The 240,401-nt window shown below is 34.8% G+C and overlaps 29 protein-coding genes, 4 long non-coding RNA genes and 5 pseudogenes across 50 annotated transcripts; 20 read left to right on the top strand and 18 right to left on the bottom strand.

Annotated features, from left to right (window-relative positions):
• Positions 1–2,746: 2,746 nt before the first annotated feature.
• LOC142523981 (uncharacterized) lies at positions 2,747–3,825 on the bottom strand (annotated as a pseudogene).
• A 14,527-nt stretch (positions 3,826–18,352) lies between these two features.
• On the bottom strand, positions 18,353–19,937 carry LOC142525480 (myb-related protein 330-like). The gene is made up of 3 exons (XM_075629791.1): positions 19,626–19,937; positions 19,391–19,520; positions 18,353–19,062 (listed from the first exon to the last, which is right to left on the bottom strand). Exons 1-3 carry the CDS (start codon positions 19,756–19,758, stop codon positions 18,489–18,491), a joined length of 837 nt encoding a protein of 278 aa, XP_075485906.1. The 5' UTR covers positions 19,759–19,937; the 3' UTR covers positions 18,353–18,488.
• A 4,936-nt stretch (positions 19,938–24,873) lies between these two features.
• LOC142525542 (uncharacterized) lies at positions 24,874–25,858 on the top strand. Its single transcript, XR_012815089.1, has 2 exons — positions 24,874–25,200; positions 25,668–25,858. It is a non-coding gene; the product is annotated as an uncharacterized LOC142525542 (long non-coding RNA).
• A 454-nt stretch (positions 25,859–26,312) lies between these two features.
• Positions 26,313–28,213, top strand: LOC142525541 (uncharacterized). Its single transcript, XR_012815088.1, has 2 exons — positions 26,313–27,495; positions 27,818–28,213. It is a non-coding gene; the product is annotated as an uncharacterized LOC142525541 (long non-coding RNA).
• A 2,789-nt stretch (positions 28,214–31,002) lies between these two features.
• On the bottom strand, positions 31,003–31,926 carry LOC142524656 (uncharacterized). The gene is made up of 4 exons (XM_075628704.1): positions 31,656–31,926; positions 31,428–31,487; positions 31,298–31,344; positions 31,003–31,195 (listed from the first exon to the last, which is right to left on the bottom strand). Exons 1-4 carry the CDS (start codon positions 31,827–31,829, stop codon positions 31,108–31,110), a joined length of 369 nt encoding a protein of 122 aa, XP_075484819.1. The 5' UTR covers positions 31,830–31,926; the 3' UTR covers positions 31,003–31,107.
• A 1,239-nt stretch (positions 31,927–33,165) lies between these two features.
• On the top strand, positions 33,166–48,639 carry LOC142524438 (phosphatidylinositol-3-phosphatase SAC1-like). The gene is given in 17 exon segments (XM_075628444.1): positions 33,166–33,467; positions 34,286–34,490; positions 34,617–34,782; positions 35,432–35,654; positions 36,390–36,466; positions 37,008–37,074; positions 37,076–37,196; positions 37,314–37,411; positions 37,996–38,129; positions 38,209–38,343; positions 45,245–45,629; positions 45,740–45,861; positions 46,071–46,178; positions 46,864–47,061; positions 47,443–47,631; positions 47,728–47,839; positions 48,054–48,639. Coding segments are annotated over 17 exon segments (2,745 nt in total). The 5' UTR covers positions 33,166–33,311; the 3' UTR covers positions 48,303–48,639.
• Positions 33,474–33,786, top strand: LOC142524439 (uncharacterized). The gene is made up of 2 exons (XR_012814891.1): positions 33,474–33,606; positions 33,662–33,786. It is a non-coding gene; the product is annotated as an uncharacterized LOC142524439 (long non-coding RNA).
• Positions 48,640–51,207: 2,568 nt separating the features above from the next.
• LOC142524752 (uncharacterized) lies at positions 51,208–57,122 on the top strand (annotated as a pseudogene).
• Positions 57,123–57,432: 310 nt separating this feature from the next.
• On the bottom strand, positions 57,433–60,085 carry LOC142525261 (uncharacterized). Of its 2 annotated transcripts, none has more exons than XM_075629492.1 (2): positions 59,788–60,085; positions 57,433–59,162 (listed from the first exon to the last, which is right to left on the bottom strand). In XM_075629492.1, exon 2 carries the CDS (start codon positions 58,833–58,835, stop codon positions 57,723–57,725), a length of 1,113 nt encoding a protein of 370 aa, XP_075485607.1. In that variant the 5' UTR covers positions 58,836–59,162; positions 59,788–60,085; the 3' UTR covers positions 57,433–57,722. The 2 variants fall into 2 exon arrangements, with proteins under 2 accessions (XP_075485607.1, XP_075485608.1); XM_075629493.1 differs by having other exon boundaries at positions 57,433–59,122.
• Positions 60,086–70,244: 10,159 nt separating this feature from the next.
• On the bottom strand, positions 70,245–73,349 carry LOC142525136 (transcription factor bHLH80-like). Of its 2 annotated transcripts, none has more exons than XM_075629308.1 (6): positions 72,725–73,349; positions 72,065–72,199; positions 71,853–71,918; positions 70,962–71,030; positions 70,509–70,584; positions 70,245–70,436 (listed from the first exon to the last, which is right to left on the bottom strand). In XM_075629308.1, exons 1-5 carry the CDS (start codon positions 73,121–73,123, stop codon positions 70,537–70,539), a joined length of 717 nt encoding a protein of 238 aa, XP_075485423.1. In that variant the 5' UTR covers positions 73,124–73,349; the 3' UTR covers positions 70,245–70,436; positions 70,509–70,536. The 2 variants fall into 2 exon arrangements, with proteins under 2 accessions (XP_075485423.1, XP_075485424.1); XM_075629309.1 differs by having other exon boundaries at positions 70,534–70,584.
• A 1,823-nt stretch (positions 73,350–75,172) lies between these two features.
• Positions 75,173–75,918, top strand: LOC142523980 (uncharacterized). Its single transcript, XM_075627708.1, has 2 exons — positions 75,173–75,318; positions 75,369–75,918. The coding sequence occupies exons 1-2, from the start codon at positions 75,173–75,175 to the stop codon at positions 75,916–75,918; spliced, it is 696 nt and encodes a 231-aa protein (XP_075483823.1).
• Positions 75,919–81,170: 5,252 nt separating this feature from the next.
• LOC142523979 (uncharacterized) lies at positions 81,171–82,298 on the top strand. Its single transcript, XM_075627707.1, has 2 exons — positions 81,171–81,461; positions 81,540–82,298. Exons 1-2 carry the CDS (start codon positions 81,171–81,173, stop codon positions 82,161–82,163), a joined length of 915 nt encoding a protein of 304 aa, XP_075483822.1. The 3' UTR covers positions 82,164–82,298.
• Positions 82,299–84,385: 2,087 nt separating this feature from the next.
• LOC142523978 (uncharacterized) lies at positions 84,386–90,067 on the top strand. The gene is made up of 8 exons (XM_075627706.1): positions 84,386–84,585; positions 84,677–84,894; positions 85,198–85,745; positions 85,893–86,703; positions 87,224–87,368; positions 87,463–87,680; positions 88,402–88,931; positions 89,069–90,067. The coding sequence occupies exons 1-8, from the start codon at positions 84,450–84,452 to the stop codon at positions 89,904–89,906; spliced, it is 3,444 nt and encodes a 1,147-aa protein (XP_075483821.1). The 5' UTR covers positions 84,386–84,449; the 3' UTR covers positions 89,907–90,067.
• A 4,737-nt stretch (positions 90,068–94,804) lies between these two features.
• On the top strand, positions 94,805–97,500 carry LOC142524174 (patellin-3). Its single transcript, XM_075627989.1, has 4 exons — positions 94,805–96,261; positions 96,465–96,589; positions 96,699–96,840; positions 96,933–97,500. Exons 1-4 carry the CDS (start codon positions 94,951–94,953, stop codon positions 97,182–97,184), a joined length of 1,830 nt encoding a protein of 609 aa, XP_075484104.1. The 5' UTR covers positions 94,805–94,950; the 3' UTR covers positions 97,185–97,500.
• A 3,957-nt stretch (positions 97,501–101,457) lies between these two features.
• Positions 101,458–104,355, bottom strand: LOC142525121 (patellin-3-like; annotated as a pseudogene).
• Positions 104,356–106,466: 2,111 nt separating this feature from the next.
• On the top strand, positions 106,467–108,014 carry LOC142525047 (large ribosomal subunit protein eL6-like). The gene is made up of 4 exons (XM_075629217.1): positions 106,467–106,789; positions 106,881–106,987; positions 107,405–107,586; positions 107,665–108,014. The coding sequence occupies exons 1-4, from the start codon at positions 106,536–106,538 to the stop codon at positions 107,818–107,820; spliced, it is 699 nt and encodes a 232-aa protein (XP_075485332.1). The 5' UTR covers positions 106,467–106,535; the 3' UTR covers positions 107,821–108,014.
• Positions 108,015–108,142: 128 nt separating this feature from the next.
• On the bottom strand, positions 108,143–109,896 carry LOC142525046 (uncharacterized; annotated as a pseudogene).
• Positions 109,897–110,150: 254 nt separating this feature from the next.
• LOC142524321 (nuclear cap-binding protein subunit 2-like) lies at positions 110,151–114,122 on the top strand. 4 transcript variants are annotated; one of them, XM_075628258.1, is made up of 9 exons: positions 110,151–110,309; positions 110,387–110,413; positions 110,910–111,133; positions 111,893–112,031; positions 112,118–112,151; positions 112,730–112,831; positions 113,245–113,298; positions 113,380–113,486; positions 113,815–114,122. In XM_075628258.1, exons 2-9 carry the CDS (start codon positions 110,393–110,395, stop codon positions 113,887–113,889), a joined length of 756 nt encoding a protein of 251 aa, XP_075484373.1. In that variant the 5' UTR covers positions 110,151–110,309; positions 110,387–110,392; the 3' UTR covers positions 113,890–114,122. The 4 variants fall into 4 exon arrangements, with proteins under 4 accessions (XP_075484373.1, XP_075484374.1, XP_075484372.1 ...); XM_075628259.1 differs by having other exon boundaries at positions 110,170–110,245; XM_075628257.1 differs by having other exon boundaries at positions 110,193–110,413; positions 113,815–113,913; positions 113,986–114,122.
• A 1,254-nt stretch (positions 114,123–115,376) lies between these two features.
• On the top strand, positions 115,377–118,718 carry LOC142524912 (putative methylesterase 12, chloroplastic). The gene is made up of 5 exons (XM_075629067.1): positions 115,377–115,970; positions 116,516–116,755; positions 116,859–117,002; positions 117,358–117,492; positions 118,286–118,718. The coding sequence occupies exons 1-5, from the start codon at positions 115,698–115,700 to the stop codon at positions 118,556–118,558; spliced, it is 1,065 nt and encodes a 354-aa protein (XP_075485182.1). The 5' UTR covers positions 115,377–115,697; the 3' UTR covers positions 118,559–118,718.
• A 909-nt stretch (positions 118,719–119,627) lies between these two features.
• LOC142524320 (agamous-like MADS-box protein AGL11) lies at positions 119,628–130,556 on the bottom strand. Of its 4 annotated transcripts, none has more exons than XM_075628254.1 (9): positions 130,409–130,543; positions 129,395–129,585; positions 121,537–121,618; positions 121,157–121,218; positions 120,750–120,849; positions 120,616–120,657; positions 120,203–120,244; positions 119,919–120,076; positions 119,628–119,839 (listed from the first exon to the last, which is right to left on the bottom strand). In XM_075628254.1, exons 2-9 carry the CDS (start codon positions 129,574–129,576, stop codon positions 119,806–119,808), a joined length of 702 nt encoding a protein of 233 aa, XP_075484369.1. In that variant the 5' UTR covers positions 129,577–129,585; positions 130,409–130,543; the 3' UTR covers positions 119,628–119,805. The 4 variants fall into 4 exon arrangements, with proteins under 4 accessions (XP_075484369.1, XP_075484366.1, XP_075484367.1 ...); XM_075628251.1 differs by lacking the exon at positions 130,409–130,543 and adding an exon at positions 130,120–130,356; XM_075628252.1 differs by lacking the exon at positions 130,409–130,543 and adding an exon at positions 130,120–130,350 and having other exon boundaries at positions 119,628–119,843; positions 119,922–120,076.
• Positions 130,557–133,315: 2,759 nt separating this feature from the next.
• LOC142525348 (uncharacterized) lies at positions 133,316–135,284 on the bottom strand. Its single transcript, XR_012815058.1, has 2 exons — positions 135,031–135,284; positions 133,316–133,807 (listed from the first exon to the last, which is right to left on the bottom strand). It is a non-coding gene; the product is annotated as an uncharacterized LOC142525348 (long non-coding RNA).
• Positions 135,285–136,680: 1,396 nt separating this feature from the next.
• On the top strand, positions 136,681–139,291 carry LOC142524146 (putative 12-oxophytodienoate reductase 11; annotated as a pseudogene).
• A 391-nt stretch (positions 139,292–139,682) lies between these two features.
• LOC142524147 (glucuronoxylan 4-O-methyltransferase 1-like) lies at positions 139,683–141,399 on the bottom strand. 2 transcript variants are annotated; one of them, XR_012814845.1, is made up of 2 exons: positions 140,031–141,399; positions 139,683–139,857 (listed from the first exon to the last, which is right to left on the bottom strand). XR_012814845.1 is itself a non-coding variant. In XM_075627937.1 (1 exon), exon 1 carries the CDS (start codon positions 140,991–140,993, stop codon positions 140,103–140,105), a length of 891 nt encoding a protein of 296 aa, XP_075484052.1. In that variant the 5' UTR covers positions 140,994–141,397; the 3' UTR covers positions 139,882–140,102. The 2 variants fall into 2 exon arrangements, 1 of the variants encoding a protein (XP_075484052.1); XM_075627937.1 differs by lacking the exon at positions 139,683–139,857 and having other exon boundaries at positions 139,882–141,397.
• Positions 141,400–142,953: 1,554 nt separating this feature from the next.
• LOC142524145 (dynamin-2A-like) lies at positions 142,954–154,969 on the bottom strand. Its single transcript, XM_075627935.1, has 22 exons — positions 154,518–154,969; positions 152,855–152,905; positions 152,642–152,762; positions 152,453–152,542; positions 151,960–152,021; positions 151,486–151,600; positions 151,023–151,365; positions 150,391–150,538; positions 149,359–149,460; positions 149,146–149,265; positions 148,711–148,794; positions 148,493–148,620; positions 148,190–148,274; positions 147,764–147,920; positions 146,972–147,048; positions 146,582–146,638; positions 145,256–145,403; positions 145,018–145,166; positions 144,389–144,502; positions 144,245–144,312; positions 143,827–143,999; positions 142,954–143,493 (listed from the first exon to the last, which is right to left on the bottom strand). Exons 1-22 carry the CDS (start codon positions 154,665–154,667, stop codon positions 143,255–143,257), a joined length of 2,781 nt encoding a protein of 926 aa, XP_075484050.1. The 5' UTR covers positions 154,668–154,969; the 3' UTR covers positions 142,954–143,254.
• Positions 154,970–157,731: 2,762 nt separating this feature from the next.
• LOC142525249 (uncharacterized) lies at positions 157,732–162,038 on the bottom strand. Of its 2 annotated transcripts, none has more exons than XM_075629479.1 (10): positions 161,654–162,038; positions 161,436–161,474; positions 160,755–160,875; positions 160,458–160,519; positions 160,239–160,306; positions 160,004–160,053; positions 159,540–159,609; positions 159,106–159,229; positions 158,714–158,830; positions 157,732–158,112 (listed from the first exon to the last, which is right to left on the bottom strand). In XM_075629479.1, the coding sequence occupies exons 1-10, from the start codon at positions 161,933–161,935 to the stop codon at positions 157,999–158,001; spliced, it is 1,047 nt and encodes a 348-aa protein (XP_075485594.1). In that variant the 5' UTR covers positions 161,936–162,038; the 3' UTR covers positions 157,732–157,998. The 2 variants fall into 2 exon arrangements, with proteins under 2 accessions (XP_075485594.1, XP_075485595.1); XM_075629480.1 differs by having other exon boundaries at positions 157,746–158,097; positions 161,654–162,036.
• A 1,949-nt stretch (positions 162,039–163,987) lies between these two features.
• On the top strand, positions 163,988–166,547 carry LOC142524047 (uncharacterized). Of its 2 annotated transcripts, none has more exons than XM_075627775.1 (3): positions 163,988–164,433; positions 165,426–165,580; positions 165,762–166,547. In XM_075627775.1, the coding sequence occupies exons 1-3, from the start codon at positions 164,211–164,213 to the stop codon at positions 166,434–166,436; spliced, it is 1,053 nt and encodes a 350-aa protein (XP_075483890.1). In that variant the 5' UTR covers positions 163,988–164,210; the 3' UTR covers positions 166,437–166,547. The 2 variants fall into 2 exon arrangements, with proteins under 2 accessions (XP_075483890.1, XP_075483889.1); XM_075627774.1 differs by having other exon boundaries at positions 163,989–164,433; positions 165,759–166,547.
• A 138-nt stretch (positions 166,548–166,685) lies between these two features.
• LOC142524046 (putative serine/threonine-protein kinase At1g09600) lies at positions 166,686–170,337 on the bottom strand. Its single transcript, XM_075627773.1, has 7 exons — positions 169,365–170,337; positions 168,374–168,976; positions 168,047–168,274; positions 167,791–167,891; positions 167,572–167,656; positions 167,162–167,491; positions 166,686–167,078 (listed from the first exon to the last, which is right to left on the bottom strand). Exons 1-7 carry the CDS (start codon positions 169,833–169,835, stop codon positions 166,926–166,928), a joined length of 1,971 nt encoding a protein of 656 aa, XP_075483888.1. The 5' UTR covers positions 169,836–170,337; the 3' UTR covers positions 166,686–166,925.
• A 954-nt stretch (positions 170,338–171,291) lies between these two features.
• LOC142525281 (11-beta-hydroxysteroid dehydrogenase B) lies at positions 171,292–236,752 on the top strand. 2 transcript variants are annotated; one of them, XR_012815049.1, is made up of 7 exons: positions 171,292–171,521; positions 171,822–172,014; positions 172,099–172,184; positions 172,271–172,402; positions 172,633–172,797; positions 172,892–173,329; positions 236,743–236,752. XR_012815049.1 is itself a non-coding variant. In XM_075629518.1 (6 exons), exons 1-6 carry the CDS (start codon positions 171,336–171,338, stop codon positions 173,168–173,170), a joined length of 1,041 nt encoding a protein of 346 aa, XP_075485633.1. In that variant the 5' UTR covers positions 171,292–171,335; the 3' UTR covers positions 173,171–173,478. The 2 variants fall into 2 exon arrangements, 1 of the variants encoding a protein (XP_075485633.1); XM_075629518.1 differs by lacking the exon at positions 236,743–236,752 and having other exon boundaries at positions 172,892–173,478.
• Positions 173,672–179,639, bottom strand: LOC142524500 (uncharacterized). 3 transcript variants are annotated; one of them, XR_012814908.1, is made up of 13 exons: positions 179,285–179,639; positions 178,501–178,617; positions 178,340–178,366; positions 177,846–177,936; positions 177,092–177,135; positions 176,767–176,865; positions 176,216–176,273; positions 176,026–176,078; positions 175,769–175,870; positions 174,790–174,855; positions 174,605–174,683; positions 174,262–174,433; positions 173,672–174,018 (listed from the first exon to the last, which is right to left on the bottom strand). XR_012814908.1 is itself a non-coding variant. In XM_075628518.1 (13 exons), the coding sequence occupies exons 1-13, from the start codon at positions 179,408–179,410 to the stop codon at positions 173,956–173,958; spliced, it is 1,140 nt and encodes a 379-aa protein (XP_075484633.1). In that variant the 5' UTR covers positions 179,411–179,639; the 3' UTR covers positions 173,672–173,955. The 3 variants fall into 3 exon arrangements, 2 of the variants coding, with proteins under 2 accessions (XP_075484633.1, XP_075484634.1); XM_075628518.1 differs by having other exon boundaries at positions 174,562–174,683; XM_075628519.1 differs by lacking the exon at positions 173,672–174,018 and adding an exon at positions 174,025–174,197 and having other exon boundaries at positions 174,562–174,683.
• On the bottom strand, positions 186,303–188,701 carry LOC142525032 (small ribosomal subunit protein uS7). Its single transcript, XM_075629201.1, has 4 exons — positions 188,466–188,701; positions 187,274–187,545; positions 186,734–186,937; positions 186,303–186,577 (listed from the first exon to the last, which is right to left on the bottom strand). The coding sequence occupies exons 1-4, from the start codon at positions 188,556–188,558 to the stop codon at positions 186,523–186,525; spliced, it is 624 nt and encodes a 207-aa protein (XP_075485316.1). The 5' UTR covers positions 188,559–188,701; the 3' UTR covers positions 186,303–186,522.
• LOC142524890 (uncharacterized) lies at positions 202,963–210,268 on the top strand. Of its 2 annotated transcripts, none has more exons than XM_075629043.1 (20): positions 202,963–203,116; positions 203,427–203,495; positions 205,377–205,475; positions 205,602–205,658; positions 205,747–205,817; positions 205,923–206,022; positions 206,230–206,300; positions 206,377–206,477; positions 206,572–206,675; positions 206,766–206,819; positions 206,981–207,036; positions 207,165–207,203; positions 207,300–207,444; positions 207,639–207,820; positions 207,910–207,977; positions 208,096–208,168; positions 208,250–208,311; positions 208,387–209,317; positions 209,400–209,690; positions 209,784–210,268. In XM_075629043.1, the coding sequence occupies exons 2-20, from the start codon at positions 203,439–203,441 to the stop codon at positions 210,049–210,051; spliced, it is 2,829 nt and encodes a 942-aa protein (XP_075485158.1). In that variant the 5' UTR covers positions 202,963–203,116; positions 203,427–203,438; the 3' UTR covers positions 210,052–210,268. The 2 variants fall into 2 exon arrangements, with proteins under 2 accessions (XP_075485158.1, XP_075485159.1); XM_075629044.1 differs by having other exon boundaries at positions 202,998–203,116; positions 203,228–203,495.
• On the top strand, positions 210,609–213,601 carry LOC142524981 (uncharacterized). 2 transcript variants are annotated; one of them, XM_075629146.1, is made up of 2 exons: positions 210,609–211,527; positions 213,246–213,601. In XM_075629146.1, the coding sequence occupies exons 1-2, from the start codon at positions 210,700–210,702 to the stop codon at positions 213,375–213,377; spliced, it is 960 nt and encodes a 319-aa protein (XP_075485261.1). In that variant the 5' UTR covers positions 210,609–210,699; the 3' UTR covers positions 213,378–213,601. The 2 variants fall into 2 exon arrangements, with proteins under 2 accessions (XP_075485261.1, XP_075485260.1); XM_075629145.1 differs by having other exon boundaries at positions 210,610–211,527; positions 213,243–213,601.
• On the bottom strand, positions 213,277–215,594 carry LOC142524979 (mannan endo-1,4-beta-mannosidase 5-like). The gene is made up of 5 exons (XM_075629144.1): positions 215,209–215,594; positions 214,923–215,126; positions 214,694–214,816; positions 214,410–214,612; positions 213,277–214,331 (listed from the first exon to the last, which is right to left on the bottom strand). The coding sequence occupies exons 1-5, from the start codon at positions 215,575–215,577 to the stop codon at positions 213,824–213,826; spliced, it is 1,407 nt and encodes a 468-aa protein (XP_075485259.1). The 5' UTR covers positions 215,578–215,594; the 3' UTR covers positions 213,277–213,823.
• Positions 218,486–224,159, top strand: LOC142524978 (uncharacterized). 2 transcript variants are annotated; one of them, XM_075629143.1, is made up of 8 exons: positions 218,486–218,778; positions 219,670–219,781; positions 220,937–221,127; positions 221,218–221,312; positions 221,407–221,826; positions 222,397–222,505; positions 222,920–223,565; positions 223,804–224,159. In XM_075629143.1, the coding sequence occupies exons 1-8, from the start codon at positions 218,644–218,646 to the stop codon at positions 223,923–223,925; spliced, it is 1,830 nt and encodes a 609-aa protein (XP_075485258.1). In that variant the 5' UTR covers positions 218,486–218,643; the 3' UTR covers positions 223,926–224,159. The 2 variants fall into 2 exon arrangements, with proteins under 2 accessions (XP_075485258.1, XP_075485257.1); XM_075629142.1 differs by having other exon boundaries at positions 218,488–218,778; positions 222,920–223,570; positions 223,809–224,159.
• LOC142525282 (phytolongin Phyl1.1-like) lies at positions 225,297–226,812 on the top strand. Its single transcript, XM_075629519.1, has one exon. It carries the CDS (start codon positions 225,825–225,827, stop codon positions 226,665–226,667), a length of 843 nt encoding a protein of 280 aa, XP_075485634.1. The 5' UTR covers positions 225,297–225,824; the 3' UTR covers positions 226,668–226,812.
• On the bottom strand, positions 227,272–230,634 carry LOC142525283 (single-stranded DNA-binding protein WHY2, mitochondrial). Its single transcript, XM_075629520.1, has 8 exons — positions 230,515–230,634; positions 229,532–229,647; positions 229,342–229,439; positions 229,154–229,246; positions 228,961–229,055; positions 228,775–228,848; positions 228,446–228,534; positions 227,272–227,662 (listed from the first exon to the last, which is right to left on the bottom strand). The coding sequence occupies exons 1-8, from the start codon at positions 230,550–230,552 to the stop codon at positions 227,546–227,548; spliced, it is 720 nt and encodes a 239-aa protein (XP_075485635.1). The 5' UTR covers positions 230,553–230,634; the 3' UTR covers positions 227,272–227,545.
• LOC142525280 (protein BEARSKIN2-like) lies at positions 232,858–234,258 on the top strand. The gene is made up of 3 exons (XM_075629516.1): positions 232,858–233,098; positions 233,181–233,476; positions 233,550–234,258. Exons 1-3 carry the CDS (start codon positions 232,858–232,860, stop codon positions 234,228–234,230), a joined length of 1,218 nt encoding a protein of 405 aa, XP_075485631.1. The 3' UTR covers positions 234,231–234,258.
• LOC142525279 (peptide chain release factor PrfB1, chloroplastic) lies at positions 234,397–238,439 on the bottom strand. The gene is made up of 6 exons (XM_075629515.1): positions 238,180–238,439; positions 237,576–237,644; positions 236,869–237,089; positions 236,530–236,733; positions 235,109–235,511; positions 234,397–234,822 (listed from the first exon to the last, which is right to left on the bottom strand). The coding sequence occupies exons 1-6, from the start codon at positions 238,382–238,384 to the stop codon at positions 234,524–234,526; spliced, it is 1,401 nt and encodes a 466-aa protein (XP_075485630.1). The 5' UTR covers positions 238,385–238,439; the 3' UTR covers positions 234,397–234,523.
• Positions 238,440–240,401: the final 1,962 nt, after the last annotated feature.

Raw genomic sequence — 240,401 nt, 5'->3', positions numbered from 1 at the left:
TTAATCAGTAAATAAAGGTTGTCTTTTCTTTCTGTTGAGCAAACCGCAGTGCTTTCCGTTTCCTTATAATTTTCTCATCATAAATCAAACCTGCTTTAACTAACCTCCAAATCTTATGAAATTTCAGAATAAAAATTTGAGGGGAATTAACAGTGTCGGTATATATAATATATATTTTATACGTTATTTTTAATGTATTTGATACTTCATGAGGAGTTGTTTTTCTGATGCCATATATGATATATACACTCTTGTGATCATACGGAGAGTGAGAGAGAGAGCTACTAGACTAATCGTTCTTTGGACGATGACATGAAAACAAAGAAACATTATGTTAAGATAATTGGAGAGAGAGAGAGAGCTATTAGACTAATCGGCCTTTGGACGATGACATGAAAACAAAAAAAAATTATGTTAAGATAATTGTAATACCTGACGATGAAGTATTCCAATAATAACTGGAATTGTGAGCTTGATTTCTTCGTTATTCATTTCATACCTAGACGGGTTTAGTACTGAAAAAAGCCACCATAACCCGACAGCTAACTCATGTAGGTGGGCTCGATCAATTTTCTTACATCATGTATCACATGCATTTTTCAGAATATATATATATATATATATATATATATATATATATAATGTTTGAGCAAAGTATTTATCTTTTTTGCTTGTGCTTTAGTTTTTCTTGCGCATGCTTTCGTTACAATTTTTTTTTTTTTTTGTTTTTGGGTACGATGAGGATGAGAAATTTATCTTAACATAATCTGACAAACTAAATGTCTCGGGCAGCTGGTGAGATTTGAACACAATTCGTGTCTCTTATTATCGTCAAAGTTCCCGTAACTTGGTTTCACACGAAGTTTGTGACAGTAAAATTCAATTCTAACACAGAAGGAAAAGCTAATATCGCTTCCTTAATTTTGGTGTTATAATTTGACTATTATATATAGTATGATTCAAGCTACAATTCTGCCTGAAAATCTGCAAACACAAAAGATTTTAGGCCAAATAATAATTTAAATTTACTCTGTAGTTCATATATATATATATATATATATATAAGATGAAGAAGCATTCCCCATGCATAACGACATTATAGTAGGTGAAACTCGTCTCATGTGCTAAAGCTAAATAATATACACAAGTATATATAATGAGTTTTATCGTTAATTATATAATAAATTGCATGCTTTTAAAGCGAAAAGAGGATTAGGGTAATTAAAGTGATAATGAAATATTAATTAATCACTTTATGTCTTTGTTTTTTTAATCTTGTCGCTATTTTGTAATCAATAATATAATCAATAATTTTTATTTTTATTTTTTGTGGATTTTCTACGTTTGGTAAAGCATGCTAGGTCTTTTTTCCCTTCACTTTGACTCTTTATGAGGGAAAAAAAGCCCTGAAATGTCCCTTCGCCAAGTCTTTGGATCCCATACTTTTTATTAGTGGCTAAGACTTTTACCCTCGGCATTACCGATCATTTTTAGACAAAGGAAATAATAGATACAAAATATAATTATTAAACGAGTAGGTCTCTTGTGAGACGGTCTCACGAATCTTTATCTGTGAGACGGGTCAACCCTACTAGGAATTTAGTATTTTTGAGATCTTATATACAATCATATATATGATTTATTTTAAATAAATCAACTGGAATGTTCAAGATTACACTTAAGATACATATTTATTCAATTGACTTTGAATGATACTAACACATTGATTTTTATTTGTAATCAAATATTTTATTCTTTCTTCAAATAATTGCCTTAACTTTGTCATATGATATTAATATATGAGTATGTCTCTTGTGAGAAGGTCTGACGAATCTTTATATGTGAGACAGGTCAACCATACCGATATTCACAATAAAAAGTAATACTCTTAGCATAAAAAGTAATATTTTTTCATAGATGACCAAATAAGAGATCTGCCTCACAAAATACGACCCGTGATACCGTTTCACACAAGTTTTTGTATATATATATATATACATATATCTTTTTTGTATTTGATTATATTGAATCAAATACAAAAAAGTGTACTTTCGTGATGTTGGATGTGACCACCCAAAGAATATCATCATGGCTCGAAGAATAACACATACGGGAGCATATTCTTTTTCCAGGAGGCGAAGAATATATTTCAACACTTATTTCTCCAAAATTAATGTCGTTTTCTTGATTGTACCAACTTGTAATTATGTAATTTATGTGAATAACATGACCACATTTCCATGAAATCAATGTATAATTGGTTGTCAATCTGATGATAAAGTTTGTTTTTTCAGTAAATAATAGAACAAAGGACCCCATCGATTTCGAGTTTAAATTTCAATCAGTTGAAATGATATGTGTTGCTTAGTTTTTGAATAATCATTACATATATAGCGAGTATTATAATTTGAGGCTTCGATCCATTTTGATAAGAAACCAATGAAATTGATTGAATCTTCCAGAAAAGGTGAACCGGCCTTTTGATTAAAAATTAAGTCCAATTATAACTTTGGACGATATGCAAATGTAATTGCACATTCGATCGCATTTCGTGTGGGAGAATGGGAATTTCGATTCATCTTGTAATGAATGATATCTTAGTTTTTCAATAAATTACAAGATTTGTCCGTAAAAAAAAACACGCACTTTTCAAAAACAAAAAAAAAAACCTCGAAAGACCTTTTTTTCCTTGCTCAAACTCGAGCTTGAGAATTACTTTTTTGTTGATTCAAACTTAACTAGGCTGCTAGTTGCTACGCCTCTGACTGCTGCTCCTCCTCTTGTAATTGTGGGTTTGCATTTGCAATACAATATCCATGATACATCCAGTCATTTTCATATATAACTGGAATGCAAAGAAAAGATCAACTACGAATACACCAAAGAGCGAATTCATATCCCAAAGTTACGATACTCTACAATTCTAAAAGCCGTGGTTCACGGGTAAACATCTTTTCATAGGAATCAAACCAAAACACGTACTTTGAACACGTGAACAAGGAGGAGTGACATTGAGCAACTGGGGCATACACGACATGGCGTGTCTAAATTGCAATGACTCGAGAGTCGAACACTGCTGTTTGGTAGCTTGCTGACGGACAGAACTCCATGATGCCCTCTTTGGAATGGGAAAAGCCAGCTTTCCTGTTTTTCATGCAAGCCACGCAGATAATCCAGAGAGACTCCACCTTCCTCTGCTCTCTTACGCAACATCATTAGTTTGTGGCAAGTATCCGGGCTTGCTCTCAAGTAGATAAAACCATCAGGAATAAGACTAGACAAACTTGAAACAACAGGATCAAACCATGAGTCATACATGCCAATCTACATTTGATTAATCCATGCACAGCTAGCTCTCACGAAGACCTATGTAAAAATAAAGACAGATATATAGCATGCATGTAATATTAATAAGAAATCATGTCATGAAGTACTGAATATGGTAAACAAGATAAAAAGTATTTACCATTCTATCGCTGAAAAGACTCCTTTCCATCAACCTGAGGGGCTTAATACCACCAGATGACTCTTTCTCCGGCTCAGCATAAAATGCATCTAAAATATTAAACTGATCTTGACCAATATTCTGCCACTTTTCAACTGGTTCAGGAACAATTTCCACAAGATCTCTAAGCTCGAGAGTTTCTTTAGCAAGAACGTGGTTTTTCAACACTGATATTTCTTTCAACACATAGAGTGATCTATATGCTTTTTCTGAGCAGGCTTCAATCGATCCTTGTTCTGCTCCGCATCCACACTCTCCTTGATGAAAGTGGTTATACCCTCGGCATGGTTCTTGTGTATAATCCCAACCAAACTTTGCATCAGTGAAACTCATCTTACAATATATAAATCTGTCAGACCGTCTTATTAAGAGATTACTCTTGATATTTTTAAGCTTGACCGATTAGAATGATTTGTATACGATGTCCAATCATTCTGCATTAACAAATTGAGTATTATTATGTTTGAAATACTATATGTTTTGCTCATATTACCATTGGATTCAACATTTTTCCTAACAACTATAAGATGGTAGATCTACTTCATCAAAAAGTCTCGGCTCCTCACATTTATAATAAATAGAATGATAATCTATCATTAAATTGCTCGTAGTAAACCTGATCAGCGTCAAATCTTGTTTACGGTTGGTTGGGTTGTTATTGGAATTGGGCTAGAGAAAATGCAGGCTGTGGCCTAATGGTCTGCCGAAGTGGGCCAATAGAAGCCCTTTGGTATTGGGATTCTAAGGTGGACGAGAGCTTAAAAATTAATCTTCAAAATGGGCCAGAGGATACATCTTAAGGCCCAACTATTTGACTCGGACAAGACGGCGCAATTTTTCAAACCCAAGCCAAGGATGCTTGACGTACAGGGTGGTTCGTATCCGAACCTCTTTTTAACCCTAGATCGAATTTACACCACCCTCATTTTTTGTATCATCGGCATCTTCTACGTACACTATGCTTTATTGATGATACACAATAGGCACTCTTTAAGATAACTGACTGGATTTTAACAAAAGAAGCATCCAATTTTGCAATTTGATGGAGTAGGGTATCAAAAAGTTTATATCTCTAATAAAAATATATAATCTATGCTTTTTCTTCCTATCTTTGGCTATTTTATCATTCACGGATGTAACGATATATCAAACAACACGTAACAAATTGACGTTAGAGAAAATTATCGACGAAAAGAGATATTTTCAAGGGAAAATTAGGTGGAACTCTGGTGACATTGCTATTATTGATATTTGTATGACATACTCGTGAAAGAAAGTCTTGGTAGAGAATTGAATCTATGACCAATCCGATCACGAATATACACACTCCATCAAATTAGATGATAGGTTAGTTTAATTATTGACATAAGCTTGTCTGGCACTGTTAACCATAACCTAGATATACATGATTCTCTGGCTAGTATATTTGATTTTAAGTATACGAATATAACTGTTTAAAATTTAATTCCTTTTTCAACCAACTAATTTCCACTTTTCTAGGAGTACTTCCCTTTGGGTCGTTGTCTACAAATTTTACCAACTTATTTATATATTGTGTTTTATGTCCAAAATTGTCGACAATAGACTTAATATTATTTTACCGACCTAAGCATCTTAGCAAGAATTCACGCCCGTCATTTGTGTTCATACTAACCTACGTATATATAATATAATAATACAATCAAATATCGAATCAGGACTTATTTTAAATATTTTTATTTTATAAAGTGACGTGTAAATTTCGATTTACGATATAATAATAAAATCAAAGATCTAATCAGGACTTATTTTAATTTTTTAATTTTTATAAAGTGACGTGTAAATTTCGATATAAATCAAGGCAACTTGGATGTGTGTGTGTATATATGATTATCATTAAAATTTAAAAATATTTATCTCAAAAAAATTAAAAATACAATTTTATTAAAAAAATTTAAAATAAAATTATATTACAACGGACAACAACGCTCGACCTGTATGATCGCTTTCAAATGAGTTGAGATTTTTCCGACCTAGCCCGTCCCATTTTTATGGCAGGACTGGCCGACTGACACAGCTCAACTTGACAACTTTAGCGACAATATAGAAATTTTCCCCTAATTTTCAACGCCATCACGTATCGGATTGTAAAGAGAGAAATTATTGGATCAGCGACATACTTGTGTAGTGCAGTTGGATTATGGTTGAAGTTTAGCTTGGCTGGCCTAAAATTCATGCATTAGTGTTGAATAAGTCCACCGGGAACATGACTCATCCCCGACCATCCCCCACCCACTTTTTAACTACCCAACTGTATCATTTCCCCTGCCCTTTTTGTTTTATTGCTAAAATATTACTAAAAACATGCAATATAAGGTTTGGTTACCTACCAGCCTAACATGCTCTCGTGTTCTTCGTACACCCCTTTCTCTTTTCATTTTTCATTAAAAACCCCGAATGTGCAAGTGGTCCTGAAAAATTGACTATTCTCGATTATTTTTGAGAAATGTATATTAGCCTACAGCAATTGCCCGATTCCGATGCAGGCAGGGACACGTGACGTATGTGTAAAAAATAAAAATAATACGTAAATATCCGCACAATTATTGAATATAATTATAGTTAATACAAAATATATATTTCAAATACTTGAATTAATGGAATCTTTGGAATGCATAATCCAATACAATATATATATATAGTGATATAGACATATTAAGCAAGTATATATTTTCTATTGTTGAGTGCGTATATGGGTGTATAATAGGCAGAGGAATATGCGCCATTTTTTGTGGAGCACGAGCACAAGAACTTAATTCCATATTCAAATATTTTATATATATATATATATATTCTCTTTGCCAATCAATTGATACTTTTTCTTTTGCATGTATGATCAAAATCTTTATAACTATGTATCTTGTGTGACAATCTCACGTATTTTTTTACGCGAGATAAGTCAACTCGATTCATAATTAAAGTGAAAAGTAATAATTTCATCATAAAAATTATTATTTTCATAATTGAATCGGGTTGAAGATGATCATAAAATCAATATGTAAAACCGTCTCACAAGAGTTTGTGAATATTTTTTTAAATTATGATTTGTCTTAGAGTTCACGTACCAAAAATCTTTCTAAACGAAATAAGAATTTACTCGTCCATGCAATATATAGTTTACTTAATTTTTTTCATGACCCAAACCCTCAAACGTAACCGCATAATAAACTCCCATAGGAGTTATTTTTTATCCGTTCTCATTCTATGAAAATGATTAAGCTAAATTTGTAAGGCTCGAGATTTATTAGTCTTCGTTGATGTGATATTCGGAAGATATGAGTATGCATGACATGTAATGAGAGGCACTAAATGAGATTATGAAGTGTTGCATGAGATATAGACCGCACCCGCGCCTAAAGAAGGACAGCACCCGCGGTGCATGGGCAGAAAGTTGGATAGAATTACAGTAGCAACACCGCACCCGCGGTTCCAGAGCCAGCGCACTCGCGGTGCAGCTACAGTAGGGTCACCGCACCCGCGGTGCAGAACTGACCGCACTTGCGGTCGACGTTTATGCAAATTGGGATGGACTGCCGAAGCTTGAGCGCAGCCGCGGTTCATGAACTACCGCACCCGCGGTCATACGTGTTACTTGAAAAATATGACACTTGTCCCTCAACATGCATGATATATATATGAGGTGTTAGCATTCTTTCCTTCCCATTTCAGCAACCAGAGGACCGAGACCATTAGCAGGAAAGCTTCAAAGTTTCTTCCATTCTATAATTGGGTTTGTGCAAGATTTAGCCATCCAAACTTAAATCCAATTTCGGTTTTGAGCTCCTCTCTTCAAGGGCTAGCTAAGGATGTAAGTTTCATTCATTTCCTGTATGATTTGAGATATTGTGATTGGGGAAATTGTGAATTTCACTAGATTATGTGTGATTGTGAAGTTGGTGATCGTATATTCGTAGTCGGATCGAAGAAATATTATCGTATGCAATTGTTATGAAATTCCAGCGTAGTTATGATTGAACATGTTCAGATTTCAGAGTTTAGAGTGTGTTATGAAGAGAATGGTGAATTGTTGATAATGATTATATTGTGTTGATTTGATCGGTATCGAGAAACTACGCTGTTATGCCGTTGAAATGTACCGAGATTGAATATTGATGTGTACATGTATTGAATTGAGTTGTGTATTGATACATATACTCCTCGATATTGTCATTTCAGATTGATTGATATTGACAGATTCAGATTCCAGACTTTGACTTCGACAGATCGACGGAAAAAAAGGTATAAATCGATGTGAATTGGGAGATCGACTGGAGTTAGATTTAACTCGAGTTTCCCTAAACCACATAGTTGTATGTTATTGTTTTCATACCTTTGTATGCTTTGTTTGAGTATGCTGATTTTATTGATGTGTGTAAAAGCAGTGGATAGCAGATAGCTATTGAGGGAGAGTCACTGACAGAGGGGCTAGGTTTTGACAGAGCGATCACTGGCCCATTGCACATTGTCAGAATAGGATTGGCAGACATGCCAAGTCTTTGGCAGATCTGCCAAGACATTGGACGTTTGGTGTATTGATGTGCTTAAGAGACAGAGCAGCTTTTATTGCAGACTATTCGATACAGATCAGACCAAAGTCCAGGAATAGGGACGTATCAATTACAACCACCGCGAATGTAAGAGATAGGTGGGAGACTTGTTACGTTCTTATTCAGACCGGGATCCCTAGATGAGATATGAGTCGAGTCTGAGCGATTGAGTCAGAGTCTTAGAATCACAGAGTGTGATTCAGAGTCTATATTGATTCATATTTCTTATGTGATACATGTTCAGAGTATGAATTACTGTTTGATATCAATTTATGATTTCAGATTATGATTTATGTCTTGATATCTATTTCATGCTTTTATATATGCTGTTATATGAAATGCATATATACATGATTTATACTGGGATTTATTCTCACCGGAGTATTCGGCTGTTGTCTTGTTTGTATGTGTGCATGACAACAGGTGAGACAGGATCGGGGTCAAGAAGATGATGAGAGAAGATGAGTTAGAGTGGTGATTCCGGACTTATTGTAGACTTGGTTTAATACTTGAAATTTAGTAGTTGAACCTTAGACTAAGTTTGAATAATTGTTGTACATGATTGTACTTTTATACTGAGATGTATATTAGTTAAATTCCATTACGTTCTGCACTTACATTTTTTTAAAAAAGAAAAATTTTAGACCCTGTTTTATCTTAATTGATAATTAAATCTCAAAAATGATTAAGAAGATGATTAGCGTCCGGGTCCCCACAACATGTGGTATCAGAGCGATAGATCCTTTAGATTGAGATAGAAGATAGAATGAGCGGGGTAGATTGAGTTTTCTTTCCTTGCTCGTGATTGCTAGCATGATTTATTGCTTTAATACTTGATTTCCTGAATATCTGAATTGATTTGATAATATATATGATTGAGAATGAATCAGACCCGATTTTTGATCAGCTGTAAGATGATCGGAGGAGGATTGAAACAGAACTGTTATATCTGGTTACTGATGATCTTGATAATCAGATCTATCTCCTCGAGGAATCACAGAACAAAGAAGTATATTGATTGATCAGATGGATGTGTCAGAAACTCTGATGGAAACGCAGTTACAGAGGTTCCAGTCATTTCAACCGTCGATTTTAAGGGGTACTGAGACGTTTATTGATTGCGAAAGTTGGCTAGATGATATAGAGATACTGTTTGATTCACTTGAGTATCCAGAGGAACGAAGAGTTAAACTGATTGGACATCAGTTACGGGAAGTCGCAAAGAGCTGGTGGATTGCAACCAAGGAAGTCTTAGAACAACATGGTACAGTGATTTCTTGGAAGATCTTCAAAGCTGAATTCTATCGAAGGTTTTTCCCAACTTCGTACCGAGAGGACAAGAAGGCAGAATTTGAAAATTTGAAACAGGGTCAACTAAACATTGCAGAATATGTTGCCCACTTTTCTACTTTGCTACGTTTTGCTCCTCACGTTGCTGAGAATGATGAAGCTGTGATTGATCGTTTCATCAGGGGATTGAATCCTGAGATATTGACATTGATAAGTGTGAGCCGACCCTATACTTTTATTGATATTTTGAGTAAAGCTAAGAGAGCCGAAGCTAGTCTAATGAGACGGAAAGGAGTTTCGTTTGTACTTCCAACATTGAGACCACATCAACCACCTCTCAGACTTGAGATTGGTGGCAGCAGTGGTGGAAAGAAAGATTATTTGGAAGTCAGAGGAAGACAGTTCAAGAGGTCTGGCAGCAGTTTGTCTGATTCCAGTGGTTCTAGCCAGAGTTATACTGGAGTTTATTGCAGCGCTTGAGGAGGGAGACATCCCACAGAGCAATGCCAAGGAGTACTTGGTAGTTGCAACATTTGCAAACAACAAGGACACTTTGCTAGAGTATGTTCACAAAGAGATTCCCGAAGAATCCAGGGAACAGAAGCAGCTGGTGACAGTGATCGAGGAACAGACACAGGATACACCTGATGATAGAGTGGCAGGTACTGTTCTTTTATGATTATACTGCATAGGTATTGATATATACTAATGCATTCCCTACGATTATCTTTGACTAAGTTGCATTGAGATATGCTGAACAAGTACAGAACTATTGTAGATTCCTTCCAGAAAAATATAAGACTCAGACCAGATAGGGCTGATGAGTAGGAATTCCACGGTAAGGATTCTAGATCTAGAATTCCTTTGATATCTGTATTGTTTATGACTCGATTGATACAGAAAGGAGCAGATGATATCCTTATGTATTCAGTAGACATGCTGAAATCGAGCCTAGTATTGGCAGATTTGCCAAGTGATGTACGAGTTGGTTGACGTCTTCCTAGATAAGATTTTGGATTTGATTTATATCAAGAAGATAAATTTCAGAATTGAATTGATACTAGGTACTGTTTGTATTTTAGAATTCAGTACAGAATGATATTGAATGTACAGCATGTCACTGAATGAATTGAAAGAATTGGAAGATCAGTGGAAGAGTACCGGCCATGAGTTACATGTGATTTAGTGTTTCTTTGTGGCATGTTTCAGTATGTTCAGAGATATTTTGATGATTTCATGCTCGTTGTATCTATGATATTTTAATATATTTGCAGCATCTGATTGATTGAATCGAATATCTGAAGATTGTATTGAATACTCTGAGAATTGTGATTATTGTATACAGAAATTATTCAGATAAGAATCTTGCTCGAAACAGATTGTATTCAGAATAAGCGATATCTGAAGTTAATATATCGATTGAATGTGACACAGTTGAGATTGTGATCAGTGACTGAGAACGATACCAGTATCAGAAAGATCAGAAATTTCAGAAATGTCAGAAATTTATTTTGTCTGAGTTGGCAGATTATCTTATACGATTGTTGTTTTGTATCCGCTTGAGCATTATTATTGTTCTAAAACAATATTTGAGACATCTTATATTGTTTCAGGGCATATTATATTTGCAGATGATATATAGCAGTTGATCAGAACGACATGAAGACGTGATTGATTAGTCAGAATTGACAATATTGCCAGAAATTGCCGTTTTATGAATTTATTGAACTCACTAGATCAGTATAGATTAGTGATATTGTGAATCTGATTTGATAGTACTGTTATTCTGAGTCAGTATTGGATACAGATTATTCAACCCGAATCAGAGCTGAATTTGAGAATTTCGGCAGTTCAGAGATTTAACCAGAATGTTCAGAACTTAAATTCGATAATCAGAGCAGAACATCGATCAGAGTGGCAGATATGTGATTTCTACTGTATGAGAATGATTATCGTATGATGTCAAATGTGTCAGATTTGCACGACAGAATTTGATATCGATAGTCAGAACCGAATACCAGATATGTATTTTTTCTTTTAATTTATATTATTAAATGATTTGTTTGTACCAAATAGCTCGAAACGGAAATGACAGGTAGTGTCCGAAACGCACCGTAGTAGATTCGGTTTCATTTTGGTGAATGAGAATGTATAATATTCGAACAGATAGTTTTTGACATAGACAGATTAAATCAGTTGTGACAGAATTTGTACTGAAATGTTGGCAGAATTTGTACTGAAATGTCTGAATCACCAATAAATGAAGATAGAAAGATAGAAATCAGAAGAGTTATTACAGAATTTGTATAATTCTGACTAGACATGGGGAGTATACTTCGATGAATTTCGTAATGAGACCACTACCATACTTTCCAGATTGTCATATAATATGATGGTGATTGACATATTGTTCAATCTATATCGAGTAGTGGTACAAGATGACGTACACACATGACCAGATGACAAAGATCGATGTCAAAGAAATAGTTAGATTGACCCGAATGTGAAATAGATTATATCAGATTGTGAATTATTGTACGATAATAGTTATCAGATAACCAGATGGATAATGAAATAGTTACAGACGACCTATTGTACAGTAAGTACTGCAGATTTCTTTGATATAAGAATAATATCTCGGAGATACCTGAGATAGGAGCTGATACGGTCAGAGATATGACAAAGAAAATGTAGCTAATTCAGAAGAGAATGAAGATAGCTCAGACCAGACAGACTTAATATGCCGACGTCGAATGGTGACGATTGGTAAATTGAAGCCGAAGATTGAGTAAATCCTTGACTGGGATAAACAGATTTGATAACAGCCGATGATATTGATTTGGTATGAGCTGTTGATTGGTATATACGGATGTTGTATAGCCAGTATTGTGAGATTGATTCTGTCAGAGTTATTTCGAAGGGTATTATAATATTATGCTCTTGAATTATTAGTCCAATTTAGAATCACAGATCCGTACAAGAAAGATATTTCAGAATGAAGACTATTCTATTATTGAAAATACAGTAAGTTGACAGGGCATTAAAGAGACTATCTAAAAGACAGAATTTGTCATGAGATTAAGATTTCAGAATGGATTCATTGAAATGAGTTTCTGATTTAAACTCTGTATACATTCCTTCTGATATGTCTGAATTGATTACTTGCGATTTCGAGGACGAAATCATTTCTTAGAAAGGGAGAAATGTAAGGCTCGAGATTTATTAGTCTTCGTTGATGTGATATTCGGAAGATATGAGTATGCATGACATGTAATGAGAGGCACTAAATGAGATTATGAAGTGTTGCATGAGATATAGACCGCACCCGCGCCTAAAGAAGGACAGCACCCGCGGTGCATGGGCAGAAAGTTGGATAGAATTACAGTAGCAACACCGCACCCGCGGTTCCAGAGCCAGCGCACTCGCGGTGCAGCTACAGTAGGGTCACCGCACCCGCGGTGCAGAACTGACCGCACATGCTGTCGACGTTTATGCAAATTGGGATGGACTGCCGAAGCTTGAGCGCAGCCGCGGTTCATGAACTACCGCACCCGCGGTCATACGTGTTACTTGAAAAATATGACACTTGTCCCTCAACATGCATGATATATATATGAGGTGTTAGCATTCTTTCCTTCCCATTTCAGCAACCAGAGGACCGAGACCATTAGCAGGAAAGCTTCAAAGTTTCTTCCATTCTATAATTGGGTTTGTGCAAGATTTAGCCATCCAAACTTAAATCCAATTTCGGTTTTGAGCTCCTCTCTTCAAGGGCTAGCTAAGGATGTAAGTTTCATTCATTTCCTGTATGATTTGAGATATTGTGATTGGGGAAATTGTGAATTTCACTAGATTATGTGTGATTGTGAAGTTGGTGATCGTATATTCGTAGTCGGATCGAAGAAATATTATCGTATGCAATTGTTATGAAATTCCAGTGTAGTTATGATTGAACATGTTCATATTTCAGAGTTTAGAGTGTGTTATGAAGAGAATGGTGAATTGTTGATATTGATTATATTGTGTTGATTTGATCGGTATCGAGAAATTACGCTGTTATGCCGTTGAAATGAACCGAGATTGAATATTGATGTGTACATGTATTGAATTGAGTTGTGTATTGATACATATAATCCTCGATATTGTCATTTCAGATTGATTGACATTGACAGATTCAGATTCCAGACTTTGACTTCGACAGATCGACGGAAAGAAAGGTATAAATCGATGTGAATTGGGAGATCGACTGGAGTTAGATTTAACTCGAGTTTCCCTAAACCACATACTTGTATGTTATTGTTTTCATACCTTTGTATGCTTTGTTTGAGTATGCTGATTTTATTGATGTGTGTAAAAGCAGTGGATAGCAGATAGCTATTGAGGGAGAGTCACTGACAGAGGGACTAGGTTTTGACAGAGCGATCACTGGCCCATTGCACATTGTCAGAATAGGATTGGCAGACATGCCAAGTCTTTGGCAGATCTGCCAAGACATTGGACGTTTGGTGTATCGATGTGCTTAAGAGACATAGCAGCTTTTATTGCAGACTATTCGATACAGATCAGACCAAAGTCCAGGAATAGGGACGTATCAATTACAACCACCGCGAATGTAAGAGATAGGTGGGAGACTTGTTACGTTCTTATTCAGACCGAGATCCCTAGATGAGAGATGAGTCGAGTCTGAGCGATTGAGTCAGAGTCTTAGAATCACAGAGTGTGATTCAGAGTCTATATTGATTCATATTTCTTATGTGATACATGTTCAGAGTATGAATTACTGTTTGATATCAATTTATGATTTCAGATTATGATACATGTCTTGATATCTATTTCATGCTTTTATATATGTTGTTATATGAAATGCATGTATACATGATTTATACTGGGATTTATTCTCACCGGAGTATCCGGCTGTTGTCTTGTTTGTATGTGTGCATGACAACAGGTGAGACAGGATCGGGGTCAAGAAGATGATGAGAGAAGATGAGTTAGAGTGGTGATTCTGGACTTATTGTAGACTTGATTTAATACTTGAAATTTAGTAGTTGAACCTTAGACTAGTTTTAATAATTGTTGTACATGATTGTACTTTTATACTGAGATGTATATTAGTTAAATTCCATTTCGTTCCGCACTTACATTTTAAAAAAAAAAGAACAATTTTTAGACCCTGTTTTATCTTAATTGATAATTAAATCTCAAAGATGATTAAGAAAATGATTAGCGTCCGGGTCCCCACAAAATTACTATAGAAGCGTTGCAACCTATAATAAACCAATTTAAATCCAATTTATATATGTGTGTGTTATATTATATTTATGTGGGATGTTTATCACAATTTTTTTTACCAATTCTTTATTATGATATAAATTTCAGTTGATTATTTTTCTCAGCTAGAATTTTACCAACTGATATCCCCGAATTGAGGATGGGCTCGACCCGCTCTCGGTAGCCCATCTAGTTGAGAACTCGGCATTCAGGGAAGCGCGGGAGGTCATCTGGGAGGTCATCCCAGCCGACCACCCATAACAGCAGTTTCGTCGATCGGGGAGGTCAGCCGACCTCCCACGCCGAGCTTCCATGCCGACCTCCCAAGATGATGCTGAGCCGACCTCCCAAATTATGATATTAGTGTGATTGGAAACATCTAGGCCGAGCTCCCGTGAGGTCCAGACTGCAGGTAGGCTCGTACCTACGAGACCACTTACTCAATCATTAACGCGTAGCCCATAGAAATCAAAGCCTATTAAAAATCTAACCAAATCTGGCACAAGATATACTCAACTCTTTCAAGATTCTGAGGATCTAAACCTACCAAATCAGGACTCTATCGTTCCCCTATAAATACCAGGTTTCGTTCACTGTATGGATTCATATATTCACTTTCTCTCAGCACATACATTATTCTCTCAGTTTTCTGTTCTCTGACTTGAGCGTCGGAGAGGCTACGTCGGAACAACCTTCCGGCCCCCTTCTAACATTCTTGTTTGTGCTTTCAGATTTCGAAGGTCCGATCCGAGCTCTCTAAGTGAAGATCCGACCTCCCAGCTACCTTTCGAAGGTCAGATCCGAATTCTCTAAGCGAAGATCCGACCTCCCCGCTACAATCCTCGATTTCAGCAACATCACCAACCATAAATGATCTTTGGTAAAATAATTTGACGACAATCAGCCCTATGAAAACCCTACAAACTTCAAGATTGGAAATTCCTGATGCCTAATTGGAAACATTATTCCTTTGGATCATATTTTTAGGATCAAAATTGTTTAATTGATAACTGATTTTGGGAAATCTTAGATTTGATTCACCAAAATAATCCAATTATATAATTCTATAAAATATAAATATTTTTATTTCACAGACAATAATTGTAACAGGTGCATTCGTCCAACATCGCTAGTTTTACGGGACGAGTCCCAAAAATATTATAAGGTCATATATTATATATGATTTATTCTTCTCACATATTGGTTTAATAATTTATAAAATTGGTGATAAAAATTATTAAATAATTATTAATAAATTAAACATAATTGCCGTTAACACGGAGCCGCCGTGGGCATGAGGCATGGCCGTATATATTATATTCTGTCAAAGAGACGTAATATTTATCTTAGAGTAAGATTTCAAAAGTCAATGAAGACAATAATAACATAATTTAAAAGTTAAAACCAATCATTTGATTAAATAAATGACGACGACGTGAATTCACGTTACGTTACTTCAAATTAACGAATGACAAAAACTTGCATGAGACGATCTCATCTATCGTATTTTGTTATTTGGGATCATCCATGAAAAAGTATTACTTTTTATGCTGAGAGTATTACTTTTTATTGTGAATATCAGTAAGATTGATTCAGTCTCAAATATTAAGATTCGTGAGACTGTCTCACAAGATACCTATTCTTAACGAGTTATCGTCAATAATAATTCTCTTTGTATCTCAATATCATTTAATCGTGTAAGTCTATCGTTCATAACTAAAATTTAACTACATTGTATATGCGAAACACTTCATGTGTAGTACAGAGAAATCACATGAAGTTGTAGAGAATTATTTTGATGTAAAAATGTAGCTATCAATTCTCAGTTAAAATCTTGATTGACGGTTTAATTTATTAATTATATTAAACGTCATTGAATTTTTGTCTTTTCTCTGATCACATAGTAGATTAGTGTTATAATTATATATTAATATATTACATAATTTGCTTCTATTTTGTCAATATTAACGGTGTTTTAATATAGGTCTGTCACCGACCGTTTAATAATTAAATCCATACGCCATGTGATTCGCCGAATCATATGTTCTGGAGAAATTTTATTCCTCATACGTGTAAGAATCTTCACTCTTGTAGGAAAAGATCATGTAATAAAAATAATTGATTTCAAGACCTGTACATATGGACTTTACTGATACTATCTACATGAGTATTGCTCTCATCCACTCAGTACATGACAAATATGTTAAGTAATGAATCATAACCACTCGTCTATGTGTATCATAGTTGAATGAATGATCATGATTTGTCCACTACAATAATAACACTATGGCAAAATTTTGTTTGAGACGGTCTCACGAGTCGTATTTTGTAAGACGGATATTTTATTTGAGTTATCCATGGAAAATTATTACTTTTTATGCTAAGAGTATTATTTTTTATTGTGAATATCAGTAGGATTGACTCGTCTCACAGATAAAGACTCGTGATACGGTTTCATAAGACACATGCTCTACCATTATTTGGTGGCATAAACAAAACCGTAAATATGTCATCTTGTAAGGTTAGGTAGAATGTTGGGGCCAAATGTATGGCTGTAAAGATTTAATTAAATCAAATTAATAGGCTTTTCCTGTTTTATTTAATCTAATGTGTTGGTACTAATTTTGCGTGAATTGTTTTCCAAACGGATGGACTGAACCAGAAAATCCTTCGCACCGCCTTTTTTTATATAAAAAAATTTGTAACGTGAATTACAAAATAAAAATAGATCACAATATTTATATATTATATAATAATAAAATATCACAAGTAATTGAATATGCTCGATGAGGCCGAATGCTGGTTTCCTATGTATCTCATTCGACTCGATCGGGGAAATTAGAATATCAACTAGTTATAATCGATATCTATATACTATCGACTTAACTTGATTTTTGATCAGATTAGCTAGAACGGTCTCCCAACTAATTTTATGTTTGCCTAAATTCAGAATAATGCGGAGCAGATGACGAATACTGATAATACGTAAAACAGTCTCATTGATCAATTTTATAAGACGGATATTCGATCCGATTCGACTCATAAAAAATATTATTATTATTATTTTAAAAATATTTTTTTATTACAAATACGAATAAGATCAATCTGTATATATATTTTCAAATCTTTAACGTAGAAAAACAATTGTTTGAACTTTGAACGTTTGGCTGCTCAACAATTGTTTCGATTCTATCTTCCTTTTGTAGATATTATTAAAAAAATCCCGAGATTTACTGTTTGGCTTCATTGATCAAGGAGTTTAATTGGCTGCGCCGCTGCGGAGCACATGTGACACGAGTGAGTAATTATTTTATATATATATATATATATATAACATATGTGACTGATTATGTGCAATTTTTATAAGAGACAGATCGGTTTTTACATCAAATAATCAACCGATAATCTGTTTTACAACATCAAGTGATATATTTTCAACGGCAGCAGAAGATCCAAATTTATGTTTGATATCTCGTTTAGTCTAACATTTTTTTCAAATTTATCTGATATTACGTGATCTGATGTGAAAAATATACATAACCAAATGTTATATTTTTAATATCAGCAGAACATCCAAATTCCTCTTTGATTAATTATTATATAAACTCTCACCAAACAAAGCCAAAAAATGAATAGTTAAACCTGTATGTCCATCTACATAACGACGAAACAGAGGTAATTCCCCTATACTCAGTAGACGAAATTAAATATCCTTTTTTAGTAAAAATATATTAAACATTACATGAACTCGATAAAGTGTGAGAAAACAGTGATTTTAAACTATAAAAAGGGGCATTAATTTCTAAATCTAAACATCTACAAATTGATTGAGAGCGTCAGCGAGGTCTGTCTAACCCATAAGATTGACAATAACTACACGACTGACCCTTCTGAAACCCCAACTGCCAGCACAAGCACATGGCTTGCGTCACCACCGCAGCCGAACTCGCCGGTGGTCGCAGGAAGTCGTAGAAAGCCTTGAACTCGGCTGATGATAAGTTGAAAGAATCACTCTCTCTGTAGTTGGACCGAGAAGGAAAAAGTCCTATGGACAGTTCAAGGTCCAGTGCAACTGCGGTGGTTTCCTCCTCCTGAAGTGGGAGTGGCCGCGGCGGAGGCGGAGGCTGAGACTCCTCTGTCGTGCTGCTGTTGCATCTGGTGTCATCGACGGATGACGAGTTTTCTGTCACTGGTTTGTAAACGATATTCTCATTCGTTGGAGCGGATTTTCTGAAGTCTAGGCAAGTGCTGGAGGCGGCGGCGGAGGCGGTCGTGGCGGTGGAATAGAGTGGACGGTGGGTTCGAGGGTCGATGCCACTGCCAATAAGTTTGCGTTTGATGTGTGTGTTCCAGTAATTCTTGATTTCATTATCTGTCCTTCCAGGTAGCCTTCCAGCAATCAAAGACCATCTGTTGAAAGAGATCACAAATAGCCCATCTTCAATGTTAAAAATCTCTTACTTTCACAGAAGTATTAAAAATCCTTCATTTAACCAACCAAGAAAAGAAATTTTACGACTGCGTTATTTAATAAATCTTGATTGATTCTTGAATTTATCACTCTGTTTTCCAATTTCACTGCCATAGCAGTCAACCATGGATAAATACGATATTTACTTCCTTTTTATAAACTGAACCAAGATTTCCCTTTTATTGCTAATAATAATAGAATTACCTAAAAACCAAAATCTTTAAAAATCCAAACCAAGATTAATACAAAAATGAAAGGCATGCATACTTATTTCCCAGCAAACTGTGAAGCTTGATAATGATCTCATCTTCTTCATCACTAAAATTGCCTCTCTTCAAATCAGGCCTCAAATAATTAATCCATCTCAATCTGCAGCTCTTACCACACCTGAGAAGTCCTGTACATACACACACACCATAAAATACTCAGAACTTCAAATTCAAGAAACAAGAAAATCCCTCAAAAAATCTCGATACACGCGGGTGGAGGGATTATATGGTACCTGCAGCTTTGGGGAGTGAACGCCAGCATCCTTCACCATGAGCACGGATGTAATTAATAAGGCGCTGGTCTTCTTCTTTAGTCCAAGCACCTTTGTTGGTGTGAGCTTTTTCACAGCAAGGGGAGCGCCCCATCTATTTGGAAGCGTTTGCTTTATTCTCTCAGAAATATGAAGAACACCCTTGTTTTCTGTTGATTTCTCGCAAGTGCCGATGGTTGATTGAACGGGAGAGGTTTCGAATAATGGGAGAAGTGGGGAAGATGCGTATATATATCGGATGATGACGAGACTTGAAAATAGAAGAGTAACTTGTATTTTGCAAGGAGGGAGGTGAAAGGGAGTTTGACCAAGTTGGTGAGAACGACAAGTATTTAGTGGATGAGGTGGGGATTTGGTCGGTTGGTACACTTTTGAGGAAAAAATAATGAAATAAATAAAAAAAATGATTGAAGTAGAAATATAATATATAATGATAAAATAATATTATATTTGATATGATGGTTAAAAATGAGATAATTAATAATCTTTTGATTAATTGAAGAAATTGCCCTTCAACTTTTGCGGCGGTCGGCCGGCGGTGTGGTTGTCGGCGACGACGGTGGCGGCGATCTGCTGACAGGTGGAGGGGGTGGTCGGGAGCGGCAGTTGGCAGTGGCTGGCCCACGGTCGACGGCGACAGGCGGCGGCGGTCGACCGACGGTCGACGGTGGTCGGCCGACGGCGGAGGTTGCCGTCCGGCGGTCGATGGAGGGAATTGGTGGTGGGTTTGGATTTAGGAGAAGGGTAAAATTGAAAAAATATGATGGATTAAGAGTGTGATAAATAATTCTAGGGAGTGATGAGTGATTATTTAAGCCACCTATTATAGCCTAATCATTCATATGAGGGATTGACTTGGTTAAATAAAAAACGTACCAAACATGATATTAGGTGGGTTAAAAAAAATAAACCCACCTAATCAAGGCAACCAAACGCAGCATTAGTATAAAGCGTAATTTTATATATAGAGTATATTTTTAAAAAGACACGTACATTTCAGTGTAAAGTATCCCGTTGGACGGTTCGATTGAGTTGGCCAAAACGTTTAGCAGAGGCTGAGCACATCAGAGGATAAACTAGATCGTGGAGTGGTTTGGTCAATCTAATGACTCTCAACGTTAAGGAAAAAGTTGACTTGGACCCGGTTCCGTCCACAAATCCAGTTAGATTAGACCCGCAACTCCAATTAGTACTAGCAAATATACAATTGGAAAGTTCAAAAATAATAAATTCATCCAATTATATCAAATCATAACACTTTAATAATAATTAAGCAATAAGAAACGTTGATATTAATTGTGAATTAAAATTATAATATGATACATAATATAAATTTGTTATTAATATGTATACAAGGACACGGATATGTTAAACCCATTAACCGCTCAACACCGTCATGCAATCCTACATATTTTAAAAAATAACAGTTTGATACGTAACACCAACTTAATGTTAGATATCTCACGTCGACTGAATTAAAATATTGTAAGTTGTATATATGAACTTGAACAATTATTACTCATTGAGCTAGTTTTTGAGTTGAATTCGGTCAAATTCTCAATATTAACGTGATATCATAGTCCAAATTCACTGTTACATGTTAGAGACTGCCCTATGAATCACCCGATATTATATTGTAAACTTCGTGCTCCATTTGTTCATTACTACGTGTGAAGGGTATGTATTAAATGTCTCACATTACTTGAATTGAGTCCTTAAGATTTGTAAATATGGATTTAGACAATTCTTTATTAAACTATTTTTTTGACGTTGAATTAAATTCAAATCTCATTTTCTAACACATAATAATCATTGAATCTCATTAACTTATTTCAAGATTGTTGAGCTCTTATATATCACTTTTTCAATTCAATTTTTGACTATTCTTTATATAGATTAAGTCTCTTGTAAGACGGACTCACGAATCTTTATTTGTAAGGTATGTCAACCCCACCGATGTTCATAATAAAAAATAATACTCTTAACATAAAAAGTAATATTTTTTCATGGATGACCCAAATAAGAAATCCGTCTCACAAATACGACTCGTGAGACCATCTCACACAAGTTTTTGCCCTTTATATATGCCCAAGCAGTTGCATCTTTCTCGGCTACTCGAAGAATCACTTAATTGATCAACAATAAAAAAAAAAAAAAAAACTGACTCCTTGTAATCTGGTTTTATCGGAAGTCAAAACTTTTGAATTCGGATGAACAAATATGTACAACTCACGTTTTATTATAAAGGTCGATTGTTATTACACAACTGCCATATGGTTGGTTTATCTACCCTATTAATTACGAAAATGTTATTGCACCCAATCTATTTATTTGATGTTTAAGTCAGTTTAATGCTGTAAAGCTCACATAGTTGAAATCAAGATTAATCACAGTGTTGAAAAATATTTCTAATGGTCAGAATGCGCGCACACACACGTATAGTTATGTTAGGTTGTCAACCAACAATGTCCAACTTTGTGCTCATCAATGAGATGACACTAACATATTGAATTTTTTTTTAATACATCTAATAGATAAATGTCACTAGTTGGTGGGTAATATAACAAAATTATATATATAGATGATATCATATAATTTAATTTTATCCGTAAATGTCATTACAGGCTTTATGAAATTTTATAGGTTTTAAATAATTGCAATTACATCCAGATTAAATGAACATACGTATGTGATCTCACCAAGATCATTCAAGTTGGAAGAGTCGCAACAATTATTATGGATATATTATATTATTTATATATAGTATCCAAAAGCATCAAGATTTCCCTATCACAAGTCTTCGGTGGCAAAAGATTTCCCTATCCAAAAGCATAAAGATTTCCCGAATCAAATAATTGCTATTAAGCCCATTCAGGATTATAGGCTTGGTGGAAACTCTCTAGCACAAAATTTGAGCCCATCTTCTTTCTTTCTTTATTTATACTAGGAGGAATCTAAATAGTAAATACAATTATTCTCCGTGTGTTGTCGAATAGGTTAAATTCCAACCTACAGGTATAGCTGTTAAAGCGAGTTAGCCCTGTCCCGATGGGCCGTTTCGACAACTAGGAACCATCACTTGAACTGAATGGATTATTTCTGGAGTGTACATATTGATAGGTTGACAATTTGAACCGTGTGACGACAACGCACGACGAGGATCTTTGTAACAATTTGGTTAATCGTTTTATAAAAGCATGATTTATGCGAAATATTAAGTTGTTGTCAAATTCATTTTCTTGAGTTGCATTTGCATTGGTCTACACATCATCGCTTTAAATTATGTTAAGAGAGTGTTTGAGAGAGCTTTTACTTATTTTAAAGTGATTTTCTAGAAATTATTTGAAATGGGTGAGAAACAAAAGTATGAATTGTTTGAAAATAAAAGTATAAAGTTTATATAAGCTAAAATTTGATTGTTTGAAGAAAAATTACAGCTTAATTTTTAGTAAAATGACAATAATATATCCTTACTCTATGCATAATTATATTTTTAATTATCTAAAATTTTATACTCAAACCATTGACAATGCATTTATATAATTATGAATATATTTTGAATGTTTTGTATCAAAATTAATTTATTTTTATAATATGAATGCTTGAAAATTTATATAAGATTAATAAAAAAAATCACATGAAAAAATTTGTATGAATGCACAAAAAGATGTAAAAAATTCTGAAAATGCAAATTATTAAAAAAAAATAAATGCTTGTAATAAAACATAATTGAAATTTTTATGAGTTGAATTCGAAACTCTTAAAAATTGATATATAAATAAAATTTAACATTTTACAAAATTTTCAAATTTTTTTTATAAAAATTAAAAGTAATTGTGGATATGATAAATTTTTCAATGAAACAAATATCAAATTATAACTTTAAATTATTTAAAAAAAACAAAACAAAACAAAACAAAACAAAACAAAAAGATACCTCTATTTGAAACAGACTCAAACTACTCCCACCGAGCTAAAATGTAAAAGTGCAGCTCCTCCAAACGCTCCCTCAACTTGTCCTTCCATTGCCAGCTGATCAGGTTATATATATATATATATATATTATCTTTTTGTTCCAGTGAAGCTCGGGTAGAACTTTGCCCCCTGGCCCGTAAATGAGAAGAAAATGGCATCATTTTGAAGGAAATTATTTGGTTGATTAATTCTACTTTGAAATAAGTGTATATATACGTGGTTATATTAGTTCTAAATTCGAAATATGTGATCTGCAGCAATTCTGGTAATGGGATGCAACACGGTGAAGCGTGCAGAAGCAAAAATCTGCCCATTTTACTGCCTCGGTATCAGAGGACTTATATGACTTGCCCCTCCTCGGGTTCCAAGAAACTCAAGTCCCCCTGCAACTGCTGCTTTGCTCCACAAAGCTGTAAAATTTATGCAACTCGTGGAAAATTGATTTGTACTGCAACCTATACATCGTCGACATGCCGATAGCCAAGATTCAGTGTGTGTCTTCAAAATATTTATTATGTCGTTTCGGCTGCTCATAAAATATAAGGCATAGTTTGGGTACACAAAATAAGATAAACATGTGATATATAATTTAATGATAATTAAGACGTAAGATATTATATTTAATGTTTGGTATGATTTTAATAACAGTGATTAAATTTATATATATATTAGATTGTAATGACAAAATTAACCTTATCATAATAAATTTTATAATTTCAAATTTGTTGCTTGAGTTCATATTTCTTATCTGTTCATGCGCCGACAGTGCTTGCATGATTTATTTTTTTTACCTAATTTTATATATTATATAATATGATAATTGAGCCCTTAATTTTGTGAGTCAAGTCAAATATAAATTTTTAAAGTTAATCGAGTGATACTAATAATTTTATTGAGATTTATAAAAATCATTAATTTATATAATTATCTCGAGTTCATTTATATAATTACCATATTATATAATATATAAAAAAATAAAAATATTTATTTGATTTTAATTTCTACCTACAAGTAAAATGAGAGAACAATATGGTTTAGGATTTTTATATATTGGGTAATTAAGTCATTTGTGGTATTTTTATCATTAGATTAAAAGTATCACATCTCATAAAAGATATATTTTATCCCTTTATAAAATTATTTATCACGGGATCATGTGATTTTTAAAAAGTTACCAAACGTGTCGTGTAATGTACATTGAATAACATTGTTTCTAATATGTACATTTTTGAATAACATTGTTTCTAATAAGGTTGACTTGATTGGTCAAGATTCATTGGATCAACTCGTCAGTTAACGTGGTTTGACAATTGGGTATGCAGAATAATAACCATCTGCCTAGAATTCAACTATTGCTGCTTGAGGCCATCGATTTTCAACTATCTTGACTGCACGTCATCCTATAGAGATAGCTGATTAATTACTTGCCATGTGAACAAAATGTGTAAAATATTTCATTTTTTAGTTCTGGTTGTCTACTCAGAAACAAAGAAACCAATTAAGGGAACAATTATGGCTGCAGATGCTAACAAAGTTCAAGTTCCGGTGTTTTTGTTGTATGGTAAGTGCAGCTATCCCATATATGATCATCGAATTTATCTCAGCAGCACTACTGATGTTTGTTCGGAGAAGAACGACGTTTAGCTTCGACTATATATCATCTTTCCTGCTTCAAGAACAAGGGTCGTGGCTTAATAATAATCCAAATATTCTTTTATTTAAGTGTTGTTGGATTAATCTCTTGGGAATTCAAACTTTTAACACTAGTATTTTATACCATAGTAAGGTCATACAAATGTACATATGCCCATCTCAGATGTTTTATTACACGCTTACGTTCCCCCCTCTCTATGATATGTGTTCAAGATATATGAAGCTATTATTTGGTCATCTACCAATAGTTTGTGATTTATTTTCTCCGAGTTACAGCTACCAGTTTCGCTGAATATGTTTTGTTTGTGATGTTCATTATTTGCATGTTGCAGCTGCTAAAATTATATTGTTATGGTTTTTTTATTGTGGTGGTAGCAAGCATTTTTCTGTTGGGAATGAATGAAGCAGTCATTCGAGTGAATGCGTGCCCTCTGTACTGCTTAGATGTAGAATACATGACTTGCAATGGGACAACAGTGAATCAGCCTGGTTGCACTAACTGCTGCCTGGCGCCTAAAGGCTGTACACTTCACTTTTCAGATGGGAACTCGGAGTATTGTGGATAAGAAATGCAAGCTTGTGCATGAAGATGTACCCTGTACTTTTATCAATGTAATAACAAGAACACATGAATAAATGTCAGGACTTTGGCCTTGTGGCACTACGATTTTGATAATAAACTCATTATTTAATTTATGTAAAACATAAAATAATATATTTTGTAGTTCTCTATCATCACTATTAATTTTAATTAATACCACCTTTTGGCAGATATTAATAATACATATGATGGAAAAAAATCAAAATAAGGACAAATAATTAAAACCAAGACTAACTTGATCCACGCCTATTAAAGATAGTGCTTGGCTGTAGTTCTCTTTATAAGATATTTTTATTGTTTTTTTAACATTAATTAAAAATATATACTTATTTATACTATATCTACTAATAAAAATAACTTTTAATATTTATATATTTTTTTAATAAAACGTTGCGAGTGAGTGGAAATGCGATTTACATTCACTGTTCTTCTTGCTGACTATTTAGTTGACAGCTTGGAAGGAGCAGCAAAAATGGCGGGAAGAAGAAAATTTGTTAAGGCATAAGGTTCTGCCTAAACGAAACTGTTGCCTAAATTCTTGGAATCATATTATCTGATATATATACTGGTGCCAAAGCCTCGGAAGATTGGAAGTATATCTGTGGCCACGCTATATATAGTACAGATAGATGAGAGCCAAATAATTACCAGTGCCACACGCTTGCAGTTCAAAATGATGTTGCTCGTTCGAAAACTGAGTTGCGGTGACTTTTCTATTTACTTCCGTTACACACTGATGCATTACATACGATTTTTTGGCGCAGTAGAGTTGCCCAATGATTTTATATACCAGCCTCCCGTAAATTGGACCCATGATTCCTTTTACTGTTGCTATCATCACATGAACATCTATCATTAACTTTCTTCTTTATCATAGTTGTAAAAGGCGCGCGCCGCCTAAGGGGTGTGTCCTGGGCGTACCCCTTAAGAAGAAAGGCGAGCTGAAGCGCGTGCCTTTCATGGAGCGCAAGCTGCCCCCGAAGGCAGTAAGGTGCGCTTCAGGCATATCTAGCTTCTTCTTATGCCAAGCAGGGTCCTTCTAAAATCGAGATTTGGATTTTATTTATTCATATGATATGGGGAGAAAATAGATTAATTTTTTCCGTCCAAAATATCCATTTGTGCATATTGTTTGGTTCAATTTTGGACATGAGTGACCTGTTTAGTATCAATTGTCTTCAAATATATATGGAGCAGAACACATGTGTGTATACTAAAATTAATATTGATTATGTCGTTTCGGCTGATTATAAAATTTAAGATTGTGTAATGTATGTTGGACAACATTCTCTCATAAGGTTAACGTGATTGGTCAAGATTCATTGGATCAACTCGTCAATTGATGTGGTTGTTTGACGATTGGGTATGCAGAATAAATAACCATCTGCCTAGAATTCAACTATTGCTGCATGAGGCCATCGATTTTCAATTATTTTGACTGCACGCCATCCCATACAGATAGCTGATTAATTGCCATTTGAAAAATGTGTTTAAAATATTTCAATTTTTAGCTCTGGTTGTCTACTCAGAAACAAGAAACCAAGGGAACTATTATGGCTGCAGATGCTAACAAGGTTCAAGTTGTGATCTTTTTGTTGTATGGTAAGTGCATCAATCCCACATCTAATTGTCGAATTTATGTATCCACTCGACATACTGATGTCTGTCTGGAGATGAACAAAGTTTAGCTTCGAATATATTTCCTTTTTCCAGCTTCAAGAACAAGGGTTGTGGCTTAATATATAATAATCCAAATATTCTTATATATGTCAGTGTTGTTGGATTAACCTCTTAGGAATTCGAACTTTTAACACATACATTTTATTTCATGGTAAGGTCATACATACATAGAGAGATGTTCATTCTTTGCATGTTGCAGCTGCTAAATTATGCATTTTTGTTGTGTTTTTTGATTTTGTGATAGCAAGCATTTTTCTGTTGGGAATGAATGGAGCAGCCATTCTAGTGAAGGCGTGCCCTCTGTACTGCTTAGATGTGGAATACATGACTTGCAATGGGACAACAGTGGATCCGCCAAGATGCAACTGCTGCCTGGCGCCTAAGGGCTGTATACTTCACCTCTCAGATGGGAACTCGGTGCATTGTGGGTGAGAAATGCAAGCTTCTGCTGTGAATCAAGATTTACCCTGTACTTTTATCAATGTAATAACAACACATGAATAAATGCCACGGACTTTGGCCTAGTGGCACTAGCATCTCAATAAGGGAACGAGATCTTGAGTTCGAGATCCAAGCTGTAATCCATTCACCAAAACATAAAAGAAAAAAACATGAACATGTTATTAAATAATATTATATATACTCGGAATGCATAATTTATTGGCTGATTCCCCATAGTTCAGCTGCAAAGAGACACTTTCCTTACACGGAAACGGGGATCGATTCAAGAAAGCTGCCATATTAAATTAAACACATCATATAAACAGTTTTTCCTTAGGATAGAGAACTCCCCATATAGCTAACCGAATGTTTCAATTGAGAAAGAATCTAAAATGCCCGAAGCGTCAAGACTACTTAGTCGAAATATAAGTGTAAATGAATATATTTAATTTTTAATCTGTTTTTTTTTTTGTCTAAAAAAAAGTAAATTATAAATATAATTTATTTATTACTAAATTTATAAATTTTAAATTTTTTTAATTCGAATATTATAATGACTGTCATTATCTGAAATAATTAACTTTTCACATTGTTATCGAATTTATTTACAACTCTCGATATACCAATTGTTGCAGATTCGATCGGGGATATATGAATTGAAAGGACCGTATGTAAGCTAACTATAACTTAAGGTTCTTGCGCCTGATTAGTGATACCTAGGGATCATGAGGCGATGCTATTAGACGCTCTTACCATGATCCAATGGGTATGATCCGACTTGAATTCTGACATTCTTGATCAAGAAGTTGATGAAAAGAATAAGTCTAATTATGGCATAAGCCCGGATAAAAATTAATGTTATTATGAATCATAATGTAGTTGTGAACACATGGCTAGTTGTATCCATGAATCATTTAGGATCGCACAAGTATTGTATTCTGTGTTTCCGTCGAGATAGTCAAATTCAAGAAATTAGATTTGATAACTGTAGTTTGATGGAGATCAAATAGATTGATTATAAAAGAATTTACAAGTTGATTACATGTAATGTAAGTTGCAGAAGATAGCTTAACAATTTAAGTGAGGAGATTGAAACTATCTATTTTAGTGAAAAATTCACAAAACTGACAACTACAAATTTAAAATTGGATCAATGGAAATTTTGTCTTTCGAAAATTTTCATTATATGAAAAAGATTTGTACCCTCGATACATCGACTCAGTCTGATCGTCGATCGAGGTTCTAATAAGTTCACAATTATTTATTCAGTAAATTTAGAATCTACTAGTTGTGGATACTATATGTACATGATTCACATATAATATTCTAGAAGGGTCTAAAATTAATTAATTAATAATTAATTAAAAAATTAAATAATTGTTATTTAATTTTACATATATAAATATATATCATGTATTATCAATAATTGACTTTGAGCATGATATATATTAAATGAGAATTTTAATTAATGATAATAAAAGAAACCTAATGGTACTAGGATTATGAATCCTAATAACATTCGGTAAATGTATTTTTATTAATATGTTATCAAGGTCGGTAACATGCAACATAACTGCATACAAGAAAAATACACAAAATCCTCTCTTAATACACAAGCAAATTATCGGCCAACTTGAATTTTTGAAGGAAAATTTTAATTAATGATAATAAATGAATACTAATGGGATTAAGATTACGAATCCTAATAGCATTGGGTAAACGTATTTTTATTAATATGCTATTAAAGGTTGATAACGTGCAACATAATCATACCAAAAAATACACAAAATCCTCTTCTCTAACAGCTTGTTAGGAGATGTGCTAAAATTATGAAGCTACATTATTCCGTTTATCTACCAATTTAGTGACATGAAATATTGCTTATTATTTCACTGTGTGTGTTTTGTTTGTGATGGTCTCTGCAATTCTACTTTCTTTTTTTTGGGTGACAGCAAGCATTTTTTTGTTGGGAATGAGTGACATAGCCATGGGAGTGGTTTGCCCTCTGTACTGCTTTGATGTGGAATACGTGATCTGCAATGGGATAAGAGTGCTGAATGCTAGTTGCGCGAACTGCTGCCAGTTGCCTAAGGGATGTGTAATTCACCTTTCAAATGGGAACTTGGAGTATTGTGGGTGATAAACTGCAAGGTTCTGTCGTGAATTAAGGTTTATAATAACCTTAGTACTTTTATCCAATAAGAACACATGAATAAATTTGTGGAAACTTGTGACATAATAAAATTATATAATACTCTCATGAATCGATGCATGTGTACTCTCGAAGTATTATTTATCGGCTGATTGCCCATGTTAATGTAAAGCTGATTTAGATATGCTTGTACGCAAACCCGAGCCAAATAATGGTTCGCACTAAAAAAAAAAAAGACATACGACAACGGTGTCTGAAAAACCATTGTTAAAGCCCTTGTAGTTAAAGGGTTCGCTTAAAGACAATGATTTTTCACCGTTGTTGTAGCTACAATTTACAACGGTTTTCAAATAAAATTAGCGACGGATTTATGCAAAACCGTCTAGCGACGGTTTAATAAACCTTTTTAGCGACGGTTAGCCTTAAAGTTAGCGACGATTTTTTCATGATTTCCGTCGTTAATATTTTCAGTAAAATAAAAAAATTTACTTTTAATAATTTAATAAATATAAAAAAACTTACAATCTTACTATCCTAACAATAATCCTAATCTTAATTTACACTTAAAATTTACCAAAAATTAAAGCGAAAAAATTTACCCTAAATCGAAACTAAAATCGTGTAAGAGATAAAAATGTTAAGTGTTGTTAACATTTTAAGTGTAGTGAAGTGGGGTGGAGGAAAATGGATAGAAAATGCGGGTATTTATAGTCAATTTGCGAGGGTTTTTGCTTAAATGACGGTATTCTCAATCGCTTGTGGATTCCTGGTTTTCTGCAGGGTGAAACGGCTCTTTTATTTACTCCTTCAAGCTATTCAATAACAAGAAAGTAAAGTTTCCAGGAAGGCGCATGTAAAATTGCATAAAAATAGGCTGCATGATTTTGTCTCATATATATGTAATGTAAAGTACATAATTACTTCGAATTATATTATATTAATCATCTTTCTCCCCGTTGTTCAGGCGTCAATCCTCCTTTGCCGCAAACAGGACAACTCTTGAGCCCAAATCCTTGACAGTCGAAGCACCTTCACAATTTAATTGAACTCGAAATATAATTACATTATCAAGATCACGAACAATTAATCAGATTAAATATCATGATATATATATATATAGAGCTAACTTACTTCCATCTCTCAAATATATTGCCATTCTTTTTGTTCTTTCCTGTTCCCTGCATATGAATTTGAAAAAATATAATGAACAAACTATTCAGTCCAAGAATCATAGTATCAAAACATATGGCTAAACATCAACCTTGCATCCCGGACATTCAATCGCACCTTGCCCTTTACATTTTTGGCACTTTGTGCCTGTCTGAAACACCATAGAGAAATATACTTACACTTATCTCTCCCTGAACCACTTATATATGATACTAATTACCAACAAAGCTCGGTTTCTAATTCCAAATTAAGAAGGATAATTTCCAGAAAAAAACTGAGAAAAAGGGGGTGTATATATATGAAGCGTAAGTGTACATACAGAAATCTTTGAGAAGCCAGCAGATTTTGCTGCATGTAGTGTGAAAATATTTCTTTCTCGACTTTGTTGCTTTCCTACTTTCTCCGAGGCACTACTGATAGTACTGTGGGGCTGGCGAAACATCGATGTTTGAGGGATGAGGGCAGTGCTACTGATCGACCACAAATTCTTCATCGTTTTTCTGGGTTAATGTTCTTTTTTTGGTTTTAGAGATTTTTGAGGTTTGAATGGATAATGAAACTATGTCATCCATATCTTTACTACGGAAATATACATACATACATACATATATATAAACAAATAATATATAATATAATATATATAATTTCATTGTTTAGCGGTGTTTAATGTTATATGAACTTTGTAATAATTATATTTAAAAAAAATTGTTAATGCTGAAAATATGTGGTCTTAATCATTATTTTCTTAAATTTTAAGTTGATATATCACCTTCAAAATTCATTGTTATTTCTTGATTCCGTTTCCTATTTTGACAGCAAATTTCTATTGATATAGATTTCAAAATTCTTTATAATAAATTAATAATTGAAGCTAATTAGTACTTGTTTAATTTGTAAATTGTAATAAGAAGTTTTCAAAATTATTAATTAATATGTCTTGTGATTAATAAACTCATTATTTGATTTATGTGAAATATAAAATAATATATTTATAGTTCTCTCTCAATAATATATTTTTTTAAATTTATACCACCTTTTCCAGATCTTAATAATACACTATGATGAACAAAAATAAAAATATGGATAAAATACTATATCAATAAAGGCAAAAATTTGCGTGAGACAGTCTCACGTGTCGTATTTGTGAGACGAAATATCTTATTTTGATCATTTATGAAAAATTATTATTTTTTAGGCTAAGAGTATTACTTTTTATTGTGAATATCGGTAGGATTGACACGTCTCACATATAAAGATCCGTGAGACCGTCTCACAAGAATCTACTCATCAATAAATTTTATTTGAATGGTCTTTAATATTACATTTAGACAAAAACTTGTGTGAGACGGTCTCACAGGTCGTATTTTGTGAGATAGATCTCTTAATTGAGTCATCCATGAAAAAGTATTACTTTTTATACTCTAAGTATTACTTTTTATTATAAATATCGGTAGGGTTGACCCGTCTCACAGATAAAGATTGACGAAACCGTCTCACAAGAGACCTACTCTTACATTTAAATATATATTGTAAAATTGAGTATCCAAATTAAATATGGTACTAGCTTGGTTGTGGTTGTCCCTTTAGAAAATATTTTTATTAATTTTTAACATTAAAAATATATACTTATTTATACTATATTTACTAATAAAAAATAAGTTAGACTGAATGTTAATTAAAATCTCATGAAAATAGCAATTAATATTAGTATTTGGATTAAAACAAATAACTTTGATATATCGATGAATTTTTTTCTATGTACGGAATTATTTTATAAAACGTGTCAAAAGAAATGCGAGTTATAGACACTTTTCTAGTTGCACGCGATTTAGTTGACGGCTTGGAGGAAGGGGCACAAATGGCGGAAAGAAGGAAAGCTGTGAAGGTACAAGGTTTTGACTGAAGGAAACCTTCAAATTGATTTTAATTAATTCATTTATCAGTTAATAGATCCTTTCTCTTGGATAGTTTCCAAATGGCTAGACCCGAGACTATGAAATCAAATTCCGTGAATCTTCCGCCACAATCCGGGCCTAATTCTATGAAAATTCGTCAGCGCGATGATCCGGAAGCCACACCCGATCCGAACTCGTATTCTCTGGAGAAATTCCGCCTGTACGAAACTCGCGCGGTAATGTAGTAATTAATCGATGGATTCGTGTTGAGGTCTTCATTTTTTATTCGTTCCAATTAGTTTCTCCATGGTTTAAGTTGAAGCTAGCGCATTTGGCTGTTAGGGTATCTTTTTGGTTGTGAAAGTGATGGCCGAGGTTCAGCGAATTTGGCTGTTAGGGTATCTTTTTGGTTGTGAAAGTGATGACCGAGGTTCTGTGGGAAGTTTTCTTTTTGTTTTCCGCTGTTGTTCGTTTATTTCTCTTAAGAAAATGGAAAGTGTACTGGACTTGTTCTACTTGACAGTGCATAATTTTGTCATTAATTTTTTTGGTATATATCAGGTGTGTATAGTTTATTGGTTTTAATTTCCTCTATTTTTCATTCGAATATTTAATAAGATTGATCTGATTGAAATTTGCTTTATCGAGAAATTTACTTTTCTGTTTTGTTGCATCCACTTGCTGATTGTATTGGCAGGAACACTTACTCTCCAGCATAAAAAAGATACTGTGTGTACCATTTGAATTGCTAACAAAGTGCTCTATACGATCTCCGAGGTGAACTCACATAGTACTTAGATACAAAGAGTTGAAGCCTTGGAATTGAAAATAATAAAAGAATTTGTGTGAGCATAAGTTGAATTTTAGAGCTCCATTTTGTTTTATGATTTTATTAAACTGCCATTGACAAAGTTTTATGTCACAGTGGGTAAGGCTTCTTTTACGATCTGAGGGATTGGGATGTATGAACATAGTCAACAATTTCTACAGCTAATGGTAGCTTTTTAAATGCATTTTTTTTATGCGTTCTGACATTTCCTTCAATTATTTTCAGAGGTTTTATTTGATTGGAAGTAGTAGAAACAAGAGATTTTTTAGGGTGTTAAAGATTGATAGAATGGAACCCTCGGATTTGAATATTAGTGAAGACCCTGTGGTTTACCCTCCTCAAGAAGTCAAGAGCTTGCTTCAAAGGATTGCTGAGGGAAATCGTGCCACTGGAGGGTTAAATTTTGTTGCCAAGGTATATGGCATTGTTGGTAAGTCTAGATAATGAATCACTTATTGAAGTTCAATTTTATTAAATGCATTTCTGATGTTAGAATGGTTTCTTTGTGCCCTTGCATAATCTCACATAGTGGTTTCTTCCTTTTTGTTGGTTTAAGGCTGCATTAATTTCTTGGAATCATATTACCTGATACTTGTGACAAAGCGTCGGCAGATTGGAAGTATCTGCGGCCATGCTATATATAGTATAGATGAGAGCCAAATAATTACCATTCCTCACGTTTCAGTTCAAACTGATGTTGCTCATTCGAAAATTGAGTTGCGGTAACTTCTCTATCTACTTCCGTTATAGACTATTTTGGCGCAGTAGTATTGGGCAGAGTTGCCTTATGATTTTATTTTCCAGTCTCCCGTCATCAGACCCGCTATCCCTTTTAGTGTTGCTATCATCACATGAACATTTGTGATTAACTTTATTCTTCATCACAATTATAAAAGGCGCGCGACTGGCTTGCCTGAGGGGCGCTCCCCTTGAGAAAGGCGAGCTGAAGGGCGCGCCTTTCATGGAGCTTAAGTTGTGCCTGAAGGCTGTAAGGCGCGCTTCAGGCATCTCTAGCTCCTTCTTATGCCAAGCAGGGCTTTTTTAGATCGAGATTTGGATTTTATTTATTCGTATGATCTGGGGAGAAAATCGATTAATCTTTTCAGTCCAAAGTTTTCATTTTGTGCGTTGTTTGGTTCAATTTTGGACATGACTGATCTGGTAGTATCAATTGTCTTCAATATATATCGGAGCAGAACACCCATTTCAGCTCTCGTCCCTTTTCCTGTGGTTTATTGGGGAAAATATACGAAGGATTACATTACTTATGGATGAAAAAATTATCTGTAGATGCATATGTCTATTATCGATTGATTTAAAGGCCATATTCACGCGTTTCTTCATTAGTAAAATTTGTTTCATTTTCTGCAGGTACAAGAAGCTTTTATCCAGTGTTGATTTGACAAAAGATTTTTTCTATAGCTATACATATCCTATAATGAAAAGTTTACAGAAAAATGTGTCATCAACAGGAGAAGAAGGGATGCCGTATGAAAACATGTTTGTTTGGAATGCTTTTCTAACGCAAGCAATTCGATTAAGATGCAAGAATACCATCTGGACTATAGCTCTGGTTCATGGACATTTCAAACAGGTGGCATATTTAGTTTTTTTGATTTAATATTTTCATCCTTTCCTGCTTGTTCACCAACAACTTACTTGCATTCAATTTGTAGTTATTAAATATAATCACATCTATGTTTCTCCGCTATGTTGATGTCATTACTGCCATAAACTTTCACTTTAGGCTCCTAGCATTTTTTTTCTTTTTTGTCAACTTAGAAAAAATTACTCCTGTCAACTTACAAAAAATTAATTTTTTTCATTTCATAAAAAATATCATTAAAACCATTAGTAATTTTATAACTTGCTCATAATTATCACATCTCATCCACTTTCTAAAATTCATACATTATTTATAGAAATTATAAAAATGTACGATATAGTTGTATCATTAATTTTCTTAAAAAAATCTCACATCATAATTTCAGAATATAACAAATAATAACAAATATTTTCAATATATTGTTTGTAATTTTACATAAAAATTAACTAAAATCCGAAAATAATGTACAAGTAAACTGGTGTTCATAAAGTGTGGATTAATGTTTCCATAGCAAAGAACAAGGAGCGTGAACTAAGGAGTCTATCCTATTATCCTAATTTATTTCATGACTTAATTCACTTATTCTTGGATTTCATTTTTGGATGGACCCTGTCCTATACTGGAGGAAAATTGGACAAACCTTTTTTTTAGCATGGCAGAATAAGTAATCATTTTTTATATACAATCTTCTTGATTGTTTTTTCTAAATCACATGGAATGTAGGTTAGACTGTCAATTTTTGGACGAGATATTTGTGTTTCTCTGGTTTCGAGACGTTCACGCCATTTTGCAGGGACACGGTAAGCTTTTTCAAGCAGTCAAGGTTTATACAATGTCTCATCTAAGAAGTTAATGTAAAACTTCTTTTTAGTGGTTGATACTTGCATTCTTTTTAGTTGGTGACCGGAATAATTTTTCTAACTGTATCACTGAAAGGCTGGTTTGTATACATTTTTCTTTCCATCTTAATTTTCCATAACATGTTTGGCTTAAGTACCATATTTCTTCCTTACAGAAGTTTTTTCTTTGCTCATCTAATGTTCTCTTTGTAGTTATTTTTCTTGGCGAATAATGTCGGATCCAACAGCATAACTGAAACTTGTGTTGCAGACTCATAAACTTCGAAATGTAGTGTTGTAATGGTTGCAAATAAATTTCTTCTTATAAGATCTGATTATTTATTAAATGAAATGTTTCTATAATAATTGTTTTATCCACATATGAGAGATTTAAAAATGTACAGGTAGAAACTGTTGGAAAATCAAACCACTTCCCTTTTTTCAGTCAATTAAATATCTGATTTTTAGGGATTAAAATCCTCTTATTTTGTACTGGTCGCAGTTATTTAAAGCGTGGGGTTAATGATCATGGGCGTGTAGCAAATGATGTTGAAACGGAGCAAATTGTGCCTTGATGAAGATGCTGGGCCATGCAAAGGAAAAATGAGTTCTGTTGTACAGATGAGGGGTTCCATTCCTCTTTTCTGGTCTCAAGAAGCTTCAAGGTTGAGTCCAAAGCCTGATATTATATGTGAGTGAGATTGAATGAGATGTTTTTCTGTTTTGTGTATGGACATTTTAGGCATAGACTCCTCGTCTGTTTGTTCGTATCTAGAATTCTAGATAATTTTTGGTTTTTAACATGAAGTACAACGATATGATCCTACATATGAGGCTACCAAAGAGCATTTTGAAGACCTCGCTGAGAGATATGACAATCCAATCATAGTTCTTAATCTCATAAAGGTTTGTACCAGGTTCCCTTTTTCGGCTTTCAGAAACTATATATCCTGGCCTCTAACATTGCCACCACCCTATGAGTTTTTCTTTTAGTGCTATGGATTTGCATGATGTTTATTATCTTATCCTTTTCCTTAGTTATTTGATGATACAATTTTATATTAGCACCCTGATATTTGAAGCTCATCCAATAAATTGTCTGGCTGAACTCATCATCCAGACAGTTCAAGACTAAGGCACAGGGTCTTATTTTCTGTTGGTGTGATATGCAATCTGATTTTATATTGCACGATATATTTCTAAACTACGTAAACTTGGCTGGTGCTTCATGATTCTTGCCCCTATTCCGCCTCTGCTAGTGAATTGATGGGCTTCTTGATGTTGATTTTGATGCCCAATTTCTCTTGTACCTGTGGTTTCTTAAAAACAGCTTCATTAATTGCTGTGGCATCATTTACTCACTCAGCATAAGAATCTCCTGGCTAAGAGTTGCATCATTTACTACAATAGCTGGAAGCTGAAATCAAATGTTTTTCATGCGATGTTCCTTGACAACTTGCTCTTCCTCATATGGACGAATTCAATTTCAGAAAGTTGAGAAAAGACCACGAGAAATGATGCTAAGGCGTGAGTTTGCTAATGCTGTGGGGTATCTTAACCAGATTCTTACAGAAGAAAATCATCTCAAATTTATCCACTGGGACTTTCACAAGTTCGCAAAGAGGTATATGGGTATTTCTATTGTATGTACCACATGGCATTTCTCTTCTCTGCCGATTACGCAGTGTTTTTTATTTTTCCAGCAAGTCTGCCAATGTGTTGGCTGTTTTGGGTGGTGTTGCAAGTGAAGCACTCGATTTAACGGGATTTTATTACAGTGGAAAGCCTTTGGTTACAAACAGAAAGGCTGTTCAACTTTCTAGAACTAGCACCGGCAGGTATTATTTCACAATTTTTAATTATTATATGGGTGGTTTTCAAATTGTAAGGCCTTTTGAACCCAGTATCCTGTTTTTTCTATGTGGATAATCTGAGTGATGTTCTTGCTTTGGTTTTATTGATCTCCTACTTTTTGATTTTTAAATAAATTGAATTATGGTTTAGCGTTCTATTCAGGAAACTACAGCAGCTGAATAATTGTCTTTCACGTTTTATCGACGACAAATTTTGTTTGTGTGTGATGCATTAGACACCTGAAACAAGACTTGAAAGAAATTTCCTGCTTAATTATTCATCGACCTTCGTACAAGATATATACACATTCTGCCCTATAAAAGAGTAACTAAATTAAGGAAAAACTCTAATTAAGAAATCCCTAATTGATATGCACAAATCCTGCTAATATTCTTTCCTATACCGACTAAGTCAATTAAGGAATAATACAATCAAATATAATCACAGTATATTTAATAATCTCCAACATTACTCCTCAAGCTTTGGAATAAATATTTTTCATCCAAGTTTGCTAAGTAAACCTTTATGACTTGGTTTAGCGAGACCTTTTGGGAGGATGTCTGCTTCCTTTTCAAGAGTAGGGATGTAGCATTAATTGATACCTCCCTCCTCAATTTCATTCTTGGTAAAACTTCAATCAATCCTCACATATTTCATTATGTCATGCTGAACTGGATTCTTCACAATGTTGGTGGCAGATTTGCTGTCACTATGCGAATTGGTGGGTTTGTGAACAGGAATTTGCAAGTCCAGCATGAGTCCATGTAACCTCACACTCCTTGAGCAGTAGCACAGAACTCCACTTCAGCACAACTCCTTGCCACAACTGATTGTTTCTTACTCCTCCGTGTAGTGTTCTAAATGGCAGCTGAGACGACCACCAAGGCGGTAGGTGGCCCTCGACCATCCCGCCTTTGCATCAGGCGGCCTCTTTAGGCGACCCTAAGCTATCCGGCGGGGGAGGCGGCTGGATAGATGGCCGAGGCAGGTGAGCAGGTGGCCGAGGCATGTAAAGTGAAGACGAGAAGAAGCCATTTGAGCTAGTGTTTCGAGTTTGAAAGAAAAACAAGATACGATATCAACTTTAAAAGAAGACAAGAAGAAGCGACCTAGGCATATAAAGAGAAGACGAGAAGAAGTCATTTGTGCAAGGGTTGGAAGTTTTTTTTAAAAAGCGAGATACTATATCAACTTTAAAGAGAAGACGAGAAGAAGCGGCCGATGAATGTAAAGAGAAGACAAGAAGAAGCCATTCGATTATAGGGTTTTGTATTTTTGGCCAATCGGGCTTTAGCCCATCAAGAAACGGACAATGAGTCTTCTATAATGAATTGTTGGGTTTCAAACCCAATAAGCTTGAAATGAAAATGTTATTGCTTAAAAAAATTCCTGGCGGTCACTGACCGTCCCGCCACTGCCTCCCGTCATTTATAACAATGCCTCCACGTGACCAAGTTTCCCCACAGCTTGGCGCAACCTCTTGCCCAATCGACATCAACATATCTTCAACACTTAATTCGTTCTTTTGGAACATCAGTCATCTTCCAGAAGTTCTTTTTAAGTATCTCAAAATGTAGATGCCTCTGAGTAGGTGCATGTATGTATTGACTCACCACACAACATACACAATGTCTGGTCGTGTAAGAGATAAATAAGTTCCTACTGGTTTGCAGCCCAACTTCCCGGTTTCTAGTAGCTCGAGGATGTATTACCTTTGAGAAATTAAAATGTGTCTTCTTTACTTCTAGCAACTTCCATGCCGAGGAAATATTTCAGGGATCCTAAATCTTCAACGTGAAATTCTTCTTTCAACTTCCCTTAAGCTTCTGACTTGATGAAGATAGTGTGATCAGTCTTTGCTTGAATATACCCTAGTCGAGTGAGAGCTGAACTGAATGAACCATGCACGTGGAGATTGTTTCGGACCGTACTAAAATTTCTTTAGTCTTTACCCCATTCTTGCTCTAACTCAATCCCTGGTGGAATCTTCATATACACTTCCTCGCCAAAATTTTTCTTTCAAAAAACATTCTTCACTGTGTAGCTCCCAATCTAAATTAGCTGCTAGAGATAAAAAGACTCTAATAAAGTTGAGTTTTGCCACCGGAGCAGATGTTTCTTCATAATATATCCCACATGTCTATGTGAAGCCTTGAGCCACTAAACGATCCTTATACCTTTCTACTTCTCCATCTGCCTTGTACTTCGTTTTGAACATCCATTTGGTTCTTTCCACTTTTATATCATTTGGTATGTCAACCACGTCCCATGTTTCAGTATCAAGCAGTGCCTTCTTATTGCATGGCGTCCTGCTTTGGATCCTCAAGAGCCTCATCGATATCCTTGGAATTTTAATGCCATCAATCTTTGTTGTACAAGGTTTAAAAGTAGAGGACAACATTTTGCATGTTAGAAATTTGATATATGATGTTTAATGTATGCTCTTACCCCTTTCCGTATTGCAATTGGTAGCTCAGAGTCATTGTTCAGAGTAGGATCCAATCCTTGGTTCAATGATTGATCTTGCTGAGAAGCTTGTGGTCTTCGACGATAGGTGTGAAAGAGGTTCCATAAGTCTTAGTTCCCCCGTCTCGATCGTGATGTGGACTTTGATGACTTAAAACAAGAATATGAATAAGAACTAGACTTGGATCCGAGTGGGTGGGTGATGTAAAGACACGGTCATTTTTTGTTTCGAGAAAGGCAGAATTCCCGGGTAGAAGGAAGACATCTGAAATATCATGTGGCTTTGGAAAAGATAGACCATGTGATATAGAAAGTGACACGGTGAGATCCCCAATGTCTGTTTTCATCAATATTCTCTCCTGGAGACGGGTGTGGGAATAGAAAATCATTTTTCGAAAAAGGTCACGTCGCACGAGACAGAGTATTTTTTGAGAAGGGGAGAATAACATTTGTATCTCCTTTTGGGTTCGAGAGTATCCAACAAATACACATTTAAATGCTCTAGGGTCGAGTTTTGCTTCGATGTGATTGTTTATTATTGACATACACTGTGCAACCAAACACCTTTGGGGACAATGGATTAAATTGGTTGACATTTGGGAAGCAATCGACAGGAACATTCAAAGGAATTCTGAATTGAAGTGTCTTTGAATGTAGACGATAAATCAAATAGGTTTATGTAAGAATAGCTTTCCCCAGTACAAATTAGGAACAGAGCTCGTGAACATTATTGATCGAGCTAGTTACAACAAATAACGATTTTTTCTCAGCAGTCCCATTTTTCTTAGGTGTGAATACAAGAACTTTGATAATGTATCTCATAATCCCCTAGATATTGACATAATTCATTCGAAAATTATTCCGGACCATTATTCGTTCTAAGAATCTGGATTGTGGACTGAAAAACATCGAGGAAAATTGTGGAAATGTTTAAACCAATAAAATGCCTCAGATTTCTTTCATCTAATACACCCAACAAACCCTTACCCAGGGTACACTGGTATGGTTATTAATAAAAGTGAAAAACCACTGATTTTTATCCAAATTGATTGTTCGAGACGGACCCCAAATATCACTGTGAACTAATTGGAAATGTCTAGATGGTTTGTATATGTGAGGTGGGTAAATTACTTTAGATTTTTTTGCTAGGACACAATGCTCGCACTGAAATGTAAGTTTTTCTTCATTGATAAAAAGATTTGGATACAAAATATTTATATAAGAAAAACTTGGATGTCCTAGACGTTGATGCCATGACAAAATTTCAGAATTTGACACAACTGACATAGACCTTTTATTTTGTGACTTAACGCTATTGGGACCCTCGACTCTCGAAAGGTAAGACAAACCATCTTTCTTCTCAGCAATGTCAATCATCTTCCCCAAAGAACGGTCCTAAAATTCACAATGAGAGGAGAAATAAATCACAGCATAGTTCATATCTTTTGTTATCCTACTAACTAACAACAAATTATATGTCAATTTAGGCACAAAGAGGACAGATTTCAGTATCATACTTGGTAGGCAAACCGTGCCCTGTCCCACGACAGGTGATGTTTTTCCATCTGCGACCCACTTGTGGATCTTGGTGTTGCATTCAATGTAATTTTCTAATACCTCCAGGTCCGATGCCCCTGCATCGACAATCTAACAATAAGGTTGCTGTGATGTTGACAGAAAAGTGTGACTTATTGTGCCTGTTTGTGCCATGACTGCTGTGTGATTCTTAGAGCTTTGACTATCAGCTTCTGCAGAAATCTTACTTTGGCTGAGAAATTGTCATAGCATTTCTTCAAGACTAGCAGTAGTGCTTGAATTTGATTCAGCCACATGGACCGATCACAATTGCCATTTGCCAGTGCTGTTTCCGAGGTTTCCAATCAGGGGGTTTGCCTTGTAAGTCCCAACAGGTTTCCCGAGTGTGATTTGGTTTGTTACAATAATCTCACAGAATTTTGTCAGGTTGCTGAAATCCTCATCCTTTGTCTAGTTTATTTGTCACCAGAGCAGAGCCTTGTGTTTCCAAATGATGTGGATCTTGACTTGAAGGATTAATCATCACTCGTTTCCTGCTTTCTTCCCGTTTTACTTCAACAAAGGAGAGTACGGAAAGGCTTCACACCGAGCAGCCTCCACGCTCTTCATCCAACTCCGGATTGAGCTCATACAAAAAATCAAATGCTTGCTTTCTTTCAAGCATCTTTTTGTATTTTTTCCATAAGTAGGGCATGCCTATCCAATCTCGTATAGGAGATCTATTTCCTGCCACAGTTCCATTAAAGAATTGTAATATTCAGTAATTGTAACTCTTCCCTGTTTGGTGTTGCGAATTTTTGACCGAATCTCGAAGCGTTGAGATGAGTTTTCAAGATCGGAATAAATTTCTTGGACTGCAGCCCAAACCTCCGTAGCTGTCATGTAGAATAAATATGTCCGTCCAATACTTGGCTCCATAGAATTTATGAGCCCTGCCTCCCAAGAGCTATAATCGTCCGCTGTTGTCGTGGGGGCTGTTATTGCTCCTATCAAGTACCCAGTTATTCCTCTCCCTTTGATGACAAGAATATGGACTGAAATCATTCTCGAAAATTCAGCCATTTAATTTGTGCTGTGTGATTTGCAGAGAGTGGCTGTCAAATAAAAATGTTGGAATGGATTTTGACTTGGGTGTTTGAGGGACTTGGCTTACAACAGTAGAAGATTCCTCGGAGGCAATTTTTATTGGCTGTTTTACAAGAAAAAGAAAGAAGAACGAGGCACCAGTATCGGTGACTTTGATACCATGTTAAGATTAGGAACTTGGGCCCAACTCCACTCCAAAAGCATTCTAGGGAGAGTATTGTCTATTTCCATACAAACAACTCCCAAGAATCCAATCCAAACGATGTTGGAGATCTAGCACACACCGCATTCACACCTAAGAATGAACAACTGGAGCGTGGAGTTTACGAGACATTAGCGGGTAGCCTAAGAGCAATCCGACACATAATAGTAACTTGGACCTTGATACCATGAAACAAGAGTCGAAAGAAATTTTCTTGTTTAATTATTCATCAACCTTCGTAAAAGATATATACACACTCTGCCATATACAAGCGTAACCAATTAAAGAAAAACTCTAACTAAGAAATCTCTGCGCTTGGATTGATGAATTTCAAATATAATTTTGTTCTTTAGATATGTAAGACCATAAACTTCAAATCCACCTCTTGCATGTTTATATAATATTTCATGCTAATATGGATGGATTTCAAGTTAATCCAATAATGATGTCTTTTGAAATTCATTCTAATTTGTATTATTAATATGTAAATAAAATGTGAATTTAAGATTTGATATATTGTTCATTAAAACAATAAAACTAATCGAGATCCATTGATATCAAATTCATACACCCTAATTGATATGCACAAATCCTACTAATATTCTTTCATATACTGACTTGGCCAATTAAGAATTAATACAATCAAACATGATCACAATATATTTTGTATATCTTTAATAATCTCCTACAACACCAAATATGAAAGAGCAAAAACCAACTGCAAACTTATGAGCCATCGGCTAAGTGGCTTGGAACTGTATGCATAACAAAATTATCCAATGACAAGAAGGGAATGTCCACCACTAAGCTCATATTTCTTTGAACAGTAATTAAGAGGTAACAAAACGCATTAACTATTTCAATGGGTTGAATGATAGAAATAATGAGGAAAATTAGTAGCAGATGAAAAAGGCTGGGCTCAAGTGCAAGGATAACTGGGATGTCTGAAGCATGCATTCGACGCCAAAAAATATGAGAATTGGGCTTCAGAACTTAAGTAGCCTTTTATGATGTGCACTATTTGGTATTGACATCCCTCTCCTTTGACATCTCATTGGTGGGTCTTTTAATTCTCAAGGCACAAAATCTTATGACTTAATTGTTGGGCCTATGTAGTGAAGTTGATAGATATTAAATGGAATGAGTCAAATGTAATATCATTAAATTCTTGGGTTTCTACAGTTTTTGCTTTTTGTCTCCTAAGTGTATGCATGTATGATGTCTACCCGCCTTCTCTGTATTTTTTCTTTTGTTGCGGACAATAGAACATGTCTTTTATGCAATAACAAATTATTCTTCCATATTTTTTATTCTTTTATGATGCATTTTATGGATTGCCCACTGTCCAGATTGTAGCACTCCCCGCATTTGTAATAATAGTTGACTTTCATCTAGACATGAGTGTTAAATTTAAACATTATCTTTTGTTGTGAAGATTAGAAAAGTGATACTTCTTCTGTATTTATAGTTGTTTACTTTCATTGTTTCAACCAACCTTCATGCATTTTGCTTCAGTTTCTTAATGTGACCTGGAGGGGAGGGACGGTGCCTCCCTTTATATTGTCTCATCCTTTGTGCATCACAAGTATTTGCAGGGATTCTTCTCTTAGAGATTTAAGAGCCACCTCTGGAGATCTTTCAAGGATTAATAACAGCACCGATTCTTTGACGTCCTTGATCAAACAAGACAGGGAGTCTGAAAGTAGTCAACAGAGTAGGAAAGAGACTAATGGCTATGTAGGATCACGATATCAGAGTGGAGTTCTTCGGACGAACTGCATCGACTGCTTGGATCGTACAAATGTTGCCCAATATGCTTATGGCTTAGCGGCTTTAGGTCGCCAACTTCATGCATTGGGCATGACGGACAATGAAAAAGTTGACCCTGATAGTAGCATTGCTGCTGCTCTCATGGATATGTACCAGAGCATGGGTGATGCCTTGGCGCAGCAATATGGTGGCTCGGCAGCTCACAACACTGTATGGCTTCCTGTTGAATGCCAAACTATGTGTGAACATTTCAATTGCCATTTCTTCTCCTTGTGGTTGTAAAATTTTTGATTAAATGGTGCTTTTCTTACAAAATATAGGTGTTCCCAGAGAGGCAGGGGAAGTGGAAAGCTACAACTCAGTCTAGGGAATTTCTGAAGTCTATAAAACGATATTACAGCAATGCTTACACAGATGGTGAAAAGCAGGATGCAATAAATTTGTAAGTCAAGCCCCTTCTACATCTACGAGCTGTCTTTATTGTCTTGTCTTAGTTTTGGAGGAACTTTCAATTGTAGAACTCTTGTGAGGTCTCTTGTGGAGCCTTGGTGTTTCTACTTTTTTAGATCTTATCTAAGTTGTGAAATCCCTGTGTCTGAATCGAGTTCTCTGATTTGTCTGGTTTCTAAGCCTGTTTAATGACGTGTGCAGATTTTTGGGTTATTTTCAACCGCAAGAAGGAAAACCTGCCCTTTGGGATTTGGATTCAGATTATTATCTTCATGTTTCTGGAATTTTAGATGATCTCATGCCTGAAAGGTATAGTCTAAGTAGTCACAGATGCAAAATGGCTATTATTCGTGCTAAACTAGGAGGCCAAGACATAAATTTAATTTATAATGTCAAATTATCTTTTTCTTCTTATATTCTTCTGAATCTTGTTTTAATGCATTAGAGCTGAACTTTAAATTTTCATTTTAACCTTGCTGCGGATTAATCATTCGCGCGAAGGGTGTAACGTTCAATTATTATAATAAAATTAGTTTACTATCAAAAAAAAAAATCATATGTTGGAAACCAAGTTGTGGTTATTGCCACTTATAGGAAAAAGTAAGAGAAGGGATGATGAAAGTTGTGCTTTGATGATTACTGTTTCATATGCAGAAAGTTTAATTTAAAATTTTAACTTCTCCATGACTTTCTCAGTTTCCATTAATATTTTTTGTTCAACACAAGTGATTGTCAGATTTTTTTTGCAACAGGCGAAGTGATTCAGAAATTGTTGGCCGCTGAAACATTTATTCTTTAGCTAAGATGTCATTAACTAGCTTTATTCAAGTGATTCATTCCCACAAAAGGCATTAGGAAAAATTAGTGAGCAACGCGGTTGTTATGAAAGCTAAAACCATTTTAATCAGTAGCAGGCCAATTACAATACCTTCACATTTTCCTTTTCCCAAGCGATCTGTGCTTTGATATATATTCTGTTGATGCTAAGTTACAGTCCTTTGGAAGATGCCAAACCTTTGAGAGCCAGAATTCCTCTGACCCCAATTCCAGCTTGCCGTGAAGATTTCTCACGTTTGAAGTTAACGTCATTTGATAAATTGATAGAGAGAACATGCAGTTCAATCAAGAATGTACGACTCTGTAGCGAGCTAGATCAAAAATCAGGGAGCTTTGGTGTGGCACCTGATGCTGCGTAAGTATCTTCTTGAACTAACAACCTCTAATTTTTGGATCATTTTATCATGGACATCCACCTGCATGCAAACTATGAGCTGATCTGTCATTTGAATTTTGGAGGAAATTAACTAACTGGAACTTCGATACTTTTGAAGTACATTATTTCATTTAGCTACTATCATATAAGTTTACATTTCCAAGCTCTGTACTCCAGTGATTCTCGTTAAAGAATTATTTCTACCGTATATTATTCTCTGTTTCGGCTTTAGACTATGGAAGAATAATTGGAATCGTGTCTAGTTTGGTAATTGTGCATCTGCCTTTTGTGGAAGGTACATTTCACTCTTGATCATATTTACTATTGAACTCACAAAAGACCAAAATGTGTCTGTTGCAGTGAAATACAGCTCAAAAGTCCAAATTGGCTTTTTGGCCAGAGAAAATACGATGATAGTACCTCTGCACCAAAGATGGCATCACATCAATTTGTAAACGGGGGAGCTCATGATGATAAAAAAGATAGATTATGTGAACTTAATCTATTTTCTCCTGTTGTTGAGAGTGACGAAGAAGATGTTTTCCAACGGTAATATACCTTGTTTTCTTTCATTCTTTCTCGTTCCATTTTTATTTTTTTTGTGTGCTGTCTACTCGGTTTAGAAACTCCATCGTATATTTATAGATATTTAGCAATGACTACGGTAGATGAGACCAGTGGTTGGTGCGGTGGTACGTTGTTAGGTGATCAAGATGAAAACAGTGAGATTTTTCGGCACTATGCTGAACTTATTCAGGTATGAACATTGCATCCTTCATCTATTAATCCGTAGTGTGCATGGACAGAGAGTTTGGACAATTATGGATGCTGTTCTCCAGTAGAACCATGTCATTATATGAGCATGATCAAGGTCGGGGAGAATCGTCATTTTTTTACGGTGTGCTATGTTGTATGCATTCATTTTCGTACATCTTTGATCTGTATCATCTTAAGTTCATTGGACTTTTCAGGTACCTTCAGTAGAAGCCTTTCAGAACGATGTTGAAAAAGAAAAATATTACACCAATCTTCTTAGAGTGAACATGGTCGACTGCGTAGAAGATTTTGCTGTTGAAACAGAAATGGAAACCGCTGCCAAGGAATATGACCAAGCTGGTGCTGATCTCGGGATTTTCCCCAAATCATATAATGCTCTAGCTGTCGATCCAAGCCAGCTAACCAGATGGATTATCGGTGAAGAACGGTTGCTCAAGCTTTAAAAGTCGAGGCGGCGTCGCTAACATTTAAAAAATCAGTCATCATTGGCACACAAGCCCCAGAAGAACAGCAATATTATTGCAGTTTCTGGCCAGCTGGCTGCAGTTTTGAAGGCCTTTTGATGGACGAATCATATCATTTACCTTGTAAGTTCCTGAGTGAAGAAAGGTGACGATCTATTGGAATTACACAATTTACATTTTCGTTTGTAAATGAAAAAATGTTAATTCTATCTATTGGATCAAGTGAAGGTGATTCCATCTGACTGTGTAACGTGAAAATACCTCAAGGGTTAACATATGTCCCAAGTTAAGGGGAGATATGCAAAAGTTTCTATAATTCTTAACCTATCACATCCTATGTTTTCACGATTGTTATGCTGATATAATTTTTGTGACGGTTTTTTTTTTAATGAAACTAGTATTTCACCCGTGCGATGCACGGGATAATATTATTAAAAATTAGTGAAAATGAATAAATATTTAAATTGAAAAAATAATATAATTATAAAAAATAAAAATAAAAACTATTTTTCGGTAATTTTAAAAAATTTTATTAAATACTACGTATGTCGATTAATTTTTTTGGCTAATAGTCACTATCATATCTCAAAATTTTAGATTGTGTTAGTCTAAGGCAATGACAAGATGCTTAACGTGTTTATTATATTGATGTCGACCACCAACCTTAATACATATTTAATTCTTTAATTTTTGAGAAATTATATATTATTATTTTTTAACGTGTGATAAAAAAATATTTTAAAATCATATTCAATAAAATTAATGAGAAATACTTTTTAAAAAATTCAGTAATTTCGTCTAAATCTACATTTACAAAGAATTTTGTGACATGACACGTGTTTGACACATTTGAATGATAACAATAATTGTTTCATCAATATATTTATCTAAATGGGTTGTGATTTTATTTACAAAATCTCTTCATAATATACACAACAGTCTATTATTTCGAAAGAAAAATGAAACACATGATCATAAGTAAATTATGTATAAATCAGAAAAGTTATTTAATTAACATTTATTATGTTTATTCTAAAACAATGTCAATAAATTTTATAAGGTGTCTTCTAATAAGATGGTTACTTTCTTTAGAATTGGTTTAATCATTTCCATTACGGGAAATTTTATACTATCATGTATCCGTGAACTTTGTAATATAGAAGAAAATTATCACATTAGTAATACGTAATAATTAAAATTTTGTACAAATAGATGAATAATATTTTTTACTTCTCGATTATGAAAGACATATTTTAAAGTGTCTTGTTGTTCTTGTTGTTTCCATATGTAGGTAGTTCATAACAACGAACAAATCTAAATTTAAACGAACATTACATCTTGAAATGATTCAACTCATATATGGTGCTGAAAAGATGAGTCATTTCAAAATTCTATTTTGGAATAGATAAATTTAGTAAGATAAATAGAATGAAATTGGTTTCTAATATAATATGCAATATTGCATTATTTATAATTTTAAATTCAAATAAGACATTCCAAGGGACGATAATTATATATTTGATGCTTTTGACAGAATTATATCATACATTAACTATTTCAAATTATGGAGATCTCGAATTGCATGCATTGAGTGTCAAAATTTTCTGATTATTGAGGGTAATAAACATGTTTATTGGGAGTAATTTAATGTCCATTTGAAACTCTTTTGAATCTATCTTTTTAATTTTTTTATGCTCTCTTATTTGAATTTTTAAGAAGACAATTCAAGATATACAATATACATATGGTTTTGGAAGAAAATTACAACGCATTAATTCTTTCAAATTAAAGTAATTTTGAAATAATATGTATTCGAGATAAAAAAATTTATGATCATTAAATGGTAAATTAATGTTCATTGGAAAACCTTGTTGTAATGATAACTTCTAACACTCAACCAATTTTATGTTTAGAAAAATTAAATAAACTAATTAAATATTATATTTTTTTAGTAAGTAATTTGAGCAGAAATTACTTAAAATAGAACAATTTATTTTTGAATGATTTACCTAATGAGTGATACTTAACATTGCAATCATTTGTATTTTAAATTTATTTATACTGTTTTTAATTAAACTGATTGATCAAAATTTTTAATATAATTTATGTTTTCAATATAATTTAGTTTTAATTTGAGTAAAAAAATAAAAAAACATATGATACATAAATTACATTTGAATTAATATAAAAATTAATTAAATTCAAAATTGAATTAAATGAATTGATATAATCAATGCAAACAATAATTGAAGTGGTCATTTATTGCAGTACACATATATCAATATTCATAATAAATTTTTTCTTTTTTAGAAATGATATTTTGGCGGAAAACTACTATTTTTGACAAAAACTCTGCTTTTATATATGTATATATAGATGTTAAACGGTTGAGCCGGAAAGAACGTAGATTCGAGATGTTTTCGAGTTGGCCTTGTAAGCATGAGGCCTAGCCCAGCCTGCGACAGTATATGGGCCCCATCTGCTTTATATAATAATTAACTGTTTCAAAAAAAAAATAATTTTATATACATGATTTTATTTTTATTTTCAGTTAAATAAAATGTATTTGATTTATAATTATTTTCCATGAAAATAAAAAAATTAATAATTGTTAAGGTATTAAATTCATGTTTCTTAAACTAAGGCAATAAAGTGTAAGTTGGAAAAAAGAGTAATAAATTTCAGGTAATTCGGGTTTTAAAGTGTTAAAATGTAAGAATGTTGGGGAAAAAATAAAATTTGTAGAAAATTTTGAAAATAATGTTAATGTTTGTCGGCCCATAAGTACGAGGCCTGTAATATGCTTGTTTATTCTATTGGACTACTGGGGCCTCTGATCCATTAGGCCCATTCTTATTCGGCCCATATGGTCACGCCCCTTCAAATTCTAGTCACTCTGTCACTGCCTCCCCCAAATTAAACGCTGAAGGAACCAAGAAAAGCTTTTGAACACAAAGTAAATGGAAGACATAGAGGATTTACTGGTGGTCGCCGCCGGCGGAGTAATACCTGGATTCCGGGTTCCAGTGGACGCTGGGGTTGGTGTTAACCATAGGCAAATAAAGAAGAATAGGATCTCCGGCAGTACTTCAAATTCTACATCCTGCAATTCTTCCAAGATTCCAGGCACTCAGGTCTTTCTCAGTTTATGCTAAATAAGCTAAATATGAAATTTTGTTGTTTATAAGTTCTTGTTTCATTTCTTTTTAATTGTGTCATTTGATGGGCAGACAATTTACATAAAGACGTTTGGGTGTTCACATAACCAGGTAAATTGATTTGGAGATTCTGCATTTGCTCTTCACGGGTGCTTATTTGCTTCTATACATGCTCATGTTTTTAAGTGCACTTACTGAAAGTGAGTAAAGTTGTGGCCTTTATCGACGTCCAATGGTCCATGTTAACGGAATTAGAGTGGATTATGAGAAATATTAGAATCCATCTTCATTGAGAGAAAAAAAATCATGAATTGTTACCGGAGCTTCTGGTGTCCAATGTTATCAATGTGGGAATGAAGAAAACGGAAAGAATTGTAACGTGTACTACTAATCAACTCTGTGCTCTCAGCCACGTGAATACGTTATGTATCAGAATTTTAAGAATCAATGGTAAAACAACGCAATCTTTTTACTGAAGACAATCAATATTAGGAATGTAAACGAACCAAACCGTTTGTGAGCTATTCGAAGTTCGATTCGATAAAAGCTCGTTTGAGCTCGTTTAATGAGGCTCATTAAGATAAACAAACCAAACTCAAGCTTTACAGTATTCGGCTCGTTAGCTCGTGAACATGTTCGTTGGTAAGTTCATTAGTAATTTTTTAGATGAAAAAATAATAGTTTTCATATTTGATTTATTGATTTTGCATATTATTTATGAAATATATAGAAAAATTTATTAAATTTATTTATTATTAATAAATTTACAAATTTTAATAAGAATAATATATTTTTCTTTAAATATATAATTTACTGTTTAATTAATTTAATGAAAATTTAAATGTATAATTCATATTTATTAAGCTTGTTTAGGCTCGATAAAAGCTTGAATAAGCTCGTGAGCCATGCATATATTCGTTAAATAAAGCTCGAGCTCGGCTTGATTATAAACGAACCAAACTCAAACATTCAAGAGTTCGGCTCGGCTCGACTCGATTACATCCCTAATCAATATAAATGCACTAAGTTCTGGCTAAGGATAAATACAAGACCTGTTAATCGGGACAAGTTATCTACTTCACTTGGTGCTCCGAACCGTGCTACATTTTGTTTAAACAAGCCTCATTTGTGCGAATTACTAAAAATTAAATACATTGCAATAAAACGCCGACAAAACATTTGATTCATTTTTTCAAAAAATAATTTATTTTGTGTGAGATATTTCTTAAAATAAATAGAATGGATCGAATGTTGTCTATGATTTATTGTATTTTGTTTATATATAGTGTTTAATGTGTTTAATTTTTAATAATTTGTACAAACTAATCTTGTTTTAGCAAAGTGTAGTATAGTTTGGAGCACCAAATGGAACTAAGTGTTTCATCTCTTGTTGGGACGATCTCTCAAAAGTGAATTATTAAAATTCTTCTTAATGTTATGGATAAAACTATTAAAAGGAATATAACTGTGAATGGGAAAAGTAAGATTGGGCCGTCAAAAGCGAATCTCCTACTGCAATGCTAATGCTATTCGGATGACACCGGATAAAATATATTTCAAAAGTTCAGAATAATTTTCTCCATGATGAATAATTTCATTGGTCGATTGACTATTGTGTTAAATGGTCTAAATATGATCCATGACTTCATGATTTTATCTTCTTTATTTTGTCAGTAACTTCAGAGGTCATAATTCTTGAACAAAGCTTGAGATTTCTCGAAAAATTTGGGTCTTTTGAAGTTGGTACGTTTTCAAACTTGATTTCCAGAGTGATAGTGAATATATGGCTGGTCAGCTCTCTGCATTTGGATATAATATGAGTGAAAATGAAGACGAAGCTGACCTGTAGCTTATAAACACGTGAGACTCTTTCTTAGCATCCATATTTCTTTTTTCTCCATTGTAATTTGCCACCCTCTCTGTTTTTGGCATTTTGTCCAATTCAATGTATGGATGCAGCATTTGAAGCAATGATATCGAAGAATCTTCTGGGTTTTTTTAAAGGAATCTTCTAGGTTCTAAGGATTAAGTTTTCTTACTGGAATCTTCTAGGTTCTAAGGATTAAGTTTTCTTACCGTCTTGTCAACAATATTTGCCGAGTTCATGTCGTGAAAATCTGGTAGAAATACTCGTGTTAGTTGCTGAGAGATAGTTCGAGTGTGAAACATTCAATCTGGATATGTAAATCATCTTCCTATTATTCCCATGCTGCAGCTGTACAGTTAAGTCTCCTAGTCAATCTGCCATGGACACACTTATAACAAAATGTAAAAGTGCAAAAAAGCGATTGGTAGTCGCCGGATGTGTGCCTCAAGGAAGTCGTGATTTGAAAGAGATTGATGGAGTAAGCATAGTTGGTGTCCAGCAAATTGATCGAGTGGTAGAAGTTGTCGAAGAAACCCTGAAAGGTCACGAGGTGCGGCTCCTGATCGAAAGACATTGCCAGCACTTGATCTTCCGAAGGTGTGAAATTTCAAAATTATGGCTTTAATTTTTTGTATAGTTATTTAAATATTTATAGGACACAGTTTTTTGAACGCATTAATGAGTTATCCTAGGAAATCACTAATTAATTGAAGTGTCCACATGTAAATTGTAATACAGTTGTAAGAAAATTTTCATTTCTTTATTTTATCAGGTGAGGAAGAACAAGTTTGTTGAGATCCTTCCGATTAATGTTGGTTGTTTAGGTGCTTGTACTTATTGCAAGACAAAGCATGCTCGTGGTCATTTAGGAAGCTACACAGTTGACAGCCTTGTAAGCCAATGGGGCCAGATAATCAACCCAATTTACATGATTTCTCAATTCTCTTATTTTATCAACTTTTAGGTGGGTCGTGTCAGAACTGTCATAGCTGATGGAGTCAGGGAGATTTGGTTAAGTAGCGAGGACACTGGTGCATATGGTATGGTAGAATTATATTTTTTATTACTTGTAAAAATGGGAGACTAAATGAAAATTCAAAAATGCTACCACGTGGCACTTCAGGAAATGTCAAATGCTTGAGTTGTTGGATATGACATTAGAATATGCTTTAGCAGGGCAGGAAATAAAATGTTTATGAATTGTACAAGTTTAATAGAACGTAGGAGAGTGAAGGATTTTCTGAAGCGCACCTTATCACCTCTCTGACTCCATGCCAGTATGCCAGTGACTCAAATTTTTGTGGATGTTGAAATTTTGTTATCTCTCTGGTTCATGAATGAAGGAATTTTTTATGGCAAATGAACTATTAAAACTGTAATGGCTTTTGATTTATGATTGAAAATGTTGTATTTAACAGCCTATGGTTTTGGCTTGGATATTTCCCAGGTCGAGACATTGGAGTTAGTCTTCCACTTTTACTGAATTCGATAGTCTCTAAGCTTCCGCCTGATGGAAGCACAATGCTCCGAATTGGAATGACCAATCCTCCATATATTCTGGAGCACTTGAAAGAGATAGCCGAGGTTTTGCGACTCCCATGTGTTTATTCGTTTCTTCATGTACCTACCTGTTCAGTCTGGAAGTGACTCCATCTTGAGTGTGAAAATTACTTTGGCCATATTTTCATGCTTGTCTTTCTGTCGAATTTTCTTAATTGGCGATTATTGTCCTTTGTCACTGCTTAAAATTTCTTAATTTGTTTCCTTATTCAACTGCATGAGATTGTATATTATATGGTTTGAATGTGTGCTGTGCTTCCACATCGTGGTATAGTGCTTCGATAAATTGGATATCAGGCAATGAACCGGGAGTATACTGTTAGTGAGTTTCGAACAGTGGTTGATACATTGATTAAACTGGTTCCTGGAATGCAGATAGCAACTGATGTTATATGTGGATTTCCTGGTATTGCTAAATATCTTTACCTAGTTTTCACTTTCGTGTTTCTCATTGAAAATTTCTGGAGCAATTGGTCAAATTATTGTTCATATGATCACCAACAGGTTTTGTTCGATTTTGTTGGAGCATTTGAGTTATTATATATCAAATTGATCTGTTCAGTTTTTAATATTTGCATTCCTAATTTAATTCAAGGCTATGTACCTTTGTGGTGAGATAATGTTTTCAATTGAAGAATGAGCATGCCTTTCCGTCGAAGTGATAAAACTATGACGTTGAAGTGCTCTGATGGAAGGAAAAATTCCTTTCACATCATTACATGATTTTAGTATGGGTAATTTAGCATAAAAATTTTCACTATTGTTTGAAATTGGACAATTGCTTACCCAATGTTCTGCTTCTCAGGTGAAACTTATGAAGATTTTGAGCAGACGATCAATCTCGTCAAGGAGTACAAGTTTCCTCAAGTTCACATATCACAATTCTATCCTCGGCCAGGTAAGTTGTATTTTCCTTCTTTTATATCAGCAAATTATAATTTCGAAAATTCTGAGTTAATTTGAACAACAGTTAGGGTTTCCTTTCGACTATTTATTCATCATGTGAAATTTTTAGACGATGAAGGCTAAATTAATATAGCACACCCTCTAACGCACATGTATTTTACTTTTTTAAGGATGATAGCAACTTTATAACACCATATTTGTGGAAAAAGAATAAGAAACTTGGATGGAGTACTAGAGTGTTGTACCCTCTAGAAATTATTTGTTGTCCTCTGTTTTGGGGGATGTTGTGCTTCGTCGCAAATCCTACATTTTTTAATTTAACCGACTCTGAAAATTTTGACCATGTTTAAATGTGCTCTCATCAAATTTGCCATCTACTGCAAAATAAAGGGCAACGATCGTGTATTTTAGTTTGATATTTTTTCAAACAGGAACGCCCGCTGCCAGGATGAAAAACGTTCCTAGTAATATAGTGAAGAAAAGAAGTCGTGAGTTGACTGCCATCTTTGAATCCTTTACGCCATATATTGGAATGGAAAGCAAAATTGAGCGGATATGGATTACTGATGTTGCCACGGATGGAACTCACCTGGTAAAGATCATCCTTGAACTTGTATCAAGCGAACAATCACATGCCACGAGGGCACTTAGAAATATTTTACCCATTCAGTATCGATCAATCTCATTTACAGCTCATATTTTGACTTTCATGTTCTAGTTTATGGTCCCACTTTTTTCTAGTTATGTTTTTTATCGCTATAGGTTGGTCATACGAAAGGATACATTCAGGTGCTGGTGGTTGGGCCAGGAAGCATGTTAGGGTCTTCTGCTATGGTAAAAATAAAATCTGTGGGAAGATGGTCTGTTTTTGGAGATGTGATCGAGATGCTCACTGAACAAGGTCTTTGAACAGCATGTCTCACTCCCATTCGAGCATTTCAAATCTCTGTTGCTCAAATTTTCACGAGACGCAAGAGGGAACTATTTCAGTTTCAAAGAACGACCAAAAGCCCAGAAGTCAAAACCTGTTTGGACGGTTATGCCGGAAACGAAAGAACAATTCCCACAAAGAGATGGAGAATGATGTTGTGTTGAAATTTGAGGAAAAGCAAAGAACCGCTGAGTGGGCTTTTGTTGATAGTGCTCTTCTTGCAGTCATCCTCACTAGCTCGTTGACTGCTATTGCTATATGTTTGTATCTTGGATTTAGTGGTTTCTTATCTTCCCTCTTGTTTTACAAAAGGAAACAATAATTGTTGATTTGGACTTGAACAATTTTCATCAACCTGGAATTGGCATTTTTGTACATCACATCAGATATTATTTTGACTCATTTAGATTTAAATGAGAGAAAATTTAGAAGCTGCGTGGGCTCTATATTCTTTTCAATGGATTGAGTGAGTACTCCATGTAGAATCCAGTGGCGTGAGAAGTTGTGATCATTCGCTGAAAAGCTAGTATGAATTATGTAAAAGCATAAAGCTTGAGCAAAACCAAAATGATTTTTCATGATCATATTTAGATCCATGATTGACTAGATGATTCTATCGAAATTTTACATGGATTGAACAGTGGTTATATCCATTCTTAACTAAGTAAGAAGCTCAAATCTTCGGTGTTTCAATAATTAGGAAATTTTATAACTGTAATCAGAAATGAAATATAGGCATGAACCAATCAGTGTTCTGATAACAAAACCAACGAGGTAGAACAAAAGGACTAACGTGAAGTGCGCATCTATACATTTGGTGCAATTCAGGCCTCCTAGTAAGCTCGTTGCAAGTAGTAAAACGTTGAATCGATGCATGCACAATTAAATGTCCTGTCTGTAGCCAAGCTGGTGATAGTTTATCCCTCCTGGTTCCTTCCTTTCGCCAATGTTGCATACCAAGTTTCTTGATTTATAGACTAAAGATGTTCATCTGCCGGTTTTCCCATAAGAAACATCAATGGTGCAGCTTCAACCATTCTGATTCCACTAGTTGGTATGCTTCGCTTAGCTTTGGCATCGACAGTAGGGATAGGGATTGCTCTATTTCTCGTGTTCGGTCCATTAATGATCTGCACGAGATCGCCATGCTCTTGAAAGTAATAGCTATATGGTACATGATTTTGGGAAAATGGTAAGAAATGGTTTTGAGGGGGTAAAGTACATGATATGTACGGCAATTTTGGCTGCCATGGAGCAACTCTCTGCAGCAGTTCCATTGGCTGTAGGGCATTTTTGGCTGCAACCAGGAACTGTTTGGAGTGAGTCTGATTTGCATCCCGCTCCTGCTGCATAGTACTCGAATCTGTCAAAGAGGCACGGCTAATGAAATCAATCTCTCGATCTCCATGATTTGTAGAATGATCTGAAGTCTTGTTTCCCAATGGTTCATGATCTTGGCATAGCCACTGAAAATTCTTGGATGTCTCTTCTTTACATGTGTAAGTATTCAAGCTCAAGCCATTGGCATCGTCATGAAGAAAATGGAGATCATCGCTGAGACTCTTGGCTCGTTTTGAACCTACATCTGAACAAAAATGTTCTTGTAAATTGGAAGAATGTTCTTCTACAGCAGCGACATTGAGGTCAATCCCAGTAAAACCTCGTGGGCTATACCGTTTTTTGGAGTATGATTCACTCGAAAACCTTTTGGAAAGAGGAACTGAACGGAAAGCACTCATTTCTGCAGAATTTTTCCAATTCCGTCCACCTTCAAACTTCAATGGCGTCGTGGGTAGTCCCCTAGGAATCCCAGCTTTTGCCACCACTTTTATTACACTGCAAGACGATACAGTTTCAACATCAGGCTGAATAAACTCGCATGTTCCATCTTCATTGATGTCTTCATTCAGATCAAATACAGTAGCAGCAGAATCCAGTTTGTCGACACCATCTTTGCTCAGTCTTGTCATCGATGTCTCTGAAGATTCATTGCCATTTGCACCTTCACCAATCACTACAGGATATGCATCTGATGATTTGCCTTTCACCGATATTTTTTCACTTTCTACTGATATTTCAGAAACTGTCATTCTTTCTCCTGATGATTGCTTACCAGCTTCAAGTAATCGTTCCTTACCATGAAAGATGAGATTTGGTCCATATTTACTGGAATTAAAGGCCGACTCAAAAGCATTTCCACCAGATGTTCTTAATGACTTAAAGATCGAATCTTGTGATTCACTGCTGCCTACATAATCTATTCCGGGTTATCACTGGCCCCAACAGTATCGTTACTTGTGATCTCTTTACTTTCAGGCAATGAACTAGCTTCACAAACCTCAACTTTTTTATCAAAATCAGCCATGTATTTCTGCGTCTAGAAATTATATGCAAGTCATAGCTGAACCATGAAGAGCCTTCAAAAGAAGGTTCAGCATAAGCAAATACAACACAAAAGGTTATACAGAGTTGAAGCTTACGGAGTTAAAGCTGGAAAAGCATCATAAGTATCAGCATACTAATATTTGAAGTAGAAACTCGTAAACAAAAACAAAAAAAAAAGCTAAAAAAAAAACATAAAGACAAAGGCTAAAAATTTGACAAAACGGATTACTCTGGATGATGGTAGTTCAAGTTTTACAACTTCATCCATGACATGAACCTAACCTTCAAAAAGGAACCACAGGCAAAGAAATGCATGTTCTCTCATAAATGACACCATTAGATGAAAATATCGAGCAGAGAAACAGACCTGAGACTGAGAGAAAGGTAAAAACTTTGGTCTGTATAAATCTTAGAAGGTCGTCTCAACTATCACTAAGAATAGAGATAAAATACTAATGACAAATGAAAAAAAATGCTGCACAACTTTTGGCTTCAATCTCTCTCCCTTTTGCTAATCTAACTCCACTTTGAAAAATCCCACCACCCATTACTAAGCTGTCACCTTTTCCTCCCAGAAACAGAAGTTGCAATTGACAGAAACTAATCATACAAATATACACCAACACAACTCAAGAAAGAAGAGAACTTTATCACTACCAAACGCGTGATTTGCGAATGTAAACAAAAGGGGGTGTCCAGCCGACGCCAGTCAATGTATGTGATGTGTGCTCCTGACTGCCGAGCGCGACAGATGAAAGTGCGGAGATGGTAGGTGGGACCTCCTGAAACTAGCTGAAACGTGGGACCGTACATCCTATCCAGCGGGTCCCATCTTCTACAGACTTTGGAATCATCATCGTGGATGTGCCAAACAAACAAAGTACAATATGATATTATATGGTCTGAGTCTCAGTCTCTCTTTCTTCTGTGGAGAAAGTCCTTTAAGGCTTTGTTTGGATCTAATTTTCCTTCCTGTAAAGTGTACTTCCTCTTATATGCGTAAATAGTACTTTAAATAAAAAATTTATGTCAATATCAAATTTTATTTTATTTTATATGTAACACAAATAATATTTATATGGTATGCGACTAGATAGATTACAATATTTTAAATAATCAATTTATTTAAATCAATGATTAATTACTCATTCTGGCTCATTTTTTTATCATTAAATTTTCAAAAAAATATTTTCCACCTTTTGCTACTTCTCTCTCTTTTCTTTGTTCACTAAAAAGGGAGAAATCAATGCATTGTTAATTATAATTTCTTGGCTCGTATAATTATGTGTTTTATCTATGTATCCGGAAAAAAAATGAACTATAGGTAGGTGTAACCGAAATCATGTATTTAGGTTTGGTAAAGATTTGATATGAAATGGGTTCACTGCAATATTAGTGGAAAACATCATAATCTGATTGGAACGAACACATGGGGACATGTTAATCAAGAATGTTTAGAAACCAATATTTAGGATCAGGTTCTAAAAAGCGTGAAGCGTTCTGAAGTGCGAATGTCGAGCTCCAAGCTTTTCAAGTTTAAGCGAGATTAACACATGCTTAAGCGTGAAAAAAAAAATTATTTTTAGTATAATTGTAATTATATCAAACCAATAAATAGATAAAAGAATGCATAAATATGATAAATTTAAGTCTGATGCATTAATTCTCATATTTATAAAAGCATAAAAATCTCAAAATTACAAATCTTTATTTATTTTTGCAACTAAATCACATTAAAAAATGTTAAATATTTGTCAAATCATTATCAGACATGCTTAATCATAATTAAAATTAAAAAATAAAAATCTAAATTATAAACTTATTTTATTATTTTAAAATACAAAAACATACCTTCAAAATAAAAAAATTTAAAAATAAGTAGATGCGATTAATTGTGCTTAAGCACACTTAATTAAACGCTTTCATTACGTTTAATTCGATCAAACTATAATTTAACCGTTTTTTTCGCTTTTCTCCGAAGCGGGACGTTTTTGTCGAGCTTCAAGCTTAAGCGGGTTTTTTAAAACACTGTTTAAGATATTATTTTTTTCCTAATAAATTGGGAAAGAAATGTAACTTTTTAAAATATTTAAGATTATAATTCCAAGATCTGACATAATAATCGCATCACGGACAGAGTATCATATCCATGTGATTGATTGGTTAGTTTCTAACTCAAAGATAGAACCTAAAAAATAAACTATAACATTGTCCTAATGCTAACAAGAACTCAACCACGGGTTATAAACTCTAGGGCGACGCATAAGTCCTCCCTTCGTTAGAAATGCAAACAATTGGAGATTTTATGGTGTATTGATTGATTATACACTGGAAAAGGTATACCGATAGTAATAAGCAGTTCCAAACATACGATGCTGCGGTAGTACCTTACAGTAGTTCTTGTAAAGTGACTAAAATTGCAGAGTTGTGAGCATATATCGATACTAATATATCCATATCTTGGATCCTTGAAGCATGCATGCATGCTCTCTCTTTCAGAGTCTCAAAGATGAACCAGTGTGTAACTGCTATAGCGTCGATTGGCACAGTGAATCAACTTAAATCTCCTTCAGTACAGGATTTTGCATGAGATTGAAGGATATCAAAAGCAGAGTCCTACATGTGTTCGATGGAACCTGAGCCGAAAAGTAAAACATGACCTTTTATTGTGGACAAACCGGTATAGTCCAGTTGTCGGATTATTTCTTTATCATTCTACAACACTGCTAGCTCATTTAGTCTTTCATATGACATTGTTGATTACAAATATTTTTTGATTAACTTCAATTTCGAGAAGGTTATTTTATGCTGATGAATTGTGAGTGACATGGGTAACAAAATCTTATGGACTACATAAGTATTCGAGAATAAACCATTCATTATCATCATCATAAATATAAAATATTTGAGAATAAATAATTCAGTGTCGTCAATATCATTTGGTTTTATTAATTTGTTGAATAACATCTTATGACCATCAACTTTGATGACAACTCACTGCGGTTAATATATAAATGCCCATTGTGACTCAAGATTATTGAAGCTCCATAGAATACTTCGTCAAACTAGTTAATTAATGCTCACTATTTAATTTTTTCAAATTCAACGAAATCCAAAACTTTATTAATATTCTTTAAATTGTTCAAACCGGACTTGAGAGAAAATCGAGCTTAATCAATTATTAACAAAAATATTCAAATTGATATTTTTATTTAATACTAGAAAAATGCACGTGCGTTGCACGTAAAAACCTAAACTGTTGAAAATATATGTACGAAATTTTGATAATATTTAAATGAATTAAAACATGGCTAATAACATTTATCAACTGAAACAAACAAAGCCATAAAAAATAAAAAATCATGACCATAGACGGTATATGAATAAGATAAATTATCTTATCCACTCGAAACACTTTCCAATATGCTTCTTGGTTGATTTTGAGAACTCAACAACTCTTTGTCGTAGTTTGTTATAATATGCATATAACTATTTTGGTATGCTCAGCAAGTATCTGATCGTCTTTAACATATATTATGTTATTTACAATCCTTATCCGGGATCTGACATGCTCATAGTTTGCTTCTTTATCACGACATTTTTTCGGTTTTCTACATTGTTTTTATCTGATAATCTTATTTTTCCGACTATCTTTTTTGTTGTTAAATGATTTTTCAGCTTTTGACAATCATCAACTATAAATCCTAAGAAAAAATGCTTTTACTCGCAATAAGTTTTCACTGTGACTAAAAGTATGTATAACTTATATATTCTTCAACAATAAAATCAATGAATGGTGTTGCACCTTCGTCAAATATTGTGATATTTGTGATATCATTTTTATATATTTAGTATCAATATTATAAACATATAGCTATAAGGTTAATAAATTTTTAACAACCATTTCTCAATCATTGTGAGAAAAATACTTGAAATCTCTTCAAATGTCTATATTTTAAAATTGTGTCCTCATTTAATTTGACGCAATTCAAGAAAGTCATATTGATCGTCATTTTTTGAAAGCTTTGAAATAATGATTGCGTGCATCATGTCATAAAGATGATATAGTTTCAATCTCATTTGTTGCGTTTAGAACATAATATTGTATTATTCATTGAAACAAAACAAATTTTCTTCTATCGAGTTTATATTTTGTTTTATAATATTTTATATCTTGTAGAACGATATACAAAATTAATTATTGTATTTTAAAAATCTTGAGAAGAGATACGAATAATGTAATTAAGATATGCATATGAGATATCATTCAAATATATGTCAAAGTATTTGTCTTATTCAATATCACATCTAATAATATAACCATTTAGATTTCATGAGCATTTTATGATAGTCAAAATTAATTTGATGAAATATTGTAGAATTTTGTTTGAATTTCAATAGTTGGCTAAGTGAATTTATTTGACGAGTAGTTTTCTATGTTACCATCATATATGTTATGAATTAGCTGGTTAGACACTTTGACTAAAAAAAGAGACAAAAACAATCTCGTAGTCACATCGAAATATATCGAGATAATATTGGAGGAAATAAAGTGAAACTGGCTTAATGTCTCAATAAAATGCACAAAATTGATCTATTATATTGTGTCAACAAAGCTTTAGAATTGTTCTCATACCATTATAAATAGAATGAGAATTATGCACAATTTGTTTTTTATGTATTTCTTTTTCTTAATGAAGAATTTTTTCTTTTTGAAAACTATTTTATTGAGAAATATTGACATTTTATATGACATTCATATGTCACACAACCATGAAGTAACAACATAATCAATATATAACACTTAACGTACACATACAATTCTTCAATTTCTTCTTCATTGTGCTTCGTTTAAATTTAAATCTGAATCATTCTTGATCTTAATATTTCGCTTTAAATATGATTTAATATGTATGTATATGTTTCATGTTACTTAGTTGGACTTAATTTCAAATATCTATAAAAAAATGTGCTTGAATTATATCATACAGAAATTAGGACATAGTATATAGGACCGCGCTTGCCGCTTTACCAAAATCTATAGATAGTAGTAATGGTGCAACTCAAATCTTTTAAACCGCACAACAGCTCAAGCACCACGGTTCGGCCGCTCTACCAAGCAGAGATAATTATTGCACCCGACAATATCCCTCCCAATAATTGCACTCCTTGCAATCAATGGGAATCGAACCCGTGACCTTGACTCTGATACCAATTGTAGGGCCGAGCGCTTGCCGCTTTACCAAAGTTATAGCTAGTAGTAATGGTGCAACTCAAATCTTTTAAACCGCACAGCAGCTCAAGCACCACGGTTCGACGGCTCTACCAAGCAGGGACAATTATTGCACCCAACATAGTAATACACAACACTATTATTTTTATTTAACATGTCTTTTTTTTTCATCCACTATGTTTGTCCTTAACTTTTTTGTTCAAAATTTGACGCATTTCGTAGACTATATGTATGAAAAACCAAGAAATTATATAATTTACAGAAACCATTTATTATTCTCTTCGTAGAACAGAAGACCCAAAATACGTGGCTTTGATTGGTATACTTTCATACTTATTTTTATACAAACAACAAGACACATCATATAATATCAGAAAAATCAATTACCGCCAACAATACTAACCAAAACGAATAAAAAAATCATAACACAAACAACCTCGATAAAAAAAATGATAACTCAATGTTTAAAAATAATTTATTTAGTACAATAACAAAGAAATTGAAGTATATACGAGCAATAAAAAGCATAAATCACTCTCAAATTAAATATTAACTCATATTATTCACAATTTGTATAAATTTTCCAATATTTTCTTCAAATAAAGAGAAGATACCTTATTAATGTCATCGTTTTATAGATATTCATTCCACTTCTTTAAAAAAACACAAATGAAAAATGGTGCCTTGAAATCATAATAAAACCATTTAGAAAAGCAGCCATAAAAATATAATTCAAAGTCACACAATTTTTCTTAAACCATAGAAAAATATTATACTATTCACAAAATATATATAGCAACAACAAAGCATGCGTTAACTTGTGATATAATTAAAATTTAGAATCATGCATAATCATTGAATTAGAACAAAATCGCATGCCAAAAATCTACTGGATATTATATATTTTAATAATTTATCCATATTTGTCGTTCATCAGAAGACTCTTAGACCTACCAAATTTTGTAGTTCACCTATTATTTTCATAATAAATAATATTACAAAAATAATATAAGCAAGAAAATAAAAACTCAAATTAAAATGCATTCTATCAATCTAAGTAAAAAAAATTGATTAGAGAATATAATAATGTCGTAAAAAAATTAAATATTGATTTATAGACAGAAGTTTGGAAATACATTTGCCCCAATAAATAAAAAATATTATCTCTTGATATTCTGAGACATAAGGTAAAAACGAAGAAATATTTCAATTTTTTTAATATTTTGTAAGTCACTTCAAACTAAGTAATCTAAGCAAACAGAAAACATGCATTATGTGTTTAAAAATTAACAAAATATCTCAACAATAAAAAATTAAAAAATAATCATTTTTGTTGGATATTTGATTTTGTTTCTCTTTTCTTTGTGCAAACAAACAAATCACATAAACAATCCAAACACAACTACGTGATCAATATAAATGATATATAACAATCAAACATGTTAACGCTAGGGTAAAAAAACTTCTCTCTTGCAAGAACAAAAAATGATCAAATGGAGCATATTATTTAGTAATATTTATTTAGCAGTATTTATAAAAAAATTGACTAAATAACTTAAAAACAGTGTTTGAAATCACTTACAGACAAACATTTCTCTCAATCACATATCTCTATTGACACATAAAGAGTCTGAAAATATTTTTATTCTAAATGGGAGAAAGAAATTTTGTATGACATTAATATTTATTAACAATTTATTTTTATTCAGTCCGACTCATCTCCCTTTGTCTTCATATTATTATTTGACGACAAATATATAAATTTAAGTAATTAAAATTAAATTTAAAAGTAAATTAAAATAATAATTAGTTTGATTGAGTTAAATACACTATTAATGATCTTATTAAACTAAGATAAAAAAATGACTTAAATAACATCATTAACATGACAAATTGTAAAACAAAAAAAAATAATAATATAATAGTAAGATCACAAATGAAAGTCATATATTTAATAGATTAATTAATAGATAATATATTATTTAGTAATATGTATTTAGCATCATATATTGAAAATTGATTAAATAACATAAATGTTTGCAATGAAATCACTTACATATAAACATTTTCTCTCAATCACGTATTTTTGTTGATACATAAGTAATCTATATATATCTACCTTCTAAATGGGAAAAAAATGTTTTATATGACCTTAATATTTATTAATAATTTAATTTTATTTAATCACACTCATCTCTATTCGTTTTCCTATTATTACCTTAATGTTCGTAATATTAACAATTTATTTAAATTTATAACATTATGATATTGATTTTCTGTGAATTTGATGTCAATGTAAATATTAAAGTAAATAATTTTAAATTGATTATTATTAAATGAACAGATGAAAAAAACAAAAAAATAAATATGTATTTATGATAGTGATTTTATGTGAATTTGATGTCAATGTAAATATTAAAGTAATTAATTTTAACTTTAAAAATAAAAATATATTAATGATTATTATTAAATGAATAGATGAAAAACAAACAAAAAATAAATATGTATTTATGATAGTGATTTTATGTGAATTTGATGTCAATGTAAATATTAAAGTAATTAATTTTAAATTTAAAAATAAAAATGTATTAATGATTATTATTAAAAGAATATATGAAAAAGAAAACATGTAGTAATTAATTTTAAATTTAAAAATAAAAATATATTAATGATTATTATTAAATGAGTAGATGAAAAACAAAAAAAAATTAACATGTATTTATGATAGTGATTTCCTGTGAATTTGGTGTCAATGTAAATATTAAAGTAATTAATTTTAAATTTAAAAATATATAGATTATTAGTATATAAATATAGATATAGATATAGATTAAACCTTGACATATAAATTTATAATTTCTTATTTTCTGTTTTCTTAAATATAAATTTTTTGTATTATTTATTTTAATAAAAGAATGTTTCTGTTTTGTTAAATATAAATTTTTTGTATTATTTATTTTAATAAAAGAATGTATAACACTATTACTATTATTTGTAAGGTATTTTCACAAAACAAATTAATTTTATAAATAATATTATTATATATTGAAATTTTTTGTATTATTTATTTTAATAAAAGAATGTTTTTGTTTTGTTAAATATAAATTTTTTATATTATTTATTTTAATAAAAGAATGTATAACACTATTACTATTATTTGTAAGGTATTTTCACAAAATCAATTAATTTTATAAATAATATTATTACATATTGATTATTTTAATAAAAGAATGTATAACACTATTACTATTATTTGTAAGGTATTTTCACAAAACTAATTAAATTTATAAATAATATTATTACATATTGATTCGAATCATTAGTTGTTGAACAAATACTTTGATATTATTTGTAGTCATGACATGAAATTGAGTGAAAGAGTAATAAATAATAATTAGTGAATGAATTAATAATAATTAACTAATTACATAAAAGGAAGACAAAGTGTCATTAGAGTACAATTTTAATGAGGATAATAAAGAAAATTCACAATTCAATCTGTATATTTATATAGATATAGATTGAGCTAGAATTTTTTTACTGTGATATCAACTCAGCATATAATTATAATAATAATTTTGGGTCCCCTCCAAGACCTGACCCCAAGACGGTGGGCTCTTTGACCTTACATAAGGTACGGCTATGATCAAAAGGCCTTTTGGAATAGTTTCTTGGATTCATGGTATTGATGATCCATCCATGACTTTAAGCCTTGCTCCCACCAAAGCTTCTTTCTTAATCTGAAGAATGATGACCTCCATGTATTTTCCAAACAGGCACAATTTGGTTACCATTTCGTGGAAGCAACATGAACTCCCACAGGAAGTGCGATACTGTTCGGTAGAAAGCCTTCTTTACGCATCGAGGGGAAGAGGTCGATAGCATGATTAAAACAATCATTTGAGACCAACGCAGTTATCATGGTGTTGTATAAAAGGATATTGGCTGGCTTCGTGGGTTTGGCTAAAGACTGCTGTAAGTGGATTTCAAAATCATATTTAAGAGATAATGGTTTTGATGGAAATGAAAGCGGAAATGACGTGCGTGATTCGTGAATGTGCTTGACGTGGATGAATGAAGTCATGAAGCCATGAAAAAGAGTTGCTCTGATCTCCTGCAATGCCATTACGAAGAGACCGGATCATCTGTGTTTGCCTTGAATTTGACTAAACTCAAAACAACCCAGATACCCAAGCGCTATTGCTAAAGAATGAGTCAAATATGGGGCGAATGCCATTGATAGCAACTTCATGAGATTCACTGCAGGTCTGCAACCTACAGCATGCGAGTGCTGTTAGCTTCTGCGTAGGTTTATGCCTTCAACGGGCACCGTGCAAGGCAAGGTCTATGGCTTCACAACGTGGGGATGGAATTGTTAGTACACGACGAATTCAACCAGTCGAAAGCTTCAACTCTTCGACGATGATCATACAACAAGGAAACATACCGGTGGACGGGTAATTACAGCTTAGCCAACCAGTCGAATGGGGCAATTTCGATTGACATAACTGGAAAAGGACTACAAATAAAAACTATATATATTATTGCACTATAAAGAGAAAATAATATTATTCCTTAAAATATAGAGATAACTTTAATATCAAATTAATTCAATTAGTTTATAAAATATCATGGTATGCAATCAATATACAACATATCGCACATAATTAATATAGAAACGAATACAGTTGCAATCCTCATATGCGTAAAATCATGGTTCCCATGGGACTGTGCACACATTGGATTTTTTTTAATTCTTCTTTTTTTTCACTTTTTTCTCTCTTTTTCTCTTTTATTCCATTTTTTTCCATCTACCACAAACATTAGCAGATAATTTTATATGAAATAATATAAACATTTTAATTCTTTTATGTTAAATTAATAATTTTGCAATTAAAAATTACTATATTAAATTTTTACATGTGAAAAACCATATCATTTTTTTTGAATTTGATGAGTATTATTAATTTTTTTCCAATGAACTAAATTTTGAACAATATAAAAAAAACTATTAACATGTTAATGCTTAAATTAAAATGTAGAACATTTCCATCATGCTATATCAAAAACTAAAATTCAACACCACATTTCCATCAAAAATAGATAATTCATACATTTTGAAACTTCATTTCAACTAACAATATTAATCGGCTATTTTTAAATAAAAAACTACTCAAAGCATTATTGGGTATATCTCCATTGAAATCCATAGCTTCAAGAGAATGGTGAAGATGATCAAATTGTGCCTACATTAAATAAGAATAAATATTATAAAATCAATTTTACCATACAAGAATTAATATTTTTTTGGCTAAAAATTTTTACCCACTTAAAAATTTCTAGATATCATCAAAGTTCATTTTAAAAACGAGAAATAGATGAAAATGGACAAAAGAAGACATGATGAAATAGCCGAGAAGAAAACAAATGTTTATACTATTTCATATAAAACTGTGTGAATAATGTCTGTGGAAGATAGAAAAAAATTGAGGGAAAATAAAACAGAAAAAGAGAGGGGAAAAAAGTGGAAAAAAAAAAGAAGAATTAAAAAAAATTCAATGCGTGCACAAATAGGTGATCCGGTTCCGTTGGCATGTCAATGTGTTAGCCTAAAAATTTATCCAAAAGTTTCCTCGTCATAAAATAATATTAAAAATAAAATAATTGTGTAAAAATAAGAATGATTGGTTGGTCCAAACTCGACCCATCATACATTCTAGTTAATAGAGATCTCCAGGAAAAAAAGGATTTAAAATAAACACTTAGGACTGTGCTTCTCTAAATGTTAAAGTAGAATTCTTACCCCAAACAAATTTGTTACCAATATAATCATCGTCACATTAAGAGTTTCTTGGAACAGTTCTGAAAGTCTGGAGCTGTATGTTTGACCAAAAATTTGAACTTCGTACCTCTTGTACATGAACACATGGGGTTTGCAGTTTGGCACAGCATGATAAATAAAAGCAAATATGAAAAAATCCTTTATACAATATTTTACAAATCCACGAAAAATATAAGAAAATAGAAATTCAATAGAAGCAGATGCTTATGATCATCGAGAAGATTGCCAATCCTACATGTTCAAAAGCATCGATTAACAGTTAGCAAAAAATGATTGAAATTTGGATGTACCATTACCTAATACCTATAAAAATTATAGGCAAATCCACCTTTCAATCTTTTGATGAGCATTTGCAGTTCTTCTGATGATCTGTCAGTTCCTGCCATATTTAGACACTTGTCTGAATGTAAAGTAGAATCAAAATCAAGTAATAACTTAAATACTCCGTGAAATACTGAACCTTGAAACAAAAAAAATACGAGTCAAGAAACTTATATCTATTTCATACAGCAATTGCACGAGTACTTGTTTGCTGAAAATGGAATGGCCAAGAGAAGTGCATGAACGCAAATGAACAAACAAAGGCAAAATAAAATAGCATTCACGACTGCGGACCACATCATCTTCCAGGTAATATTTATATGCAGAATCGTGGTAGAAGCCATGGTTATTTTTAAGGCCAATATTATTCAACCTTAAACTGTTCAATCAAACCAGAAGATAACATTTGAATAATAACATTGATGAAATAATAACCTGGATCTGTTTCTGAAGGTATTTCACATAAGCTACTGCTTCTTCTAACATATCTGCCGTGTTTGTTTGCTGCATGTAACAAAAGTAAAAGTTTGCCTTCTCAAAAATTCTTTAACACAAGATAGTAAATAATATATGTTGACATAGAGAAAATACATGTAAGATGGACAACAATATGAAGCAGAAAAGATTAGCCCTACACTTTTTCCTCACACAAATGAGATGGAAAATTAATTTTAATGGAAAATTTGGAGGAATAAGATTTTGAAAATCAAGCCTGGAAATTTTTTTTTACTACCTTCCTTAATTTTATCACAAAAGGGAGACTCCAATATACCCACACCTTAGACTTATGTTCATCAATGATCATATTTTAAAGTTTTCTCATATTTCTAAAGCGGCAGAAATTTCATTCGTTTTAAGTTTTAAAATTTGAGGTTTTAATCATGTGCGTCATTACTGTTTATGGTTAAATGCTTCAGACAATTTAATATTAATTTAAATCCAAAAATGTCTCACACAAGCTGCAATTGACATCAATAAATGCTTTGTGATCAGACTTCTCGACTCATGTCACAAAATTTCCCAGTATAAAACCACTGAACATCTTAACCTATTAGCAAAGCATTGCAAATCATGTCCAATTAAGAGTGTTACAACTTTAACAAATTAATCACAAAACACGATCATCAGATGATGTAGGCTTGTCAAGACTCCAGCGTAACTATCACATTCATATATATAAGATTAAGATTAAAATAAGCAAATATAAATGTAACAGAGAGTAGGTGACAGTTTACCATAGCATCATTTATTAGGATTTTCCGTAAGATTAACTGCAGAGAAAGTTAACACAAAAAGAGAAATGTTTGTCTCTACAGTCTACAATACCTTATCCATATCAGGGACAAGTTCCTGCAGCTTCCTTATCCGATCGCTAATCCGTGTTCTTCGCATCTGATTATAAGAGGCGCAAATGTTAGGATAGGCAAGAATTTCATAGCTGCCAGAATGTCGCAGCTAACCAGTAAATTGTAGTATGAATTACTGAACACCGAACAAATACTAGAACTCAGAAAGAATAAAAAGGAAAACTTAAATACCCTCTCAGCAATGCTGCGAGGATGGGTAGCACAGCCACGCTTTGCTCGAACCCTACACATGATAGAGTCCTCCAAGAGATTATCAGTTTCAGCATCCAACAACATTATTGATCCTTGTCCACCGTTCTCCTCCTTCTTCACCAATAAAAAGAAATAAAGTAAGTACTATGCCCTGATACACGAGCATTACAGGCTAGAGCACTCGTAATATATTCAGTAGCCAGTACACGCAACTCTGCCTATGATTAACAAGAGAGGACCGAATCCATCATCAAGAAGCAACAAAGTCAATAACATTCATTTAACCATAAAATCATTTTCAGACTGTATTCTCAATTACTCGTGTATCTATATTGGAAATTACATTAAACCTCCAATTGAAAATTAATAATAATAATTTTTAGATTTAATTTTTTCTCCCTCCCTCCTCCTCATATCTTGGTTCCTCCCCTCAAATATCTGGTCTATCATAACTGAATACAAAAACACCATCTTTTCTCCATATTTCATCACGCACCAGTCAATATCCAAATCCAATAGCCAAATTTGTAAGCCCAAATTGAAGTGATGTTCCATTCCTAATAATGATGACGGTACTATATTTTATACGTAAAATATCGCCAATCAGTCTATTGATTAGATCTTTGTCTAAAAACTTACTACAGGCATTAAAGATGAAGAGGATAATTTAGGCAACGGCTTGTCCAAAGTGTCCCCTTGGCGAGCACGCTTAGCCGAAATCGACGAAGGATGACCATAGCTCGCCGGAATTCCCAAGCTCGAAAAATAACCATCGGACTTATTAAGCATAGATAAAAACTCGGCCGGAGAAATGTTCTGCCTGAGGAAATTGCTCAGCCCACCGCTTCCGGTAGATTCCAGCAGCTCCAGATCAGTGGCCGCGTCGGACGGTGGTTTAGGAAGTTCCAAAACGACATCGGAATATTCTTCGTCGGATTCAAGCAAGGCCTCTAACCAAGTCGCGGGAGCAGAGCGAAACCTAGCGAGTCCGCCACTTCTACTCAGCTCACCACTTTCACCGCCACTTCCCTGTTGCATCGGCTGAACTAATCTCTATTCTCCCTTAGTTTCCTGATGTTTTTTCCTAGATTTTGTTTGCTCTTCAGCTTTTCAAATCTGCTTTTGGGTTCAGGTGATTCTTGTTGTGGATTTTCTACTTTCAGACTGGTATGGAACACGTATAGAAGATCTGATGACTGATGAAGAAAAATAATTGGATCACCTCAAGTTCGCTTCCCTTCAGTTCTTTGCAGTTCAACTTTTTAACTAAAATCGTCTTTTGTGAGAAATTTCATGATTTTCTTACAGGACCACAGAAAATGATGGGACTTGGACCGCCAATCACCTTTAAACAAAAGGTACCGTAATTTTTCCACAGGATAAAATGAATGGACACAAATAAGTCTTACGTCGAATTTAGATTTTAAAAAAAAAACTAAAAAAAGTAAAGATTTTAGGAATACACACGATTGACTTCTTTAATTTAATTATATCATCAAGAAATAAATTACGAATACATAAATTACAAGGAAAAAAATTTGAAAGCGAAATAAATACAAAAAAAAAACAACTCAATCAATGCACCATCGGTATGAAAAATTAAATACCAAATTAATCTAACACCCTAGCTTTGTATCGAGATCCAAAGTTTAATTTGAGACTATGAAAAAGTTTAACAAAAATATCTTGGGACCAAGCTCAGTTTTAGTCTAAATAAATCGACGAAACTAAATTTATCAATTGCAGCTATCTTGGTTTTTACATTTTAGGATCAACTGTTTTCACAAAACGAAAATGTTATTTTAATCAATATGGAACGATATCGTGTCCAATTGATTATTGATAAGTTTTGACCGGATAGAGGGTTTGATCAATTAAATTATGAAAACACAAGGACTTTAACGGTTATGCTATAATTCTAAGGTTAATTACTAGTAACTGCGTGAATAAATAATATGTTAGTCGATGAACATTAATACAATTGAATAATGGAACCCCCTTAAACCAGAATTTGGTAAGATTGAATTTTTTCTTTTAGTATACTCATTTTGGTTATTCAATTATTTTTCAATTTATTATTTTTGCTTGCTATCTAATTTTAGTTTTAATATTTTAATTAGCTCTTATCCAAAAATATCCTCATTTTTATTGTATTTTCTCGAAAGAAATAAATTTTATAACACCCATTTAACACCCACTCTCCCACTCACATGAGAGAGGGTGTGGGGCGTTCAAACAATTGAACGCCCATGTGTCAGTTTTTTTAAAAAAAATTGGATAATTAGCGACGATTTTTCACAAACCTTCGCTGAACGCGGGCCCCACACACGTGATGAAGTTTCCTTATTTAATGTTATTTAATGTATTGGTTTAAATTTCAAATTTGTATTTTTTTTAAAAAAAATCGGAAATTAAAATAAATTAAAAAAATGTTAAATTAAAAACTAACGGTTGTTTTTATTTATAACATTAAAAAATTATTTTAACGGCTAGTTTAATAAAAAAATAATATATTCATCTATAAATATTCACACACTACACAAATTATTTCAAACATCAAAACAATTATTCTTCACTTCAAAAATCTTTTCTCTTCTATTTTCATCATCTACAATTCTTTTTTTAAAAATTTCTTAAATCCTACTTTGTTCCGAAATAGACGAAAATTACCGAGGGTTTTTTAGAAATTTCGTGAGTTATCCAAAAAAGCCGGAAGAAAATACATCTTCCCAAAATTCAGAAATTCCACCAAAATATCCATATTTTCCATACCCACCAAATTATCCACATAATCCATGTCCACCAAATTATCCTTATAATTCATATCCACCAAACTATCCATATAATCCATATCCACCAAACTATCCATCTAATCCACATGCAACCAGTATGCCATTTATTTCTCCGACGAAAAATGAACCGGCCACTCCGACTTTCGTCTCAGAGACTCAATTGTCCGACCGTGAATCCCCAATTGAAGTCGTAAATTTGGAGAATGTGATTATGGCGCTGAGGGTAGAAAAAAACGCTCAACCTGGAGAAAGGTTGAAGACGAGGTCTTAGCGAGATCGTTTGTCACTATCAGCGATGACCCAATCATCGGCAATGATCAAAAGGCGGAAGCTTTCTGGGGACGTGTTGCAAGCTACTACAATGACAATCGTCCCGCAGGTACACCCAATAGAAGTGCAAGTGTCATACGATCGCACTGGCACAATACCATCCAAAAAAAGGTACATCGCTTCAATGCAAATTACAATAGTATTTATAATGCATATCGTAGCGGCCACAGTGATGAGGATATACTACGGCTTGCGTATGAAAAATATCGTGAGGAAAGTAACGGCATCGCATTTAATCTTGAGCATGTGTGGAGGATCGTAAAAGACCGTCCAATGTTTACTCCACAGTCCGTTGATCACCTTGTTAGCACGAAGAAGGCAAGGACCTCGGAGTCGGGAGCAAGCAACACCTCATCCAACCAAGATGCGAGCCTACATGTAGACCTAAACGAAGAAGAAAATCGTCCAATGGGTCAGAAGGCAGCAAAAAGAAAGAGAAAAGGTAAAATGAGATCGGACATGGAGTGTATGACAACAAACTTGGACAATATGTTTGCAAAGTTTACTGAATATACAAGCATGAAAAAAGTTGAAGTTGAAATGAAACAAAAACAACTCGAAGTAGAGGAGATGAAAGCAAAAGCTGCTATGGCCAAAGTTCAACTGAAGGAATATGCAATCCTTTCGAAGGATACTTCGCAAATGACATATGAGCAACTTATCATCCACGAACGTCTATGTCAAGAGATTAGGGGGAGATGGAATATTTAATTTTAAGTTATTGTAATTTTCTATTATTGTAATTTTCATTTATAATAATTTTCAATCATTGTAATTTTCATTTTTGTTAATGTAACTCTCCGATCAATTATTATTTTGCATCTTCTCTTAAGTTTAATTTATTTTCTTTTACTTTTATGCAAGTGTTATTTATTATTATATGTTGTACCGTTTAATTTTAGGTTTATAATAAATGACACTCATAAAATTAAATTATTTTACGTACTAAATATATAAAAACATATTATTATTAATATTAAATAATAATAATTCAAATTTCTTAAAAAATTTGAAATTGAATATATTTAATTTAAAGTAAGAATAAGATGAATGAGTGGACAGCGGGACCTACAAATAATGAGTGTGAATGTTAAAATGAATGTGGGAGAATAGATGTGTTAATGTAATGTGTATGTGGCATGTGAACCCTACGATTTTTGATGAGATGATGGGTGTTATAACACCCACCAATGCGTGTGCTCTTACAAATATATGTAAAATCATATTCATCCAAAAAAATTTAAAACTAATAAAGATTAATAATAATGATGATAATAATAAATAGTAACAATAATAGTAATATTTATAATAAAATTATTAGACATTTGGCACTAAAAAAAATCCAAAACATGCAAATAAGCCTATTTAAATACCCCAAAGCAACAGGAACAATGATAATTTTGTGCATTCAGTGCCTGAAAATTAAGATGATGAAGTAACAATAAGTGAAATAGAATGAGTTAGCGAAGAAAAATTTACCCAAAAACTCAAACTTTTCTTTAAAAATTTTGAAAAAAAGTCCATACCACTCCACTCTTACTCAGAAAATCATATGTGCTGTGCAGGAGGTGTAACAATATTATATACCAAAAAAATGGAAACCCCAACAAGGTTAGGAACATTATAGCCTGAAAACTATCATTTCTAAGTTGAATGTTCATAGTTTTATTTCATAATCTTATACATTGTTCTTGATCTTTTATATAAAATAAAAGTTGTTCGTCATGTTACTTAGTTTATAAAAGTGTCAGTCGATCACCAAAAATGTCACTTGTAGTAGCCATTTATGATAATTTAAAACCTTTGAGAACCATTTCGAAAAAATAAAATATGGACAAGATCGGCTGGAATTTTCGAAAAATATTCAATACAAAAGTTGTAGAACACGACAAAATTCGACTGAGAAATTTTCGACTGCGCGTGGAGGCAAGAGCACGGCGGCCGGAAAGGTGGCCCGTGAAAATTTAAATATGGCCGAATGATTATACACCCAAAAGTCCTTGATGGCCTGCTTGCACATACGAATTCTGGGCAAAATAGGTTTGGAATTCGGGAAAAACTTCTACACAAAAATTATATAACTCAAAAGAAGCATCTACTGTGAAGATTTCATATTTTTTGGAGATGATTTCAAATTAATATGATTTTTCTTGTAATTGTATCAAACTAAATTTTGATCAAAATTTGAACATTAAACTACTCAAATATCTAGTAGTCTTACTAGCACATAAAATAACCCTGAATTTATGATAATAAGAAATATAGAAGTCATTGGAGTCAAAGCAAACTCTCACGAAAGTTAGGAATATGAGGTTTCCTACCGATTTCTTCTCTATATAGAAATTTGGCATTTTACATGGTATTCACGGTAAATGTTCTATCATCAGTTCTTATCAATTGTATTATATTGTAATATCACATTGCATTGATCATATTATACTGCACATTTGTTATTGTGAGAAGATGGTTGATTTCAATTATTCTTGAACCAATGTAAATGAATGAATGATTATAAATTGGAACTTTGACAACTGTTATCGTATCAAAAATTGAGTCCACTAGACAACACATCTTTGGCCCGTAAATGTGAGCCCAATGAACAACATGTTATCAACCAGTTCATCTAGACAATATGACTTCGATCCGAAAATGTGATTTCACATTAACTTGTAAATGATCGATTGTAAAGAATTTTACGAGAATACGTAGAAAAAAATGTTACATGGCATTTTGGTGAGAATCACCTTTTAACACTCGAGATTACTCAACAATCCAGTAAAGTTATTGCATTCTTTATATCTACAAACAACACTTAACACATACATAGATCAGAAGTACATGTGATAAAATTAAACCTGAAAAAGAAAATTAGGATTGAAAACAATTAAGTTGCCCCAGAAAATTAATTACTTTTGCAGAGGAAGAAAACATAAAAGCAAGCTAGCTAGCAATATATGGTGGCTGAGCTCGAAGGAAGGTTAAATTAGCTGGAAGAAGATTTACTTCAGGTGATAGGCTCTGCAGATATAATTTTAGATTTGGAAAAAGAAACGAGGAAGAAGCAAGAGGATTTCAAATGACGGTGGATGGGCAGGGATACTTAATCCGCCTAAAATGGGAGGGTGAATTCCATGGACCAAATCAGTTGATTTCAAAATCTCAAATTCATCCACTCCCAAGTCAACCCAAATCAACTCAAAATCTCAAATCCACTCATCCAAGCACGTCTTAGAGTTCCCGTGAACAAAATATGCAACTTTCGCATTGTTCCAAAGCCAAAGTATCAACTCTGTCATGCAAGTCTCTGAGATCAAGTTTTCTTTATTGCTTAGCAGCCCTCGAACAATCGAAGTATTTCTCGTCGACCCCATCTTCACCGAGTACATTCCCATTATCATCTTCCCCACTCTTGTACCCTGATCCTACCACAAGCAACATCTGATCCTCCAAGTATCGCTGCAACAACCCTACTTCATCTCCATCCTCCACACAGAGGCCAGTCCCAACTCCAACTTTCTCCGCCGCAGCCTTCTGTCTCCACCGGCAAATCAAGAAACATATATCCGCCATGAAAAGGAGAGGGCATAGGGCACAGAACAGAGGGAAAAGAAAAGGGCAGCACAGAATCAGCAGCAAGTACCTTCTCCTCCGACGGTTGAGCCAGGAGCTGAAAACCACGGCCACGGAGGAGAAAGAAAAAATCTGGTTGGAACACCCATCGGCGGCGTTTTGGTTGCTGAGTATTTTGGGAACGAAATAGCACCACCAATGGCAGCCCGACATTAGGATGCGTGCGTTGATTATGAAGAAGGGGAAATCAAAGTGAAAACAAAGGGATGATTACACCGTCCTCAACCCACTGCATTACATTCTGCATTAACATTAAATTCATCTCCAACCTATCTACAATACATTCTACACTAAAAAAAAATATTCTCAAAATATTCTTATAATATTAATTTTAATTCAATAATAACTATTTATAATTACATTACACAATTATACATAATAAATATAATTATATTATTTCATTATTTATTACAAAATCGATTAATTATTTTATATAAATAAAATAATTATTTAATGATACAAATATTTTATTTCAATATAATCATTGAAAACGATATAAATATTTATTTCAAGAATAAAATACAATACAAGCATCACATTATATATAAGATAAAAAACATTGAAAATGATACAAATATTTATTTTAAGAAATAAATACGATACAAGCACAATATTAAATATTAGAATTACTATATTCTTCCCATAAGTGCTCAATTAACGCATTTCGTAGTTCATAGTGAGCATCTCTGTTTTTTATTTTCTTATACCGAGAGAGAAATTCTTCGAATCTTGTACTTTCGTCATTGACCACCATTTCCACATCGGCAAGCGGTGCTTCCCTTGCATCTTCAATTGGTGCACTGAGGTCACGTTCATCTTCAATAATCATGTTGTGCATGATAATGCATGCTGTCATTATATCATGCAAATTGTTTTTACGCCACGAACGTGCTGGATTTGTCACGATTGCAAATCGAGATTGAAGAACACCAAATGCTCGCTCCACATCTTTCCTACACGACTCTTGTTTCATAGCAAAATATCTTTTTTTTCGGTCCAAGTGGGTTACTGATAGTTTGCACAATAGTTGACCACTTTGGGTAGATACCATCTGCTAGGTAATAGCCAGTATTATATTCTTTGCCATAAATAGTATAATTGGCAGGAGGAGAAATGACTTGAGCCAAATTTGAAAATATATTGGATGCCTCTAAAACATTGATGTCATTATTTGATCCAGGCATACCAAAATATGCGTGTCATATCCAAAGATCATAATCGGCCACTGCTTCTAAAATAATAGTTGGAGACCCACTTCGACCTGAATATTGCCCAGCCCAAGCAGTAGGACAGTTCTTCCACTTCCAATGCATACAATCCAGACTTCCCAACATTCCTGGAAAGCCTCGTTGTTTACCAATATGCAAGAGTCGAGCAACATCGTTGGCTGTTGGAGCTCGTAAGTACTGGGCTCCAAAAACTTCCACCACTGCTCGACAAAACCGTTGCAAGCATTCAATTGCAGTTGACTCTCCTATTTTGATGTATTCATCGGTCGCATCCGCGGCCATGGCATATGCTAACATTCGAATTGCAGCTGTTGCTTTCTGATTAGTTGATAACCCTAGTCGTCCCAAGCCATCACTGTGTTGTATGAAGTAATTATCATGATTCTTGACACCATCCACAATGTGAAGGAATAGATGACGAGACATCCGAAATCGTCGTCGAAAAATACCTTCATGAAATCTGGGATTTTCAGCAAAATAGTCGTTGAACAAATTCTGATCGGCTATTTCTCTATCGCGGTGAATTACAATGTGACCTGGAATGGATCCTCTTCTCGGACCTTCGTTAACTTGTTGATTGATGTAGGTGTGTAGTATCGTATTGCGTGCATGAATATGGCTAATGATTGCTCCTTGAATCTTATCAATGGCTTTATCGATGATCAAATAATTAGTTATTTCATCTTCATTATCGGATAATGACGATGAGCCTGATGAAGAATTCATTTTTTTAATATAAATTGTTTGAAAAATGTATACCACGAATTAGAGTTTATATAGAATTTATTACGATAATATGGATGAGATTTCCTATCTCGAAATCTTTCCATCCATAGAATTAGATTTCATTAGATAAGGAATCTCATCCAATGGCATTTGCTTTTGGTGATCTCATCATTGTACCATCCGTAGGATTAGATTTTGGTAATCTCATCCGACGGATGGCACACAGATGAGATTTCAATGGCTGATATCCATCGAAATCTAATCAAACGACTATCATTTCTTTTGCATATTTTCTAAAGATAATCCGAAATACTATAAATAGTAACATTTATATTCAAAACATATCAATACACCTATAAGCATGTTAGCGAAAGATAGATGGAAGAAAATTCAAGAAAGAACTACACCGTTGATGAAGATAAGTTTTTGTGTCATATTTATCTTGATGTTTCACAGGATCCCATTATAGGTATAAGTCAATCGAGAACTCAATTCTGGTCTCGGGTTGCTGAGAACTACAACAAAGAAAGAAGAAGTGATTTACATCCACGACCTCAAAGATCAGTTGAGAAGCGCATGGGAAACATCCTCACTTCTGTTGCCCGTATGAGAGGATGCATTCGACAAATTGAAAACCTCAAGCCTAGTGGTGCATCTGAACAAGAAATCGTAAGTTATTTTTTTAAAAAAAGTTATGAGTCATTCACATTCAAATTTCTTAACTAATTTTTAACGGTTTTTATGTAGATGAACCGCGCAAAAGTACTGTATGTACAAGACAGTAAAGATAACAAACCATTTTCATTTGATCATGTGTGGGATATTGTGAAAGATTGTGAAAAACTTTCAGGAGATAAAATTTCGATAACCAAAAAATCTAAACTACGTGCTACTAATCTGGATACTTCACAGTCTAATACTCCAGCTGAAGAATCGCCACAATCAGGTTCACCTAGCTTATCTGCATTTGCAATACATTTAAATGACGACAATATTGATGACAGTTTTCAAAGACCAATTGGAGTGAAAAAAGCCAAATTGAAGAAGAAAAGAGATGAAGATATTTCTCAAATTCAGCGTACAATGGAAGAACAACATCGCGAACTTTTGGATGTTTTGAAACAAGGAACCGTTGAAAGACAACAAAATTATGACCTTCAAAGGATGAGACTTCAACAAGAGGAAAGAAAAATGGAGGATAGAATTTTATACAAAGATTTGAGCAAAATCATTGATCCAAATTTGCGTGAATACACTAGAACTCAACAAGAAAAGATTTTGCAAAAGAGACTTCAAGCTGAAAATCGAGACAACTTTGGATCTTATTTTGGCGATATTGGAGGATCAGGATCTGGTTTACCAGATTACTAAATATCATTTAATAAATTTTATTGTTTGTATCGTAATTTTGTTGTTTGTTTGTTGTTGTTTTTAAAATTATTTCGTATTATGTTGTAAAATGTATCATTTTAATGTACTAGTAATATAATTTGGTTGTTTATTAAATTAATTTAATATCTATTTAATTTTTTTAAAAAAGTTTTAAAAAATTTTAAATTAATATTTAAGTTTCAAGAAAAAATTATTTTAAAAATTTAAAAAATAAAAATATTAATTATATAATTAATATATAATAAAATATTAAATATTTATAATTATTATAAAACAAATAAAAAAATTTTTAAAAAAAAATAGATGTGTTGCGCCACATGTAGAGTGGTATATGGGGGAACTCCAGTCCAGCACCATGGATTAGAGTGATTGGAGTGAAAAACCTTGCTCCACAATGGAGTTCGGAGTTGCTTTTACTTTCCCTTTCTTTTTCTTTGTCGTGTTTATTCATAATAATATATTATATATTATAAACAAAGACACCTGTTTTAAGATAACCCGTCAGCTACTACTCACGTGTGAAGTAAATGGACACGGAGGCGTCATACTTGTACAGATCATATTTTTGTACGATTTTTAGGAAAATTTTAAAACCTTCGAAAATGCAAGGCACGTGTCTCTAAAATCATGTCGTCTTTCAAAAAATAAATATCACTATTTTTAAAATAAACATAATTTATATAAATTGTATTAAATTTTTAAAAATTAATAAGATTAATTTGTTTTTTCATTTAGATACTGAAATTAAGAAATGAGTTTGATTTTGATTTAGATATTGAAATTAAGAAATGAGTTCGATTTTGATTATGGACATAAACGAACATAATCGAATCCGATATAAAGAAAATTTAAAAGTTTGTGTTCGACCAAATTAGATATATTTAAGTTTGAGCTCGATTTAAAACTCGTAAATTTAATGTATTTTTGCTCAAATTCGATTTGATCAAGGCTCGATCTCGAGTTTGAGTTCATCTTGAACATGTGCTACCAATTGACTCATACCCTAACACTGATTTATGGTTTGAGGCAGCAAATCCAAAAAGATGCCATTTTTCAAACACCAGTAGGAGTGAAAAAAATATCGGGCAAACCAAAAAAACCTATCGAATTTAAAAAATTCGGAAACAAAGAAATCCAAATCTATCCCAATCTTTGGCCAAAACAAAAGAAACTGATATAATAATTAACTTTCAAAAGTCAAAACTAAAAAGGAAAATAAATAAACATATTATGATAAACGCACGAAAGCTGGTGAGTGTGCAGTCAATACCATCACCTCCACTCCTCGTTCAAGCCGCAGTTGGCTACCACGGCCGCCCTGCCACCCGCTCCAAGTCCGGCGGATGCGTCATTTATCATAAGTAGAGTAGCCACTTCTATTTGTTCCACTACAACTGAGGTTTTACTTGTCGTCTGCGTTATGTATGTGATTTGCGAAAGCCGGTTATTTTGCTACACTTATTTTACAAAGAAAGGAGTCACCATGGACAGATCAACAAGCCTTGGCTTTGAGATACCATCTGCCTCGCTTCACTCCTTTGTCAGCCTTTCCATCGTCATTTTCATCCCCCTTTACGATCGTGTTCTGCTACCACTATCTAGAACAGTGACTATGAAGCCAACAGGTATAACGATGCTACGAAGGATAGGATTTGGCTTACTCTTTCCCATCATCTGCTTGGCCGTTGCTGCTGTAATAGACGCAAAAAAAAAACAAGTGTAGCGTGGCTGATACGTCAATATCTGTTGTTCGGAATTGCTAAAAAACGATTAAAATAGACAAGGAAATTAGAATATATATATTCAATAACGCAAATTGGTATCATCCTAAAACAACAGTTTTTTTAGGATGTACCCAACAGTTTTTTTTTTTCTTCAGATAGTTAAATTTAACATCATGGAGATTAATGTGATTAATTTTCCATGTTATAAATTTTGACATAAATAATAATAAAAGACAAAAAACTTGTGTGAGACGGTCTCACAAGTCGTATTTTGTGAGACGAATATCTTATTTGGGTTATCCATAAAAAAACATTATTTTTTATTGTGAATAACAATAAGATTGATATGTCTCACTGATAAAGATTTATTTCACAGGAGATTACTTTTTATAAAATTAATTTAAGTGATAATTTTAAAAGAGTTTTTGTTACTAATTTTATTGTTTTTTAGTAAAATAAAATAATTTGGTGATTGAAATATCGCCTTCAATGAATAGGCACGTGGGATTAACGCAGAGCTTCTACCGAGACAGAGGATTAAATGGACGCCGGGAATGACATTCCGGGTTCCCAAACTCCACTGTTAAACGACATCGTAATTGGCTGCGTCGACTTCAAACGCCGCCCCTCCGTCCGATCAAAATCCGGTTGCTGGAAATCTGCTTCTTTCATCATAGGTATCCTATCTCAACTATCGTTCAGCAATTTCCGTTCGTTGAGTTGCTTTTGAATCACATATTACTTCTTTCTTGTTTGATTATACAAAAGGTGTTGAAATGGCTGAGAGATTTGCTTATTATGGAATAAGTTCGAATTTAGTGACCTATTTAACTGGCCCCTTTGGACAGTCCACTGCAACGGCAGTGGCGAACGTGAACGCGTGGTCCGGAACGGCGTCTCTTTCACCTCTTATCGGTGCTTTCATTGCTGATTCATTTTTAGGCCGATACAGGACAATCATTATTGCCTCGGTGCTCTACATTTTGGTGAGTGAACAATCACTCCAATTCTAGTAAAGCTCTTCTATTTCCCTTTTAGTACTGTTGGAAGTAACTTCAAATTTGATTATTCAGATATTCGGAAGTTAATTAATTTCATGGGTTAAGTACAACAGAATCAAGATTGATTAAGAACACTACATTGACATTGTCCAAGGGGCCAAGAAAATAGGTCACTGATTGCGAACTTATTCCGTGATTTGCAAATCTCTCATCAAACATTAGAGAACAATCTAGATTTTTGTTGTGCTGAGCTAAAAGTAACTGCTCGTGGGTTGTGTCTGCTCACAGGGACTTGGCTTCTTGTGTTTATCAGCTGCACTTAATTCAGTCAACTCTTCAGAAAGCAAGAACGATGTAGATACTCTATCATATTCTCCTCTGCCACCCTATCTTCAGATCTTTTTCTTCTTCTCTTTGTATTTAGTAGCATTAGCGCAAGGTGGGCATAAGCCTAGCTTACAAGCTCTTGGAGCTGACCAGTTTGATGGGGAACATCAAGAAGAAAGTAAGGCAAAAGCCTCATTCTTCAATTGGTGGAATTTTGCCTTGTGTTTAAGTGTTCTGTCATCTCTCTTGGTTCTGAACTACATTCAAGAGAATATGAGCTGGGAACTTGGCTTCGGGATTCCATCAATTATAATGTGTTTTGCGTTATTCTTTTTCTTGTTGGGAACTGTGAACTATCGATACCATATAAGCAGTTATGAAAGTAACCCGTTTGCAAGAATTACACGCGTCTTTGTCAAAGCTGCTATAAACTGGCTAGCCACCCTTTCAGGCACGTCGACTGATTATGAAGCTCGACCAATTCTGCATCATGAAGATTCTCAATTCAGGTAAGTTCATTAAGTCATGGTTAAAAACTTTGCCTGCCTAACCAAAAAAAAATGAAAGAAAAAACAAACTGGTAACATTTTAGTTACTTGCTTCATGTGTTTAGTCTGGAGTTAATTTTGTTCGATATATTACTTTCTGCTTGCAAGGTTTCTTGACGAAGCATTAATCATACCCGAGGGTTCAAAAAACAACACAAAAGCTTGTAGCATCGCTGACATTGAAGAGGCAAAGGCAATTCTCAGGCTTGTTCCATTATGGTCTTCCTGTTTGGGATATGCAATATTATACACACAGCCTTCAACACTGTTCACAAAGCAAGGCGCCACAATGGATCGTTACATCACTTCCAGCTTTCAGATACCAGCTGCTTCACTTCAATCTCTTATTGCCTTTTCCATTTTTGCCTTTATTCCAATCTATGACCTCATTTTGGTTCCCATGACCAGAGCTATAACCAAGAAGCCAGCAGGTATATCAATGCTTCAACGAATTGGTATTGGGATACTTTTATCATTAATTGCCATTGTAATAGCTGCATTTGTTGAGAGGAAGCGTCTTGCAACTGCCACGGAACATGGGCTTGCTGACTTGCCAAAGGCGACAGTACCAATGAGTATATGGTGGCTTGCTCCTCAATATGTGGTTTTTGGAATAGCTGACGCCTTCACCTATGTTGGCCTTCAAGAATTCTTCTATGATCAGGTTTCTACTGATCTGAAAAGTGTAGGTATTGCTCTGTGCCTTGGTTTGATTGGCATTGGGAACTTCCTAAGTGGTTTTCTCGTATCTGCAATCGAGAAGTTCACGAGTGAACATGGTGAGGATGGTTGGTTTTCAGATAACTTGAATCGAGCTCATCTTGATTATTTCTACTTTGTGCTGGCGGGGATCAGTGCATTTGCATTTTCTGCGTATGTTTACTTCGCTTGGTCTTATGTTTATCATAGAAGAATCACTGCCTGAGAACGCACGAGTGTAGCAGTGCTTCACGTTCATGTATTCTACTTCTTTGTGCAATTAATCTGGTCTGCTGTTCGTGTAATATCATGATATAGTAGTGGTGATGGTAGTTTTACACCCCCTAATAATATGACTTTGTTTAACTAAACTTTATTTTAAACATATTATAAATTTTTTGTGCTTATGTTCAACGAACTTAACGAGGATAACAAAACCTGTTAAAATACGTACACGTTCTGATTCCAATGATCTCCACTTCCAAAGCCCATTTCAAGATGAAAAATTAAAGCTGGCCGCCTCAAAATACGTAGTCTAAGTTAGGTCGGGGGATAATAAATTGGAACAGGTGTTGTTCCATAGATTTGCATGCATGCGTCCTTTCTCCACGTGTGCATGCAAACGTGAAGACAAATCAAAACGCACATGACATAATGCAAGTCCTCCATTTTCAGTTTCACGTTTATTATTCGTCACCAGGCGCAGTGGGCTGTAACACTAGCTATCACTTCTCTGACTGAATCTTCCAAGAATGTCGATCTCTTCGAATGTTATCGTTTCCAATAGTTTCCAAAATGAGTGTGTCGAACGGATGGTGGATTCTGAAGGACAGCCAGCAATAAGATATCAAACGGGCTACTGGCGATCTGCGCGTTACATCATAGGTAACAATATTTTACTGCCTTTAATTTTAAGATCGAATTGATTTACGTCAGTTGTTTGAATTGTACTTACGTGTGATTGTAATTTGAATGGCAGGGGTTGCGGTGACTGAGAGATTTGCGTTCTATGGAGTGAGTACGAATTTGATAAGCTATCTTACGGGGCCGCTGGGGCAGTCTACTGCGACGGCTGCAGCCAGCGTAAATATATGGACAGGCACTGGATTAATGCTGCCGCTTTTGGGTGCTTTTGCGGCCGATTCATTCTTGGGCCGATACTGTACCATTATGCTGTCCTCTCTGATTTATATCTTGGTCAGTTATTAGTTTCACATTCTACAATGTTAGGAACAAGCGTATTTAACTTATACAAACTTAAGTATGAAAACCGATGTTTATATATATATATATATATATATATATACCGCCAAGGAAGGTGGTGAAATTTGTTAAACAAAATAAAGCGAGAAACAAAGCAAAACACAAAAGGAGGGACTAGACAAAGAACACGAGAACGAATGTAACGTGATCTTTAATCAATCAAGTCTAATAAGAGCACGAATATGCTTCACAGAAATGCTAGGTGTTGAATCTGTGGTGTTAAAGAACTCAATGCCCGTTATAGTTACTAAACTGGGTTGAGTGCTTAGTTCTAGCGTTTTGGATGTTGAGATAACTCAATATCTGATCAACAATTCATGTTGGGTGTTAATTACTAAAAATTATCTGACCATCTATGCACGTTGATTTGAATATTACTTACGGTTTTTGGCTATCCGCTGCATTTTTCTCATAACTCTTGGAGAAGTTAAGTATTAAAATTGTTATTGAGCAACCATAGCTTGAGGGGTCCAAGGGTTTTTACCAGACCTGTTGATCTATGAAACTGAACTAGACATTGCACTTTCTTCATAATCTACTTCAGCACTAGATGTAGGAGACACAGCAGTCTCATGCAAATTATACTCTTTCTAAGCCTTTGAATCTCAATAAAATAAAATGCTTGTTTGTTTTGTATTGATTACTATGCATGTAGGCACTTGGCATGTTGACTGTTTCGGCTTTGCTTGATTGGCAAGGCATTTCCATGGATAAGTCACAGTCCCCAGATAAGCTTCAAGTTTTGTTCTTCTTCGTATCCCTTTATCTAATGGCCCTCGGACAAGCGGCCCACAAACCTTGCATTCTAGCATTTGGAGCAGATCAGTTTGATGAGCAAGATCCCACAGAATTAAAAGAGAGAGGCTCATTTTTCAATTGGTTGTATTTTGGCGCGTGCGCAGGGCCTTTAATGGCCTTAGTAGTATTGAATTACTTACAAGATAACGTGAGTTGGGGTCTTGGATTTGGGATCCCTTGCATTTCTATGGTAATTGCTCTGGTAATATTTGTGTCTGGAAAGAAGTCTTACCGGTATAACATCAAAATTGAGGAGAAATGTTCCCTTTTGAGGGTTTCTCAGGTCTTCAATAAATCAACAATGAATAGAAGTGTTTCACATTCCATGAGTGGTTTCAACGAAGAAGAGCAAAACATGGCGCCTCAGCTAGGTTCTCAGCAAATCAGGTAGGGTTTCAGAGTGGTTCTGTGCACATTCCGCCAGTGGTCGAATGGGGCACCTATTTTCTAGTTTTGCTTCTGTACGATATTTCTAGATTCATCATTGCATGGTACAAATTCAAGTTTCATATGAATTTTGGCAGGCAAAACAGATCTCTTAACGAAGCTTTGCTTGCCTCGGATGACTCTGTCGAAGACAAGGATATTGGCAGCATCAAGGAAGTTGAAGAGGTGAAATCCTTTGCTAATTTAATCCCATTATGGGCTACATCTTTGCCACTCGCCACAGTCTTAGCTCAACCCTCCACACTTTTCACCAAACAAGGCATTACGATGGAAAGATCAATTAATTCAAAATTCGACATACCGGCTGCTTCACTTCAGTATGTAATCGGTCTCTCAATCATCCTCTTAATCCCATTGTACGACCGTATCTTTGTTCCCATATCCAGAGCAATAACCGGAATTCCCTCCGGGATAACAAAGCTTCAAAGAATAGGGACGGGGATGTTCTTATGCACCATCTGCATGATCACAGCAGCACTGGTCGAGAGAAAGAGACTTAATGTTGTGTTAGAACAAGGACTAGCCGATTTAGCAAAAGCTAAGGTTCCCATGAGTTTCTTGTGGCTAATCCCACAGTATATTTTATTCGGGATAACCGAAATATTCACATTGATTGGATTGCAAGAGCTCTACTACGATCTGATGCCTTGCGATTTGAAAATTTTAGGTCTCTCTTTATATCTTAGTATTTGTGGGATGGGAAACTTTATAAGCAGTTTCCTTATATGCATCATCGAGAGAGTTACTAGTGATTCTGGTGGTGAAGGAGGTTGGTTTTCGGACAACACAAACAGTGCACATTTAGATTACTTTTATTGGTTACTTGCTGCAGTTAATGTGCTAGGTTTCATAGGTTTCGTTCTGTTGGCTAAATCTTATAACTGTACCAGCAATCGTGGGAATATTCTCGTTTAAGAAGCATGATGGCAGGTAGTACTAGGTTTTAGTTTCATTTAGTGACATGAATATAACAGTATATGTATCCAGTTTTTTTCTTTCTTTTTCTTTATCTTTCGTTATTTTGAGGTTTTTGTGACCGAAACTTGGGTGCAAATCATGGTGAACAAATGAGATGAAGTTATTTGATGTCTTTTACTTTGTGCCATGGCACTGTACTTGATATTATTAGTATTCTGAGTCTGAGTTTATTTCGATTTTTGAGCATAATGTTACTAACGTTGATAATTGAAAGAGCCACTGATATTTCCAAAAGGCACGTTCCCGTATCTATTATAGTTGTAATTGTGATCAAGTAAAATTTAGGAAACATCCCATCTCATGTCAGACAGTAAATTGAATGCTTGAGAAATCAAAACAAGAGGAATCGGTGTGATATATCATTTGGAAAAGTTCAGGATTCAAACCGGAAGAGGTCAGATTGGGAGAGTTCAGATCCCTAGTTCTATACACTCTCCCCATTGTAGAAGTGGTCAGATCATTACTCAAATCTTAGTGCAAGAAAACACTCCAGAATGTCCTAATAATTAAAAAAAAAAAACAAGAGGAATCGAGGACATTCCTCTTTTCTAGCTTCCTTCATTGGTCGGCCGGGTTGGAAGTAATGTTACAAGAAAAACTACAACATATAAAACAAAGGATGCAACTACCGATGGAGAGCAGAGAATCAAGAATACATATTTTCATCTTGTTCTTGGACTAAGTTTGCCGCTGGCTGGTTCATCAAATAATTCAATATAAGATACAGTTGGTCACATTGGCGATTGAATAGGGTGTGTCATAAGTTGTATTTTGCCAAATAAAGAAAGTAATTGGGTGGGGAACGTGACACCTATGTCTCTCTTCGACTCTTCCTTTGAGATGAGAAAAATATAATTAATAATAATTATCATAGACGTGGGTTTTGCTAGGTTTGGGGACATTAATGATCCTGCCTTAACCGGAAACGTGGACCACTAGACCGAGTTGGTCATCCTTATCAAATTGGGGAAGAAAAAAATATTGGACACATATTTATTTATATGTAAAATACTTGCAAGAACCATGCATTCCATTGTTTATTCACACAATTCATCGGAGTATAAATTTTTTAACGTCAAATCAGATTTGTTGGGCTTATATTTGTCGGGTGAGATTGGATAAGTGTGTATATGTTGTTTTCATATATAGTAATTGTAATGGTGATGTATTTGAAATAAACGAATCGTTTAGAGTATATTTCAAATTTATTTTTCGAAAATATCTTAATTCAAACTTGACTTTTAATTGCATCATCATAATACAGATTAGGTAAAAGCTTGTGTGAGACGATCTCACGGGTCGTATTTTGTGAGACGGGTCTCTTATTTGGGTCATCCATGAAAAAATATTAATTTTTATGCTAAGAGTATTACTTTTATTGTGAATATCGATATGGTTGACCCATCTCAAAGATAAAGATTTGTGACACCGTTTCACAAGAGACTTACTCATGTATATATATATATATCATTGTTTTTGAGACACCTAAGATTTCTTTTTTTTTTTTTCCTTCTATGGATAAGGATAATATACATAATTAATAATCAGTCGCACATTCTGTAACGTTCTTAATAAGCTACATGTCAATAAAATAATTTTTTCCCCCAAAGTCCAATTTAAGCCTTACCTAACCGGATCAATATATACATATTACCCATATATTGTTTGATAAAGTATCTTATAAATAACAAGACACGGTTCTTGTGAGATCGTTTTTCAGATTTAAATTAATACAGTTTCGTCCGACTAATATCTACCATGAAAATTAATATTTTTGACATTTTTCATAAATAAAGTCAATTATATAATAATATATATTATATATATATATATATATATTATTTATGCTACACTCAAATTAATTATGATAATTTCTTTCGGTTCAGTTCCTCGTCCCCATCAGTGGTCAATTTACGAAATTAATTGTGGATATAACGTGGATTTCATAATTTTAAATACAAAATGCAAATAAATAAAAAAATAAATAAATAAGATATCCGATATCAATATTATTGATGTTAGAATTATTAAAAATATTTTCTTGGGACAATTTGGCAGGCGCAGTACCTTTTATACCGCAAATTCTGCCACCTGCATTATCCCCTGATTTTGGTTGATATTCCGAACGACAATGTTCATGCATTACCCCACAGTTAATATTCTCTACTCATTGATATAATTTAAATTTTCAACCTTATATTATAATTTTTTCTTTAGATTATATTTCTAAAACTAGAATATTGATATTATTTCTATATGCAATTTATAATGACATCTAACTTAATTCTCATAACAAAAGGTAGATTATGACAAAATTTAAAACAAAACGGTTTTTTTTTTTTTTTTTTTTTTTGTAATTGCATCCTTTTCTATTTCATACACAAAAAAAGTAGTCTTTTTTCATTAAAAAAATAATAATATGAAGTTAAAGATATGAATAATGGAGTAAATGCAAGTTGTGGGACTTTCTAATTTATTACCACAATATTATGTAGGTTACAAGATTATTTCGTGATCGAAAATAATTGTTAATTTATTTTTATTTGAATTTAATTTTTTATTTCAGCAGTCTAATTTATGCTATTAAATAAGTGATAAATATGTTTTTTTGACCAAGAAACATATCGCTCAACACAAATACCTTTTAATCTTCCATACACATATGAATAATTAATATTATCTGGTGTTAATATTGACAACCGATTTGGAAAAAATTACTAAAATTTCCACTCCGTGAATTTTCTTAGACAAAAAAATTATAATAAATAAAAATTAATCACAAATTTATTTACACAAAAGTAATTCAAAATAACTCATTTTTAATTGTAATAAAAATTTTACATGAACATGAATTGTGAGATTTTAAATGCATCAAATAATAGTACAACTTAAAAATCCAAGTTTTTAAATTATTATTTTTTTTGCCAATCAAGTATAAATTTATTTTTATCGAAGAATAATAAATAAAATTGTGGGATAAAATAAATGAATTTGAGCCCCTAAGCTCTACCTTTCCATTAATTAATATTAACTTTGGATTTATTGTTTTCCTCCAATTACTTCGTGTTGTTCCATATATTACTCTAAGAAAAGGTTCATATTAATTATAGACCCCGTGGGTTAACAAAAACCACGTCCCTCGCATTTATCCTCTATTTATGGTCTCCTTTATTTAAGTTTTTCTTTTTTAAAAAAATATTGCTTCGGCACAGGAAGGAAAGACGGGATTGACTCGATTTCATAAGCATGCATATGATTCGATTCAACTTATAAAAAAATATTATTTTTCATTTTTTATAAAATTAATCGATTCATTTCATAAATACAAATTAGTAAAATCGTTTGAAAACAAAAATACTCTGTCTGGATTACTTTTGACCTAGGAATGACGGGGATGGGTGGGTCCACCCACACACTGAAACCCGTTACCTATACATACGTCCTATGCAAATATATGTTAAAAATTATATACATATATATATTTATTTATTTATTTTATACAAGAAAATTCAACCATAAATTATTGAAAAATATTTCTCTGAATGTTTGAATTAAAATTCAATACAGAGCCATAATTTTTTAAGAAATGGTAAATGATACAATTGAACCTAAATTTACATTTACATTTTTGTTGTATTATTGTCAGGTACCGGTTTTTAAAAAATTGTGGTTATATATTGAATTTTAATTCAGACATTGAGAGATGTATTTTTTATAAGTTTATCCAAAATACAATTTAATTTATGTTGTTGAATTATTTTTATTTTTTTAAAAAGAAAATATAGGAGCCGGCGTTACAACTTACAAGGACGATGATGACAAAGAAACATGGTGTGCAATAATAACTATAGTTATTATTATAATCAAGATGTTTATCATTTGACAGTGTGTCATAAAAACCAAATTAATTACAAATTATTAAATATTTGCATTATAATACATTACACCAAAAAGAATGTCCAATATACATGTATATATATATACTAGTTACTTTACACACACCGCGAGATGTGTGTGTACAGTTTTTTTATATTATCGATGGATTAAAGTGAAATTTGATAAATTATGGAGGGACTAAATTGATATTTGAATTGTTGAAATAAAAAAATAAAAAAAAATGTGTATTGAAATTTAAAAAAAAAAAACAAAAAAAAATGTAATATTAGTATCATATAAAGATAAAGTTGGAAAAAAAGTTGGTGTCCTTCCTAGGTGGTTACTATATCTCATCAATTTTAATAAAATAGAATATATATATATATAATTATTATATATATTCGGCTATATCATATTTAGGATATAAGATAATCAGTTTGATTACATACAGACAGATTTCAAATTTATTGTTACTTTTGTTTAATTTTCTCCCTGGATCAAGTATATTATAATAATTATAATAATAATAACTCATTATTATTATAATTAAAAAAGGCAAAAAATGAAGAATATCAAGCAAATCACGAATCGATAGCGATTAGATTTCTTGTTTCCTCTTAGTAACCTTATTCAGATACATCTTGTCTTGTCTTGCCACAAAAGTCTTGATAATATATTTATTTAATAAAAAGAAATCATAATCAGCATTAAATATTTTAATTATATAATTAACTCGAAAATACTGCAAAAGCAAAACCTTACCCGTTAGTATTCCAATTATGATTGCAATAAAAAAAAAATTTATTTAGAAATTTGAATTTTATTGTTTATTATGAAATATTTGGTGTGGCAGTTGATTTTGGTCCAAGAAAGAGGAGTCGTGGTGTGTTGGAGATGGACCCCATTGCAAGAGTGGTAACGAGCTGGCATATTTCAAGTCTTCGACAGACTGTTTCTCTTCGCACATAAAATTTTTATCCCATTTTGCTCGCTCTCTCCTCATAAAATATTCAACCAGTTTGTTTTTATTTATTCAACAGGGCTTTGAATTTCTGTGTTTCAGGGAAAGTTTAATTTGTTCTTTTCTTGAATTTTTGGATTGGATATGGCTGAGGAAATCAAGAAAACAACTGCTGAGGCCCCGTCAGGTGCCGAAGAGGTGGTCGTGTCTGATGTTCCGGTGGCTGAGAAGTCTGCGGCCACCGTTGTAGAGAAGGAGCCGCCGCTGCCGGAGTCTGAATTGGAGAAGGTGGAGAAGCCGGCGCCTGAAGATGTGGTGGAAGGGGAGAAGGATAAAGGTGAAGCGTGTGGGGAGGACAAGGTTGCTGAATCTGTCTCATTTAAAGAGGAGAGCAACAAGGTGGATGATCTCGTGGATCCAGAAAAGAAAGCTTTGGAGGAATTCAAACTGTTGATTCAGGAGGCACTCGCCAAGCGTGAATTCACCGCTCCACCTCCCCCTCCGGCGGTCCCCGCCAAAGAGAAGGAGCAGCCGAAAGCTGAAGAGAAAAAAGAAGAAGAAGCAAGACCTGAAGAAAAGAAACAAGAGTCCAAGACCGAGGAGAAAGCAGTGGAAGAGCCACCAAAAACTGAAGAGAAAACGGAAGTTGCCGAGGCACCACGTTCTGATGTCCCCCCGCCGCAACCAGCGACAGAGCCCGTGAAAGAAGATGTCGTGGATAAGAAGCTTGAAGAAAAAGTCACCCCACCACCGGCTGCTGCAGAGCCATCAGCCGTTGAAAAGGTTGAACAAAAAGCGGAAGCTGTTGAAGAAGAGATTAAAGAGACCATAGTTCATGAGGTCACCAACCCCGCTACGCCACCATGTGAGGAACCTGCGGCCACCCCGGCGGATGATCAGAAACCTAAGGAAGAGGAGGAGAAAGCCCCTCTATCTCCGGAGGAGGTTTCCCTGTGGGGTATCTCCCTTCTTGCCGATGAGAGGAGCGATGTGGTTCTCCTCAAGTTCTTAAGGGCGAGGGATTTCAAAGTAAAGGAAGCCTTTTCCATGCTAAAAAATGTGGTTGCATGGAGGAAAGAGTTTAAAATCGACGACCTGTTAGAAGAAGAAGGAATCGGCGAGGGGCTTGAAAAAGTTGTGTATATTCATGGAGTGGATAGAGAGGGGCACCCTGTTTGTTACAATGCTTTTGGCGAGTTTCAGGACAAGGAACTGTACAACAATACCTTCGCTGATTCTGAGAAGAGAACAAAGTTCCTTAGGTGGTATATTCAATTCCTGGAGAAAAATGTCAAGAATCTTGATTTTAGTCCTGATGGCACCTGCACTTTTGTTCAAATTACCGATCTCAAGAATTCCCCTGGACTCATCCTTTTCAAGAAAGAACTTCGTCAAGCTACCAACCAGGCACTCCAGTTGCTCCAGGATAATTATCCTGAATTTGTTGCCAAACAGGTATAATTCTCAAAAAGATCCCTTTTTTAAACCTTCTGCTAGTGTTATTGAAATTTCCATTTATATGAATTTGTTTAGCAAGGCCTAAAAATATGAGTTTTCTCCGTTCTGGGTTTTCTGCATTTAATCTTTCTTGCTTGGTGGTATAATTTATAGGGCGTGTATGTGAATTTAAGTGTTTGTGTATTATTGATGTTGCAAAGGTGTTTGTCAATGTTCCATGGTGGTATGTGGCGTACAACAGGATGATTAGCCCATTCTTAACCCAAAGAACGAAGAGCAAGTTTGTATTCGCAGGCCCTACCAAGACTGCTGAGACTCTTTTCAAGTCAGTCCATTTGATTAAATTATGTTCCCTTCAATTTTAATGTTTCTACTATTGTGGTATTATATACCTAGTTTAATTATCATGATGATGATTTTTTTTTGGGTGACAGATACATAGCGCCCGAGCAAGTACCCATTCAATATGGTGGCCTCAGCAAGGAAGGTGATCAAGAATTCACCATCGCTGATCCGGTAACGGAGGAGATTATTAAGCCAACTTTCAAACACACCATTGAACTTCCCATCACTGAGGTGGGCAAGTTTTTTCCAGTCATTCTCTGATTATAAAATTCTATTCAAGAAACTGAAATTTGGCATTTAACTCAAATTTTGGGATTTTGCAGGCTTGCACGTTGGTCTGGGAGGTGAGAGTAGCAGGCTGGGATGTATCCTATGGAGCTGAATTTGTCCCAAATGCCGAAGGGGGATACACTTGGATTGTATCTAAGCCAAGGAAGATTGCGGCCACTGATGAACATGCGATTTTCTGCAGCTTCAAAATCGGTGAACCTGGCAAAGTTGTGCTCACATTCGACAACCAAACTTCTAAGAAGAAGAAGCTTCTCTATAGGTCCAAGACCAAGCCAGGTCAATGAAATTCTTGAATACAATGCAGCAAGAATAAAGGGGGGATTCCTTATTTACATTTACCTATTCTTTGATCTTATATTTGTATTAAACTTAGTTTTAAGTTAAGGGACTTCTTATTTACATATCTGTTTGCTGTTACTTGTACTTGAATTAAATTTTGTTGTTCGATTGTTTAAATATGTTTGGTGAAACATTTTAGGGGAAGATGATGGATACACATTGGAATGGGAGTAGTGTGGCATGTGGCATAATTCTTTTTCTTGAAAAACTAGTGTGAATTGTGGAAAGAAACTTTCGTTACCATACTTAGTTTATGCTTCATTTTCCAGCTGTTATTAGTTTCTTTTCTTGTATGTTCATACTTCATAACCCCCATTGTCCTTATTCTCAAATTTGGCCCGTTCTTGTGCTTTTTCTGACATGACATGGTGCAAAATGTCAAAGTCTTTCATGTGAAGATTGATGGATTTCTTTTGTAGGAAAATATTTGATGTGAATTACTCTAAACTTCACTTTAAATTTGGATCAATCCTAAAAAGTTCGAAATTTGAAATCATATAATTACTTCAAATCAATCCATTCACATAATATTCGAATGTAACCAAAAAAATTTGTGGATTGAATATGAAGTAGGTTTTTTGTGAAACGGTCTCACGAATCTTTATCTGTGAGACGAGTTAATTATATCGATATTCATAATAAAAAGTAATATTCTTAACATAAAAAATAATATTTTTTAACGAATGACACAAATAAGATATATGTATCATAAAATACGATTAATGAAAAGTTTCATACAAATTTTTGTCTTGAATATTATATCACCTTGATGTGGACATATTGGGTATATGCAAAATCATTGAGGTGGCAACTTAGGGGTTAACGTGGTGTGATAAATCAAGGAGAAGGCAGGCAAGTGGTATTGTCATTGGTCCATGTCACATGCATCGTGTGCCTATAAGGAGAGCACATTGGTCGTTTTAATTAGAAAAAAACTATATTAATTTTTTTAAGTAAATTTAATATTTATCTACTAAATTTAAAATCTGTCCCCTCTCATATCAATCTTAAACTAAATTTCGTTTTTTTTTTCTTCCATTTCCTGAATTTTTGTTTAAATACTCTGTTGATGATGTAATCATATGATGAATCAAAATTTTTGATGAATCTTTTCGGTTTTCATATGTCAGATTATATCGTGAAAAACAAGAAATTCTTAATTATATTAATGAATCAATATGTGGATGTTTTTCGAGAAAGGAGACAGTACTTGGTTAGGACTTAGGGGGACTGCATGTTAAGGTGGGTGCATTTTCAGAATTGAAACAGAGAAAAAAATCAATGAATTCGTCCAAAGTAAAGAATCGACCTTTTTCGAAGGAAGATAAAGCACCGATTTTTTTAAATAAGCTGGCTGTGAATGTCTTCTGTAATTTGTCAGTCCCTTTAATATTCTTTTTGAAATTCCTACTTTTTATTTGTATGATTTTGTCCTAAAAGTTTAGTCTCTAAAAATTACACACACCCCAACTTTGTTAGCAAAAGTCTTAGTTTATCACTCTGTTCATCAATATAAAAATCCAGAAACAGAAACAGAGACCCACCAATAACATCAACGGAACGATGGAACGATGAAGCACATCCGATGTAGCATAGAATTTTCCGTTAAACAAAAGAACGTTGTGACTAAATTCTTAAACTACCTTTTGATTTCGACTAACTTTTTGTTTTTGTTTTTGTTAGTGTTTTTTGTTCTTTAAAGTTTGCTATAATGTGATGTAATAATATGATATTTTTTTAAGAAGATATGAAAAAAGAATTAGAGCAAATGGGAATTTTTCTAGTAAGAAATTAAAAAGAGATCGAGTGGAGTAACATCAAATCAAACTCGGAAAATCATTAATAAATATTATTTATTTATTTTTTTGGTTTGCGGGGGGCAAATTTTTTGTATTATTGTTTGTTCAGTCGGGAGATCAGAAAATGACCATACGGAGCACTTGTCTGTTTCGAGGGAGTACAATAATTCCCTCGAAATTCAGACAATAAAAACGATGCATGCTTCTTCTTTCTTTATATTTAGTGTTTGTACACACAAATTTTTTTTAAAAAAAATGAGAGAAAATGTAAACAAAGACTTTAATCACAACCCCAAACTCTGTAGAATCGCTTACACGACCATTATTACTCATTCTGTATCTTGAAAGTTATTTTCATGGAAAATTCCCTCTTTTTTTTGGAGATATTAACACAATGGTACTAGATTGAAATATTTGAATAATATTAATACTTTTTAGTTTTTCCTCGTATTTATCAAATACTATATAGTGACCGGGGATGCTTGTCCAAAAAGGTTCAAGCTTTTTTTGGCATTTTTCTTTCTTTTGACATATAACATTTATTCTTTTTAACGAAACTTGAGTTCTGTTAGTTTTCACACATCGGTTGAATAAAATATCTGGAAGTTGTATATATGGTCTTGGACAATCATCTCCCCTTAAACTAGCTTTTGTGGTTGATTTAGGTCCAAGTTTCAATCTTAATAAGTTTCATACCAAATTATTTCAATTGAGGGAAAAAAAAAAAAGAAATATGGGAATCAAGTACTGATAATAAGTACTAATAAAGACCAATAAATTACTTGTTAGATTTGCATCTTGAAAAAACCGTGGACAACATTAATTTGATGTATTTTATATTATATATTTTAAAAAATTGACATTAATTTCGCGTGGAAGAAAAAGAATTATGAAAATTGGATAACCCATCTCATAAAAATATTCTTGGAAAATAATGACCATATAATTAAATGGTCAAGTTTTCTTGATTATGATCCGAATTCAATGTACCCTCCAATGTCAATGATTGCCTCTCGGATTCCTTTGTGGTTAGACAGATTATTCGGTATTGAGAAAAAGACGAAGCAGGGTTGGCAATCACAACTAAGCCAAAGTCAAGCACGAACTAATTATTAACACGATAAATGATTGTGTTTTGAAAAAGGTTGGGTGTGGGGGTAATGATTCTTCGTGTTCGTCTCCATTCATATTAATAAAATTTATTTTATTTTGAAATACAATGACAACTACTGTAGATTTCATCGTCACAAAAAAATATTTGGATATTGTCTTATGATTGATGAATTTCAAATCCGCCGATACTATAGCAGAGTACCACGTTTGTGGTCGTGATAAATAAATCCAATATGTCGTCATTGTATATTAAAATCATAGCGTGCCTATGTTCTAACAATACACATGCAATGTGAGGCTGAGTTCGATTTTCATGTCTTGTAGTTTTTCACATGTCTTTGCTGTTTTGTTTCACTAAAGCCCCTCCACATCTTCTGGTCTCGAGTCCTACGTTCAATGGCACCACCGAGTTTGGGCAGATTGCATTGAGCATAAGAATTCAATGTTGGTGGTCCTGTCCTGTTTCTGTGCATCTAGCGATCTATGTTCCTAGGCAGGTCTTTGGTTCATTAAAACAGCGTATTGCATTAAAAATTTTCAGCTGCAAAAATTGCTGTGTTCTTAAAAATATTGCGGCAGCATGACACCAATATCGGAAACAAGACATAAATATTATATAAATCCGGAACAACTGTGAAACACCGGTTCAATAAATTTTAGCACCGAAAATTGCAAAAACTCAATAAACACAATGGCAGCATGGGAGCGGATTAGCTCATTAATTGTCACGTGCCTTGTCGAAACAGAGCATATTGCTGCCTATACACAGAGCTCCATGCACCATTATTGACAAGTGAACTTCACCAGACAGATGAAATTTGGGAAAAAAGACTTGGCGAGTGAAACCCATAGATCAATCATCCATCGTGGTTCTTAAATGGTTTTGAAGTGTGTGTTTGCAGCAACATAAATGATAAAATGATGTCCAGCATCATGTCATGGGCCGACGCGTGTGCACGAAACCGACTTAGCGCAACAGAATGCACTTGCAACCACTTGACATTTGTCATCACTTTACAAATAGTGAAGAGGTTACGACAGAAATTTACTATTATTGATGAACAAAGACATTGAAATGAAAGCTGATCACTTTTGGACACAAATGTAAAAGAGAAAGAACGTATTTTCTGTCATAATAGGTCACAGTCAAGATTAGATGATAGACTACCAAACTAAACCTAATGTCATCATAACCACTGAACTTGATTATTGCTTAAAAAATGAAGGAAGATTTAGCATACGAATGAGCGGTCGATAGATTAAGGGATTCAAAGAATATGCCATCAAGGAATATCAGGAGCATAAGTGCACAATCCAGAATTTTTATTAATGAGTTGAAATTCGATGCATGTCATTGAAATGGATTTCCAATGATAACCAAACAGAAAATAACAAGAAATGTATACCCATCACGTAAATACAGACATAATGCTGTCATAGAGCTCCCAAAAAAAAAAAGACAATACAAGGCAAAAAATACAGCAAAAATAACCAAACTAAGGGGAAAATGTTCTATAATGAAACATCCACGTCTTGCAACATATTTACCAGCAGCCACAAACGTGTTTTTCGGACGGCCCTTCAACAGCAGGATTTTGTATTTAGGAGGGCTTATAACACAACAGGAGGTGCATTTCTGCCTCCACTTAGAACATGATTACTGACTAGGGTGAAACAAATGACCGCAAAAAAAAAAAAAAACAAACAAACGATCAATCTGAAAACACTAGTTATCACGAGAGAAAGGACTCCATATGTTCAAAAAATGGGAGATGAGCAAGTAGTTTACTTGAAAACTAGAGCTCTCCTTCCCTGTTACATCAGTCAACATAGGGCGTAACTTTGAATCTGTAAAGAAGCTTCTTCTTCTTGGCAGTGGTATTGTCAATGGTGAGTAATATCGTACCCAGCTCCGAAACACTGAAATTGTCAGACACAACTGGTTCATCAGTTGGAGCCATCTTCCTGGTATTCTGTATGATCACCGTGTATCTACGTTTTGTGTTTGGTATATACTCAGCACAATAGCTCACTTCCCAGCCCACTACACGAAGCTCCCAAACAAGAGTGCATTTCTGCAGGTAAATTAGAAACCCAATCACACAAAGGAAACTGCTAATCTTTCACTCTAAATTATCAATAGTGATAGCTACTATCTTTATGACAGCAGACCTCATTTATTATGATTTCCACAGTTTTCTTAGTCATAGGATTTATGGTGATCTCTGTGGCAGGATCATCGACAGTGAACTCGGGGTTGCATTCACAGAAATCCACATGAAGGCCACCATATCGAGTTGGCACTTGCTCCGGCAATATATACCTGTTACACAAATCAATTACCAGGTTATTCCAACTTCGCATGCCTCTCTAAAAATCACAATGAGAGCTATTCATTTATAAAACTTCTCGCACTTGCAAAGAGTTTCGGCAGTCTTTGTCGATCCAGAAAACACAAATTTACTTTTGGTCCGCTTAGTCAGGAAGGGGCTGATCGTTTTGTAGAACGCCAAGTACCACCAAGGGACATTGATGAACACCTAAAAGCAAGAAAGGATTATTCCATAATCCACAGGGGTATAAAGATTACATTAAATACGCCTACATGCAAACAGATATCATCCAACCAAAGTCTATCAGGCAGATAAAGAAATTACCCACTCCATAAATTCGTCCAGTATCAACCCTCACACAAATTGATAAAGAATCAATGTTATATTCTCTTATCCAATATCTACACTGATGCATTACGAACAAAAGAATCTCTATATGTCTGCTCCTTTAGATATAGCAAAGAACCATTTAATTATATCGCCTAAATACCGAGGATGTTAGTATAATAGGACACATTTTTCGTAACACAGACAGTTCAATAGAGACCAAAATTATGACATAATCCAAATAACAGTATCACGATTGCATCACTTCAGAGTCTCGTAATTTCCCAGGATCACCTCGAAGCCAAAACCCGTCATAAATCCATATCAACCAAATCAATACCTGTTTTGCCACAAATTCAGGATAATTATCCTGAAGAATCTGCAAAGCCTGTTTTGTCGCAGTGTGAAGCTCCCTTTTCCCCAGTCCGGGAGAATTCTTGAGATCACTAACTTGAAAAATTGTATTGATCCCACCGGGATTAAAGTCCAGTTTCCTGATACTTCTTTCAAGAAACTGTACTCTCCACCTCAGAAACCTCATTCTTTTTTCCCCATCAGCGAACGTATTGAAATACAACTCTTTATTCAGAAACTCCCCATAAACGTTGTAACATACCGGGTGTCCGTTTTTATCGTGTCCCTGCATAAAGACAACCTTTTCAAGATCATCACCCAAATCCTCCTTCACTAATTCATCAACATTAAACTCCTTTCGCCATTTATCGTGTTCTTCAACATGTCGAAGGATTCTTGTACTTTAAAGTCGCGGGCTCGTAGAAACTTGAGCAAAATCACGTCACTCCGATCGTCTTTCAACAAGGGCACACCCCAAATGGACATTTCTTCAGGCGCAGTCGGATTGTCCGAGGAAAACAGGCCATGTTTAAGAACTTCTTGTATATTATATTTGAACTCTTCGAGTGTTCTGCGATGAAAATATGAGAGATCTGAAGGATTATTGCTTTCTTCCTTGAAAGAACCCAAAGCCACGGGGACCGTCTTCTTTCCTGTCAGTTTCTCATCTTCGGATTGTGCAGCTTCTTGAGATTGCACTTCTAAAGCAGAAACTAGCGTCCTAGAGTCCGAGGCAGTGGAATCAGTTTCCGTCAGGTTGAGAGAAAGATGCTCCTCCGCAAACGGCGGTTCCAGAGACGACGGCTCCAGTGGGGTGCTTTTCTCTGTCACAATGACGAGGTCCTTCAGCTTTTCTTCAACAGGGAAAGGAGTGAGCGAGTCTTTGTCCACCGACTCCAGCGGTTTCTCGGCAGCAGATCCCAGTTCTTGCTGTAGTGGCAATTCTGCCTCCTCCGCAGCCAGCGGTGTCTGGTGGACAAGTACTCGTGGGTCAGTTTGAGTGGATTCCCCGGACATTACTAATATCGATTATGATTTACTCGAGTGGAGAAGAATTGGGTACAGTTGAGAGCAAGTTCCCAGTTCGATGTGTGTGTGAAAAGAAACGGCCAGTACTCGAAGAAGACAAAGCGAAACACAGCAGCTCTATGTTTTTGTACGTGTTACTACATCGAATGTAAGTCTGTACGAACGAAAACCAGTCAAACCATATATATTAAGTATAAAATTTGGATGAGTACGCCTTCACGAATTTTACTGTGAGACACGAATTTTTACTGTGAGACATGTCAATCTTATCGACATTCACAATAAAAAGTAATAATGTTAGTATAAAAAGTAATATTTTTTCATGGATGACCCAAATAAGATGTTTATCTCACAAAATATGACCCGTGAGATCATCTCATACAAGTTTTTATCAATATGGTTTATGCTTCAGACATAAATTATGTTAATACGTAGCGTAGGTCTCTTGTGAGAAGACGGTCTCACGAATCTTTATCTGTGAGACAGGTCAATCCTACCGATATTCACATAATAAGTAATACTCTTAGCATAAAAAGTAATATTTTTTAATGGATGACCCAAATAAAAAATCCATATCACAAAATACGACTCGTGAGACCGTCGTACACAAGTTTTTATCTAATACATAATGTTACAAAATACATATTATGAAATAGTTTATGATGTTTTGAATCTAAAGTATGTTACACATAATATTGCAAAATACGTTTGAAATAGTTGATGATGTTTTGAATCAATTGTTAAAGTCGAGGTTTGAAATTTGTTCATATCATACATTTTCATAATCTTAATCGTAGTTTGTAATTTCTCAAAATTTAAAAGTTCATCTGAACCGCATGATAGTTATTTTATTATTTAATTAAGATATTTAAACTAAAGATTTAAGTTTTAATATATTTTCAATTAATTTATGTGAAGTCTTCGTAAAAATCATATTCTCGAAAAATAAAAATCAAACATTCACCGTGTTCGAGTATCTTCCTCCGGAATCTTAACCTGCAAGACCAAGTGGGTAATCACTTTTATTATAGTATTAGCACTTTTAAAATCAGATTAATTAGAGAAAAAGCACATTAAGCAACCATCATTAACGTGAAATTCGAGAAAATAAGGACGGAGGAGCGACCTGGTAATTGATTTTAGGGCAAACGAGATCGTGAATTTCACAATTATTATTCGAAGAAAAAAGAGTGGTTTAAACCTAAAGCTAACAACTCCCCCTTTCTTGCTCATTTTGGGGATATGAGGGCCACCAACATGCCATTCTCCAGTTAAGGCACGACACGACTCTATACTCTCCATTGAATTGTTCTAAGGTAATCTTCAACTGACCGGAATATGCATGCATTCGATGTCAATTTAGAGTGTATATATCGACTCACACACAGTGGTAATTTTAAAATCAAGAAAAATATTAGTTCTAATGCTTTATATTATCTCGAATATTTGTAATAAACGATTTCAACAATACCTGTGATAGATATATGTTTCTTTCCTGCAAATAGTTATTTTTTGCTATTTTAATTGGGCAAAAGCTTACGGTCTCACGGATCATATTTTGTGAGACATATGTTTTATTTGGGTCATCCATGAAAAAAATATAACTTTTTATTGTGAATATCGGTAGGATTGACTCATTTCACAGATAAAGATTCGTTAGACCGTCTCACAAGAGACATACTCTTTTAATTGATGTTAATGCTACAAATGTTGGACTTGTTACTCACGTCCACATGCTTAATGCATTGTTGGTCTATAAAAATCATATATGACTAATTATATAATGTCAAATCAATACTAGAAATAATGTTTTGAAGATAGTATAGACATAATATCGCGTCATGACTCGCTCACATTTAATACTACTTGTTATTAATGTATTCAGATTTTTCCAAATTAAGTACTAATTGTTTTTGTTCAAAACGATTATTTATACTAATTTTTTACCTTATTCAAAATCATGAAGAGGATAATTGAGATCAAAACGGAATAAAAGTAAAAAAAATAATAATAATAAAGAAAGAGAAAGGTAGAAAAAATTGAAATTTGTCATTTACAATATGAAAGTTATGGACAAAGTTATCTATTGACGCCTAGAGTCGTTTTCAAGCAGGACCAAGAAAAACCAGGGTTGGGCTACTTCTTGGTTTAAGCCCAAATTTTATAATTTTGTTTATTTGGGCCTTTTTGGGTAAGCCCGTGTAAATTACGAACTTACCGTAGGCCTTTCACTAGGGCCTAATTAGGTTTTACAAAACTGGTCGCATATGTTTCTACTAGGGTTCTTCTTGCTGCTGTTCTCTCCCCAATTGGAACCCGCAACGCACCTCTAGAGCTTGAAATGGCGCCCAAGCAGAAGATCGCAAGAGCTTCCCGTAACCCGGAACTCATTCGCGGGATACGAAAACACTCTAGATCAGTAACGTACCACAAACGTGGACTCTGGGCAATCAAACAGAAAAACGGAGGCAAATTCCCCCACCACGAAAAGGCGGCGGCGGCTTCCGTGGCGGAGAAGCCACAGAAGTTTTACCCGGCTGATGACGTCAAGAAGCCGCTCTCAAACAAGCGCAAGTCCAAGCCCACTAAGCTCAGGTTATATTAAAGATTTTATCTCTCAGTCTTGCTTTTTGACTAAGAATATGTTGTTTTCTGATACATTTTTTTTGGTGTTTTTTGGATTTAGAGCTAGTATTACTCCTGGGACAGTGTTGATTGTATTGGCCGGAAGGTTTAAGGGTAAAAGGGTTGTCTTCTTGAAGCAACTTTCTTCTGGCTTGCTCCTTGTCACTGGTGAGTAAATATTTTGTTGATCTGGGGATTTATCTTTTCTATTTTTTCTCATTTCCTGCAGCCTTATCAATTTCTATATGCATTTATGGAGGTAATCAATTTTTTTTGGGTTTCATGATATTCAAACGATGATGAATGGTAAAAAAAATTGTTCTTTGCAATGTAGATATGCACGATGCAACTGTCTGCGATATTTTGAATTTGTGAATCAGTTTTTCAGACATTCTGTTTGTTTTCATTTTTCCGGGGTTTCAATTTTTTACTTATTGATGATTAACCAGAATTATGTTGTGGAAATTGGTATTATCTGAACCTGATTTTGATCTTGGGAGGTACTTTAGATATTCATTTCATTAGCTTGGCGACTAAATTTATTGAGGTCGCCCATTTTTTTATTGAATAATAATACTTCCATAGGTCCATTCAAGATAAATGGTGTTCCTCTTAGACGTGTCAACCAGTCATATGTTATTGGAACATCCACAAAGGTTGATGTTGCTGGGGTGAACTTGGAGAAGTTTGATGACAAGTACTTTGCCAAACAAGTTGAGAAGAAGAAGACTAAGGGGGAGAATGAATTCTTCGAGGCAGAGAAACAGGTATAACTTTTTAATGAATTGACACACTGTTGTTCTTGATTATTCCTATCCAACGGCGTAAATGGTCCATATCTATAGGATAAAACCGCACTCCCCACAGAGAAGAAGGATGACCAAAAAGCTGCTGATGCACCTTTGCTAAAAGCTATCGAGTCTGTCCCTGAATTGAAGGCCTATTTGGGTGCAAGGTTCTCCCTCAAGGCTGGCATGAAACCTCATGAGTTGGTCTTCTAGAGGAAGTGCCTACTTTAATCAGTAATACCCATTTTTGTTATCCTTTTTTTACCGTGTCTCCTGGAACTTACATTGGAAGCATCGGAAGAGCGAATTTAAATTGTTACGGGGATCATCTTGGTTTGACTTATTTGGTTTTATGTTGCTTCTGTTTTTCATACTCAAGTGATTAGTGAAATTTCTTCTCCACTTTATTGGTTTTATGTCACATTTTGTTTTATCTTCTCTTTTGGACCTCGTAACATTTCACATATGCTTAATGTTAAACTTCAGTCACGCGTACCAATTTTTTAGTTTCATTTTCTTGATTTGAACTCCTTTCAGCCCGAGTTTGTTTTCTTGGGTCTCTACATCACTACATGATATCGGAGCTCGTTTAAAGTTCAAATTCGAGCTAATAATTGCTCGAATGAGCTCAAATATAAAATATTTCCCCATCCAAATTTAGCTGGAGCACACCCAAACTAGGGATAAAATTTTTAGATGTATTTGATCCTTTTCCTTTATTTATGTATCCTTAAATTTGATCTTTATGACAGCTCACAAATAAAAAATCTAATCTTGATTCAACCGAACAATGAACCTGAAGGGAGGGGTGGCACATTTTTTCCCACCTGGAGAAGATAGAACATAAATTAAGTTATATACGCACTTTTACGGATGTATTTCTACACGAAACCCTCTCAGTTATTTACAAGCAAGCCATTATTAAGCCAATTTCTCATGACCACAAAAGCTTCCTCTGCATCTGCATCTTCTTCAGGAGTCGTGTCCCCTTCCTCAAAAAATGACCATATTTGATTCCTTGTCGCTCTTCAAAATTCCTTCCAAAATGTCTACGGGACAAAGTGTGTCATTGTCACCTGCGATTGACAGCAGAGGCGCTTTTATATTACTAGCATCAGGAGTCTATCCTCGTGCCATAAAATGAGGCCTTGCGCCAGAACATCGATAACCCGGCCGCCTCCAAAGCAAAAACCAATTATTCCAAGATTGTTTGAAATCCCAAGAGTCGCAAATTCACTAACCATCCATTCGGCAGACGTAAGTACATCTTTTACTATACGCTGTGGCTCCTGCCTTCTTCTAACAAAGCCATTGGCCTATCTTTTGTCCATGGATCCCCATCAAACAAATTTGAAACTAGAACACTGCAAAGTTTTAATGTTCAACAAGAATCAGAAAATGCATTAACGTTAGCATCCATTCCATACATTTGTTAACTTGAGAAGACGTTAAGGGCTCCTCTACAAAATTGGTTATATGATAAACATAGCAAGCTTTAGTTGAACCAAATCAACAACAGAATGATAACGAGGAAAGGAATTGGTTTTACTTGTAACCATTGCAGGCGACACCGTTGGCAAAATCTCTGATGGCGGAGTCTTCAAAACCTAAAATATCGGACAATAACAAAATCCCAGTTGCATTATTGTTCTTCACCGCCTTGAAAAGATAAGCTTGAATACAGTCTACTTCATTTCCGATTGTAAGTTCTGTTCCATTCGCTAATTCACAGGCTTCATCCACTAGGCTCTCCTCTACTTTCATTTCGCTGCGACGTACTTTAAACTGATTTCTTCTTTTACACACTGGAAAAGACCGCATCATCTTACGCCATGGATACAAATTGCTTCGCTGCACAACTGAAGCTTTATAGTTAGAAATCTTCAACTTTCTGAGACACCCAGAACTTATTCAACATTCTTGGCATCCGGAAAAATCGGATCCTGTTTACTTCTGCTCCCTCCACATTACTCACATGTCAATATCTCCCACATAACTATGCGCCAATCAAAGGCGATCAAATCACCATAAAATGCGACTAACTGAACTAACGTTCCAGGCAAGAACTCTTTTTGGGTTAATATACTACGTTAGGCCTTATTTCTCCACTGATTTTAAATATTTACTAAAATTCTCCGTTCTCCAACAGAATGCCCAAGTGCATATTTTCTGTGTTTCTTTATAATTTGATTGCCATACTCACCACCAGTGACGCAAGGAGACTTCTTTATCCGTTTAAGCTTCACAAGGTCCTTGCGTAGCTAAGACTGTTCCCTTCCCTCCAGCGCTTCCGTATGACTTTTCTTACCTCGTTTTTTCGACAAGAGTGATGTGTCATAGTTATGGTTAGAGAATGGCTGTATAAACATCAACTTGCCTATTTTACAAGAGAAGATAAACTGGTGGGCGGGCCTACACCATTTTTACATATCTGATATCTCATTCAGAATTGAGATGTAAAAAATATATAAAATTTTCAATTTTTTTAAAAATTAAAAAATATAGTGTATATAATACTTAAAAGAAGCCCAGGATCAGAGCGAACCTGAAGCCCAAAAGTACAAACCTACAAGCCCGGGACAACCCAAACCCAAACCCAAGCCTCGCCCACTTTCGTCGTCCTCGTCATCACCGATAGGCAAGTGTTCTTCACCGTTGCCAAAAACTTTTCGGTGCGATTTCAAGTCGCGTCCGTCAATCCGGTTTACAATATCTGTGTAATCGTTGCTAATTTTGGTTTTAATTTCTAACGAATTCACTTTTCTGATTCGTCTTGTAGAAATTTATGATGGCCTCCCTCTTCAAGGTAATTCGCGTTTTTTCCCATCTAACGTACTCCCGTGAACCATATAACGTACTGTCGTGAACTATTTAAGATCACTGGAAGGTTCTGGAACAATATTTATGTTCATATTATGCAACACTTGAAGTATCGAACTCCAATTTGCAGCTAGGGATTTTGAGCTCTTTGTTTGTTCTTCAGAAAATGTTGTGCTTTATGCTTCACAGATTTTTGCTTTGTTGTCACTACATATTCACCATTTTTGCGCGGTTTCTTTTGATACATTTTTTGATTTTTTTTTTTAATTTTTGGCATTTTGATATTGCACGGTATAAGGCTTCTAGGTTTGTCCATTATAACTTGCTAATTTCTGTTGGGGGTTTGTGGGGTAGTTGATGATTCAGCACTCAGCAGTAAATGTGGCATCACATTCTTCAGAAATTGTGCATGGTTTACTTCTAATCTCTTGTTCTTGGGGCGTTGTCAATTTTCTATATTTATTGCTTTAACTTTGCCTCAGGATCCGAACAAGATATCAGTTTATCGGGATAGGAGGTTTTCTGGGACGCAGGAAGAATTTGAAGAGGCGCTTTTGAGCTCGACCACAGTTTATGTTGGAAACATGTCATTTTACACTACAGAGGAGCAAGTGTATGAGCTATTCTCTCGAGCTGGAGAGATTAAGAAGATGATCATGGGTTTGGATAAGAACTCTAAAACACCATGTGGATTCTGCTTTGTTGTGTAAGACTTTGCATTAACTGATACACTCTAGTTCCTTGGGTATTAGCTGCAGACGGGCTTAAATTTTTTAGCTGTTTCTTTGTTTTGTTCATCTCAGAACTAAAAAAGCAACATTATATGGGCTGAAAGTTTATTAAATTAATTTAAGTTATTTCTGTGCTGCTTTTTTTTATTTTTATTTTTGAGAAATGTTACTAACCCTGAGGAATTGACCAGTGCATTGAAAATTGTGCTGTTTGTGGGTTTCGTTGGACGTCGATAATCATTCGGTGAATAACCATTAATGAGTAATACTTATGGGTTATACCTTTTTTGAGCATGCATAGATACTAGCCTGTGGAGTCTTTATATAGTTAACAGTTCATACACACACATCATGCCTATCATATGATTAACTTGAATTATGTGCCAAATGTTGGGTCGCTTTTCTTCAAAATTAATTTATTGATTGTCATATACTTAAAAATATTTTCTCTGGTAAATGTTGAAGAAAATGCCACACTTTTGTAGTTACACCAAGAGTAGCAATTTGTCCAATTCTGACATCCTTTTCTGCTCCTTTATGACTTTCATCTTTGTAGCTCGATGCTAATTTATGTCTTTGAGGTGATTTGAGTTGTAACAGATTAATTTTTTCCATTGCTGTTATGTAACTTTTAAGTTTCTCTAATACTCGATTGCTTTATATTGTTAATTAATCCTTATGATCTTTGAGATAAAATGAAATGGGAAGATATATTGGAACCTTGCACTTGTCAGGTACTACTCCAGGGAAGATACCGAAGATTGTGTCAAATATATTAGTGGTACAATTCTTGATGATCGTCCTATTCGTGTTGATTTTGATTGGGGGTTTCAAGAGGGCAGGCAGTGGGGTCGTGGCCGAAGTGGTGGGCAGGTGATGCAAATAAATTTTCTTCATCCTCCTAATCTACAGTTAGAAATCTAATGTTAGAACTAATTGATTCCTTTTCTTTTTACTAGGTGAGGGATGAATATCGGACTGACTATGATCCAGATATCCTTTTAACCTATTACTTAGAACAACTGTTATTTCGACTTCTTAAATTATTGGATTCATGCTTGATTTTACTCAGTTTTTTATAAAATTGTTATTATTCTTTGTGCAAAGATTTTGTATGCTTAGAATTCTTAGAGAACTACTGTTTTTTTTAGTTGAGCATTACTATATTGGAGTTGACAGAACCGCGAACTGAAATCAGAAAATCATTTATTAATTTTTGTTCCTATAAACAAAATTAGAATAAAATCCAGATCGAAAACTATGTGAATCGTGACCGAAATTCTAATTTGTCATAAGTTCTAAAGGCATGTCATATTGGATTTCTTAGCTGTTGTACCTTCCCTTTCATGATCAGTTTCACCAAGTCATGTTCTGTGTACTCTACACTTCATGTGGTAACCCCCGTCTTTCATTGGGTGCATTGTGCATGACATCTTGTTTTCGCATGTATGTTGGTTGAAATTTGTGAGTTATAGTTTTATAGGAATAAGATAAGATCCGTTGGTATACTGTAATTTATCTGTCTGATTAAAATGACATGAAATTTTGCCAGTTTCCTTGATTTATCATACGTAGAGGTGGTTATGGTAAATTAGTACAAAAAGAGTTGGAAGCACAGAGGCAGCTAGTGGATTATGGTGCCGGATCATTTCCACCTGTTATGACTTCTGACTGTAAGTGGCATTTGGTTAACCATGATTTGCATGTCTTCAATCACAAAACTTAAGGTCCTTGTCACGGAACGCACGTAAAACTTCTCTATAAATAGCCACAATTAAAAAATATTTTTATTCGATGGTCCTTGTCTCCTTGAGTGTGATTTTCATTTGCTTATGGATACATAGTTAATCATCTTGCTTGTAAAACTGAATTGCTGAACTAAACGTTCATACATGTTTGGAGTTTTGACTTTTCTGTAGAATATGTTTATGACTAAGGTGAAATCTATGAACTCTGTCACATGGATACATGGTATATGGGTTATTAAGTGGTTGTAATGAATATCTTCGAGGATTTAACTGTATATTGGTGTATAATCTTTGTATATGAACCTAATGAATTTATTTCTGACCTTCAACTACTGTAGTTGGTGGACTTGGTGGAAACTATCATCAAGGGCGACCTCACCGCCATGGCAGAGGTATTATTCTTGTTGCATCGTAGACTGTCTTTGTTGTCTTGACTAAAACTCATCAGTTGCTTCCATAATTTGAAAAAACAGATTACCCTCGCAAACGATACCGGGAAGATGACCGCGGGGGTTCAGATTTCTCAAAGAGAAGGTCAGATTATGTATACCGGAGAATTCCAGAGCATGAATCCAGACCTGTAAGTTTTTGTCGTTAATGCTAGGACAATACATTTTTAACCTTTATGTATTACTTTTTAAAATCTCGTTCCAAAATGATCTGCTGCTGCTTCTGGTTGTTTCAACCATTCAACGTTCATATGCTCTATGTACATTTATAAGCTTTGGAAAAAATTATTTGATAACAGAAAATTAGAGAAGACTTATGATAAGATCTCATTCACGTTATCTGATTGAGATTAATGTGTTTACTGAAGCCTGTGTGTATTTTTCGACCCCACTCAAGAAACAACAGAATTGAAAATGCCGTCTCTGGTCATCATATTCCTTTGTCATTTTGATTTTCAGGAGAAAAACCCACGGTTTCGAGAAAGTGGTGATTCTGATGACGATGAGGAGGAGGATCCTAAGAAACTTTCTTAGGAAATTTCGGCTGCCTATGTGTGAATTTAATTGCTAAATAACATATATCTCCTTGCTTCGATTCAGAAGTTGCGGTCACATTCCATTTCTCACTCACTATCCTGTAGCACTTCTCTTTCACAACATCTGTATCGCACTGTAAAATTTAATATGCGAAGGTTGAAACAATTTGCTCTAGATTACAATGCTGGATTATTACAAGTCTCCTCGTCTTTCATTAGAGGGTATAATTTGATTAGTTGTACTTTATATATAAATATTTCTAATCACTAAAAATCTAGACTTGGGTCATTTTTCGTCATTAGATTATCTTTTCCAAGCTAGGAGAGTTGGTTCGTTCCATTTATTTTAAAACCTTAAAACCTGCTGTCGCTGTTTTTGATATGTTATGAGAAAATTCAAAAAGTTAATGCATTAGTTTGCAAATCATATTGATCATATAAATTTCATTGGGCAAGTATTATGTGGGATGACAGAGGCGAGACTACAAATGATTGAACTCTTTATATTTTGAAAAAGTGTATCATACCTTATCATCCAAAATATGGGTTGGAAGATGTTGATTCCAAATATTAGTTTCATGCAAAAAGTTTAGATACATGTGCCTTTTTCTATATAAAAAAAGAAGTTTGAAATAAGTATAGGTCGACTCTCTAAAGGTGACGCTTGATTTGGTTGCATCTTTAACTTTTCTGACTAGGTAGGTTTCTGGTCAATGAACTAATTCTTGGGTCATTAAATAAATTATGGCATCCTTTTTACTCCAAAAATTTTAATAAGGAATCAACCACTTTTAGCTTAAAACCATATCTTGTCAACTCAGCAGTAAAGATTCCGAATTCGTAATATTAAATAATAAAGATTAATTGATCTTAGCATAAGATGTGGTTTCTTTGGAAACAAATAGGATAATGGTTGTTAAAAAAATCAGGATAATAGTTTAGCATTCAAAAACTTAAATTATATTCTTTTTTAAAATATTCGAATTTTATCAAAAAATATATCTTTTGCTGACATAACTGGACTAATCAAATAAATAGAGTAAATATTTTGTGAGACGACCTCACGAATCTTTATCTGTGAGACGGGTCAACCCTACCGATATTCACAATAAAAAATAATACTCTTAGCCTAAAAAGTAATAATTTTTCATGGATGATCCGAATAAGATATTCATCTAACAAAATATGATCCTGAGACCATCTCACAAAAATTTTTATCAAATAATAATTGTCCATTTTTTCCAAAAAGAGATTATAAATTAAATTTTCCTCCAAATGACATCATGAAATGGAAATATCGATGAGTCGTTATCATTAGACCTTTTATGAATGGCGATGTTATCCAATGGCAAAAAAGACAATAACAGAAAAAGGAATATAATAATAAAGAAACAAGAGAGCAAGAACCACAATGATAAAATAAATTATAAAACACTTTACTGCAAAAAGGAAAAAAATACCAAGTAAAAATGGCCATATTGTTCATTTGTCTTCACTTCTCACCTCAATGGGAGTCAGTGCAAACAGACAATGAACGTTCAAAAAGATCGCTTGCATTAAATTGCTTGCTTGAATTTGCAGTTGAGCTGGTTTTGGGGTCGTTCCCACACGACTTTTATTTTGGTTTTTTAATCATCGCAATTGCATTATTAGTCAGTATTCTAAAAATAAAACCACCCTTCTCCCCAACCACCTACTTGTTTCTCTTACCCTCGAAAGCAATTGCTGCCTCTTTGGTTTTTCGCTGACTAATCAAGAAAAATAGAATCTGGGTTTTGTTAAAAATTCAATCTTTACTCTTCCAGAATGGGGAATCAGCTCATGTGTATGCCTAAGAAGGATAGCAAGAATGGTGGGATTATATCAAGAAGTAAAAGGGGTTCGTTGTCGAAGAGGAAGGGTGCAACAGAGGAAGAATTGCTGCACAGGCAAGCGCTTGCTCTGGCTATTCAGCAGCATCAGCTTTCTCAGAGATTTGAGAATGGGTCCATGTCTAGGCGAATTGGATCCACGAGCTCTCGCCGCCACACCACCAATTTGTCTGACCCTTTTTCTAGTGCCCCTGCTAATAATAAACAGGTAAAGCTTTACATGTTCGCGGTGCCTTGTGCTTGTTTTTTGCTTCTTTTTGTAGTCTGCACTAATTTCCTTGTTAATATTTACTGGTACTTTTGCGAAATTTGTTTTGAATTTGGGGAGCGGAGCCACGATTAGGATCTAAACGAAAAAGGTTGAGTTATATATGTTATCTCTTAATTTGTGTTTATTTTTTATTTGCGTACATAGAAAGTGTGGCTAAGATTAATGACCCTGTTCAATGAGTGGAAAAAGTCGGGATTTATGGGGCTTTTTCTTTGAGAAAGTGAAAAGGTGGTTCTTTTTTTAGGATTGAGGAGTCATATTTGTGATATTTAATAAATCTTGGTGCAAATGGTGGTTTGATTTTTATATACGGTGTCTTGTAAGATTAAAGATGTGCCACAACTCCATTCTGAGTTACTTATCATATCACTTGTCAGTTGGCTGGTAAGGATATTTTTGCAAGCATTTTTTTTAGACGAGCACAAGCCCCTAAATACCTTCTTTTAGGGGATCATCCTCTTTCATACGTGTATCATTTACAGTTACCAGAGTTTTTGGAGAATCTCAAAACAAAGAAATTTGTTTTGGTACACGGTGAAGGATTCGGAGCTTGGTGTTGGTATAAAAGTATCGCATTACTCGAGGAATCAGGGTTACTTCCTACCGCCTTGGATCTAACAGGATCTGGTATTGATCTAACTGATACAAACAAGGTTTCCACACTGGCAGAGTACTCAAAACCTTTGATTGATTTTCTGCAAAAATTGTCAGAGGATGAAAAGGTAGGAAGTACTTGGAATTTATAGTCGATCCATTTCAGAGCCCACTTTTAGTTTCTGTCGACTGGCATTGACTGCAGACCGAGTAACAGGTGTGTCTTTGCAGGTTATATTGGTTGGCCACAGTAGTGGAGGTGCTTGCATTTCCTATGCATTAGAGCATCTCCCAGAGAAGATCTCAAAAGCCATCTACATTTGTGCTACAATGGTATCTGATGGACAGAGGCCTTTTGATGTGTTTGCTGAAGAGGTGTGTTTAAAGTTTTGCTCTCAAAGTTTCTTTTCTTTGCAAAGTAACTTGATGCTATGTCCTAAATCAGTGGAACATTGGAACTCATAATTAATCTGGAATTTCTCGAAATTGCATTTACTGACCAAAAGAGAAAATGATTAAACTTTGTTTGTTTCCTTCATAGAAAATTAATATGTTGGTCTCCATTAAGTAAGCTTTTATCATCTGTCTTGAACTTTTAGCGAATTTTGCCATTTCCATTTAGCCTGCTTTGTTTAGCAGGCACAGAGGATGACATGTTCTTGTGGACTACGCCCTGCTTTTGTGGTATTCATTTTCTGTGATATCATGCTTTAACATAATTCTCTTGCAGATTGGTTCTGCAGAACTTTTTTCACCTGAGTCGAAGTCTCTAATTTATGGTAATGGTAAAGACAATCCTCCAACGACATTCATGTTTGAAAAACAGCAAATGCATGGGTTATATTTTAATCAATCTCCTGCTAAGGTAAGTTTACTGATTTTGGAGTTCAAATCATATCTTGGACTTGTGAATAGATTTACATAGCAGTAGTACATAAAGTTTCTTCATTACTCATTCATTCTCGATAAGCGATTTAGTGTGATGATCTGTTGTTTCTTGTATGAGTACAACCACGAACAAGTAGTGATAACTTTAGCGAAATCAGAAAAAAAAAATTAGAGCTACCACTGGGTAGTATATGAAGTAACTTAATGGCTCTATATAATGTGGTATCTGATAGGAACATAGGAATAGGATCGGTGAATAGTTGAACACAGAAGAATGTAGCTTAGAAAAGTGCTTTATTAAAGTTCTTATAGTTCCTTTTTAAGAAAAAATTAGAAGCAGTCCAGTAAAAGAAAGCCTTTTTTCGTCAAAGAGAAGTTGTAGCTTAAGTTTTCGGTTTTCTTGAGCATTTTTTGGAAATAGCTTCTGTCCAATACAATATTTTTTAAAATAAATAATGCTCTTCTTGTCTTGGTTTCACGATCCAAACCAATTCACGATCTTAAAAAGCAACTGCTTTTGAAAGGCTACCTCTTTTAACATGCCAGGCATACCTGTTTATTAATCCTTTGTGTTCCTTTAAATATGTAATTTAACTATGAACAAGTGAAATGTAGACGACCTTCAAGTTTGACATCCTTTATCTTGTAATCTGAAATACAAGAATTCATCTTGTCTGGTGCATTTGTTTAACACAAGCTAAGAATAGAAAGCATATGATTTTTTCCTTGTCACTTGGACTAACTGCATGATTTTTATCATCTTGTTCCAGGATGTTGCTTTAGCTATGGTTTCCATGAGACCCATTCCTCTTATTCCCATGATGGAGAAAATGTCTTTATCAGCAGAAAAGTATGGAACTGGACATCGATTCTACATTCAAACGCTGGATGATCATGCCCTTTCGCCAGATGTACAAGAAAAGCTTGTCAGAGAAAATCCACCCGAAGGTGTCTTTAAGATCAAAGGCAGCGACCACTGTCCCTTTTTCTCAAAGCCTCAGTCTTTGCATAAAATTTTGCTTGAAATTGCCCAAATTCCGTAGGATCAAACATATTCTTGGTATGAATATTTCGGGAGATTCTTGCTGAAGCTAGGAGGTGTACTATATGTTAGGCAACGTGTTCAATATAATATATATGTGCATACATATATATAGAAAATGATACAACGCAGTTTAAATTAATTGCTATTTTTCCCGTTTTCTTGATTTTTTTTACTTGGGTTACAGAGTTGCTCATTCAGAGCGCGTGCTTAATTCTGCTCACATGGGCTGCTACTACCACCACATGACATGAAATTAACAAAAAAATGATGGAATGAAATGGTGATTTATGTGTTGAAAAAAGAAAGAGAACCTTTTTCTTATTCCTATTGATCGCAGTGACCACCGTTACGCAATCCGAGTTTTACAACCTCGATTTAAATTAAAGTGTAATTTGTAGTTCCAAGAAGAAAACAAAGAAAATGAAAATAAAATACTATAATTCATTCCTTATTTTTTTGTATGAATATTACAAGTGTCGCATTTAATTTGAAAAACCAATTATTTTTCCCTCTCCCACCACCCCTTTAACCTCTTCTAGCATACTCTCAAGAAATCCTAGCATGCTCTTCAAACCTTTCTCCTCTGGACAGCAAGACAACAATGCCATTGGCTATATTTGTGCGTGTGTGTGTATAATGAGAGTTTGATAGAAAAAACTTGCAAAATTCTTCACCAAATCTTGGAAAAGTGTGGCCTTTGGGGTGATGAATCACCACAGGATCGACAAGCTAATTGACCAGCACAGTAATAAGCAAGAAATCTGTCTCCTCTATGTAATATAATAACACCCGTCAATTGTAAATAAGTATGCGTCCTTGAAGTAAAAGTTCTAATTTTACAACTCTCCCAACACTTTCCACAAGTGGAGTAATGCAGTAAATTATTTCAATGGAATCATCCGCCTGGCTGCGTGAACATATATTTATATATATATATAATATATATATATAAATTCTTATATTTTTAAATTATATATAATTAATTTAATTTGAATGAAAGAGAAAAAATATAAAATAGAAATAATTTAATTTGAATGGTATATCATAATAGCCTTCCACGCACATGTATTGCAAGGGGTCTAAGTAAATTAAAAAGATGCATTCATAGAAACATATATAGAAATGATCCAGACAAGTACTGATCATTAAGAAAATGCAAGAAAAACACATTAAAATGTATTAGTTTCATGCCTCCAAAACGATACAGCTCGTTAAACACTACAACGGAATTGAAACACTTGTATGTTATTCGGAAAAATCAACACCGCCGAAAAAACGGCTACCTGCATAGACAAGAAGAGAAAAAATGAATGTAAGCATAAATATGACAGACTTAATTTCATGTAAAGAATTAATACTACCCGAGATGAAGAGTCGGCTTGTCCAGAACAGGATAGATCGATGTGGTCTCCATCATATTCAATTGTAGCACATTGCTTGTGAAATAAGACTGGATGTTGTACTCTTGTCCAGCAGGAATCATGCTAAATTGCTGGAGCCTCTCATTTTCTGCTATCTGAAATTTTGCAATTTTATATATTTCAGAATATATTTATGAAACTTCTAGTTGTTTAATCATTTCGATTATTGCATATTCCATAACAAGAATCATCATAGTTAATGTTTGCATGTTAAACGTCACCTTTGCCCTGAGACAGGCATTTTCCTGCTCCAGATGATTTTCCTGTTGGAAGAACAAGTTCCACAAAATAGATGGTCATCACAAATTTGTCATGTGGACTAAATATTCAAATGGAAAAAAAATCTATATATATTTCTCCATCGTAATTATAATATTGAGCAACAACAATCCAGGGCTACGAATATAGTAAAATTAATTGTGTATTTAAAGATTCATGCATCATATGTTTTTTTTATAACAAAAACACCACCTGGTCAGTCAGGGTTAGAGGGTTTGGGAGACTCCTACCAGTCCATCAAACAAAATGGAGGTGGACTAAGCCAAAAACTTCCAACAGACCAACAGATCGTAACTACTTTTTACAACACAAATAATGTGAATCGGTCTATAAACCGAGAGCCGAAGAAAATTACCCTCTTGTGCAAAATCTCAGTTTCTGCCAGTATCATTTCATGCTGTTGGAGCAAAACAATAACATAAAGAAATATTATTATAAGAAAAAAGTGTGATTATTGGTTGATTTCTTGTAATTATTTATCATATATACCTTCTTGGCCCTGATTCTTGTGATGCCTCGCTCAAGCCTAGTTTCAAGCTGCTTCAACTCCTTCACATTCAACGACCCCAAACCCTCGCCCAAAAGATGCCTACGAAAGAGTATATATGTAAAAAATCGACATGCTATCAAGTATGGTCTATAATATGTGAAATATCACTATACAAAAAGTATTACAACTTCTAAAGATTTGACAACTACTATAAACTATATTTTTTTCCAAGAACAAAACCATATACACTTCGTTAATCATATCTTTTCCTAAAAACCCATTTTCTTAAATAAAAAAGACACCAAAAGAATTAAAATAAAAGCAAATTAAACACACATTTCTTATTCCACTTTTCTTGGTTTATATATTATTTTCTGCATGTAATTACCAAGGACGTGATCCATACCTGTTGGAGTTCTGGAGCATCTGTATTTGAAGGTGCATCTTCTTCGACTCTTGTTGGTAAAACTGTATTCGGATTCAAAAAATAAGAAACAACCACCGAAAAATCGGTCGGAATATTTCATATAGGTGGCTAGTGAATTTTACGCAAACAAATTAAATCTATACTCTTTTAAAATATATTAAAACGCACACATACAATTACATATAATACAGTATGTAAACACATATTAATTTGGGGGCGCAAGTAGCCTTGCTCAAATTCACGTTGTATTCGCGCCCCGTGGTCATACATAAGTTCAGGATTTTTCAATATTTTTGTGACAATTGGATCTTGTTTATATAACAAATGTTTGATCGATGCATTTCAAACGGATCACTTACTTGAGCATTGATCTCTTGAGTGGTGTATGCATTTGAGGAATCTGCTGTCGACTTTTTGTACCTTTCTATAGTTGACCTAATGCTGCATACATGTAATATTGCACATATAATAAATAATAACATAATCAAGATTTCAAACATAACACGTACACAGGATTCCTGCATGGAGAAATTATAAAAGAAAATTTTGAAGGTTTACTTTCATGGTTATACAATTAGTCATAAATAATTGGTTGTAATATAAGATTTTAACCATTTCTACTGATGGAATGGAACCTTTAATGATACTGTAAATTCTATAAATACATACATTTGTAAGAAAAAAGTGACACATATAAGAAGAAGATTAAACGTGTAGGAAATGACGACGGTCATTACCTACATATTTTGACAAAACTTACGTACGCAACCTCAACTTTAGAAAATTGAGATGCGTACACGTTTTTTCTTTTGACTCTCGGCTCCCGATACACTCATCGATGATATGAGAAATGCCTATAAATAGCGGTGATTAAGGTCCCTAAGTACACACACCTCATAAGAAATATACACCATCTACAGAGAGCGTGAAGTGCTTAGAAGGCTTCAACCGAAAGGAAATCAGAGAAATAAAAAATTTTCAATGGCCGTAGGTAACACTCGATTTATTTCTGTATATTGATTATCATGTTTATATACGTGCAGAAACATGATTTTTAAGAAGAAAAAAAATTCTAACAACATTTCCTTTAACATATATAGATTTCAAATATGAATTTATTATAATTTTTATCATCGGGTTTCAGTCATGTATTTCAATTTTGACAGTCTTAGCTAAAATATTTTAAATCGTATATAGCTACTAATGTGTCATCACACACATGAATACCTCTTCGACATGAGGTCATCGTCATGTCGGTACCACATTGACGTTACGACGTAAAATGACCAAAATTTCAAATGAAACAAAGATAGTGAACTAATATTGAACTTTGATAGTATAAAATATCAAAATCAAGTAAGGAAAAAGAAGGTGATGAAATCAAATCATATTTGTTTCATATCTATCTTAAACCCCAATACAGTTATTTATACTAACCTAAGCATTAGAAGATAACAACGAAAGGTGCAGAAGAAAAACATAATCTGTTGGAACAAACTCAACGACATTTCTATCTAAATTATTCTATACAAATGGTTTGGGCTTTCTTCTTGTCATGGGCCTGTAACTCTTTTACAGGAGTGGGCTGTTCAGAATGGCTTTGGGCTTGTTCTTCTCTAACATCCCCCCTCAAGTGAAGCGAGGGATGAAGAACCATGCTGAGCTTGGATCGCAGCCGGAGAAAAGCAGGAGCAGACAATGGCTTGGTAAGTATATCTGCAAGTTGATCAAATGTAGGAACATATCTAACTGAGAGAGAGTTTGATAAGATCTTTTCACGAACGAAATGCAAGTCAAGCTCCAGGTGCTTTGTTCGAGCATGAAGAACCGGATTGGCGCTCAATGCAATTGTGCTGTTATTGTCGCACCATAGTACTGGGATATGAGAAGGGAGACAATGTAATTCAGTCAAGAGAGATTGAATCCATAATAAGTCAGCAGTGGCATTCGCAAGACTTCGATATTCTGATTCTGTGCTTGAACGAGAGACAACAGATTGTTTCTTAGAACTCCAGGAGATAGGAGAGTTTCCAAGAAACCAACAGAAACCAGAGGTCGATCGACGATCATCAGGATCACTACCCCAATCCGCATCGCAGTACCCTTGAAGATGAAACTGTTGGGATACATGAAAACTGATGCCAATATCCAGCGTACCATTTAAATAACGCAAAATACGCTTGACAGCCTTCCAATGAGTATGAAGAGGAGCCTGTATGAATTGACATACTTTGTTGACACTATAGGCAATATCAGGCCTGGTAATAGTCAAGTATTGAAGAGCTCCAACAGTGCTTCGATATTGAGTAACCTCTTCAAAAGGATCCCCATCTCTGACATAAAGCTTGGTACCCGAATCCATAGGAGTTGGGAGAGGTTTGGCCTGATGCATGTTTGTACGTAGAAGCAAGTCTTTAGCATACTTTCTTTGAGAAAGAAAAAGAGAACCATCACTTGATTTGAAGACCTCAATTCCCAGAAAATATGAGATATCACCCAAGTCTTTGAAGGAGAATTGAGTGTGCAGCTGTTGAATAATGGAATGAATCTGCTGAGTGTGACTTCCTGTAATTAAGATGTCATCGACATACACCAAAATATAAATAATGGAATGAGAATCAGACTTAACAAACAACGAAGAATCTGCTCGAGAGGCAGTGAACCCCATGGCCTTCAATGTGATACGAAGTTTGTCAAACCAAGCCCTTGGGGCTTGCTTGAGGCCATAAATGGCCTTGTGAAGTTTACAAACCAAAGGGTTGCTCGCATTTTGAACTTCAAACCCGGGAGGTTGCTGCATATAGACTATCTCGTGAAGAGAACCATGAAGAAATGCATTATTCACATCGATTTGTCTAAGACACCAGCGTCTGGATACAGCAATGGCAAGAACAACTCGTATGGTGGTTGGTTTGACGACTGGGCTAAAGGTTTCAGTAAAGTCCAGTCCAGGAGTCTGAGAGTAGCCCTTGGCAACAAGTCTAGCTTTTTGCCTAGCAACAGAGCCATCCGGATTGGTTTTGGTTTTGAATACCCATTTGCAACCAACAATGGGTGTATCCGGAGGAGCAGTGACTAGAGACCAAGTCTTGTTGAGCATGAGAGCATCATATTCTGATTTCATTGCTTGAGTCCAAGCAGGGTCTGTTGTGGCTTCTTGGAAAGTTGATGGTTCATGGGGTAGGAGAGATGCAGAACACAACACTTTGGGTTTAAAGATACCATCCTTAGCTCGAGTAGTCATGGGGTGCATATTCACTTGAGGTGGATGAGGTATTGTCTGAGACTCAAGAAGAGGGGAGACTGAGGTTGATGATGGAAGAGGAACATGAGGAGATGAATGGACAGATAAAGGAGAGAGAGGAGGAGCTGATGACGAAGAGGTAGCAGAGGGCCTCAACTGTACATCGGCCAAAGAATGTATAGGTACATGTGGGAGGTAAAGGGGAGTGGGTAGTGAAGATCCAGTGCTGCTTGAGGGACAGCAAGGCGTGACTGACTGCTGTAGATAAGGGAAATGAGCTTCATCAAATTTAAAATGACGAGAGAAGTATAATCTACCATTGGAGCTAAGACACTTATATCCCTCGTGGATATCACTATAGCCAAGAAAAGTGCAAGGAATTGATCGATACTCAAGTTTGTGATTATTATAGGGGCAAAGGCAAGGAAAACATCGACAACCAAAGATTTTTAAGGAGTGAAAATTAGGTGGTTTGTTGAATAGTTTAGTGAGGGGAATGGCATGTTGGTGGCTCGAAGAAGGTAAATGATTGATAAGAAACACAGCTGTAGAGAAAGCATCTTCCCAAAAGTGAAGAGGCATAGATGCATGTGCCAACAAGGAAAGACCTGTTTCAACTATATGCCTGTGTTTGCGTTCAACGACGCCATTCTGTTGAGAGGTGTATGGGCATGAAAAGCGACGAATTACCCCATTAGCATGAAGGAAATGGGTTAGTTTACGGAATTCCCCACGAGAATTAGACTGGATGATCTTAATGGATTTATTAAGTTGTAGTTCCACTTGGCGTTTGAAATGGAAAAATACCGACTGAACTTCAGATTTGAGTTTAAGAAAATAAATCCATGTATAGCGACTGAAAGCATCGACAAAACTAACATAGTACTTATGCCCATTTCGAGAAGGTGTATGAGCAGGACCCCATACATCTACATATATGAGTTCAAGTGGTTCAGAATGTACTGTTTGAGATAAGGAAAATGGGAGTCTATGGCTTTTACCAAGTTCACAAGCTGAGCAAAAGTCTATACTTTTATTGCAAGGAATATGGATATTACATCGCAATAAAACATTTTTGACGATTGCAAGAGAAGGATGACCTAATCTAGAGTGCCATTGAGTTAATACTTGAGAGGAGGCTGGATGAGACTTGACTGGAGAAGACGACTTAGCAGAAGTGCTTTCTGGAAAACTAGATGAGCTGAGACAGGTGGCGGAAATAGGCATGCCAAGATTGAATCGATACAGCCCATCATGCAAAGTTCCTCGGAGAAGAGTGACTTGAGTGGCACGGTCCTTCACAAGACAAAGACTAGGATGAAACTCAAAGAAAACATTATTATCCTTTGCAAATTTACTCACGCTAAGGAGATTTTTGGTGATTTGGGGAACCCGTAGTAAGTTATTCAAAACAAATGTTTGTGATGAAGGATTAGAACGAAATTTAGAATGACCAATGTGAGAGATAGACAGACCTGCACCATCGCCCAAGTGAACCTTACCACTTCCAGAATACTCGGAGCCAAGACTTAGATTACTGAGATCACTAGTGACATGATGAGAGGCCCCAGAATCACGGAACCACCAATCCTCTCCAGTAGATGATGTACTAGTGGCTGTATGCAGTGTAGCTGGAGGATAGGGGGCTGATCTCTGATCAGGATATTGAGAAGGTTGTTGATTCTTCGGAAGATATGCTTCATCAAAACGATAGAAGCAGATCTTCGCAACATGACCATGAATACCGCAAATTTGGCACACTGGTCGATTCTGATTTTGTTGCCAGGTTTTTCGACCACCTCCTCGAGAGTATCTACCACGGCCACGGTTACGTCCGTTGGAGAGAAATCTAGATGTTTGGTAGGAGTTTTGATGTAGATTCTTATGTTGCGGTGCTGCAGTGGTTACATTAACCATGGGTGATGCTATCTCATTGGGAGAATTGAAGGCTTCCAGCCTGCCTTCATGTGAGAGAAGAAGAGCACCAACATCAGAAAAACTCAGTGTGTCTACACGGGAAGTAACATGAACAACCACCGAGTCATATTCAAGACCTACACCACCAAGAAGATATAGGATTTGGTCTTCCTCTGTAATCGGGTGGCCACACGCTGCAAGCAGGTCCATGTAATTTTTCATTTTGGATAGATAATCCTTCATGGTTAGAGCCCCCTTTTTCTGAGTTTGAAGCTGCAGGTTATATTGCATTACACGTGCTTTCGACCGGGAAGCAAAAATACGAGATGTGCGAGTCCAAAGTTGAGTGGCTGACTCACAGCCGATCATTTGGCTCTGGATGCTTTCCGACATGGATGCAAGGAGAAAGGAAAACAGCAGCTGATCTTGCCTGCACCAGGTGACATAGTTGGGATTAATTATCAGAAACAAAGCGAGAAGAGACTGGAGGATTTTCAAGAATGAAGAACTCAAGGCCCAAACCCCTGATTCCAGCGAGCACTTGTAAATGCCAAAGAAGGTAGCTGCCATCGCTAAGTTTGACAGATGTAATTTGATTTGCAGGGTTAACAAGAAGGAAGCTGGGATTGATAATTGGGGTAGGAATGGTGCTTGAGGTCCCAGCAATGGATCCGGCGTCAGCCATGGATGGCTCTGATACCAAATAAGGAAAAAGAAGATGATGAAATCAAATCATATTTGTTTCATATCTATCTTAAACCCCAATACAGTTATTTATACTAACCTAAGCATTAGAAGATAACAACGAAAGGTGCAGAAGAAAAACATAATCTGTTGGAACAAACTCAACGACATTTCTATCTAGATTATTCTATACAAATGGTTTAGGCTTTCTTCTTGTCATGGGCCTGTAACTCTTTTACAGGAGTGGGTTGTTCAGAATGGCTTTGGGCTTGTTCTTCTCTAATATAAAATATCAAAATCGTGAAGAGACTAATACAAATGAAAAAAAAGATAGTGAACTAATTCAAATTTTGTGTGCAACAAAATATGACCATGAAGTGGGATTATATCTTAACCACTGAATGTTATTTCAGATTAGACACCAATATGCATGTGTTTATCCATTTGGTTTGCGTAATTCTACATATTTGGAAGAATAGCCTCTGTTTCCTAGTGTTTATGTGTATATTAGTTTAATTTTTTATATTTATCTCCTATTTTATATATTTAGATGAAATAATATGCGTACATATTTATTAAAATATTTTTACCCCCATCGATAACTAAACAAAAGATAGAAGCAGAAAAATTAGAGAAATGTGGTATTTATTAATTATAATTGTACGTAGTGGAATCCTGCCAATTTGGTGATAAGCCATTGATAATATATATATATATATATATATATATATATATATATATATCGATAAATCCTGACTTCTGAGTGTGACTTTTTGGGGAACAACATTCCTATAGTATTCTTTATGTTCATGATTAATTTCTTTTTCTTTGGGATTTTACCAAAAAATTAAATCTTATAATTGCTTGAATTCCATGATGTAACTGAAAGGAAACGTGATTTGTTTTGCAAAATATAATTTATCTTTTAAATTCTTTTCTTTTATTGGTAAGATTTGCATAATAGTTTGTAATGAAAGACTAATTTTCTTATTACTGTACCAGAGAAGTGAGACGAGCGAGATACGAGAGAACAAAGATAAAGCTCACGAGAATTTTCTAAAGAACTCGTAAAGACAAAGCATCGTCGTGTTGCCGTGATGTGTTGGAAGAAAACACTCGTATAAATTGTTGATTGAATAATTGTTTTGTTGCATGCATATTTACATTATTGTGTTTTGGTTATTTTTGTTATTGATATTTTAGAATGTAACTGACTCCCTTCGCTTGTTAAGAAATATAGTTTTTATCTTCAACACTAAAATTGGTTTTATAAACTCGATTTCTTTTATATTAATTATTTAACTTTGAAGCATCACACAAGTGTGTTCACTTGTGTATATAATTGTTTTGTGCTACTTTTAGTTAAGTTAATTATTTGTGTGTTGAATTATTAGCTTTTAAACTCATCTGATTTATTATATTTAGGATGGGATTTTAGTCGAAAATATAAATTTAAAAGTTTTTAATAAAAGACTATATGCTGCACTTATAGTTGTTAAAGGTGGGTACAAAAGCAAAATCTTATACATTTTGTGTTCTTTATACTGTTTTAAACGTCAAAGGGAGGGAAGAGCTAAATTTTTATGTATACACTAAGATATATATATGCATGAAACTGGAAAGACGAAGAACCTAAACCTAATGAATGTTGTAGAGCTTTATTTTTGTAAGACAACAGTACTACTCGTACTTGTGCTGGAGAAATGAGAACATATATATTTTTTGAAAACCTGAAGGAAATATTTGAAGATTTATAGTGCTGGATTGGGTAAGCATTGGGACTGTAATCACAAAAATGAACTGCTAGTTTTGAGCAACAAAAATGTGAAAGAGAATCAGAACTCTGCCTGTTTCTACTGCTGTTCTAGATAATTGTGTATGTACTGTACTGAGCCCTTGCTTATGCATTACTAATTTCCAAATAGTTATTCATGAATTCGATTAATTTATGTCATTAATTATATATATTGCTTATGTTAGTAACACAGTCAAATGGATTTATAAAAATTGAAACTTTTTCCAAGAAAATTATTTTTAATAAATTGATCAAATCAAGTTACACAAAAATTATTTAGACTGTGGCTCCAAATTGATTTTTTTTTAAAAATTGTATGTTTTTTTTATGATTTATTTAAGATTGAAACTTTAAGGCAGACGAGACACGCCTAATAAAAACCGTGCTTTCGTTTGATGTATATATAGTGTAGATGTTAATGCTGTGTGCTTTAGGCTGTGATTAAATCAAAAGTGTGTATGAATGATTTAATTTGTACAGATATATATTTGAGATCATTTCTTGGCAATAATGATAAAGATTACGCATTATTGAAGCCGGAAAAGGAAGAGGAAGAAGGGAGAGTTGTGAGACTTACTTATTGTTGGCATACTCGTAGACTCGTCCACGGCTAGAGAAAACTATTAGTGCAACTTCGACATCGCACAGAACTGAAAGTTCATAAGCTTTCTTCAGTAGACCATTTCTTCGCTTACAGAACGTAACTTGTCGATTGGTGTTGTTTTCAATCCTCTTGATCTCGATCTTTCCTCGTCCCATTTCCCACCCCTACGTATTAATGTAAGTTTTACTTTCTTGTCAAAGTTTTGTTAATTAGTAATACAACTTCAATAAATTCGCTGGGAAGATCACAAACGATAATAGTTAGAAAAAGACAATTTATATGTGTACACACGCACTCATACAAAAGGCATTTCTTGAATTTGCAAATTAACATTGTAAAAATGCTGTCTTTTGCCTCATCCCCGGTAAAGAAGCTCATAGATCTCATAATTAACCCAAAAAAAAAAAAAACATGACAGGAAAATGGAGGATTATTAAAGAAAACAAAACCCTTGACTTCGATAACATGATAAAAAAAATAAAAAAGGAAATAAAACTAGACGAAATAGTATATCAACTCAAAAGCTCAATTTAACAACAAACTGATGAGGGATAGTATAGAATCAAACAAAGGAAAAGAAATGATAATTTTTTGTAGGAAAACATTGTAGCTTTAAGAAAGAAGTGATAATTAAAATGGGGGAAACCCCATCAAGATTTTCTTCTTGTACGAACACAAAGAATTAGAAACACACATACATTCATGATTTTAAGCAGTTCTTGGGAACCAAAAACCATGAAATGAAAACGAAATCTTCCATGCAAGAAAGCTTGATTTTTCTTCATTTTTTGCTCTTTAGCTCAGATCTATGCTTGACCACAGAATTCCACTAAATTTGCACAAATAGCAAAGAAAACATCTGAAACTGTGCCCTAATGCATGAAGAGGAAAGAAATTAAATGAAACCCCGCGTTAAAAAAAGAAACACAAGTTTTCTTTATCCATGTTCCCCGCTTAAGATAATCGTCATTGGATGACATGCAGAACAGACCTGGCCTCTTGGGCAAATTTTGCTATTTCCCTGCGAGTGGAATTATTTCCCCGAAAGCTTAAGCTAACACGAATTTCAAAGAATCCCTCCGACTAAATAAACTCAGGCTCTTGATTAATGGCTCGTCACAGGCCCAAAGCCATATTTATCCACATTCTTTCTTTGTATATGGTAGCTAATTTAGCGTATAGGTTGAACATGTGTGGGTGCGTGAGAGAGATTGAGCTGGCCAAGAAAATGACTTGTTTTCCAGATATGCACCATGCGTGGTGTTGTGGGCTAGCCATTATCAGCATCTTTGCAGTGGAGAAACTCACCAAAAACTGCAATCGTTTTGGCCTTTAATTCCCATGTGGACCATTGTGCCCTTGCAAAATACTTCCCTCTTTTACTTCTTCAGGTGCAGCTGTATTCAAACACCAAAAAGACAATCAATACATACATACATATGTGTGTGTGTGTGTGTGTGTAACATCATATTTTATTTTGAAAAACATTGCATTATATATGTATGATTATACAATCATCAAAGTTGAAAGCGAGCTAGTGATCGCTCGATTCATCGTTATTACAATCCTTCGAAATATTGCTTTGTCATTAATGAAATATCAATATGATCCAGCATTCTCTAAATAATATTATACTCTCCTTGAGTGGTTCGAATTTGACTCGAAAATTCATAAATCAACCTAGCTAGTTATGAGCCTTCCAGTTCCAAAGCTCCCCTCTATCCTAGTGAACTAAAAACACTAAGCTACTCTTGAAAAATGGAAGAAATCTTCGGAATATTCTTTGCGTGACGTTCCTAATCTAATGAGTCGTTAACTTTCTAGAATCAATGGTAAATTTATATTAGTGATACACAGAAGATTTCTTTATCATGAAAACAAATGAGTTATGTGGCTAATCAATGGTGGTATGAAGGCCTGATTAATACGTATATGTTAAATCACTGTTTCGGCAGATTAGGGTTTGGTGCAGTCCACCTAGAGTTCACTATATCTAATTGGGAAGTGTCTATCCACAAACTTGATTTTCGTCCGAGGTGACAAAATATATAAGATTATGACAAAAAATTGTGTGAGATGGATCTCTTATTTGGGTCATCCATGAAAACATATTACTTTTTATGCTAAGATTATTACTTTTTATTGTGAATATCGGTAGGGTTGACCCGTCTAACAAATAAAGATTCGTGAGACTGTCTCACAAGAGACATACTATAAGATTAATTATATATTCTCCATAATTAATAGCAACGTTGCTCTCTTATATCTCTTGATTCTTATTATATATTAATTAGTAACCGACAACTTGGGTATGATATTTTTTAAAAAAAATAAACACTTTTGTTCTTAATATGTAACAAAAATATTTCAAAGTAGACTATTCTGCATGAGACGCAGCAAAAAAGATTAATTACTATAAAAAAATATTATTATTATTATTATTATTATCATCTTATATATGTAATTAGAAGAAGAATGTTTCGATTCAACGTACAAGCTTTGAAAATTAAGATCGTACCATTGGACACGCCTAGGTTTGTACTTTATTCATTTTGCAAGGAAATGCTTAATTTTTTTTTTTTTTTGGGTGGCCCAATTTTAGATATTTAGCTTGTAAATTTGGTCAGAACACGCTCGAGGACTTTGCAATTGACTTCCTTTGAAAATTTGATTTGAATCATGTCCGTATTAAAACCTTTTTAATAATTTTTATACACTTGGAAATTAAAGTTAATTGCCGGTTATTTATTTATGAGAATTTTCTAGTTTCATCGTGATTTTTATTCAAAAATAAATCGGTCTAACCCGAAGCCGACAAGATCTAATCGGTTTTTGATCGACGGGGGACTGAGAGCACTCCCCCGAATATGATAGTGAAGTCGTGTTAAATTTTTGGAAATCGAATGGGAAAAAATGGGAAAAGAAGAAGAAGGAGGAAGAAATAAAGTTTGTAATAAAGACTATGTGACGTGGAAATGATTTTTCAATATTGTTGTCATAATTATAACATTTTAATTGAGTTGCGTGACCGTGTCATGTTGCATTCTTTGTAATGGATTCGATTCAAAGTCAATTTCTTTTTCTAAAATTGGTTCCAATAAAATTAGCAAGTCGAGCTTTCTTGTATATATCAATCTCTCTTCCATAAAAAGTAACAATACTATAATTTTGACCGAGTCTCTCCAAGTTTCGCGAAAACTCATTTGATATAATCTCACAGTTCAATTTTTGTGACTCTGAATTTTAAAGATATTTACTAAGTTATCGCGTAACCTTTCAAAGAAAAAAGTTATCCCTTTCAAAGAAAAAAAGTTATCGCGTAACATTATTGAAATACATGTAATAGTAGATACTTGAAAGAATATATATATTTTTTTTTGAGAGAATTGATTTTGAAAATTAAAATTATAGAAAAGGAAAGTCCTCAAGATGTTGAAATGTGGTCCAAATGTGAAGACCACCCCTCTTTATTGTATTCAGCCTTAATTCAATTCTCCTCATGTGACTTTTAAATTTATCTCAAACGGAATCTTTCGCTATTTGCTTAGCTTTTTTATTTTTCTTTACAATTACTATTTTCCCCCCTAAGCTTCCCTGTTCTTGAAATTACAAACATTTTCTATTTACAAGATTCGAATTCGAGATTATACTCTAAAAAATTCGAACTATTAATAACTAGCCAAAGGTAAACAAAGAACTAAATTCAATGAAACACACAAATTTTTGGGACAATATTGTGTCTGAAAAAAATAAAAATCACACAATTTTGGGACATGGAGAAATTGCAAATGAAACAAATAACAAAAAGCCTAATAAAAATTATACGAACTAGGACCAAAATACCAAATGTTTCAAAGACAAGAAATCGCAAAAAAAAAAAAAAAAAAATACCAATTGTTGAAACATTTTTCAACTTTTCGTGACAAGGACAAATACATATAATGTATTTACGAACAAGATCAAATCAACAAATCACTAAATAAATGGCGAACTGAAGACCTACTTAGCTTCTTCTGACGATGTTTAACATATTAACCTTAAAAAGAGGCCACAATGTAATGCATGTAAAAACCTTCCTTTTCCGGTTTCAACAATATACATGAAACTTAGTCAACACCCAATCTCAATCCCGGAGACCAAGTTCGACCTCAAGATCGTCGTCTTGTTCAAAAAGCTTGAGAAGGCGGGCATGTTGTTCTTCTCTCTTCTTCTTCTGCCACAGCTTGTACAAGAAAACAGAAAATGCAACAGCAGCAATGAGTCCGAGGCATAAGATCAGGATTATTAATTTGGTGGAACTTCTGGACGACTTGTCATTTTCGATTCCCTTTTCATTTGTAGAACTTGATGATGATGATGATGATGATGATGAGATGTCTGCTAATCCTGCATATAAACAGTACAACGATGAAGTGTTTTAACAAGTGTTTAAAAAACATAGAGGTCCCAAACCTTTAACAAGTAAGAAAGGGAGTAATGAATACTCCAATTCGCTTTAACTATTGGTGCATACTTTCAACAATTCCCTTAAAATTCTATACTCACATTCGAATTAAATGAATCACTCTCGAAAAAGTGTCAGCTTGCTACTCAAGATGAATTGTCAGGAAATAAGTTTACAGCAAAGATCTTGATGCCGACTATCCCACATTCGGTTATGAAAATGCTGTAACTTTAGTGTGTTCTTGTGTGTGTGTGTTTTAGTATACGTCTCAAATCTTATCCCTAGTATCGGCATTCGACACATCAAAGTATTGAAGATTTGGGACATTGGAAATCTGTGAAACGGAAATTCATATCATTGTGTGTCGTTTTTGCGGACGAAGAACATGCAACAGATGAGGGTCTGATCCAATGAAACCAATTTGAACTCAGTACCATTTAAAATGTAATCAACATTAAAAACATCTTCAGCCTAGCTAGTAATAAGCCCAAAGTAAGCTTATAACCCTTTAATCGGTATAAATGACCCGAGCTTCAATAGTCTTAGAACTTGGGAAATCTAAAACTCTGTGGAATTCAACTCAAGTTCGTCAAGAACGAAAACTGGGATGAGCAACGACGTCAATTGGACTCATAGGAAATCGAACGATCAGTTGAATTGGCTGGCTATTCAACAACCCAACAAAAGCTTAAAGTTTACAACTACTTTTCAGCTTCCAATCACTTATGAAAAAAATTAACGAGGATGATAGAAGGTTAATACCAATCTTATTCCAGTATTTACACACACGCAGGTCATGACCTCCCAAAAAAACATCAAACAGCATAAATATCTCGTTAAACAAGATCAAGAAAGATCGAACATTTAGCCTTTCAACGGGTTCTAAAATACTCCCTGTAGTAATCTGCTCCAACACAACAAATTCACGGTGGTTACAGATAGATTCATAAAACGCAGAACCCACATCAGAACGTTCAGATCTAATCTTGAAATCACTGTTATGGATTTCTTTCCAGATAATTTTTTAGCAACTAATTTAGAACAGAACACAAAATCTTGGTCCCGGTTAAAAAAGTTCCGATCTTTCTCATTAAAACAACTAGTATAAAAGAGTACACAATCGAAATTTCGAGTTCGTGATGATAAAAAAAATAATAGTAAAGACCTGGAATTAATAGAAGCGAGGACGAAACGAAATGGAACGACAGCTGCGGAGAGATCGGAGTTCTGAATCTACTAAACTTTTCGTTCATTATTCCTTTAGTCTGCTTCTTGTTTCTTCTGCTACGTTTGTTACCGAAATATAATAACAATCAAGCTTTGTGCGTGGGTTAATTAGCTGTCGGCTGCGGTTTAAAATGGGACTCGTGAATGGCGATGTCCTGCAAGTCACCACTATGTCAAAACTTTTCTTTTCCAAATTTTATTTCCATCCAGAAAATATTATCTTTAACAAATTTATTTTGATGCTATAAACGTGGTATCCAAATTATTCGTCAAAATCGTCAAATTATTATAAAACAATTACACGTTTTTTTTTTTTTTTTTCGTGATTCAATTTATGACATCACATAAAAAAATAATATATTTAATTTGTAATCATCAGTTTTCTAAAAAATGATAGGTGGGATCGGTCAATTATCGACCACCGCTTAGGGGCTTGGACAGTCGTCCAAGCGGTGCATTACATCCTGTATATAGGGTCACGATCCCATGATAGAATGAAGAGTCCAAATTTAGCCACACATATATGAGGTCTACTAATTTTTTTAAAATCACATATGTGTGTGAATCTTGTCCATCCAAATCATGTGAGGACAGTGTCCCCATATGTAGCATCGACCTAACCCGTCCAACCAACGTCTAGGTGGTTTTTTTTATCTAAATATATATTGTTTTTTGCATATCTCAATATTTTTCTAATAATTCTTTTATATCGGATTCAAACTCAAAATTAATGACAAACTTTTTTCTTTTTATACGATACAGCAAATTTATTAAAAAAATAAGTCAAAAACATTTTTTTTAAAAAAATTAAAAATTAATATAATTTTATGAGTAGGTCTCGTGTGAGACGGTCTCACGAATCTTTATCTGTGAGACGGGTCAATCCTACCGATATTCAAAATAAAAAGTAATACTATTAGTATAAAACTAATACTTTTTTATGGATGACCAAAATAAAAGATCTGTCTCACAAAATATGACATGTCAGACCAGTCTCACACAAATTTTTACATAATTTTATATATAATATTAGGCAACTGCTTAAATAAATTTTTTATTCCGATCAAACTATATATATAATGATGAAATGAAATGAATCAAATATATAACTTCGATCAACTATTGAATAAAAAAATAACATTCTCATGTATATTGACTCTCATATTTTAATTAATTCAATATATAGGAGGATGTCATTTTTTAATTAAACAGTGAACCAATTTTTTTTTTTTAAATACCCCTCCTCAATTTTACCATTTTTGTATCCTAACGCGTAGATTTTAAGGGGTTAGTTCGATTATAGTATTATGTAGTAACCACTGCTTCGTCCATTATTACAAAAAGACCACGTGTATTTTCTCCTTTACAATTACCAATATTTCTGTACTACTAACGAGTCATTGTATGTAACGTTCTTCTCGAAGTCATCAAATGTCGTGGGCTATCTACCACGTTACTTGCCGTGAAAAGACTCCTCGCTCTCCTCAGGCTGCCACCATATTTCAGTGGATTGTGGAGATATATAAATTGCACACAAAAAACATGAGATATTTTATTTTTTAAATTATGATCAACTGTTTAATTAAAAAATGATCTATTTTATTTTACGAAATTTTCTCCAAAAAAGACCCTCTCTGCAGTTGTAAATCACGTTCTTACTTCCATTTTTTTCTAGTGAGGCGGGTGAAATGCGGCCAAATATGGGAAGTGAGATGAGGGAGGAAGAAGTGAAGCAGCAAATCCCACTTCTCACTCCTTACAAAATGGGAAATTTTCAGCTTTCTCATAGGTATTCATTATTTATCAATCGACAAACATCGTCTTCTCTTCTGGTAGAAATCGATTGTTCAAGAAATCCCACCCAAGTTTCGTTTTGATTCATGGATTTGTGTACGTGAGAATGTTATTCTTTGAGAATATGTGGCTTGTAACGCATCAAGATTTGATCTTTAGCAGACCCTGTTGAGTTATATGCGTGATTCTTAGTTGTATGGTGATTTTGATGGAATATGTATAATTGACAGTGATTTCAGAGAGCTGATCGTAGGAACTTTTGAATACTAATTTTGTAAACTATAGTTTGCAGAATTGTTTTGGCACCACTGACTAGGCAGAGATCTTTTAATAATGTTCCTCAACCTCATGCTATCCAGTACTATTCTCAAAGAGCAACCAAAGGGGGTTTTCTCTTGAGTGAAGCCACCGGAGTTTCTGACACAGCTCATGGGTAAGTTTACATCGGGGCATTTACAAACAGAAATAAAAATTTTGTTTATAATTTTTTATAAACTTATATTTGTCTGCCCCATGACACTCCTGCCTCCCATCCCGGCAGCTACATGTTGTTAAGATTGGAAATTTGACCTAACTCAACCCCAAAAGCTAGTTAAAGGGGTGAGGATTGTTTAAGCCCATATATACAACTCCAAAGTTATTTATCCAAGCGATGTGGGACAATTAACACAATCCTCTCACCCCCTCACGCCCATTTGGAGCGTGGAGTTTACAAATGACCCAATTATGGGCAGAACGGGTGGCCTAATTATAGGCAGTCCAACACATAACGGTGGAACCCGGGCTCTGATACCATGTTAAGATTGGAACTTGGACCTAACTCAACCCCTAAAAGCAAGCTCAAGGGGTGAGGATTGTTCAAGCCCATATATACAACTCCAAGGTTATTTATCCAACCGATGTGGGACACTTAACACATGTCAAGTCTGTATTTTTGTAAATATTATTGAACTACGGTTCTGATAATCTCGGTTACTAAGAACTCAATCTTGTTCGATGTAAGGTATCCAAATACACCAGGAATATGGACAAAGGAACAAACTGATGCATGGAAACCCATAGTAGAAGCAGTTCATGCCAAATATGCTGTCTTCTTTTGCCAGATTTGGCACACGGGAAGGGTTTCGAGCACCGGTGATTCCCTGAACACTTATCTCTCATTGGCGTTACTGTAAGTTACATTGAGGTCCATATTGTTTGATTTGCATCAATCCGGTAGTTGATCCCCTATGTTTTCTGAGCTCAAGAAAGAGAGAGAACGAATTTGGAATGATCTGGATGATGGTATTCCTCAAGCATTGATTGCAACATTGTTTGGGCCTTGTGTTGTTGAATGTATTATGCTTGTAGCAAACTATGTTCTCCATTAGCATTGAAGTAAAGGATTACATGCATGCTACATTATTTTGATCTTAGTGTCCTTTACAGGATTTCAGCCAAATGGGAAGTCTCCTATATCTAGCACAGATAGGGAATTAAACACACAAATTCGAGCTAATGGTGTGGATGTGTCTCCATTTTCCCCTCCACGCCGACTAAGGACAGATGAAATTCCTAAAATTGTTAATGATTTCAGGATTGCTGCAAGAAATGCTGTAGAAGCTGGTGCGATTCTTTTGTTTGACATATAATTTATTTAATGCTATTGGATTTGCTTGAAATTGATCAGATTTTCTCTACCATTTAGGAAAATATTTGTTCGCTCTTTGACAAACGTATTAACTTTAACATCAGGTTTTGATGGGGTTGAGATCCATGGTGCACATGGTTATCTGATAGAACAATTTTTCAAAGATCAAGCGAATGACCGAACTGATCAATATGGTGGTTCTGTGGAAAACCGTTGCTGGTTCGGTCTTGAAATAGTTGAAGCTGTGAGTGATGAAATAGGAGCTGACCGAGTTGGAATTAGGCTTTCTCCCTCTGCGACTTATATTGAATGTGGAGATCAAACCCTGAAGCCCTTGGCCTTTATTTGGCTGATGCCTTAAACAAATATGGGATTCTGTACTGCCGCATGATTGAACCAAGGATGATATCTGCTGGGGTAAAAGCTGAATGTCCAGAGAGTCTTGCCCCAATGAGAAAATCATTTAAAGGCACTTTCATTGTTGCTGGTGGGTATGATAGGGAAGACGGCAACATAGCTGTGGCTGAAAATCGTACTGATCTTGTTGCATATGGTCGCCATTTCTTGGCTAATCCAGATTTACCGAAGAGATTTGAGCTTGATGCTCCTCTGAACAAATATGAAAGGGAGACGTTTTATGCACCCGAACCTGTTTTAGGCTATACCGACTACACATTTCTTGAAGAAACTGATGGGTTTCGGGGAAAGTAAAATAATAGATCACCTTCAAGTGGAAAATTGTCTTTACCCGATTGCTATATGATGATTTATTACAGGCGATTAGTATGATACTTTTATTTCAAATTACCTGTGGTTCACTGCATGGCTTTGATGCATCATATGCCCGAAAAAGTCGAAGTCGGATGACATTTATCATATTTGTAATTGTTTGCTGTCAACAATTAAGGAAATTTACCATATTACGAGCCTTGACATATAGCATCTAACATCTGCTTTTCTTAGAACTAAAGTCTTTGGTTATCTTTTATTCAAGTTAATTTAAGTTGGATCAAATACCTTATCAAATATCTTTATACGATGAATTGGACAGCTTATAGACCACTTTGTTTCCAGTTTTTTCCTCAAATTTCAGAAGCTTTTGATGCATGAATTGCTCCTAGAAGTTATGCTTGGTCTGATGTAATATCTCTCCAACTATAACTGTCTATTTTGGAATTAAAATTCTTGTCGTATTCCTGGGAAATGCATGGTGAGTGTTGTGCCTGGACACGGGTGGGAGCCTTCGTAAGCGAGATGGTGTATCAAATTTACATCGCCCTATTGCCTATTGGCATCGCAATCTCATTTACATTGCCCTAATATCGCGAAGTGGAACAAGGTATGTATTACATTTTAGCGTTTGCGTAGTTCATATCTGTACAAGAATTTATATCATGTTTTTGTCGAAAATAAAATAGGGATGAAGAAAATATCAAATATGATGCATTTAATCAAGCAGACAAGTAAACAGCAAATACAACGAAAAAAAAACCTCTCTCTTGAATTCCCCGGGTGACAACATGCATCGATGAATGAGTGGCTGAAATATCTTTGCAGCATAGAATTTAGCGGGTTGAATGAGTTTTTTATGGACAAAAAGATCTGCCTAAACGTGTCCTGTGGCTTGGTAATGTGAAATGCCTTAATCTCCCTTCTTGTTCTCTCAAATATCCTTCGCATAAGAATGTCAATGAGAATTTATCCTCGACCTCCCTGTTCACATCATGCACAAACACATCAGTCTCACCATTTTCCCTATTTCTTGCCATCAATCCAGCAGTGTAAATTGCAGTCATCCTCCCTGGTGCTCCATCGTAGTATCCGGTTGGCGCGTCCACCATGACCAGATCCCAGTCAATATCATACACTTCATTTGGTAAGCCTTTTAAAGCAAGTTGACATTTTGAGAATCTTGGATCACTCACTTCTTTACACTCTTCTTCCATGCCAATTTCCATGAGCTCTTCGGCTTGTGTCACCTTTGTGTCATACACGACATGGTATGATTCTAAGGATGGGATTTTCCTTTGGATTTGCTCGATCCATGATTTGTCTTCTTCAAGAAAAACTGTGCGGCCTCCATGGTTCAGTGATGTCCACATTAGGCTGTCATGGCCTAGACCAAATACTAAGAAGTTGCATGGTGACTTTTTTTCGAGTACTTTTAGGGATACGGATATTTCACTGAAGGTTTGTTGTGGAGTGATGTTTAAGGTTGCATAGTGAACTAGTGAGTGTGCTAAAGAAGATGTGATTTTATTGCAAGTTGGCAGCAAAGGAAGAGTTGGACAATCTGTTGGCAATTGTTCTTCATGAACATCAGACGAATTCGTCTGTAGGATTGAGGAATCAAGTGTTGTTGTAATCTGCTTAGAGTAGGAGAAACCCGTTCTTATGATCAAGAAGAGAAAGAAAAGGAATAAAAAGCAAATCAAAACGATCTTCAGATTAATGGGGTGTTGTGGTTTACCTCTCATGTTTTCTTTCCTTGTGTTTTTCTTGTTTTCGAGTCCTTTCTCGATAATTTTCAATGAAATACTGATCAATCAATTCCAAGAAGTCTTGGTCGATCCCCACAACGTCTACAATGAGAGAAAGGGGAGGGAAGATTTGAAGATGAAGTTTCTTGATCAGTTGCTAGAAAAATAATGCATGAATATTATGAGTTTGTTTGGAAATTTTGATCTCCCTTGAAAATGAAGAAAAGGGCTGTTGTTTGATGGGGACAAAAGAACTAATGATTGTCTCTAGCGTGCAAGACAGATAAGTTGTTGCATCTTTGCTTCGGTCATATTTTTTTTTTAAGCAAGTTATAGTAGTTGGGATAATATTAGGTGAATTGTGCTTGTTAGATCCAATCAAACAAATTGACTTTTGAAGAAAGGGTGGATACAACTGTAGTAAGAGGATGATTATCTTTAACCAACAAAAGAAAATTAAAGTTTAATATATAATTCTCCATAATTGAGTTTATCCCTTCTAATTTTATTGAAGTAGTTCTCTTGTGAGACGATCTCACGAATCTTTATATGTGAGACGGGTCAACTTTAATTATATTCACAACAAAAAGTAATACTGTTAGCATAAAAAGTAATATTTTTTCATGGATGACCCAAATAAGAGATATGTCTCACACAGTATGATCCGTAAGATCATTTCACATAGATTTTTGACATTTCTCGTAGTTCACTTTCTTGTCGTCTACCTTCCCTCCCTAAAATGCCCGGATTTGCAACTGATTTTAAAAGGCATGCTCATTGATGAAAACAATTAAATAATTGATTTTTTTAATCCTTAAATCAAAATTATATTACTCAATGGAAATTATACAAACAATGTAAATAGCTAAATGATATAATATACGAAAACCATCTTATCTGTCAAGATCTCAGAGATTATATTTTATTTTTGCCTCATTCTGTGGGAAGTTCTTATCTTAATCTCGGTTTACACCAAATCGTGATGTTGATTCTTTTTCTCCCCCTCAAATTTTAATAATTATTGCACTTGCAATGATTCCATGTCCGGTGAAAAATATTAAAAGCTTGAGAAAGAAGATGTTTTTGTCATATATTATACCAAGGAACACAAGAATATATATTTTATATATTTCCCAGTAATAAATGCAAGGAACCACGTTATTGGTATTAGATATCGTTTGTTCATGAGATAAGTGAATGATGTATACAAAGTGATAAGAAAAAGAAAATTGAGGATAATTGAGAGTGTGATAAAATATTTAGTGTTTGGTATGATTTTAAAATGATTGATTAATTTTGTATATTGCATTGCAATTACCACAATATCCCCATAATGTATAGCAATTACAAAGCTTTACAAAGACCAAATTAATAACATGTTTTTTTTATTAATTGGATAAATAAGTAAATATTTACAAATATACTTATAAAATAATACTATTATTACTTATAAATAAAAACATTAAAAATACAAGGTGAATTTGTTAACGTGATTGACGAATTAGAACCAAACACATGTTATCAGTCCTTGAACAAAACTGGGGGTATATTGTATGTACAAAAATTCAATTCAATCAACATTTCCAAGAAGTCCGACGATTAATTCGGTTGATTCATTAATAATACCTAATTTTAAATAACACAAATTATTTAATTGGCTTTCAGCAATCGAATAGATTAATGCATCGAATTAGAAAAATAAAATTCTTTTTATATATCTTTTCAACTCGATAAGATTGATTGTTTTTATCATTTGAAAATTTTGATTTCACAAATTCATTAATTATTTATTTATTCTTTTGCAAAGTCCATTCGTTCAGTTAAAAATCAGTTCATAACTCGAATGCTCTTGCTCTTTGACACCAAACTTCTGCCATAGAAGAAATTCGCGAATAACTACACTAGTCTGGAGACCCTCGGAAGCCCTATACTAGAAGTAACCCGTAACACAGCCGCAAGACAAGTAAAATGTATGTATAGAAAAAATAATATCCTCTATCAAGGACAAATACATATGTCGTCTCCAAAAACGGACAAACAAAAGAACCAAGTTTTTCCAAACAAATATATAGCGACTGCAATACCATAAAATGTGACAACATTAATCGCGGTTATATTATCTACAAAGACGTGTATACCAATTCTACATACCTACTATAACAAGATTTGAGCTCGATGAGAGCTCATAAGATGCTTAAATAAACCGGCCGCCCAACAAGACTTGCAAGAATCGATTGTCTAAAATTATCCATACAAATTTAGTACTTATAACCAGAGCCGGATGCGGGAGGAGCAGGTGGCAACCTGTTAGGCGTGCGGCGGCTACCAGAGTTGGTCCCAGGGTTCACATCACCATTTTGGGCAGGGTCACTGTAGCGACGGCTGTGACCGTTTGATCTAGAATCCCCGTATGATTCGGTTGAACCATTGGCAGCAGCATCAAATGCAGTTCTCCAGTCATTGCCTGGTGACGAGCCAGAAGCAGTCGGACTACTATCTGCACAGTATGGTAAAGAAATACACGTCCACATGAGAAGATATAATGGGAGAAGAAATTATGGAATTGTGATGTCAAAAATACAGAAGTTGAGCTCCCATCACAAACCCAACTGCCTGAAAAAGAGACAGAAGAACGACTTGAAACACGACATCCTATCAAAGTTTTCATGACTAGTATTTTGAGACAGAAACTAGATGAAGATCACTCATCAAACGGTTTTAACTTGAGATGCCTCGGTGAGTTGATATCCTGGTTTGCTTTCTCGAGGAAACTACACTGATTCCAACTAGATTTTGACCCAAGGATGAAAAGTTTGAAAGTTAAAATCACCTGATCCACCTTCACTGGAAAATCCAGAAGCTGCCGCAGTTCGATTGTCGTGAATACTTAGTTGCCTGGTAAGCTTGGATAGAAGCGAGGATTGTTTCTGGTACCGTTCCCTTCTTCGCTTGACATTCTGATCCTCCTGAAGCAGTTCTTCCACTCTCACCGTGCTTTGAGCACTATCATTCCAATTAAATGATGTCAAACCACTTACACGAGCAAAAAATGAGATAAAAGGAAAAAAAATTGCGAAGCATAAAATTGGTTTAGAAACTGATAAATGTTTCAATATAGATTTGAACAAGCTTCGGAAATTGGAACATCTGTATTCTCTTCTCTTTTTCAAGTAAAAACACCACAATCAAGAAAATAAAAAATGAAGCATTGTCCAATAAACGAATTAGACACCGGAAATGAAACTAACCTGACAGAAATGTATAATTTGTTAAGCATATCTTCTTTTGCCTTCTCTACTTGGCAAAGAACAACGGCCTGAAACCAAAGATAGTGCAACTTAAATGTTGCTTAAGATAAACAAACTGTAATGAAAGCTTTTGTTAACACTAACCTTTGGAACATTGGCAGCCAGGCTGTTGAGAACGGCTTCAACATAACCTCGCACTTCCTGAGCCATCCATCGAAGTTCCTCTTCTGGATCTGCAGGTCTTCTCGCCATAGTGTCCTATATGCGGCAAACAAAATTGAACCCTATGTGTGTCTTTATTTAACACAGACAACTGTTTGCAGGTCAACCATCTGAAAATTCGTAAACATGTGCAATGGAACAAATTGGCACATACAACAGCAACATACATGCCTTGTTTTGGTTTTCGGAATAGTTCATTTTTAGTTTCTTTTTCTCAAACCACGTATTTGTACTTTGACTAAATTTTCCATCAAATAAATATTACATTATTATATTACATTCCCAAAATATTCTGTTTTAAAATTTTAAAATAATCTTATCCAACAATTTCTTAAGCGATTCTGGCATCTACAGTTTTTCTAAAACAAAACCGAACATTCAGGTTATTTCCACATAACTCCTAAAACAATTCAAACAAGCGCATATGGAGTAAAAAATTGAAATTTGATAAGCCCCCAAAAGATGAAAATGCAGAGCAAAATCAAGCTGATTGTTAGTTTCAAGGAACACACATTCAGCATGAATTTGAAACAGAATGAAAGTTTACTTACCAGAGAACCATCAGAAAGACTTTGCCGTATTTGAGGACCAGGTTCGCCCTTCACTTGACCTCCTTTAGAGCTAATAACATTTCTTAACTTGTTCAACCACTCTACCTTATCTGGCAAACTCTCAGCCTTCAAAACAACAGCACTATGGGCTGCAAACATGGATGAGCTTCAAGTTAATATATCTGTTACTCCAATGAAAATAAGTTCAGCAAGAGGTTCAAGAAAATATTTACAGTACCTTTAAGAACGGTCTTATACTGAACCCTGCTTGTTATCTTGAATACAAGACTGGGTGCTTTTTCAGCAACTGGACCATTTGCTTTCTTATCTTTAGAACTCTTCGGAGGAGCTTCTTCATCCTCTGACACTTCTTCCAAATTACATTCCTGGTAATCTCAACCAAATATTACAAGATTGATTAGTATTAAACATCAATTATTTCAGGAACATCAAATTACTTGCCTCCTATTTTCCCATAAGATTTACTTGCCACTTGGGAAGTATTATATTTCACTAATGGGCCCCTCATAGGATAAAAATATATTTTGGTCCAAACCAAGAAACCATTGGAGTTTATTATATCTCCTGAAATTTCAAATATGTTTAATTCCTTGGACACCAATGTGGCAAAAGGAAGGACTTCCTCCAAAGTTCTAGCAACAAAGTCTTCCAAAGCATCTGTGTTCCTGAATTCATCCAATGTTCAGGGGATAAAACTTGAGCTTCTCGCTGATTGTTTGGTTGATCTACGCATGACAGTGGGTTAACTCAAGTAACCGTGGCACTGACATACAAGAAAAAAATTGGCAGAATTTAATCAGGAAATATTTCTACTCTTTTTGTGTCAGGTGAGACCAGCATTTGCAATTTCTAGCATCTTCCACATGTGCAATTTATTTTGCAAGTCACCCATGGTAATGAAAGACAAAAGGCACACTAAGACGCATAGGTGTTCAGGAGCCTAAGACACAAGGCGAGGCGTGCGTCTTATCGAAGTAAGGCATACCAAAGATCAAAGAACCATGGACATGACTTTGTAAAGGAAGAGAGAGCTGTTAGATTCTATAAAGAAATTAGGACTTTGTTGTTGCAAAGAATACAGAGAAGAAAGAGTTCACGCTGGATTATAATTTAATCCCTGTTAAAAAAACAGAAGAATATAATTGCCGTAACAGAAAGAAGGGTGGCTGCACATAGGGGGGTTATGTATTAAACATATAAATGATCAAAAAATCGACAGCTTTATGATTGGGTAATTCAGGTTTGGGCTCGGCCTGGGTTCCTTTTTAAACCAGAATCCAGAACAGATCAGCATGGATTCAATGAAACACCCAATATCTACAAAAGGCACGACTTGGACCTATCAAAGGCATGCACACCTAAGGGGTTTTGCCAACCGCATCGCCTAGGCGCATGGCCCGCACATGACTGCGCCAGACACGCACTTTTGATAGCTGGAATAATCTAAAGGATTTAAACAAACTCCGACAACATCAAGGGAAAAAAAATAAAAGGTGTAAAAGTGAAGGCACATTCATAAGAGAGATATAAGGCCAATAATTACCTCCAAAGTGATGACACCACGAAAATGTCGTTCTTCCTGTTTCTTGGTATATCCAAGCTGCAGGAACATATAAAGAATTTATTCAGAGACTGAGTGAGTCAACTAATAAGAAACCACGAGATTATCTAAACGCAGCCCCAAAAAAAAACCAACTGAAAAGATTTATTTTCTTTTCAAATATGAGAGACTTGAACAAATCTTCTCTCAACAAAACCACAACAGGACTTGTTCAATGAATCATTGACATATTATAACTGAAAAATAATTGAATATACAGAACTGAAGTAGCAGAAATATTAATCCACAAAACAATTAAAAAAGATCAAAGAAACAAAATGGAAAAATACCAAACTTAAACAAGAAGGCAACCAGAAGTCTGAGCTGACTCACCTTTCCTGTCTTTTCATTTAAGACAAACCATCTCTTACTCCAACCATCAGTTTTGGAGCTCTTCTTTAGCAAAAAACCTGCAAAACAAAAGGTTATTACGAACAGATGCTAAATCAGAAAACTACAATACAGACAGAATTTAGTAACTTTTATATTATACATCATCCACAGCATTCGACAGTGTCAAACTATTTAGCATAGATTAAAAACTTAAATTCAAAATCATGTGTCACAAACAAGAAATGTTTCAATATATCCTTTAGAACAGATTGTACACATGGCAGTAAAACAGACCTACTTTGGAACAATGATTGCTAGCTTTTCTCTAATGAGACTCCAAAGTTCTTATTTCCTGCACCTCAATCCCGAAACCTCTTCCAACTTGTATGTAAACAAGCTCATTTATTGAAAGTCAAAAGTTCAAAGTAAATTTCCCATAGTATCCAAAGAGTTCAAGTATCAGTCAATTCTATTCCTGAGTTCCAGAAAAAGTGAAGGACCATCTACAACATAACTTTAGCAACCAAGTATGCAAAATCAAAATGAAAAATAGCAACAGGACAAAATAACCAAATATAATCTCCATAAACTTTCGTGGATTATACGACACCAAATTTATTCACATGTCATTAAAAATATATCCCATTTCAAGGGACTGACAGGTCTTAATGCATAACAAACTAGGCCTATATAAATATATTAAGTATATAATTATTATTTTTGGAATGATATATTAAGTATATAATTAGGTCGATCAAAAACTACAACATTGAGGAAACTGTATGCTTGCACCTGCTGTTATTTCTCCTTCTGGTCCAGCTGTCTTCAAGCCAGATCCTTCTTGCACATCTTTATCTTTATCTTTATCTTGCTGATTATATTTACCATCCTTCATGGATTTCATATTCCCCCCACTCTGTTGGCTCCCTCCAGTTTGCGGACTAGATGCCTGAATGGGCACATGATAAGCATTGAAAAGCATGTTACATAAAACAACAATAAACCACTTCTATGAAAGAGACACTAATTGCGGTTTCTATAAAAACCACAAGAACAAAAAACTCAAAAATATTGTGCACCCCATTCAATCCGGACTGCCAGACTCAAGTGGCTTCTGATAAAAATATTGTGCACTAGGATTTGATCTTAATTCAGAAAAATATGTGAATAGGTGAATTCACCAACACAAGAAAAAACACAGTTCCAGACATGGTGTACCCTATTTAATATAGACTGCTCAGCCTCAAGAGCCCTTTTCGAGGATCGACCTTTCAGCTCCTCTTCCCGCCGTTGTCTATCCATCCTAGCAAACAACCATCCAACTTTAGACTATATACTACTGATGGAAGATAGATAGGAAAATTATGTTAAATATCACTCCAAAACAATATACATCAAAAGCATTGTGCACTAATAAAAAATTTTGAAACTTGTACATAAGTTTTTCATCCAAAAGTTTCAAGAATCTAAACTAAATTAGGGGAGAAATTTTCTAAAGACTCAGCTACTTATCTTACATACCTCCGCTGCACTAAACGGATAAAATGTTGTGGGGGAACAAATGCACGTTCCATGTCAACAAGTGCAATTACCATGTTTTTTGCTTCATTTTTGAACCCTTCCAAGGCAGTTGTGGCAATTGCTACAACCTAGACATAACAAGGATATAAAGACCTGATGAAATAAAATTAATAAACTTGTCACTGAGAGATTGGGACTGAATTTCTGATAAGCATTACCTCTCGCTTAAAAGTAGGATATCTTCCAAGACCTGGAGTGGCATTCGCAGCAGCTGAGACAATGTCAATAAGCACCCGGTGCACCTATTCAGAGATTTCAAGTCTAACGAATAACCAGAAAGTACATAGCAAGACCAAGCTGAATTCCATATTGTATGAAAGGAACGGAAAGTGGGTACAAAAACAAATGAAGCCTAAGAAGACAAAATGGGCAGGAATACATGTTTTCATTAACTGGCTATGGTAAATAAGAAATCCAGTGGTTACATGCATCATTTATTCATTTTGAAGATTAAATCAAACAAAAACTACGCAGTCAAATTTAGTAGAGTGGTCAAAAAATGAGGTCAATTTCAACTGAAAAAGACAGTAAAAGAGACAGACAAACAAGAAGAGAGACACGCCAAATAAGATGGAAAGACAACACTTGTTTACCTCATCAACACATAAGCGAGAAGGTTCTTTTGCCAGCTCCAAGACACCCTTGATTAAAGACCTCAACCCTTTCTCAGGAGAGATAAGATAAGGCTGATAACCATCTGCCTCGAGCACGATCTGTCAACAATTTAAAATCAGAATTTCAAAAAATGCAATGAGCAGACATCAAGAGTTCAGCGAAAATTGACGCTATGACGGCAAAGACCATACCCTCTTAACATTATTTATGTCAAAATGTCTGTCTAAAGGGAGTTGTTTGATCCTATTAGGGAAATTTCCTTCAAAACTAGCAACAACTTTCCACCCAACACCCTGGAAAAATGGAGTAAACAAAAATCATAGGATAATAGTAATATATTTGCATATCATCAAAACAAAAGGTAAATTACATCATAACATCAAAAATACATAAGAATGACCAAAAACACACAACAGTAATTTACTAGAATCATAAATCCATATGGTGGCAACGTAGAAATAAATCACGACAAAGATTTACAAACAAGAGTTTCTTTAAGATGAAAAGCAAATAAAGCCTTCAAGAGAACATTTTATTCAAGAGAAAAGTGAGCATCACAAACAATACAAATGCAAAATAGGGAGAGTAAGAACCTGGCGGTGTAACAGAAATAGGAATCATGTAGATATAGCTTTTTTAAAGAGAAATCCAGTTAGTATTAACTATTAACCATCAGGAACCCAAAATTTTGCAAAATATTATGGTTGATGATACTTCCCTTAACGATTATTTTGACAAGACGGAACAGATGCCGATAAATCTGAACTGTTCTCAAGTAGTAATAGATACCAGCATACCTAAATTTTCAGTAGTTTCATAAATAAGCATTTATGCATCCTTAATCATATATTTCTCAAGACAAACCCTCGACACAATGGCATAATTTCCTCTGTGAGTTAAAAGCACTAAACTTCTTGCTATTGACTACAATTATAGTCAAGTAAAATCGCAGAAAGTTGTAAACCTAACAAGTTCATTTGTAAGACGAGATGGTTTATGACAGCTTGACATAAAATCATGAAAAAAGTTAATAATAATTGACCCCTCCACTCATCTAAATCTTTTGCATATATTTACTGGCAAAATAGTAGCTTACTATGAAATTTCATAATATCTAGATGTGCAATCTACATGTATATCTGCAAAAGATGTTAAATTATGTTAACTACTTAAAAAATCTTTTAGCACCATACATGATCAATACAGCTTAATTCTTGTCTCACCTCTCCTGTTGTAATATGCTGGAGGAACTTGTCCTCAAATTCCCGGCAAAGCTCCAATGCTAGAGCTTTTGTACCCTCAGAACTTTGAACCATCTGCTCACCAAGTCTAAAAAGTTCATCCTGTACTATTTGGGACTTCCCCTGAAGCCTGCAGAAGTTTCAGATTTAAAAAATTAACAGTAAAAAAAGCTACCAAATAACGAATCATACATGTGAATAAAGCAACGGTATCAGGAATCAAACAAAAAACTAGCACGAGAAATCTTTTACGCGTCAGATTGAAATACAGCAGTACAAGGAACTCTTGAAAAAAGATAATAGTATACATCTTATATGTTTTGGGTTTGGTGAATTTAAAGGAGTGGTTTGTCCCAAAGGGTGCCATTATTGCTTTCTTTTAGAAGTCTCAATAAAAAAGCTAGAGTTAAAAAACCTTTCAGCGTGAAGAAAAAAAGAAGTATAAGGGAAGAGAAGAAAAGGAAGAAACAAACAATATCTACCAGGTCTACCAAAGTGTGATCAACTTTCTGAAACCTTGAAATAAAAATATGTTCAAGAGGCAAAAGATTACCATAGTCATAAAATTTTTTGTAACATTACTGGAAAATCAAAATCTCTTGAAGGGAGCATACCCTGAAAGGAGATTTGGGAGGCGGATTTTCAAGCGATTTCGGATCTGTTGAGCAAGGGTCTCCACCAAGGCTAATCTCCCAAGCTTGCTTTGAGGAGCACCAGTAAGTATTGATTTTAAACTTTCACTCTCTGCTCGCCACGCAGTTTCTAGAGAATTATCAGTTCCAGTGCTCCCTGGTTGAGCAGATGCTATAGAGACAGATTGACCAATCAAAGCAACCCACGGGATATCAGATGTACTTCGAGGTCCTTGATTCAATAAAAGAGCCTGCACAGCAGCAAGTACTTTCGGTTCTGAAGATGCTTGGTCTACCTTGCTAATAACACCAACAGTTCTTGTACCTAAGAAGCAGAAACCAAAAATAGTTACTTGTGTGAAGAAATAACAAACATACAAACACCACAAACTCTCAAAAAAGACTGAATTGATTAAAAAAGACTGAATTAATTCAGCAAACCCACATTCTCCATCAAGTTCCTTAGCAATTCTGATGGCTTTTGCAGAAGCTACTTCTGGGGCTTGAGAAGCGGGTATTACAACGAGCAATATTGCATCATTATGTTCTGCAAATTGACTCTGATATGAAGAAATAGGGCATCAGGCCACTAAAAAAAATGGAAATCCAAGAGTCTAAGTTAACCACCCTTAGTTTGGTACACTCAAGGTCTAATCACACAAGCTCAAATCATTGGTATTTCCTCTCTAATAGATTTGAAACAGAACCTGCAGCTAGTTTTACAACTTCTTTAGAATTCGCCACAATTTTTCAGACTAACTTCAAATTATTCAAGACTTCTCCATCCTACCAACGAAAGTCAAAGTATTTGAAGTGTACCACATAATTTTTTAACATATCATTGAACGACAATATTACATTGGTTTAGATAGAAAATAGGAGAGAAAACTAAAAAAAACTCGATTTAGAAGCAGCTCACCAAAGAATCATCGAGATTCCCTCTATCAACCCCTGGTAAGTCAATCATTTTCAATGGTGGAGCTGCAAAACAAGATCACATATATGATATCAACTATACTATACAGAATGCAAAAACTCAAGATCGAAGAATGAAAACTGAGCAAACTAAAATTTTAAAATAGTGTGAGAAATAATAACAATGAGGTGATAACAGAAAAATGAATATTTTTTGAAGCCTCGTATATTCATCAAATTGCCATGTCAAACCAGCTCATTTCACCATCAGCTCTTCTCAGAGAAACATAATTAAAAAAAAACACTTTTATAAAAAATAACGTTCACTCATTGACACTTGGCGTAGCAATCATTGATGAACATAAAAATACTAAACAAAGTTCGTATATTTTATTCTCTAATGCACAAGAAAAAAGTACGTTTTTAAAATTTTCCAAGTAGCCTCATCTAAAGGTAGTCAAAAACATAAACACCAGGAAATCTTAGAGCAGGCACACCTGTACTTGTTCGGAATTTCAAATATATCTCATCACGACTCTTTCCCGAAATTTTGCTCAATCTGTCCTGCAATGAATGCCGAAGAGCACCTGTGATAGAATAGGTATACAAGTTACTCGTGCATGAACATAGCATTGTGAAGGTTTTCCTTTAGGCTTAAAGTTCAGCTTATCAGTTAGAAGCCTCACTTGCAGAAACTTGTTGAGATTTACTATCTATCTGCAAAATAATGGATTTACTACTCAGCGAGATATCCCTTGTTAAATCAACACATATTGGAGCACGTGTGGCACCACCTTCACCAGTTGGCTGCAAGATTAAATAGTTAGAATTTGAAATTAATAGACAACCAGAAAATATTTCACTACATCCAGTAAAGCATATATACACCAAATACTTACCAGCACAGGATGTCCGATTAGACTATTCAATACAGCAGACTTACCTGCACCCTGGTAAAACTGATCACATTAACAGCGTATTTTTCACTGACAGCATGAGAACACGTAAGAAGCAAAGCATATATTTCAAGGATTGAAATTGAAAGGCAACAACATAAATTTCAATGTGAAAAAGAGAATCGCTTAAAAAATCCTTCAAACATGAACTTCTGATGAAACATTGCAATAGACCCAGTGTCCTGTTTCATTGTGTCGAATCATATAGATCTAAATGCTATCAAAGCATCCTTGCTACATCCAGAAAAAGAAATGCAGCTGACTCCTATATTCAGGTTGAGGCAGTTTGTTTACTATTTAAGAAGATAATTATAACATTTTCCAGGAAATTTAACTCTTCATTACATATTTCATCTTCTTAAGAAGACAGAATAGCTATAATTATGAAAAACAAGAACACGATCCAACCACAGGTCCCTAGCTAACTCTATGTGACTTGAAGCCACATCAAACATATATGGGCTTTTTGGCTAATCAAACTACCAACTATTGTTTCTATGTTGTCATTCTTTATCTTGAGACAATTGTCAAAGAACACTATGTTTCACTCATCTGAACAGCCTTTTTGGTCCAATTCCATTTTTCAATTTTTTTTCCCTGAATGTAACTCTAAACTACCACAAACTGTGGAAAAAATAGACATTTTCTAACACTGCCTCTTTTGTGTGTGTGTGTGTGTTAGGGGGAGGGGGGGGGATGAGTACATGACATAAGGCCCCGACTTCTAATGAAGTTGACACCATTTTTATATTACTTGAATCAACATGCGTACCCAAAATTCAAGACCCTTAAATATATAGAAAGTATCAAAAGAGTTAAAGGGAACGTTAGCTGCACAAATAACAAATGTAACGCATCACGATCCCGTATCATTGTTAACAAAGAATGCATACAGGACCACAGGAACGTTATGAAAACTAAGGACCGCTAAGATTAATCTCAGATCATCATCTTAAAAATTCCACAACTTCAGAGATATATTCCATCAATTTTCAGATATCAAATGGCTATGTTCAAAATCCAGAACCAGAAGTCCAAGTTAATGTCTGAGCTTCCTGTGAGTACTTCAGATCGTTTGCACCAAATCACAACCAAGTCATTAAAAAATGGATATTCATAATTGATATGAGCACCTATTGCCGCTTCAACCATAGCAAAAACCGAAAATCTTATTGGAGAAACCAAGTAGGTAAATCATAAAGAGTCTACATAAATATTTGCGCTCCTATTTCTATATATAACACATAATATTGAAACTAAATGAATTAATCTTTCAGGACAAAAATCACCTCACACTATTTCAACAAAACCTTCAAACGAAAAATCGAATCACATCATTCCGACCAATCAAAAACAAAAGTTCATGATCTGCATCAGTGTCCCAAACTCAATGAAACGATAATGGATACAACACAAGACTATCAAACACAACGAGAAAAAATCAATTATTAAATCAAGTGATTCCAATCCAGATTCCAAATCACAAGCCTTAAATTTCGGATCAAAGAAAGCAAGCTCCGGAGATCTGATAGAACCACTTCAAATCCCCAACTCCAAAAAAAAAATAGACAAAATTTTACAATGCTCCGATTAATGTTATACTCACAGTGTTGCCAATAGCAACAACATTAAGAAAAGTAGAGGGTCGTCTGGAGGAAGCAGACGACGACGTCTCGTCCACATCTTCGTCGGCAAGCAGCGCGGACGCCTGCCGCATGGAATCGGAGAGCTTAAACAATTCATCGATCGCCTCCATCGACTCCAACGAATATCCTCCCCAAAATGAATCGCTAGGATAAATATATGGATGAATCACTTAACCCAGTGGATCGAAAAGGCAATAACAGCAGATCCAATCGAATGGGAGGAGATCGAGTCAAGAAAACGCGAGAATGCAATTTAATCTGCGAGTGTATGAATCGATTTAAATGGAAGTTAGGGTTTCACGAAGATTTGAAATTTCTGGAGGTCGAGTTTTGAAATTATGAAGAAAAGAATTGAAAAATATTGGGAAGAAGGTGGTGTGGTGATACTGCAATTATATGATCGGATTTGTGACCGTAATTTTGGAAATTTATTTAATTTTTTTAAGAAAAACTTTATTTAGTTAAAATGAAAAACTGATGTTACAAAATGCAAATGACAGATGTTTTACTTAAATATATTTAAAATTCAGCCCGAAAAAATTTGAATATACTAAGAGTTGTGAGATGGTTTTTATTCGTGAGGTAATAATTATGTTTATATTTATAATATAATAAAAAGTAATATTTATTTATGATTGATTCAAATAGAATATTCATCTTATAAATATGATATAATTAATAAAAATAGTGATTAAAATTCAAATTTCAGGTAATTATATATGATTAGGTGTCTTGTGAGACGGTTTCACGAATCTTTATCTGTGAGACGGGTCAATCCTACCGACATTCACAATAAAAATTAATACTCTTAGCATAAAAAGTAATATTTTTTCATGGAAGACCCAAATAAGATATTCGTCTCACAAAATACGACCCGTGAGATCGTCTCACACAAGTTTTTGCATTTTAATAAAATATTAGTATAGATATTTTTTTAACACGTTTTAAAAAAATTGTTTTTAAAAAATAACTTAATCATATGATAACTAGCGAGAATTTTGATTTTTAAAAAATATTTATTTATTATTAAAATTTTTATAGGCAAAATAATATTTGAATTTTTACATTTTATTTTTTAAACAAAAGTAACAGTTTCATTCAATTAAAGTCAATTAGATAGGAAGAAAACTGTTATCCTCATGAAATGTTATCTATAATATTATAAATATTTTTTATATAATAATATTTAAACATTAAAAATTTTCATTACATGATATCAATGATTTGTATTTTTTATGCAATTGGAAAAACTCGTCCAAGTCCTACCGTGATTGTCGTGACCAAATAAAAAAATATTTCAATGTCATCCATCAGCACGGTTATATTTTAATTTTTTTATATATTATTTCACTTATACTAATTTTAATATGTTTTTATGTTCATATAAATTTTAAGTGTTTTTTAAATATTTATTAATCATTATAAATATATATGTTTAAAACTTCCATTTTATATATAGATTATTGGGATATAGATCCACCGTACAAATGTGATTTTTGTGATGTGATGCTTTGGTATGAAAAGATCTGTCGAAGTTAGTAAATTTTGAAACCTCACTTGTTCTGCTTTGAAAAAGTCTCCTCTAGTATTGCATTATTTATTACATGGGGTGAGTGATAAAAGTAAATATTTTTGTCAGAATATCCGATCATATAATAACATGTTTCGTTTCGCGTAGTTTAGATGGAAGAAAGACTCTAGTTTAAATCAAAGTGATTTTCCTCCGGTGACTTATATTGACACGGACTCTTGTTCAATCCTTAAATAAATACATGATTTCGAAGTATAATATTGTATTTAAGTTCTGATATGACATGACATTAAGATAGAAAATATTGATTTATTGCATGATGTGCATACCCTTGAATCTCATAAAATAAGATATTCTTACGTGCCGAATCACGAGTTAAATTTGAATGTTCGTACTCTAGTTACGTCGCTACGAAACATAGATTATTATCTTAAATTATGTGATGACATTAGATTGATTGAGATAAGACTGGAAAAACCATTATTTGTAATTAATAATTCTTACTGGAATGCAGCTAAAAAATTAATTATTTCAAGAATGCCTTCGACACTTTTGATCTAAGCCTTTCTTTTCAAATTCCAACGAAGACGGTTTTTCCATATAAAATTAAAACAGAATCACAAATACAAATGTGTTATATTAACTATATTGATTCAAAAATATTAAGTACATTATATGATTGATAATAAATAGAAAAAAACGACGCATCAAACAATGAAAGACTCGTGCAATTTTTGGATCTATTTTCCTGAAAACATATTCCAATTTAAGAGGGAAAAATCCCTTATCTTCTCAAAGTCTTTCTAGAAATTACCTTTGCTCATCTTTTTCCACTTCCATAATACTGTCATTATTTTAAAATAAAACGTTGTAATCACATGACAAAAAAACAATTATAACAATGCATTATATTACATTTGCAAATTATAAAAATAAGTGCACCAAGCGGAAGTAATTGCATAAAATATAAATATTTTTTGTAGTTAAAATTTATTTTTGTAAATTTGAATTTATTTATAATATCTGATTCTATGTTGGGATAATAAGAGGGTGATTAAAATCAATCTCATAATCAAACATAACCGGATCGATAATCAAACCGGATCTTGAAAACGGTTCAACCGGTCCGGACTGACTGAAAGACTGTTATATTATATAAAATAATAATATAATATGATATAATAAATAAATATATTTAAATCATAAAAATTTTAAATGTGTATATAAATTATAAAAAAAGATACAATTATCCAAGTCTAAAATCTAAACACATATCAGACATATATAAACATACAAAAATATACGTTTACCAAAATTTCAAACCTATATAACCATATACTTATATTCAAAATACCAATTATAGTTATATTTTATTAAAAAAAACAAAAACAATAAATTATATTAGTACTAAAATAATATTTTTAACGAACTCTAAAGTCCAAATAATCATGTATATATAACAAAATATTAAATTTAAGATTTTAAAATTAATTTTTTAAAAATCAAAATAAAAAAATTCGAAAAACCCGGTTCAACCGGATTTCCGTTTTATATCTGGTTCGACCGATTTGACCGCTAAAACGGGTTTTTAAGATGTTGCGGGCCGGATATGTGACTGGTTTCGAGTCAAACCGGCCTGTCCGTTCTGGTTCTGAAAACACCGGTTAAAATAATGAGATAGTGGAAAAAGAACGTGGGAGGTTTTTGAATTTATAATTACTTTTTTGCATCTTAATTATTAAATATATAAGAAGAATTAATGTTATCAAATATAGTATAGATATTCAAAAATTATTGAAAAACACAGGAAGATGTGGCTGGCCCATTGCTTTCATATCTCATTAAAAATGCTGACCAAATCCATCTATTAGCCTCAGCACACAAGGATATACAGTATACAGACCTTCCAACTAGGTGCTCACGGTATAATACGTCTGGACCAAGTAGGCTATAATCTTCTTGTATTCGCCAGTTTCCATCCCCGTGTTAGGATCAACAAGGTAAGGCACCTGCACAGAATTATACTGGACGAAATATATCATAATGAAAATTTATTAATTTCACATGCACATAATTATACTAGACGGAATATATTATGGTGAAAATTTATTAATTTCATGCATAAATCAAGGGGAAAGCACCTCCTGTGCCATTAATTATATTTATGGTCATTTAGTTCTTTTTAGAACGATCCCGGAGGAAGAGACCGAGGCAACGCCTCCTTCCGCTCCACGTTTTCAAGATAAAGTTCATAAATCTGTAGTTTCCCATTTTCAGATCGAGAATGCATAGTCAAAAAAGCAATCACGCCCTCTCGTGTATAGCCTAGGACATACGAAAAAAATAAAATTTCTTCTCAATCTCCTGGTGTTGATCAATACGTAAGGTTTATGTAACTTGCAGCATTAATTTTCTGAGCACCAAACGAATTTTGAAGGGCGCATAAAGAACTGGGGAGTAATCACAGTCCCATGCACACGCTTGTATAAAGTCACCATAAACTGTCTGTACCACAGATCGGCAAGACCCATTGACTAAGTTTTTGGGCTATAACAAATTAATAATTTAGTTATATTATTAGAAGAACCTAATGGCACATGCAGTATAAATAATATATAAGCTGACCTTATACGATCCAGACAGCTCCAAGAGTAACTGAGCTCGCCTTGACCCTTGACCTACATTCTGCAGTATATATGGAAGCTCCAATTCACAGAGCACCTCACGAACAATCCGTGCATACTGCAATTAAAATACATCAAATTGGTTACATTGAGACGTCAATAACCCAATCTCAGATATACAGCATGCACCATGCACTGTATTTAATTAATGTATTTACTTCCACTGGTGGTACTTGACGAATGATATAACTAATCAGATTCATTTGAAGAGCAACAGATATCGATCATTTGACGTGAGCTAGCAGAGTTTATAGCTACATGGATAGACAGTTAATAACAATAAACTATAAATATTGGGAACGTACTGATTGAATTTATGATGTAAAGGTTTACCGGATTGTTTTCAAAGGAAAAGAGTTCCAATTTTTCAGGTGGTGGTTCTTTGGCAGAATTTTTCCACAGTGTCATTCCCCTGCCTGCTCGGAGCAGGGTGGGCATCCATCCTGTCAACAATGTGCTGCATTTCCATAGAAATCAGCTGCCATGTGATATATAATAGCTCAATTGGGTAATAAAATAGAAGAGTTTTGTACTAACGTTTTCCTTGGTAATGGACATGCACGTGTGCAAGTGTATACTTCGATTGTAACAAAAGGTCCCAATAGCCCTCATAATCCCAACACTTTTTAAGAATAACTTAATAGTGAGAAATGTAGGAACGAGATTAATATTTATATATATGTACATATATATAAGATAAAACTAACAAAAAGCCATAATTCCCACCAAGATCTGAGCCATATCCAATAAAGTAGTAAACAAAATACCTCTCCAAAAGGCCAAATGATGGACTTCTTTCTCCACCATACTGACAAAATAAGTATTTTACAATGTCACCTGGAAAATAAATTATCATTCCCACCCAAGGAATGAAAGATCAGCAAGATTTTAAGGCATCAGCCTAACGAAATCTAATTGAGCAAAGTAGCTGCATTTTTTTTGTTTTTATGAAACTCAAATCCTTCAATATTAGTTTACAAATTTTTTCTTTCTGACGAAAACTTGATTCATCTTAGAAACTAGAAAACATACTCAATTACTGGTGTATACAACCATAGAACACAAAATTACACCAGCCATAGCCATCGAGAGTACATGGCTAGAATATCTATAATTCTTTTGGCTAGAAACTTCTGGCTTTACTTTAGTCAATTCATTTATAGCTTCCTTTTTAGGGAATTTCATTACTTATGTAAAGAGTATTCGAGGGGAAAAGCGGTTTTGTACTTACTGCTTTCATACATTGAACTTCCAGTATTGGGATCTACAAGGAAAGGAAACCTGCAAAATAATATGAAATTTAAGTTAAGCAGTGAAAACATCCATAACTTCACTCCAGGGAAGAAAATAATACGAACTAAATTGTACATAACTGGACGACATTGGATCTTGAATGCCTAGAAACAGGTGATAAGATCATAAGGAGACGTGATAAATATTATATTAAAGATATTAGCCAAACATACTGTTCCCTGCCGCCAAGTTTTCTAACCATTTCCCTGTGTCGCATTGATCCTTTAGGACATGGGAAGATCTGCATAAATGATAAGCCATGTTGAAGAGTGGATCGTTTGTGGTCACCTAAGACTTCAAATTCTTTAAATGACAAATATATATCTTCTCAAGTTAAATAATGTACAATGAAATAATCACAAGATAAAGCAAACACGCCAAAGTTGCAGTACCTCTACAGATAGGTCGAGTTCCGTTATGGCTTCTCGAACCCTCCTGCAGAAGGGACATGCCTCTGTCGACAAGTCATAAATATTAAGTGATCCGAATTTAAAAGCAACAAGAAATCAGATGCGGTGATTGATTTATCAATTGTTCCAGATGATTAGCGAGCAACTCAAATATAACTGAATAATACTGACAACAGTTCCCTGTATGAAGATTAAGATAGCGCTTAGAAGATTAATACCACATGAAACATCAATAAATTATGTGGTTTGGCTCTTTACACAAGAATAACAGGAATTTACCGAATTCAAAGAGTTGCAGATACAGTGGCAGGTTTACTTTCTGTTGATCATTTAAGGCATCAGATAGTGATCTTGAACCCCATGGAAATCTTGTTAAAGTTGATAAGGAAGATGTGGCCTCCTATTACCGAGAAACAGCATTGAGGCACACTGACAGAACTAAAATATCCAAAGAAACCTAAACCTCACAAACATAGACTTAATTGATGAAAAATCAACAAAGTATTATGTGATTTATGTCTCATCGTTTCCTGATTTATCAGTTTAGCAAAATTTTCATAAATTTTGAGTCACTTGGATCTCATGAGATTCGTAGAGAATGTCCAACCAGGATTATCATGATCAAGATGAATCATGAATTTACCCAAACCCAAGTTAATATCTTTTAATAACTAAATTACTTTTGTCAATAACCAACTCATCTTGATACAACACGAAATGAATCCAACAAATCAATAGAAATTCAAATTTATATAATGAATTTCTGTTACAACAAATATTAATTGATAGAAGAGAGAGAGGATGACTATGCCAGAACATATGTTAGTATCATTATTACATGTGAGTTATAAGCTAATAAAGACTGAGCATCAAATGTAAGGGATGATATTGGTTTCTTCATTATGAACAAAGCACCAAAGTTATCCTAAAAAAAATGTAAAACAGTCATTAGTGCAATACCTCCACTAGAAAGTTTCTTTCTTTGGAGGGATCTCCAGCCTGCAAGAAGACCAAACAACAAGTATCATGTTCTGAAGTTCAACACAAAGTAACAAATTTTAAACCTTGAATATATTATATGTCTATATAAGTACAGAAAGTAGCCATGAATTCCCAAGGAATAAATAAACAAGTAATTGAAAATCTTCTTTATAACTTCATGAGTTGAACCAACGTACAGAGAATAATTTCAGTAAGGGGCAAAGGAACGACAGAAAACTGGTTGAAGGGCCGCCGCCATTGCTAGCATCTTCTTTTTCTCCAGAAATCTGGGTTTCTTCTTCTTGATTTGAAAATTTTATTGCTTGAAATCTGTTTCTTTTGCAAGAAACCAGATTATTACGGTGATTCCTAGGTGGGATTGCATCTACTCGTATAAAAGGTGGAAAGCCGATGAAACAGGGAACCGGCGTCGAATGGGTAACTGAAATTTTGCAGAAACTCAAAGATGGGAACTGCATCTATATATTTGGTCGTTGCTTGTTCGCAGAAGGCAAATAGCTAACACAGTGTGCGATATAGTTGGATTTTGCATATCTTCGACCGACCTCTAATCTTTTGAACGTGGAGATTATTGGCTTATGAATTAGATTTGAAACTAATTAATGAATCTGACTTAATTTCTCATTTATATTTGTTTTATCAATTAAAAAATCATATGAATTAGTTTCAATCAATTTTTTTTATGTGTTTTATTAATTTGAAGCAAAACATACCGACTCATTTGATTTGTGAGATAAAACGAGATGATTAAAGATATATGATATTGAAATGATAAATTAATATATTATAAATAAATCGAGTATTTGTTATGTTGGGATCGGGTAATTCGGGTAATTTGAGTAGTTCGAGTTTGTAGATGTGAGTTTAAATCTTATCATCTGTTCACTAAACAATACTTTAAACCCTTTTGAGTTGAATTTTGAACAGATTTAACCTGAAAAAGTCGTGACAGAACGTTGACTAATTTTTCATGAATTTCTTAGTTGGATTAATTTATTTTTGCCACAAATAGTCATCCTTGCAAGATTATAAAATCATACAACTTTAAATTTATGAAAAATTCTATTACTTTCAATTCCGAGATGAAATAATCAAGGTTCTAAAATTCATTAGACGTTAGTCGGGCGTCAGACCAGCGCCTAGCGCCTAGGCTGCCTAGGCAGGGGACTAGGACGCCGCTAATCGGATTCTACGTACGAAGGACTTTCACACTCACCTGAAATGGGAGATTGAGATAACGATAAAACCAGAGGAAGTTGCTTAATAAAATGGTATCATAATCAGTTATGAAAATTCTTCAAATCTGTTTCGTATGCTTGAGGTAGCAAAGACAAATATATCAAGAAATGCAAGAAACCGAAAGAAAAAAGAGGTAGAAGAAAGATATCGCTGCTGCTCCACAAGACATGAGATGTAAATATTTCCCATCAGGCTTCTCGATTTCTTTGGTGTTACGTTAGATTTAGGACAACATCTTTTCGACTTTTAATTTTTTAATTGAGCTTTAAAATATTAAACCTCAAACAAATTTTTTTCAAAAAAATCAGGCCTATTTAAGGGTGTCCAGGCCCATCTAAGCCAGCCCAGGCGAGCCCAGGAGCACCCAGGTGCGGTAGGTCACCGCCTAGCGCTTAGGACGCATTTTAGAACATTGAAAATAATGTGTTTTGCTGTTAATGTTTATATGAAAAATATATTTAATCAAATTTGATGAAAACAAAAAATAGTTAAATTCAAAGGTGAATATATATATTTTTGAAAGCTCAATCAAGAATCCAAAATATCACCTTTATGTATGAAATTAGAAATCATATTAATGTCTAACTTTATGAATATAAAGTTTTCTATTTAGATTTAGGTATCGTTTGGTTTATGCTATGAGATATATAGTATGGAGATAAGTAATACTTTGTAATAATAAAATAAATAGAAAATGATAGTTAATATAGTGTTTGATTTAATTGATTTGATTGATTAAATTTGAGATAATGTGATATTACCATTTTGTCATTGTTGAAAATATTAATAGAATATTAATAATATTATTTATTAAGGATAATATCGTAATTTTATATTATTGATTTGATTGATGTGAGATAATTATTACGAATTTGATTGATGTGAAATAAATAATTAATAATTTGATTGATCGAGATAAATAATACTTGTACAAAACAAGTGATATGATATGACTATTTATATTAGTACTTACAAGTACTTGAACCAAACAGTACCTTGGTACACACATTTAAATCTATTGTAACCCAAAATAAAGACTAATATTTGTTAATTCTTAATCATGTACCCAATCTGGTAGCAAATTATTATCTGAAACCCGAACCGATTAAGAATATTTACCCGATTCCGACTGGATACCCGAACTATCCGAAAATTGGCACCGGCTTGGGTTCAAATCGGGTCGGTCCCAACTACCCGGCCCGATTGCTAAGTTGCATCAAATTTTGAAGTACTTGGTCCCCACGCCGAGACAAACAATAATCTGAACCTTGTACCGCTCCGCTAGCTAACTTTTAGATAGCCTTACACCCGTAATCTCCACTGGAGTGTGTACGCTGTGCGAGCGAGTCAAACCCCGTCACTCTCTTTGATATTTGTATTATTCGGCTAAATTGTTCAGCATATTCTTCTCATCCTTAGCACAGAACTCGGGAAGGAGGCCAAGTTCTTTCTTTCTTTCTTTTTTGTTTGCTTTTATCTATTGATTTGACGATCATGGATCTATGGTGTGTGCAAGCTAGACGCAATGTCTTTCTCCTGAAAAATTCTTTTACGGAGAAACCCATTATTTGGAATCCCATAAACACTTCGGTGGCCTTGGATTTTAGGGTTTCGAGGAAGGAATCTTTATCCGGTTCTTGTAAGAACAGATCGGTCATAGTCAGAGCCACGGGGAAGAATAACCCAGGAAATTCCAATTCTTCGTCGTCTAATTCTGGTAAAATTTTCGATTTTTAATTTAGTTTGGCTTTTTTTTTTTCACCTCAATGTTTATCTTTTCGGTTTTGTTTGAGTTGACTTGGGAAATATACTGAAGGTTCCATCTTTGATGGTTTGATATGTTGATTTGTGCAGTAGAATTACTGCTGATTAAGTTTGAGAAAGATACTGAAATGAACTTGTGAATGCTGGGAACTGACTCTAAAGCAATTGCCTTGTGGCCATTGCAAATTCGATAGTCTAGGTAGATTTTATTTGAGATTCATATTTGCAAAAGAGGATAGCATGCATGGCACATGTGGGAAATGGAGAAAGTAATTTCAAATTTGTTTGGTTATACACTCAAGAGAATATCGTCTCAAAAGGCATATCTAAGGGGTGGTACACGCTCGTGAGTTTATAAGCTACTCTTTATGAGTTTTAATATTTGATATGTGATATTTGTTAGACAAACTCTTAGAGAAGAGTTGGACTAAGATCCTGATGCATTCTGTGCTTGTTATACTGTGAATACTTTGAAATGTACTTCAACTTTTCTCAAGTCTTGCGTGAGGTAGAAACATATTATTCTTCAAGCTTTTAACTGTGGTGGACTCGTCATATGGATTATTACTAAACGTTAGGTTGATTAATTCTGAACTAGCTAAAGATTTTTATAATATTGCTTCTATTTTGTAAGTCTACAACCAATGGATATAGTCTGTAATTAAGCTGTTTGGTGGTACTTTATTATCTATCACATGGAGGCACTAACACTAGCTGATGAAAGCTTGGTTTTTAAGTTGCTATGTTAACTAAATGAAATCAGATTATCATTTATTAGAGACATCTTTCTTCCGTTGGTACTCTATTTCTCTCTCTGAAATTTGAAGTTTTTTCCTGACTTAATAATTCTGAAGCCATGATTCTCTCATTCTTCTGTGATATTTAGTGTTACTGTGAGAAATACTATTACAAGTGCTATTCAATTTGGAGTTTTTGCATCTGTAGGAAATAGTGATCAGTCGAAAGCTGGAGGAGATGGTCCAGATGGGAAAAACCCTCCTGCTGGAAAAAACAAATCTAGTGATAATGAATCCCAGAAATCTCATGCTAAACCCTTGGATTGGAGAGAATTCAGGGCATTGCTCTACCTCCAAGAGCAGGTAGTATTGTTCTTTCTCAAAGGTTTGGTTTACCAAGACTTGTTGAAGTTTTATTCTATAGGCCTTGGCTGTGGAATTGCTTCATTTGCAGGCTTTTTTATCCAACTGGGTTTAAATTATGTAGTTTTACTATTTGAAATCATCATCTTATGGTAGGATTCATCATGTGATATTATAGCAGGCAGAAAATGCAGATTCCGCTCATAACGAAGAGAAGGCGACTTCTGGATCGGTATCTCTTCCCCTCAAATGGGCACACCCAATTTCGGCACCTGAGAATGGCTGTCTCCTAGTTGCCACAGAAAAGCTCGACGGAGTTCGCACATTTCAGAGGACTGTAATTCTTCTTCTCAGATCCGGAACAAGGAATCCGCAAGAGGGTCCATTTGGGGTTGTTATAAATCGTCCACTTCACAAAAAAATGAAACACATGAATCCCACTAATATTGAGTTAGCAACTACATTTTCAGACTGTTCTTTGCATTTCGGTGGACCCCTTGATGCAAGTATGTTTTTGATAAGAGCTGGGGAAACTACAGGACGACCCTGTTTTGAGGAGGTCATTAATGGAGTGTATTTTGGTTCTCGAAATACACTTGATGAAGCGTCAGGATTGGCGAAGAAAGGCACTCTTAAGTCTCAAGATTTCAGGTTCTTTGTGGGATATGCAGGGTGGCAGCTGGATCAATTAAGAGAGGAGATTGAATCGGATTACTGGTATGTTGCTGCTTGCAGTTCAAATATGATATTTGGTGGTTCACAGAGTTCCTCGTCTGACGGATTGTGGGAAGAGATTCTACAACTAATGGGTGGTCGTTATTCTGAATTAAGCCGCAAGCCTAAGCAAGATCTGTAGTTCGTTGAGTCAAATGATGTATTAAATCAAGAATCTTCCATGGTAATGGAAACGTCTCCTAAAATGTACAGGACTATCTTAAAAGATAAATAAATAGAGGTTTTTTCTTTCCCCGTTTCTTAAAAATTGTGTTGATGTTAATGCGTACTACCACTTATAGCACAAATTACATAACCTCTATAGGTGACAGTTGATGCGAGTTGCATCTTGCTATCATATTTATTCTGACTTTGGTGTTGAGGGAAATTTATTATTAGATATTTACATTGGCTGGTAAACATTGAAAAGATGTCAATTGTACATTGCAGTATACAACAAAAACACCTCAGCTCGAGTCGACATTCAAGGTGTACACTTTACTGCATCAGCAACACGTTCAGAAGTCTGAAACATTATTATTTTATATCTCTTCCATCTCTCTGACTCGAGTTCTTTCTTTGGCATTAATGCACCAAATCTAATGCCACTCCGTTTAGTTGTGTGTATACCTTACGAGTAATCGTAGCATTTCTTTTTGCTCTTAGCTTTGCGCACAGCTTCTTGAATTTGTTTTTCGTGTTCTTTTAACATGTCTTCCATGTTCCCTCCTGGAGGCATTAATGGCCCAGAAAAATGCATCCTGTTTCTCTTTGGTACATAACGCTGAAAATCATGGAAAGCCATTATGGATTATATTTATTATCAATACACACATATATATAAAGTTGCTAGTTTTGAGAACATACTATTGAGCCATCATCAGACGTGGAGTCAGTGCACTTTGAACGATGATTTGACAAGTCAACTGTTGACTGCAATTGAGAGCTTTGTCTTGTGAGTTGTACACCACGTCGACTAGAGCTTAATGAGCGGACAGACACAGAACGCTCTTTATCATCATCACGCATTGTTTTAGCCCATGAGTATTCTGCTGCAGCACTGGGGTGAATCACTGAATTTGAATGAGAATATCCTCTCTTTAAATCATTTCCTCTGAGTGGCGGTTCGATTGGGAAACCCGTTCCACTTTCCTCCTGCGTGTTATACTTATAACTGGTGCTCTTATTGGATTTCCCCTGTTTTTTTCCCCAAGTGACGATCAGAAAATTAAATGGAATAACAACTCCATTGAAATGTGCAACAGTCGAAACCGTACCTGTTCTTCAGGAACAGGCTTCGATTTCCTTGAATTATTGCGAGCATATTCAGCCCCTCCACCTTTAACACTATCAGCTCTTTGTCTGTATTTGATGACCAAAAACATATCGTTAAAAACAATCCTGGAATATGCTGTTTATGATGATAGAGCCTGATCTCTGGACTCTGTGTATACTTGTTCTTGAGAAAATGTAGAATAACACTTTTAGGTACTTACTTTCTTGCTTCCTCTTCTCGAATTTTCGCGTCAAGTTCCTTACTTGGAGGATACTTGGGTAAGCTAGATGGATCGCTTGGAAGAGGCTTTGATGTGAAGAACTAAACCAAGAAACAAATCCCAGAATTTGTGGAACAAGTCAGCCATAAAAACCAATGAAATTCTTGCAGAGCACAACCAAACAGAAAACTGAAGATTGTATTAGCAGCGTAGGAAGCTTAGTGATGTAAACTGATACTAGAAACATTGGTTTTACCTCACTTTTGAGGGCGGAAGAAGCAGTACCCCTGTTACGTGGATCAATTGTAAGGAGTACATCTACGAGGGCCAAAGCTGATGAAGGAAAGTCCCTGAAACTGTCAGCGAGACGGCACTTGTACAGTTTCTGTGACTTGAAGCTACTAGCATGCGGTAATTTTGTTTTCTTCCAATATTCCTCTGTTGGCGAACCACATAGCTTGAATATCTTGTGCATTTGCTCCACCTAACATAAGGATTTCATATTTTGACTTGGTGACATTTAGGTGATAAGTTCATTAAAATTTGAAATATACACATTAAAAAAAACTTCTTTGCTATATACCTCTGTTCTTCCAGGCATGATAGGCTTCCCCGCGAACAGCTCAGCAAGAATACAACCGGCGCTCCACAAATCAATTCCGGCTCCATAGTCTGTTGCACCTAGCAATAGTTCAGGAGCTCTGTACCAGAGAGTTACCACGCGACTAGTTAACGGTTGTTTCTGGCCAGGCTCGAGAAATGTAGCCAAACCAAAGTCTCCAATTTTGAGGGTTCCATTATTGTCAACCAGAAGGTTTGAACCCTTAATATCTCGATGAAGAACACCACGACTGTGGCAGTGTTTTAGTCCCCTAAACATCTGCTGCATATAACATTTAATCTGCGGTTCTGTAAATTTGACCCCGGGAGAAGCTAAAAGTCCAGCAAGATCGTGCTCCATGTACTCGAATACGAGGTACAAGCTTCCTGAAATCCTTGATGTCACCAACGCTTCAAGCTTCATAACATTTGGATGGTCCAATCTACGTAAAATACTGATCTCCCTTGCCATGAAACGAACACTCTCTGGGTCCATATTAACAAATCTGACCTTTTTCATCGCTACAATTTTGTCAGTTGTTAGGTCGCGAGCCCTGTACACACTACTGTATGTTCCTTGTCCAATCTACAAAAACAAAGCATTTTTTGGAGCATATTAGATAACCTGAATCAAGCTTCATTACCCAGATCCCACTTCATCAAAAAGAAATAAATAAATAAACATATAAACCAGGTAAGTCAGTCGAGAAAACATGGATATTTCAAGAAATTTTCTGTGCTTCACCAGTACATTTAACATATAGAACATCATAATGCTAATCTTACAAGTTACAACCGTAATCTAAGGTCAAGGATGTAATGAATTACAACTAGCACTAAATATAAACAAACATTTAATATTTTCATCAGATGCCATCATACCACATTCAGTGAAAGGGATGATTTTTCAGATAACAAATGCTGAAAATTCCGCTGTAAGTTTAGAAGTGAAATGAAGAACTTATATGACTAACTTTGTTGATTTTCTCGTAGGATTCTGCACTTCGAGGAACCCAGCCATGAATGGCCTCTCCTGCAACAGAAGCAAGCCACGATGGCCATCCTGCAGCAGCATGCTCGCCTCTGGCACCATGAGGCGTACTTTCTATTCTAGACATTCTCTGTTGCATTCCATTGACTCCTCCAAACTCTAAGGTAGAACGCCTTTGGTGCCCGTTTTTTGGCCTTTCAATGATCCTCGTTTTCCCATCATCCTCAACGTTTAAAGCTGGTGGGATACAACTCGGGTTCGATTCTAATGTTGTTTTTGATCTTGAATGAAGAGAGCCTTCATTCTTAAGGTTACCTACTCCTACTATAATCTCCTCTCCTTGCAAGGGAGCTATCATCTGTACCGAATACTTTTTGACCTCTTGTTCCTTGGCCTTTTCGTTCTCGGCAACATAATCATTCACATTTGATCCTCTTGAACAAAGGCAACCCATCTTCTCTGTAAAAATTTATTATATAATATGTACAATCACCTTCCCCAACATGAAGTTTTAGAACATATCATGGTGTCCCCAATCAGAAATCAGGAAAAAAGAACAACAATCTTGATAATTCAGCTCCTTGATTCGATCCTCTTCAAATTCAAAGCCAATAATTAGATTGCTTATAATCCCGGAAAATGAAACGTGCAAAAGGGTTCGAAATTACATACAATATTTTATTCATCAAGATGGGTTAAAAATGCTCGTATAAAGAAGATTGCAGCAGAAACAAGAAGCTTGAAATGATGAAACAATCTCAAAAGCACACATGCAGAAGGCTTTAAAGGTCAAAAGCTCAGACCAGAATCCAGCATTACAAGAAAAGGTTTTAAGAATTTCTAATCAAAGCATATATAGATACATACACAAGTATTATGTATATATATTGAACCTACCCCTAATGGATTTACAGGAGTTCAAGTTAAGGTTTGAGGTGGCCTGATGAAAGATTTGGGGTTTTCAAATTCTATTTTGGTAGTTTTGCTGGCTAATGTCGTCCAATTAAATTAATAAATAAATTAATTAATAAATATATTTCTTGTCTCTGTCTCAGGTTATTAACCATCCAACCGGGCAAGAGCCTAAAAATGAGAGGCACCATTGGTTTCCAAGGTTTTGACAAAATATTCTAAAAATTTGAATTTGTCAGAATTGAGCAGTAAACTAACGTTGTTGTACACATTTTCTTAAATGGGATTTGCTAATCACTTCATCAAATAAGATCATATTGTTCTAACAATGAAGACAAATACTTTTGAGATTTTTTCAACAGATATATTTCTTTCCTCGCCAATTTGCCGACGTGCCTCGCATTCAGACATGGGACCTACGTTGCCAGCTAAACGTATGACTTGGTATCTCAGTTCTGGAATACTAGTTCTTCCCAATCAATTTCAAATTTTATACATTCCAATTCAAAATAATTTCTTTCCTCATATTTTTCTAATCAAGGAGTAAATTCATATCAGATCGACAATGTTTAAAATGAGTTAATTAATTCGATTATGATGCACTTAATTATTAAATGTTCCCATTATTAAATCAATTATTATTCTCTTAAAATAAATCAATTATTTAAGCAACGTACAATTATAGATATATATATATAATTTCATCTGCATATTTAATCATTAGATAATTATGGTGACTTTGAGAATGACGATGTGTTTGGAAATTGGGACTGAGATTTTAGATTATATACGATCATATTTTTAATTTTAAATGAATTGAGGAAAGTAAATAAAGATAAATCATGCAGAAGTTCCAAAAGCCTCGTCCACTGAGTATTCAAAACGTTTGACATTCAGAGCAACACGTGTACACAACTCCCTTCTGCATGCAAGCATGCTGTTCCACAAAAACACTGGCATACATATTCCATTTTCCACATCTCCTTTTCAAAAGTAGTTCAATTTCTTCTTCTTGGAGAATTTCTTGAGATTTCATTTTGACATGGAACTGATCAACACTGTGCTGAATTTTTTTGTGCCACCAGCAAGCATGTTGATGCTTGCTTTTGCATGGCCGACTCTCACTTTCATCTACACCTGCGAATGGATTTACAACACATATTTCAACTCTGAAGACATGGAGAACAAGGTAGTGGTTATCACCGGAGCTTCTTCTGGGATTGGAGAGGTAAAAAAATTTAAGTCACTCCACACGCATGGATCTCAAGAAGCTGTAATTAAATGTCGGAATTTGAAGCTTGTATTCAAGAAATGATTATGATACAGCTTTGCATGCATCTATTTGTTGTGATAGATTAATTTTAAGTACCCCAGGAAGGGAAACAGAGGTCGACCAGTTTCTTTCCCAAAAAACATTAATTTTCTTCCCATGATATATTCAAACCATCCACTCTCCTTTCTCATTATCCTGGATTCTTGGTGTATCACACACCAACAGAATGAAGTTTGATGATCTTTGCAATTGCAGCAAATCGCTTATCAATATGCAAAGAGGGGCGCGAACCTGGTATTGGTGGCACGAAGAGAGAACCGGTTGTGGGGAATAAGCGAGAACGCGACAAGGCTGGGGGCACATAATGTGTTGATAACGGCTGCTGATGTAGTGAAAGAAGATGATTGTCGGAGATTTATCAGTGAAACCATTAACTATTATGGCCGTAGTAAGAATCGACAAATTGTTATTCCATTCCTGCTATCATTTTTCTTGCATGTTAATTTGGTACACCCTTTCTGTCATCTTGCAGTTGATCATCTAGTGAATACAGCAAGTTTAGGACACACTTTCTACTTTGAGGAAGCTACGGACTCGGGCGTCTTTCCCATTTTAATGGTATATACGAGAACTAGTTTGATCTTTTGTCGGATAGATCATAGATCACAACAATGTTTGATATCTAAACTTTGGTCCGTTTTCAGGACATTAACTTTTGGGGTAATGTGTATCCAACTTATGTAGCGCTTCCGTACTTACGGGAAAGCAATGGTCGCATTGTGGTGAATGCCTCGGTCGAGAATTGGTTGCCTTTGCCGAGGATGAGCTTGTACTCTGTGAGTAGATAATTTACTATCAAATCTATATTACATGGTGAAATACATTCGGTGCAGTAATATATGGTTATAGAATATATCTTATATGTGTACATTTTTCTCATGCGAAGCCCACATCTTTTATGTGCAATCCGAATAACATAGAACCTGAAGCGGATTCTTTCCAACTTAATTTTATGCTTTCTTTGGTTAGCAACACTTGCCAATTTTCTTTATGTTTGCATTGATAGGCTGCTAAGTCGGCGCTCATAAACTTTTACGAGACACTGAGGTTTGAAGTGAGGGAAGAGGTCGGTATTACAGTTGCAACACATGGTTGGATCGGAACTGAAATGACCAGAGGTAAATTCATGGTGGAGGAAGGGGCAGAGATGCAGTGGAAGGAAGAAAGAGAAGTAAGTTTCTTTGTTGAGCCATCCATCTTCATGTGTACATACTCGGCCTAAAAATGAGCAATCTTGAATAGCTAGTCTAATTTTCGTTTATAAGGTACACGCATCTGGTGGACCCGTGGAGGAGTTTGCGAAGCTTATTGTTTCTGGGGCGTGCAGAGGGGATCCATATGTGAAGTATCCCAGCTGGTACGACATATTCTTTTTGTACAGAGTCTTTGCACCAAAAGTGCTGTTCTGGACTTTCAGCTTTCTTTTGACGACTGCGGGTGCACGAAAAACTTCCTTCATCGGAACTGGAAGGCCGTTGCTAGAGGGATCCCCTTCAAGAAGATTTACCGGAAGCCCTCCAGTGACCTTATCCCAAGTCTTTTAGATCCAGCAGAAAATGGAGTGAATGAATATTATCACAATCTTTACATGTGGTTTTCTGTTCTGTCACTCGTTCTTTACTTGTAGCAGAACTCTGGAGTGAGAAATGGAATAATGCCTGGACATCGTTTGTTATTGAGTTGAATAAACAAACATCAGGTGTGTGGGTGGTGATTTGCGAAATGCGTGGAATCAAAGGGAGATGACCACCTCTTTGAAACCAACAATTTATAGAATCTGATAATTAATATTTTGAAAATATTGAGTTTCATGTATTTAGTATCAAATTTTATTGCTTTTACTTAGCTTGGCCCCCCTTCTGAATCACGAGTGGAAAAAGATTGAAAATTTCATGTTTAGATGTATACACATGTTCTTCAATTTTTTTTTTTAATTCAAATCTGATCCCATAATAATCTTCGATTATTTTTTTTGAATGCTCGGTGAGAAGAGTATAAATCAATAAGAACTAAACGAAGATGAATAATCAAGGAATCGTGGCATAGATTGGAAATAATTCTCAAACACCAACTAAAATGAAAGTGATTGTAATACAGGTACAAATGATGCCCTGGTACCAGGCTGAATACCCGCTTCCTTTTCTTCTACTTACTCTTAACTCGTATATCCAAAAATGGCTTCAAGTAAATGCAACTTCGAAACCAACTATATGCTGCAATCTATCATGCTTCATTCCAACAGAAAATTGTTACACATCTACAAAAATGTGGACATACCGCGCTTCAACTCAATTCAATAAATGAACAAATCATGGCAGCATCCTAATTCCTAAAATCCTTGGAACGAGAATGAAAGAATTCTAAAAAGCCCGTCTGGATTGTCAGCATGTACCTGAAACAAAGCAGTTTTTTAACTGTTATATCCTCGCATAACCATCGAGAAGGGATATAGGGGCAGATGCTTTGGCTGATGGAGCATTTTTTCTGTCTTCTTTTGCGGGAGGACCGGCCGGTTGGGGTCTTCGTCAAACCTCCCGTCTAGACACGTAGGTGCGAAGTTCGAACGTAGATCTTTGAAGATGAAAAGAATTTCAATTTTCGGATCATAAGGTTGAAAAGACGAGAAAGTACATACCCAGTGGCCAGCATCTTCGAGAACATGCATTTCAACTCCACCTCCCTCTTCAGCTGCTTGTTCCTCAGCGACATGAATCCTACGAAGGTCTTCCAGGGCCCATCTGTGCAAGCTCCTTTCTGCTTTCAGAAAATTAATATGTACACCCCGAGGCACTTCTTCCACAATTTTCCTGCATTTATGATGATGACAATAGTAGGTTTAGCAGCTGTAAGATTCACTAATACGTGAGATTGAAAAGAAAGTAACATGCAGACACAGGCATTATTTATTCTTTCTTAAGTTCGGAGGAAAACTGACCACATATTTGTCTCTTCATATGATTGATACATCTCTGAAATACCTTTGAGATCAAATACCCACGAGAAGCTTGATAATGATGATCCATTAATTGGAGTCTGCCGAAGATTTGTTACCACCCACTGCGATGGAATAAAAGGGGCATAAAAAAAAACTGGTTATGGAATAGTGAGAGATGCAATTCAAATATTTAATATTCATATGTCTAGTACACAGCATACAACAAACCTGTGCCACGTCATTTGAGAAGCCGGTCTGAACAAGAGCATCCATGACGCCTAGTTTGGAAGAGACCTTCCTTGAATAATAATGTGAGTGAACATAAAGTTGTACCAAAAGTTCAATAAAAAAATGAGTGCCTCATAAATTCCAGAAAGATGGCAAAGGAAAAGTACATCACTAAAACTGCGATGGATGACACCACCCACGTTAAATCATTGCATACAAGGAATCAAAAGTTGAAATGTTGTTCTGTAAAGAAACACAATCATATGCAAATGGATGTGACCTAGTAAAGCAGATCGTAGCCTATATGCTGAGGCTAACTCAAAAACACATACGGACAGGTTAACTACAAATTAGATATAGTTTTCTTTCTCGTCCTTATAAATATTCTGCTATATATTTATTTATTCCACCGAGGTTCTATAATTGAATCCATGTCTCGTTCAAAGCCATATCATTACTGCTACAGAGTAGGCTCGGCCTTTGAGAAGCAGAGGAATAAATTAGGCGCATAGCCGCATTGCTGAAAACACAAAACATACAGATGGAATAGTAATCACTACAAAATGTTCCATGTGTTCTAATTGAGATGTCTTCCATGGAAATAGGATTACTGTAGTTAAATGTTTCTCGTTTAAATTATCTCACAAGAAAAATCTTTAAATGAAATTCAAAATATAAAACGCATGATCCGAGAGAATTAAAATTGATCTGATACTCATGCAACCATCTCTTTTCTACTCTCTTCTCTCAGTTCAATGTGAAACATGATGCTTTTAGTATAATATGAAATATAATGACTTGCGTACTAAAAGGCATTCTCAATCTTTTTCAAGTGAATTTGAAATTACAATCATAGCTAAACTCATTGAGCATGAAGAAAAAATATGGTAAATAAACCAAATCTTTGGTTTTACAAATCAAATGGAGAAACAAAAAGAGGAAAGGAGAAGTAAATAAGTTCAGCCAATAAACAATGTACCTCCTTTGGCAATGTACTTAAAAAAGAGATGAGTTCAGCGGGATGGTCATCTCCATCTGCACCAGCTCGTACATTTCCAGGAGTAGCATCTAAAACCCAGACCTGAAATGAAATCAGCAACAACATCCAGAAAATATTGACAAAGGAAAGTGTGAACTTGACAGCGATCCATCATCCTGAAGAAACTACTATGCTCAATCTATGTCTCTGCAACTGATTTCAACTAAAAAGATAGACAAGAAAAATCCAAAACTTACTCTAACAGGTCGAGCAAGAGGTTTTGCAACCTGATCCACCATACTCAAGGCAACTGCAGGGGAAAAAATAGGAAAATGACCAATGAGATATCATGCATCGCTCTGTTCTAATGTAGTAAAAAGATCACTGAAGAAGACGCATCCTGATAATCATCTATGAATTAGCTATTAAAAATGAAGACTATGCTACCTTTTCCGCCAAAGCTATGACCAACTACCACTCGAGGAGTAAGCCTCATCTGACCAAGCTAGTCGACATAACAAATGAGGATAATTAGAAGAAAGAACCATAAGGAAACCAACTTCATTCTCTGTCATCTAGATGGACAAAATAGAGGGTCAAATAGTTTATTAAATAATGATTCTACATGGAAAGCAGGTAACTTGAGCAGGTAAATTATTCTGCTATTGATTCTAAGGTGGAGCCAGATTCAAAGTCACAATAGAAATGGTTGCAATCTTAATGTCTCGGAAGTTGCATTTAGGCAAAAAATTTCATGCTTCTAGCCTGCTACTTAACGTGGAAGGAAAGACGAAAAACTTCCTGACATATGAAATTGTTTGAATTTAAATAAGCCACAGTGTTGCTTACCATTTGGATACCAATGAACATAGAAAAATACAAGAGAAAAGAGATAAGACAAAGTATCTCTGTGTGCCTACCATAGACGCCAGATTACGTAATTAAAAAGTAAATGAAGCAACCCACATAAAATAAAACTAATTTTGTGAAATGCATACTAGCTTTAAAACGTCAAGAGCAGCTGAAGCAACAGAATGGGGCCCCCTTTTCTTCAGGGATGCTGAATCACCATGACAGCGCAGGTCTACCAGGAGAAACTGCGCAATAAATAAATATATATATAGAGTAAGCTTTGAGTTAACATAATGATTAACATGCTTAGAAGTATGCAGCACCTTCACATTTACCTTCAAAATAATGGAAAACAATTCAAACGGTCGCATCATATACTTGAAGCATTGATATCTTTTAAGCTATTTTGTCAAAATAAAAAGGTACATATATAAACTCAATCGAAAAACGTGAAATGCATCATTGACGTACTTGCCATTTAGGGAACTCTTTGGCCAATCTTCGCGCAAAAGTACCTGTCAATATTATCATAAGTTGTGTTTAGGATAAGTTATAACAAAGTTACATGAATTTTAAAACATCACTTATCTTATATGAAAAGGATGATGTAAAGATTGAGATCACGCAGGTGTGCATGTATTCAGACATGAGTTATGCCTTCATAGGAAAATGCAAATTCATCCTCAAGCAACTTCCAGATAAACATACATTTGCTTATTAACTGGCTGTCCGTCTCTATAATCTCCCTGACTCCACCACTCAAATACAAAATTAATGGTACATCATTTGTAAAGAAAAATTTCATTTGCCCATTGAATTTTTTTATGCCCCAGCTTTCAAGTACTAAGACATTGTAGATAACACGCACTGAGAGTCATAAAAGCAACATAAGGATCTCGATTTTCCTAACTTTCCTTAAAGAATTATTGTTTTCATAAATACACGTAAATACACAAAAAATTGAAGATAGACATATTAAATCAGAACATTTCAAGTATTTGTTAACTTGTTAAGCCATACGTCTAGAATTTGGACTATTTGGTATCCCTTTCAACAAATTCCTAGCCAGCAACTTTCATCTGATAGTGAGATAAATAAAACAGCAAAATAAAATGAGACTACCTGATGGTCGAGATTAAACAACCTAACATTTCACTATCTAAAAATCTGAGTGAAGTATTGGCTTCCAAATAATTTCTACTCTAAGTAAAAGATTATTACCCACCCCAATTTTTCCTGCAACCTAAAATGCCATGTAAAAGAACAGCAGTTGGAGGTTCAGGAGCTGATTTGTCCGAGATGTAACTCCACCTCACCTGTGTATCAAAAGGTCAAGGGCCCAATCACAACAAATCGTGCCAATAAATTTTACAAATAGCTTCAGACACTGTAGCTTCCCACAATTAATCCAGAAAGCATAGACACTACACTTACAACCTTCATCATGCATATTCACCATCACTAATATATTCCATTGCTACCCAGGATGAGCTTTTTAAATGAGAAGAAACCAAACAATATAAAGAGTTAAAAATACTGGTATATGGTAATGAAATATCAAATAGAAAAAAACCTTTCAAAACGGCAAAATTTTTATTATTCTCATTTGTGTCAGTCACATAAAGAATGAACTCTCCGAAGAGGGGGTTATAGACAGGAGCATATTAATGCTATGACATAAAAATTTCAAGAGAAGATGAAAAACCACAGGGGACTCACATCGGCGCCTTGGACAAGATCATACGCCTGCAGAAAGAAATGGCCCCATAAGCTCAAATAATTTAAATCATAATTATTAGCAGAATAAAAAAAAATTCATGGAACTCTATTAAACACATCTCTTCCAGGCGGAATTCCAGATATGATATGCTGATTCTTACCAAAATGTCAGCAGGCTTTAAGACAATGCTTCTATCCGCTCGCTTCTCATCTAGATACGACATTTGAATGCTACAATAGGTTGACTCTCTTCTACAGTGGTTCAGCCTGACTTGCGACTGTGAGATACAAATTAAGTCAACGACAAGTAAAATTTACAAATTCAAATGAAAAACCACAAGATGCAATTAGAAAATATGTATTTAAAGATTAGGTATATGTTTACAAACACGGTGCCTCATTTTCAGAGAACTGTCTGATAAGGATGCCATTTCCAGTCCCCCAAGGCTCTAACCCAGAGTGGAGTTAAAAATCCGAGCAAATGTTAGCACATAAATTACCATTTTCATCCAGCTTGCCTACGACAGACCATTTAATTCAAAGTGGACAATCGAAAGGTTCTTTTAATTTAAGTGTACTGAGAAGTATACTAAGATTGTTGAAACGAAATTTTCCTTCCATCCACCCCTGAGCTTCAACCTCCAACCTCTTCATATACATTTCTTTCTACCGTTCAATATTTTAAAAATTACACATGCACAAGAGCAATAATGCACCGCGTTCTAAAGCATAGCTACACACGTTACACCTTAAAAGTAAAACAGCAGAAACAATCAATCTAAAATCTCAAGGCAGCACACACGAAAGGAAATAAGAGAGATCACCAGCCACTTAGATAAAGACTGAAGGTTCTACATAACTATAAACCATGAACCTAAAGCTGATAAAGAAGAGCTGCATTGGGCACATAGTCGTGATATTCGTGAACAGAAAATGTGAAATAACCTGGCCAAAAGGCCTGAACGTCGTGATTTTCACCAGTCTCGGATCCACCGGTGATGCGAAACGTTGCCGATTATCTCGAATTCGACTATGGCGACAAGAAACATTCGATAGGGCGGGGACAGACATTTAATTCAATGATGAAGAAAACCCCGACCACCAAAAAGATGAGAAATTGACAGAATATGGAGAAAATAGGTGGCGGGATCAGATTCAGGGGGAAAATGGGTAACGAGAAAAAGAGGAGGAGCGGAGATATCGAAGAAAGCTTTCTGAGTTGGACTCTCTCTCTCCCTGTCCGCCAGAGAATAAGTATAACGAGCGGAAAAAGACACTCAATTTGTATGCCGCGTATGTGGCCGACCGAAATTTTTTAAGCTGTTTCTGAATTGAATTGAAGGCCTTTGCTGTTAAAAAATAAAAATATACGATAAAAAGTAAAAATATTAAATTCTCAAAATTTATCAAACTATACACTTTATAATATTTTTCTCTCTACTCAATTGTATCAAATCTTTACAAATAGAGATCTATTTATATGATTTCTTTGGAAAACAATCCAAAAACAATTTCATCATTACATACATCATCACACACTAATTTTCAATATTCAACACCTAATTTTACCTAATTTTCAACATTCAACATTATAATTTTCAACACAAATATTTTTCATATTTTCAACACTCCCCCTTGTGATGATGATCATGATACGATGATGTCTTCATTACGTGATTTTGTACTGCCTCGTTAAAAACCTTACTAGAAAAAACCATTGGGATAAAAACCATAGTAAGGGAAAAAGAGTACAGTCACGTAAACTCCCTCTCATGTTGATATGAACAATTTCACAAATTTCGTAGATTGCGCATCCCAATATTATATATGTGCTTTCTGAAAATTGTCGTAGGAAGTGCCTTTGTGAAGAGATCTGATGAGATTCCACTTGATTGAATGTGATGAACATCAATACATTTATTCTTCTCAAGCTCCTTGGTGAATGCGAAGAACTTAGGAGGAATATGTTTAGTTCTATCGCTTTTTATGTATCCTTCTTTCATTTGAGCTACACATGCAGCATTATCTTCATATAGTATCAGAGGCTTCTCGTCGAATGATAATCCACATGAGATTTGGATATGTTGGCTCATTGATTTTAACCACACACATTCACGGCTTGCTTCATGTAGTGCAATAATCTCGGCATGATTTGATGAAGTTGTTACAAGCGTTTGTTTCTGTGAACGCCAAGAAATTGCAGTGCCTCCACGAGTAAATACATATCCAGTTTGGGAACGTGCCTTGTGTGGATCAGATAAGTATCCAGCATCGGCATAACCAATTATACTTGGATTAGCATCTTTTGAATACAAAAGTCCCAAGTCTGTTGTTCCTCGTAGATAACGGAATATATGTTTAATTCCGTTCCAGTGCCTCTTTGTTGGATATGTGCTAAATCTTTCCAACAAATTTACGGCAAAAGATATATCAGGCCTTGTACAATTTGTAAGATATATAAGGGCACCGATAGCACTTAGATATGATACTTCTGGACCAAGAATATCTCCATCATCTTCACATGGACGGAATGGATTCTTTTCTATGTTTAATGATCTAACAACCATTGGAGTACTTAAAGGATTTGATTTATCCATATTAAAACGTTTAAGGATCTTTTCTGTATAATTTGTCTGGTGAACAAATATTCCACATTCTTTTTGTTCAATTTGTAAACCCAGACAATACTTGGTTTTTCCAAGATCCTTCATTTCAAATTCTTCCTTCAAGTATGACACAACTTCTTGAATTTCCTTATTCGTTCCAATGATGTTTAAATCATCAACATATACAGCAATAATTAGGCATCCGAATGTTGTTTTCTTAATGAAAACACAAGGGCGTATTGAATTATTTACATATCCCTTTTTCATCAAGTGATCACTTAGTCGATTATACCACATTCGACCAGATTGCTTTAACCCATATAATGATCTTTGTAATTTCATAGAATAACATTCTCTGGGTTTTGAACTTTGTGCTTCAGGCATCTTAAATCCTTCAGGGATTTTCATATATATATTACTATCAAGTGATCCATATAAGTAAGCTGTAACAACATCCATAAGACGCATTTCTAAATTTTCAAATACCGCCAAGCTAATCAAATACCGAAACATAATTGCATCTATCACGGGAGAATACGTTTCTTCATAATCAATTCCAGGCCTTTGAGAAAAACCTTGCGCAACAAGTCGAGCTTTATATCTTACTATTTCATTTTTCTCATTTCGCTTTCGAATAAAAACCCATTTGTATCCAACAGGTTTTACACCTTCAGGTGTAAGGACTATAGGTCCAAAAACATTTTGTTTATTTAGCGAATCCAATTCAACCTGGATGACTTCTTTCCATTTTATCCAATAATGCCGATTTTTACATTCACCAAAAGATTTTGGTTCATGATCTTCATTATTTTTTATGATGTCAATTGCCACATTATAAGAAAAATATATTATCAATTTCTTCTATATCTTTTCGGTTCCATATTTTTTCAGTATTAATATAATTGATAGAGATTTCATGATTCTCGTCAGTTTGTGGTTCTGACAGAACATTTTCATCATCATGTGTTTCTTCAGGAACACCATTCTCTATTTTGTGATCATCATGTGTTTCTTCAGGAACGTCATTCTTTATTTTGTGATCATCGTGTTTCTCTATGAATTTTTTTTTTCGAGGATTTTTATCCTTGGAACCGACTGGCCTTCCACGCTTCAGGCGTTTAATGACAGCATGAGTATCTTCAATTTGTTTCTTCGGAATTTCAATTCGAGCAGGGGCATTTGCAGCATATATATATGATTTAGTTACCCCTTTTGTGTCTGCAAATGCATCTGGTATTTGATTTGCTATTCTTTGCAAGTGCACAATTTGCTGTACATCTTTTTCACATTGTTTTGTTCTTGGATCCAGATAGTAACAATGATGATACATACCATGTAATTTCTTTTTCGGTATGTTTCTGTTCTCCCCCTAACATTGGGAAGACTTTCTCATTAAAATGACAATCAGCAAAACGTGTTGTGAACACGTCGCCTGTCTGAGAATCAAAATATCGAATGATTGATGGACTATCATAACCGATATAAATTCCAACCTTTCTTTGATGTCCCATTTTCTTTCGTTGCAGTGGTGCAATAGGCACATACACCATACATCCAAAAATTCTCAGATGAGAAATGTCTGGTTCTTTACCAAATGCAAGCTGCAATGGTGAGTAGTTATGATATGCACTTGGTCTGATGCGAATTGATGAAGCAGCATGTAAATTGCATGTCCTCATATAGAAATAGGGAGCTTTGTTTTCATAATCATTGGTCTAGCAATCATTTGCAGACGTTTAATCAATGATTCAGCCAATCCATTTTGTGTATGTACATGAGCAACATGATGCTCAACAATGATTCCCATAGACATACAATAATCATTGAAAGTTTGGGAAGTAAATTCACCAGCATTATCAAGTCTAATTTTCTTGATTGTATAATCGTAAAATTGATTCCTCAATTTTATTATTTGAGCAAGTAATATTGCAAATGCAACATTTCGAGTTGACAATAAACATACATGTGACCATATGCTGGAGGCATCAATCAATATCATAAAGTATCTGAATGGTCCACATGGTGGATGGATTGGTCCACAAATATCACCCTGAATACGTTCAAGAAACATTGGTGATCCAGTTTGGATTTTGGCTGGTGGTGGTCTTATAAAAAGTTTTCCAAGAGAACATGCTTTACATTGAAACTTATTATTCTGAAAGATCTTCTTGTATTTCAGCGGATGACCATGTGTATTTTCTATAATTCTTCGCATCATTGTTGAACCAGGATGTCCTAATCGATCATGACAATTGGTTAATATTGAAGAATTATCAACTATCATGTTTGATTCAATGGGACTTATATGTGTATAATGCAATCCCGTAAGGAGCATTGGTTGTTTTTCAATCACATATTTCTTTCCTGATTTATATGTGATAAGACACATATACTTCTCATTCCCTTCATTCATTGTTTGAGTATCATAACAATGGGAATATATATCATTAAAACTCAACAAATTTCTTTTCGATTGTGGTGAATATAAAGCATCATTGATAAAAAAATTTGAACTATTAGGTAACAAAAATTGTGCTTTACCACATCCTTTAATCAAGTCTACAGGACCTGATATTGTATTCACCGTTGGTTTTGTTGGTTTTAGTTCCAAGAAATATCTTTTATCTCGGAGGATAGTGTGCGTTGTACCACTATCGGGTATGCAAACTTCAGCTTTGCTCATAGCATTTTCCATATTTGAACTTCAAAAAAAATATGCAATGAAATAAAATTACTGACAATACATATGTAAATATAACACATATCATAATTGTACAATAAAACATTATTATATGAATACATGAAAAATAAATTATTGTACATTTATATTCTACCATTATATTGTTCATTTTCAGAGAAATCATTGAGAAAATCTGTAGCATCAATATTGTTCATTTTTATCCCACCAACATATTGATCATTTCCAGATAAATCATTCATAAAATCAGCAGCATCAAAATGAGTTGAATCACTCAAACGGTCACTTCGTTCAGTGAAGTTGGTCTCTTTTTCTTTCCCCTTTATCGATTCTTTATAGGGCTTGCAAAGGTGCTCAGGGGCTCGACAAATACGAGACCAATGTCCTGGAGTGCCGCATCTTAAACAAGAACTTTCAAATCTTTTCGAATGATTTTCATTAACACTCATGTTCTCATGATGCCTTTTCTGTGGATGGTTCGTGATGCCCTTTTGAGATGAGTTATAAAAATAACTATCTCTATTGTTTTCAAAACCACGGCCTCGACCACGACCACGACCAATTCCACGTCCACGTCCACGACCACGACCTCGACCTCGACCTCGACCAAAACCTTGTCTCTGGATTTGATTTTGGTTTCCAGGTTTAAATTCATTTTTATTCACAGCATTTACTTCTGGAAATGCTGTTGATCCAGTGGGTCGGGACTGATGATTTCTCATTAATATCTCATTGTTCTTTTCCGCCACAAGAAGACAGGCGATGAGTTCAGAATATCTCGCAAATCCACGCACTCTATATTGTTGCTGTAAAGTTATATTTGATGCGTGAAACGTGGAAAATGTTTTTTCAAGCATTTCCGATTCTGTAACCTCATGTCCACAAAATTTTAGCTGCGAGATTATTCGATACATCGCTGAATTATAATCACTGACATTCTTAAAATCTTGGAATCTTAACATATTCCATTCATCACGGGCGGTCGGAAGTATAACTTCCCTTATATGTTCAAATCTTTCTTTCAATCCTTTCCACAGAGCCATGTGATCTTTTTCGATGAGATATTCACATTTTAAACCTTCATCGAGATGTCGACGCAAAAATATTATAGCTTTTGCTTTTTCTTGTGATGAAGATATACCATTTTCTTTAATGGTCTCGTTTAGACCCAATGACTCAAGATGCATTTCTACGTCGAGAGTCCATGGCATATAATTTTTTCCCGTGATGTCGAGCGCAACAAATTCGAGCTTTGTCAAATTTGACATGGTGGTACTAAAAAATTACGATGCATTTTATTAGTTAATGAATATTGCAATACAAAGTAATGGATAAACAACAAGTACAAGCATTTGTAAAAATAAAAAAAACACACGAGGAGGATATTCTCCGATAAATAAAAGACTCGTGAGTATGATAACCAAAATAATTAAAAATAACCTTGAGAAAGCCATCTTCTTTTTTCTTCGAAAATTTGATGAAGAATAATTTTTAGAGAATAGAAGAAAGTTGGAGTGATTGAAAGAGTTTGTGAGATCATATTTATAGGGCAAAAACTAGCCGTTTTGTTACCGTTTATGACCGTTGGTGTACAAAAAAATAAATGTATGTATTTGTATAATTTTATGGTAATAATATGGTGTATATAATATTAGTCATGTTTAAATAAGTATGTATATCATATCACATTATTATAATGAAGTGTCATAAGTTATTTTGTTTAAAAACCTTATAGGCTTTTATACTTGTCGTATCCCTTACCGGGAGTGTGGGATGTCGTCTTAACATCCTCTAAGGATTTATAACAAGTTTTTGAAAAATTTATTTTTATTATTTCTAATAATAACATTATATTATATATTAAATATATACACCATAAATAAATAACAGTAAAATAAAAATTATTACTTTTGTTATCCTTTTTCTTCTGTTTGGAGCTTGGAAAAGTATGGAGGACTTTTAGAGCTTCGTGCTGATAACGTGTTGTGAACAAGTAAAAATTTATGGTAAAAAGTAAAAATCTCAAACTCTCAAAATTTACCAAACTACACACTTTATAATATTTTTCTCTTTACTCAATTGTATCAAATCTTTACAAATGGAGACCTATTTATAGGATTTCTTTGGAAAACAATCCAAAAACAATTTCATCATTACATACATCATCACACACTAATTTTCAATATTCAACACCTAATTTTACCTAATTTTCAACATCCAACATTATAATTTTCAACACAAATATTTTTCATATTTTCAACAGCTTTTTCGTTTTTTGAACGGATTGAAGGGTTTTTCATAGGAATCCTAAATTTGAAGTTTTAATAATACTATACATACAAATCATAAAACGAACAAATAAAATTATATTCTGAGGAAGACGAGAATGATAAATTAAAAAAGAATATATTGATATCTGTTCTCTAATTCAAGATTCATACAACGTTTGACAATGTTCTATAATTCAAGATTCAAAAGCAATTCTTTCGTTGAACGACTAGTCCACCCACACATTGTGTACAACGTTCGACAAACGAACTGTTGTTTATAAGGTTGTCTTGGTTGATTATACAAGGATATTTCAAAAACAGATTGCTGAATACGGATGAAAACTGTAAAACTCGGTTGCAACTATGGAATAAAAACCAATGGACAAAGATGAAGCAAAGAAATCCACTACAGCATGACAACTCAAGCAGTTTACTCGAAAACTTGCAGTCTGGGCAATGCAACTAGCCATGAAGAATATAGGGGAAGGTAGAAGTAAGTCGATGACGCATGATAGATGAAATCATATCATCCACACCGAAGTACAACGATTTTTTCTAAAGCACAATTGAAAACAAAATTGTCTCTTTAGACCAACATAAGCATTGCTCTCAACGATTGGCCTTGGCAACCCTTTCAATCTCATCTTTCTTCTTGATAGCGTAGCTGCACATTACATGAAAATGAAAGAACAATAAGCGGATGTAATATACATAGAAGATATGTACAATCAAGACATTTGAGATTACACATATCAATTAATTTATAATCATTTGAATAACGAAATGCTAGTAGTATCAAAAGGGGGGCGGCAGCAGTTACCTGTTGGAGGACCCTTTTGCAGCATTAATGAGTTCATCGGCAAGGCATTCAGCAATGGTTTTAATGTTCCTGAAAGCACTCTCCCTCGCACCAGTTGTAAGAAGATATATTGCTTGGTTAACTCGTCGCAGGGGTGAAATGTCAACAGCTTGACGTCTCACAACACCAGCAGAACCAATCCTGGTCGCATCTTCCCTGGGTCCACTGATCCAAAACACAAAATATAAAAGTAAATATAAAATGCCAAAAAAAATATATTTTGAAATAGAAAGGGCTGGAGTAATTGTGCAACTCCGCCTGATGCCCTTTTTATGTGTAAGACAGCATGCCATGCAAACATGATTAATTTACAGTCAAACCTCCTAATGTTTAACACATGAAATTCAGAATAAAACATATACTATGAATTGAAGATTGCTAACCAAGAACTGTGGTGTATACTACATGCCATTCTTAGGTTGAGACAACAATTACTATACGGCCATAAAGTTGTCCGTAAAAACTTCAAACTAAGTTTTTGTCAGCCAACAAACTTCATACCTGTTGATCACAGCATCCACTATAACTTGGATTGGGTTCTGATCTGTCAGCAAGTGAATGATCTCCATGGTATGCTTGATGATGCGCACAGCCATCAGCTTCTTCCCATTGTTGCGTCCGTGCATCATGAGTGAGTTGGTCAACCTTTCCACAATTGGGCACTGGGCTTTCCTGAACCTCTTTGCTTGGTACCTCCCAGCAGTGTGGGGCATGTACACAGGGTGCTTTGAAGCAGTTGCAGTAATGTAATCCTCAACAGATATATCATTGACCTATACAGAAGAGGAAATTCAAGAAATCAAAGACCAGAAGTGCTTGCAACTGAATTTACTAGAACCACGTGTGCAGAAGAGATGCCATATCCCGGACATAATTTTTTTTTTACATATCAACAGATATTAAATCATTCCTTAAAATTTGATTTTGTCACATGATAAGACGTTGACATATGGACATTGCAATCATTCCATATAGTGTCAGGTTATCAAAGTCACTCCGATTCTTTTTGCCAAGTAACATCTTTTCTGTCTCCAACTGGCTTTTTCTTTTTATCCAATCCACTTCCTCCAGAGGTCGATGCTGTACACCAGAGACAGCTGTTCACACACTAATAAATAATAATGGACAAATGGATTCTCGAAAATACAGGACCCATGGTAGTCACCTCTGGACCAAAACAAAGGAATGCTGAGTCTCTATTCATAGTGCTTATAATTGAGTTAAGTTTGACATGATAGCGATTTTTTCCCTAAGGCAGATAAGAAGAATATATAACCATGAGAAAGAGGTTACTCATAATAATGTAAGAAAGACATCACTAATCAAAAGACCTTAAGTGGTTCAATAATGAAATTTAATGAATCTCAAGGATGGCTTTATCAATATTTATAAAAGCTTCACTTGTTCCGATTTTCTTTACAAGGGGTATACTCAAAAAATTTCTCAATTTATACACATAAATGAGATGCAACGACATCCCCTGAAATTTGAATCAATCCGGGACCAAAAAGGTAAACTGATATTGACGATCAAAATTCATGAGCGCAGAAAAATAATATCAGACATGCTAAAACCTTTAAAAAATTCATAGGATTAAACAGTATAAATATTTCAAAAATTAATATTGATGGATCGAAATTTCATCACAAGGCATGGTAAACTATTCTAAAAAATCGTGGAAGTGAAAACAAACCTGAACTTCGTCGTAGGACCAGCGATTGAAGAGCATCACAGAGCTATGAACCTTATCATCAAGTAGATTACTTGCCTCTACTGCTGTCGCCATATTGCCCGCCTCTTCGATTAGCGGTGTTTGTCTGTTTGTCTGTGCTGTGCGAAGGAAGCTGCGGCGGAGAGGAAGTAGGACTGCAGGAGATTTTAAATATTAGAGAGGCACCGAAACCCTAGGACTGAATGAAATGAGGTTTTTCGTGCCGTATGGTCAAAAATACCCTTGTCGTTGGTAAATTTACTTGAATGCCTTGCTTAAGATTAATTTAATTATTAAGATTATTATGTTTTTTATGTGATTATATTCTCAATATTTAATTATTTGAATGACTTTATAATTAATAAAACATTAAAAAATTTCACGTTGATCTTAAAATCTCAAACTTAACCTTTACAAGTTTTTTATAATTAAATAAATAATATTATATTTATATTTAAATTGATGAATTTCAAATTCATTTATTTTAAATGTATTTTTTTTATTTTAGAGAAACTAAACCGTGAACTTCAAATATAACTTTTATATACTTATATAGTTTTTCATGTTAAATTTACAATGTATTTCAAATTCAATAAATAATCGTGTCATTTGAAATCGATTCTAATTTATGAAACTAATGCGTAAACAAGTAAGATATGTATTTAATATTTGATTTATTGTTTTCTTATTTACAATAAAATTATAATCATAATCCATTGATTTCAAATTTATCTCTCAATACAACCTTTTAAAATTCCAATTTTGTAAGTATGTTATATAATTTTGTTTATTTTTATTTTATATTATGTATTTTAAAAAGAATTTATCTAATAATAATACGGTAATACCAACATTTTGGTTTGGGTCCCAATGTGGGCTGCTTTAGCTCTGACAGGCCCAACGACCAGGGTTAATGATCCAAAATCCCCTTGATCTGGATCAGGCTACAATGTGGGCCAACATTCACAGCTTTCATGTTTTAATATCCATCCATTAGGGGGTAAAACACATTTGGCCCTGCACTATAGGTCAGGATTAAAAACATCAAAAATTAAATATTTACACTCTCTTAAATTATATGAAAAATAAATAAAATGAAAATTCTAATGTAATTTATAAACGTTTATTTTCTCAATTATTTTAAATGTTGCTTAGAATATGTGACACATATTTTATTTGGATCATCCAAAAGATAAATGTTACATTTTAATGTCAATATTATGGCTTTTTATTGTAAAAATAGAAAGAGTTAGCCCGTTTCACGAGTAAAGATTTTTAGACCGTCTCACAAGAGACATACTCATTAAATATATATATTTACTATATATATACTTTAATTAATTAAGTTTTTTTTTTGGGTAGGTTAACTATGTACGTTTTGGGTCATTAGATATGATTAAATGAGTATCGAGGGTCACCAGCGATTTACCAACAAAACAGGGAGGTTAAAGCAATTTATCCAAATCCAAGACTTCAACATGATAAACAGTTCTAAGTTTTAAATAATTAACACCAGGATACACAACCTCGAAGCACCTGGTAAACAATCAATTGATGATCAATATCCCATATTTCAGTTTCTAAATTCCAAATAATTCAAAAGGACAAAAGTTTTATACAAGTATAGTCTAAAACACCAACGAAACTGTTAAGAATAAAATTTGGACCTAACTCAACCCCAAAAGCTAGCTCAAGGGGGAGAATTGTCCAAGATCATATATACAACTCCTAGATATTTTATCCAACCGATTTGTGACAACTAACACACCCCTCTCACGCCCAAGATTGAACATCAGGAGCGTGAAGTTTACAAATGACCCAATTATGGGCAGAACGGGTGACCCAACTATGGACAGTCCAACACATAACAGTAGAACATGAGCTCCGATACCATGTTAAAATAAAATTTGGACCTAACTCAACCCCAAAACTAGCTCAAGGAGGGAGTATTGTCCAAGACCATATATACAACTCTTTATCCAACCGATATGGAACTGTTAGAGTAGATGCCCTGCAAGCCAACGGTTGGCTAGGGAATTTATTGACTCAAGTGAAATAAACAATCTTTATTTTAATATAATTTAACTTTTAATGGTCTCGTTATACTTTATCTGTATACCCATGCAAACAACATAGATAAAGTCCTTGATTATGCTTTAATACAAATGAATCGTAATTCGATGTTGAAACTCATTTGTAAACACTGCATATTCTAAATTCGTTCCTAGTCGATTCAGCCGCCTAAAACATGGATAAAGGTCGCTTGAGCTCGAGACTAGCATCTGTGATGTTGTGTACTGCGTTTCTTGGTAAGGGCATGAAGATGTCCAAACATGCAGATGGGTAGTCATATGATGATTATACCGAACAACCCTCCCTCGGACTTTCCAAGTGGTTATCATTCATCGAGAGGATAAGTCCTGGTTATGATTGTACACCATTAGTCCTTACGACCCGGGACAACACTGAGGCTCTATATGCTAGGGCTGTGCTTTGACTCGTTTACCGGCTCCAGGAGAGTCATCAGGTGGCGAGGTTGGGTACAGTTGCGACACATATAGGAGCCAGTGCATTGTAGTCGGGGATTCACCGCTCACCTGCGGGTGTGGATATCCTATGTGATCTGATGAAATAATAGTGCATGGAATCTCTGGCCAGAGTACGAGATGTACGTTGGAGAAGGAGTTCTCCAATAGTACACGCGATGCCATTATTATAGTTATCACATAGTTATCGAATTATTATGCAACCCTCGATGAACCAATGGTTGCAGATTCGATCGGGATATATGAGATGAAGGGACCGTACTGTACGTTAATCATAATCGACTGGTTTTGCAGGCACTATCAGTGATACCTAGGGGATCATGGGGCGATGCTACTAGACGCTCTTACCATGATCCGATGGGTGCGATCAGAAATGAGTTCTGACATTCTTAATCAAGGTGTTGATAAAAAGAATGAGGCTAACTAGGGTAAGCCCGGATAAGAATAAATATTATTCTGAATCACAAAGAGTTGTGAACCCACAGCTAGCTGTATCTCTGAATCAATGAGGGTCACACAAGCACTGGATCGTTTGTTCCCGTTGAGAGAATAAATTCAAGGAGTTGAATTTATATTATGAGATAATAAATTCAAGGAGTTGAATTTATATTATGAGATAATAAATTCAAGGAGTTGAATTTATATAAAATATTGAGAGAATAAATTCAAGTAGTTGAATTTATATAAAATTATAGTAAATTCAAGGAGTTGAATTTATGATAATTAAATTTTGAGAAAATAAATTCAAGGAGTTGAATTTATGATATAGTAAATTCAAGAAGTTGAATTTATGAAATTTGGAAATAATAAATTCAAGGAGATGAATTTATAAAATTTGATAATTTAATTTATTAAACTCAAAAGTTGAGTTTATTAAATATTAAATTTTGGAGGTGATAAATTCAAGAAGTTGAATTTATAATTTAAATATTAAATTCAAATGTTGAATTTATAATGGATTTAAATTAAATGTAATGGGTGTATGTACTATGGGCTTGTAGGAGTACAAGACCAACATACAAATTATTAGAGTTCTTAATTGGACTTTAAAAGATTAATTAATTAATTAAACTAGTTGGACTAGAGTAATTAATTTATTAAGCCCATTAAGTGTTTGATTTAATTAATGGGCCCTAAGCTTATATATATGTGTATTAGGTTGAGGGTTAATTAATTAACACTCATAATTTTGAAAAAAAAAAACTAGCCTCCACATTCCTAGTGTGATTCACGAGAATCACAAACTCAATTCCTCCAAATATTTTCGGCATTTTCTTCAAGAAAAGAGATTTGATGCTCTCTCAAAATATTTGATCTCAACGTAGAAACTTCTTCCAAATTTTCTAGTGCAATTTGGAAGAGGAACAAGCGATCTAGTAGTGGACTTGATAGGAGGATCAAAGAAAGCAGATCTGAAGAAAGTTCGTAGGGAATTCACCAAGAGCTATCTCCGCTAACCCCGGAATAGTTGGAGTCGTGTGAATCGTTCACCAAAGGTATAAACTCTAACGCCCTATGAATGTTTATGGTAAAATCATACGAGTGCCCAAACAATATCTTGAATGTCAAGATCTAAAAATTTTTAAAACTTCCGCTGCGTTTGGGCGTGCAGAAAACCGGGATCCAACAGTGGTATCAGAGCCAAGGTTTTTCTAAATCGTGTGGATTTGATATTGAATAATTTATTTCTAACCACACAAGAAAATTTTTCAGAAAATTTAGCACCACGAAAATTTATTTTTTCCAGATTTTCGAAATAAAAAAAAAATTAAATCTGCCCGGAACTGTTCCGGGCAGTCCGTACGCGCAGGGCCGCGCACGGCTGCGCGCAGCATGCGCGTAGGCGCCGGACGCCTGCGCGCGGTGTCGGCGCGCCTGTGCGCGTTCTGCGCGCACAGGGCCGCTGCCGCTGCCCGAAACGTTCGGGCAGCGGGCGGGCTGCTGCCCGGGAGCGTCTCGGGAAGCGTGCTGAATAATGGGCTTGAATTGTTTGGGCCTAGGGTGCGATTTTCTGATTTTTCAATTTTTGGGTAAAATTGATATTTTTGAAAATTGGTTCATTTTTATTTTGGAAATTAATTTTTGGAAAATTAATAATTTTCTTGTGAAATAAATAATTAGAATATGATTTTAATTATTTATGGTAAAAATGAGTTTTTACAAGAAATCAATTATTATTGATTTAATTGGAAATTAAATAAAGGAGTTTATTTAATTTATTAAATCTTTTAATAATTGTGATGGTTAGTGATAAAATTATTAGATATATGATTTATCAATATTAAATTATTCAATTAAATTGATGTTAATATTTGATATTAAATGTATGAAGGATGATCGAGAGCCTTGACCAATGTGTTAGGTGTATGTTAGGATATTTTACTGTTTTATTCGTTTTTATTAATATTTGATATTATTAAAGTGGGTCTGGTTTATGGCTCGTTCCCACCCCATGAGATGTATCCATTATGTGTCATGGCTATTTAAATGTAATTATTAGAAATAGTGGGAGATCAAGACTGGAAGATGGTGGACCCGATGAACGAGATGAAGACATGTAAAATATTGGAAGCTCTTGTAATAGTTGCATTTGCATCCCTGCATTCACCTAGGTTTGGAACTGGATCCATGTTTGGCTCACATGGATCTAATAGTGTTGGCAATCGATCATCCTTATCTATTGTTGAATGTCATAGTATGATATATGTGATATATAGTAGTATGCATGTATGTATATTATTATATAATATAGTTGCATGAATCCGGCAAACATACAAACTCGTGGCACGCGATTTTTAAATTAAAATGATGAGACAATTTTAAAATTAAAATCCCTCATTTTGAATAAGATTCAAAATTTATATCAAACCGAAAAAGTAAAAATTAAAGGAGTTTAATTTTTCCTTGCCTTCCATCAACCGTGGTTGCATGTTGATCGCTACCCGCGGACAGTGTGTGGCTCATATTATTGGGGAGGCCTGTACGCCGGAAAGCTGTGACTTCCACCGGACATATGATGTGAATTGAGTGGAACTCCCATGACTTCGGCTCATATTATTGGGGGAACTCATGGCGACCGTCTACTACAATTCAATATTGATGGGTTGGTTTGACACGCGAAAATAAACGACGTCATATTATTGGGTCCTTATTAAACGTGAGGCAAAACACGCGGAGGTTGCATAGGGATGCAATTGGACTCTACCTTTTAGAAATTATAATTGGCTGATATTATTCGGGATTATAATTGGCTAATTGGACTCTACGTGCCCACTAAGGAAATACGATTTCCCTTTTTCATCAGAGGGTGGTGGAAATGTCAAAATAGTGGGAGGGAGATTTATAAAATAAAATCCATATTTTATATCTTAAAATTATTTTAAATAATCAGCAACAATTATTCTGTTTCCACATCAGTATATTTTTCGATTTCGTCACGTAATCCTATTTTGTTATTAACAAGCTAATCGAATCTAATTTTCAAGACTGGTTGGGAAAATTGTTCTGAATTCAGAGAAAATGGCATACACACTAATGTCAGTCCTGTTGAACTGACAAAGCATACAAGATAGTAGGACCATAGTATGCAAGCTAAAGTGTGATGTGCTCGCTTTTACGTCAAATGAACTGTAGGGACAGTTTGAGGAAATTTTGAATGATGCTGACATTCGAATGCACGTGCAAGAGTTGCATGGTGCATGAAACTATGCACACCACTTTCAAGGAGCTCATGACTACACGCATACAAGAGAGGGCTTTGGCCCATGAGCATGGTGTACGTATGACTGGGCTTATTAAGAATGTGATGGGCCTGGAATATGTGATTCCTAATGAGTTACTAGATAACATCAATTTGTTGTCTTTCTCATCCTCATTTGACGGGGTTATGGTGAACTTCAATTTGAATAAGATAGATGATAGCCTTGAAGAGCTAGTCAATACGCTTATAACTTATGAGATCACCATAAAACAGGAAATTGTTATTTTTCTTATGGCCCTCTCGTCAGAAGAAAATGGCCCACAAGGTAAGGGAAAGAAACGTTCTGCCCCTCACAAGAAAAACAATCCCAATAAGAGGCAAACTCTGAAAGACACTTAAAAGGCCTACAAAACCCGATAAGTTAGAATATATTTATTTCACTGCAAGAAGTCCGGACATAAGAAATTATATGAGACAAAAATGTTCTGAAAATGATAAGTGAATGTCAAAGTAAACAATATTTCAACAACAAACAAAAGAAAGTTAGATGATCCAAATCCCGCACAAATATGGCACGCTATACTAGGTCATATTTCTCAAAGAAGGATGCACAAGCTAGTGGGAGAATGCATGTTTGACTTGTCAGACATAAATTCTCTACATACTTGTAAATCCTGTCTAAAATGAAAAGTGACAAAGACTCCATTCGATGGAAACGTGGAACGTGCATGGTCTACTGGATTTGATCCATACAGACGTTTGTGGCCCGCTAAGTGTTAGCACAAAATATGGGCAATCCTACTTCGTTATCCTTACTGATGACCATTCGAGGTATGGATATGTTTATGTTTATGAAACACAAATCTGAAGCATTTGAATAGTTCAAAGAATTCAGATCTGAAATAGAAATCAGCTAAAAAGAAGTATTAAGACACTTCGATATGATCGAGGTAGATAATACTTGAGTGCTGAAATTTTGGATTATCTAAAAAGGAATAAGATTCTCTTACAGTGGACTCCACAACAACACCACAATTGAATGGTGTTTCTGAATGTCGTAATCAAACCATGTTGGACATGGTTCGATCTATGATGGGATTTACTGAATTGCCTACATCGTTTTGGGGCTTTGCGCTTGAAACTGTGGCACTGTTGTTGGATAATGGCTATATTAAAGCAGTGGATAAAAAACCATATGAGATATAGATGGAAAAAACTCTCAAATATTCTTACATAAGAATTTGGAGATGTCCTGCTTACGTGAAGCAGACAGTGGGAGACAAATTGGATAGTAGATCCACTTTGTGGTACTTTGTAGGATATCCAAAGAATTCTGTTGGATATTATTTATATCATCCCAATGAAGCAAAAGTGTTTGTTTCAAGAAATGCCACCTTTTTGGAAAATGAATTTCTATTAGATAGAAAAGGCAAGATGATAGAACTTGAAGAAATTCAAGGTACTCCCTCAACTATAGAAGTTGAACCCATTTCCCAAGAACCAGTAGTTGAAGTACAAGCTCCTAGAAGGTCTGATAGGGTTATTAAGACCGCCTGCAAGATATACGCTTCTTCATGAACAAAGCCATTATGAGCATTGTGTTGGATGTGATCCAATGAATTTCAAAGAAGCAACATCTGATACTGATTCAACCAAATGGCTTGAAGCCATGCAGTCAGAAATGGACTTTATGTATTCAAACCAAGTCTGGACATTGGTGGATCAACCTGAGGGAATCGTTCCCATATGGTGCAAATGGATCTACAAAAGAAAGCTTGGGGCGAAAGGGAAGGTAGTGACCTTCAAAGCAAGACTGCTTGTAAAAGGTTATACTCAAAGGCAAGGAGTTGTCTATGAGAAAACTTTTTCACCAGTTGTTATGTTTAAGTCCATTAGAATACTACTAGCCATAGCAGCATAGTATGACTATGAGATATGGCAAATGAATGTAAAGACTACATTCCTCAATGGAGACATAAAAAAAAAAAATATATATGTCTCAACCTGAAGGATACACATCAGTAGGAAGTGAGCATAAGGTATGCAAACTTCAGAGATCAATATATGGTCTCAAGCAGGAGTCAAGGAGTTGGAACCTCAGATTTGATAGCATTATCAAAGAGTTTGGTTTTGCTAAGAATCCTGAGGAACCGTGCGTGTACAAGAAGGTTAGTGGGAGTGTAGTGACATTCCTAGTATTTTATGTTGATGATATCCTGCTCATTGGGAATGATGTGGGATTATTGCAATCAACTAAAGTTTGGTTGGCCTGAAAATTCTCCATGAAAGACATGGGTGAAGCATCCTACGTATTGAGAATACAAATCTATAAAGATAGATCAAAGAGGATGTTCGGACTCACCCAAGCCACCTATATCGATACCATTATAAAACGATTCTCTATGGAAGAGTCCAAGAGAGGATACTTACCAATGTGTTATGGTATTACTCTATCTAAAGCTTTGTGTCCCAAAACTGATGAAGAGATAGAGATGATGACACGTATTCCATATGCGTCAGCTATTGGTAGTATCATGTATGGTATGATATCGACACGTCCTGATGTTGCTTACGTTATGAGTGTTACAAGCAGATATAAGGCGAACCCTGGTCCAATGCATTGGAAGGCCGTGAAAGATATTCTTAAGTACTTGAGAAGGACTAAGAACTTGTTCATGGTCTATGGGGTGGAGAATTGAAATTGGAATGCTACACGGATTCTAGCTTTCAATGTGACGTAGATGATTCGAAATCGACCTCTGGCTTTGTATTCATGCTATATGGTGCGGCTGTCTTTTGGAAAGGTTCCAAGCAAGACACCATTGCGGATTCCACCGCTGAAGCCGAACACATTGTTGCATCTGATGCAGCGAAAGAGGCAGTTTGGATGAGGAATTTTGTTCAAGAGTTGGGCATTATTCCTAATTGAGTTGATCCAGTCCCGTTGTACTGGGACAACACTGGTGCCATTGCGCAAGCAAAGAAACCAAGGTCTCATCTGCGATCCAAACATGTACTGAGGAAATTCCACATCATACGGGAGATAGTGGGAAGAGGAGACATATCAGTTGAAAGAGTCCCCTCTGCAGATAATGTTGCTGATCCACTTACAAAGCCCTTGCCAGGGCCATTGTTTGAAAAGCATCGCGAAGCAATGTGATTAAGGGTAGTTGGCTCTAGGGCAAGTGGGAGATTGTTAGAGTAGATGCCCTGCAAACCAACGGTTGGCTAGGGAATTTATTGACTCAAGTGAAATAAACAATCTTTATTTTAATATAATTTAACTTTTAATGGTGTCGTTATACTTTATCTGTATACCCATGCAAACAGTATAGATAAAGTCCTTGATTATGCTTTAATACAAATGAATCGTAATTCGATGTTGAAACTCATTTGTAAACACTGCATATTCTAAATTCGTTCCTAGTCGATTCAGCCGCCTAAAACATGGATAAAGGTCGCTTGAGCTCGAGACTAGCATCTGTGATGTTGTGTACTGCGTTTCTTGGTAAGGGCATGGAGATGTCCAAACATGCAGATGGGTAGTCATATGATGATTATACCGAACAACCCTCCCTCGGACTTTCCAAGTGGTTATCATTCATCGAGAGGATAAGTCCATGGTTATGATTGTACACCATTAGTCCTTACGACCCGGGACAACACTGAGGCTCTATATGCTAGGGCTGTGCTTTGACTTGTTACCGGCTCCAAGAGAGTCATCAGGTGGCGAGGTTGGGTACAGTTGCGACACATATAGGAGCCAGTGCATTGTAGTCGGGGATTCACCGCTCACCTGCGGGTGTGGATATCCTATGTGATCTGATGAAATAATAGTGCATGGAATCTCTGGCCAGAGTACGAGATGTACGTTGGAGAAGGAGTTCTCCAATAGTACACGCGATGCCATTATTATAGTTATCACATAGTTATCGAATTATTATGCAACCCTCGATGAACCAATGGTTGCAGATTCGATCGGGATATATGAGATGAAGGGACCGTACTGTACGTTAATCATAATCGACTGGTTCTTGCAGGCACTATCAGTGATACCTAGGGGATCATGGGGCGATGCTACTAGACGCTCTTACCATGATCCGATGGGTGCGATCAGAAATGAGTTCTGACATTCTTAATCAAGGTGTTGATGAAAAGAATGAGGCTAACTAGGGTAAGCCCGGATAAGAATAAATATTATTTTGAATCACAAAGAGTTGTGAACCCACGACTAGCTGTATCCCTGAACCATTGAGGGTCACACAAGCACTCGATCGTTTGTTCCCGTTGAGAGAATAAATTCAAGGAGTTGAATTTATATTATGAGATAATAAATTCAAGGAGTTGAATTTATATAAAATATTGAGAGAATAAATTCAAGTAGTTGAATTTATATAAAATTATAGTAAATTCAAGGAGTTGAATTTATGATAATTAAATTTTGAGAAAATAAATTCAAGGAGTTGAATTTATGATATAGTAAATTCAAGAAGTTGAATTTATGAAATTTGGAAATAATAAATTCAAGGAGATGAATTTATAAAATTTGATAATTTAATTTATTAAACTCAAAAGTTGAGTTTATTAAATATTAAATTTTGGAGGTGATAAATTCAAGAAGTTGAATTTATAATTTAAATATTAAATTCAAATGTTGAATTTATAATGGATTTAAATTAAATGTAATGGGTGTATGTACTATGGGCTTGTAGGAGTACAAGACCAACATACAAATTATTAGAGTTCTTAATTGGACTTTAAAAGATTAATTAATTAATTAAACTAGTTGGACTAGAGTAATTAATTTATTAAGCCCATTAAGTGTTTGATTTAATTAATGGGCCCTAAGCTTATATATATGTGTATTAGGTTTAGGGTTAATTAATTAACACTCATAATTTTGAAAAAAAAAACTAGCCTCCACATTCCTAGTGTGATTCACGAGAATCACAAACTCAATTCCTCCAAATATTTTCGGCACTTTCTTCATGAAAAGAGATTTGATGCTCTATCAAAATATTTGATCTCAACGTAGAAACTTCTTCCAAATTTTCTAGTGCAATTTGAAAGAGGAACAAGCGATCTTGGACTTGATAGGAGGATCAAAGAAAGCAGATCTGAAGAAAGTTCGTAGGGAATTCACCAAGAGCTATCTCCTCTAACCCCGGAATAGTTAGAGCCGTGTGAATCGTTCACCAAAGGTATAAACTCTAACGCCCTATGAATGTCTATGGTAAAATCATACGAGTGCCCAAACAATATCTTGAATGTCAAGATCTAAAAATTTTTAAAACTTCCGCTGCGTTTGGGCGTGTAGAAAACCGGGATCCAACAGGAACAACTAACATAAACTCATATTTCTGTTGCCGGGACTTGTTGGTTTCTGCTGCTAACGGCGGGGAAGTCCTGGAATCTGTACCAAACATTTCAACACTAAGTCACAATTAGCATGAATGTCTTGATAGAGCACACTAGCGTTTTAGGACAGAGAAAGAGTGATGCTAGCCACCATTTTCACATTTTTATGATTTTTTTTTTTTTTTTGTGTGTGTTTTGTTGTGATTTTAATGCTGATTTTGTCCTTGAATAGAAGCTACTTGTTTGATAGTCGTCGTTTTGAAATTTGAATTCTTCATCTTAGCGTACATGGCCTTCATTTTATATATTAAAAGAATTCAAACTTTTTCACAAGATAATAATAATAATAATAATAATTTTTAACACAACACATAAAAAGAGAAGATACCAATACTTTAATTAAAACGTACATATATTTTCCACCACACATCAACATCAAGTATCGACTATTTTTTGCACACAAAATGTGTAAAACAATTAATGACTACTATAAATTTAATTTCGACCTTTATTATTCACGTGTATATAATAAATATTCAAAAAATATCAGTCCGTGACAGAGTTTTTTTTTATTGCGCCTTATTGTTGAAGTACAAGCATAGGAAGTTATCTAGAGTGTGACATGTCTTGAAAATAATATAGTATTGTTTTTTTTTTTTGGTGAAATAATTATACCTATTTGGTAGAACGATCGAACCATAATGATTGAGCTGTTGTGCGATTTAAAATATATCAGTACTGTCAGTTATATTTTTTGGTAAAATATTTTTCTGTTTTTACTTTTTTGTTTGATCGATGTATTATAATATAATATATAAAATAATAATATTAAAGTAATAAAATTCAAAGCTTTGAATGCTGCGACGTTTTCTGACCGGCTCTCTCATAGCCAAGCCTAACAATTTGGAATAGAATTAATTAAAAGATATAATACAATTTTTTTAATATATACGATATTCAAACAAGTGGCGTTTGGATCCAATATCAAATGAATTTTAGAGCATTCATCCCTTTTTCTAGTTTGAGAGTCTCTCACACATAATTTGTTCGATTTGGTTTTTTTGTCAACATGATCTGCAATTTATTGTGTTGATCTTAAATTTATCCAGAGCACATCAACAGATATCAACAGCAAATTTCCAATGCTTTAAAAACATGAATCTTGAAGGCTCACCATTACTTTTAAACCAAAAAAGCATTAAAAATTAAAGGATATTATATACTATATATTTTATCTATACTCAAACATTGTCGTCGTCAAAATTCTGTGTTATTATTAAAATCGAATGAAATAAGTGTTATATCATTTCACCGATACTAATATCGTTATCATCAATGATATATCTTAAGAGTCCGGATCATGGATGATTCGGAATATTAAATGGATTCTCAATATAGGGTCAATATGCAGAGTACTTTCTTCAGCAGCCGGGCAGGGAGATGCCCGGGCTCTACTCCCCGAGCAGTCAGGAGCCCGAGCTCTTGTGTAAACTCCCGGATGATTTCTACCCGGGCTACCTCGATAACAGTACCGCACTCGAGTGATTCAGAAGATAATATATTGTCTCGAGAAGCGTACCTGACAGAATCCTATTGATTTGACATGATGGAAGAGTAGGGTGGCGTGACAGGAAATCAACATCTAGAATGATCAAATGACAAGTAAGCACTAAAAACAAGGTACCTACCACCTTTTCTCCTTTAAATAGCATGTATGTATTCCATAAACGAGAAAGCTATTTCTTGATTCGAGGCTCTTGGCATTTACATATGTCTTCACATATATTGTCATTCTCCTTCATCTTCACCTACTAACTTAAGCATCGGAATGGTCACGTCGGACATCCCTCCGACGCCCATTCACGAGTTCATCTCCTTGTCTGCAGGTTACAGTGGAAGCTATAGCTCACAGATTCATCTCCTTGCTCATTTTCTTAAACAAAACACAAATGAGATCCGGTAGATTGCCCCGACTCCGTTCACCCAATTCATCCGGATCGCATCAGTCAAAATTCAAAGTCGTCGTTAACATCGACGGACGAATTAAAACCAAAACCCAACATTTTCCATGTTGTCCTCTCCTCAAAACTTTGACATGGGTAACTCGTGCCCAGCATTTTATTAGAAATTTCGGTCGATGTTTTCAATTATTGTCGTCTGTCGAATTAATTTTCAATAATTAAATTACATATCTATATTCTATACGAATGGTTTTATTGTTGCTGTTAAATTATTTTAATATGGTTTTCAATTAAAAAAATGTAATAAAAATTAGCGATATTTTTATAAAACTAATTTTTAAAAAAAATTTCATGAGCTTACAATGACGAGATCGACCAAACAACAGACAAAAACTTGCATCGTACGCATGTATTATTCTTAAAATGAGAGATAATTAACTATGGATAATACCACCTAAAAATATACAATAATAGTAAAATGGCTTAAAATAGAATTAAAATGTAATTTTTTTAAAACAATTAAAAACTATTTTTTAACATGACGTTTTCTATAGATATTTCAATTGAATTCGTAGAACATATTCATACGTTTTTTCAAGTGATATGAAGTCAAGAAAATAATCCTATATCGAGATAGTCCATAAAAAAAATAAATTTCAAATGATTGAATTCAAGATAATCTTCGAGCAGATAAATTATAGTAAACGTTCGATTAATAATCATCAGTTCATTTTCTTCTACTAACATCTTCTTGTCCGACGAAGTTTATCTGACTAGCACGATTACGTTACAAACTGTCATGTTAAATCGAGAATTTACACAGATCGAAAAATAAAACGTCATTAAAAAAGTCGGAAGTATCTCTAATAGCTAATTTGTTTCGACGTGGACTCTCGACTCGAACGCATTCATGGTTTTACTATTCCACCAACCGAATAATTATTTATATATGCCTGATTGACTTCAGTTTCCTCTTTCTTTATCAGTGAATCAATCTGCCACAACTGATCACATCTGGTAATCTGCAACGCAACCCCACGGATCCATATCCATTAATCAATTCCTCAGGTTTGTGTTGATTTGCTCATTCGTTAATGGAGGTTACTTTTGTTGCAATATATATACAAGTTGTATATTTAACATTTTTAATCATCACCGATACAATAATTACTCTACAAGCTGCTGCTCTAAGAAGACAAAGGGACTGCAAATATCAGAATAAATTAGTTGCAATCGTTGAGAACGAGGGGGAGAATTTCAAATAATTTATGGTTGAATATGGATAGTTGATCGTTAATTGTGCGTGTGCTGTTTGAGAATCTGCCGAACATCGATCTTTTTATGGGTGGTGATTGAGAGCAACTTTGTGCGTGGTTAGATTCCCAGCAGGATGGAGAATGGTGCTGCTGCAGAAAAGGGATTTCATCCAGATTCTTCAACGAAAAAGGTAACGAATCTATGAACTCTAACTTTCATTCGTATCGAAGCCGGAGCTAGTGCTAGACATCGATCGTCGACTGCAAATTAATTAATTAATTTTTGGTTAATTCCATAAGTAAAAATCTTCTGCAACCTACCCTCCCTCGAACTGTCTACCCAGCCACGTCTTTTTTTTAATTCTTGGATCGGGTTGTCCATATATAAATTGGTTATTTGGAAATTTAATTAATTTTTTTTTAAAATTATTTTCAATCAAATTAAGAGTAGAACTCTTGTGAAACAGTCTCACAAATCTTTATCTATGAAACTGATCAATCCTATCGATATTCACAATAAAAAGTAATATTCTTAGCATAAAAATAATATTTTTTCATGGATGACCCAAATAAGATATCTGTCTCACAAAATATGACCCGTGAGACCGTCTCACACAAGTTTTTTCCTCAAATTAATTATAAATTATGAGGAATTTCCAGATATATTCTGAATATGATATTATTTGTAATCCATGTTTTGTTAGTCCAAGTCAAATGCTGCTGCATTATATATTGGTTACAATATTGATTAATCATTTAAAATAAAATGAAAGTAGTGACTCGATTTTTTTTAAAAAAATTCCACGTAATTATAAGGTAATCGTATTTTTTTATTTTAATAATTTAGCTAAATAACTAATGAACAGAAATTATGGTGAAAGCATGGAATTACAAAGAATCTTAGATAACTATTCTAACAATTTTGATGAAACATATTACAATTTTGCACTCATTAGATTAAGGATGTAAATGAATATAATCAAACCGAATATATTAGTAAAAATTTAAAGCTCGAATTCTGCTTGAAATAAGTAAATTTGAGTTCGAGCTCGTTCGAATATCGAATTTTTTGATATTTTTTGCTCGTGTTCGGTTTGAAAGGAAGATCGAATTCGAGTTTGGTTCGAAATCTTCTAATTATATTATATCAATAAACTATTAAGGTCAGATGATTATCGAACAAAATAATTTCGGCTTGAGTTCGGCTCGAAAAAAGTTCAAAAATGTTCGGTTTGACTAGAGTTCGATAAATTCAAATACGAATCGAATAATTATCTTACCGACTCAAAAAATTTGTGAACTGTCTCGATTCATTTACAGCCCTACACTAGATGAATGTCACCTCATGAGTAAACAAAATGGTGGACACGGTTAATCAACAATATATCAAAATCAAACTATTCAAATCAAATATATTTTTAAAAAGTAATTATCAAATATTTGAGTTTTAAATTTAAATACACCTTTTGAACAATATGTTTGTCTTAAATATGTATTTTGAATCATGTACTCGATAATAATTACTCTTTGTAATTTGACTTAGATATATTTAGTTGTTAATTTAGAATTATATATTGACTAGTAATAACATAAATAAATTATGTACATGAGGACGCGTTACTGGACCTAGAGAGTGCAGAGCGCCCATGAAATAAAGATTATCTAAATTTCATTGTTTTTACCGGTCATTTTTAAATGGATTAATTTCGTGTGACGAACTTTTTATTCGATCCGTCTCATAGAAAAATATTATTTTTTATATTAAAAATATTAATTTGTATTTCAAATATAGATCGGATCGACCTGGAAACAACTCTGTTGGTCTATAATTAAGGGTTTTTTTATTAATTATTTATTTTTACAATATATATATATAAATAATAATATCAAAATATTTTAGAAACAATATAACGTCATACCCACACGTGCCCATAATAATTTTATCAATCCATGCACGTAAATTAATCTAAAACTAAAAATAATTCATCGTCTACTTTAAAAATCCAAAACAGTAGATAATAATGGAGAATTACTCTGAAAAAATTAAGATAATTTTGATTTGATAATTTTAGGTTGTTCCGCTGCCACCATTGAGCTGGAAGCGCAAACTTAGTTGCAATGCCACTCTCGCTCCCGAGTTCTCTTTCAAAATTGGAGAAATTTTGCATCTGGTAACGAATATTCTTAGCTTGCAGAGTTTCTGAAGTTACTGAGATAGTGAGATTGCTTAATTTTTCCTCGTTCAGCCGTTATTGTGTTCTCATTTTAATTGTTTTCGTTGCTGTGATGAAATCAAGCTTCCATTGGGCATGCGGTTGCTTCGGCATATAAAGGAAGAAGCCGACAAGGGAGCTGTAATGTCTTTTATCCCATTTTCTGATCTTGTTGCTATACTGTACCGAAGGATTGATCCATCAGTTCAACTGTTTTCTTCACTTGCAGCCAACGATTTCGGATCCCAATCATAAGCGACTCAACACTAGTTACCACGGCGTTCCCTTGGGTGGTATTGGGTAATGAGAGTTCATTCATAATTTGCCAGTTTACACGAACTATCGTGTATTCCAAATGAATTCAGGCTCTATCATGGTTGCATTTTATTATCCGTTCATTTTCAGTTGTGGAAGCATTGGAAGAAGTTTCAGAGGGGAGTTCCAGCGCTTTCAAGTCTTCCCTAGAACATGCGAAGATACCCCTGTTCTCGCGAGCCAGTTCTCAGTAAGTATTTTAATGGGATGTCTAAAATATTCAGTCCTGCCGTCGTACAGACTTCTACTCGAGCATCCAAACAGCAACATGCAATGGAAATTGGAAATAACAAAAGTTTAAGCATTGCCCTTTGAAGTCTTTGGAGGATTATGTATCATGTCGTCTGTTTCAGAGGGATTCCAAAATATGTTTAACTTCCAACTTTCATGTTCGCAGGTTTTTGTTTCACGTCCCAATGGACGCACATCCTCCACAGTTTTGTGCCCCAGAAGTTCAAAAACCATCGAGTAAGCCACAAATTATGCAACCAGGGAATGTTCAACATCAACTAGAAATTTGGACTAATAACAACCGAACATGCAGAAACAAAACAGGAACAGGCATTGGTTCTTGGGATTGGAACCTCGATGGTGAGAAATGCACATACCACGGTTTATATCCAAGAGCTTGGACGGAATATGCCGGTATATTGTATTCATAATCACATTTTTTTGTTGTTCTCGAAGATCATAGTTTCGATGTAAGTTTCCCTTTCATTGGACCAACGGCTTTCTACAGGTTTACCTGATCCAGAAATCAGCATTGTATGTCGTCAAATTTCTCCATTTATTCCACATAATTACAAAGAGAGCAGCTTCCCTGTAGCTGTTTTCACATTTACGGTAGGTGTGTCCTAATAGCACATTCTTTTCACTGTAGAAGGAATTCTTTGGCACAATTCTTGACCCTCATGTGTCCTCAACGTTTCACAGCTCACCAACTCAGGGAGGACTGCTGCTGATGCGACGGTGCTTTTTACGTGGGAGGTATGTTTTAATCTACACTTTATATAACCTCAGATATTGTGGATCTTTGGTTAGCATTAGTATTCACAAAGTTTACGAGATAGTTGCCACGCTGGAAAATTACCATCTTCAATATAAATTGCTTATGAAACTTCACTTAGCACTTACTACCCGCTGTACAGAACTCTTCTGGTGGAACTTCAGGATCTACTGGCAATCATCATAACAAAAAGACATTGTACGGATTCATGAATTTCTTTTCTCATTTTCTACAGCACTTGTTGATTTCATTAAATTATCAACAGTTTCCGATAAAGTACATAGTTATTGATCCAATCTGAACTCAACTTTCACAATTTCTTGTAGGACGAAAGGTGGTGTACACAGTGTGCTTCTGCATCACAGGTAAGCCTTGAGAAAATCTATCATCATCGTTGATCTTTCTGTTGCAATGCTTCATATATAATCCACTATACTCCAAACTTATATGTAAATGTGTAGTGCTACAAATGGCCACCCTTCTATGACTTATGCCATAGCTTCTCAAGAGACGGATGAGGTTCATGTATCAGAATGTCCTTGCTTTTTGATATCTGGAAATTCAAAAATAATAAATGCAAAAGATATGTGGAATGAAATTAAAGAGGTGAGTTGGTTATCATTTTATCCCTCGATCAATTTAGTTGATTATGTTGTATCAGGTATCAAATTAAAATGCTCCTGCATCCTTAAATTATCAGTTACACTGCCAGTATATATTCATGAAAAAAGTTTCTCATTGCCACAATAGTTATAATGATCATTTATCTTTTTCATAAAAAGCTTGTTCTTCACTTGCAGCATAGGTCATTCGATGCCCTTAAATATGATGAGAAGCCTCTACCTTCAGAGCCAGGGTCATCTATAGGAGCTGCTATAGCCGCTTCTGTTACCATTCCTTCTGGATCCACTCGCACTGTGACTTTTTCACTAGCATGGGACAGTCCCGAACTAAGATTTTACAGTGGGAAAACGTACCACAGGTTTGTAAAGAACTTTAGACTGTATATTCTCAGGTCTTCTAACCAACACATAGATAATGACTATGTATAACGTGCACATCACCTGGCAGGCGCTATACAAAATTTTATGGTACCCAAGGGAATGCTGCAGCAAGTATTGCACGTGATGCCATATTAGGTAGCATTTATAAAATAGTTATAGTAAAGCTTTTGACTTTTTGGAAGAGAAAATCTGTTATCAAATACTTGTTTTAAACATCTCTTTAACTGCTTGTGTTGGGTTGTTATGAAACCAGAACATACAAAATGGGAGCTCAAGATTGAAGAATGGCAAAGGCCAATCCTTGAAGACAAAAGACTTCCAGAATGGTAACAGTGAAACAAATTCATTGTCTGGTGCAAATATGCTTGGTTGTTCTCATTTATTCTGAACTGAATTGAATTTTTTAGGTACCCTTCACTACTTTTCAATGAGCTCTATTACCTTAATGCTGGAGGAACGATCTGGACAGGTTAACTAGAAACCAGGATCTCTTTCACTGATGTCTGTTTTCATAAAATCCATAATCACCTTTTATTGCTCACAGATGGATCCCTGCCAACACAAAATATTGCAACTATTGGAGAGCAGAGATTTTCCCTTCATGGGAACAAATCAGTCTCTGATAGAACTCTTGATTATGCCCATCAGAACGACGTCTCTGCAGAAGTACTCGAAAGGATGCTAACTGTTTCAGAGAGAATGCACTCTCCAATGAATTCGAATTCAGCTTTCGGACCATTTTTACTTCAGAATGGTGATGAGAATGTTGGCCAGCTTTTATATCTAGAAGGAATGGAATATCACATGTGGAATACCTATGATGTCCACTTTTATTCATCTTTTGCGCTAGTAATGCTATTTCCAGAACTGGAGTTGAATATTCAAAGAGATTTTGCAATGGCAGTGATGATGCATGATTCACGTAAAATGCAAGTAATGAGCGACGGTACATTTGTTCCACGAAAAGCTCTTGGTGCTGTTCCTCACGATATTGGGATCAATGACCCATGGTTTGAAGTAAACTCTTACAACTTTTACAACACGGACAGGTGGAAAGATTTGAACTCAAAATTTGTCCTTCAAGTATACAGAGATATGGTTGCCACCGGCGATATAAGGTTTGCGCGGGCTGTTTGGCCTGCAGTGTTCATGGCAATAGCTTACATGGATCAATTCGATAAAGATGGCGATGGTATGATAGAGAACGAAGGATTTCCAGATCAGACATATGATGTATGGACTGTTACAGGCGTTAGCGCGTATTGTGGTGGATTATGGGTGGCAGCCCTTCAAGCTGCCTCGGCAATGGCACGTGAACTTGGTGATAATTCATCTGCTGATTACTTATGGTTTAAATTTGAAAAGGCAAAGTCTGCATATGATAAAACCCTGTGGAACGGCTCTTACTTCAACTATGACAGCAGTTCTGCCAAAACCAGCACCTCAATTCAAGCAGATCAATTGGCGGGTCAATGGTACGTATCCTGAGTTTACCATATTAAGTAATAACTTGTAAGCATGTTTCTCTCTGTGAAGCGAAAATAAGCTTAACGACAGGTATGCTCGAGCTTGTGGTCTTTCACCGATTGCCGATGAAAAGAAAATAGACAGTGCGCTCGAAAAAATATATAATTTCAACGTACTGAAATTTGAGGGAGGGACGAGGGGTGCAATGAATGGGATGCAAGCGAATGGAAAAGTGGACATGTCGGCCATGCAGTCGAGAGAAGTGTGGGCCGGAGTTACCTATTCTCTTGCTGCCACCATGATACAAGAGGATAAGATAGATATGGCATTCAAGACAGCATTTGGTATACATGAAGCTGCCTGGTCCGAACGGGGCCTCGGGTAAGTTGTTTTGTTTTTAGTTATTCCTTTGATACATCTCTAGAATATGAATTTATGCATATTTGTCAAATGGATTCCGATGTCAAAACACAGATCATCTTTCCAAACCCCGGAAGCATGGACTTCAGATGGCGAGTTTAGATCGCTCTCCTACATGCGACCGCTTGCTGTATGGTCGATTCAATGGGCCTTGTCGAACACAAAGCCATGGAAACAAGGAGTGAGATCAGCAAACTCTTTGGTGCAGCAGCATGCAGGATTTGAGAAGGTGGCACGTCTCTTGAAGTTGCCAAAACAAGAGCTTCCTAAGAGTTATATACAGTTATTCCATGAATTTCTTGTTAGGAAGTCAATAATATGATGATTTTTGTTCTTCCTTGACTTCCATTCGAATACGAGCCTAACCCCAACACCTCACGAACCCACTTAGAGGAATCCGGAAACCATTAATTCAAAATACTTGTGTCCATAAATTATGTATACTTGTTCTGAGTTAACTGGGCGACAACACTTTGTAATATTGTGCGAATGTAATCGATTCAATACACGTAATTTCAGAAACTCCGAGGCATTAATTTTTCATTAATATATATAGATTTCATCGCTCCCATTGGAGAAATTATTGATTGGTCAATAATAAAATTATATGTTACATTCGAAATGCCGCCACAATATAATTAAACCATATAATATAAATTGTGATGTTCTAGTATTTAATTATGTATAATAGAATTATTATTTGCTAATTTATAATATAAAATATTGCATTTACATATATATATAACAATAATAATATTTATATATTATATATATGAAAATTTTCTCAATTAAAATTTTTTCTTACAAAAATTAATTAATTTAATAAGCGTACGTATCATAAAACTTAACACGTAAAGAATATTTATATAGGTTAGCATTAAATGGTTACCTCCCTCACCTTTGTGGCCTCTGTATCCACTTTCCACTCTCCTCATAATCCATTTTCCATCTACTCGAGTAATCAGCCACTATGGATGTTATGGAGGCTTCGAATGAGTTTAACGATTGGGAGGTGCTTCAACCCAGCTTGGATTCCGAGGCGATTCTGATTATTCCGACTGATTCAGCTAACTCGTTCGATGAAATAGATTCTGGAAGGTTGATTCGGGCGAACTATTTCTCGTTAGATTCTTTGGATCGATATGGTGAGGACTTGGACGATAACAAGTCAGCTGAGTCGGATAATCCGAGTTGGATTGATCCCGGGTTTGATGAGAATCACACTAGGTACCTTGACAGGGAAACGGCTGAGTTTTGGTCCGATTCCGGCAGCGAACGGTCTGAAAAACGCAAGATTAAGGATTCGTATGGTAGAAATGTGATGGGTTTTCCCGAAGACGAGGATAAACATGTGGGTTTTGATAGAGTTGAGGAAATGGTCGAGCAAAAAGTGGAAAAGGTGGAGAATTTGGGGAACTTCTGTTCGGATTCGAGTGGAGTCGAAGCCGCTTCTGAGAAAGTTAAAGATTTTGTTGAGAATTCTGATTTGGGTCTGAAAGCTAATGTGATTTTGCACGATGACACTGAGGAAGAAAAACATGAGAATGAGGTGATTGGAAAAAGGCGTGAATTTGCAGATGGTAACGAAATCAAGAGTAGTGGTGAGGTTGAAAAGAGTTGTGTTATTTGGTGGAAGATGCCCATGGAGCTTCTGAAATACTGTGTGTTCAAGACAAGTCCTGTGTGGACCATCTCCGCGGCGGCTGCTGTGTTGGGTTTTCTGATTCTGCGTCGCAGGTTGTATCAAATGCAGAAGAAGACGAAGGGAATGGAGATTAAGGTTGCTGTTGACGCTAAGGTCTGTGATCTTTTGTGGATTTATGATTTATCTTGATACATTTATGTTTCTTTTTGTTGGAATTGGGAATGGAATATCGCCTCATTTTGCGCTAGACGCGCGTTTATGTTTTGATATGTAGTTTATACTATATGAATTCATTTAAAAATTGTATTTTTTGTGGGAACCTGAGAAGAGAAACGCTTATAAAGTAGCATTTCATCTGATTCTTGAGTTTTTGTGGTACTGTCCTTAATTACCCTATGTGTTTATTATTTTAATTTCTATCCCTGTATTTCTGTTTCTGCCGCAAATGACCTTGCGATTCTGGTCTGATTGGTTGATCAGAGATGGTTTTCATGTCTGCCTCTCCCTCTTATCCACGGATATAGTTTCATTTATCTTGTGATTTTGTCAATACGTAGAGCTTGAAATATTGTTCTTGTGCTACAAAAGACCAGTAAGTGATTAAATAATTTATCCCTTGTTTATTTTAGGGTACAGTGGACTTTGGGATTCCTGTTATCATGATAGAATGGACCACGTGCATTAGAGTTTAGACTGTTCTTTGTTGACATATGCGCTTCAATTACTGGTTTAACTGAAATTTTGACCAGTCTTGAAATTGAATCCAGTTAAATGAGATTTATTCTTGAAGACAGGCTATTGCGAATGTATTGATGATTCAGGAGCCTTCAAAAGCTATCAGTAAATTAGATAAATTTGTGTTGGATCACACTGAGATTGGTTCCTATGATATAGAGGTTTTCTGAGTCAATGGAACTAAGGTCGAGCCTTTTTATTCGAGACTTTGTTAGGCTGCGAATCTCTTTTGCCCTGCAACTCGAGAAAAGATACACATGAGCATACTGCATGTTAATAGCAAATCAATCATTCTAAATTTGACCTTATGGAGATGCCATATGCCTTTGACTACTCTCCACAAGCTTAAAGAGGTACAGGGGTAACACGAGGGGCTAGGGCTTATAATAGGGAAGATAATTTACTGCTCCTCACCATTTCAATTATTCTCATTAAAAAATTTTGATGCTACCTTCTTCTGATGTTGATATTTGATGTCTTTGGCATAATTGCTTTTTCCTTCTCGGCATAGTGTAGGCTCACTGCATGTTACTCACTATGCATATTCACACAATCACACTCACCTTTTCTGTCATTTTCAACTATGCATTCTACTCATTGCTCAGCCGATGTTCGATATTTCATGCAAAGATTGCATAAACTAAATCTTTGGCGTTTTGGCCAAGAGGTTGGTGTAAGGCAAAGGTTGGTATGGATTTGGTGTTATAGAAGCAAGTTGTCATGGAAAAACTCTCTTGTGCTTGAATGTCAGGTGGATTAACCTAAATGAAGGACAAGCAATTAGGACGTGGCTTGTCACAAAATTGGTGTTTGTTTCCGACGCCTGATGCCATAGGATGGTGAAGTGGCAAAACTTTTCTATCACCCAAAAATGACATTTATCATGTTTTGTGCTTGGTTGATATCACTTTCTTGTCTGGAATCACTGGAGAGTTGCTCACGATGTATTATTCCATATAGATTAGGTAGTTGCTACATTAATGACATTTAAATAATGCATGCCATGTGTATGTTTGAGAAATACAAAGAAAACGAAATCAATCTATATGACGAATGCTTAGGTACGTCGCTAAGTATGAAGAACGTGTTGCCTTTTTTTTACATAGAATTTTTTATTTTTTCAATTTTTGCAGAAGGCGTCTCAGGTGATGAGCCGTGCTACCCGTTTGAACGAAGCATTCTGGGTAGTGAAGCGTGTCCCAGTGATTCGGCCTTCTTTGCATGGCTATGGGGTGACAACCTGGCCTGTAATGGCTAATATCAGATAAGCCAGCATTTTACCTGGTTCTATGTAATTGGTTACATTACTACCATAAAAAGAGAAGGAAACATGTAGTTCTTGTGTATAATCTGTGGGTGTATCAATCTGTTAGATTAGAGGTTTGCTTTATTAAATGAACATCAGAAGGCGAGTATATGTATCTATACCGAACTCCTGACCAATGTGGAGTATGTTTAATGCCAAGATTACTTGTAATAATTTATTTGAAAACTCTCATTTCTACATATAGCTATTTTGCTAGCTATTACAGGATGACAATATTACATCCATTGGGGAAACCAAGTTAGTTTCATCACCGGTAAATGAGTTTTCGCGTGCATGAACGATACATACATTAAATAAAGATATCATAAAATTAAACTTGCTAATTAAGACCTCGATCGCCTCTGGATCTATTTTATTGTAACAACAGAAGATAATTTCTTGAAATTATCATGAATGAAGCTGATTATTTTTCATGCGTCTTGATGGATGAGTGTGTCTTGCATTATGTTTTTTGGCATGGCGACTATGAAGGTGATGCCCAGGAGCGATCTTATAAGCTCCATCCACACGATCAACAGAATGAGGCCCATTGAACAAATGACTCAAGGCAGTCATGGCATGGGATTGCCTTGAAATGATCCCAGCCGTTGAAGGGCTCTGCGATAAAACAATTTGGTACCCATCATCATATGAATCCATGCCTCGTGCCATTATCTGCCACACCAAGCTTCCGCTCATTGTACCTCCAGTTAACCTTGCAAATCTGTATGTATCTCTGTATACATTGCCCATGTACAAGTCTCTTTCATTCAAACTGAATCCTGGATCTTTGCTGGACTTTCCAAATTCAGCCATTATTAGTGGCTTCTTCAAGATTCTCCTTGAATCATCAAAATGAGTCCACATCCATTTCTCCATAAATCCCATTTGTTCGTTCTCACTATTACCAGATAACCTGTATGCAGTAGTAATTCTTTAAAAATTAAGTACTTGTCAAATTCCAAAATTACTTCAAATCGGTAACCGAACTGACCAAATGTCGGGGTATGCATGTATTGTAGCGAAATCGACCTGCGGAACAAGATTGTTGCTAATAAAATCTGTCCCCACTTGGTAACCAGGGTTAGTTTGCTTCCTCGCCGGCATCGTGTCTCCATAGAACCCTTCCATGCCTATCTCAACCAAGTGCTTTCTGTCCAAAGATTTCACGAAACTAGCCATTTCTTGAACCCAACACTGCATCGAAATAAAAAAAAAAAGGTAAAGCAAGCCCATATTATAATATAATCAATTAATTTATTAATTAAATACTCTCACATTAACGGTCTTTCCAGAGTAGTCAGCTTGGCAACGAGGTTCATTCATGAGTTCCCAAGCCATGATTATGGGATCATCTCTGTAAGCAATTTTGGTTATTGTGTTCAGTCTTGTCACAACTCTCTGCACCCACATATAGATAGTAATTAATTAGTTGATAATATTTGATTTTCAACTTAACTGATCATAAATAAATTACGTGTACGTATATATATTAATCCCGACACACCCTGATATGGTTCTTGTAGTAATCTTTGAGAAGTGGATGCGTGTAAAAATCATCGTCATTGTTAATCTGTATGCCCGAACCACCCGCATTTCGGCCCCATGCAGCATACTGCTTCTTCCCCCCGAAATCGTCGTAATTATTCACGAAGCTCAATATCAAACGAATCCCATACTTTCTTGCCTCGGAGATCACAAAATCAAGCCCCTGCATAGATGCAAAAATGTATTATAACTTGTCATAAATCTACAACAAATCAATATCTTGTTGGAATGTATACTCATATTACCTGAAAAACACGTTCGTCATAGATTCCAGGGGATATCTGCAAAGGGCGATCACCACCGTCGCTGAAAGCCCAAGTCCTGCAAACAGTGAGGCCGACAGCTGATGCTTCTCTGAATACCTCAGAAACTTTGTATCTCTCGCTCGGATCCGACGCGACGTGCATCAGCCAATATGAGTTGAACCCGTTGAACAGAAAGGGGGAGCCATTCAGGATAAAATGAGGGCCTCTCGTTCTAACAAACCCTAATTTTTTGTTAATGTTGTCACATAGGACCATGTTGCTGCTACCGATAATAATGACCAGGAGAAGCAAATAATGATCGTAAAAATTAATGAAGGCCCTTCTTGCACTAAAACAAGAAGCAGCCATTTTGATAGCACGCCTTGATTATTTGGCGAGATCGACGAGATTAGTTGATTTGAGTAGTTGTGAGTGGTTGCATGCATGAGTATTTATACTGATATGGATGACACCAAAAATAGAAATATGAACTTGGAAAATGTTGATTGTTGCGGGAAAAGATGAAATTTTCGGTGGAGTATAAAAATAATTTAACGTACTCCTTTTTCCCCCTTGAATCAACAAGATAAAAAGTATACAACTAAATTTTTATATCTATCTTTTGTAATGTTAGTCCTCTGTGTCGTCAATATTATATTTTAGTCGTATATAATATTTCATTTTTTGATAATTATAGTAAATTTTAACTTGAAGTATTGATGTGACACTACACATGTTGGTATCAAGTCAGACTCACGTCACATTGGAAAAAAAAGGACCGAAATTGCAAAAAAAAAAATTAACAAAAATGACGGATTAAAACTAAAATCTGACAACATAATTTAAACATCATAATTGCAATGAGATAAATATAAATGCATCAAAATTACAATTTTGTCTTATTTTTGTTTTGTTGGAATTCAATTAATTACGTTATTAGTTTTTAATCTCACGTAAATTTTGACATAAATCACATGCCGACGTGTATAAATGTATATACATACACACAAACGCAACATATACTTACACACATACACATAAAACGTCATCATATAAATATATAAATGAATAAATACGTAATATTATAGAGGAAAAAGGAATTCAAGGATGGAGTCAGTTTGAAATCAAAGTTGAGTTTAAGAAATCATGGAAAATTTGCTAAATTTAGAAACAGAAGAACTTTCAAGTCACGTGCTTATCCATGTGGGTTGTTTTTACATCATATTCAGGTACTCTATGTAACTGTTATACATATAATTTTATTAATTAAGGACTATTATATAAAAATCAGGACAACCCAAATTTTAAATAAATAATAATGATTATTTAACAAACCAGAATGTTTTGAAACTTATTGGGCTGGGCTCATCAATTGATACACAGGCCTCTTATACAGGTCGTGGGTAATGTAACCCAGAGGAGAAAGAGGTCCAGTTGAATTAAGGTCAGTATCTTTTGATTAAAAAAAAAAACCCACATTAGTCCTTGCAATTTTTTTTTTTTAAATTTTTGGTGGTCAGTCAATCCATAGTTCACTAAGTTGTATTCTTTGTTTTCAATTTTAGTTTTTTTTTTTTTAACCGGAATGATGACATAGCAATGTCAGTCGTCATGTTTCTTTCGATATTACGTCAGCACTCCGATGAAAAATGAGCAAATACGTGTACGATGAGCTGTTATGGGGAGCTGCATGCATAGCTGTTTAGAGCTACAAATGATGTTTATTTATTACGTGAAGGTGATAAGATCATTGGGGGCCAACGATGGAACCGACATCTTTAGCTGGGACAACAAATATGCAGGTGCTCGCGTTCTCTTTGCAAGGACATAATTTATAGTAAGAATAATTGTAAAGCAAAATCGCATGCAGTGTAATATGATTAATGCAAATGTTCATAAAAATTTTCAATAAAAACGTTGATGATTGATGAACATACATAGAAGTTTGGTGGATAAAAACACGGCATTTGAAGATTTCAGGCAGCGGGCCGAAGAGTACTCCATGTGCAGCAGAATGCTACCAAACTCGCCTTCATCCACGACACAGTTCACAGCAGGAGGATTGATGTGGAAACTGAGTCCAAATTAATCTCCAATATGTCACCTCCATTAGCTTTTGCTCGCCACATACTCCAAATACATGGCCACTTCCAACAACTCTTTCTCCCGTGGAAACCAACTCCGAGTCACGATCGGACCTTACGAAGCCTGGCCAAGAAACAAGTACAATTCATATATACGTGGAGACTAGTTTTTTCGTACAATAATTTACTTAATCTTGGATTTTGATATATTAATTTTTAGTTTTCGACTGTTTTGTCAAACTACTTACGTTACGTTGGAAAATATTAGTGTGACGTTGGAAACATTGACATTACATAACAGAAAATATTGACGTGATATCAAAAATTATTGATTTGTCAGATGTCACATAATCAATTGAACTAAAATAGCCGAAATTAAAAGATAGTCTACAAAAAGCAAAATTTGAAAACTTAATTAACCAAAATTCAAAATTGTACAAATCAGTAACAAAAATCAATTTTTTTGGAGGCTCTCGACTGTTTTTATTTTTCCTCAATTTTTTTTTCAAGTGAGTTAGTATAGTGATCCGAAAATATTTATTTAATTAATTTTTAATTACTTATTTGATAACTTATCCAGCAAAAATAAAACAATATATTTTTCTAATTAATTAAATAAATATTTTCGGATCACTATACTCACTCACTTGAAAAAAAAATTGAGGAAAAAATAAAAACAGTCGAGAGCCTCCAAAAAAAACAAAAATACAAAAAGAAAAGAACGATTATATAAGCACGTAACACATGCATGTGATCGCTAGTTATTATTGAATACATATATCATTCATGTAAAGCTCTCTTGGGTGAACTTCGGCTCATGCAAGATCTTTGGGTAAATTTCGACCCAAAAACTCATGCGTTGTGTATGATAAATATATGAATATTTTGTATTATATACATTAGATAATTATTTAATTCTAAAATTTAAATACATATATTTTGACAAATTAAATATATAATTTAGTAATATTTTTTCGTAAAATAAGTTTTTATGAAATAAATTGTAAATTAACTGTAAAAGAGAGTAAATTTTTTAGTTGGGGAGGGTTTCGCCCTTTGGATTCCCAACCATTCAAGACATCAGAGACGCGGAAAATGTAATATAATTAAAATATTGAGATCAAATTGATAAAGGCTATATTTACAGGGTTTGAATTGTTAATAAAGAATCTTATTGGTTAACGGAGTGTCACGTGACCGGTGAAGCATCCGCCGCCTTATGCTTGATGACCCGCTGAAACACACTGAATCCACAATTTTGCAATTCGGTTTCCGCCATAGATACAACTCTCTTCTTACGTAGAAGATATAGCAGATACTTACAGCGAGAGCTGGATATTAGTGTCGAAACATGTTCAAGAAGGTATTGGAGGCCAAATCGCAGCAGCGACTCTCAGGGGCAGACCGCAAGAAACTCAAACGTGCAATTAGAGACCGATTCCCTAACGCCTCAGATGCTGATATCGATATCTTACTTCCCCCAAAGGTATTTAATTGCTTAATGTATGATTGTCATTTGATTTTTTTTTTTTTTCACTTTATGATCATTTCTGTCATGAGGAGGGTATTATTTATCTAATGTGTAGAACGGGTTGGGGTAAAATTCATTGGAATGCTGAATCCTTAATGATTCGAGTTCAGGGTGTGTCAATTTTTAAATCAACTTTGGCACGAAGCTGGCTCATTTTCTTTGAATTTTTTTTTCATATTATGTTATCCCATAAGGCCTTAATCGTTCAATTGGCAGTTGATTTTGAAAGTTTTGACCTTTTTTTTCCTTATCTACAAGACCATAGAAGTATTGGATATATGAAATCCTCCTTTTTTACTAAGCTGCATCAGGATTGTTTGGACAGCTTTGATGTTATGATTCTAATATCATAAGATATGGCTTCTGATAGTCCAAGGGTTTTACGGTTACAGAGTAAAGTGAATAATATAGCAATTCCCTGTGGATTTCTGACTACTTGAGAAATATTTACTTCCCTTGAACAAGTCTATTTCAAATGATTATGTTTTTGGTAATGTAGTTGTAAAACATGTTGTTCCAGGCTTAAAATCTTCAATACGGCTCAAAAATTTTTGTCCTCGGTTGTATTCAGGCCATTATCAGTCTGTTTGATCTGCCCACGAGCTTGATAACTGTGATTTTGTATATTCATATAGTAGTGGTTTCTATTGAACATCAACCCTTATAATCAATCTGCACATTGAATGTAGGTTAATGAACATGTTACTACAACGAGGGCCATAAGTTCAAAACTTTTGATGGCAAACTGAAGTCCTGTGTCATTCAATTAATTCAAATTGTTGTTCTTGATGCCCTTGTTAGAAACTGGGTCTGTGTATGTCACTGACTCGATCATCGATCTTATAGGTAGAAATAACTCTGTCAAAGTACCCAAATCGAGTTCTTGTTTACAGTCTGGAGGGTGACTGTCCCATATTTTATGATAGCGATGGACGGGGCTCAGAAATATTCCCTACAGGTACTCATAAATTAGCATGTGTTATATCATCTTGTACTCTTGTTAAAATATATCTGCTGCATACTCCAAAGGATGACTGCATCTGAGTCGCTATCATTTTCATTTTGCTACTTAGTTCAATACGTAGAGCTGCGAGAATTCTGACAGAATGCAGTCTAAGGTAATGTTGATGCTGCACCAGAAGTCACCTGACTGACTACATTTAGTTCGAAGGATTAAAACTTCAGCTGGCATGAAAATTCTATTTCAGAAAAGACTGATTTGGTATCTTGCGTTATAGACATCATGGAGATGCTGTATCAAGTCAGTTGTCTCTGGTCTTCACAATCCTCGTCCAGATCCTAACTTCATATGCTAAACCGATGATTGGAAATCGGTGACATTTACTGGAGGATTCAATCAAAAGTGATTGTTTTAATATAAATCCGTTGTTTGTCATCAATTGTATTTCATCGATCAAATGAAGACCGTCTTAGATATTACCTGATAGTGAACAATGGATTCTTGTTTTGATCCATCTGAAGTGTCTACCTGATAGTGAACAATGGATTCTTGTTTTGATCCATCTAAAGTGTCTGGACAAACTTTTTTTACTCTGAAGAGAATATGAATATCGTGGAATGAAAACAGACATCATAGCATGGAAAATCATAGATATTATCAACTTGCCCTGACATTGATGGATAAATGTGGTCATGATAGTCAAATTACCTTAAGATATCACAGTCAGTTAATACTGAAGAGCAGTTTCTTTATTCAAACTACCTCAAGATTTAGTATATTACACTCAATTATCGAAGAACAGTTTCTCTATTTTTAAGGTTACCTCTAGGCATTTTTCGAAGTGTTAACAGTTTGAGAGGGTGTAATATGAAGAGCTTTTGGCAGATCACTTTCTGTAGCTTACCAAATTTTGATTTCCTTCCGAGAAATATCAAATTAACATACTGCCAGTTAAAGTTTGTTGTGTTTTTTCTGATTAATCTCTCTTATGATGCTCCAATTGACTGTATTTTGGAAACTTTAACAGCTGTGCTTAAGTTTCATTGTGATTTTATTTTGTTGCAATTATATCTGTTTCATCATGTCAACCTCCATCCTTTCATCATTTCATGAAGCTCTTTCACTGACATATTTTTTCCCACTTGACGGCAGTATATGCTTTGTGGAAGGTTCCAAATCTATTGCCTGCTTTTGCTCTGAAAGGTGGTGAAGTTTCTCGTTTTATACTTGGAGGAGCTGATTTGATGTTTCCTGGCATCCGTATTCCTGAAGAAGGTCTTGCACCATTTTCTGATGGCGAGCCATGGGCTGTGGTTGTTCCTGGAAATCCAGCTCCAATAGCTGTAAGCTGTATAAATTGGTTTTTTTTTTTTTTTGAGATTGTCAGTCGGAACTGTTCTAAGAAGCTTGTTGTGGAAAATTTGTTTGCTCAGGTAGGAACAACCATGTTGAGTAGCACTGAAGCACTAAAGGCTGGTTTGCGTGGAAAGGCATTAAGAATTAGTCATTACTACCGTGATACACTTTGGTAAAAGCACTGAGGAGGCTTCATTTATTTGACCTAATAGCATATTGAACTATAAATCTGATGCCTGCTTCGTTTTTGTTTCATGGTTTTACAGGGAATCATCTGAAAATTGTTATGTTCCAAATGCTGGATTTTTTGAAGACGTTGTAGTTGCTGACCCTGCTTTATTATCTTCGCTACAGGCTTCTGATTCACGTGAAGATGATTCCTCAGTTGGTCAGGGGAATGTCGACAATGAAAATATGACTGATGCTAATGATTTTGATGAAATTCCCCCTGTTCTTGAATCTGATTTGACTAAAGATTCTGTTGTGGCTACTGAAGCCAGTGAACAAATAACAACAGCCATGACTGATTTGCAGATTGAAAATGATTCAGGATTAGAATCTAATGTGGATAGCCAGCCTTTGCTGTCTGTGGAGGACGTAGACTCATTAATGGATAAGTGCCTTTTGCAATCTTTGCATGCGACAGTGAAGGATAAAGATCTTCCAATGCCAGGAAGTACACTGTGGTAACTGGACTTCAAAACACTTGCTTATTTTGCTTACATTTCATTGTGTTGGTTAATTATTATCAGTTAGTGTTGTGGATAAAACTTCATTTTCAGTTTAAGAACGTGAAAATATTATTTAGGGTTTACATGTTCTTAGTGACTGTTTCTCAAATTTTCTAATCAAGATGTGAGCTTCTGTATTTCATGAAAGTCTCAATATAATGAGTACCTGGGATGTTTGTTATTATGAAGACATGAAAATACTGTAGTTCTTTTTGTGGGGTTGGGGGTGTATTTGGTGTTGGCGTTGTTGATCTGTTCTTACCAAATTCAATAAGCATGTATTTGTTCAGTTGGGAGGAGTTGTTCCTTTTGATTGTGTCAAAAACCAGAAAGATTTATTTTCCGTATGCTACAGCCCTTTGGCCATTTGAAAGCAAAATGTATGGAACCCCTTTTTGCTTTTAAAGGCAATTTTTTTCTTTTATACTGATTTTTTTCCGGTCATTCTTTAACTTGTTACATGTTACTTGATTTCAGGTATCATGTTTGACAAGTTATAACAATTGTTTGTTCATACTGCTACAGGTCTAGTCATGTGCTACCTTGCAGACCTTTGGGCGTTACACTTGATATAAAAAAGTCCTCTTACAAGAAATTGTCCAAGTGGCTGCAGTCTAAATCTGCTGCTGGACTGGTGAGATTTTACATCTGAAATTACTTAATCTGAATCTTTGTAGATTACCCTGTGTTCGATGCTCAAGTGTTTTATAAACTAAATTTTGTATTATTCAGGGAATAGTTGAGCTTTAAGCCTCTCTTGTAAAGCAACGTTATAATTTGAGCTACACGACACTTGCAGAGTTGTGCTTGATTTTTATTTTCTGGTCAAATTTATTATATTTTATGCTAGAGGAAATGCTTGTGAATGCAAACCTTTGTTCGCCAAGCTTGGGAAGCATTACAATTTTTTGAATGGAGTCCTTACATATTTATTACTTTTGAACCTTCCTTCGTGATTATATAAGTGTTTTTGTTACTCTGACAACAATCCTTTTGCGATTCAGTCTCTTGCGCTCTAGCAATTATTATATATTTTACTGCGTACCAGATTTCAGTGAAGGAAGACAAACATAAAAAAGAGGTGATGTTAGTTTCCATTAACCGCAATCACCTTGACTACACATCTTTTAAGCCAGAGAAGAAGAAAATGGAAAAGAATGACCAATCCAGTAAAAGTGTTGCCAGTGAAGTACAGTTGCATACATTGCTTGAAGTTGCTGAGCTCTATAAGCCAAGTGTGCATGTTAATCCTATATTTTCGGCTGTTGGAGCAGACATGGGGAAACTGTATTCTGCTTCAGAAGCTTCACAAATTGTTTTTGCATACGTTGAAAATGAAAAGCTTGTGAAAGAAGCAGACAAGTCCATGGTGATTTTAGATGCAACTTTGTGTGATGCTTTGTTTAAGGGTGCTATTAAAAAGGGTTTGATGTACCCTACTGAGATTCATAAGAAGGATTTAGGACAAACTTTTGTCAATCGAATGCAAGCTCATTACAGAGTAACGAGGGGAATCGACTCAGTTGTTCGCAAAGGTTCCTTAAAGCCAATTCAAATAATGACAGAACGAAGGCAAGGCAACAAAAAAGTTACAAAACTTTCGGGTCTGGAATCGTATTTATTAGACGCCGAGGCATTGGCTTCAGAGCTGCAGAAGAAGTTTGCTTGTAGTACAACTGTAGCAGAACTTCCTGGTATGGTTTATTAGTAGCTCTCTCATCTTCGCTTCCTATGGTAAACTTGACCCGATTAGTTTGTCTGTGGTATGGATGTTTAAGATGATTTCACACTTATTTTAAGCGTAGGCAAATATTTCATGCTCTACCGTCCATATCAGACCTTAAGAACTCTCTTTTACTGGGATCACACCGTTTTTCTAGTTTCGCTATTCTTCACAGTTGTTGAATTTGTTTATGTTTGGATAACTTGTAGGCAAGAAGGGCCTAGAAGTTTTAGTCCAAGGTGGCGTCATCGACGATCTTGCACGGCATCTTGTTGACCACTACGGGATACCGAAGAGATACATCGAAATTCTTGACAAGACCAAAAAATAGAACGAGACTACATCACCTTTTTCACCATCGTTTATAGAAAAATGCTTTGGTACCAGTTTGCTTCACGCAATCGAGTGGATTTTATCATAGGTATGGCGAAACAATAAATCATGAGCTTGTCCCATGTGGATTTTCTTATAATGTAATGTTTGGTTATGTACTTCATTACTCTTCGGAAATGTAGTTAACTCAACGAATAGAAAATCACACCATTCGTATATTGGTATTTATTCATTATTGTTGGCTTCAAAAGTTTTTGACAAAATCACCATTCGTATATTAGTATTTGGGTAGTTCATGTGTGTCATAATTTTATCAATGACGCCATTAAATAATTTTCATATCAATGGATTTCATGTATATATCTCTGAGAATTAATTAGAACTCAAGTATTCGTGATTATAAATTAAAATTCTTAATTAAATGCTGAAAATGTACCCCTATGAATAATATTATTGAAGTTATGATAACGTCATAAACAGGGGTGTGCAACGGTCGGTTTGATTTGTTTTTAATAAACTTCGGTTCGATTTTTGGTTTACGGTTTTTCGAATGCCTAATCCTAAATCAAATCATTTTAATTCGGTCCGGTTTGGTTTTTTTGTATTACGGTTTGATTATTACGGTTTGTGTAATAAATTAAGTTAAAATGAAATTGTACGTTATAAATTTTAAAAAAATATAATAAAAAACCACAATCAAATTTCTTTGATTTTTTCTACCTGTTTTTATCATATTTGTTGAGAATATCATAGCTAAATGAGCCTTCAAACCCCAAACAAGACAAAATACACCATATCTAACATGATTTTCTTCAAAAAAACAAAAAAAAAAACAAAAAAAAACAAAAAAAAACAAAAAATATAGCTTCCACACCAGGTATTCCCAAAAATATAACCTGAAATCAGTTTGAAACTCCAGAGCATTTAATTCGAACTATGACATATTCATTAATGAAAACTCCGTACCTGTGTTTCAATATTTTAAGAAGAAAACAACAAAGAAATTAAGAACTTTGATATTTGATATGGTAGCACACTGTAGCAGAGTCGGCTAGAGAGAGATTGGAGTGGAAGGTGAAAAGTTTAGAAGAAAGACAATACGATAAAATTGTAAACCTAATGAAATTACTTATATTAATTATTTTATTATTTATTATATTTTAAATGGTCGGTTCGGTTTTTTCGATTTTAAATTTTAAAAAACCGATAACCGAACCAAAAAACTGAACTTACAAAAAATCAAAATCATAATCGACCGAAAAACAGATTAAACCGAACCAAAAAAACTGAATTTATGGTCCGATCGGTTTTTTCGGTGTAAACCTTTAATGAACACCCTAGTTTTTGAATTTTGACACATACATTACAAAATATCAATAGTTAGAAATTAATCGGCAGCGCACCAACAACCAAATATTCATCATTCTGAAAAAGCTACCAAAATCATCCTCTTGTTCTTCAATTGTCTCTATCTTGACGATTGATAATGGAAAACCTATCTGTAGTACAGACATTCCAGAGCTTCAATTCAAGGTAAACTTGCAGTGATTTTATCCAAGATTTGAACTTTTGAATTGGGTTTTCTGTGAAGTAATCTTAATGATTGGCTGACTGCTCCGTTGACTCATTCGATTTCATCTTCACGTCTCGTTCTTGATGATGGTCGGACAAAATTGTGAGGCTTCAATATTGACTTTCAATACTTAAGAGTGGTGATTAATTGTTTTGATAGTTAGGCGATCGGATTTCAGTTCTACACCACCTTGACTTTGGCCTCCAAAATTTTCTCTAAGATGGATCGAAATCCAACATTCACTTTCACGGGAATTTGATGTTTTTCTTTTATGTTCGGTTCATTTGACCTTTGAGACTGTTTTGATCTTATCGCTACGTACAAATGACAGCACTTCGAGAGTCTATTTCTTTTTGCTGCATATCAAAGGGCGGTCAAATTTTGTTCAAATATAATAATTGCGGGGAGCATGAGATAGAAAATTTGGCTGCAATCTGCGTGGAGAGGACTCCTCCATATCACAAATGGTATTTTCAAACCATGGATAAAAGGACTTTCTGTTTCTTGATGGATGATGTTTATGTTTACTTTGCGGTAGCAAGTGAATGTGTTGGCAACTCGGGAGTTCTAAGATTTCTTAACAAGTTGAGGGATGAATTCAGGAGGATGGCTAAAAGGGGCGGTGGTTCTTTTAGCAGAAGCCTGACGAATTCCAACTCGCTCTGTCTGCAGGAGCAATTGCTTCCGGTTGTTTCCCACTTGGTTAATTTTTTCTCAGAAACCGTTACAGAAAGGTCAGCAGAAAATGGCCCTTCATCAATATGTAATATCGCCAATGGACAGGAGCACATTGAATGTGGTTCTTCCTCTAAAGCCCCTTTACTTGGGAAGTTAAATAAACAAGAGAAGAAGAAAAAGAAGATGCCAAAGGATCATGTAATTTCTGTGCGAGGAGATATTGAGATAGAGGAGTATAGGAGCTCCAATGAAAGAGTAGTGAATGTTGAGTCGGTAAGTCTGGATTCTATCCATCAAGGAGGAGGCAGAGATTTAGGTTCTCCATCGCGGAAGGATTTGAACACAGCAAGGGTTAGGCCGAGTTCCCAAAATCTACATAAAAAGTGGTGCATGCAAGTAAGAATTGTTCTTGCCATTGATGCTGCAGTTTGTGTTGTTCTCTTTGTGATATGGTTGGTTATATGCCATGGTACAAAGTGCATTAGCTGACCATTTGGCTTCTTTGATGTCTAACTGGAGGTGCATTGTGTCTCATATTTCAGGATTTGAATTGTATATTGTACTGTTACCAAACTTGTCTTCAGGCTTGCGTTGGCGTGTTCGAGAATTTGAGGAATTGGCTTGTTACTGTTGATGTTTTGCGTGCATTTTCAGTTTCGAAATGATTTTGGAGGCACGATATTTGGCTTGTTATGGTCGATTATGCACTTGCATTTAGTTTCTCATTTGGGGTCACATTTTATTGTTATCCAATCTCTGCATCCCCGCCGCAGCCATGCTGCTTATCATGCTACAATAATATTGGTGATAACAAAGTGGGAGTATGTGCCATGTAAGGGTGCAATTGATAATAATATCTAAAGAGAATAAAAAAGAAGAAGCTTGCTTAGAAGAGAGAGGAAGCCAAGCTGCTTGTAAGCTAAGTCGAACCGCTCACAAGCAGCTCGCGAACGACTTGACCAAAGCTTCAATTAATCTTGGCCTTTGACCAAGTTCGCTCACATTTGGCTAATTTGGGACAATTATGAAAGGGCTGGGGACCAAGAAGTGTGCCACAGCGAAAATGAGAAAACTTATTGCCAAATAGCATTAGGCAAATAAAACCTAAAAAATCCATTCATGGTAGAAAGGATTCTAATATCTTAAACCATACAACATTTTACTGCTGATCTGCATTCTTAATTGCCGCAAACAAAGAGCAATGGTATTCAGAAAATTTCTTCTACATAGAAGCACATCAAGATTTCTGACAAAAACCAGTTTGCAAGATATTGAACACAGCAAGGAGCGATCGGTAGAAATGCAGCCATCCCGCTCAAGAAGCTAGAGAACATACGAGGGGATGATTGAAAAACATGTAGAGATCTTCATCTATCCCATTCTGACTCCAAAAACTCAGGAACCACCTTGGGTGGACTCAGACTCGCATGTTGGGGATGCTGGTTGGTATATTTATCCCAACCCATGATATGTGGCAAAGCAAACTGCAAGCGTAACACCAAAAAAAATATACACGTGACCAAAAAAGAAATATATATACACGTGAGTGATGTGGTCAGGCCTGTGAGAGCGTGTACATAAATAAAAACTTTCACAAATGAACTGATAGTTTTCTTAGGTTGCAGTGAAAAATTGGAAGTAAGGAAGTGAAAGCTACAACAGGCTATGGCAATCAAGAGCTAATTTCATTATCTTCTACTCAATGCATATAGTCAACAAGTCTTCATCTTATCTGCAGCAAGCAGGAATTATGTACTTCTCATTAAGCACACGTATGAACAGAGACTCCCAATCTTATCTTCCCAAGACCGCTCTTCAGAGAGAAAAATTACTCCATTTTGTTTCTTGCTCTTTGTTTCTCAAACACTTTAACCTAACAACGTCTTCCCTTTCTATTACACTCAAATGATTCTGTAATGTACTGTAACTTCTATATGTCACTTTCATTAGTGGTATTTTTTGGATAAAATCAAGCTAACATTTGTTGATGGAAAATATCAATAAATATCAAGCCAATCAGTACAACTTGTTTTGCTCTTAATATCCAAAAAGTGATGGCAACAAATACATTCTGTGTTGCAGAAAGAAAATCACTAAAGATTTTGGATATGTTTGCCAGTGATCTGATCTAACAGCAATAAAGAAATGCAAGAGTAATTGCATCATCCTCGGTCAGAAAAATTCATGATTACCTTTCTTTGCAAAATGCAAGGGCTCCAATTACCAGAATATAAAACAACAAAAATATCGATAATATAACATCTTACAGTGAATGCTGTTCGCATGACCGCAAATTCAGCAGTAGTCACAGGAACAACAAGCCGGTCATTTGTTTTGAGGATATTGTTGACAACATCTGAAACCAAAATGAGAGAGATAACCAAGGATCAATAGGGTTTTCCAGACGACATTCAGTAATTCAGGGTTAAAAATAGCGCTGACAGTTATTTTCATTTTCATCAGGCACCGTGAGAACTGAGAACTGAGATGACACACTTACCATGGAGGATCAGGACCACACAACTCAGTTGACCTTAATTACCATGCTCATAAACATGAATATTTGTTACAACATTATGATGAAAAGGATACTCACTTAGGGAAATGAAGTAACCACTACCATCAGCATGTGCCTTAATCGACAAGCTCTTTCTAACTTGACCTGCATTACTGAGGATTAAGCAACTGAATTAACCTACCAGATATCAGGTAAAACAGATATGGTCAAAATACTGGGAACAACAGATCATGGAAAAGTCGTATTAAAACCAAGGAAATCAACCTTGATAGCATTGATGGATCATGGAAGAATTCACAGGAATCTTTCGAACCCAAACTGATCAGGGATCCGACTTCCGTCGCCGACAAAGCAAATTTCTAGAATATGCATAAAAATATTAAGAGAAGGCCCATAATATTAAAACAACATTTACAAATTTGCCATCTAATAAGGAGCTGAAATATATAAAAATTACCTGCCTCTTATCCCAATCATATTTGCGCTCTCCAATAGAGGGCCAGAGCGTCAACATAATTACTCCCCGCCGATCAACTTTAAGACCTCCAGACTACCAAAAAACAGTACTTTTATACAACTAAAGAGATAAACAGTGATCTCGATGGGGAACATAAAACAGGAATCTTTAGTTATCTAACTTCGTACTTCTAATTTACTGAATGTTGGCAGAAGAGGGTCAGCAGAGAGTGCAGCTTTGCCCTTGTAAATTGAATAGGGGGCAAATATTTTAGCTGTGGACTTTCCTGAAGGAGGAAAACAATGCACCATGTTCAGAAAGATGGATTAAACCAAAGGAAACAAGAAAGTTTGAACTTATGATGTAAACATATGTTACCATCAAGCAAAGAACTTCCTATAGAAGTAGACATGCCACACTGAGACGTTATGCTAGGCAAAAGTTTGAAGTCAATAGTAAGATCCTGGAACAAACACTTCCGGGGTACATAGTACCTGCTCCATAAAAAGAAACAACAATTGACTTCAGGAAGCATTTATTTTCTGAAATTGTAGAGCGAAAACAGCCATTGTTCATTAACTACAGACTACTAACCACACAACAAATCTGCTTTGCCTCTTAAAAACCTAATAAACTAAAGGAATGACTCCCATGATATCGAGTTTTAGTAACATAAAACAAGAGGAGCCAGAAATTAAAATCCAAAACTATTTAGGTTTCCAGCATGGCCCAGTTAAACAGAACTTCTACCACCCTCGACCTCTGTAGGAACTACCACCAAGTCAATTATAAAGAAATAAGGCGAACAATAACCTAAAGGACCCATGTTTACTAATTATATGAATGTATTGGCTACTTGAGTGCACAAATTTACAACGCCTTTTAGAATATTAAGAACTATAACCACATAAATAAAGTAGCTAAAACAAGAAAAGAAATAAAGCAGCTCATGTCCACACTATGAAGGCAAGCTTAAACTTGGGATGCTCAGAAACGAAATTGCAGCCCATTTTCTACTAAATCTTATCAGTCACGATGGCTGTATAACGCATACGAACATAAAGGGCACATTACACTAGAAACTTTACCTTAAAATGGAAAACAAATAATACTCTCAAAAGCAAACCCTTCATTCTAAAACCATAAGCCCCAAGATCGATGCAAAATTACACCAAGCAACTAAAACAAAAAAAAAAAAAAAATCCCACAAATCATCAATTAAATTTGGGTTTTTTCAGAAGAATCGAAAAAGCAACTCTTCGCAGCTCAAGTTCTGAAAAAAAAAATTAACAGTAATGCAGATGGAGCTGCAAACGCACTGAGAAGGATTGAGATGGCAGAAGTTTCTTTAGGCATGTTACCTTGAGCAGTGCTGAAGCAGCCTCGAAAGCTTGAACATGGCGAGGGGACAGAGAGAATTTGTATATCCTCTCTTCTCTCCTTTCTTTGGGAAATTTATAAAGACAGTACACACTACACTTCGTATATGGCGGATGAACTCCATTTCGGGCCCCCGATTATATATTGTAAAAGTTGGACTAGATTCCATTTTCAAATATTGGGCCCCCGATTATTTGTAATATTTGGGCTGAATCCCATTTTGGGCCATCTCTCGTTTGACCTTCCAAGAAGTCATGGTTAACCCTTCACTTCATCTGTTAATCATTAATTGCATCTCTTATAACATTCAATATTTTATTGAAACTGAAATTAATTTACAAATTATAATGTTTTAATCATAATAGTTAAAAACCTTAACGATTTGTCATAAGTAAATAATTTTAGATTGAAAATTTGAAATTTGCACAACAGTTTGTTGAAACATAAGAACCACATATCTTGATGAAGCAAACTTCCAATTATATGTATCTGTCAAACTATTTCTATTCAAACATTGAGAAACGATATTTTTTTTCCTCATTCATTTGACATAATCTCGTTGTACGCTATAAAATATTATAGCGGAATTATTTTCATCTTGTCCGTGGTTTTTACCATAATAATTTTTGAGAGGGTTTTCCACATAAATCTCAGTGTCCAATTTATTCTTTATTTTCATATTATTATCTCAAGTTAACGCACGTGACACCAACAATGATAACATCATCAAGAAAATGTTATATCTCCATAATGCAGGCATGTTATAGTACTATTGTACCCTGTTGATTATATTAATATATTGCTAGGATCGATTATATACGTATGTATTATGTATATATATAAACAGGGCTATCTTGCATCCATATGCAAACAAGGATGTTTCTTTGGTTGATTGGGTTGGAAGTCCAACATGTAGACGATCGATCCATGTGCTGTGGAACTCCTCAGCTGATCATCTCGTTGCGTCCGATAATTTCAAATTTATATGACACTATGTGAGGTTCATCAGTTGATCAATTGAGCATCTCGTGTAAAAAGTGCACAATATCATCAGTCACAGCAGAAGTTCCAAATTCTTTGTTGTATACATGCATGGCCTAGCTAGTAGTGTCGTCATATTTTTATATTGATCTTTAGGCCACAAATATATACACATTCACAATGTATGTATATCAAACTTAAGTGTAAATACAAGTAAAATTTAAATTAATAACACTAAATTAATATGAATGCGTGCAGCTTAATCAAATGTTGTTGATCTGAAACTTCCTAAAGTCAATATCCCTACGCATGTGCAGATCTTCTCAAGCCATGTCGAATTCGTCTCGAATTCTGTTATCCTTGTAACCCTTTTCACTATATATATAGTTACGTTCGAATTATGCTAATTTATTAATGATACTTCCAAGAGGTTAGCAGCTGTCTTTTTATTTTTTCTTGGCCTTGCTTAACGATTTATCAAAATATGTACACTTGAATAAGTTGATTTATACATGCCCTAGTTATCAGGGATAGTTCCTTGTATTTTGTTAATGGTACAATACGAATGCACCATTATATTGTAAATAATAACTTAATATGAAACTCAATATATATATATATATATATATATATATATGTGTGTGTGTGTGTGTGTGTGTAAAAAGAATTTTTTACATGAAAGATTGGAAAAATGATTGGATTTATAAAAATATGGCGTGCCAAAGAGATCAGGAAAGCTTCTTCTGAAAATATTACTCATATCATATACAGGCATAGACTAGCTAGACGTAGCACATATATTACATGTATTAGTAGGTCTTTTATGAGACGGTCTCACGAATCTTTATCGATGAGACGGGTCAATCCTACCGATATTCACAATAAAAAGTAATACTTTTAGCATAAAAAGTAATACTTTTAGCATAAAAAGTAATATTTTTTCATGGATGACCCAAATAAAATATCTGTCTCACAAAATACGACATGTGTGATCGTCTTAGCTCCAATTGATTAGTGTCACCTCATTATTTGAAACAGAAATGAATATTATGAACATAACAAACTTATATATATGTGTGTGTGTGTAAAATTATATGAGCTAACATGAATAAAATGTGTGCGCACGCACATACACACACGAAATCACAGCTGTATCCTGTATGAAGGGAACAAGGTGTAATAGAGAATTCCTTTTGACTTGCGTTTTACGTCAGCTTTAGGCAGACCCGACGGCGGCGTCATCGGCCGTCAACCTTATTGTTTCTATCACACTACAAATACAATACCACATGTCCACACAAATAGAACTAAAAAACGGTGACGCCGATGCACGAATCTAGTATATGCATGCAATCGTAAAGATTTCAATAGACCATATAATAAATCATAACTCTTTATCAAGATTAAATATAATGGGTTCATTATCATCGGGACGTGGAGGAGTTCCACCTGGATTCCGATTTCACCCGACAGATGAAGAGCTTCTGCACTTCTACTTGAAGAAGAAGGTCTCCTATCAGAAGTTCGACATGGAGGTCATCAGAGAAGTGGATTTAAATAAGATTGAGCCATGGGATCTTCAAGGTAACGTAAGAGTTTAGTCACCGTTAATTCTTATATACATGAACCGATCAGTCACACTTGCTTTTTCTGGACATGAATGCAGAGAGGTGTAAGATAGGATCAACTCCACAGAATGAATGGTACTTTTTCAGTCACAAGGATAGGAAATATCCTACAGGTTCTCGGACGAACAGGGCGACGAGTGCTGGATTCTGGAAAGCAACCGGCAGAGACAAATGTATAAGAAACAACTTCGATAAGATTGGAATGAGAAAAACCTTAGTGTTCTACCGTGGTAGAGCTCCGCATGGTCAAAAAACCATCTGGATTATGCATGAGTATAGGCTTGAAGATAATCCTCATCATCATGATCAAGACCCTCAACCAACGTCCACTAATGTAAGTCACATGCAGCATGTACGTGGAAAACAGTAATTTCTTTTAATTGAATGAAGATATAAAACATTTTCAGGAAGATGGATGGGTCGTCTGCCGGGTATTCAAGAAGAAGAGCCTGTTAAAAGAAGAGAATATTACAGGCAATACCAGTGAAGCTCCGCTCCACATGAGCACTGCCACCACATCATTTACCAGCTGCAACCTGCAATCTCGATCCCTCTTTACGAATGAAGTTCTTATGATGATAAATATGAATCAGTATAATGTGCAGCAGCAGGAGGAGATTGAACTTGGCAGCAAACCAAATTATTCTCTAGCTGTTCCAGCTTCCGCCACCTCCCCACTGAGCCAATACCCACAAATTGAATTTTCAAACTCCATCTCCAATAACCAAAACAAGAAGCAAATAATGATAAGCACTAGTAACCATTACAAAGATCATGACTGCGAGAATAGGATCCGTGCATCAGCAGACTCCATTGGTTACCAGGTTCATTGCATTCACCCATCTTTGATGGAGCGGTGCAATCAATCATCTCGTCAAGCTGCAGCTGCCAGCAAATCATATTACAACATCCATTTGAACGAATGGGATTCCCTCGTAGCTACTTTCAATTCGCATCATCAAGATGACAACGAGGTCTCCCCCAAAGGACACGTCTTCCAGGGGACCATTGATCCTGCCTCCAGCACCATAGACCAAAACAATCAATTAACTCCGAGAAGTCAAAAGGACTTTTGGGCTTACGGATAGTCGCTGCTTCTATGTATTTAAACAGTAATTCATACATAAAAGATATTTATCAGTTGCCACGAATTTATTTGTCTGTATTGGACTCCTTGATCTGACAAATGAAGGTTATGTATGATCAGATCGTTCATCCGTCACAAGTGATACAAAAAGAAAACAAGTGTAAGAGTAAATCGTTATTGAAAGTACTGCTAAATAAAACAAAGAAATTATTCAATCAATGCATCAAGAGGAAAACCATGAGCGGACAGATTTATATAGAGTACAACAAAAACTTAATCTACAGGTGCCTTTAATTAGGACTGGTTGGCCACAGATTCACTGTATTTGTACTTGAGGTAAGCTTTTATGAAGGGATCTAATTCGCCATCCATTACAGACTCAATGTCTGATGTCTCGAATCCAGTCCGAACATCTTTCACTAACTTGTATGGATGGAATACATAGTTACGTATTTGTTGTCCCCATTCAGCCTTCACAACATCTCCCTTAATTTGCTTGATCTCATTTGTCCTTTGCTCTATGGCTATCACCAATAATTTTGCCTTTAATCTATTCAAAGCTTTGATTTTATTTGCTAGCTGGCTTCTTTCTTCTGCGGAGCATAAGAAGAAACAAAGAATGAGATTGAAGAATAAAAGATTAGTTTATGCAAATTGGTAAATGGCAGACCAGTGGTGAATCCAGCAAGGAACATTGGAGACGAAAGCCCCTCACACGAAATAAAATACCAAGACTCAACAATTAAAACCCCCCAACCATAAATACATTAAGTAGCTTGCCCTATCTGAATTTTCTGGATCCAACCTTGATTCCAACACAAAGTAATAAACTATATTACATGTTGGAACAATCGAAAGAGCTATTACAGTTTAACTGACCTGTGCAACGAACAGTTACTCCAGTTGGGATGTGTGTCATTCGTACTGCAGTTTCAACTTTATTTACATTTTGCCCGCCTTTACCACCTGCTCTTGTAAAACTGATCTCTAAGTCTTCTTCGGGTATGTCAACATCCAATGACTCTTCAGGAAGGAGAGGCATAACTTCAACACCAGAAAAGCTAGTTTGACGAAGACCTTTGGCATTGAAAGGTGACTGTCTGACGATGCGGTGGGTCCCTTTCTCACCAGATATATACCCATAAACATACCGGCCTTCTAGTTCAATAGTCGCCGATTTAATCCCAGCTTCTTCCCCCATGGACTTCTCGACTACTTTTGTCTTGTAATGCTGCTTCTCTCCCCACCTTACATACATCCTGAGAAGCATGTCAGCCCAATCCTGCACTGAAGTTTATCAAATAAATTTTACAAAAGTAAGCCAAGAAGTTTACTTGCACGTGGTTGATAAATTTGTCCATTTGACATTCAATATGCTAAGAAATCATGACAACTCCTAAACAGAAGTGCACATCCATAAAAAAAATGATAAAGTGAAGCATCTCCTATTGTAGAGGATTGGTATATAACTATATACAGTAAAATAGAAACGAGAGTTTTAAAAATAATGGACACCTTGAAGCCTGTTCTATACATGGAAACGCCAGCTAGACGGATGGAATTTCCAGAAACGATTTTACAAAATCAAAAAATTTAGACAAATAAATATCAACAGAGGATCAAATAATAATATTTGTCCCATTTTTAGAGGTCTTACATGAGTGAATAACAAAAACAAACCATGATAAGAACATTATTAAATATGTGCCATGACGAATGATGACCTGGAAGCAATAACTTGCTTCTCTTAATGGCATCTGTGATTATTACACGGTTCATCGGTAAATAGAAAACCTTTACAAACTAAGCCCAAATAAACATGGCATGGAAAAAATTCCAGCACTGTAGGCTGAAAGTAACAAAACCACCCAAAAAAGTATAGCACCAAGCCACCAACACTTTAATGTTGAGACTTGACCAAAAAAATGATTTCATTTCTGTGAAGGAAATATACAATGACTATGTTCAGGCAAAACAAATGAAATAAAATTTGTAGATATCTGTGCATTACATGGAAGAACAGCAGAGCCAATGACCAAATTCATGCACAATCAAGGATATAAAGAAAATGTAGAGCCTTCAATAAATTCCTTCCCACATCTAGTCCAATATCTATGTGTTATAGAGGAATCTAAGCAGCAAGTGTAGCTCTTTTTTTAAGTCAACCAGCAAGTATCAACCTCCACCAAGCTAATTTGTAGCTCTTATTTTAAGTCAATCTTGCGGACTGACGGAGCAAATGTGGTTTGTCATCATAGAGAAGAAAGAAGCTTGGAATTTATACTTGGAATTCAGATTACCTGGGCATCAGTTCCCCCTGCACCAGCTGTTATTGTAACAACAGCCCCTTCTTTATCATAGGGGCCAGAAAGCAGTTGAGTAATTTCAAATCGATCCAACATCTTTCTCAACTCTTTAACAATAATGGCAGCCTCTTCAAGGAGTCCTTTATCAGTTGAGTCCATCTCCTCAGTAAGCTTAACTATTGTTTCCGCCTCTTCAACCTGAGCTAGTGATTTGCGGATTTCAGATATGGTCCAAAGGATACAATAATTGCTTAAATCTCATACTCTGTACACAATTTTATGCTACTATTTCGAGAAAATTGATTGCTAAGTTAGCAGGATGGGAGCATAGACCTGTTCTTTGAAACCATTGAGAAGTTTTAATTTCTCTTTAACATCGGTAAGTGACTGAAGTGTCTGCTGAGCCTTGGCACGATCATCCCAAAGAGAGCTATCAGTTGCTGCCTCCTCCAAATCAGCAAGATTTTCCTCTAGCATTTTCAGGCCAGCAGCAGCCCTAATCTCTTCCACACGTTCTGCGGTAATCTCCACCTCTTTCCTTAAGGCATAGAAGTCTACAAATAATACAACAGCCATAATGAGATCCAGGTCCAGAAATATTAGGACCATGGAGTGAAATTAGGCAGAAACACACGTCAATTCCCGGTAAAGTAGTGCAGTCTCAATCAGTTTAAGAGCATTAATAGATTAACCTAATCGAGATTTTCCTCCCACCTGTCATCTGGATTCTAAACCATTAGTCTTTATTAATGGACTTTCCGCAAGGTTCTTGAGTTTAAACAACTCTTAGTAGAACTTGTCTACGTAGCTTGTAATATCCAATCAATAATGAGATAAATGAGTTTTAAGCTTAAATAAATGGGAAATACATACATTGGCTTAAAATCCCATCATGTCAAAAACTCGCAAGAGTCACAATATTATGATAACAAGTATTTTCACAATCACACAGCTCCTTAGAATTCACTCGTTATTTGCACATTCGAAAACCAAAATGGAGGTTAAACAAACATACAGTAACACATATCCACAAGCTTTACCTTGCACAGCCCATTCACTTGTTTCCATACTAACTCCCGTTTCAGGTGTTGCAAATAATACTCTGGCATCTGTTGACAATGTGGAAGCACAGGAATAGGAAAAACTGATATTATGCTTACATAAATAACACTTGAATCTATACGGGGGAATTAATCTAAACTTCAATGTAAAAGTTTAGCAATCAAATTTTAAAGCCAAAGCTGGCCCTGGGAAAAACATAAGAAAACGAGGCGCTGCACTTAAATCAGTTGAAACTGAAAAATCAGCACTAAACTACGGTTGCTTAATTGAGTTTGTTCCTCACTAAACAATTTCAAAACTTTCCATGAAAACGAGCGAAGAGAGCCCAGGACTCCGAGTGAAATATATGCACAAGATTTAAAAAAAAAAAACTCCAAGAGAGAAGTTTGGAGAACAATGAAAATTCACCTAATAAAGATATGATTTTGACACGATAAGCAACAAAAATGTTATCCCCAAGCAAGCACCATGCTGATGATTAATCTTGCACGAAAGGACCACCCCCCCCCCCCCCCCCCCCCCCATTACTGTGAAGCAAATTGATGAATAATGCAATATTACTCAAAAGTAGAAAAAGTATACCATTCGGAGAAGAAATGGATGAAAATCTAAAGAATGTTGAACGGTGCGCAGAATGATTGAAACAGCAGCAGGTAAAGAGTGATAGAGTTGAGGGTAGTTCGCGTGGTAGTGGGATTAATATTGCTGAATTTATTGATCTCGAACCGGCGTACGGTTGCCGCCGGAGCGGTCTCAGTGGGTGCCGAGCAACAGCTAAAGCCTCCATCGAGGTAAAAGATAAGACGCACAATTAAATGCGGACTTTAGGCTCCAGATTCGGAATACGGCCATAACAAATAATTTTTAATTGATTTTTACATTTGCATGTAACAGTGACAAAAAATATTTTGTTAAAATAATGAAATATATTTTTTATAACTTTTGAAACAAATGTAATAATAAAAAATAATATTCTTAACATAAAAAAATAATATTCTTTTATGGATGACCCAAATAAGATATATGTCTCACAAAATACTATCCGTGAGATCGTCTCACACAAATTTTTACTCTGAATAAAAGCTTCGAAAGATATATGTGTATATATACATATTCCTGTATTTTTGTTATTTTATAAGTTAAAGCCCAACTAAATATCATTGCTTCCCTCTCGAATGTCAAATCCGGGTATGGAGTTATCGCTCCTACGAATCAAGAAACATGGTAAACTGTCAATTGCATTGCCAAAATAACGTTAGAAGCATCAAGAAATGTCCGACAAACCCTACTAACAATCTCTCAAAACAAGATAACAATTTAATGAGGGAATGGGAGTATACATTTGTTACACGAGAAGATGACATATTTATCAAGTTTCAAGCGTCTTGTGGACCGGACCTTAAATGAACTTAATTCAAAATTTGGTTTAATTGCATTCATTGTTTGTGTGACCAAACATACTCTTGCTCATATATATTTTCAGAGGTGCGTGTGTTCAAAATTTTAAAACAAAACACGAAATTTAATAGACATGAGAGTAATATTCAGATTTCAAAAGACAAGTCCATGCAATTTCTCCTTAAAATTTTGTGTGCAAGTTTCTTGGCCGTCTTTCTATCTGCTGCAGTTCTCGACTCTCTGTATACCATTCCATTGGCTTCAACCTCTACTGTAACATATGCAACCCCATTCTGGTGAGAAACGACAGGCTTCTTGAGTAGATAATGCTCCTTTTGACATAATCCAGTCAGCTCTCTGGCCGGTTGGAGTGTCAGCGTATCGGGTGTAATCAAGGAATCAATAAATCGTCTGAGACTTTGAAATTTTATCTCCATATTGTAACCGGAATCAATAAGGATTGCCCCGGCCACAGATTCTATGTGTAAGAAAGATAGTGCAGATCAAAGAGCTAGCCATATGATTGATTAAATTTTAGGATTTGATTTGAGAGAAAGCAATATGGGTTCGACACAATTCTAATGATTTTGTCCAAGGGGGGCTGCCACTGATTTTACTAATATGGAAAGAACTATCCATAACTTAAAAATGCAGGTCCCCTTGTGACAATTAGCAAGATTTCTGTGATATTAGTAGGGAAATTATTGGTAATAAATATTTATTAAAGTACTGAATAAAAATAAATTGTTCTGTATCCAGTCTCATACCACGGTAAATTGTTTAGTTATCATTTAGCTTAGAAAATGTGAGACTAATGTGAATACCTTTGGAAAACTGGTCTCTGATTCCTGACCAAACGTTGAGATGGGGAATGATTGCTCACACTTCTTCATAGTTCCAATTATCTGGCGATGAAGCTCTTGTGAAGCATGAAGAATATGCTTGTTTAGTCCAACCTTGACTGCTGAATTAGCATAGAAATCGTGGTTCGTGGATGTTGATCTCAGATCAGTTAGAGCCCAGGAGATAGGCCAGGATATCATAGACAAAAGAGAAATCATAATAGATGAATTCTACCAAGTGTTTAGTATGAGTCTCCAGTGATTCTAAATGAATCTTCCCTTGGCATTTCTTTGTTTTGATTGCTTCATAAATCTGAATGCAAACCAATTGATGACAAATTGTAGCTCGAATTACAGTAATTCAAGCAAAACGCTCTCATCTTACCGAATAGTAATACTTATTTGACTGGTGCAACCAATTTTAGAAACACCATATTCTATACAGAGCTAGAATTCTATATTTCGAGATCAATTGGGTTGAATTTGATTTCAAATCCACATATCAAATCCATATCCAATTGGCTCATAATTAGAGTGAAGAATTAGAAATCCTTTTGTTGGTTG

This window comes from Primulina tabacum, chromosome 14 (assembly GCF_025594145.1).
Source record: "Primulina tabacum isolate GXHZ01 chromosome 14, ASM2559414v2, whole genome shotgun sequence".
Classification (NCBI taxonomy): domain Eukaryota; kingdom Viridiplantae; phylum Streptophyta; class Magnoliopsida; order Lamiales; family Gesneriaceae; genus Primulina; species Primulina tabacum.
Note: the sequence above shows the minus strand (reverse complement) of the source record. Positions and strands in the feature narration are given on the sequence as shown.

What these genes read in the sequence shown, in the direction of transcription:
- LOC142525480 (XM_075629791.1), bottom strand. Translation starts at nt 19,758, where the DNA reads ATGGGGCGCTCCCCTTGCTGTGAAAAAGCTCACACCAACAAAGGTGCT. An exon ending in TTCACTCCCCAAAGCTGCAG is followed by an intron (nt 19,521 to 19,625) that starts GTACCATATAAT and finishes GTGTATGTACAG; the next exon opens with GACTTCTCAGGTGTGGTAAG. An exon ending in CACAGTTTGCTGGGAAATAA is followed by an intron (nt 19,063 to 19,390) that starts GTATGCATGCCT and finishes CTCTTTCAACAG; the next exon opens with ATGGTCTTTGATTGCTGGAA.
- LOC142524656 (XM_075628704.1), bottom strand. Translation starts at nt 31,829, where the DNA reads ATGAAGAATTTGTGGTCGATCAGTAGCACTGCCCTCATCCCTCAAACA. An exon ending in TTGAATGTCCGGGATGCAAG is followed by an intron (nt 31,345 to 31,427) that starts GTTGATGTTTAG and finishes ATTCATATGCAG; the next exon opens with GGAACAGGAAAGAACAAAAA. An exon ending in AATATATTTGAGAGATGGAA is followed by an intron (nt 31,196 to 31,297) that starts GTAAGTTAGCTC and finishes TAAATTGTGAAG; the next exon opens with GTGCTTCGACTGTCAAGGAT.
- LOC142525261 (XM_075629492.1), bottom strand. Translation starts at nt 58,835, where the DNA reads ATGACAGTTTCTGAAATATCAGTAGAAAGTGAAAAAATATCGGTGAAA.
- LOC142525136 (XM_075629308.1), bottom strand. Translation starts at nt 73,123, where the DNA reads ATGCAACAGGGAAGTGGCGGTGAAAGTGGTGAGCTGAGTAGAAGTGGC. An exon ending in CTTCATCTTTAATGCCTGTA is followed by an intron (nt 72,200 to 72,724) that starts GTAAGTTTTTAG and finishes TTATTGGTGAAG; the next exon opens with AAGGAGGAGAACGGTGGACA. An exon ending in TTGTCCCTGATATGGATAAG is followed by an intron (nt 71,031 to 71,852) that starts GTATTGTAGACT and finishes TGTTACATGCAG; the next exon opens with CAAACAAACACGGCAGATAT.
- LOC142523980 (XM_075627708.1), top strand. Translation starts at nt 75,173, where the DNA reads ATGACCCAATCATCGGCAATGATCAAAAGGCGGAAGCTTTCTGGGGAC. An exon ending in ACAATACCATCCAAAAAAAG is followed by an intron (nt 75,319 to 75,368) that starts GTACATCGCTTC and finishes TGCATATCGTAG; the next exon opens with CGGCCACAGTGATGAGGATA.
- LOC142523979 (XM_075627707.1), top strand. Translation starts at nt 81,171, where the DNA reads ATGGAAGAAAATTCAAGAAAGAACTACACCGTTGATGAAGATAAGTTT. An exon ending in GTGCATCTGAACAAGAAATC is followed by an intron (nt 81,462 to 81,539) that starts GTAAGTTATTTT and finishes GTTTTTATGTAG; the next exon opens with ATGAACCGCGCAAAAGTACT.
- LOC142523978 (XM_075627706.1), top strand. Translation starts at nt 84,450, where the DNA reads ATGGACGCCGGGAATGACATTCCGGGTTCCCAAACTCCACTGTTAAAC. An exon ending in ATCTGCTTCTTTCATCATAG is followed by an intron (nt 84,586 to 84,676) that starts GTATCCTATCTC and finishes ATTATACAAAAG; the next exon opens with GTGTTGAAATGGCTGAGAGA. An exon ending in CTAGGTTCTCAGCAAATCAG is followed by an intron (nt 88,932 to 89,068) that starts GTAGGGTTTCAG and finishes GAATTTTGGCAG; the next exon opens with GCAAAACAGATCTCTTAACG.
- LOC142524174 (XM_075627989.1), top strand. Translation starts at nt 94,951, where the DNA reads ATGGCTGAGGAAATCAAGAAAACAACTGCTGAGGCCCCGTCAGGTGCC. An exon ending in CTGAATTTGTTGCCAAACAG is followed by an intron (nt 96,262 to 96,464) that starts GTATAATTCTCA and finishes GATGTTGCAAAG; the next exon opens with GTGTTTGTCAATGTTCCATG. An exon ending in ACTGCTGAGACTCTTTTCAA is followed by an intron (nt 96,590 to 96,698) that starts GTCAGTCCATTT and finishes TTTGGGTGACAG; the next exon opens with ATACATAGCGCCCGAGCAAG.
- LOC142525047 (XM_075629217.1), top strand. Translation starts at nt 106,536, where the DNA reads ATGGCGCCCAAGCAGAAGATCGCAAGAGCTTCCCGTAACCCGGAACTC. An exon ending in TCCAAGCCCACTAAGCTCAG is followed by an intron (nt 106,790 to 106,880) that starts GTTATATTAAAG and finishes TTTTGGATTTAG; the next exon opens with AGCTAGTATTACTCCTGGGA. An exon ending in TCTTCGAGGCAGAGAAACAG is followed by an intron (nt 107,587 to 107,664) that starts GTATAACTTTTT and finishes CCATATCTATAG; the next exon opens with GATAAAACCGCACTCCCCAC.
- LOC142524321 (XM_075628258.1), top strand. Translation starts at nt 110,393, where the DNA reads ATGATGGCCTCCCTCTTCAAG. An exon ending in TGATGGCCTCCCTCTTCAAG is followed by an intron (nt 110,414 to 110,909) that starts GTAATTCGCGTT and finishes ACTTTGCCTCAG; the next exon opens with GATCCGAACAAGATATCAGT. An exon ending in TCGGACTGACTATGATCCAG is followed by an intron (nt 112,152 to 112,729) that starts ATATCCTTTTAA and finishes GATTTATCATAC; the next exon opens with GTAGAGGTGGTTATGGTAAA.
- LOC142524912 (XM_075629067.1), top strand. Translation starts at nt 115,698, where the DNA reads ATGGGGAATCAGCTCATGTGTATGCCTAAGAAGGATAGCAAGAATGGT. An exon ending in AATTGTCAGAGGATGAAAAG is followed by an intron (nt 116,756 to 116,858) that starts GTAGGAAGTACT and finishes GTGTCTTTGCAG; the next exon opens with GTTATATTGGTTGGCCACAG. An exon ending in TTGATGTGTTTGCTGAAGAG is followed by an intron (nt 117,003 to 117,357) that starts GTGTGTTTAAAG and finishes ATTCTCTTGCAG; the next exon opens with ATTGGTTCTGCAGAACTTTT.
- LOC142524320 (XM_075628251.1), bottom strand. Translation starts at nt 130,206, where the DNA reads ATGAAGAAAAATCAAGCTTTCTTGCATGGAAGATTTCGTTTTCATTTC. An exon ending in TACGAGTATGCCAACAATAA is followed by an intron (nt 121,619 to 129,394) that starts GTAAGTCTCACA and finishes ACATGTATGCAG; the next exon opens with CATTAGGTCAACTATAGAAA. An exon ending in CTGAGATTTTGCACAAGAGG is followed by an intron (nt 120,245 to 120,615) that starts GTAATTTTCTTC and finishes TTCTTCCAACAG; the next exon opens with GAAAATCATCTGGAGCAGGA.
- LOC142524147 (XM_075627937.1), bottom strand. Translation starts at nt 140,993, where the DNA reads ATGAGAGGTAAACCACAACACCCCATTAATCTGAAGATCGTTTTGATT.
- LOC142524145 (XM_075627935.1), bottom strand. Translation starts at nt 154,667, where the DNA reads ATGGAGGCGATCGATGAATTGTTTAAGCTCTCCGATTCCATGCGGCAG. An exon ending in TAATCGGACATCCTGTGCTG is followed by an intron (nt 152,763 to 152,854) that starts GTAAGTATTTGG and finishes TTAATCTTGCAG; the next exon opens with CCAACTGGTGAAGGTGGTGC. An exon ending in ATCCGTTTAGTGCAGCGGAG is followed by an intron (nt 148,275 to 148,492) that starts GTATGTAAGATA and finishes GTTGTTTGCTAG; the next exon opens with GATGGATAGACAACGGCGGG.
- LOC142525249 (XM_075629479.1), bottom strand. Translation starts at nt 161,935, where the DNA reads ATGCAGTTCCCATCTTTGAGTTTCTGCAAAATTTCAGTTACCCATTCG. An exon ending in TCTGCAACTCTTTGAATTCG is followed by an intron (nt 160,520 to 160,754) that starts GTAAATTCCTGT and finishes ACTTGTCGACAG; the next exon opens with AGGCATGTCCCTTCTGCAGG. An exon ending in AACTCGACCTATCTGTAGAG is followed by an intron (nt 160,307 to 160,457) that starts GTACTGCAACTT and finishes TCATTTATGCAG; the next exon opens with ATCTTCCCATGTCCTAAAGG.
- LOC142524047 (XM_075627774.1), top strand. Translation starts at nt 164,211, where the DNA reads ATGGATCTATGGTGTGTGCAAGCTAGACGCAATGTCTTTCTCCTGAAA. An exon ending in TTCTTCGTCGTCTAATTCTG is followed by an intron (nt 164,434 to 165,425) that starts GTAAAATTTTCG and finishes TTGCATCTGTAG; the next exon opens with GAAATAGTGATCAGTCGAAA. An exon ending in TGCTCTACCTCCAAGAGCAG is followed by an intron (nt 165,581 to 165,758) that starts GTAGTATTGTTC and finishes GTGATATTATAG; the next exon opens with CAGGCAGAAAATGCAGATTC.
- LOC142524046 (XM_075627773.1), bottom strand. Translation starts at nt 169,835, where the DNA reads ATGGGTTGCCTTTGTTCAAGAGGATCAAATGTGAATGATTATGTTGCC. An exon ending in CCTACGAGAAAATCAACAAA is followed by an intron (nt 168,977 to 169,364) that starts GTTAGTCATATA and finishes TTGTTTTTGTAG; the next exon opens with ATTGGACAAGGAACATACAG. An exon ending in AGCCTGTTCCTGAAGAACAG is followed by an intron (nt 167,492 to 167,571) that starts GTACGGTTTCGA and finishes GGAAAAAAACAG; the next exon opens with GGGAAATCCAATAAGAGCAC.
- LOC142525281 (XM_075629518.1), top strand. Translation starts at nt 171,336, where the DNA reads ATGGAACTGATCAACACTGTGCTGAATTTTTTTGTGCCACCAGCAAGC. An exon ending in CATTAACTATTATGGCCGTA is followed by an intron (nt 172,015 to 172,098) that starts GTAAGAATCGAC and finishes GTCATCTTGCAG; the next exon opens with TTGATCATCTAGTGAATACA. An exon ending in AGTGGAAGGAAGAAAGAGAA is followed by an intron (nt 172,798 to 172,891) that starts GTAAGTTTCTTT and finishes TTCGTTTATAAG; the next exon opens with GTACACGCATCTGGTGGACC.
- LOC142524500 (XM_075628518.1), bottom strand. Translation starts at nt 179,410, where the DNA reads ATGTCTGTCCCCGCCCTATCGAATGTTTCTTGTCGCCATAGTCGAATT. An exon ending in CGTTCAGGCCTTTTGGCCAG is followed by an intron (nt 178,618 to 179,284) that starts GTTATTTCACAT and finishes TGTATCTCACAG; the next exon opens with TCGCAAGTCAGGCTGAACCA. An exon ending in TATGAAGAGACAAATATGTG is followed by an intron (nt 174,434 to 174,561) that starts GTCAGTTTTCCT and finishes TCATAAATGCAG; the next exon opens with GAAAATTGTGGAAGAAGTGC.
- LOC142525032 (XM_075629201.1), bottom strand. Translation starts at nt 188,558, where the DNA reads ATGGCGACAGCAGTAGAGGCAAGTAATCTACTTGATGATAAGGTTCAT. An exon ending in GGTCCTACGACGAAGTTCAG is followed by an intron (nt 187,546 to 188,465) that starts GTTTGTTTTCAC and finishes TCTTCTGTATAG; the next exon opens with GTCAATGATATATCTGTTGA. An exon ending in GCAAAAGGGTCCTCCAACAG is followed by an intron (nt 186,578 to 186,733) that starts GTAACTGCTGCC and finishes TGTAATGTGCAG; the next exon opens with CTACGCTATCAAGAAGAAAG.
- LOC142524890 (XM_075629043.1), top strand. Translation starts at nt 203,439, where the DNA reads ATGGAGAATGGTGCTGCTGCAGAAAAGGGATTTCATCCAGATTCTTCA. An exon ending in TAGCTGTTTTCACATTTACG is followed by an intron (nt 206,676 to 206,765) that starts GTAGGTGTGTCC and finishes AACGTTTCACAG; the next exon opens with CTCACCAACTCAGGGAGGAC. An exon ending in GACAAAAGACTTCCAGAATG is followed by an intron (nt 208,169 to 208,249) that starts GTAACAGTGAAA and finishes TGAATTTTTTAG; the next exon opens with GTACCCTTCACTACTTTTCA.
- LOC142524981 (XM_075629145.1), top strand. Translation starts at nt 210,700, where the DNA reads ATGGATGTTATGGAGGCTTCGAATGAGTTTAACGATTGGGAGGTGCTT. An exon ending in AGGTTGCTGTTGACGCTAAG is followed by an intron (nt 211,528 to 213,242) that starts GTCTGTGATCTT and finishes CAATTTTTGCAG; the next exon opens with AAGGCGTCTCAGGTGATGAG.
- LOC142524979 (XM_075629144.1), bottom strand. Translation starts at nt 215,577, where the DNA reads ATGGCTGCTTCTTGTTTTAGTGCAAGAAGGGCCTTCATTAATTTTTAC. An exon ending in ATGACGAACGTGTTTTTCAG is followed by an intron (nt 215,127 to 215,208) that starts GTAATATGAGTA and finishes GCATCTATGCAG; the next exon opens with GGGCTTGATTTTGTGATCTC. An exon ending in CATGCATACCCCGACATTTG is followed by an intron (nt 214,332 to 214,409) that starts GTCAGTTCGGTT and finishes TACTGCATACAG; the next exon opens with GTTATCTGGTAATAGTGAGA.
- LOC142524978 (XM_075629143.1), top strand. Translation starts at nt 218,644, where the DNA reads ATGTTCAAGAAGGTATTGGAGGCCAAATCGCAGCAGCGACTCTCAGGG. An exon ending in CTCAGAAATATTCCCTACAG is followed by an intron (nt 219,782 to 220,936) that starts GTACTCATAAAT and finishes ACTTGACGGCAG; the next exon opens with TATATGCTTTGTGGAAGGTT. An exon ending in TACTACCGTGATACACTTTG is followed by an intron (nt 221,313 to 221,406) that starts GTAAAAGCACTG and finishes ATGGTTTTACAG; the next exon opens with GGAATCATCTGAAAATTGTT.
- LOC142525282 (XM_075629519.1), top strand. Translation starts at nt 225,825, where the DNA reads ATGACAGCACTTCGAGAGTCTATTTCTTTTTGCTGCATATCAAAGGGC.
- LOC142525283 (XM_075629520.1), bottom strand. Translation starts at nt 230,552, where the DNA reads ATGTTCAAGCTTTCGAGGCTGCTTCAGCACTGCTCAAG. An exon ending in AGGAAGTTCTTTGCTTGATG is followed by an intron (nt 229,440 to 229,531) that starts GTAACATATGTT and finishes TTCCTCCTTCAG; the next exon opens with GAAAGTCCACAGCTAAAATA. An exon ending in TGGTTACTTCATTTCCCTAA is followed by an intron (nt 228,535 to 228,774) that starts GTGAGTATCCTT and finishes TTTTGGTTTCAG; the next exon opens with ATGTTGTCAACAATATCCTC.
- LOC142525280 (XM_075629516.1), top strand. Translation starts at nt 232,858, where the DNA reads ATGCATGCAATCGTAAAGATTTCAATAGACCATATAATAAATCATAAC. An exon ending in TGAGCCATGGGATCTTCAAG is followed by an intron (nt 233,099 to 233,180) that starts GTAACGTAAGAG and finishes ACATGAATGCAG; the next exon opens with AGAGGTGTAAGATAGGATCA. An exon ending in CTCAACCAACGTCCACTAAT is followed by an intron (nt 233,477 to 233,549) that starts GTAAGTCACATG and finishes AAACATTTTCAG; the next exon opens with GAAGATGGATGGGTCGTCTG.
- LOC142525279 (XM_075629515.1), bottom strand. Translation starts at nt 238,384, where the DNA reads ATGGAGGCTTTAGCTGTTGCTCGGCACCCACTGAGACCGCTCCGGCGG. An exon ending in AAGTGAATGGGCTGTGCAAG is followed by an intron (nt 237,090 to 237,575) that starts GTAAAGCTTGTG and finishes TATTATTTGTAG; the next exon opens with ACTTCTATGCCTTAAGGAAA. An exon ending in AGTAACTGTTCGTTGCACAG is followed by an intron (nt 234,823 to 235,108) that starts GTCAGTTAAACT and finishes TATGCTCCGCAG; the next exon opens with AAGAAAGAAGCCAGCTAGCA.